This window comes from Sipha flava, unplaced genomic scaffold, assembly GCF_003268045.1.
Source record: "Sipha flava isolate LNK unplaced genomic scaffold, YSA_version1 3_pilon_pilon, whole genome shotgun sequence".
NCBI lineage: Eukaryota > Metazoa > Arthropoda > Insecta > Hemiptera > Aphididae > Sipha > Sipha flava.
In genome coordinates, this window is record NW_020273108.1 from 1,889,939 (window position 1) to 2,145,231 (window position 255,293).

Below are 255,293 nucleotides of genomic sequence, written 5' to 3' on the forward strand. Positions count from 1 at the left end.
CAGTTTTGGACTTCGTGTCCCGGTGTCTTGAAAAATGTTTTCAGGATGTCCATATGCCCCGGCTTTTTATCTCAAATTACATTTTTAATCGTAAAAGATTGACAATATATAATAAAACCATAATTCGTAATTTACACGTATAAATATATAACATATTTTATTTTACAAAAATATTTTAATTATTATATTGCCTGCCATTAATGGTCCTTTCAATATATTAAAAGTAATTAATATAATAAAAAGTATATTTTTCAATATGGTGTTTGTTTTGTCCCGGTTTTGCCTTATAAATTTATGGCAATCCTAACATGTACTGATGGTAACCCTTTACGTACGTTTTGTGTTCGTATAAACTGGAATAAGTTTATTCTCGTAAACGCGAAATAATCCTCTTTAAACAATATTTTTACCTCAAAATAAACTGAGGGTGCAAATTTACAAATATGTATCCCTTTGCATGTGCGCCAATGTATCTAATGTCTCATGAGAAACGAACCAATAAATCAACTTGGAGTAGACTTTCCACTCCCCAGCTGAGTAAGTCTCTCGATTCATTAGTGTCATTAAAGGTTTTCCACTTCATCATGAACATCGAAACTAGACAGTATATAGAATTATCACATTTTTTTTAAATCTATCAACAACATTAATATTTTTCTTTCAGTGTCCAATGTCCGTGATAATCCGGCATCAGAACGAATATTTTCGGTCAGCTGTCGAATACGTTTAATGTGCACCGAGAACTACGACAAAACGTCACAAAAACGTTTAAATTTTCAACGTTGTGTAAAGGTTGATTTCGAGGTTATACCGCCGAATTTCGTTGTGTTTGTTTTTTTTGTACCGCCTATTTGTCGATGAACGCCGATTGCCGAGATTATTGCACTTATTTCAATGAAATATGCGTTTTACATGGTCTGCCGGTATTTTGAAGTGTCTTTAATGTAAAGTTTTATAATAATCATAGTAATTACGTTTGAATAGTCTATAGTTTTTTCTTTTTTTCTTCTTTTTTGAGGTGTTGGACAATTTCAGTACTTGAATTATACTGCTGACGTGCGGAATTAAAAAATAAAAATCTAATCAAATCTTTTTTTTCTTTAAACACATAATGTCCATATGTTTGTAACGTTGAGCATTTAATTCTTATTTGTGAAAAATTCTAATCTCACCAGCAATCATGGACCGTTCGCTTTTGGTAAGTGAATTCGATGACATGGGCTTGACTATTGATGATGATATCATTGACGAATGTAAGTATACATACTATATTATATGATGTTGAGTTTATTGTTTCTTCTATGTTTATCAATTTGTTTTAAGCAGTTTCATTTTTCAAACCTTTTATGTGAATTAATTTTATTGTTGAAGGCTGCTATGCATCAGTTTTCCTTATAAAGTTTTGCTCTGAGATATCTATAAGTATTATTTATATCTAAAATTTATTGATTTATAGCAAATTATTTATTGTCTAATATTTAACTAATTAAATTAATTGAGAAGTAAACCTTATGTTTATTTACAAATTTAATACTAATAAAAAATATAATCATTCTATTAATTTGTTGATTATTACATCAAATACTTAATTTCCTAAAAAAATGATTTATATTATTTATTTATTTATTATATTATTTATTATACATTGTAGCGTGCCGAATGATACGTAGTACAATACATTATAACCATTTCAAATTTTTATGGTTTTATAAATAATGAAATAGATAACATAGTTTTTTTTTTATTTGAATTACAGAACATTTTTTTTTTATAGTTGACTTGAAATATTTTGTGTTCATCTTTAATATTATGTTTTGCAATCAAAGAAAATTTAAATTAATAAAATTATCACAGATTTTATAATAATATACCAATATGTGATAAATTACAGAAAAACAGTAAGGGATTAATTGTCCGCACTAGGCTATATAGTGAAAATAAATAAACATATATGTACTTACTTACTTATCTGTCAAACTGATAATTCGATAGAAGTACAAAATAGACAATTAATGAATTATAATTATAAGATAATATAAATGAAAGATATTGCGTATAATAAAACCATAAAATAAGTATAAAATTTATATAAATAAAATAAATAATGTTGGATTTTAAAACGTAAAGTTAATTTTAGTATGAGCAGCAAGCAGTTGCATAGTTAGCCCGTTGATTTAGATTATTGCTTTATGAAATTGTATAATAAAATAATAGCTGTATAGTCTAATACTTTTCTTTATTAAATTGTTAAGTATTTTGTAGATTTTGAAGAGAGTAATTTACTAGTTTTTCTTTATTTTTATTTATTTATACTATTTATTATATGATTTAACAACTACAATCATCTATATTTTTAATGTTTTATTTATTTACTTTTTATTAGTTTGATTTTAAAATATTTTTTAATTATTTTTAAGTATTGATATTATTATATTTTCATAGTTATGTTAATATTTGATTAATGAATATGGCTCAGTAAAAACAATAGTTGTTAACCGTATTTATTTTGATTATAGATTTTTTCACAAGAGGTGATATGGGGGATGGGTACCTTTTTGTAGTCTTTTTTTTTCTCTAAAATCCAAGAAAATGTATGAATTGCTTTAGATTCATGAATATAAATATAAATTATTTTTATTATAATATGTAATAAAAATTATAACATTAATGACCTGAATTAAAGATACAAGTAATAAAACCAGAAATAAAGCAGTTTTGCAGTCATTGTAGGGTTAATCATAAAGCCTTATTTGGTTTATTTTGTAACAATTTTTTTTTATCCATATCCTTTAAAATATCCTAAAAATGCCTCTGTTTACTATGAAATATCATTTAAATATTCATGTAGTATTATGTAATAATTTAATTAATTTTTTTATAAATACTTACTTTAAATAATTAATTAAAATAAAATGTAAAAACCATTATAATTCAAAAGGTTTAAGAATTTTAGTCATATATTATCACCACCTTAAACCTAAAAACTAATTAATCATTTGAGTTTTGAATGTCTTAAATATTTTAGTTTTTTTTAAGATTTTGATTTGATGCTATTATTTTTTAGGTGTCATTGCATGTCATGCGCATAAAATATCAGCATCAGATTTGGTTGGATCTTGGATAGCTTATTGTGCATCATCTCAAGTTGACGCAAATGATTTAAATAAAGAAAGAATTATTACCTTACTTAAGTCTGTCAAAAAAGATGATAAACAAAAAGCCAGTGACAAGTAATTTCTTTATGTACTATATTTATTGAGTAACTTTAACATATTCACTGCAGCTGCTTGTTGAAGCCAACACCTTGGTTTTTGTGGGAATTGTTTATTTTGTCTATAACTGACATAAGAGTTATTTATTATAAAAATTAATAATACAATTATTGGAATATTTTGATTTTTTACGCATATATTTTTCATACATTTATTTTATATTTTGTAATGCATTTATACAAATATTTATTAACCAACTATTATTATTATTCTATAAGTATAATTATAATCAGTATTATTAAAAAAAAATGTTTCCTGGATTTGTGTATCACTATACATTTGAAGAATCTGAACATGTGTTATTTTATTTGGTTTAAAAAAAAAAAACTAAACAATTGTATTTTAAGTGTTTTTATATTTGCTCTAAAGAAAGGACAAATTATTTAAACTTTCAAATTGATAATATTTACGTACATATATTTTTTTGTTTAGGAGATATAATGAAAATAAATCAAATTTAAATGAAAAGGTTTCATTGCAATCAGTTAATAATGAAGCATCATTAAAAGTAAGTCACTAATTTATTATTTAACTTTTTTTTTATTGATCATGATGCTATTGGTAATTATTAATTGTTTTAATACTAGTTCAATTGAGTTGTATAAGTAATTCTCAGAGTAACTGAAATATTCATCATTTACATTGTTAAATTGACCTATTGACTTGCATAATATATATAAATTAAAATTATTTAGTTATATCTCAAAATAATTTTACCATTCTAATACCATAGACAAATATTACACTGATTACAATTATTTTCTATTGTAATAATTTACCAATAAAATATTTATTATAAATTAATAAAAATGTTTTTAATTATTTATACTTGTTTTCATTTTGATTTTGGGAAATTTTTTTATTACATTTCATTTCATTATTTTATCCAGGATGATAATTTTATTATAATTTAATACTTATAATGCGTTATTAATATTTTTTTGAAAAATATAGACAATCTAGTATAATTTTATATCATAATAACTATCAATATTATAGATGTGTAATATTATTATATAGTTTTTTTTTTTTTTTTTTTAAATTACTGAGTTCTCGATTATCAGTTCTGTAAAAATATTAACTTCACATTATAATAAATATAATTGTATACATAATATTTTGCATTAAAGAATATTTTAAATAATGTTATTAGTGATAAAACTCCCTTACCTACTAGAGCATAACAACTATATATTTTAATGAGGTCTCAGAATATGTGGTTACAATATTTTTGGTGTACATATTGTTTCTATAGATATATATTTGATAGTTAATTTTACTTTTACACAAATGTATGAAAGATAAAAACATCAAAACAAAGACACCACCATCAGCATATTATGATTGTGGTGTCTTTGCTAAAGTGATTCAGGTTTTGTCTTGAATACTCTCTGTAAATTATGTTGGATTCGACCCTTCAAATTTTTTTCTCTGCTCCTTCTGACCTATCTTGATATCTAATTCTATGATCCCTATGAAATAATGTACACTGTTATAAAAATAATTTTTACAATATGAAGTAAATTATATTTAACAAAAATATTGAAATTTATTTAGTATTCTTTAAGTATTAATTTAACTGTGTTAAATTTATTTTTAGTTGTGCATATTATTTAATGTGTATTTTATATGTTGGTCTTATTTATTTTAAAGTAAATTGATTGTAGATTATTGATATTTTTTTTATCAAATATTTTTTGAAAATTATATGTAAAATTATTTAAACCAGATTGCAAGTTTTTAAAAAGCCTACTATTCATTGTTTGCCGATTTTAATTAATTTTATAATTTGAAGTATATCTGTAAAATATTAAAAATAGCATTATTATGTTTAGCTTGCTTTTGTTGGTGACCTATAGTTCAAAGGTAAAAGTTAAAAGGAATTTTTTCCTTTTTGCTCTATTAAACATAATTGTTAAGCTACATTAAGGTACATTTATAAATATGACATCTAATTTTGTAAATACAATGAAACTTACATTAAACGAAATTTTCTGTTTAACGAATTATTTTTAGGGACCATGACTAACGTTCATTGTTAATCATTAAGTCATTCTATTTTACCAATTCCTCTATTTTAAGAATTGTTTTTGTTCCTTATGAGTAGGGCAAAAGACTTGTAGCATTTGCATATTTGTTTTTCACAATCACAAAAATAGTACTAGTATAGTACGATATAAATATGTTTTATGCTGTCAAAAAGTTAATCCTAATATTTTATTTAGCATTTAATGCATATTTCGAGTTTTTTTTTGTTTTTAAAGCATATTTCTTCCATTTTATTCTTTTAGAAGTGACTTTTAAATAATATATAATTTTATTAATATTTTTCCGTCGACGTTTTTATTTTATCTAATATACGATCAAATATTATTGAATTAAAAAAAAAAAAAAAAAAATTGTTCATATAATAATATGGTTGTTGATTGATCGCAAACGCATGTTTTTCTTAGAAATCGTCTCAAGGGTCGCCGATTAGATTAATTTTATTTTTAAATAGTAAAAACGTTGTTTACATTAGCGGTTCTCTATCTTTTTGAAGCCGCGATCCTCTATAATGATCTACCAAGATTTTGAGCAACCCTTTTACTATGATAACATTAAAAAGTAGTTATAAATTAGTATGATTAATATGATTAATTAAATGGTATTAATATTAATGACAACCCTAAACTTTTATCAATTGTAATTCTTTACAATGATTGTCATAATGATATTTACAAGAACGCCTTACTAGTTATCTTATATATTAGCGACCCATAATTTAAAAATCGCTGGTCTACATCATAAATTCCGATAGGAGGATACTAAAAAAATGTACTGATTTTAGTCAATCATTGTTTTTTAATAATTAAATATTTTAGTCATCTAGTGTTAGTTCTCCCGTCTGCGAATCTGCGTCTATTCGTAATTCGTGTCAACTCCATGTCTGTGTACTGTTTTAACATTAAAATGCCGAAAAATAAACTGTCGGTTAAAAAGTTATTTATCGGAATTTAGTGTCGATGTGTTATCGACTGACGATAAAGTGTAAGTATTGTGGTGTTAAAGTAAGACGTTGTAACTTTTTGAAAAACAAAATTCACGCAACATTTAAATGATTTATATGTTTTTTAAATAAATCGCTTTAAAAAAAATATAAGAGCATATTTTTAGTGCATATTGTAGGGTTTTAGGTGCATATGTGCTTATATATTTAGTACTTTTTAAGAAGTTTAAGTCCTCTACTCTATTCATAAGATTTCGATGTATGAAAGTTTCATTGTAATTGCTAAACAATATAAATCGTAGTACGTAATACATTTATCTGATTTATTGGATATTTATAGTAAAAATGAAAATTATTTATAAAATATAATCAATGATATTAACATTCATAATGAACTAATATATGACACCATAAATAGTCAGTAAGCCAATCATAGTTTTGTTTTATTTCTCCGGAAGGTATATTTACTAAAATATTATAAAATCTATAATTATTTAGTGTTATATTATGTATGTTATGTTATGTAGTGCATTTTTTTCTTGAACTTAAATGTATTAAGATAATTTTTTTATAATACAGCTTTTCCATTTTATTTTACTATAAAACTTTCTTCACCTATCTAAATAACCTTGTATAAATATATATATACATATTTATATTAATAACTTGCATATTATAATAATTTCATTTTTATATTTACTAAGAAAATATTTGTTTAAGTTTACTATATTTTTTAAAAACACATTATTATACAAATAGGTTAAAAAGTGAACTAAATTTCGTTTTGATCGAAAAATGGTTGACGAGTCCCATGTTCCAAAATAATCAAATCAGTGGTCGAGTCATGTCTAAGAATAACGATTGAAGGTTAAAGATTCATCTACGACACAAAGCATATATTGTATCGTACATACATACTCGCATACACACCCTGGTATATAGAAAAAATGGGTGTATAGTTCAATAATACTAGCGGTGTTGTAGGTAACAGCAGGACGTGCGTTGTGTGTGTGTGTATGTATTGTAAATATTTAAAATAATTCGAATGATGCCACGACACAGTATGCATAGATGTAAGCTAACGAAAAAAAAAATTCGTCGACTTATTGGTATAAGCATGGGGTGAACATCCTACTATCCTGATAAATATACCCTGTATGTGTGTGCCGTAATAATACAGTAATGTTCAATAAGTATAAGTGTTCGCCGTTGTCGATTTTGATCTCGCCATTGGTATTTCGAGTTATATAATAACGTACGCTGGCATAATGTATAATATTATTTACATATATACAGGGTGACACTTTAAGTTTTGTTGGAAAATATGAGTAATTTGTTGTTAATTTTGTTTGGAAATTTGTACTTATTTTTGATGTAGAGAAAGGTAATCTAAAATTAGACAAAAAATAACATCAATTACTCGCATATTCCCTTCGACAAGACTTATATATACGTTAGTTGAAATACTCTGTATGTTTATTATATTACACACAGCCATGGGTATACACTGGAAAGCCGACTGGAATCCACCGGTTGCCGCCGCGTCTTACCTGAAGGTAGCCATGCGGCGGCGGCCCCCTTCTCGCATTGTTGGTCGGTTTTTTTTCTACCTTTCAACCGTATACGCGTTTCTCTTGTGTGCGTCATCATGATTCGTGCGTGCGTATGTGTATTGTTCAAGGCCAAAACGCCGGAGTTGGTCGTTTAATCCTGCGCGTGTGTGTGTATGTGTATGGGCGCACGCACTCGTATCTGTGTGTGTGTGTGTATGTTTTTATATATAAGTGTACGCGCGCGTGCGTGCGTACGTGTGTATGTGCTCATATGTATATAATATAACATTGAATATTGTGTTCGTGAGAGAGTGTGTTCACGTTCGTACGTATGCGTGCGATCGTGCGCGTTGGTACGTGCGTGTGTGTGCACGGTTCTCCTCCTTCTCTTCCAGTGGCGAGTATTCGGTTTCCTTTGCGTGGCGTCGTCGCGGGTTTTTATTCTCCACTGTTCATTTTTCCGTCAAGCCCAGTCCGCAACGTCCGTCCCGGAACACGCCGGTATTCGATACTGTAATATTTTTATTAATCATCGTTACTCCGCCTTCTTTTCGTTCGTTTGACCCTATTCGTCAATGTATGCACTCTGTCGTTTACCCCGCGTTCTTTTGACACTTTATTCGGCGGGTTCTAGCGTAGTTGCATTAATTTTGTTTTTTGTTTTTTAATAAATGCTATGCAAAAACCGCTCTGTTGTCGCGTCACCCTGCCCATTTAATTCGGCCGTTTCGTAATCGCCGTTGTCGTAGTTGCCAATTGCCTGTTGCTGCGCCGCCACCGCGCCGCCCTGGCGCCCCATGTTCTAAGCGCGCCAGTCGGTAATAACAATTGTGCGTGGAGGGAAAGTAGAACGTTGTTTTGTTATAAACTCGTTTGACGCTGCGTTATATTCTGCTGGTTTTTTGGTACCCGACCGTTCACGTATACGCACGCTCTCCGTTCTCTTTGTACTTTTTCCGTTCGCAAACGGTTTTTCCTGCATTATTATTTTTCATTTTTAAAATTATATTTGTTTTTATCGTTATTTTTACGTTCGATCATTTGCTTTTTCGCATTATAAATATCAATCTACTTTTATATTGTGCACGCTCTGCTACAGTTATGTACTGTGCTTGCAAACTACTTGCATTCATTAGTTCATACTGTGCAAAATATTATGTTGGTTTACTCATAAAGAGTTCTCGAACTTTTATCGTATAATAATCGCTGTCGTGTGGTTAAAAAAAAAAAAAAATGTTAATCCTATTGTTTTCGTACAAATTATTATGTGCGTCACCTAGTGTGTAAGTAAAGTAAATCATAATAATAACGGTATTGAAATTCATTTCAATTCATATTCACATTTATTTTTTGTTTTGTATCATTTTCTTTTGCCCTAAAACTTCACGTTTTGTGTAAATAGTGTGTAATGTTTAATGGTTTGACGGTCCGTGGGTGTTCTTCTAGTCGACACTGAATTTTAAGCTGTGACTAGATCTACACTCATCAACTGCTTACCTGTTTCATGACAACATACCTTTAACTTTTTTTATATTACAATAGTTATGTATATTGTGTAGTTTAACATATAATCATTTTTATAAATAATGTAGTTAGGATTACAATTTAATACTTAATGTTGTTAAATAGTCGCATGTGTTTTTTTTTGTGAGGATTTAATATTTGTCGTTTTATCATAATCATTAAAAAAAATGTTATACAATTATTTTTAACTATTGATTTTTATTAATATTATATTTATACTTTAATATATTTTTTTTTAATTTTGCATGTTTTGCATGTACCTAAAATATTATCATTATCGATTGTAGGAATGACCTCTTAGGTGAAATGGTTTTTTATATTCTTTACTGATAGAAATATTACCTATCTCATATAATTTTATGTTTTACACTTTTGTACAATAATAATAAATAAAAAAATTACATTGATTGATTTTTCTTAATTAAGTAATAAAAAATATCATTGTTAATAATAAGTGTATATAACACATAAGTAGTAACCGATATTGTTGTTGATTAAAATTGTTTTCATAAAAAGTTTTGTCAGGTATTATATTTGATATTTATGTACCAATCTTGTTTTTTAATAAGCCAACTTAAATTTTTATTTTAAAATAATTACAATTATAACATACATTATGGTACAAAGTATTTCAATAAAATATAAAACATCAGACTTGTTGTATTTATCATAATGAGGAATTCATTTTTTAATAACTATAAAACAGATCACTTTTAATTTGTTGAATTTGAAGACTATTTTACTAGTTACTATTTTTAAAAATTTTTATTTATAAAGGCTGAAATACCTTTAATGAAACAATGGTACATTTTATTGTTATATAATAGTCTTTAACATATACTATAGAAACAAATTATGGTGACCTTCTATTGATTTAAATATATGGTTATTTACAAAAAATATTGGCTAATCACGTCATGTGCTTTCAATCTTGAGGATTGTCTATTAAAGAGTTAAACATTTCTTATGGTATTTGAATATTGTGACAAATATACTATATATATTTTTTAAGTTTAAGGATAATAATTGTAAGTAGAAAATTTAACTATAGTGACCCTTTTTAATAATAGCTATTTTAATTTTAGTTAATAATAATAAAATTAATGCTTGTAAAATTTGTGTTGAAATATTGAGCTAAATCAGCTATCAAATTAAATTTATTAAGTATTAGTTACTTGAAACTGCTGTATTTAATTTAATAGTTATGTTTATTGTAATTATAATCATTAACTGTCGTATGAAATTGACATTAATTTTCTAAATTATTTATTGATATTCTTAACATAAATAAGGTGTACATTAATGGTTGTTAAATTATTTTTTTATTGTAATTTTAGAACACTATATTTAATATAGTTTTATATTTATAGTATTTGTTTTAGGCAGGGCATTAAATGTATATGATTGTAAATTTATCATTATATATCTCAATTAAAAAATGCATGATCAAGGTAGATTATTTGATAGAATATTTTAAATTATTACTATTAATAGTACTACTAATACTATTGTGTTTACAATAATAATATATAATAGGAAATTAACAAAAAATGTTGGTGTTCAAAGAAAGAGCTATTTGTAGCATTATAATTTAATTAAATAGTTTAGTTTAAATATAAACAAAAATATGTTCCTAGTGTACTCTTTATCATGTATATGTTGTATAGTTAAGTTAATGATAAAACATTTTGTTATTTAAAATACAAATTATATTAAATTATAATTTTATGCAAGTCAAATGTGATATTTATGAGTAACAAAAATTTTTTATTATGTGCTATCTATATAAAATGGTAATGTTTGTTCAGTTTTAAATATGATAACAAAATTAAACATATAATTAATTTAAACATAAAATAAAAATTATTATATATGTTTTATCAATAATAGCAATTTACCCAGTTCATTTTTATATTTATTAAAACTATCTGACTATAATTTATAGTAATATTTGTATCGAGAATACAATTTTGAAACCTATTAATTAATATTCTGATTAGGGTGTATATATTGATAGTATAGTATATAATATACCATAATAAAATTAATTTTCTTAAATTGGTACTTAATACATTGTGGAATGTAATCCTGCTTAATGTTATGTAAATTATGTAAAATAATTTATTTAAATTTATTGTTAATTTATAATTGTGCTAATTTTATTACTTGAGTTTTGGTAATTTTGTGGTATAGTATATCAAATTTATTGGAATTTATTACTTATTTTTAATTTTTTTTTCATTACTTAACTCAAATTTACTATTTGATAAAATTTAATATGTTCTTTAATTAAATAGTTCGGAAATACCCTTAGTAAATATAATAGGTTTTATGTGTATTAGATTAGACTGTTCAAAGATTACATGTATTAATTGCATATTTTCTAAATTACATTGCTATTTAATGTAGTAATTGTTTAATAAATTAAATTTATTAAATTTACAAGTATATTTGTTACGTTTCAGAGTGAACTTGGGACAAATAATTTACTAATTGAAAATAAAATCCGTGTGTCTGACATTATTGAAGCAGATAATATTAACGAGTATGTACAAATTTGTAATTTTATGACATTATTATTTTATATTTGAACAATAAAATGTGTACAATAATAGCATATCTAACAGAAATTAAAAAAAAAAAGTTTTTACTTATATAAGAATCAAAATTTATATATCAAAGCCATAGATACGCTAATAATAATTATAATAAATGTACAGTGGCACATTTAACATTCAATTCAGTTTGAATTCTTAAAGCAATTCCACTGCAATTATATTAATACATTAATATAATACAACAATAATAGTAATAACTATTTCTTATTTGTAGATTAAACTATACAATATATGTCCAAATATTTTATGGTGTTATAAATGTGTATATAGGTGTGATAGAACTTATAAATAAGTTAAATTGATAAATATATTTATTGTTCAAATTTTAAATTGTTTTTGGAAAGTTTCATCCTACTTGTTTAATAAGTATGAAAAGTATTATATTAAATTTTTTCATTAGCATTTTATAATTTTTATTTTGATTATTAATTATACTAATGTAAAAAAATCAAAAAAATGTATTGCAAATTTAATTGAAAAATTAATTAATCTGAAAATAATAAGTTATCAAACACTATGGTAAGTGAAAATATTTTCAATAGTGGTTAACTATATAAATATTACATTTTATTTCTCATTATAACATACATTATTTATTATAATGGTTTAATAATTATTTTTTAGGCAATAATATTGACACATGTTAAAAACTTATTAAAAAATTACATTTTTACAATATTCAAAATATAGTACTAAGTCAGTTATAATTTACAATTAGTTGTACAGTTGCAATACAGTTACAATTAGTGCAATTGATATATTAATTTTAATTTTACAAATAAATTGAAATTTTGATTAAAATGGTAATTTAGTTTTTGTATGACTGTCATTATCTCTAATCTAATTATTGTAACCAACCAAACACCTGCTTTAAATGTCTAAAATAGAAATTAATTAATTTATTGATCAACTTAACATAACTGCACCTATATTATGATTATATGCTAATTAAGCTAAATTATAGCAATTTTTTCATAACTGTAAAGAATCGCGGACGTTTCGTCTCCGTCTATTATTAAGATAGGACATTTAGCCCCCGGGAGTTATATAGATTTATTTTAATTATAATATTTGTACAAATGTGACAGGAATAAATAATCATATAATATTTATAATTTATGTTTACTTAATATAATTATACCTAAATTATTATTATTATCATCATTATAATTGTTTTTTTTTTTATTGATGCCTATAACTGTTCGCCGATTGTGGCGTATACGGCTTATGCAATATACGATTATTGTGGATTTAAATTTGTTGTGCAATTGTGCGTTTTAAAAATAATTTAAATTTTAAGTTAAAAAAAAAAAAAAACAATTTAAATTTAGTGATTTAAAATTCTGGGGGCCGAACGTCCTATCTTAATAATTGATGGAGACGAAACTTTCTTGAATTCTTTTTTTTTGAGGGGTACGAAACGGCGGGGAAGAAATGTCCTTTTACCAACTGTAATATACTAATACAGTGATTCCCGATTAGCGTGAAGTCACGGGACCCTAGCTATAACTTAAATTGGTCAGAGGATTCCTTTTTTGTAAATACTTACTTTTCAATTTTGAAAAAGAAAAAAAAGAGTATGATTTATTATAATTCGACAAACCTTTTCGTAATTTTATACACACATTTTCTAAAAAAAAAAAATATATTTTTATATTTAGTTATGAGTTACTGAAATTAGTTATGCATTGATTTTCGAACTTTATAAGACAAGTCAATTTCTTTTTTGGTCACAATTTCATCCAAATTCGACTGCAGGATTGATATTTTCACTTATAATTTTGCGTCAGTAACTAGTTAAAAAAAGCTTTTTCACATCTATATATTGTGCAAAAGGGAATCAAATATTTTCGGCCAGTTGCTTTTGATCATTTTGAACAATTAATCAAAAATCAACGAATTTTTATCGTTCCGTTATCTACCAAACCTATTCATATTGGTCTGGTTAAGAGATTTTTTATTTTTCCAATATCACAGAAAAATGGATTTCTTATCCACGTATTGTTTGGGTCAGGTTGATGATAATTATTTATATAAAATTGATTATCCATCTTTTTCGCGATAATCAAGTTAAAATAGTCCAAAAATATTAGGAATTTCAAACGATTACAAAGTTAATAAAATAAAATTAAAATATCATTACAGTACTACCCAACTACAGATCCTCTAAAATCAACTTGCGAGCTCCTAGGGGTCCGCAGACTACCAATTATGAACCACTGTACTAATATATAGATTCACATTTTAAAATTATTCTTACATGAAAATAAAATATTATTGTTTCACTTCAAATACTAATTGTAATTAAACTACGTATAAAAATTAAAATTTATCTTATATTGTGTATTAAATAAAGGGAAAAGTAATATTTATTAATTTTTATTTTCAACACATATTTTTTAATTCATTCCTACTAAAAATGTCATACTAAACATATCCTAAAAGATTGGAAATAGAGCCTAAGTTTTATATATTGGTAATTTTTCAATTTAAAAATTATAACAGTCAAAATATTTTGAAATTTAAGTTAAAATATGTCAAACTAACTATTAATTTTTAAATAAAATTTGTATTTTTTGTGTTAAAAATTGAACGCTTGATTTCATTAAACATCTTCAAAAAGGTAAAAGGTTTTTGAAAATTACATTTTTTATGAACGTTTGAAATATAAATTAATATAGATATAAATTTTAATATGGCCTATATAATTAATTATCCAAATAATAAAATTGACATTCTAGGTAGAGTAATCTTGAGAATTATTCTCATTGTACTTAATAATTGTTATTTTAATAGAAAAAATGTATTTTCTGCTGCTGGGGATATTGCGTGCGATTTTGGGCGTGGAAATGTTAACAAGAATGATTTATCAGCTGATGTGGAATCAATGTGTTTATTAAAACAAGATCTATGGAAAAACTTTATATTTGGTCAAACTAATTATCAAAAATATGATAGCCATATTCAAGAGATAGTTGCCGACATTGTTAAAAATAATAATTTAAAACCTATTACACCGTTGTCTGAACTATGCAGTGGAAACGACGATGTAAGTATAGATTACTGTTTATTTTATATGCTTGTATAGTACTATAAATGCATATAAAATATAGATATTATATATATGTTACGGGTAATGTTAGCATTTGGATAATGTCGACATTAGCCAACTGTTTCATTACCCGCCATGAATATTATTAAATGTTGGCTAATGTTAGCATTAACCGGATAATATGATAGGCTGCATTCGAATTGGTTCCCATACCTGAAAATTGACATCTGAATTGGTTCCCAATAAATACTTTCAAAAAAGGCGAAATCTAATCTAATTATATTTATTATTTAATATTATTATTTTACTAACATTTTGAAATTTCCCATCTTTATAAGTAGGTACCAAGGTGGATTGATAAGTACGAATTTCGGAATGGATAAGATGAAATAAATTGTCATTTAGATAAAAACCGTGATAAAACGGGCATTATATTATCGATATTGACGGATATCTAGTCGTACTTATAAGTCAGTACGGCATTCAGTGATCCGCCGTAATAACCGCAGAGTGTTTGTATTAGTGATTGCATTTGTGTTTAAATCTTTTCGAATATGGAATTTATGTACAGTGAAATAAATAAAAAACTTATTGTATTTGAAGGTTATAAATTTGGGTTTCAAAAAAAGTTGGCAGACGATATTGACCGCTGAACATGTGGAAAAAGAGCATGTAAGTCGTATTTGAAAACAAATAATTTAAATACAATTGTTGATAAAATTATAATTTATAACCATGAAAAGACGACGAAAAAAAACTTAACAGACAGAAATTAAGCAACATTCCAAAACGAAAAGCTCAAGATGCATTACATGAGTAGCCAGCAATAATTATTCGCTGTGAGTTGGCTAAATCCGATAATGAAACCATAGATGCTCAAGATGTACGTAGAATTAGAAAAAATATACATACTAGTCGATGTAGTACAGTACCCAAGTTGCCCAAAACATTGAGAGAGATTCATAATATCTTAAATAATTATAATTTAATAACTAATCGTGGAGAAAATTTTTTATTTTATTAACAGTGCTGAAACCAATATTATTGGTTTTTCATGTGATAGCAATTTGGAATTATTGCGTCAAATAAAATCTGTGTTTATTGACGGTACTTTTAAAAGCTGCCCAAAGCTTTTTTGCCAACTTTTTTCAATTCACGTTGTAAAAAATAATTACTATTTTCCTCTAGTTTTCTTTTTACTTCCAAATAAAACGAGTGATACGTATACAAAAGCTTTCCGTTTAATTCAAAATTATTTAAGCCCGGATGAAATATATGTGGATTTTTAAAGAGCCATTCATGTAGCGATCTCCGAAGTATGGCCTTTAGCCCAATTAAAAGGTTGTCGGTTTCACTTGGGTCAATCATGGTGGAGGAAGATACAACAATTAGGGCTTTCAAATGAATTTAAAAATAATGATTCCGAAATAGGACAAACATTAAAATTGTTTTTTGGCTTATCTTTGTTATCATCCGGAGAAGTTAACGATTGCTTTACTAATGATTTGATGTCATTAAAACCGATTAATGGAAAACTTGAAGAATTCTTTGATTACATATTAAAAAATTATATTGAAAATGATAGCTTATTTCCACCATCAATGTGGGCTGAATATACCAGTAGTATAGAACGAACAACTATTTGTTGTGAATCATTTCACAGCAAGTTCAACAGTTGCTTTTATTCCGCACATCCAAATATTTTCCAATTCATGAACGTATTAAAAAAAATTCAAATTAAAACTTATGTAAAATTACGAAGTACTGACAAAAAAAAAATGTTAAATCTAAAAATAAAGAAACGTATATCAAAACAGAAATAGAGAAATATAACAATAATGAAATAAATCGATTAGAGTTAATAAAAAATGTTTGTTAAACATTTTTACCTCAATAATACAAAAAATAATAAAAAAAAAAAACTTAAAAATAAATTGACGAATTAATATTATGTTTATTATATTATTATAAAAATATCATTATATAAATTAAAGTGAAAAAAAATCAATTTTATATTTACAATCCTAAGTCTGAATAAAATGGGAAGTAAAAAAGAAAATATTTTGACCCGGGAAAACCAACTCGGATATACCCTTCGTATCAATCCGGGAACCAATTCGGACGTTTCGGAACCAATTCGGACACTCCGATATGATATTAGCCAAGAACTTTTGGGTAATGTCTTAACAACCATAAAAATTTAACTGTTTAACTGAGATCAACCTGACAAAACTATTCATTTTTGAATGAATAATTGGTTTAATTACAAGGCCTTTTTGTTTAGATAACAGTTTTGTCTGACAAGGTCCGCAAAATTTTAAAAGTATAAGTAAAACTTCTTGAGTCAAATTTTTGTATTTTTTTTTTATTTCTGCCATCATTCGATGTTTACCAGTGGTAAAAAAAAAATACCACCATGACCAATATTAAGATGTATCTCATTTAGAATGTTATATAATTCATCATTTTTTACGTAATACAGTAAATTAGTACTACCATTTTCAACAGGTGCTATAAGTTTCTTTTCTCCTCCGGTGTTAATAATTTCAAATTTATTCAAACGACGAGATATATTGCCGCCTTTCAATTCATTAACTAAATTCAAATATTTTTCATTTGACAAATAAGACGAATTATCTTCTCGTTTTTCAGACAACAATTTCTCAAGTAAATTATAAAACTTCAGTTTTGTTTCCATTTTATTGAAAATGCAATCTAAAACGCAGTTAACACTAATAACATTGTACTTGCAATTATCACGTGTGAAAACTGAAAGCAGACTAACAACAGATCGATGGGTGACGTCGTATTTTGTATAATGCATATAAAATTATAACAAAAAAAATGTCGTACAATTAAGATAAATATTAAATCCATATATCGGTATATTGTTCACTTTATTGGAAAGATAACTGACTAACTCGGTTACAAGTCAAGATAAGATATTATACTCTAGAAGTCCAACGCCTTATTATTGTATAGAGTGCTAATAAAGACCAGTGATATAGTGCTAAAAATACAAATGGGTATATGCCAAGTTCTGTCAAAAATAAAATCTCCACAGTAAAAATATGATGTGGATGGCTTCGTCTCCCACACCCCCTTAAGATTTCTTAATCATCAATTATGAACTATACAATATTATTTATTTTTAATGTAATATAACTCAGTGTTCTATTATGATGTAGTTTAAATGTTGTGCTTGAAAAAATGTTACAGCCATGTCACATTATAATTTACATTTTAATTTTTATTTATAGCAACTATAAATTATAAAATATTGCATAATAATTGGACTTATTGCAAAATAATTTTCAAGTGATACTTAATACTTGACAAATTAAGATTAATGGAGATAAAACAATTTACATGAAACACCAGTGTAAAATTGTAAACTAACAAATGTTGATATATTTTTAAAATAAATAAACTAAAGAATGGTTATACGCATGTACACGATGGTGAACCCTCCATTACACCACTGATAAAAACTATAGTCTATTTAATATACAACTTTTAACATTATCCAATATTGATTGGTTAAAGATAACATTATCCGGATAATGTTAATAATTACTGCTTATAAACGAAAAAATTACACATTAGCCATAACAGATGACTAATGTCGGACTTTAGCCGGATAATGTCGACATTATCCAAAAGTTAACATCATCCGTAACATATATATATATACATAATAGATTTGTGTTGGTTATTGTTATAAATATTTTTCACATACAGTTTTAATGGGTACAATTTTTGATAAAAATATTTAACTATCATAATAAAATTGTGTTTTATATTTTAATTTTTGATTAATAAAAAAAATTTTAATTTTAATAATAGAATAAATAGTTTATTATTTTATAGTACAATATTTTAAGTATCATTATTTATATAGTTATTATTATTCAATATTTCAGACAGAAATCACAATTTCTGGCAGTTTAAAGTTGATAAAAAAAGAATTGTTTCTTAGTTCTCCATACGGTTACATCAAAATCGATTTGTCCGAAGTTGAACAACCCATGAAGCAATTGTTCGTAAATCAAATATTAGTTATTAATGGGACTAATCCTGAGACCAAAGTTTTCAAAGCCAGGAAATTATACGCTGATGCATCATTGCCATTGCCGAAAAAATTACCAGAATTCTCGCAAGGTTGGTTAAATTTATTTTTATTTTTTATATACCCTATTAACGAATAAATTAAAAATAACGTATAACTATAAAAAATATATAGCGTAATTTTGAGGCATAAAATATTTTTTGTAGGTAACATAAACTTAATGGTCGCTGCTGGGCCATTTTTTTGCGAATCATCTCCTCACGGAAATTCATTAAAATCCCTAATCCAAAAAACAATCGAGTTGGACGCAAAATTACTTATATTATTGGGTCCAATATTTGATGCAGATTTTGGGACACAATTAAACAAAACGTCATCGGATAGTCTTCAAAAATGTTATGATGACGTTTTAGAAGCTATTCTAAAACCATTGTTTAGGTTTGTGTATGATCAGTCACTCAATTATGTCACATTTTTACAAATTATAGATTTTTTTATTTTAGCAACCCTAGTACTCAGAATACAAAAGTAGTGGTGTTCAGTTCATGGAAAGATGCCAGTTGTTATGCTTTTTACCCAACGCCCCCAAACACTGAGTCGAGGTTACCAAATTTGTATCCTAATAACGTATTTATGGTGTCCGATCCTTGTGTACTTTCCGTGAATGACATAATAATTGCTGGTAACGCAAGTGATACCCTTATGGATCTACACGTTTCAACCATCAATCAAACACAGTATGCATAATATTACAATTTTTTGATAGATGTTCAACTGATTTAAGTATCATATTTAATTTTTTAACTTATTAATTTATTGTTTTTTTATTTTTTTTTTATTTAGAGAAGAAACATTTGAAAAACTTTCTAAGCAAATTATATGGCAACGGTGCTTACATCCTTCATATACTGCTAGTCCAACTGTGCCTGTGGATCAATTATTATGGTTGGAACATTGTACGCTGCAGCAAAACACTCCGCATATCATATTGACATCTTCGCAACTTCGTACATTTATAAGGGTAATATTTATGTTAAATTATTCTAAACTAAATTTATATCCTTATACTTCTAATTTTAAAAATAATTATTAAATATTTATATTAGTTATAAATATTCTATTTTTATTTATTTCAGGTTGTAAATGACTGTATAGTTGTCAACATTGGTCAATTAGTCAAACATAATTCCCAAAAACAAGCAATGTCAGGTACATATGGCAAAATTCAAATATCTCCTCCGAAAAATGGGTGTTGGTCACCTCAAACTAATATTTCAGCGATAGTTGTTCATATTTAATAAAAATCATTTTATATTATTATTTTTAATTTTTTTACTCTTTTATATGATTTTTGATGTGTACATAAATTAAAATATTATGTCTGTATCTAATAAAACCCACTTGGATTTTTTAATTTTCAGTCTAATTATTATATATGTTGTATATTCCGAGATATGAATTAAATTAACAATAATGTAAATGTTTAATGTGGTTTTTTTATTTACATTTTTTGTGTATTATATTTAAATATTTGAATGAAAATTGGTTAGCCAATTTCTGATTGATCATTTACTTTCAACAAGTCCGTTCTAATTAAAAATATGAAGGAGAATGTTAATTTATTAACATGCTCAACAAATTTAAATATGTAACAATGCATCCCTTATGAATAATCTCATTTTTAGTTACTAGTATCTAGTGTTGGACATTATCAAATAATTTGAAACACCAACTAATATAGTTGATTACAATTTTCCTGACCTATTAACAGCAAAGGGCTAAAAGACTAATGACTGTTGAAAAATAACTTAATTATCAACTAAAATACAATTTTATTATTGCTTGATAAAAAACCAGTGGCGACTTGTGTCCTTTTTTTTGGTCGGCTAAAATATAAAATGATCTCTACCTAATGAGGCCAATAGCATATGGCTATGGGCCTTTTTACACTTTTACATTTTTAAAGATACCTATCTAAGTAATCATTTTGAAGTTCTACAATCCCACCTCTTCCAAAAAAATGTTTATGTACCTAATTATTTTTGTAAGTACTTTATTTTACTTTAGGTTTCATTTAAACTTTTATAAACATAATAAAAATAAATAACAAAATATCTATAATATTACCCATTCAACATTACTGTTGATGCATATACTATAATATAAATAGGTATTTGTATTATTCTCATTATTACTACGTATATTGAACTGTTGCATGAAGTCTAAATACTAGATCCTTACATATTATAATATGTAAGGACCTAGTTAGTATTTTATTAATATTAATTAGTGTGGCTAAGCTATGTTTTTTCATTGTTTTCTTCCACATTGTTAAATAAATCAACATTTCTTACTTAAAATCTTGTATAAAATTAATGAACTATACTATACAAATTTGCAAGGCTAGGCAAGTTAATGTTAATGTACATGAGAATTACATCAATTAAGTTAAAAATTAAGTTAGAGAATATCGTTAGCTGAACTTCAATTAATAAGTTAAGCTAATTACAAAAAATAAAAAATTTTTTAAATTAAGCGCTGATATATATACGAGTACATATATATATATATTAACAATTTACAACAGATCTTATTTAACATTAACGATACCTAATGAAAACGCAGAAAAATCTTATTATACACTAATTAGAATAGAAAAATATAGATTTTTTTATTGAAATTGTTTTTAAGTACTCGAATGTCAAATTTATGGTAATTTATGATAAATATAATTTAAAAAAGTATTTTTTTAATGTTCAATAACATTAAGAAAACTAAAAATAATAACTGCAGCTGAAAATGTAACTATAAAATTATACAGGCAATAAATGTATACAGTTGATCCAAAACATTAAAATAAATATATTGATGGCATAGCACACAAGTATGGTAAGTGACATTTTCGTAATTGTTCAGGAGAACGATTTTTTAGTTTGAGCTGTTATAACAATTCAAAAATGTAACAAACTGTACCTAATGAACTTTTTGTTATATTTTCCTTAACATATAATGAGCAATGAGGATTAAAAAACCTGCAATTACCACATTTGTATTTTTAAAAAAATATTGTAGGTACCTAATACATTTTGTACACGTAAAAAGTAATACTTAAACACATCACATTTTTCTTCTAATTTCAATTAAGAACATTAATTACTTAAATAATATTGTAATTTCGTTTATGCATAATGTGCTGAATTTTATGATTAAATTGAATATGCATTTAACTCATTTTTCAAAAAAAAATGTCACTTATCACACTTGTGCGCTACACTATCGATATAATATTAGGTATTTAATGTTATTAAAATCTAAACAAATAAAATAATAAAATGGATAGGTTAATCAAAATATCTATTGAATCTCAATAAAAGAGTCACCTCAAAATGTTTACCAGCTATTACATTTCTTCTCTTATTCAATAATATTTAATAATATCATAGATTACAAAATAATTCTAATAATAATAGAGTAGATAAAATAATTATTAAGAATTATTTAGTCAATGATAATATGTACCTATTTTTATAATATAGATTTACGGCCACTTTTCATGACAATGGTAAGGTAATTCATGTGTGGCACGACTATTTTTACTCAGCAGTCTGAAGACGGTTGAGTACTTTTCCTGGGATCGGGGGGACCCCAATTAATAGTTAATACCGAGATAAATAGTATGGTCTCATCTAAAAATTCTTCAAAATTTTTATTTTTATATTTTTCCAAATTCCATGAACTTGTTATCAAATGCGGTATTTTACAAAAATATTTTTCTGGTCTTGAAAATCAAAATTAACATAATTGGGAACTTTTAACTTATTAACTCATTATTGCACAGACTTGTAAATTTGTGGTTGTTGTGAAACAAATATGTCTGTAAGCAATGATAAGTAAATGTTTTATATCCATATATACTAGTTAAAATAAAATTAATTAAATATAGATAAACGTTAAATAATAAATATAGTTAGTACAAGAACAATTTGTATAATTCTGAAGAGGAATTTGCATGACAGGATATAATTTCTTCTATATCAGGAATTTTGTCACTTCCAATATTGATTACCTAATAGGCTCTTGGCTTATACTAGTTGATGACCTCAGTCTTGTTTTAATAATTTTTAATTTTGAAAATGACCATTCACAATGTACTTGAGTAAATGAAAATTATAAAATATACTTGTATACCAAGTATAAATTAGTAAATGTACCTAGATGTATAGAAATTGTACTTGTATTCCCATAACTCATAGTATTGCATTTTTACAAATTGAATTTGTACTTAACTTTTTTGTAGATTATTCAGACTCCACGTTTGGTTATTTATCAATATCTTCATCAGAAACTTCAGATTCGTCTGATAGCTCTGACCCCCATGTTCATTCTCTTTCCAATGACTGTTATAGACTCATAAGCAGATGAAAAGTTAATCAATTCTTCTTGAATAATATTGGGTTGCAGTCCATTAGTACTACAACATTTTTTAAAAATTATATAATTTCCACTATCAAAAGTCAATATTTTGTTTTTTTATATGTATAAATCTATTGTGGTCAAAAAATATTAATGTTTATAAAATATTCGTCTTTTTAAAAATTCGATCTTCAATAGCCATTGATAATTTATCAATTATTATACAAAAAGCTTGTATTCTGTACAGCTTTATAGTAGGATCATTATCTGTAACTTTATTATTCAACAGTTCTTTTGGCATTTTTTTTTATCTTGCGTTTTCGTTGTTTAAGTAATTGAGATACATAATATTATTAGTATTTTATAACATGGTACCTATATATTATTTTTCAAATAACACAATGCAATTACCTACCACGATTTAAGATAACAATCTGAAATAAGTAATCTGCTACCAAATTTTCTATTTCTTTTTTTCTGTTTTATCTTAAATTTCTGTTAACACATTTTTCAAACTAGTTATTAATTATGTAAATACAATAATGGAGTAATATTCGTAATTATCATTTATCAACTAATTTATATTTAAAATGTTTTAAATTTACAAAATTTCTGTTTACTATTTAATCAAATATAAAAATGTGCCCCTCGAAACAATTATTTAGTCCCTTTGACAGGTCTTTGACCTGCTTGCCCTGGTGCTAACTGTGGCACTGATAACCTACACGGCACACTGAATTATTAACTAACAGTATTGTCGTATAATGAACAAATTAAAACAACATGTTTGAAACAATACTGAAGCTAGATTATCCCGTTTATTTTTTTATGAATAATCTGGTGACAAGGAAACTGTTTATTAATGTATAGATAGTTGTTAATAGTCCGTAATAGTATTATTATTAGTTACACATTAGTTGTTTAATTTTGAATAATCATTTGTTGATTAATATTCGTTAAGCCGCGTTTACACGGGTTGATCGTGATCGAACGACTTCGCCGCACGACGACGCGTCGAAACCCAATCGAAACCAGTGGCGCCGAGCTCTAAAAAAAGCACTATAGTCAAATTTATTTTCAGAAAGTACCACCCATCAATAATGTCACTTGTCACTGTAATTATAAATAAATAATAGGTTACAATAGTTACATTGTAAAACTAATCTGTTGTTAAAAATGTGAAGGTTATAATTGTACAATTATAATATTACTGTATGATACTATCTACGTTATATGAGCAGCCTCAAGGTCCTAATGACTATTTGGGGCTAAGCCCTTAGGATTACCCACCCCATTTAAGCTATTGTTTTAACAACACTTGTTAAAGAGGTTCGGCACCACTGATCGAAACAGGATGATGTTTACATGTTCAACTGTTTCTTGGCTACATGTTAGTTGAAACTGAAAAGTGTAGACAAAAATGTCTTTTCCGATAAGTGTTGGTGTTTTATTAATTTGTGATGTATCATGTGAAAAGTTGTAAAAATTAATAAAAAAAAGTCGTTTATGAACTCGGAAATGGATTTTAAAAAGAAACACTTTAGATGCATCAACAAATCTTTTAAAATACATATTTGTTGAAGATTCGAAATTAGTTTATTATTATTTTAAGTACCAATGAGTACAACTTGATCGCCTAGTTTTTTACATGATCGATTTTAGCCATGCTACAATGATTGATCAAATCGACCAAAAATAGACTACTTTTCGATTTTAATCGAATCATTTAGCTGTGCGACTAAGTCGAAAATAAGTTTTTTACACGTTCAATTTGTTTTTGATTTCGCTGCACGGCAACAGTCGTTCGACCGCGATCGACCCGTGTAAACTCGCCTTTAGTTCGTTTATTATTTATTAGTTAAAAAAACGACCAATTTGTTAATTGGTTCAACCGACCAAGTCGTGAGTCAATAAATACATGTCGAATTTATCCTATTATTAGCATCATGTTATTACAAGGTTAAAAAACAAATTTGTTTTTCAAATCATGGTTCCACTAAAAGCAGGGATACGTATATGCGGTAATACTCTGCACGGTCCGTTATTTAAAGGACCAGACCGGACTTCAAATTTTACCAGGGGACCGAAGTCGGACCGGACCACACTTAGACGTTAATCAAAGACCAAAATTGAATCGAACCGATGACTTTATATAATTTTTAGATCGGACCGGACCGGTAATTAAATAATATTTAATAAAGTAGACTGTGGACCGAACTGTCGGTTCGATCTTAAAACATTTTGGATCGATTTGTAAGGTTCAGTCTGTATTAGACCAGACCGTACCATATGATGCGTTTAGTATTCACTGGACTGGACTACCCGACTTTATAAATAAATATATATTCCTAAAGTTGTAGTTTTTTTTCGTTTTATTTGTTTACATAACAATATCTGTAATAAGATTTTAAGTACCATGATTAGGACCGGACTGATTTTTTTTTTTTGAATCCGGGCCAGATTGAAAATAATGCATTTGATCTGAGGACTGGATCGAACTACTCCTAAAAATTATCGAATCGGACCAAACCGACGATTCAAAAGTTTTTGTATGTCAGGACCGTACTAGACCGGACCATGCAGAGCATTAATATGCGGGTATACATCGTATACCCGTCAGCAGATTTTTAATTTTCGTTCATATATCTAATGTAAAATATTATTTTACGGATGTACGCTTCTATAACAACTCAAAAACTAAAAAAAAAAATCATTTAACAGTTCATTGGAAAAAAATTGTTATGAAATTATTATTTGTTGAAGACTACAGTGTACGCTGTGCTTAATGTATTTTAAATTCAATTTAGTAAATAACATTTTGAAAAATAGATGTTATTAAATTTAATATGAAGTATGGACATTCAGCCCATGGTTCTTAGATCTGTATCATGCAATTAATAACAAGCAGAAAATGTATATTTTGTGGTGTTGTATTTTTTAGCCTCAGAAGTTGTCAATATGTAAGGGATTAATTTTATTTATTTATACGAACGTAGCAAAAAAAAAAAAATTGTCAAGTGAGATGAAAACATTTGTTTTAGGATTGCTATCTATATTGTTTTAGTGCATATACCATAAATATACTTATCAATATACCACTGACTAAAATATGACATTTTTTAGTTGTGTGCTTAAGTATTATGTACTTAAATTAAAAAAAAAAAAAACTTGTGAAGTATGCTGATATTAAGTGAAGAAACGATTCCAAATGATGGTAGTTTAAGGTTGTCAGATTTTGAAAGCATTAATATTGAAATAAAACTTTTTTTTTCCTCACATGGATTAAGAACGATAAGTATAAGTACACTCTATAAAGTGTGTTATTGTTTACGATATAGAAATTTAGAATTAAGAAAAAATATATAAGACCCTTTTTCGTTTATCACAAATTAAAATCTGCTACAAACTTTGTTCTGGGACGTTTATTCATTCCGGGACCCAAGTCACAAAATCAGAAATATCCCGACAAATCCGGGACGTATGGCAAGTGGCGAACCTAAGATAGATGTAAAATATTAACTCAAAGACTCGGTAAAAGATTTGAAATTATCCAAATGGAAATTGTCCATCAAAATAATATTAGTTAGCAAGTTAAGGAGTAATCGATGTCGTTAATGGTTCTTCGTTTTTATTTATTTTTTTATGTACAATATTCTATTCGCGTCACGCACGCGCGTGGACGGGATAAATCGCACAGAGTATACATTATAACATAGTCATCTGGACATAATAATAATAAACCTTCAGTTACAATGGAAATAATGAAAACAACAATAATACAAATTTACCATATGAATAATTTAAAATCACAAACACATCCGCCTACAATTTATTACTCGCAGCGTACCTATACGGTTATATGCAATAATTTTGAGAACCCCTCCTAGAAATCAAACCGTCAGCTGACACCTCCACCGTTTGAACCATTGTAAACATGGCCCGTCCGTGAAACGTAAATATTATTAATATTCATATCATCAATACGCGATACGCTAATATTTCAGATGTTGCAGTAGCTGTAGTAGGCGCCCGTCGCACCGTAATCCGCGGATTATACGGTTTAGCGCGCGCATTGACCGATTTCCGCGTCGCGCCGATGCCCGCCAACGACATGGCATTGGAGCACCGCCTACAACGGCGTGACTAACGTTTGTAAAGTCACTACGCGGACCGTTGAATCCAACCGTGACGACCGACGATGACACCGACGCCACCGTGGCCGCACGACGTATAACTAACTGTTCGGCTGTCATCCAATGCGCAGCCATGTTGTACCTGAAGATCATAGCCATTTCGTGCTGTGTCGTTCTGTGGAACAGCGCTGTCCGACCGACCGCGGCATCGGTCGATTTGGACGTCCACCCGGAACACTTGCCCTACATACTGTTCTCCGAAGACCGCAACTCGACCGTAAGTACACCACAGCCGTAGTCTGGCGTAACGCTCGATCAGTCGTCATTGTCGTTCAACTGGGGCCTGTTTGATTTGCTAGCACTGCTGGGGCTATGAGAGTAACTGTGACACACAACACCGCTACTCGGATCCTGTGTGTCCGGGTCCAGACAATGGCTGGGCACCTTCCAAACAAGCCCAGATAGGCATTTTCTACGATCAAGGGGATTTTGGCTATGTAAGACAGCAGCGAGAAGAAATCACATACATGTGTGAGCCAACAGATCAAGTAATGTTTATCATGGTTTTAAAATGTTTAAGACTCTATGTGTTATAAATCTGTGTATTAACATATTTTGGAAAACTTAGAAACTTTGGAATGGAAATAATTGAATTTAATATTATTGTTTTTCTAAAATATTTTTTACTTTTTTGAGTTTCTGAATTTTGTACAAATGGTATTGGTATGTAATAATAGATTTTTTTTAATCAAGCTAACTGTTGTATTTATTACCTATAGGTTAAGTCTTGAAACAATTACAAACAATTTCACTAAAACATGATTTCTGTAGACTAATTAAATAATTAATTGAAGAGTCGGTGGAAATAATGTGCTATGTAACGTGTTATTATAATAATAGTTATATTTTCTTATAATGATTTGAAATGCACATTTTAAATTGTTTAATAACATTTTATCATATTTTAATTTATGAAATTTTTAATAAATTTTTATAATAAATTAAAAAATGTTACATAGCACATTATTTTCACTAATTATTCAATTGTTCATTGTTAAATATTTTATAATATTCTTTTCAAAATAATATTTAAAAAATAATTTTTTTAAATTCTTATTTCAAAATGACTAAGAAATAATTCAAAAACTTAAATTGATATTGTATATTTGTACTTTGATTTCTACAGTTAAAATAAGTAGCGACTACACTATAATAATAATAAAATTCCATTTATTCTTGTAGGATGATTCATCATTAGAATGCACAAATCATTTAAAGTTTTGTCGTGGTCGTAATATCATGATTAATTTCACAAATACATTGAATAAAAATCGTCCAGTTCGATATCAAATGGATGTACTAAATGAAGGGCAAATTGGTGGAAAGTGCAAGTAAGTTTAATGGAATTTATTACAGATAAATGTTTGTACAATATGTTAACATATAATTATTTATATCTTTGAACACAAATAATTTGTATGTTTACTTTTACTGGAATTATTAAAATAAATAAAATAAAGTGTAAGAACAAAGAAGAAAATATTAAAATCTCTGGTAATGCATAATATAGGTTTCATAAAGAAAAATTGGATGCTCAGTGTGATCATCTAAGCCCATTACAATCGTGGAGTCCAGAACTAAGATTTTTCATTCCAATAAATCATTATCCTGGAAAATGTGATCTTATTATAACTGAACCAACTGTTATTATGAAAATAGATGCAAGTAAGTGTTTTATAAAATTTGATTTTTTGTTTTTAACTTATTTATTAGGACATGTTTAACAATGTGTTTCTTAATTTTATTTTATTAGCTGTCAACATGTACCATCATTTTTGTGATTTTTTGAATTTGTATGCATCTCAGCATATGAATAACTCAGGATCCAACATGTTTTCCAAAGATATACATGTATTAATTTGGGAGTCATTAGCTTATGAATCTGCATTTAGTGAAACTTTTGAAGCATTTACAATTTATCCAGTATGGAATTTAAACACTTTTAGAGGACAAGTTGTTTGTTTTAATAATATTGTTTTACCATTGCTACCACGTATGATATTTGGATTATATTACAATACTCCTTTGGTAACTATAAGCTAATTTCTTAATGTTTTTTTATCTGTAATAATAGCTTTAAAAATATATTTGTGGTTATTCATTTTATCTAATATTAAAATGTATTAATTTATTATTTTTTGATTCGTTTAAGTAGTCATAATTCATACCTAATTGTTAGGTAAGCTAAAGAGTGATGGTTTTATTATGATATTTAATATATTAGAGATATTTTTTTTCATTTAAAGAATATATTTTTATAGTTAAAATTTTTAAAATAAACAAGAATGCATTTTGTTTATAGATGTTATGTGAAAAAGTATATTATATTTGTTATTTTTTAGATTGATGGATGTGAGAAAAGTGGATTGTTTAAAGCATTTTCTCAGCATGTATTATATCGTTTAAACATTCATCAAACACCAGATATCAATAAAAAAATTAGGATAACATTTTTGTCTAGAAACACAAAATATAGAAATGTATTGAATGAAAATGAATTAATAGCTGCTTTAAGTAATGAACCTAATTATGAAGTAAAAAAGGTATATTTGCTTATACTGGTGTAATTCTGTAGAAGATAAATTATAAATTATTTTTTTATAGGTAATTTATAGTAGTAAATACTTAACATTCAAGGAGCAAATTCGAATAACTTATAATACGGATATTTTTATTGGAATGCACGGTGCAGGATTGACACATCTTCTATTTTTACCAGATTGGGCAGTATTATTTGAATTGTATGTTTGATGTTATTTATTGATATAAAAATATATATTTTGAATTAAAATATTAATGACCATGATTTTAAGTTAACAATGATTTTACAAAATTGGTTTAATTTTTAGTAAAAATAATTTAATTTACAGATATAATTGTGAAGATGAACATTGTTACAAGGACTTGGCTCGTCTGAGAGGTGTCAAATATATAACTTGGCGAGATATGAATAAATTAAAAATGGAAGATAAAGTAAGCATTGAGCTGACTTTATACTCGTATAGCTAAGAAAAAAAATGTGTATTTTATTTTTTATTTTATTGATATAACGCCTTTAAGGCTCAAGTACAGTTCAGTAATATGATAAAATTAATAATACAAGATTCTATAAATATAATATAATAAGCACAATTTTAAATAATGAAGATAAATTACAATTAAATTTAATTAAAATCAACAGCATTGCCTATGGAAAAGATAATTACAACATATTCTCGAGCAATATGATTTAAGGAATTATTATACCCATATGAAATACGATGAAATAGTATTGAAAATGAATGACAGTGCCTCAAATTATATTGGGAAACATCAAAATTTAATGAATGCAATAAATCCGGACAGGATATAATGCTATTTATTAATATGGACTTATAACAAATATCTATGGATTTACATCTAGTAGCTAGTGATTCTAAATTAATACTGGATTGGATTGATGATAGAGATTTATAAAACAGATAAAATTTACATGACCAGGAAATTTTCTCTTATACACGTTTAGACATATTAAAAAAAATTTGGCTGAATTTAACTTAAGACCATTAGCAAGGTACCAATCACTAACTTTGTTTAGATAATTTTGAATTAAACTAGTCATCAAATAAAGAAATATTGGCAAATTTTTAGATTGTCAGTAAACAGTAGATATTAACAAAATTTAAAGCAATTACTTAAATCCATTATAAAGATAGCAAACAGCAACGGAGATTGAGGCCCCCCTGAGGATATATTATGGGTATATATTATTATCGAGTGATTAAACTGTAAAATGTATAATTATTATATCTTAAAACACTTGACTAACTTAATAATTTTATCTTTTTTGTAATGCTAGTTATTAGGTTACTATTTACATTTTCATTTATGAAGTGATACAATGAATTAAACAACACTAAATACCAATCCAACCTTGCTTTTAATTTTAATCAAGTGCATATATTGTTTAGAAAGTATAAAGGTTTTTTGAATTTCAAAGTTTGGTAAATATTTGAATGTGAATAAAATAAAATTTTCAACAAATTAAATTGTTTATAACTCATTTAATTAATTAATTTTTGAAGAATTAACTAAAACTATTTTAGAGCATATCAGTGTTGTAAAATTAACATTTTTATTTTAATTAAAAAGTGATTAAATATCTTAACAATGAGTTTAAACTATTTTTCTTAGTGTTAACTCATTTATTTTTTTTATATAAAAACATAAAATTTAAAATAAATGTTATGCATAATAATATTAATTATATTGTTTATTTTTTTTAGGGAAATCATCCAGACCAGGGTGCACATGCCAAGTTTACTAATTATTCATTCGATAAAAGTGAATTCTTAGATTTAGTGAAAGAAGGTGCTAAACATGTACAAAACCAAAAATACGGTTATAGTCCTGAAACACATAATGAATTGTAATATTCATTGACAAAGCTTAACATTATTAACTTAATTTCATGTATTCACTAATTACTATAATGTTAAGCTTGCACATTTAATTATTTTTTTTTGTTTTATTAAACAAGCAAATTGCTCTGTTATTATTTGTTTTTATTATGTAATTTTCACTTTTTTAAATAAATTGTTTTTTTTTACTATCGTAAATGATAAATTATTTAAAAAAAATGTCCTAATCTGATTATTTAAAATTATGCTTAGGTTTTTATTTTTTTCTTGAAAAGTGTTTCCTTTTTATTTTAATGATTTATACATCTCAAGTGTGGTACAACCAAAGCATTTTGTTTCATAACTGATTTGTTGCCCTTGACTTAGTACTCAAGAGTTCTTTTAACAGTTTTTTCTCAATAAGAGAGGTATATAAGGCAGTTGTTAAAAAAGAATAAAAGAAAAAAAAGAATTTATATATACATATATGGAATGTATTTCAGTATTGGACAATAATGTAACATATTATTCATTATTTTTAGTATGTAATATATGCGTATAGTATATAGTAAGGGTTCTTCCTGTGCCACATAGAACGCGTCTTTGCTCTTTTAAATTTAACAACATCTATTATTAACACTATACTGATAACAGTATATCATAAATTTAAAGATGTACCCAAGGACATTTACAGAAAACATATCGGAATAATACCAAAGAAGTTAACAGTGAATTAATGTATTCATTTTTCCATGGTCTAACAAAATTTTTTTTTTCTAAATATCTTTTTTTTATCATATCGCAATCACAATCGCATTGCGTTACATAGTCGTTATGTTATGTATATGTTTGTCTCTTAAATGAATTCTCTGCGTTCAAAACAGTCACCGGATAGAATATGCCACTTGCAAAGTTATAACTTGAAGTCATTTGAAAAATATGGCAGTACCTTATACAATAAGCCCTATAGGAAGACTATGTGTAAAGATCAACTATTTAGACAGCTCGGCATTTTTCATCAGATGTGAAAAAATTAGCATTAGGAAAAGAACAAAAAAGAAAATGTATAGTTTGTACCAGAAACAATAAACGGAAGGATACCATGTACGTGTGTGACGAATGCAATGTGGGCCTGTGTGTTATACCATGTTTTTTCATATATCAGACAAGAACCAATTTTATGGTAACAGATTTGTTCTAGAAATGAATAATTGTATAAAGTGTTAAGATCAAAATATAGTTTTGTCTAATTAAATACTTTAAGAATTTAAAATTATATGTGTATATATAAAAAAATTAATGTTTTATTATTCTGTCTAAATTACTTATAAGTTATATTAATGTTTTAATATTTTTATTATAATTATTTTGAATTGAATAAAAAATAAAAGTTGTGTTAGAAGAATCAAAATTTGAAAAATAATTATTATTATTCAAACCGCTAGTTATCTCATTCGTTTCTTACATTTTGAGAGCCAATGGCTGTATTATTCTAGGACAATCTCTTTGGAAAAATTGATCCAAATATTTTTTTTTTTTTTTAGTTACTATAATTATGTAATTTATAAGAATAATAAAATAATAAAATACTTGGTCCTGGAGGTGCTCCTGGCCAAAATTAATTTGACACTCAAAGGGTTAAGTTAACATAGTAGTGAAATAATTATAAAGCAAAGGTATTAATTTTTTTCAGTTTTGTTTATTTATTTTTTTAAGTTTGAATAACTATTTAAATTTTTTCAACATTTTATTATGAAATCACTTATAGTTTATTTTAATTTTAATTTTATGACAAATTAGTTAATTTAATTTTAACTGGTGGAAAAAACTAAAAAGTAATAGGTTTTGTAATATTTATACAAAAAAAAAAAACTTATTATTCCTTATAATTCCTATATACCCACTTAATTAAAATGAAATTAATTATATGACTTTTTTAAGCATGGTTATAAATAATGTAAAACTTTTTCCTTTAAGAAATGATTTACAAAATGGCTAGTGGTGATTATATTGTGTATGTTTTAGATAAATTGATTTCTATAATGAATGCCTAGTTTTTTTGTATCAATTTAAATTCAATAAAAAATATAATGATCCTTTAACTTTGTTTAACATTTAAATAGTTAAAAAATAATTAATTAACATATAGATTTTTATAGTGATGCCATCTTCCAGCATGTCTATTTTAATTATTTTTTTTACTAGTTTTTAAAAATATAATTCCTTAAGGTTTTTATCAAATTAGAACAGTTTTATTAAGATAGATTAAAATAAAAAAAAAAAAAAACAATTAAATGAGATGAAATATCCTTAACGATTGGAAATTATTTTAATGTATAAAAGCCAAAAGGTATGATACCTATCATATTTTTGACTATATACAATTTATGAAAATATTCAACCTGACTTTGGAGATAATAAACAAATTATTCTTTGTTGAAGAAGGGTCTGCAAGGTGCTACCATTTTAGTTAAGTTTTTAGTTAAGTGTGGTTTACAAGATGTGATATATTATTATATATATTTTTATTTTTGGGCAGTCATCTCAAATAGAAGTTTTTCAGTTTAAATTTTTTTCAAGCGTGTATGCACTAATTAATTTTTAATAATAACCTTTTAAACATTATTATTGATGGATGATGATAATGATGACAATGAGAATAGTTTGTATGCTCATTTCATAATTTTGTTTCAAGATTTGACTAAGATCTCATCTTGTGATGGTGAAAAACTATTTGACTTTAAACTACTTTGACATGGTGCCGTCGTGATAACGTGGGTATAGTGTTTTTGTAGAAGTAGTGTCATCGGCAGCAGTGACTAAGATTAGGCACTTCACAAACTGTCGCGTCTTGCACATCAGATTATACGATTTTCGTAAAAACAAATACTGACTACATATCGCATACCTCACAGACTGTACCTTTTAAAATTAAACTAAGCACATCAATTAATCAGAGCATACTGCAATCATATACCTGATGGATCTGTTCAACAAAAAAACAACGTCTTCAAGCGAAAAATATTTGAAAAGATTACGTGACAGACACCGACAATAATATAAAAGAATCAGTAACGAAATTAGTTGTTAATAATAATGCAATAACTTGTAATAACTTAATCGAAGTAATTACTGTTCCAATGGGATAAGTCCGAAAATTCATTTATTTTGAGAACCATTTGCTTAAGAATTATTATTAATTTTACACTTTTACTATCAATTAAATTGTATTATCACGATTTAACGTTTATTAAGTTTGTGGTTATCATTTGGATATTATCGCAATAGTAACAAGTAAAACATGTGAGCGAATGTTTGGTTATGAATTGTGTATGCTGCTCGTCTAGTCGTTTACAATTAATATTTTTGTGGACGCAATTCTACGAGATTTCAAATAATTTCAACGTTTTTATAAAGAAAAGATTTTGCTCGTAATTTGTTTTCATTTAATTATTTTAATAGTGTAGTGTTCATACAGACATCTGAATTTGTTACATTTGTTACAGTAAGTACCTTCCTATCTAATATTCGTGAGTGAAATTTATGGAATTCGAAAGATAATTTGCATTTTTCATTAAAACTATTTATGTAACTTTGTCCACAGATGGTTAATAAGCAATCTATTAAACCGGCGAATAAAGACCATGATAAAACTACAGGGTTATATAAAATTGCTGCTAAAATAGTAAAAAAAGTCAAAAGTGGAAGCAACTATAAGTCTCAACTTTATCAAGCACAGTACCCTGTATGAATGTTATTGCTATTTATTAATATGAAAAATATTAAACAAGTTGGATAAAAAACATAATATTGTTACTTGCAGATTTGTAGTATTGTAGTATAACATACTTTGGTGATGCTTGTATCAATCTTACAGTGTTTGTTGAACTCTATGAATTTGTAGTCAACTTAAGACTATTTTATACAAAAAATAATTCCAAGTTATGATAAAAGTGTATGTCTATCTGCTTAACTGTAGCTGATTTAAATTATTTCAGTTGATTACAGATAAGTACAGTTGTCTGGTCGAACATCTCTAGTTACCTTATGTGTGGTCAAACATTTCTACTCCCCAGTTGTCTTAGTTTGTGCACATTCTTTATGGTTCCTCACAGAGTTAACTTACTCTTATGGGTGTTTGATATCTTTGTAAATGTGTTGTTAACTTTTTTGCTATTTTGTCTATAATGTACACAAATTATATCCAATTATCCAGCATCTGGATAATTTTTGTTAAAACATATTGTGAAATTCGTAGTTTTTCAAGGACTTTAAATAATTTTATTTGTATTTTAAATATATTGGTGTTTAGTATAATATATCTTGTATAAGGTAGAATATTCTTTTATTCTTGGAGTTATTTCACTTGGTGGTGGAATTTTCAATATTTTAATTTCTTTTATAATATGATATTTAGATGTAGTTGATATTTTTACAATTTTTGACAATTATTTTTTACTAGTATCAAATATATAATAAATGTTCTTAATATTTTATTTTGTTGAACAATAAAACTTTTTTTTTTAGAATAAATTATTACTGAATGCTGTACTAATGAATGTTTTCAAATGGGAAAAAGTAATAGATGTTTTGATTGAAAAAAGTAATATTCTAGAAAAAGAAAATAATATGGACCGTGAATTAGCTTATGTACTAATCACTGAACTGATGTGGTCTAAATTTGGTTTAAAAGGGAGTGCTAAGAATATTATGGCAGTAAAAAAGTATAAATCTGAATTTTTGAAACTTATGGAAGAAAATGATTTGAAAAACTTAACTACTTCCTTACCACCAAAAGGTATTTTGTTTTAATACAAATTATTGTACATTTTATATTTTATAATTAAAAATTGATCATTTATTTAGTTAAAAACAGTTAAATATATATTTAAATATTTGATTTCTTCACAAAGAATGAAGTACTTTTATCAGTATTTGACAGGTGAGATACTTCTCCAACTATTTTCCTTGTGATCTCTTATATATTTATATGTATATATATATATATGGTATTGTTAATATCTAAAAGTTGATAAAATATGATTTTGTACATCAAATATTTTGTATCATCATATCTAAAGAAGCATTGTAAATCATAAACATATTTATTTTTTACAGTTTGGAAGCCTCGATTTTTCCGTGTGAACACATTATTAACAACATTAGAAGATGTTTTGAAAAAATTGTCTGACCTAAAATTTAAAAAATTTAAGACGCCAAAAACTTATGCTGAGTTTTTAGAACTAATTAAATCTGACAAATTCAAAGGGAATTGTTTTGTTATTGATATACACATCAAAGATTTGTTAGTATTTAATTCAAAAGTGAAATTTTATAATCTAGAAGACTACAATAATGGATTATTAATTGTTCAAGATAAGGTTAATGTGTATTTCATAGTTAATTTGTTATTATATAAAATAAAATAAATCTATAAATTATAAGTGTAGTGAACTACTAGGTATTATCATATTCATATTACACAAATATGTGATATTGATTATGAATTATCTATATTTTTACTGTTGATTGGAACTCTATTCCTTTTTAAAATTTTTATAAATTTAATTTGATTTATAATTATTTGTTTGTAATAAGATATTTTGTTTTATAGGCAAGTTGTTTGGCTGCTCATTTACTAAATCCAGAACCAGATAGTACCGTCTTAGATATGTGTGCTGCTCCTGGTATGAAAACATCACATTTAGCAGCGTTAATGCAAAACAAAGGGTATTCAATTTATTTTATTTCACTCTGCTTTAAATTTGTTTTTTTAATTACCATCATTTTCTACAGCAAACTTTATGCTGTTGATCGTTGCAAGGAAAGATTTAATGTATTGCAAAATATTTTGGAGAAATATGGTGTAAAGAATGTGGAAACATTTAATATGGATGCATTAACTTTTCCTTATTACGATGATGTCAAATATATATTAGTAGATCCATCATGTTCTGGTTCTGGTAAGATTCTAATTGTATTGGGTTCAATTATTGGTTTAATATTACTTGTATTTTAAATTTTGTTAAAATGCTTGTTCACTTTTATTTTTAGGCCATAATTAAACAGTACTGTAACTCTATATTACATTAATTTTATTTTTAGATACTGAGCGGATCGAGGAATGTAATGGTTTTACAATGATGTTTATTTCTTTATCTTTTTTATTCTGTAAATATTTTCTCCCTCTAAACTTTCTCAACATTTTCAAGTGTAGCATCTTTTCTGAAAGGTAATGTTCTTGAGCTGATACTTTAGAGAGATCATTTTTTGTTTTCGAAACGGTACTCGAAATAAAAGCGGTTAAAGGAGAAAAACGTATGATTTCATGATTTTATAATATTAAATAATTACGGATGACGTTTCCTACCAGAAATATTGTTTCAAATGAAAAATGCCAAAAGATCTTTTTTGTTGTATGTTAGATTTTGTTCCTTATGGTTTAAAGTTTGGAAAATTTTAGACATTTTTGAGCTATTTATAGACATTTTAATTTTGGGAGTTTTTTGTTGTAATTCGGTTAAAAACATTCGTAAAAACTTGAAATTTGGGTTGTTCACATATATTATCTTTACCTAGACATGGTAAAATTTTCAAAACATTTAAGTGACTTTTGAGCTTTTTCTTTTATTTTATATTTTTTTTTTCATTTTTATGATATTTCCTAATTATAAATTATAATAATTATAATTTATAACTATAATTATTATAGTTATATAAATTACCTATTTATATAAATCGTTCTTAAGCTGCTCTTAAAACGCTTTGTTTATCATCATAGAAACAAATAAAATTAAATAAAAAAAGATTCCTTTATCCGCTCAGAATTGTTTTTTATTGAATGCAATCATTGCATTCAAATCAAATACAGTAAAATTACATTATCCTGTCAGATTTTTAAATTTATTATTAAATCAAGTATTATAATTATTATTTAATAACTTAAAATCAGAAATGTTAATAAATATAAAACAAATAAAAAAGTTTGAAACATAATTATGTACATGAACTATACATTTTTTAATAATTTAAATAATTTTACCAATAAAAATAAAATGTGTTATATTTATTAATAATTAATTTTTTAGGCATTGTTGATAGAGTAAGAAATGATCCAACACTTAAGAATGAACATTTTAAAAAAAGGTTAAAAAAGTTGGCTAATGTCCATGCTCAGCTATTAAATCATGCATTAAAAAGTTATCCTAATTTAAAACGATTAGTTTATTCTACTTGTTCTACGAATCCAGAAGAAAATGAAGCTGTTGTTGATGAAGCATTATCAGTTAATGGCAAATTTAAACTTTTAAATTGCACTAAAATGTTAAAAGGTTGGACAAATAAAGGAGCTCCTGGTTATGATTGTTCAGAAATGTGTCTTAATGCTGTTTCAAATGTGGATTGCACTAATGGATTTTTTATTGCGGTTTTTGTTTGTCGAGATTTTGAAGAAGCTGAAGAAGAAGAAGATAAAAAAGAAGTAAAAAAAATAGAAGAAGAAGACGAAGAAGAAAAAATTGAAGAAAAATATATTATAGACTCCAAGAAACTAAAAAAAACTAAAGCTAACAAAAATTCATTGCAAAGTGTTAACATCAAAGACAATACAAATACACCTATTAAAAAAAGTAAAAATGTTAAAAGAAGGGAAAGAAGATTAAAACTAGAGCAAGCAAAAGGAATATCTAATAAAACAAAAAAACCAAAAAAAGTAAAAACAGAAGAAATATAATATTTGTTATAATATTTTGATTTATTAATTATACAATAATAAAATAATTGTGCTTTTTATCATTTTTTTAAACATTGAAATTATTTTTGCAATAATCAAGTTTCTCCTATGTATTATGTTATTAAGTATAAACAATATTGATTTGATGAAATCATTCATATTTAATGGTTAACTAATGATTTCATATTGGAATTTTAATTAACTGTGCGCATAAGAAAAGCATAGTCATTAGTATTGATTTTAAAAACTTAAGGATCTGAATTGAATGAAAAATATTAATGAAGTATTAATAGTATTAAATAGGTAAAGCAAATATTACTCATTTTGAACACAATTTCACAATCTATGCAAATACTCTTTAAATATTATTGTTCGTCAAATAAAAACTTATAATTAATACTATATAATACTATATAATTAATACTAATACCACATTAAAAGTAGGTAATTTTTAAAAATATTTTAGATTCTGTTTTGACAAAAAATAAAAATAGATTTTATGAAAATTCTTGATTAGATAGATACATTATTTTTTTGTCAGAGTAATTAAATTTAAACATCATATTTAATTAAAACACAAATGATGGATTATCAGCTTAAAAGTAAAAGTAAATTAAAATTTCTTGAATTTCCCATACAGATACTATTTTCAAAATCTGCAGTTGTCAATAACTAGCATGTGTTTTTAAATTTATTTTATAATATTCATTATATTATGTTAATCAAAAGGGTATTCTTTGGAAGACTACTAAATTATAATTAATTTTCTCATTCTAGATTAATAGGTTTGTATAAACATTAATATTGTATTTTAATCATTTACACAAATAGTGTATTTAAGTAATAGTATACATAGTAAACAAGTGATATAGAGTAAGTGTACATATTTTGTTAGGTATTGCAAATATATACATCTATATTATGGTGAAAGAGGATAATTGGTAATTGATGTATTACATTTACTGGTAAACTTAGACTTTGACTGTTGGTAAATTCTGATAAACCTAATATTTATCATCATACTAAACCAAGTAATTATGTTAATGCACATGAATTAATAATTATCATTAATTGTAAGGGATCGATTCTTAAATAAATTTTGCCCTTGCAGTATACTTTATATCATTCAATAACTAATCCGATTTTTTTGGAACCGCACACATTTTAATGTCGTTGGCTAATCTTTCGATCTATTATCAGCCATCCATGAAGCTAATATTTCTTCTACGTTTCTACCGCTCATTCAATTGATCCTTGGGTCTGGCTGTGTTTCACTTCCTATTATAATCTGTGGTATTACTATGAATTGGGATTAATAAATAATTAACAGTAAGTAAAAAATTAGGGTTTTGTTTAGATATTTACATTCGTTATGATTAATGACCAGATTTATACTCTTAAAATACCTTAAAAATAATGCTAATATTCTCTAAAAACCTTTAAATATTTTCATTATATTCTTTTAAAAATGTACAAAAATAATCAACAAACATCAATATATGCTATTATATGCATTTTTATAATTTTAATTTTTTTTACAACTGTAGTATTACGTGATATATGTAATGTTAAAGATTGTATTAATTATGAATATTATATGTAGACTGTATAATAATTGAAAGAACCTTTGTAATAGATTAATCGCATCACGCAATTAATCTAATAATATAGATTGTGCTAATTAGTTAATAAAATATTAGTATATAAGGATAACCGATTTATAACTCGGGGCCTCACTTTTTATTTTGTTCTTGTTAAAGACTAAGGGAATCCTTAATAATCCGTATGTGGAGAACTGAAGCCCAAACTTTACTCGTGTAGAAATTATTAAAATATTATATTATAATTCAAATGTCATTGTTTTAATAATAATGATTGTCAATTAAATCCAACTAATATAAAAATTATACTTCACTGGAAAACAGTTTTATTTTGATCATCGAATTAATTTATTTTGTTTGTTTTTTATTTTAATTGTATTTAATTGTACATAAGAAATTATTATATTTGTTACAATAGAAAATTACAAACATACTATATGTAATAATGTTCAGTCTCGCTTTTAAATTTTGCGGTCATTTAAGTTGTAATATATAATCAATATTACTAGTTTACTATGATTTATATATATATTATAGTTTATTTTTATTCGTTTATTATTATTTATTGCACGCATTGAATGTACCTAATTGTTCTAATAAACATGTACAAATATGATGTGCAGATTATGTCAACTCTACGTAATTGATTTTGTCATAATTATGGGGTTATCGATTTAATACCATTATCAATTTTAAATTTCATATTAAATAAAAAATAATTTAATGAAATTATTTTAATGGAGGAAGTACTTGTATATAAAATATTGAATCCTTATATTGAGAAATTATATAGGTACATTACAGTTTGTATTATAATTATCATTTACAGTGGGGAAAGGTAGGTATAATATAAAACTAATTCATTACATTATTTTCGGTTACGTAAATCTAAAGTTACTATATTTATAAAAAAATAAAAACCAATAGTTTTGGCTGAATTATAAAAAAAAAACTTATAATTAGAAAATGTTTATCATTTTTTACCATGTGTTTACAATAACAATTTACAATATTAATTTTCAACAATGGTTATTAGTTTGAAATATTGACAAACTATTTTAATTTGTACTCTTTTTAGTTCTTTTGATTTTGAAAATTTGTTTTCGGACACTTCTATGGTTGACTTTGATTTTTCATAATTTTTTGTAATTAGCTTCCAATCGTTTGAAAATATGTATAGAAATAAGCGTGTTAAATAATGGTTTTTCACTGTTAGACGAGGAATTATTTTATTGCTGGATAGGTTTATGGGTGTATTTATTGTTGAATACTGTTTTTGTGTCACCCAAAACTACGATTTCGGTTAGGAATTATTGGTTTCGATGTAGTGGTATTGTTTATACCTTATTTACCTTGCGTTTTTTGATAAAAGAACAAAGAGCATATTAATAAATAATATAATAATTTATTGTTTATAAAAATAATAATAATAATAATAATTAAATAACAACAATAGTAATTATTTTTCTAACAATCAAATTCGATAAGCCTTACAAACTTATACTTATATATAATTCAAAATCACACAAATTTGATTACATTTGGTATTCTAAAGTGACTTTTCTATTCTTCATTGTGTTGCCGCAGCTGTATAGTTCTGTTTTGGCGGTCGGTTTTAAAAATGTTTCGGTTTTCATAAAATCTTTAATTGGATATGAAGTGTGGTCAGGGAATTTGCAACAGGAAAACGGCGGCGGAGGATTAAATGCAGTACATACGCAACGTCCGAAGAAAACGTGTCATAAAAGTGTTAACATGGAATATAGATCGTACGTAAAAATATTATCTTGGATAATATTAACTTGAATTCCCGTAATCGGTGCGGAGTGATTGTGTACACGGAGGGGAGAATTGACGGCCGCAAGAGGATGGAGGGAAATAGTTATTATGTCATAAATCTCCGACGAAGGACTTCTCCACCAAAGGAAAAACTAATAATTCATTATAGTAGATTTAAGTCTATCGTGATAGTAATCCTATTGAACGAGTAGTCAAGTGGACGGCGAGCGTGACGCGTTTGGACCGATTTACTGTTTTCGTATTACACGCAAACACGTACAACAATACAGTAACAATAATAGTACCTAGACATACGGTATACCATTTATAAACATAAAATGTATTCAAGGTACTCAGCATGCGATAAAATTAAACAAGAATAAGGGTTTTAACCGTTTTTACATAGTCACTTCGTTCGCGGGAGTAGTAGTTCCCGATCAGCGATTTATAATTGACTAGATTTCGAACGCATAAAAATAATAATAATAATAATAATGATCGTTTCGGTACATATTACGATTAAAAATATTTCAACAGGACCAAAATTGACCATTGGAATGATGTTGCTTACATCTGAGAAAACCTTGTACAGGTATACTTCCAGTATGTGACCGTAAAATACGTTTTGCAGAAAACAATGAATTTTAAATAGTAAATCTGTACGAATTCACTGTAAACAATTACATAAAGTATATGGATTTGTGTGTTTGTATGATGTTCGTCTAAATTATTTATTTTTAATTTTTAAAGACAATCGCATTCTACAGTCGTCGATGATGCCATATTTATTTTAATAATATTTCAATTACGAAAAATGGCGGAAAACAATAATAAATATTTTTGACTATCTGGTTATCTAGCCGTAATGTGTATTGCTGTACAAATGTATTATATTATACGATTACATGCATTTTCCTATTCAAATAAAAATAAATCGATCAAAAATAGTAATTTAAACGCGATTTGAACAGTCTGAAAAGTGAGCAAATCCATTACGCGTGAGAATTTCGTTCACGTTCTACTCGAAAGGAATGAGTTAACGAAATATTCAACGAGTCCGTGGATCCATTGCAGTACTTACAATTATGTGGTGTTTATTGAATTGTATTGCAATGCTGAAAATATTCACTACGGTCTTGAATCGATTAAAACAATACAGCGTTCAGTTTGCCTACGAATCTCAAATACATAAATTATTTTATTTTTTTTTACTCTGCGACACGGACGTGGTAGGTGACGTGTGAAGTCATCATCGTTAACCACACACAAAAAAAGAGTGAAAAAGAGAGAGAGTGTGTGTGATGGATGGATATGATAGAGAAGAAAGGGATTGAAGAGGGGTGACGATGATGAGCCTTCAGAGGTGTAATGGAACGTGTGTTGTCGGGGTGTCCACTTGTGTAGGGTTAAGACGGACGCCGCCGCCGCCGCCGCCGCGACCTGGACGGGGGTGGCAAACGGAATGCGGCGGCGGTGCGAACGGACAGTCGGTCGACGAGCGGCATTATCGATTCCTTGGGCGGCCGGCACACGTTCTTGCCGTTCTCCGGGCAGCACAGGTCCGGCAAGCAGTCCACGGTGGACCGGCACTTCCGCGGGAACAGGTCGTACCGCTTGGGCGGCGGCGCGCTGCACTGTAGGTATCCTGGCCGGTTCGACCGGAGGCCTGAAAATAACAAGAAAATGACGTGCACGTTAGCGTTCGACGACGTGTGTGGTGCGCGCGCGTCGCAATCGAATCGGTTCCCGAGATCAGATAGTCGGTAGTTTTACATTTTAATCGGCTCCCAGAAATCTACTGTTGAACTGGACCTGATACAAATAGTTTTCCGTACTCGTCGGTTACGAGAATATTGACACGTTGTTTGGGCATGCTATATAGCGTGCGTTGGACATACACGTTTTATACGGTCGTATAAATATACCCCTAGTTCTTTTGGTTTAAACGCGAACCAGACGTCCGTACCATCACGGTGTATTTCATTGATATTTCGAATTTTATTAACCCTTTCAGACCCGTTTTTTTTTTTTTATAAATTTATAATTTAGGTTATTTAAATATGACGTATTATAATTTTTTATAATTTTTGCACCTATATTCGCGGAAATACAGGTAGGGTCACGTATGTCACACCCAGAGGTCTATAAGGATTGTATTGAACAACAATTTCATTTATTTTATAGCATTTGTAATATAATATTTTTTTAGCTGAACAAACGAAATTTAACTTTTAAAGACCCTTTCATAATTAAAAAAAAAAAAAAAATAAAAAAATTAACAACTAAAACAATAAGTGATAGTTATAACAACTTTTTTATAAATTAAAAAATAATGAACAAATTATTTTTTACATGGAACTTTTTGAAATAATTTGTCTAGAGAAAATGTATATACACAATAGTGATGTACTCGTATGTTTGTTGACGAATAAAATAGATAACATTTTACATTACAAGGTTTTTGATTTTTTTTCATATTTTTAAATATATACGTCGTCGTTTATTTAAATAGTACTTGTATAATACTAAAAGGAAAATTTATTACCTATTTATTATTTTTTTAACTTTTCAACATATACATATTTTTGCTAACGAACGATAAAAAAACAAAAGTGTTCCGAAAAGGCATAAAGGCCACATAGATTAGAACCTTAATGCAGTCACAGCATTCCATGAACTTCTCGATTTACGTTACTGGGTGTACGAATGCTGCAGTATACGTGGTAGGCGTTTTCGTTGCAGTAAATTACTTGGTTTTGAGTGGTTTCGAGTTGTCCAACCAGCAAAGTCTCGGGCTTGTGCAGGCGCGTCTGGTTACATACATGTACCCAAATTCAGTTGTACGATCGTTTTACAATATTCAAACGAATTCAGATGTCATAAATTAATGTATTCTATTGCGCGAGTGGAATTAAAAATTAAAATTGTACGGTTTACACAGCAGCAACGTGTAAACCGTAATTATTGTTTTCTCGTTAACCAATCCTGTACGCATTTGAACACCATTCGTACGTGGACACAGCTCAAGATTAAGGTCTTTGTAGCATAGGTACAATTCGTCGGCGCTATGTCCATAAGTATACACGTCAATGGGTTTATATTATCATCCGCCCTTAAACCGGAAACGTGCAATATGCGAACTTACGACTGTATATCTATGAATACGTTTTTTTCCAAAGTCGAAAGGAGTTATTTGATCACGAACATTTTGTTTTCACCAATAAACGAAATGGACGTACGGTAGGTTTTTTATTTTTATTTTTTATTTTCTAAACCATACACGTTTTTCAATATATCTGTATGCGTTTTCACTTCGCAACTCGGAGGGTCCATTCCAAAAATTGAAAATCGAAAATGTTTATGTTTCAGGTGGTCGAACGTTAGAAGTGTAAGTAATAAAACATCAAATAAATATCGTTCGGATATTATTATTATTATTATTATTATGGGTAGTTGAAAACGGTTTGAGAACATGCGCGGTCGTTTGGAACGATTGAAAATCCGTATGTATTTAAATTGATCATTGGTCCAATGGTTTTTTTTTTTTTTTTTTAATTGTTTTTTAACGTTTCAGTATAATATATAGTATATACATATACGCATATCTGTACACATAAATCTAGTGTTCCGGTTGAAAATAATTTAACTGCGTGATTTATATATATGTTAACGTTGTGGCAGACAAGTGTCAATACAATACATTAAAACATAATTCAATGTTTAGAATTCATTTTGATTTTAAATTTTTACCGAGTTTATATTAGTACGTTATCCTTTAACTATAGTATCCTTCATATTTTATTTTTATATAATTTATAAAATAAATCTATGTTCACTTGTAAATGTATTGTATGACAATCATAATATGTAAATAACTTTTGAGAAGTTTTTACATTCATTAGGTTCAATTAATATTCTTATTTATAAAACTAAAAGTAATACATTATTAATTTCAGTTAAAAGTTAAAATTGAGTGTCACATAATATCAATACACGCAAATGCAAGTAATGCGCATAAAATTAACTATACTCGATACTACCTTTTTGTTATAAACTATATAATAACTGAAATAACTTTTAGATTACTTTTTATTATACATTTATTATAAAATAAAATCATTTTAATTTCAACAATGGATGTATTTTTTTAAATTTGTATCGAAGTATCGATTATTCTAAATTGTATGGGTTTATAAAAGGATTATCTAAAAATTGCAACTGATAAACAGTAATTTCCAATAATGCATAGTAATAGTGTTTTTAATTAGAAATAAAATAAATTCTTCTAAAATGTCTTGAGTGTATACAGTGATTTTAATAAATATATTATATTCGTAGGTTCTTATTAATCATTGTATCAGAATTTGAAAATGGAAATGATGGATTATTTAATTCAAGTTGGATTTAATATTTGAAAAATTAATTCAGTTAAGATTTTATACAGCAATTTAATTAGAATCAAAGGCTTGACTAAAAGTCTAAAATTCTAATTAATTTATTATATGGATGTTACACAGAACTGGGAAATACGAGGAGCAATTTCAACTAGTTTCAAATATTTTTTATTAATTTCTGTTTGTTTTATTTTATTCAAAATGTAATTTATATTGTTATTATTAGAATTCAGAAATATAAAATTATTTTTCAGAGGATTATATCTGTTAGATTCTGGTTCTATTAAAAAACTAAATCTGATTTTATTTAAATTATTGTTAAAAGCATTTTAGTAATTAAAAAATAATTATTATTTGTTTTTGTTCCAGATTCTTGAATGGAGTTTATTATTTTTAATAACTGGAAGAGAATATAGGGTTGTTTTTAATTGCTTGTTTAATTTGTTTTTAATATTAATGTATATTTATAAATCAATTTTCAAAGGAAAATTTATTATACGTATTAAAAATGTTCTATATGTAGTATAATATGTTGAATTTTATTTTTAAAATTTGTTCAAGTGATTTTATGTATAATTTCCATTGTGTAATTTATATTGTCAATAAAATATTACATAAATAATATATTTTAAAATGAATAAGATAAAATTGAATTAATTAATTTTGAAATTTAAGAAGTTGACACAACTTAACATTTTGTATTTGATATGTCAATGCGTAAAAATATGTATATGTGTTTTGATTGTTATTCATTTATTGTGGTTGAGCTGTTGGAAATATAAGTTTGGTAGGTACTAAAACTAATCAAAAATGCCTATTAAAATATATCGATATTTTTATTTATCTATTTATGTAGGTATGTAATTTAAGAAAAAAATTTAGAGGAGATTCAAATTTGTTTCGAATTTTCATTTAACATATAATCCAAAGTTCTATCGGATAATCAATGCAAAATCATTGTTAAAAATATATTTCAATGATAGAAAATATGTATAAGTACTTACTTTTTGTAATGGTCTTTAGTAAATCGTTTCGCCAACTTGGCAAAGGAATCCGACAGTATTTCTGACCCTTAAGTCCGCCATATGCACAGCATATTCTGGGCCAACAGTCTCTGTCAGTGTTACAGTTTTGCCGAGGGAAAACTGAAGGCAATTCGAACACAGGACATGATTTATTGGTCAGTTGAAAAATATTTGCTACGAAAAAAATCAAACATTTATTAAAATATTATTTAAATTTCAATAAATTATTTACTGAATTATGTTATTAATATATTTAATATTTACTTTTAGTTAGTTATTTACGATAAGTTTTACGGTATAATACATATTTAATTAAAACTTAAAAATAAAATCATAGATTTTTTTGTTAATACGGTTTTATGTAAAATGAAAACCGTTGAAAACATTGTTTTTTTTATTATTGCTTATATTTGTATAGTTATCTGTATTGCGGAAAAAGTATTGATTTCAATTTTAAGAAATGTGATAATGGTGATGGTTAAATAATAATTATAGTTATGATTATAATATATATATAATTATGATAACAATTCATGGTAAATATTTATAATTGAATTGTCTATATATGTTTTGGATAAAGAGAAACATGAAGATGGCTTTAAAAAATCGTATTTACTATAAGCCAGTAGTATAAATGAGTATAAGTTATGTTTTATCATTAAAACTAACTTTGTGTATTATATTAAAGTAATCAACTTATTTAATTATTTTTAATACTAAAAATAATGCATTTATTGTTTCTGAATTATTTCTTGGATACTTCAATTACATCGTACAGGGATAATATATACATACGTGTCAATCTTTTGAAAAGCTTTAAGGTACTAATTCTATTTGAAATTACAAGTTTTGCTTGAGAATGTTATCATTAAGCTTAGGGACTTATAGCTTTTTTTAAAAAAAAAAACAAATATGCATGCAAATATGCTTCTAAAATCATTAAAATATGCATTATAATATGCATTTAGTTATATGCATTAAAAAAAAAAAAAAAAAAATTATCACATAGTACAAAAAATAAAATGTGTCCATTGGATGTAAATGTATCTTTAAACTTCGAAACAAAACTTTGTAGTCAGCTACTTGTAGACTGTTGTACTTTCGGAATAACACAATGTTACAAAATATAACCATACGACGTTTTACGTATGATTCGGCGTTGCGTGGTTGCGAGACGCAAAAACAACGACGGATAATAATCGACTAAACTAAATAAATAATCTATTATTCTATATCGGCTATTATCTTTATCGATATTCAGTAGATATCCAGCGGGTTATACGATTGATATGAGTTTATTGTATTATTTATACTTACACAAAAATTATAACGAGATAAGAGAGGTAGTTTGCAGATAGCATATTATTGGAAGTATTAAGCCCTCTTAGTACATTTTTTTTCGATCGTTTGAAATATATACATATGCATTTATAATTTTTAATTTTAAATTAGAAAAATTTGTCAAAATATGCAAAATAAACATAACAATTTTAAAATATGCAATCTCCTGTAAAATCTATCAAATATGCAAAAATATGCACATTCAAATTTTAAATCCGATATCATGGCACTGAGAAACGAATTTATTTCGTACTCTACAAAATTTAACAATAATTAAAAAAAGTATGCTAATGCTAGAAATCCCTAAGTCTAGTTATCATATATAGAACCATTAAACTGATAAAATTAATTTTATAACATCTAATTATTAACCACTTATTACGCAGTATTTATATACTTTAAGTAGACGTTTTATTTAAACCCGTGTGAATAATATTCCTTCAAACATATATTTCAAATTATTATTGACGAAAAAAAATTATAGGTTCTGTAATTACAGGTTGCCTTAACCAATGGACTGCTTAAAAGGGTTACTCAACACGAAGAATGAGCGATTTCTTTTCAAAATTCTCAAAAATTTTTAAGATACTTTTTATATATTAGTACATGCTATTTCAGATATTTTAATACATTCATTAGTTACTACTAATTTGTTATAAAATAATAAAAATTAATTCCAAAAATAAATTCAAAGATGTTACGATCATATATTTTTAATATTATTTCATGTGGAACAAAATGATTAAACAATTCTCATATAATATACAATTTTGAAATATCAATCGGCAATTTTGTGAATGCCACCACTATAATATGTTCTTATAAGAGTAATCAATCCGTACTATCTACGATCTATCTGTAAAAACAATAGAAACCGATTAATCAATTAATTATTTTTCGACAACAGATAAAACTGCTTTGTATTGAAATTTTTCTTTACTACTCGTATAATTTGTGTTTCCAAATAAACAATCGAATGGCAAATCTGTACATTATAATAAAATAAATTGTATGGTATATTACATCTATATATTTAATGATATAAGCAGAGATTTATCGAAATCAATCTGGTAAAATGTAATAATTGCAGTTGGGCCAGGAGGCCATTTGGATTTATTATTCTTGAAGGTCATTCTAATAAGATAGTCAATTGTATTTATGAATAATTAAATATAAACATTTTCCATTTGTGATTGCTTTCAAACAATATACTTATATATAAATATGATGTAAAGTTTCAAAATATATATTTCAAACTCATTGAAAAATCATCGTAGTTCGTAGACTGTAAAACACTTTTATAGATTTTGCAGCGATTTTATTTTTAAAACAATATATATTTCACACCTAAAATAAAAATATATAGATTTCAAATATTAGTTCTTAATTGTCAAATTATTAATATATATATATAATAATTGAAAGGAATGATTTATAGTCAAAAAAATTAAAAAAAAAAAAATCGAATCGAAATCGTTTAGAAATTATATATATAATCGTAGTTTTACAAACTCTACAGATGTTAGTAAAAATTTGGCTATTCATAATTTATTTAATTTTGAACACTAAGATAAAATAATTTCGAAAATACTACTGGAATGAACAAATTTTCATCACACAGATTATTAACCACGCTCCAATGTGGAAAATAAACGATTTGTTACTTATACAATTTATTCTAACTGTAGTATATTCGTAACTCAAATAAAAGTAGTTTGTATAAAAACCTTAAAGTTGAATGGAAAGACATTTCTTTTATGTACGCATAAAAGAAATTGGAAGTAAAATGAAACGAATAATAAAAAATAAAAATAAAAAAATAATAATATGTACCCACCTATGGGGAAAAAATGTATGGCGGTGAAGTGAGTACTAACACATCAATGTTTTTTCTACGGAAAACTACGTACTATTGAACACAAGAAGATGGATATATCGGAGGATATTGTTGAAGAAAAGAAAAAAGTGAAAAATAAGTGAAATACACACTGCGGAGTATAAAATATGGAGCGGAGGTGAGAGAGTGTTTGTGTCATGATAGATCAAAAGGTGACGGCAACATAAAAAAATCGTTGAAAGCCACGAAGGTCGTGAATTGTACAGACTTGAAAAATCTAACTATATACTTATGTATATATATACATAAACTGCATATATGTAGGTAAAAACTTTTCTAAACTTCAATAGTTCTTACTTAGTAAATTTTAATAGGATTCTAAAAAAACAGTAACAGTGTAAATAAGTTGTTTTTACTTTATATTTACGTATAAATGCAATTGCAATGCATGTCGGTTGTAACGGAGTTCAAGAGACTAAAACTACCTTCCGTTGTCTCGACCAATATTTTGTATCAATAACCAATAGGAATCTTATTTCAGAGCGTCTACATAATTCGCGACTTGTTAATTAGTCATAAATTCGTAGAATAAAATTCGTAAATACAATATACACCATGAGATTAATATTTAAAATACAAAAAACGAACGTAGGTATTCACTATGGACTAATGTGTTGACGATAAAAATGTTCAAAAAGTACAAACATTTTAAAGTTACTCTTTGCAGACTGTAATTCAAAGGTATAGCGCGTTTTTTTTATCCCGTAATTATCGTTTTTATCCCTTTATTAAATCAACAATCTGAATAAAACCTATCTATACTGACCCGGATAATTAAAAAATAATAACATTCTCCCGTAATATGCACACGTGTGTACCGAGATCGAAATATACTCGTAATAGAGATTGTTGAACGTGTTAATCGATCGAGGCGACAACGTTACGCGAAGACGTACAAAGTTATTTCCAATATAATTATTACGATTAACGATTAACGAATGAATCATTCATCAATTATACATAACGTTCGTAGATCTTTTGAAAAACATTTTTCCGATTTCTCATCCGAAAGAAACGGAAACGGAAACGTGTGTTAATTAAACGTTAAAAGATTGTCGCGTAAGCCGTCCACGTGATAAGCACGTAAGACCCGTTGTAGGGGTTCGCTTACGTTTCTTGGTGGTAGTCCAACTCGACGCGTCGTCTTCGTTCGAGCCGCATCTGCCTCCGTCGCAGCTGAGGTCCACGTCTTCCAGGCTGTTGAGGGACGAATCATCTGCACGCATATGAAAAAAAAAAAAAAAAAAAAAGAGGACGAAAAAAAACGAAAAACGAATAGAAAAAACTGGGGACCGCATGGCGCGCAAAAAAAAAAAAAAAAAACCGTAAACAAAATAAAAAAAATGAAAATAGAATACGACGGACATCGAACGGTCGCCGCGTTACCGCTGGACGCGCAGCACCCAAGACGTTAAATTGTGTTTTGGTTATTTTTTTTTCGTTTTTTTTCGCGAAGCGGTGCCGTACCGTTTTTGGGCCGTGCGCGCTGTGCGTTTCCCGTGTCGACCGCGGCCCGGACGGCCGGCAACAGTAACAGTATTGTCAGGACGAACCGGTGGCGGCGCATAGCGTCGGAGCGGTTGGATGACACTGTTGCCGGTCGCACTCGTCGGCCCGGACGCGTCCCGCAAACCGCCGCGTTGCTTTTCCCTCCACCGCGGGACAACGGTGCTCGCGCCTGCGATGTCAACGCGACGTGTACCGTCGTTGCGACCGTGTGACGGGTTGCGCGTTGCAGTGAATTCAACACCGGCCGTGAGCGCATATGAATCACTAATCGCTGAAAGGGGACACGTCCAATTTTTGGGAAATTTAGTTATTCACGGATTTGTGTTTATCTGTCTTAAACACATATTTTATGTAAAAACAGGACTAATCCGTTAAAACAGCGATTCCCAAACTGTGCACCGCGGTGCTCTAGGGGCACCGCGAGCACTTTCTAAGGGCACCGTGGTCTACGGTTCATAAAAAATAAATTAAAATGTTTAGATATTTTTTCCCTTATTGTTTTTGTAAAAACTTTATAGCAAATAATGAAATATTTTCTATTGTTTATTCGGACATTCTCATTTTAACCTTATAATATTTTTATACAATAATTATAATAATGATAACAAAAACTTTATTTATTTAATTGTTAAGTTTAAAAATTCGTTAATTTATAATTAAGTTAAAATTTTAATAAAATTAATAAAATTAGTTATCAATGAGTATTTTTTTTTTGTCCTGTCTTTCATGTTATTCACAGCAGGGCACCGTAACTAAATTGAGTCTAAAAAAAGGCACCGCGGAAAAAAAAGTTTGAGAACCGCTGCGTTAAAACATTCAGAAAAGTGAGTGTTAAGGTAATGTACTCATTTTTAAACCTACCTCTTTCCTAAGTTTTGCCTAGGTAGATTTACGTGTCTCCTGTAAAAAAAAAACATTTGTGGACATGTCCCCTTTCTGCAATTAGTGAGCGCATATAGCACCGTAGGTTCAACGTGTATACGGATTTGGACGATTGCACAAATGGAGTGTTCGACAATACCGTGTAATAGTAACCGTTGCGATAGTAACACCCGGCGAAGGGGTGTTAATCAGTGTTAATCGGGGGTATCGTTGTAGATGCAAAGCCGATCTTCCGTCAATCAATGGTCAGTAATAATATGAATTGGTTAAAAATTGTGATCTTCTACCAATGGATATAAAATAATAAAATAAATTTTTTTTTCGACTTATTGATGTTCTATGTAGTAATTTAGAAAAAAATTAAAAATTAAAATTCCAAAGTGATCACACGTTGGACTGGAAAGGGTTGAAATTTTTTTCCTTCAATAACTTAATATTCGCTTACAATACAAATACGTAGAAACGTACTGTGTCGTTTGACGGTTACAATGATTAAAGTGACATTAGGATTCGAGTGCCAAATCTTTGACCCAACAATAAATTTGTATATTGTCTCCGAGTGCGAAACGTAGAGAAGAAGTTCTAAGGAATAAAACTACTCCTCTATATATACCGTCCGTGAACAAGACTTGGCGAAGATTATTGTTAGTTTCAGACTCACGTCAGTTGTACAACCCGGCACTATATCGTAGTAAATCGCTCCATTTAGCGAGTGTGTCTCTTTCCGGTTATTAAAAGCTGAATCTTCTGGATTATCACACGACAACCATTTTTCCGTTCACTTGCACAGACGTTTGGTTTTCAATGTTTACATAGCTCGCCTCCCCTCCCCTGGAGTTGCGACGAAACAGTCCAAACACCGAGGTGTGTATTTTGCTCCAATAATTTCTTCATCAATTTCTTATGCATCAATAAGCGTCAGTGAAAGCAAAACCGTTCGTCAACATAATTACTGCTATAGTTCATATCATTTTCACCAATATTATTATTATTGTTTTTAATTGCGAAGATATAATATACATTTATTCCGTGTTGATGTTCGTCACGTAGTGAATACGACATTTATACCCTGGTTTTATTTGCTATGTTTACACAAAGCGATAAATTTATCAGCTCTCGTCTGTGCTGCTTTTCGGCTTTTATCCCTCGGATTTACTGTAACTTTGACAATGTGGATTCGGTTCATTTTGAAACATATTTAGTGGCACTACAACAGTGCAAACTATATCAAATAACTATATCAATTCTCATATCTCGTCGTCCAGGTCAAAAAATCTGTTTCGTAAAATATCGCACTTGGCGTTTTAAATCATTGATATAGCATTCGTATTTTATCTTAATATTTAAAGTTCAAGTTCTAGAACGGTAAACTTTCTGAAACTCTATGCAAATTGTCAAGAAAAATAATATTCATTTTATGCCTGTTTTAAATATTTGTTGAAAACTCCAGAGTATCTACAGCATGATCTTGAAAGTCTGAAATGACTTATAATGACTCCAAACGGTTCAATGTCTAGCAGTCGATATGCCATGGTCTGTTAATAATAGTAGATTGTGGTAACGAGGTCAATGTTAGTCTGCGATATAAAAAAGCTAAAAGAAAACACATGTGTATCTAATAATCTAGTGAGATTTTTAATATGTTCGTGACATTTTTGTCATTGCGCATATTTGCAGTGTATATTAAAGGTGTGACATGCGTGGTATTTAAAATATTTAAATTTTTTTCAACTTAAAAATACTACTATATTATTGAATGTTGTAGACTTGTAGCAGTTGTTGTAGTCAAAGTTGTTTTATGTTTTTGCGTTTGAAATGTAGACAATGAATTTTCGGACCTTTTTGTGTTTTGTATTTTAAATGAATGATTTACTAATATATTAACAATGTACTTATTTTAAGTATATTAATATGTACATTATTGTGTTGAATTTAACACTAAAAATGTGTAAGTTGTAAACATTAATAATTGGTTATTTATTTCACACGCATCACATTGCTACTTATTACATTAATTAAATTATAACTTGTGAACGATTTGTTTGACGTAATAATATACTACAACAATACTTAAAAAAAAACATCAAATACGAGTAGATATCCGTTTGAATATTTTTAATTTTTACAAATTTATAATTAGTTTAAAATAATATAACTATAATTTCCTTAAAAGTAATAACTTTCCAAAAATATCTCTGCTGATTGCAACTCATGTTGAATTAATTTTTCTTTAATTATTAATAATATTACTATATTATATATAATTACTTAATAGTATAAGATTTTATATACATATGAAGTATATTTTTATATTTTAGAAAGAATTATTTAGCATCAAAGTAGCCAACAATTTAAATATTTAATTGAATACTGAATAAACTTATTAATTTGTATTTTACCTGTAATATAAGCAAATAAACGACAAAATTATTTGATAAATTAACTATTTAATTTTTTACATAGGACTAGTTAAAATGATTTAATTGTCATATCTATTTGTACTCATATTCCATGTTTAAACATAATTATTGTGTTCTTATATGATTATAAATGAAATTTTACTGTATAATGTACATACAATTAATTTAATTATTTAACTCAATTATTCTTTAGTAAAATGATACATACATGGATTGCAATTTAAAATAAAGTTTATGGTGTATTATTATTTATGCGGTATCGTCGTTGAATGATAAATATATAAATATCGCATACATTCTTACTATTTTATAGATGAATTGTAATTCAAGGATATATATATATATATAAATTGATTTTTAAATATATAACCTAAAAAATTAATTAACCATTACTTGGTAAAATTAATATAAAATTGCGTTCTGTTGACAATTATTTGAAGTACAAATTTTATAATAATATATTTATATGTCTATAGGTTATGAGTAGGTTATGTATAATGTTATGTATTGTTAATAAAGGTGTCTAAAAAAAATAATAATATTGCTGCTGAGTTATGGTGTAGTAGTGAAGCTAATATGATTAAGTTTTTTGTTTTAATCACGTTTATAAATCCATAAAAATATACTTATCTGCCAAATCAATGAATATTGTTTATAACAATCAATAAGTATTACACGTATATTAGTAAATAAATATTTCTCGAGATCAGGGTTAAAGTTATTCCAGGACCTTGCCGTAAGCGTCTAATTGAATTTTAATATTCTCGTTTGCCATCACCTTAATGTGATGCCTTAATCTACAAAATATTTCAATGTCCTATATGAACATGTTGTTGCCATTTTAGATTCAGATTGAAACGAGGAATGTATTGGTTTTACCATGATATGTGTATTTTTTATGTTTGACCAAAATAATTGATCTGATTATCACAACTGTATAAGATTTTAGATAGAAAAGGTCTAATTAGTAACTTGGCGAGAGTAATTTTATGAATTTCTTAACATTTTTCTTAACAATTACGAAAAATATATGAAAATATTTAGAAAAAAAAAAAAATGGCAAAATTTACGATATACCAGTTTTCAACAATATAAAATATATGTTTTCATTATAATTTAAAAAATAATATTTGTAGAGATTTGATATTTTTTAATGTTTATACCACCGTTTACGGTATACTTTTCAAATTTTTTAAATATAATTAAAACTGTTCGTGAAAAAATTGTCTAAGAACATAATTTTACTATAAGTTATTTATAGTTATAATATAGTTAATTTTCCTAGATATTTATTGATACGTACACATTTATACTCGTATTAATTAAATTACTAATCCCGATAGTAGTTCTTTTAAGTATCTTTAAGTATTGTTTTTTTTCAACATACATTTTTGAAAACATTTTTTTTTTTAATAAAAAAATAAATAAATATACTTACATATTTTAAGTATTGTTTTATATTATTATTTATAAACGGGATGTACAGCCGACTGGTTCTTAAGTCGTGCGAAGTAGACACATATACATACAAGTATTTATGTAAATGTATAATAAACATGTGTCATATATTTACACTGCAGCTTTACACGAAACTATTGCTCTCCAACTGTCGTCCGGAAGGAAGGTCCGATAGTTCTAGCGAATGGCCTTGACGACTTTCGGTGCAATATTACAATAATAATGTTCATGTAAACAAGGAGAGGCCGACTGACTATTATGTTATGTGCTTCCCACATGAAACACTGTCAATAACATGTATTGCGTCATATTATATTATTACTCTCAGATAACATATTGTATCTATTATATCTTTTTGAGTTCCAGACTTCTTCAAATATTTAATGTTCCGTCTCCGATATCTAAAAATTCGAACCATTGAATCAACGGGTGAGTTTGCATCTGTTGGTTTTTCGAAACGTACAAGGAAAAGTCCATGAATGGAAACTGTACGTTTTGTGGATATTCTAATTCAAATATTTTTGTCGATCCCTATTAAATATTACCGCTGTTTTTAGATATTATTAAAAATATGAGATGTACGGATATTTAGGAATCCTAATAAGCATACATTAATTTATGCACTAATTTAATAATTTGTATCGAATGTGAATAATCAATAGTTGATTAATTATTTGAAATCGATTTGTAAGTAGTAAAACGTTACTAATTGCGTGATTTATACTTGTATGCGAATTCAATTGTTGAAAATTGATTTAATTTTCATTTGAATCAACTGTGAATGTTATAAGATAAGTGTAATTTTTTATAAATATTAATCGAATATAAATAATTAATTTATGCAAAAAAAAAAAAAAATAAATAAATAAATAAATTTGCACTAAAACGCAACATTTTTGAAAATCCTTTCTTATTGCACGGTCAAAATATGAGAAGAACCTCTATTCGAAATTTCAAGTCCGTACGTTGCGTAGTTTTTGAGACACAGCGATCAGTGAGTCAGTGGTATTTGGATTTTATATATATAGATACATATAGGCGATGGTTTTAGCGCAATTGAATCCAAAATTATTATTTTTTGTATGTTATATTTTGATTTATTAAAAATTATTCTTGATTTTGTCAGCTGTTTTTATTTATAATAACATACAAAAAGTTTTCTTTTCTAGGTCGAAAAAAAAGATATTTTGATAGTTAGAAGAAATGTGGCATTCTCAGAAATTTTCAATGTGGAGGGGTTTTGAATAATTTCTATATAAATATGTATAGGACTCTTTCAGTGCACACCCACCTAATTATGAAATTTAATGTTATATTTAATAATTATAATGTACAAAAAAAAATAATTATGATAACAATTGAATATAATAGAATATTTAATACATTTTTAATTTTTATAATATAAAATTTAATTTTTTTGGCTTTTTTGCCAGATCATCTACCATTTATTCAGCTATTAATAGAACCCTCCATGAATTGCTAACATTGTAAGTTCAATTCAAAATAGTCATTAGTCACAACATGGATTAAATTAAAAAAAAAAATTGATTAAATTGATTGATAAGGACATGTTCCACCAAGAGTTGATAACAACATTGACCAGTAGATAGCCATATATTCAGTGGCGTAGCTAAGGGGGGGCTAAGGGGCTACAGCCCCCCCCCCATGGGCCATATTTATATGTATAGTATATCTATGTACTAAACTAGTATACTACTATTTTTATTTAAGTATTTTAAACCTTTGGTATTAACTAAATTTTGACGATTAACGAATAACAGGTATTTGTCTTTGACGTAGATATTACAGATTACTAATACTTCTAGTTTCTATCATGATTATCACTATCTTTTTGATGGTTATCATGCAAGATTGTGGCGAGTCACTATCAAATATTTAATGACGTTATCAACATAGGAAAAAAAGTTAATATTGAAATAAAAATGCCACGAGTATGTAAAAGGGAAACTTAGAGAGAAAACTTTATTTCTGAAAATCCAGAAATATATTTTAAATGTTCTACTTTTATTCCTTTTCTTGACTATTTAATATAATTAATGGATGCTCGCTTTAATCAAAGGATTATTGATTTTATGCCACTTGAAGAACTTATTGAATTCAAAATATCCATAATTTAAATTTTTTTTTCTGCATTTATCCATTTTTTACACTATAATATTAAATCAGACCCAACCATATTTTTAGATATACAATCTTCATAGAATATGATTCGATTTCTAAGCTTCGAAACATCAGCTCTCGATAAAATAATATTTGAAACTCGATCGTTCTACAGTGGTTTATTTTTATTCAATAATACAATAAAATATTTTTGAATAATTCGCATTTAATAACAAATATTTTGATTTTAATTATAAGGATTATGATTTTATATACCCATATAAAATTTTTTTGGGGAGGGGGCAGGGAGAGCAGATCCCATGGATTCCCCCTGGACACGTGCTTGGTACTGGGGCTCGATATTTGGTATGCAACACCAAAACTGACGTATCACGTTAACGATGATACACTTATAATATTTTATTTATCATCTTTTTTGAGTAAATGAGAACACATTGTACTAAAATTTAGAGTGATGTTGCTAATTTATCGATTAAAATATATGCATTGAACATATTGCTAATACTGTGGTCATATGAAGTTTGAATTTTTTCATTTTATTTATTTATACAGTCATATTGAATAAAATACTATTTAATAGTTTATAATCACATGACGTATAATTCTTAGTACTTTCATATATTTTTGCGTAGTTGTCATATGAAATTATTAACTTAAAAATTAGGTAAAAAAAAAAGTATTTTAACTTAACATATGTGTCTTAAACATATAATGTGATATTTATTTATATAAATATAAAATCTAGTTACGTCTACATATTTTGTTTAAAATAAGAAATATTGTTAATTTTGAAAAAACCAAGATATAAAAAGTTGATAATATTATTATAAAGTAAATAGATGGAAATATGGATTATCATATGTCTCAAATTACTATATTTGGATAAAAAATTATTGAAGTATGCTTATATTAATTTTTATAAACATATATAAAACTCTAATTGCTAGTTTTGTTCGACTGTATTTAAGTTGTTAAAATGCTGAGAACAAAATTAGTTCATATTTTACTAATATGTTAAAAATAAAATAATCACATTTATTATTATTATAAGTAAAACAAAAAAAATATTCCAAACCCAACAATAAACAAAATGTCCATATAGGATTTAAAAAATCATATTAATAAAAAAATCTAGAATCCAATACCAATATCTAACAAGTTCATAAACATAAAAAAATAATTAAAAAATGGCATTTTTCTAGCAACTTCAACCGACGGCAAAATATCCCAACTACTTGCATCAGAATCGCAGTGTCCTTTTTCACATACTCATACTTAATTAAAATAGAGCTTTAACCAATATGTGACAAATACCACAAAGCAATAACCATCAAACATATAGTGAAAGTGTACAAAATATTCCTTAATACACACTGACCTGAACATGCCACCCAATATAACAGAAGCACTCGACGAAAGCCAAACTCTAAAAATGATCAAACTCTCAAGTATCACAAATATTATTAGTAAATTGTAATTTTAAACCTTACATCTAACATATATAATATCTAATGACCAGGGGCGTATTTATGGAGGGGGGAAGGGGCCGAGGAGCTCGGGCCCCCTTCGAAATGAAGAACACCATTGTTAAAGATTGTTATTTTTAACATGGATATGTTTTATTGCTGGGGGTTTTCAAAAATTTGTCGCGACACTGAGAATATTGCTTATGCGATAATTTAAAATTTTATATTTATAAAATATGTTTATTCTTTTAAGAAAATATTTGGTGAATTTTGAGTGACTCTAATAAAAAATTTGTTTATTATAATGTAGTTTTTTATTTTTAAAAAATAATAAATCATTAAAAAAATTGAGTTTCTTATTTCTCTGATAGTATAAAGTCAGTCGAGAAGACTTATAGTGTTAAGGTAATTTTTTTCGTTTAAGTATGTTTCCTCCTTCCCTTCCACCCAAAAATCAAATACATAATCGGCCCTCTCCGAAATGAAAACCTATATACGCCACTGCTAATGGCTAATTCCTTTTATTGTCGAAGCCTTAATTTTCAAATTAAAAAAAAAAAAATAAATAAAAATAAATAATAGGTAGTAGTAATAATAATATATTTTTAAGAATATTTGACAACAAATGTTCAATTAAAATGAGCATCAAATAAAACTTTAAATATTATAGTTTTTACGTTTTTTGAACTAAAATATACTGAAAGTTTAGCCATATATAAAGTTTATTAATATTACATTACATCAATAATAATGTGCAGTCCAGTGTCGAGTGAAAACTTTTTATTCGGTTCAATTTTTATGGACATTTTAGCTAGAAAAGGTAGAATGGATTCGTAGTCATTATTAAGACATTTGAGAAAAATACTTTCTTTAGAAGGAGCGAGAAGAAAATAATCTTAGTGACCGAAGTGTAGAACGGCTAAAAATAATTATTTGGTTGACAACTCGAAGAAAAAATCAGATTTGTCAAACGTTCTTGGATTTTTTGAGATTTATCCTTCGAATAGAAGTGATCTAAATAACCTTTTGACATTATGTCCGCAGTTTTGGTTATTATTTACATAGTATTATAATAACTGTGACTAGATTTAAGTTTGTTTTTGTGTACAGTGATCATTACAATGTTTAATATGACACGAAGATATTATTAGTTCAAATTATATTTGATTGACATTGACGAAAAGTTTATGTGGTTCAATAGTCATATAGTACATGATTTATAAGTATAATTATTGAGTTTAAAATTTCAAGTGTTTTGAGTATCTCTGAATTATTTTTTGTTCGCTAAAAATGTATAAGTATAGTAATCGCGGTATGGATATGATATGGTATGATATGAACTATTATTAGTTGTCCATAAGAGTGATTAAAAAAATATTTATGTCACGTACATAGGAAAATATGAGTGAGAGACGGTTTTTTTTCTTAATAGCTTTTTCAATATTTTATTGCAGTTAATTAGTGTTGTTTTCATTGATAAAAGATAAAAATAAGATTGGTGAGATTTGATCGGACATTGTCTGATTTATTTACCTACCGGTATACCGGTGACTTATATGTACGGCGAACGCAAAATAAATATTTTAACACTGCAATGAAACACGGGTGAACATAATGATTAATGACTTGAGTACCAAACTTTGAACTGACTGGTTTAAATTATCATTTATGTAAATATCCTAAGAACTTTAAAAGTATTACTTATTTATGATCCACGTTATTTTTAGATTTTTGTTTTATAAAAAATAAATTTAAATTACTATACTCACTAGTCGTTACTCAATACTATAGATAGTACTGATGATATATGAATATACATATGTGTCACACATAAGACAAATGGAAATAAAATTGTACTTTAAAAACAAATATTTACAAGTTCACTGATAATATTTTTCTTGTTACTAATCAAACACAATAAATCGCATATAGCGATTGGTATTCAACTTTTAATAGGATCCTGAGTAGTTTTTGGAAATATAAGACAAATATCATTTTTTTATATTAGAACTTGGATTTTTTACAATATTCATGTCAAAAATGTAATATTAATACCTGTTCATAAAAATGAGGTTCGTTCCTTGGGAAAATCCTGAATCTACACCTGCTACTGTAATTTAGTTTAAACTTTAATTATTAGTTATTTTTCTTAATTTTCTAGTTATGAAAGTTGTATTTTTGTATTAAAATATCGTGAATTTAAGTTTGGAATAATATCTAATTTTTAAAATAAATCTGATATTAACATGTATCTTTTATTTATCAAGTACAGAAAACTAATAATATATAAAAATAAAATAGACGTATATAAAAATGTATGAATTTATCAAAAAAAAAAAAAAAATAATTTTAATAAATATTATATTTTTATGAAACATATATTATATGTGTATATTTGAAATTAAGTTAACCCATCTAATTAAAAATAAGATAAATTAACATATTAAAAGGATCCTAAAATGTATAGGTATTTTAGAGTATTAAGTATCAAATATCAGATAAGAAGCACATAATTTTATCATCTCACAATTAAAGTAGTTTTGTTTGGTACTTCCTTTTTAACGTATAAATTATTTAAAAAAATCAAAAAAATAGTATATGCTGTAAAGTTAATGAAAACTAGAACATATATTAGAAAATATTATTTTTCTTGTAGATAATAACATGTTTTTGATATAAATAGACGGATTTCATAAATTTGTTAGACGATTGCTTTTAATTATTAAATTATATTTTGTATACTTTTAGTTTATGAACTAGATACTATAATACTACAATATCAAAGTGTACAATTTTTTTTTAATTTTTTTTATAATAATGTAATATATTAGTTTTTAATAAAATTAAATACAACTTAATAAAATTAAGTACATCATTTGATGTTGATAATATTTTGTATTTGCTACTTATTACATAGTTAATTTATATTAACATGGGACCCTTCTGCTTTATAAAATATTGATGAGAATTAAAAGTTACATTTGATCTTTAAAATCTATTTCAGAAGTATTTACAAATTGCTGTCCGTTAGATTTAGTCAACATTACGCCTTATTGACGTATTATTTGATTAATGGACATCCAGATTTTTTAAAGCTGTCATAAAACTTCATTGATTTGTAATTGTTTTTGAATAGACGGTCCTGTCAGTCGTGATGTTAGTTGTGAAATCTTGCACCTACTAAAGTTATCTAAATAACATTTTATTGTTTGTTTAATATTTTCGTAATTCATTAGATATGATTAGAAAAATAATTGTATTATAATGTTACGTAACAAGTAAATGTTCAGTGTTATCTTTTAATTAATATTTCAAGTCCGTATTATTTTTAATCTTGTGTTCGAAACTCAACTATAATTTAAATAAATATGAAGTTCCAAATGAATAATGTATGACGATAAGTTAATCCAAAAAAAGGATTGTGGAGATAAACATAAAAATATGCTTAAAATATTGATTTAAAAAAAACTAGCATAAATACTATTGTAATAATTTATAATACTGAACCAGGCACGAGTTGGTCAACAATTTTATAGTATTAAAATTAAGTATTTAGTATTATTTTAAGTACAATTTGAATGAACCAGTAGAATAAATTGAATTGGGCTATTATTATGAATATTTTATAAAGTTTAAACACTTGTATTTTAGTATTCATTTTTTTCTTAATAAATCATAAATAGACACATATTTAAAGGATAATATATTGTAAGAAATGGTTAACATTTAATTTTGTGGTATTATTTTTGTTGTTTCTTATAATATCCGAGTCTTTCTCCATTATTAAACCACTGTAAAACTGTCATAAATAATAATTACTGATATAAAGTAACGCTGTGTTTAAAAATCATGTTTTGCTTTATGACCATGCTTTAGAGACCTATTTTAATTTTATTACGACGGCAAGAACATAATAGTTAAATTTAAGACACGTTATTTTAACATCTGAATGTATTGTGTTTCTACAATAGTAATAATTTGTGTGAGTTAAAAAGCACTAAATCATTTTTTCACAAAAAAATCCTAACCAATAATCAACAACGACGTGTTGAACAAACAGCAAGATTTGTACATCTACTTTTTTTTCTCACCTCTTTCGTTAGTTATCTACCAACCCTAGTAGACAATTAATATGGCTTTTTAATTATAATTGGTTTTTGGCTAGTCCTACTGTTGGTCGATTGAAACTGTGAAAATAATTATCACTACAACGGCAATGGTGTCTCTTTACTTTCTGTGCGGATATCAAATGCGAATAAACGATCCTTTAAACACGGCCGACTGCATGGATAACGCGCCTTTTGTGTCCGTAACGTCAACGGCACACCCAATATCAAACTACAATATTCAGTTGTGGGTTTCGATGTATTTTTAACGATTGTATAACCGTTTGAGTTTTTGACGTGAAAAAGTGTTCTGAGGACCTGGAAATATGATAATAGAATAAACCATCGATTTAGTCATCCACGAAATAATTTACAAAACACATACACATACACATCAACTCTCACACATGCTAAGATATGTGTATAAATGAGACGCGTGTATGGATATTATTACTGAAACTAACCCCTAACTGTTGAGTTTCGGTTCTATTTGGATTTTTGGGTCGATCATTATGTGCACGTTTAAATGAATCCGATGTAATTGGTAAATACACTTATAACTTTCGTTCTTCTTATTTGATTCGTTTTCTAACCGTTTCAAGGGTAAATAATCGTTATTTATATGCTGTATTTGTATTTGTTGTAACCGATCTTCAATCATATGCTTTGTTGCACTGGTAAGAAAAATTAAAAAAGAAAAATCTATACATTTTATGGACTTGTCGAAAAACTAAGTACAATATTTTCAGGTTTTTATCTCTATAGTTAATAATGGTGGAGGTTTAATAGCTTTTGGTATGACCAAGGAAAGTCCAGTTACCTTTAGTCATATAGAACTTAACAGATTCTGCATTATGCAGAGCTTACAGAGTGGTGTAAATGATGAACAAGCTTTCTTTCCAAAGAAAACGTGGTCCAATAGTTGATCAAATTGAAAAAGAAGTATAATTTTTAAAATATAATATAATATAATACCGAAATTATTTTTATATAACCTGTTTTAAGTTTTTCTAATTATTTCTTTACTTAAATGAATTTATGAATGTAAAAGTTTGTTGTTAGTAATTTTTATGCTTGTTTGTATGTTGTACGGATTTAATATATATTGAATTCGTATATATAAATATTAAATTTATAACATATTCATGAATATATATATATGAGTATTTTGGTTTTTGAGGATTATTATTTCATGAAAAAATGTATTCACGAATAAATTCTACTTATTTCAAAATAATGCGCTGGTTCTTAACGAATAAATGAATCTTAAACTAAACAATTATGCTAGTAACGTAGATTAGGAAAAAATATGGCATATTTATAAAAATGAAAAGAACTGGCAATATATAAGAGAAGTCGAAAATATAACAGTCTCCATTTTTATTTTTTATAATAAATTAAATAAAATAAATCCTTCATTTAATAATTTTTGATAAAGAAATTGTATTTTTTTTTCTACGAATATTAGAAATAAATTATTTTATAATTGATTCTCTCCCAAGCTCATTTTATAAATTTAGTCTATTTTTCATCAAATTGTATGCAATAATATGTAAAATAAAAATAAATGAATTCTAAAATTAAAAAATATTAAAGCAATTGAAGATAATTAAAGTAATTAAACTTCACTTTAATTTTTACTCTAAAAACGCATTTTGAAATTTATTTTATGTCGATTAAAAAATTATCTTATTTTCATATTCTTATTATTTAATGTTTATAACGAAATAAATAATTTTTTTATAATAACCCAAAGAGTATTGTTTAAATTAAATATTTCTTAAAGAGAAACTAGAAACTAAAAGACAATTTGGTTTATCTGTGATTATTTAAAAACATTATTATGACCGTAAATAAAATGTGATCGTGTCAACTTGGCAGTTGAGCAGTCTTATATATTTTATCACAATATATATTCATCATAATTGTTCGTGGTATTTCAATTAGAAAAGTTTTATAACTTCTTAATAACTCTTGGATAAGGGGGTTACACTGTATATACTGAATTTATATATATAACTATATTATACTTGGAATTTTTCGTTTTATACTTCAGTATAAACATTACTTGTCAACAATGAACTTATTTATTTAAGAATTCAATAAAATAATCAGATATAATTTTGACCGGAAGTTGAAAATATATTTTTCGATGTGGAATATATTGTAGGTATTATTTGAATATTCCCATTGACACGAAAAGGAAAAAGTGGATGTTTTCAAGAGCCAAGAAAGTCAATGCATTGATTTTATGTAAATATTGCAAAAAGAAAAAAAATGGACATTTAATGAGGTTATTTGTGTCAAACATTGAATTACTTGCGATTTATAGTACTTAGTGAGATAATGCTTATCGTTAATTAACATTTTAGTACTGATCAATCAAAAATTACGCGGTTAATAGACTCTTAATTGTCTGAATTAATATCTCGTGAAAATTACCGTACACATAAATATCTAGAATATCTAATACAGTATAATGAAAACAATAATTGTTCAACCATAGATTGAGGAAATTGTGAAATTACCGTCATTTGTCACTAAATTATACGTATTACAATGCACAATTCATATAACATGTATAGTTGACTAAATTGTTTGATAGTCGATAATTTGAATATTTATCTGAAAGTGATACTGATGTTTAATTACATACAATCCGGTTATACAGTCAAACTATGAAGTAAGTTTTATATTTGAAATAATTGACAGTCCAATTTTAAATAATGGAATGAAAATGTGTGGACTTCAATGGATTTTATATTTTCGCTGTTTTTTCTGATGCAAATTAATCGATTAGATACATAAAACGTCCACTCATAATGATATAGTGCGTATAACGTAACATAATATTATGAAGTAATAACTTAGAAGTTTGGGGTCAAAATGATAAAGTAAGGGTCTTGCCTTTTTGGTTCAATTGAAAAATGATATATTTTACCTGTATGATACAAATGTGTAATTCTTTAAGTATACTTAGGTTTTATCTATGGACGTAGTGTGTTACAAAGGAGTGTGTTACAATACTATAGGACGATGCAATAATATTTTATCACGTTTAAAACGAAACATGTGACAATTTGAAGAATTATACTTTACCTCGTGTAAATTACGTGATATCATCATATTGGTTTATTAATAGTTTAGTAGCTAATTAACAATTTAAAAATTTTATAAAACCATAACTATCTAACTTAATATTTATTCGATTATAAATTAAACTCCATAGAATTATTATTAAAAATTACATAATTATGTTGTTATTTACACTGCTTATTATTATTACAAAAAAATAAATAAAAATAAAAAGATAATAATCATGTTAAAATGGTTTTCAATAAAACCTCTCTCATTATAATACATAATTAGCCATCACGTTCTACTAACTATTGTACGATGATTTATTATTTTACTCATATCCAGTGATGTAAATTTTATAATACATATTGTATAATATTGTCTTATACAGGCGCATCATACGTCATGTAGAAAAAAGCAAAATACAAGTCGTATAAAAAAAAAAAAAAACAGTGGTAATTGATAAATTGTAGATAACATTGATAAGTGATAATAGTAATAAAACGACGGAGCACGGCCTCACAAGTACAGTGACACACGTAAGGGGGGGTTAAGGGGTTGTAACCCCCCCGAAATTTTCTCCGATATCTAGGTTAAAATTTACAAATTTTACAAGTTTGAAATATGAAGAACTAGTATTGAATACCTAGTATCATTGATTATAAAATAGTCTATTCTATTATCAATGCTATTATTTATGTTAAAATATATTAAGGATTTGCATAATTTTGTTGTAAAATGTGTTATATTTGTACCTTGACCCCCTCCTACCCCCCGAAAAAATGTCCTATGTGCACAACTGCACAAGTAACATGATTATTGGTAGGTGGTTGCCGGTTAGCATTGATCATAGAAAAGAGATTATAAAGAATAAGCATCTTTGTCCATTATAAAGAACTATACTAGTCATAGACGATAGACCTATTAACTTAAGTTTCATGATTGTAATCGAAATATTTGTAAATTGTCTAGTGATACGTGCGATAAGTGCTAAGTCATAAGCTCAAGTCATAATTCATAATCGTATACAGTAGACCGCAGGATAATATTATACTAAATTCTATTAATTATATTTAATTGCCTACAGGATACAAGTTACAATTAGTTGAAGTTCCTAAATGTTACTGTTTCTTTTTACTATGAGTCGACCTAATAATAACTAATGTTACTGATTTTACATTCTTATTACACTCCGGCAGTTATATATTTAACAATCATATAAACACCAAAACATTTTTGTAAAATACTGTATTATACAATTAAAAAATAAGATATGGTATTTATACATCACTGCTCATATCCAATAAACTATACTATTAAAATATTTGTTTGAAATCAAAAGCTAAATTATAGAACTAGTTTAAATTCTACATGTTAGAAGGAGTACCAACCACTTAGCTTCAATTTATTATCTGTTAATTTTTATTTATTATGTATTTATGTAAAATGTTGCTTCTATATGATATATAGCGAATGGTCTATATTCTTGTTATGCAAACTAATAATATCATTATAAAATATACTTATTTATAAATTTAATTCTATCACGTTGATGATATTTGAGTATATCAAAAATGTGTACATTCATTTTATCGATAGTCAATTTGGAATTCTTGTATCATTTTGTTTTTAAAATAATAACACTTGAGACTTGACATTTTGACTGATTGTTAATTTTTAAAATATTGCTTCAACTATCAGTATCATTTTATAGCATTTTGAAAATGTGTTGTTTTCCAGTTATTTATTAAATATTGCTGAATTCCAAGTTGACGGTTATAAGACATTTATATAATATTCTCAATATTCTGAATACGTATTATACATCATATTTATGATGACGTGGTGGCTGGTTAGGAAAAAAAGCCTATCGTATCAAAAAAATTGATTAAATGTGTAGGCTTGACATATATTTCAAAATATTAAGATAGATCGGCAAGAGATACGTGACGATTTCAAAAATAATATTAACTTATTTTGTGGGAGCTGTGGATTTTTATATTCTGATATTCTGATAGTATTATAATTTTTAACTATAAAATGTGTTCAGTGAGATGTATTCCCGAAAGTCATTAAAGGACAACGCTTCTAACTATTTACTTTTGTAACGTATACTTAGTATTACTTGTGTTTATTTGTAAATAAACTCGCACTTTTTGATTAAATATAATTATAAAATGTTATCGTTCAGAACGAACTTCAATTATGCATGAAGGTATACAGGTGATATTACTTCATACGTAATTGTAGTAATATATTCAAAAAATAATAAACGTGTTTAGGATACCCGTTACTGGTTACTACCTGCGATCGAAATAAATATAATATAAACTATGAGATTAGACACTCGTGATAAAATATAATTTTAAATAGTTAATAACTGAAAGTTTTGGAACGTTTATATTTTATTACCTCTAAAATTAAGTTGTTTATGATACGTCTTTGCTGTTGGCCAAACTTTCATTTGAGGTGCCAAACTTGAATTGACCTTCTCAGGTTGTTGAAACTGCAGTTTCTTTTAGAGATGATTAACATAATGGATATAGTATTAATATTGTGCTGTTCGTTAAACAGCATTCACAATCATTTACTCAGATTTGGTTTATAAATATTTAAATTTATAATAGAGCAAAAAACTTATATCTTGTTGATTTTTTTTAGTTGAAATTAAATTTAGCAGAAACTTAAATTGTATTTGCATTTGTTTATTCAATCACGTTTAGTTATTTGTTTTCGATTTACGACGCACTTAAAATATTCTAATGGTATGGCATTATAATTGTTATTGCTTATTATTGTTTTGTATATGATAGGGTTGAGCACTGTTCAATATTACTAATATTCGTAATATTTGGAATTGGTTTTATTATTAATAAAAAATAAAATAACTTTTAATAAGAATATGATTATTTTAGTATACACAGCACAATCATTTTTAGTAAATGAAACATTCGATTATTATTGATTTTAAAAGGTGAAGCATGTGTTAGATTTGTATAAAAATATTTAAATGGGTCATATTATGATATATTTCTGTAGGGTTGTTGAATTGTTCGAGTCAGTTAATTTAAAAATTTGACATAAATTGTGTATAAAATTTAAATATAAAATTATAAAAAAAAAAGTTAAATTTCAATTTGTCTGGAAAGTTATTATTTAAATGTCTTTTGATTATTACTCTATACATATGATACAAAATATAAGAGAACCTTAAAACTCGTCTGGCTACAATGATAATGCATTTATTGAGGTTAGTTTTTTTTTAATTTAATTATTCTGTTGAGTATCTGTATGTTTTCATACAGTTTAAAGTGTTCCGTATATTACTATAAACTGGAATATGTGTTTTTCATGACATGAGCTTCTATTCTAAAGGGTCTTTACTATAACATAATAGCATTGTTGAATTCATAAGTAATTAGTTTTTCTTTATTCAATAATGAGCGTATAAACACATTTATTCCTTCTATACTTACCCAGTTTATTCTTACCCTTTTATACTTATATTATCCAGGAGTTGTTTGTTTTGCCTTGTATATAGGTTTATTAGTTAGAAATCTGATCGAGGGAAAAATGTAATATTATTATGATCATGTTTAGTGGCGTGCCCAGAAGGGAGGTTAGGGGTTATATCCCCTCCATTGACTTTTTTTCCCGTGGGATTTACTAATTTGTTTTGCTATAATAATACATACAAAACATAATGTCATAAAATATATTATTATAATATATTATTTTATTCTATCATGTACTATATTTACCATTTAATATAAAGCACGTATAGTATATTCTACCATAGTATATTATAGTATACTACACGTATAGTATATTCTGGTATAGCCATCGTTTCATGAAAATTAAAATAAACAATCAAACATAATTTATGATTGTACGACTATATGAATTATAAATTGATTGAAGCAATATTGTTATCGTTACTCTATTTACTAACCGCCAAAAACGTATTACCCAAATGTTCAGTTTATCAATGTGTTATAAAATATTATCAGCTAGGGAGTTGTTACTTGTTATAAATAAATAAATTTATTAATTATATTAATTTAATAAGTTAATTCTATAAATTGTGGTTTTTTGATGTTATTAGGTATTAATTACTTATCATATATTTTAGTGTTTTACATTTGCTTATTCAGTTAAAGTTTTTATGATGTCAAAACGTGACGGAACAATTGAGTTATATTTTTCCAAAAAAACTAAAATTTATCAAATAGTAAGTTAAATGGATTAGTCCTGATGAATTTTCATCAAAATATACAGTTGAAGACTGATGATGTTCTAAATAAACTGAGTGCAAAAGCTAGGCGTTTAAATTTTCGTCTATAAAATAATTTAATATTTAAATGTTTTGTTTAATCAATTGTTTTGCATTTTAATTAAAAATTAATTAAATAATTTAATCAAAATGTTTGATGGGTTTGATGGGTACCTATAAATAAGTAGCTATACTCTTGTTACTCTAGCTACTTTTGTAGCTTTTGGTGGTATAATATAGTTATATTAAATTAATAAAATAGTAATTTGTAGCAAATAAAAGTATACTTTTAAGTTGAAGTCACAACTATTGGGATAATTAATGATAAGAAAAAAGTTAGAAATGTGGTGTTTTAAGTGTAACAAGAAAATTATTTCTTTGTTTTTACTAAAATGTACCAGGTTGAACTATTATTTTCTTGCCTAGATTTGGTTCCCACTCCATCACCAGATAACATCCCCTCCCCATAAGAAATTCCTGACACGCCACTGATTATGCTAAGTGCTTCAGGAAGTGCCTTTTTAATGTGATTATTTGAATTCCTAGACATGACAATGTATAGATGGGTGTATTGCTTTCATTGGGCTAGTAATATATGCGGACCACGTGCTTATTTCTATTATCAGACGTGCCAGGCAATTTAGACGAATTCATAATTACCTCTTAGTGGTCGAAATTAACTCTCACTTGATCTCTTTCTTTTTTATTTCCTCTTCTTAATGACAATTAATCTCCACATCAATACCATCGCCGCTCTTCTCGTTCAGTTTCATATTTTCCGACCAATTCATTACAAGATTCGTCATTATTGTTGCTATTATTATAAAGGATAAATTGTGATATTCCTGGAATTTTCTTATAGTTTTATGCGATCTTTCCTATTTTAAAAAAATCATACACTAACATTTAATATTTGTGTAGTTGATGATAGATTAATATAGATAACAAAGATTGTTTAATAAATTTATTTAAATTTATGAAATACACTTGTAAGAACCTGCAAAAACTATATTTATAATATTTCATGAAATTATTTTTATATTTAAAAGATCGTATAATTATTACCAAATTGTTACCAAATCATAAGAATTTTAGTTAAGTTTAATTTTTGCCAAGGTTTAATATTTAAATGTCCCTTTCAATTACTATTCAAAATTACGTTTTACCTAAATGTGTATTATGCACCTTTACATACTAAAATGTAAACCAAATTGGAATTAAACAAATCAATCAATTAATAATTAAATAATTCTTAGAATATTGAATCAAATATATAAATATATAACCATTTGTTTGGAGGTGACATACGCTTCTCAGTTGTAAAGATTTTTATATTTTATGTAAAATTATTGTAGTTGGAATGGAATACAGGGCAATGTATACATTACTTGGGCAATTTGATGATTTATTAATAATACTTATTATTATAACTGTACAATATTTTACTAATAATTTATTATACTTATAATATTGTTTTCCCATATTAGATTGATAAAAGTAATATAGCAATGCTGATACAATTAGACAATAATATAATAATAATAATTTATATTCACGATTAATTAGTCGAGTTTTCATGTTTTTCAAGAAAATATGTACTTTGTAATTATTTATTTAAATTCGAGGTTCAAATTGCCGGTATTCCATATAGCCCATAACATATATATGTGTGTGTGTGTGTGTTTTTTACGGTTAAATAAAGTTATTTCATTCGATTATAGCTTTACTATAGTATTAATAAATTGAATTAACATTTTTAAAAAAATCATTATTACTATTAATAAATTTACAATGCAAATTATTTATATTTTCCTCTCAATTAATTCATGTTATTCAATGTATAGCGTCGATCTTCTTGACCACCCTAAAATATTTTATAACTACGATGTTTTAAATAAAAAGTAACACATAAATTAAATTGAATTAAATATACCTTTGAATAGACCACATACCAACGTTTTTCTGGATTTTTCTGGACGGTGTATGTAGTAATTACATTTTCCAAGTGACGGAATATCGTTATAATCATAACATACAAATAAAGATTTTTATACCACTTTTAAATGTCTGAATTAAAAATAATTTGTAATTAAAATAATCGTACAGTATTTGAAAAGTACAAAGTGTTTTAAACAGCTTGAAATTTTTTAATATTATTGCAAATAATTTATTTCTATCGGATGTGACTGTAAAAAAGGCACTCATGTTTAGAGATTTATTTATAGAGAAATATCTATAAAATAGTATAAAAATGTACGAGTTTTGAGTTCCGAATGCTGAATTATACTTCTTTCTTTTTTAATAGTCAAAAGTAATACTTGATATTAATTTTTTACACAAATCCAGATAGTTTAAATTGTATTTTATGAAAAAATAATTTAAAAATCTGTGATATGAATAATATTATAAATATATGATGTGATTATAAAAATTCATCCTGTATAGGCAGCTGTTTCTCTTTTTTACTGTTTTTTTACTGTTTTGAATTCCCTGTTACAAATTTTTAATGAATTTAAAACTATGAAATAAGTTGAGTTGATTAGAATTATATAATACAGAATAGAAAATAGTAGAAAACTATATTTTTGTTCGAACACTTTTCACTGTTAATGAAATAATTACAATAATTATTCATAAGTAATTAAATTCATATATTATTTAAAGTAAATTGGAATATATTATCGAAATTATTTTCACTTTTAAATTAAATACGAGTTGAAAACAAATCACTGACATTAAAAGAAGAATAAGAGATAAGCGTTTTAATTTGATAAACAAACATTGAAAACATGTAAATTTAAAAATAATACCAAGAAATGAAATGAGGCTTGGTAAATAATTATAAAAAAAGTGAAGTTCTATATTTTTTAATTAACATATAAGACTTTGACTTTTATTTTTAGTCGGTTCACAGCTTTTGTTTATTTATAACTAATTAATTAAATACAGCTTTACAGGAACTTTAAATTGTATATGTTTGTGATGGATCTTCAATGTCTTTTAGTACCTTTGAGATTGATTGTTGGTTGGAATTTTTTCAACTGTTTGAAGAAACTATAATTACGTGTTAGACTTATTATTCAACTTTGTTTTGATCATACATTACTCAGATTTCTGGTTATAGAAGTTATGAGTTTATGGAATACATTTATAAAAATATTTGTTGTAGAAAACTAAATTTTCGATCAATTTTAATTGTTTTTCATTTTTACTCTGATTAATATTGTTTATTTTTAATATTAAAATAAAAATATCTACAAATTCATAAAATTCTATTTTTAAGCATGTAAGCCTTTTGTTGTATTAGTTTCAATTTTAAAACTATAATAGAATTCGATAATCGATTATCGAGGTTGGAATATATGTATGATTTATAATATCTTAAAGACTAAAAATAAAACAATCATCATCATTATTCTTGAAAATGATTGGCTGGTGTTCTTAACCCTAAAAAAATGTTCTTGGTATAATCTTTCGATCAATGATGTAGTCCTAAAAATAAAAAAATTTGAGTATATGCCAATTATAGATGAAAGGGATGAATGAGATTAATTCCCATACAATGAAATCGAAAATAGACATGTAAAATGTAAAAATAATAACCATTACCACTAAACGTAACAAAAAGGAAATCTGATTGGTATTTTTCATTTTCGTTAAAAACAACAAAAAAAAATGTCTAAACTACTTTTAGCTAGTTATAATTATTACGTATAACACACATTATGTTACAAGTACTCGCATCGATCGAAAGACGGAGATGTAACACTCCGTATACCTTTGTATACGGTTGACTATACCATTGCCTTCTATGTTTATCATTTTGTGAAGTAGTTTAGTGTAAACCTCGCGTGCATTTTTCAAACTATAAAATAAAAGTCAACTTGTCTTATTCAAAGAAATATAAATTAAGAGATTTATGCTTGCTTGATAAATTTAAAAGCCATTGTGGACTTATTTTTCAGTTTTTTTTTCTTATGAAAAAAAAAATGATTGTATAAAAACGAATCCATAATACACCAGAAACTTAGCTTGGCATTCGTTATTAAAGTCATTATGCGGAAATAAAATAGTTATCAAACAAAATTGTGTCTTCCTTGCAGTTAAAACGTTTCAATAAAACAAACAAAAAAACAAATAATTAGTACAGCTTATATAACATTAATTTGGCAAAGATACAATACGTACGGATTCACATATAGTACTTACTCGTATTTTACGTGGATAATTTACGTATTAACGTTTCTAATGACCTATTCGTATAAATAAGATTAATAGGTAGTATAAGTACATAATATCGGTAAATATTGATATTACTTAAGATACCAACTCAGATAATATGTGGCTAACTAATAACCAATGATTTAATAATGGAAAGCTATAGTTTAGCACCTATATGAAAATATACTTTTAAATTCAATTATTTTCTTTCGTTTTCTGTTACTGTGTAGGTACTGTTCAAACAGTATCCGAGTTAATAATATTTCTTTTAAAGTTCTCCGACTTTGAGAGTTATCACTTTGAGGACTTATCATCCCTACGTGTCCTTTTCACCTACATTCCAACAAAGTTTTTTTTTCCAATTGACGTAAGCGAATAGAAGTCCTAACTCGTATAGAACACACTTTCAGCCAATTAATTAAATTATGCGATGTAAATATTAAAAATAATATTTTGTATTAACTTACCATTTACACGAAGTGTGACCTCGAAGATTTTATTAGTATTATATTATAGCCATGTTGATGAGGATATTATGATTTTTATGTTACATTAAACCCTTTAATTAATTTTACATTAATTTGAGTTAAGTTCAAAATAAAATCACGTGGCATTTATTTTATTGGTATGTAAATTAAAATAATTGATATCGATATCTCTTGGCTCATTACATTTTTTTTAAATTTTTTTATCTACAGTTTCAACCTGCGAGTTAGTTAAAGTAAGTTAAGTTAAAAAATAAACACACTTCTTAATAATGCAAAAGTTATTCAACAAAGATTTATCAATTCTAATATTTCTTATGTAGTAAAAAATATAATCAAATCCTGTAATTTTTTAATAACTCACGTGACTTAAAAATAAATTTGCTAATTTTAAATTAATTTATCATACTTCTTGTGAATTTACAAAAAACATTATGGAAAAATAAATAAGTTAATTCAAATTTGTATGTGTATTGTATTGTATTGTATATATTTGAATATTTATCTATGTATTAATACCATTTTATTTGTACATTAAATCACTAAGTAATACATTATAACGTCCAATGGCTATAGAAGCCACAGATTATATTTTAATGAAAAAAAAAAAACTAATTATACTCAATATTTTTATTTTTCATACATTTTAAAAATCATGAAATTTATGAAATTCTTTGCTTGAATTTCACCATTGACTGAAAAATAATTTATCAAATTAACCACCTTCAATTAAACAAGAATAGATAGGTGCTTATTTTTCAAATTTTTGCTGAAACACTTCAATTTGTTTCACAATATTAATCAATGTATTTTTTAGTCATACAATTGTAATAGTCATAATAAAATTAAAAAAATTATTTCTATTATGAAAATTTGGTAATTGTAATAATATATTATCTTAGAGGGACTTCTTATAATTATGGAATTGAATCTAATATACATAAAAATTGATTAAATCATTTTTATTTTATGTACTTAGGAAATCATGTTGAATTTTGTTTAACAACTGTTTTTATTTCCTTTGGTAAAATCATATATTTTGAGTTTTAAGATTTGTTGAGTAAATCTAAAAATTAATTCACCTAGTGATAAAATTTTTATAATTGGTAGATTATAAAGGAAAGTCTCTTGTTTTTAAAAATTTGTTATGTATTCCGGTAAAATCATATATTTTTACAAATAATGACAATTACTTGTATTTTCAATGCTGTTTTTTTTAGGACCAAAAATTGTAATTTAATAAATAATAATTATGGAAATGTAATTTGAGGACACACTCAATTTTGAATTTATAATATTCTATTAGATAAATACTTAGGTACCTAATAGTAATATGTACAATACTCTTATTCAGAACTGTTTTTTGAATTTGATGATCAACCGTTGTTTTTAACTATATACAAATAAATGCAATGGACATGACAAAGTACTTATACTTGAAATCAGTATTTTATCAGTGTTTTGTTTGTCTCGTTTGAACTGTAAGTATCCATTGTGATGGAAGATATATGAAAACATAATGTTTGTATTGTATACTTGCTTATATTTTTTATGTTTGTTATGCCTAATTATCTCCCTAACGCATGGGCTTTATTATAATGTATAATTATAAAATAATTTATAAAATAAATGAATTATTTCGTATTGCAATTAAATCATTTTTATTGCGTTATAATGTACATTTTATTCCGTAATAATAAATATGCATATTTAATTATGCCATCAAACAATAAATTAATTGATTATTCAAAGTTGTTTAATCTTGGATTATCCACATATACAATACTATATCAAACAATGTCGTAGGTAGATTATTACTAAAATATTTCAACCTTATTTATCTGTATCGTTCTATTATTATAATTAAATTTATGAATCGTTGAAGTTATAAAAATGATCCATGTCCGTCATGTACTATACAACATCGAATGTCGATACATATAACGAAATACACGACGAATGAAATAATAAAAAAATAAAAATAAAATAACGAATTCAAATCATGCAACCATGTGTCCTCTTTATTAAAATATATTCGTCGAAAACAATGACACTGCGTGGCGCACCTTTTGTGCTTGCGTCACGAAGAAACAATACGCGTTTACCAGGATCATCGATGACATTGCCACGGTGTGAATTATAAATATTTCGTTTTGATATAGTAAAGCATGTATGTCTGTTGTAGTCATGGTTTGTCTGTAGAACGAGAAATTAATAAAACAAAAAAAAAAAAAATCTCCAAGAAATAAAATAAAATAGTAGTTTAAATTTGATTCCCAATTGTTTATGTCGAAAAGCTTGAAGTTCTTCTGAAAAAAATATGTAGTAGATAAAAAGATAATAACAATATTAAGATATAATATAAGAAATCATGGGCATTTTAAAAAGTGCATTTTTGGTAGTAAGTTTTAAAAAATTGACAACACTTTATTAAGTATAAAAGTTATACAATATTATGTTCTTAAATCGACTTCTAAATAGTTGAACTGATTATCTTAAAATTACACAGTAATTACTTGTAAGTAAGAATAAAGAAAAAATGAAGAAAAGTATTTTAAAAAATTACAACTATTCAAAACATGAGTGTAAGGCAGTATGCTACATTTTTCCAATATTTAACATAATTATCTATAAAAATATGTTACCAAATATTAATGGTAATAAATTATAATGTTGGCCATTATTTTTTCTTCAAAAGTGATTGTAAACATTATTTGTTCGTATTTTCTTAAATTTTAATTTTTTGAAAGGAATAAAAATCGTTATTAAATCTAAATTTTATTTGAAGATTTACTATTTTCAAAAACTGTTTTAAACAATATCTACGTACCTTCGTGCAAGCTATATAGTCGATTTGAAAATTGTTTTTTTATAAGTTTTTTTGTATTTCGTCTAAAAAAAATTGAATTCAATGATGTCTGCTGGTTCACAAAATAGAATCTTACTTTGTATTTGGTGATCTAGCGACTAGATTCTAGCCCAATGATTTGGTTATTTATTTTTTTTATTAAAATTTAATGTAGCCATAATTTAGTTTGATTTACTTTGCTTTTGTATAAAAACCATGCTAGGAGTAGATATTTTTATAATAAAAAATTTGCATAGTACCTACTGATTTAGAAATAATGACCCTAACATTTTCAATACAGTATACTGCATGAAACGGTATAAATATGTTTTTACTAGTGCTATAGAAGTAATAAAAAAATTACTATTCACTATTTTAAAGTGTTATCTATGTTTATGTAAATTGGAATAAGCACGCTAATGGATATTTAGCGAGCATTCAACTACGAAACATGTCTGTATTCTTCTATTAAAAAGTATTGACGTTGTAATCAAGGTAGTATCGCAGTGCACTTAAATTAAATAGTGAACTATTGCAAATAATTGTTATATTTTTTTAAAACAAACCGATATTAAAATTAGAAATAATTTAAAATTTAAAATAACTTTTTTAAAGTTTTATTGTAATATTATTGTAGTGTTTATAAAATAATATTATTTATAATTTAGCACATAATTTTATTCAAATGTATATCCGCTACTAGAAACCATATTCATGTTTTTATTCTTTCCATTAATTAAAAATGCGTTGATAATTATTATTGTTACTTTCATATGATAATATATGTTATGTTTAGAAATTATTTTTCATAGACAGTGGATTTTAAAATGTTTTATTTATGAGTGCTGATGACGTTTTCGAAAGTATTGATTATGATGTTTAATGCTTTCTTATATGTACGCACAATTTTTAATATTTTGATTTCTTATATTGAATTTTAAATTATATTTTTATCTCAAGTATTTTAAAAAATTTCAAGGTACTGCGTATTAATCAAAATTTCCGGGTTGACCTTAATAACAATAATAGCTTTTATTCAAAATTCACTCGTGATGAAAATAATTGAATAATGACCCTTAATTAATTCATAAGACATGTATATCAGTTTTATTGCCAGTGAAGCTATGAAGGTTTAACTGATGGTATATTATTTGCTTAATATTGAAACACGCCTAAAATATATTTCGTCAATGTTTGTCCAGATTTTGCGATTTTCATACAAACAACTTTTATCATAAGCGTACATTTAAATTTCTTTAAGTTTCTATACTTTATGTTAACTTCTGAACTACTTAACATGCGGAACATGCGAAGAATAACGTGCACATAGTACTTGTAGCACACGATTCAAGAACACAATTTATCCAAACACTGAAGTAACTAATTATGCAAGGAACACCCCTTATAATAGAACTATAAAAACTATAAATTAATTAAAAATCGATCTTTTCATATCACTAAACTTCGTTTAATTTTAAAAGTGCTGCAATTCTATAATTATAAATCCATAGCTCAAAGTAATTAATATTATATTGTATTTATCTTTTAAGTTTTAAAACGAATGATTGTTATTGAAAGCTTTAATTTATGTAATTGGGTCTGGTCCATTTAAGAATTTAAATAAAAAAAAAAAAAAAAATAATAATAATAAATAAATAAAAATATATTACAGGGAGGAAATCAAGTCGAACAGCATACATTTGAAATTGATTATCAGATCTGTTCGGTAAAAAAATTAAACGATGGTTGTTTTGTTTTCTGGTCCCAGAGGTGTTGTGTTCGATTTCAAGGAATACGTCGATTTTGTACGGTATCCTCGTTTGAAAGATGTAGTTGGATAATGATGTACTCGGCCGGGTCGGTCGTAAAAGCTCACCACGTCAATTGCGATGTTAGGATCACACATTAACCTTGCGAAAAAAAAATATATATTTTATACCACAGAGAAAAACAAAAAATAAGTGAATATAAAAGTGAAAAAGAAGAACAATACTAGGCTATATTATTTCAAAGTTATATGCTTGTGACGTTTATAGATAAAATTTTAATTATGACTGAAGTATGAAATGTTAAATCATATTGAATTTTTGATTTAATTTTGCATTTTTGAAATATCAAATACATATCAGAGATAAATACGATTAATGATTTTGAAATTGGTTTGTTGTAACAAACCTCTATTATTTAAAAATTATATTTTAGTTTAACAATCAAATTTGACTTAAATGTGTTGTTGAATATTAAATACTGAGTGCCATGAGGAATGTATTAATTTTTTCATTACGTATTATTTTTTTATTGTGTCTCACGATTTCGGCCAGAAGGATTGTTCTGAACACATTATGTTATTAAAAAAACAACTATTATTAAGATTTGAAATTTTCACTGAATACTCATATTATTGTTTGATATTGATAGCTTAATTTTAAAATTTTTTTTTTTAGCAATTTATAAAAAATTGAAATTTTAAAGTTCTATTTTACGGAAATACCAATAAAAAAATTTTTGTTTGACAAAATATTTAGGCAATTTCATTTTCGAATTTTTTATAATAAAAAATCAATATTACTGGAAAATGCAAAAAAGTTTTATAAGCGTTACAATATTAAATTTGGATGAAATATTGGATATTTCAACGAATTTTTATCAAACGATATTAATATATATTTAGATGCTTTTATTTTGTTGTTTAATCTATCTCATTATGAAATTTGGTTCTATTACTATACCAACCATCTTTAGAAATATATATATATATCTATACTAATACACTCGATCTTTTTTACTTAAAATCGTTTTTAGAGAACAATGCTAAATTGATTTCAAGTTCAAAAGACCAATACAAATATCTTTGTATCTCACTTGACCGTGGAGTCTTACTCGACTTAAGAGTTTCGCTCTTTTTAAAAAGATATTTTGAAATAATTCTTACTAAACAAAACTTTTGCAATAAATAAAAATGCTATCGTAATAACTTTTAATTTTTACTTTTCTTTTAGTATCATGACACATGCCTACTTATAATTTCATACTCTGAAAATGTATGATGTTTGAAAATGAAACATCGGAGCAATTGCTAATTGCTTTAGTATTGAAAGTTTTGTTGATTAGAGGAGTGCAGCTACATTTCACGTGTTTATTTCCCTTTAAATTTTAATCATCAAATCATTAAACACTTTGTAGTGGATTTACTTCGGGTTCCATATGTTATTTATTATCTATCGACATTTTCTTAAAATATTTATTACTTATATGAGTAAATAGCAAAAACTGTGATAACAATAAAAGGTGTCTTCATGAATAATACCTATTATCTAGCCTATCTACATATATGAATTAATAGCATCCATTATTATGGGCCGAAGTACACCTAATAAGTACACAAATAATGTGATTATTTTTGGATATTTTTTTTGTAAAATATTTACAATATTATTTTAGAAAATTATGGGTAACATTGATGAACTCCAAATAGTTTTTTCGGCTGGATAAAAAATTTAATTTTATAAATTCATGTCTTGAATTGAACTACTTGTAGTATGCATGTTGTATAGATTTAAAATACACGAGACATAATGAATTTATACATCCTCATGGGTAAAGAAGACAATCAATCCATCGAGGTGATGTATATTAATAAACATATCACAAAGGCTTCTTTAATGTGATCTTTAAAAAACAAGTAAATTGTTTTTGATAGAGTGGTGTTTGTCTAAAGATTTAAAATTTTACTAAAATATACTTTTTTAATTATTATTTGAATTATTTGAATAATATCTTCAAAAATGATATTACATTTTATAAATTGGAGTTTATTTTATTTTTTTGTCAAGTATAGAATAAAAAGTCAACAAATCATTTTTAATACTCGGGCAGTTTAATTAAAACAGTAGATAAAATTGAAACGTTAAGTATTACGACGTTTTTCCAATAATTGAAGTATTTCTTTCCTTCTAATCAAAAATCATTTTTTATCATTATTTATTTTTTCTATAAAAAATCAATAATAGAGATGCACCGTTTAAGCAATTCAAAAATTAATTTAAATGTGAAAACGTTAAGTTCATTTTGCTCTGAAGTGATTCTTTTATTTTTACAATACGATCAACGAATAAATAGATTTAAATTAATCTCTATCCCGTGCGTTATCAATCAATTGATCTGTATTGTCAATGATTTTTGAACATTTATAGTAATTATGTGACACGATTGCCGTTGTTGAGACAACATGTAATATGAAATAAATAAATGAGTGATTTTTAAGATGTAAATCGAACTTTCTGTTATGTTTCACTGGACGAATGCGCCGTGTGATTATTATTTCATTAAAAATGCTTGCACGCACATAATCGCACGATCTGGAGTTCAAGTGCCGACATCGACGGACATAGCTTTCGACCACGCAACCGTGCATGCGCCGTCGGACGAGCCGGATTTCTGTGACCCGGTCCAGGGTCGCGGTTTGGCCGTTTTTCGGGTGACCCAAAGGCCAACGGTCTTAAGCGCCTACGTAGCGCGACACGAGCGTATGCATAATCTACGAAATTAAATTTACATAACACTCGTGCGTATACGGCGCGCAATAACAATAACGATATGTCGTGACGACAGTGTTTTCGTGCACGGCAAAGTCGCCGTCGTTATGGCAACGGGTAACGGACAACACACGATTAACGTGCGGCAGCGGCGGTGGCGAACAACGATCGAACAGCGGTGGCGGCGCGCAATCGGTCGGCACCGTTTTCGCGTATTGTGTTCACTTGGATTGTGTTTTTTAGCGGGAGAAAAAGAAGAGAGAAAAAAAAAATAACGGTTAAAAAACGAAACGGCAATAGACAACCGGATCTTGTCGTAGTGCACACGTACGTGTTGCCGGGAAGAAAAACCTTCACCGCGCCCTTGCGTGAATCGGGTTGCGACCCGTGGCCAAGAGAACGCGAACGTACCGTTTTTTTTTTTTTTTTTACAAAAAATGGTGGACCGGCGGATGGCCTACGAGACGTACCGGAAACGTATCGAAATACCCCGAGGACTGGACTGTTTGACGGAACGACTGGTGCGGGCCGTCATCCGGGCGCAGCCGAAAAACGTGCGGCAATTCGCGGCCGATTTTTTCGACGGACTCGTGCGGCAACGGGACCGAAGTAAGTGAGCGCCGCCGCGTATGCCCATCGTTTGCCGACGGGTTTCCATGTCCGTCCGTCGGCCTATAGAAAAGAACCCCTACCCCACCCCCAACTCCATCCCCATCGCCGACCCTTCTGAACGACGTACTCGCAGGTAAAGGCTCGAGTAAATACGAATACGTATTTCATCGACAACACCTGTACGTGAACGATATCGATTCGGTCCGGAATAGACTTTGGTCTTGTACGTGTGTAATACAATTGGAAAATGAGTATACGTTTTTGGTTTACGAATCGTTGCTTCTCCAGTTTCGAAACCGAATCAATGTCGTACGTTTTTCTGATTAAAAAGAGCTTACATCCGTTTAGACGATGTACGTAGTGCACTCGTCTGAGGCGTCGGTGCCCAAATCACGTGACTTGTACGGTACATGCCGTCCGCACTTCTCGACATTGGTCAACTTATTTGCTTCGGTTCCGTCAATCGCTTCGGTAACGGACTGGGAATTCAGAAACTTTTAACGAATCACTGAACATCGAGTTTTGTTTCTCATTTATGAAAGTAATCCTTCTCTTATTTTCGGTAACAAAGTATAAGGAAAAATGTCGATGAACCGATCACCGTTGGGGAGGGGGGTGGAGAGTCAGCGTATGGGGCCAACAACCGGTAACCCGATATGAATATATATGTTTCGTTATATTTACATTATTAATCGAGGTTTTCTAATACCGGAGTTTACATAATAAACTATATTCGATAATAACCCGACGGATAACATAAAATTAAGATTCAAGATTATTACCGATAATTATTACTATCATACATTAATAACATAAATATACTCAATGCACATATTATATACCAATAAACTGATTTATTCGGGAATCTCCAAATCGAGTAAATATTTATCAAAGTTGTCATTTTATACCGCGGTTACATGCACAGTTAAAACCGATTTAACTCAATTCGAATTAGTTAACTCCTGGAGTTAAATGCATGTAAACGACTGTTAATTCAGTTTTATACCAATTCGGTTTACCTAAAACGGTTTAGTTAATTCACATTTGAAATGCGCATTGGAAATAACTACGGGAGTTCAAAATGCATATAAACGGATGATACTACAACAACCGAATCAGGATTGCGGTAATTTGTTGTGATAAGGTATAATACACGTTATCAATTATTAAATTTATAATCAAGGTGGATCTATATATAGATTATATATATCTACGATATAGATCCACGTCTCAGTTTGTTACGTCTTTTATTTTGTTGTTTTAAATTCATTCGTAGTAATTCCATCATTTGTAACAATTGTAAATAGTTAGAAGAAGACATACTTCATAGAATTTTACAAAATTCTACACATTAATCAATAAAACAAAGTTCTAAAAATTTTTTACTTTAACGTCTTTAACTAATAACTATTAATAATAAATATTAAATTATAATAATATTATCACATAATTGTTATCAATAGAATATCACTGAATAAATTGGAGGGAAAAAATGAAATTATTAATTCGAATATTAAGGTAAATCGGTTTAAACTGTGCATGTAAACGTTGCCACGTAAACTGGTTTGGTGGAAGTGTATTATCCTAATACGGTATTACTATAGTATGTATACTTGTGACCTAATTCGAATTGATTCAATACGAATCAAATTAATACGAATTAATGGATGCATGTAAACGTAGTATTAGATAATCATATAAACAAACATAACGCACTCTAATTAAATGGTTGTGTGATGATAAAAAAAAAAAAAGTAATTATGAAAATCGTTTTTATTTATAATGTCAAATGGGTGTGACAAGAAGATCTAGAAATCCTAAGAAAGTTTTTGTTATGCTATAAAGCTTTGATAAACTAAAAATTATTCGACCCATTATCTGTTAGCCGTGCAGTTTATCCGATACATTATTTGTTCTGCTGTCCGTTGACCTTATAAACTGTCGTAATCCTAGATATAAAACTTAATGGGTACAGACTTCTCCGGTGTTCATCAAAATTTGATCAAAGTATATTCTATATAATATTTATATTTTAGTTTTAATAAAGCATAAAATAATTAAAATTGAAATTAAAAATTATTAAATGGTTAATACTCGTAAGTAATGTATAGGTAAATAAACAAATAAAAGCCCAGCCTGAAGTATTATTATATTTTTAAAGCACGACTGGTTCGAAATCAAAATTCATCGTCAGGGTTATTAAAGCCAAAAAACGCAACTGAATTTGTGAAAAAAAAATTATGCCTGAATAACTATTTTTGTTCATATTCAGTGGAAATTTTATTGACTTTGCATATACCTGACGAATTTTTAATTTAAAACCAATCGTAATTTACAAATGTAATAATATTCTAAGCTAAATTTTTATTTTTTCATCTCTATATAAACTATTTATTTATATATTTATATATTTAATAAAGTATCACTATATGAATAAGTTTACGATATTTTTTATGTCTATATATGTATATATTATGTATAAACAATTATAATTTTTCAAAAAAATATAATAACAAGGTATGACGTGCATTTTTCATTAATTATAGATTTTCTTAAGTATACATTACCTCGCGAATGCGATTTTTATAGTTATAAATGAAATTATGATTACTGACCACCACACATATTTAAAATAAATTTACTACTTTTAAAGAATGTGCAACATACGTACCTATATTCAACTTTTGTATTTACTATATCATATATTACGTACAACTACAAATGTTATAAAAATTAATCTTGATTTCGGGATTTGACGGAATATTTACCTAGTGGTAATATTTTATTTATTTTTTTATTTAAGTTTCACAAAATATCCCTTTTATTTACATCAATACCAGAATATATGATTTTACTTCAATTGTCGAAGCAAAAAAAAAAAGTAAATCAAGCGATAAGGTTATGCTCTTTTAAGGAATTCCGACCACTGCTTTTGCCACCATATGTCATGTGGAAGTAATTGTACTACTATTATACTGCGATATTTTCGCTTATTTCTCTTAATCGTATGTCGTGGCAGAGTTTCGTGTTTCAAGCTTAACCACGTAAGACATTTCTTACGAAATCCCAGCCAATGACAATGTATACTTATAACCGATTTTTTTCAGTTCAGTACTCCCACTTGCAATTCGATTTGTTCTGATGCGGAGTATGTCTACATTAAATTCTGGCATGTAACATCATCGTAATATATAAATATGACGAGTTAAATAATAAAAAGTTATCATAAAAAATATCGTAAGATGTTGACATCGAGATGGATAGCAAACAGAATTTATTTGTATTTCTCATATAGGCGAATATCAAATAAGAATTTTATTTCAGATATCGATCATCAATAATTCATTAAATAAATAGTAAAAATCAGATGAAAATGAAGTTTAATTCATACATTAACCACGAAATATTAACTATGACACCTATGGGCGCTTTCCATTTGATGGAGTAAAGTGACTTGTCAATTTGTGTATTAATTATTATTTAAAACATTTTGAAACTGAAAACGAGAAATTCTCTTAATTTCGTAAAAATATTCTTTTGGACAGGTACGGTTAAAAAATAAATGTAACTTTAAAACATACAATTGCAACTCATGTAGCTTAGAACTGGTATTCGAAAAAATATTTTGTGCTAGTTTCACAGAATTTATCATAAATTATATGGTGCATATGGTATAAAATAAGTAAGTACAACTATTGTATCTTAAACAATGTATTCAATGTATTGGTTTTGTATTTATACATTTTGTTTGCCGAACACTAAGATATATTTTTATTGACAGATTGCAACAAGTTACTTAAAAGGGTTTATCTGTAAACTTAAATATTATCTATTTGTAATATAAATAAAAACAACTATTACATTTTTTTTTTATTATGATTTTGCGAATTGTCAATAAATAACGAACAATTATAAAATGATGATGTAATATATTTTTTTAAATAATTTTATTTTTTGTTTAATTTATTGTCATTCAGAAAATGATAATCTTTGAAACTTTTAAATGATTTATTCATATTAGTAACTTCTAGATGTATATACATCGGTGCACTTTTTTAAGGATTTTCATTGTGTTATAAACCATTTTCTCTTCAAGCAATCAATTTATAATAAGTATGATGGTATTTTTTATGGTATTTAATAGTATTTTATATTTGGTCCACAATTAAATCTTAATGCTGGTAGAAAAAGTAAATATTGATAATATGATAATATATTGTACTATATACACATTTTTCTATCGTACATTACCTAATTATTTTTTTTTCATAATTTAAAAAGGAAAAAATCTTCTTTTGATAATAAATTATGTATTTCGCCTAGTCTTTAAACATTATCTTAAACTAGGTGATAAAATATTTTCAATTAGTGAAATTTCTGTCGCTTAAATAACTAGTTTAAAAAATACGGTGATACACGACTGCGGACGGTTCTTATCGGGACGACCTTTTTAATCGAAATTATAGTTTATCAGTGGACTCCCGAATATTACACTATTGCGGACACATGTTGCCAAATTTATAAATAAAACTTCGATAATGTGGGAATGTGGAAATTCTGAGCGTATTAAGTTTAGTATGCAGTTACAAGTCATTTTTGTTAAATACTGCAGTTAGAAGAAATTTAATTAAAGAAGTTTAAAATAAACTCAAGGTGAAACTGAGACAATTATTTCATCCATTAACAAAGGTCGAGAAAAATCGGTAGCAAAAAAAGATTTAGATAGATTCAACTTAACTATTCAGAGCTATAATTACTATAAAAATCATCAAAACGCGATACAATATTTTAAAAAAATTAGTTGTCATTACAGGGAAAAAAAAAATAAATTTTTAACTTTAAATGTTTATATTATATATTATTATATTAATAAACTGCGTAGCACCACTTGGCAACGTTTCATTCAATTTCGACCGCAGTCGTGTCATTTTTTGGGTGCAAAATAATACCTTTTTTTATATTATGATCGTCCGCAATCGGGTTGCACAAAAGGTAAAGCGTCCGCAGTCGTGTTTCACCCAAAAAATCCACTGTATTATGTATATATATATATATATATAAATGTATATGTGTGTGTAAAAATTTTTTTTTTAGAATTCAATAAGTGTATGAAAACTCAGTATGTATTTTGTATAATTTTCAACTTTAATTTCGAAGTCCTCGAGGTTTATTATATTAGAAAAGTCTCAAGGACTTCTGTTCGAAAAACTTGTTTAAAATCGTTTCATATTTGATGTCTTCTGTATGTGTACTATTTACTACTAATAAGATATCTACTACTTTTTCCCTTTTCAAATATGTTCCAATGTAGCCACTGCATATAAATACATAAATATTATACATGTATATAATAATAATAATAATATAGGAATTAAGTACAGGCCTCTGTATTTTCTATTGATTTGCATATATTGCAATATTCTCTTTGTAGTCAACTCAGAAAATATAAATTTTCTCACAATGTATATAATTGGGCGGGACCATTTTTTTCCAAAAATGAGATACCATTCTCCTCAACTGTCCATTTTTCTCAAATATATTTTTCGGTAGTCATGCATCAGTGGACTAAAATTTCACATCTAAGCCATATTACTGAAAAATAATGATAATATATTTTATTTTTACAGGTATGCATTTATCGAAAAATGGCATATAATTATAAATAATTTATTGTAATTTTTTAACTATAAAACAATAATATATTAAATGTTAATTTAATTTATAAAAATATTAGGTAATAATATAATATAATATAATATAGGTAATAATTGTTTTTTTTTTTTTTTTTTTTTTTTTTTTTTTTTTAAGGAAAATTAAATAAAAGTAGGTACTCATGTGTGTTTATAAATTATCAATTCAAAAATAGTAAGTATTTTGTTTGAAAATGGTTAGTAGAGAATTATTTATATTATGGTGACCGATAAGTAGAGAAAAATGAATAATTAATAAGGGCATTTATAATAATTTAATAAAAATGGAATAGACTTTTATTTGGAGAAAAATAGAAGTGGAGCAAAATAGACAGTGGATAAAGACGGTATCTTATTTTTGGTGGAAAATAGCTCAGGCCATATAAAGATCCCCGGAAAGATTAAATTAATTTATACTAACTGTATTATATACATCTTATTATTTTTATTTTTATTTTACATTTAATTTTTAAATTATTTTACGTTGTTCATATCCTGTGTTATGACTGAACTTTTTCCAAGTTCTTATAGTTACGTGTTCCACATTGAACGAATAAATAAAGTAAATAGCTATTCTAATCAATGATATAAAAATAATCGTAGAAAAATGTGTACCAAAAAATAAATGTATATCATTCGATTGCATTTTATTATTACATTTTTGCAAATGTTGTCGTGTTTATATTATTGTAAACTAACATAATTGAATTTATAAACTTATTTTTATAATAATGAAATGAAATTTTATGGAATTAAAATTCCAAACAATCTTAGTTATTTTCAGTCGTAAGTCAGAAGCATTTTTTAGGTTCACCAAACAGTGTATTCATTTTGTAATGAACGATAAATAATAAATAACATAACGTTCATCAAATGCTTAACATTGCATAGTCAAATGTTTTAAATTAAAATTAGAATATTTCGTTTGAGTTCCAATGCCTTTGTAAACATTCCACTGCGACCATTTGTTAAAGTTTTAAAATTATTTAATTTAAATGAGTATTCACTTATTTTAAAATATAGATGTTTGTGTAATTCGTGTTGTTTTAATGTTTGTATTTAATTTTTGAAATACTTTAAATTGAAGACACATAGTGTATGTAATTGGCTTTATTAACAGATTTAAAATCCAAAACGACTATTATAATTAAAAAACGGTTCCACTGCCATCGGATTGATTTATTTTACAAAGTGAAAATAGTCCTTAAAAATTACACTTATTTTCTCAATTCGATTTTATTATATTCCATATTACGAATAACTTGTGCAAATATAAATGTAAATCTTTAATGTAGTCTTTTAATCTAGATATTTTGTAAATTGATACGTATCTATCTATTTTATCAATATGTGTTTATCCATTATAAATATAATGATATTTAAAAAAATCATTATGTAGTAAAATATTTGAATTTTTGCCACATTTTAATTTTTAAAGTTCAATAAAAAAAAATCAACTTAGTGAATAATTTAAAAAATATAACTTAATTTAATATAACTTAATTTATAGAATAACTTCTTTGGTAAATATCTTATTGCTTACATATAATTATGTATTCAAATGTTGAATTTATGTAACACAAATTTACCCATTTAAATATATCAAATTATCAACAAATTATAGATGCTTGCTGGAATAGAATTTCGAAGTCTTTTTTCAGTTTTCTTTCACAGTGCTAAATTTAAAAATATCTAATTGAATGTACTGAAAAATGAAAAAGGAACCTTATGTATTTGCTATAGTATATTTACATTATAAAAAAAAAAAAATTATCGTTTATATATTTTGATGTGGCAAATGAAGAAGTGTGCAGCTTATATACTATTTACAATTTTATCATATTTATAAAAAAATTTATCACATTTATAATTTTTACTATTGGATTCTATGGTGATTTAATAGTTTTTTCAGAAAAAAAATATTCGGAATATGGAAAAAGATTTGATCATTATATAATATGATTAGAAATTAGTAGCAGATTGTGTAACTGAAATTTATAAAATAGTTGAATCATCATTATTTGTGAAATTTATGAAAACGTTTAAAAATTGTTCTTTATGGATGTTTATAAAAAAACAGAGAATTAAAATTTTAACTTCACATACTAGAAATATCGAATACAATTACACCATGGTATTTAGTCAAAAGTAGTAGTTTATCGTATAAGATCACTAATTTGAAGGAAAAAAACCATTATGGGCAATTCTTCAAAATAATCGGTATTTAACGCCTCTGTATCAGATTTAATTATGACTATGTAATCATAAATTACAAAATACTTCTTTCCATTTGACCTATAGGTATTTTCTTCAAATACCTTATTACAAACAATGTTACTAATTTATTGTATCAATAAGAAACGTTAATAATGATCTAAATTTATATAGGTGCAATGTGTCATAGCTGTGTTAACCATGGTCTACCCACTATCTTTTATTGAACTGATTTGTATCAATACATTAAATTATGGTCTATTGTTAGATAATATTCGTTAGCTCTTAGGTAGGTGTGACATTTGTCAATAAATATTTGCCACCGTTGCGTCATTGAATTATTGTATATAATTAAACATCATTCATTTGAATGTAACAATTATAGATATATTATCATACACGTATCCACTTGTATAATTTATTTTTTAAAAGATAAATGAAAATATCAGTAATAGTTAATTTTTTTGTTGAACGATCGTTGATCGACAAATAAATTCATATATCTATAAAATTTAGTTAACATTTTAGTATATAATGAACCTCTATCTACAACATTAACTAATAGTGTTTCAAAATTATATTAAATAATAATGAAAAAACAAAAAATCTAATTGCAAGACAAAATATTCAATTTTTAATCTTATGATTGAATTAAGTATTCATGTTAAAATAGTTTGCATTAAGTTTTTAAATACTTGTTATTTAATTCGATTTTATATTACCAAGTTAATATATTTGAAATTATGAAGAATTTAAAATCATTGAGAACGGTTAAGCAGACCCGGCGTAAGACCAAATGACGCCTGAGGCCAAATTGTCAACTGACGCCTTTTTCATACAACAACCCGTAATATCCATTATACTTAAAAAAAAAAATATTGTTCGTGAACAGAAATACGGAAAAATTATATATTATGCTCAACTTGTATATCATTTATTATCGTCTAATTTTTTAGTCACGAGTCACGACGACTTGACGCGATCCCGATTTAACGATAAAAAATATTTGGGAATTACCAACAAATAATAGCAACATATATGATAAAACGTTCTACGCTAAATCATAGTAAATATACTTAAATTATTTTAATATACGGCTAAACGAAATAACCATAATTATTATCAATTTTTCAATACAAATTTATAGGTCTTTTACATTAAAAAAAAAAAAAATTATATTTATAAATATTATTGACATTATACGCAAAACTATAAAAAAAACAATTTTGATGCCCCCCTGAAAATGGCGCCCTATGTGACCGCCTGAGTCACCTTACCTTTACGCTGCGATCAAGTTATACTTAGTTTAAATTTAAAATATTATTGTAGTTTCTCACTGAAATTGTGAAAACGAAAAGCTATTGATTTTACAAAGATATGTTTCTTATTTGAAATACTTTTTGAGGTAACTAAAAAGTTTTTAAAAGTTTTGAACTTTCCATTGACTGTGAAGAGTTAACTGAATTTCAATAGGTCACAATATCTTTGATACAATTTTATAAGTATATAAACCAAAAATGTGAACATCAATCAACAGCTAATTAATCAATAATCTGTGTCATTATAATAATTAACGATGAGTTTATAAAAAAATATCATTAAAATGAAAACCCTTTAGAAATTAGGTAGAACCATATCGGACGTAGGTACTTAAAATGTTTAAAAAATTATACGTAAAAAATACTTCGTACAAATCGACAAAAAGCAACGAATTATAGCAGTAACTCACTTTACTAGCTCCACTTTTTTCATTTCTAGATCTGCGTTTGGCTGCAACAAGTTTTTTGGCGATTGCTTTATAAGGATAGCGATGACGGATAACAGAGAGTGACGGTTAATTGAGTTTCTACAGTAATTAATTTTTTTTTATAAACTAAGCATTTTCTACCGACAATGAATTAATACGAACTTACATATGTATCATAGAGAGTTCATCAGAGTTATGCTATGGTAGGATAAGAGTATATGTGTGTTTACATCAGGTATGATTTATATTCCACTGATTTTACATGAGAAATATGATTGTTATAACTTAGTTATGCAAGTTGATCATTCTTATTATATAGATATTTTATAATTAATGAGCTTAAATATATATAAGTATAACCAAGTTCATGAGATATTTTAACTTATTGTTTGTTTTACAATGAACATTAAAATTAGATATGGTGTTTTTCGTATCAAACAAAATAATATTATAACTAAAAAACAATTTTGAAAAAAAAAAATTGGTATTAGTTTTAAATTTCAACTACCTGTCGTTTTTAAATATTACAAAATGTTTAAGAAAATTCAACTATACTAAATCCATTATTTATACATTTTTTTTTATTTTGTGTATACTGATAAAACTTTCATTGAAATACAGTGAAGATTTATAGGTAGAATATTTGTGGAATATAAATCTAGTTATAAATATTTTATGTATAAATATAAAATGTGAATTTTTTTTTAGTTACTTTTGTACAAACTGTATGCATTTAGAGTGAGGGGATAGATAAATATTTAACCTTAGAAGTGTTCCTGACTTTATATTCCTGCAACAAAAGCATTAAATGTACATGACAGAAAATAATGCATAGCACTTTTAAACTTATGTAATGAGTTTTGAGTTTTTTAATTTTGTAATTTATTCTACCGAAATATCTCCAAACTTTATCAAACTTATTATAATTTTTGCTATATTTATCTGTGAATTTTCACTAGGTACTGAATCAATTCATGTATGTTTTCATTATATTCAAATTAAAAGTTCGTAAAGTTCAAGAATAATTATTTAAAATCAATTTAAATTACACATTTTTTTGAAAACTCTGACGATGACGTAATTTTAGATATAAATAAATAAATAAATAAATAAATATATTATTAAATAAAAAGTCAATATATTTAAACATATATTAGTTTCTTAAAGATATATGATTGAATGTGAGTTGACTTTGTAAAAGTAAGCTTACCAACTTTCCAATATCTTCAGAAATTTCAGTATAGTCCAGGGGTTGGCAATTTATTTCTATCGTGGTCCAGATAATTTAAAAACAATATTTGGAGGGCCAGAAAAAACTTAAACGTAATTATATTAATAATGTATTTATTTTTATAATAAAAACACATTATAAAACAAAATATTTAATATTAATTATTTATAAAGTAAATATAAATTCATACTAATAATAACAAAATTCTATACATACATTTAATGAAAGAAATGATATTTCTTTTTTTTCGCATCTTTAAAATCTGATACTCTTGGAGAAAAAATGACGAGCATAGTGTTTTCAAAGTGGTCATCAGTTATTAATCTTGAACGGTATTTATTTTTTAAAAAACATCATTTTGGAGAACGAAGTTTCACATATATATGTGGAGCCAAACATAATAGCTAATTGTATGGCCAGTGTTTTAATGTTCATGTATTTATCTTAGACATACTTTGTCCAAAAATCTTCAGTAGACAAACTATTGTTCATTTGCAATGAGATATTTTCTTACAATCCAATACTAGCAAAATATTTTTGGCAGTCCAGTTATTTCTCTTCCAGACATGGGCCGTGGGCCGCCTATTGCCGACCTCTGGTATAGTCTATCATGCCATTTAAAACTTTGTAATAAAATGATACATTAAATATTCACTGGAAAATAGTATATGTAAATCTCAATAATGTCTAAATTTTAACGTATCAAAATATGCATGTTTTTGGTTGGTAACACTTTGAAAGATTTTGACTTCAATTTCGACAGTGAGTCTGAACCAGAGGCATATTTAAACTGACTTCTAGGGGGGGGAGGGGAAATTCAAATTTTTTCTTTAACTCAGGCTCAAAATTTTCAAGTAAAAATGTTGGTAGTATTTAAATTAGGTGAATCCTTAATATTTGTGGTTTTTTTTTTTTTTTTATCTAATGCCGTATCCACTTTGAATCGACTTTTGTGTAGTTCTTTTTTAATATCTGTCTGTATTTTGAAAGTTACGCTTGTGTTTTATATGATTTTTAACTAAGTTTAAACACAACAAAAAGTCCAATTCAGTATTTACAGACAGGCATAATTTGATTTCGTTATAAAATGATCCATATTAAAAGAATGTGAAATGTGTATCTCACATATAATCAATTCTTTAAATAGAAATTCAGGGGAGGCGATCGCCCCTGATCTGAACTTTGCCATTTAATTTCAAATTTTGATTAGAAATGTGTACTAATATTTATGCATTTTACTTCCTTCTGTATAATTTATATTATTGTAGGATTTAAGTAATAAAAATCACTCACAGTTTAATTTAATTAAAATAGATACTATATTATATAAATATGTATGTACACATATCGATACGCGTTACAATTGCGGAGGAATTGCCGAATATGTCGTGGATTGTACTCACGGACTGACTGAATGAGCGTCTGACCAGCTGGTATATATATATCGGCGTCGATTTTCCAGAACATTCTCAAAATTACCTTCACGAGATAATCATCGCATATTCTAGAACATGGGATTTCCCTTATCCACTGACAATATTGTAAACAACTTGGACGATACGCGGTGCGTTGTTTACGTCACCACATCATTAAAAGTTATCCTTGAAATTATACTATTTTTAGTATAAATATATTGAAAAAAAAAATGTCTATTTAAGTTTAATATTAGCAATATTAATTAAGTTACCTTTATTATAACTTAAGAAATTTTATGTACACTTATCTGTACTTGGGCGTTATTCAATAAAATAAAAATAAAATTGGTTTTTAAAAATTATTATTTTTAATTTTGTTATATTTTTGGTTTTTTTTTTTTTTTTTTTACATTTTCAGACTAAAATAATAAGTATTGAGCATCATATAAACTAATGGTTTATAAAAGAAAGAAGAAGTAACTAAAATTTTTAGTTCAAATTAAGTGTTTTTTTTTTTTTTTAAATTAGATAATTTATTGTAATAAATAATTTTATATTTATACAAAATTGTGGTAATAATAAAATTATTATTAGCTTTTGGTTTCGTAATCAAGAAAAAATATTTCCTCCGTTAAAATTTATTATTTTTTCAATACCATATTATACTATCTTTTGAAGAATTACTATATGAGAGAAAAAAAGAAAAAAATTGTTATAATGTCAGAGAGCGAAACACAAATAAAAATTCTGGAGTTCTACATTTGCCGAATAATATTTCATATCTTTTAACAACTAAAATGATATTGAAACTTCCAGGGATTGAGTTCGATAGAATATTTATTTACATTAAAAAAAAGGTCTACATATCAGTTGAATACCAATGATTTTGTTTGTTTTATACCTTAGAGTACATTTTATAATAAATTAAAATATCTAAGAAGTCTTAACAAATATGATATTTTAGAGTAATATCATAATTGTTAATTACAAATGTTTAATATTTATTGCGAAACGTACGGATTTAAATATATTAAAACATTAAATGTATATTATTTATTTAAAAAGTATGACTTAACAATTGCTTTTTTTATCATAAAGAACGAATTTTAAAATGATCAATTCGTCCCAGTAAAATTTTACTAACATTTCGAGTGGAATTGTTTTTGAATAATCCAGCGTGAAATTGTGAACACTGAGTTCGTTTGTGAATACGGTTAAAACTTAGATATTAAAAGAATAACAACTAATTTGAGTAAGTGTTGTGTTTTACTACAGTAAATCCAACATTCAAATGTGCAAAATTAGTATAGATTATGCAAATTATGCAGGATTTTAACAATAGTATAATTTCTAAAAACGAAAACACGTCAAGTTTAAATCAGCTATGTATACGATTATTCGGAAAATTGATCGAAATTAGTTTAATTACCATGGTAATTCGGGAATCAATTATAACAATTATCTATCTCTATCTATCTTAGATATATAAAAATGAATCCTTATTTCCCTTGATTACGCCATCACGCATGAACGGCTGGACCGATTTCGCTAATTCTCTTTTAGTTTTGTTTGTTATTGTTAGGAGAAGGTTCTTATGAAAGAAAAAATTAAGAAAATTGAGTGAATAATTAGAAAATTTAAGAATACTTAACCACTATATAAAATTATTTCTAATCTAACCTTAGCGCTTTGGACAATATAAACTTTTTTAATGTCAGTAGTAATGAGGCGATGTGGCGTATTTTTTCGTTTCCAATACATGAAAGGATACCCTACTGTAGTTCATTTGGCCGTTATAAAAAAACGTGATGTCGATATACGCATTCTTAATTTTGTTAACTTTATTTATATAATAAAAATGTATACAATTTTAATAAGGTATAATAACTAATATTCATCTCACAACATAATAAGAAAGAGAGATATAAGAATCAAACAGATTTGCATAAGTATACATTTACAATAAACATTGCTCTTTACCGAATTCACAAAGATGCACAACATTCAGGTAATATTTTTGGCTACTCACAATATTGCTATGTCAGTGGATGTACTAGGAGATTTACACAATTACCAACGTGCTACTGACAGTATGCTACGCTAAAATATAGCGTAACCTATGGTAGCGTCGAACGATTCTCTAGTACGCACTGACACACAGTAGGTAGAGAAACAATAGTGCTGCGGACCACGGAAATGTTCCATGTAATGCCAACAAGGAAATGACGTCAGGAAACTCCGGATACAGATGTCGAGCGGACACTCCTCCTGGTGGTTTCTGAAGTGGACGTCGATCTCCGCTGCACTTGATGGCTACGATCCGTACGGCGACTGTTGAGCAGTAGGGGAAAAGGGTCTGATTGTCTGTGCACTAGACTATACGTATAACAACGGTATTCTTATATCCGGTGTACAGTACAATCAGATACCGGGGAGAAATTGAATTTGGTTCATTTCGTTGATCTTATATACAAGAATGTTCTATGTCCAGTTACCAGCGTTGTCCGTGAATACCATACAGTACAATAGGAATAAAGTGCAGGTCGCAAACGGCGACGACCGCTACGCTATCTTGACAATCTTATAAGTATAATAAACAATCTGACCGCACTGACGGATTGTTTACTGTGTGCGTGCTCTATTAATTATCAACAGATTAATCGATAATATCATTTTCGTAAATCGTTAGTATTCCGTAAGGGCGAGACACACATACGCGACATATGCATGAGACTATCTCGTTACACCGTACATCTGGAAAATGGTCAAAGGGTGTACTTTTCAACGGAAAACGTATTACAACGAATTGAGAGGCCGCCATCCATGACATTGGCCAGCTTATTTGAAATATGCCAGAATGATGACTGCTAGAGCACTGCTTTATTCCTAAATGCTACGATATTATACCTGGAATTAATCGTTAAAACAAATTCGAAAAAATAATAGTCGGTTCCAAGTTACCATCAAGTATTTTCCGTCGATGCACTAGGATATCTTAACACAGTCCATCCCAGCCAAGACGAGTGTTTTTACTTGCGTTTACTGTTAGTCATTGTTCGTGACCCAATATCATTCCAACATCGGCGAACATCTGCGACAGTGTATTGTGCGGCACATACGGAGAATCCTGTCAACGTTTGGGATTGCTAGAGAATGACATGCATTGGTACCACACTCTCGAAGATGCTGTCATGTCATCAAATGCTAAACAAATATGAACATTGTTTCCCATAATTTTTTCTACATGCTTTCTATTAACACCCATTGATTTATGGAACAGATATAAATATCACATGTCCGAAGATATTTTACATCAGAAGAGTCTTAGAACATCAAATGCAAATTTGCAAATTAACGAAGAAATGTACAATGAAGCATTCATTATAATTTAAGACATGTGCTTGATGTTTACCTACGAATGGTTAATACAATGAGGAATGACAACGTCCATTCGCTCGATCCGCGACGCATTTAATCAAGAGCTGACACGCGAAACTCAATATGATTCCGAGACATTAAAAAAACTGTTCTAAGAAACGTTCCCCTTTTAAATTAACAACAAAATTATGCCTACGATACGCTAATGAATGTAGTGAACGATGGAACTGGTGGATATTTTTTTCTTAGATGCTCAAAGTGGGACTGGGAAAACGTTAGGTTATTATTGATTTTGGCAACGATTCGATCGCATAATGGCATCAATCTTGAAAATATACGTTTTTCAAATGACTAGTTATATGTCACCTGTTCCCGTGTCGAAATATCAACAAAACTATTTATATACACACAAGAAAAAAAAAATTAATAATGTTATATATCATAAAGCATTAGAATAATAAACACTTTTTGAAATATTTTTTTTATTAATTATACCAGTTTGAATTCAATATTCATAATTAAGACAGGACAGCGTCTGTCATTTCAGGTAGTTTTAAAAATAAAAAACAATAATAATATTTTAATTATTTAAGATCAATTATTTAAAAAATTATTATTATTATTTCTGAATGGAATAAGAATGTTTTATGATTTAACGTGCTTATTATTATTTTTTTAAAAGTTATTTTTAAAATTATTTTAAAGTTATTTGTAAAATTGCGCTGTAAAAGTTTTTTGTATATAACATCGACCATTTACCATCAGAGCAATGTAGTAGTTCAGAGTATTTAATATTTTCACTCCTCAGCATTGTTTATACACGTGCAGGTATAAGATATTGAAATTTTTATTGATAATTCTAAAATTTAATTTAATAGTTGACAGCCGTAATTATTTCAATTATTATAATTTAAACAAATTTGGAATTTTATCCAAAGGAATCTTATAGTGTCATGTACAGTAGAACTTTGATGGTCCAGACGAATTCATACCGAGCGTCGTCTGGATTACTGGTTACTAAGGCTTTTTAAGATTACCTACTCAAATGACTAAAATTTTTATATTTATTCCCTCCACATTTACAGTTATTTATTATTATTTATACTTAAAATTTCAAAAAAAAAAAAAAAAAACTTTATATTATGAATATAAGTATAGTAGTCGGTAATTTTTTTCTGAAAAACACTTTTAATTTTTATTTTAAAAGCGCGATCTCTTAATCGGTGTATCAAAAAAATGTCTTCACTATCAATATTATGATCTACTGCCCATTGCAATAATGTATTCGGTGCATTCACAACTTTTGAAAAAACTTTACTTGTGCTGATAGAGACACTTTCGTCCTCGTTATTGATGTCATCTTTTTTTTTTGTGTTGCAATTTGTATAATTTTATCATCAGTTAATATTTCATTGTACACCAAATCTTCGTCTGCGCCACAGACCTTCGTAAATGTTTCTTATACACGGTTTATGAGTGTAGAAATTAGTTGGTCGATTTCATAATCCGCTAGAAAAAGAAGTAAAGCCTTACACAATTTCTTTACGAGCATTGACGAGACGTTTACAGGACTAAAAATTGTGTTTCTTAAATTAACTTTAAGGCATCAAAGAAGTTATCACCATGCAGAGGCGGATCCAGGATTTTTTTATGGGGGGGGGGGGGGGGTTTGAAAATTGTTTTCTTTGGCACTTGGGATATTATTTATAATATTGCTGTCAGTGACTGATCAAGGGTTTTTACTTTTTAATGCAGTAGTGCACATTCGTTTTTTGGCAATGTTTTCAAAATTTTACGTATAATGGCAATCTTGTCCGTTTCAATAGCTACGCCTGAACGAAGTTTCTCATATTTAAAAAGAATCAAAACCTATCTGCGAAATACAACAGGTCAAGAAAGGCTCAATGGTCTAGCTTCTATGAATATTCATAAAGATATCAATGTATCAGTTGATGAGGTTTTTGAAGAATTTTTCAAAAAAACAAGAAAAATTTAATTCAAAACTTTTAATTTTATTGTAAAATTTTATTTAAGTGTATGAAATAATTTAATTAAGATAATAGTCAGCAGTATAATACATTTATTTAAATCTAAGACAACTTACTTCTTGTATGAATAAAAAAAAAATTTATATACTTTGCCTTATACTTTAAAAAAAAAAAATCTTTTTCTTCATTCATAAAATTATTGATTTTTAATATATATTTTTCGTGATGTTGGGGGGGGGGTTTAACCCCCAAAACCCCTCCCGTGGATCCGCCACTGTCACCATGCATCGGACCAGCTAGAACATTGACTACGAGAGATAGTTAAACTTAATATTCTGAATTACATTTTGATCCATTGATTGAATAAACGCCATAGTGTTAAGAAGTAAGAACATAGCGAATATGTTGCCATCATTTAACGTAATTCTTCTGATGATGGATGTCCAGGGTAATTATCCAACAATAATAAGGCTTTTGTAGGTAAATTTTCATTTAAAATGTGCCTACTAATTTCAGGAATAAATGGTTTTTGATATCAGTCCAAAAATATATCACGGTAGCACAAGCATTTTTTTTTTTTTTTAACACACGCGTTTTTTTTGTGGAGTCCTTGCAACTAGGAAGTACAGCTCATGCGTCCCAAATGCATTAGCGCCAGGCATAAATGTTATTATATTCTTTATTGTCATTACAGAATATAATACAATTATTATTATTGACTGTGGGTTATAAAAATGACGATAATAATATTACCTATAAAAGAACTTCATATATTAATTTGGATCCGGGAATTTCGAATGGAATTATCTACGCACAAATGCAATTATGTACTCCCGGACGTTCATTATTTCAGTTTTTTCCGGAGCAGAGCGGTCGGCATACTCTTATTATTTTGTCGACTCAAAGTTAGTTTTACGTCAACTACGAGTAGACGAGTAGTGGGTAGAAGAGGTTTGTGCAAAATAAAAAAAAATTGCAAGTCTATATATTATTAAATTGCCGACTCGACGACTAATTTTACCAAAGTGCCAATTAACATGGGGAGGTGGATACTAAACCAGTCCAAAAGTATTATGATTTTTACTTTGTACCATTTGTTCGCGACCATACACCAATTATAAATTTTTTGTCAACGACCGATAAGCGTACACACACAAGCATTGCATGTTAATCATTGTTTAATTATTACTATCTGTTTATCGTTGTCCGTAACCATGTGTTATGTAACCGAAAGGTCCGTGTCGTGTGTGTATTATTGTAATTTTCGTATGTGATTTTTTTCTTCTTCTCGTTTAAACCACCGTCCGAGAAATTTCTGTATGCACGAATCGTCGCAAATTTCAATTTTTATAATTTTTATATTTTATAGTTTATATGCGTGAATCGCCGTAAATTGTGATTTTTTAGTTATATTTAAAATGTGTGCATGAATTGTCTCATATATTTATTATTTTATTGTAGGCAAAAATCGCCGATTATTCGCTATTATTTATTGTTATTATACGTGCGCTAATTGCCGTAAATTGTACTCGTATTTTAACTATTATTGTATGTGAGCTAATTATTTTTTTTATTATTACTATGTGTTAAATTACAGTTTTTAGGTAGTTGCAGCTGGCCAGTCTGCACTCTACCGAATTGTGAGTTTTATATATTTACTCACAAATTATTTATTGTTGTGCCAAAAGGATCTATAAATATATATATATATATATATATATATATATATATATATATATACGAGTATATTATTATTATTATTAATTATTAAAATTACTAATTATCTATTGTGTGCCATAAAAGCCATTATTTATTATTAATTATTAATATTATACTGTCGTGTCAAAAGGGCCGCATTTATTAATTATTATTTATTATTGGGCCTGAAGGGCCAGTTGATATTATTATTCAATTTTTAATTCATATATGTTGCTGTGATTAATTGTTTATTTAATATTTGATTATTTTAATACAGCAACATATAGTTACCATTTTATACTATTTTGCGTTATTTTTAGTTACCTTTTTATTTCTTCTTTATTTACAACTACACACAAACAAAAACACACCTTAGTTCAACAGTTTTGTTTGGTGTTCCCGAACACTTCTGATTGAGCTATTACCTATCATTAAACACCGCTAATCGGTCGTTGGGTAAGGGCAACACGCAGCAGTCGGTGATCAGGGTGAACATAGTACAATTTTATGTCCCAAACACCATTGATTTTATATGGTGTCTCAAAAAGAACACAGGATTTAAATCTGCTATAAATTAAATTTATTTATTTTGAAAAAACACAAAAAATATATCATTCTCTTCAGGAGAAGTTAAGGTTTAACATTGAAAAACAATATCAGGCATATGACCCACCCTACTAGCCCTACAGGCGATTATTCTTTCCATAAAATTTACCATCACTCGATCACACATTGCCCTATCAAGTTCGTTGAGGACACGACGAATTTCTTGCTAAATTTTCTAGATATTACGAACTTTATTCTTTTAAATTAGTGACTTAGTGTATCCCCATAAAAAAAATCACACGTCGTCAAATCGCAAGATCGAGGTGGGTAGCTTTGGCCACGGAACGAGATTAGTCTGTCCGGAAACTTCTCGCGAAGTAGAGAGATTGTTTCTCTTGAAATGTAACAAATCTGAAAGCATTTCGAAATGAACTGCCTTTGCAGAAATAAAATGAACAATGATAGATATGTCTTACTATTTTTAGCATTTCGACGTCAACTTTTTTTTAATAATAAATGGTCCTCCGCAGTCCATTCCTACTAACGAAAATGGTCGATTTGGATGTAAATGGTCAGCTGGCAAGTTTCCCATCATTGAATGTAGACAAGCTGCTTGACGTCGAATGCTGGGAATACATGAATAAATTATGTGCCGAATAGCTACCACACCCAGAAAAAATCCAAAATCTTTTGTAGATCAAAGTTATCAAGAGCTTAGGTTTAACTATTATCAGGCTCAAGTGAAAATGACGAATGACTAATAAAGTCAAATTAGCAGTCTTCGGTAAAAGTATAGGATGGTTGGTTCGTTCACATAGGAATGAAAATTGCAGTCGACCTCCTACTCGTATGATACCGCTTGAGTCTAAAAAGGGTGTAAGTTGAACATTACTGATTGACACGACTGATGATGTTAGGTTCGCCAATTGCTTGTGTAATTGCGTTCAATGAGTATTTTGAATCATTTTTATGGCAGCTTCTAAGCCACAGTTTAATTCTGTGTATGTAATTACTCTTTGGCATGGACTCATTTTCTGACAGTAATCAGCAAAACTGAAACCATATGCAATTACACGTTCTATTTTTGAAAACGATGATAACGATATTGCAATTCATCGAAGTTCTAATTATATTGAATATACAACGTACATTTTGTTGAACATTTATACTCCGTTAAATCTTCTGGTGAAATGACGGACATAAAAAATTCTGACCATTGGTTTTCCGGATTTGATAAAAATTCAGGATCATTTAAATGTAATTGGCAATCTAACCAAATTTGAGGAAGAAGTCAGAATATGAAATCTATATTACGTCTTATTTGATTCAAGACTACCAAACTGTCTAAAAATTACCTCCCCCCTAAAAATATAGGTATAAATATGCCTCTGTTAATGTAGATAATATAAAATTGTTTGCTATATACCTTTTGTTGTTAACCTTGAGTCCTATAATAAAAACTACTCGTATAATAAGTAATATTTTGAAATAAGTCTCTTTACAATTTTTAATAACTTTTAATATTAATACCTATTAGAATTATATTTTCATAATACGCTTATATTTGAATGCTTTGATAAAAAATATGAAATAAGAAAATTATTTTTTATGTATTAATAAATACAATAACGCACCCTTTGTGTATACGTATATCATCAAAGAAAATGAAGTCGATTTGAAATAGAAACACTACATAGAAATAAGAATTTTGATATTTTCAATGTTATTAATGATAAAAAAAATCTTGTAGTCATCAGTTATTGTTTACAAACATATTTACTTAAAATTACTAAGATTATTCATAAAATATTATTTTAAGATTTTAGGTGAGTTAATATTTTTTAGTATTTTATAAATTAACAATTTTTAAAATTTAATTTATTATTCTATTTTGTTTTATTTTATGTGATGATTGAAAAATATTGTGTTTCTGACTATTAAGCAAATAAGAATCACAGTATCACTTTTTAATTTTCATAATTTTTTATTTACTATGTAATTGTACACTAATCTCATAAATCAATAGGGTAAACATAATATTTTGATGATTAGTTTTTAATTAAATTATGTATGTTGTGTTAAAACTGTTTCTCTCTCTCTTGATCACCTATATCCTTTTGAAACAACGTTTATATTCAAACAAATAACACGTGTACAGAATACGATTATCAGTGTTGGCCGGTAAATGAAAGTAAGCAAATTATGCATGAGAGTGTCCCACTACATATAACAGTATCTATATAAAACGTAATTACTACATTCATTGAGAGTACACTTATTAGAATACATTTGTTCTTATATTACTGTGTTAACTTAGCTTCATAAAATATTTTTCAGCTAGTTCTATTACAGCCGGTTAGGGACCTACTCTATGTGTTTGTGGAAACGCAGAGGAAATTACAGAACTGCCTATTTTCGTATATTGAACAAATAAAAAAAAAATTTAAAATGAATATTGATAATAATATTATTTTATAGATCAATGCATACGTTTTAACTAGCAGTTCGTTTAGGATAAATATTACGCATCTTTCATGGTTTAAATTAAATATTTACTGTAAATATCTACATTGTATATTTTGTACATTTTCAGTCATGAGATTTAAAATACAATAAACTAATATTGTTCAACGACTAAAATATTGTTTAGCGTTCATCTCCATTGAATGCAATTTAGGTAGGTAAATGATAACACAAATCGTGTGAATTACAAGTTATTCAACTTACTAAAAACGTTTTATCGATATTTTATTATCAAAAAATGCGTGTTGTGTAAAGTTGCATACATAATGATGAAAAGTGAAAGTTCCTTTAATTTGTAAGTTTTATATGTTGATTGTATAATATATAGATTCCGCTGTTTATTAGAAAAAATAAATTATAGTAATGAAACATTTCGATTGAAAGCAGTTTCTTATCGGTAGTCGATAAATAGTAAATTGGATGATTTCTATTGTTTTCATCGGTGTTCATCAATTGCGCCAATTTTGGAACACTTCCTGTAATAATATACGTACATCTATTGCGCTGATATAAATAAGGTATACTAAAAAGATATACATCAATAGCGCTGGAGAATTTTTAACTACTTAAATGAAAAGACATATAGGTAAGTTCTTTACAAGAAAATTTATAATTCTGGTGAAAAAATTTAAATAAATAAATAAATTTAAGCACGATGCACGATGATTAAACGTTCAACGCGTAGTACTGAACAATACTATGCATTTATTTTACAAACAATTAATATTTGTCGAAATTTTGTTCTATCTTCAAATAATGATAAAAATAATGTTTTTTAAACGTACGGAGCAAAACAACGTAAACCCATTTACTATCAAATGTAAAATACTGTTAATCTGAAGTTCTAAAATAAATGGTAATAATATCATACACGTTAATATATATGTAGGAATCGATTGGCACAATTGACATATAATATTATTGATAAACGTATTACATGAACATGTTTCACTGAACAATTAAAGTGTGTTTAATATTTTCTAATAAATAAGATCCGATAATAAAGTTTTGTAGGTTGAAAAACTCTATCGACTTCCACAAATGTAATTGATACATGTTTGAAAAAATGATGTCATATTCATTCAAATCATCTGGCAATCCTTCTTTTGTCATTTCTTGTCCTAATATTTTTGAAATAATCTACATTATTTTATAACCACTCTTTTGTTCTAAAATAATATTAAATTAACGTTGGATTTCGCGCCCAACTATATTTCGTGCTATTATTATATTATTATATTATTATTATATTATATTATTCTAATCGTGTGATTGAATTTAGCAGCGATCCAAAATTTGATTTGATATTAACTAAATGTAATTCTAAATCTTGATCAGCGGTCGAATTAATTACCTTTTCAATGGAAATCACATCATTTTTGTCCAGTTTCATGATTATATTTTTAATTGTACCAAAATATTCACAATAATAAAGAGCTACCGTTAAGCATGTTCCCTACCTAGTTAACACAGGTTGTGGGGTTAAGGGAATATTAGGTGTATGCTCTTTAAAAATGTGTACTCTCAAAGGAACATTCAAAAATATTTTTTTACAGTTTAAAATTAGTTGATTGACTTTTGGGAAATTTTTCTGATTTCTTCCACCACCCTATGTAAGGCATGAGCCAAGCATGTTACGTGTTCCATCTTCGAATAAAATACCTTAATGGTTTTACCTGCTTTGACTATATAAGGTGCAACATCACTCAACAAAAGCAGTACTTGATCGTGTTTAATACCATTGAGCCAAATAATTTGAAGGGATCTATCGAACAGTATTAATATTGCATTATGATTTACCTTTTTTAGGACTTATGTACTTGTTAGGAAATGTTTCCCGGAGCCATTCAACTCTAAAGTTTCCATAACAACATTCGATATATAGTGCCTTGCAATGTTCGTAGTTTGATCTAAATTTATCCAAATTTTCTTATTTTCTAAGTAAGATCTAATTTTCTCAATAATGTCTAAGTAGCACTGAAAAACATCATTTTCTTAAAGGTTAGGTTAAGAATTTCATTAGGAATTATTTTATTCCTATATTTCTCTAGAAAACATTTAAATGCCTCGTTCTGTAATTTTGCATTGAAATATTTGCGGATAATGATGCATGACACAGATCATGATGAAAAGCCGATGTCTTAGATGGTTTGGTATTTAAAGGTTGGAATTTGTTTGTACTTTATTCTTATTGTATATTTTTCAGTTCAACTCCATTAACGTGTTTATTACGCAAAATATACTGCTCGACGTAGATTTTTTGTTAGCCGCTACTTTAACCTGAAAAATTTTGCAACATAATACAATACCATCGATTGAAAAAACTTCTTTGTCAAAATGATATACAAATTATACAAATTAATTCAATTGAGTATTATCCGACATTTTGCATTTTTAGACAATAAATTAAATATATAAATTGAAAAGGCAGTCACAGTAGTCGATATATTAAAATAAACACGTCCATCTTTCACATTCATAATGCCGTAAAACGTCAATCACACCGTTGTGTTATTGTACGTCTCGTGCGAATCAGTAAAGTTATCTGATATAATTACGATAATGTAGGGAAGTGGTTCTCAACCTTTTTTTGTTCACGGCACACCATTATACATCACAAGTTTTCGCGGCACACTCATGCACTTGAAAACCAAAAATACTTTGGCTACGCGCTAAGATATCCAGTTGGGTTAGAACCATACAGTTTACCAATATATTTATCGTCTTCTCTGCACAATTAATTGATATTTAGCTGTCATAGTTTCATCAATTGGTATTTTCAAATATCAGACATTTTTCAAGACATATCCAGTCGATCACGCGATACAGTAGTGTGCCGCTTCACACTGATTGAGAACCACTAATGTAGGGGATACAGCACTTAAAAATAACACATATGTGCACCGGGTAGTGCTCTGCATAGTCCGGTCTTAATCAGTCCGGTCCGGACTATCAAAACTATTGAATCGTCGGTTTGGTCCAGTTCAATAATTTTTAGGAGAAGTTCCGTCCAGTCCTCAGATCAAATTATTATTTTAATTATATTATCATTATTTTTAGTCCGGTCCGGTTTCAAAAAAATAAAATGAAAATCATTTCGGTCATGGTATTTAAAATCTAAATACAGATATTGTTATATAAACAAATAAAACGGAAAAAACCTACAAATTTAGGTAAATATTTATTTATAAAGTCGGCTAGTCCGGTCCAGAGTAATACTAAACGTATCATATGGAACGATCTGGGCTAATACAGACCTAACCTTCAGATCGGTCCATAAACGGTTCAAAATGTTTTAAGATCGAACCGAAAGTCCGGTTCATGGTCTACTTCATTGAATGTTATTTAATTACTGGTCCGATTCGGTTTAAAAATAATATGAAGCCGTCGGTTTGGTCCAATTTTGGTCTTTAATTAACGTTTAAGTGTGGTCCGGTCCGACGTTGGTCCCCTGGTAAAATTTGAAGGCCTAAAATAGTATCTGCCTACAGTTTATTAAATAATCGTAGATAGCAACAACAAACGATAAAGATAATGAACGTCGATAATAAAAACTGAATGTGTTACAATAAAGTATAACTTTCAACAAGAAAAATACACATATATTTGTATGTAAAAAAGTACAAAAATTATTAAAATACACCAAATATACTAAAAAATGATCATAGAGCAAAGAATTCCCTAAAAAATGCAAAAAATGCAAAATAAAAATTGTGGCATTGATTTCTACATTTCATGAATTAAATTTGTGTAAAGACGAGCCTCGAATGTAAAAATTATAAAAAAAATATGCAAATGCATGAAGTTCTGGGCCTTAGTAATAACTAATACTTAACTTAACTAAAAAGTATGTTAAAATAAAGATTAGATTAGTGGAACTATTTTATTGTATCATTTTTTCTCATGGTTAGATTTAAGATAAAAATGAATAACATATGATTATATATATATATCAATTGATTAGGCTCAAAATCGACTTACCAAAACTTGTTTCTATCATGTAAATGCGATACAGGTACTCCTTTTGAATGCAAACGATTACAACGGCGTCTAGTGGCAGCGTCCTCACTACCAATTCTAACTATAGCGTATATATACATATAACTATATCAATTGTAATACCAATCCAACATATCTGTTAAACTCGATTTCCATGCGATGGTTACTAATGTAATTGCTTTTTTTTTTTTACACAAATATTACGGCTTTAGTGATTTTTTTGCAATCGATTTTCTAGAGTTCATTTTCCTAAACATTACCTTTGATACATTTTTTTATTTTCAATTAAATTAATTAAATTATTCAGGTAAGGACCTCTCGGTTCGTTATTATTTTTAAATAACTAATATCCAGTGTATATTTTTATATAGCTGTTAGTTACTTTTTATCATATTATGTTATAGTATGCTTCGTTTTATTATTGAGTTATTCCATTTATAATTTTTTGAATTAGGTATTTATTTAGACATATCATATAATAACTGTAAAGGTTAAATTTAGTATCAATCTAATGAACAAACCATAGAAACTATGAAATTGCACATAGTCTATACTATATGGTGGCTACTAGTTGCGTCCCGCGGTAAAAATTTCTTCTGAATTGCGGCTCGAGTTTTTTTGGGATGCATACAAATTGCGGTCCGAAATTTAAAATGAAATTAATTTATGTAAATTTAAATTTAAAAAGCTTCATTTTCCTTCGCATTTATTAGATACTGCAGGTAGGTTAAAATGATGATTTTTATTTAAACATTTTGGCACTGGTAAAAACATATATGATATTTTTTAAGGTTAAAAAGTTTTTTTGACATTAAAATCAGACATTAAAATTTATTGTTTTTGTTCAAAAATTTCAGCACTGGTAAAAACGTATATGATATTTATAAAAGCTAAAAATGTTAGTATAATTTAGTAAAATTCTTAGGTATTATGGCAATAGTAAAGACTTGTATGATGTATAAATTCAAATTTGTCAATTTGGTTTTCTTCTAACCGTTTCATAGCATTTTTAATAAATGTTTCTTTTTAAATTATATTTGTTCTGCGAGTATTTAAGTGAGTGCTTTTTAATTTTATATAGATACCCTTCTGTACATTTCTCAGAACATCGATGAATATAAAAATATTAGGATGAGCATTGTAGAACAAAGCGTTGAATTTCGAATGAAAAGGCTCACAAAATATTTTATCAGTCAAGATTAAATTATCTAGAGTTAGAAAACCCGAGCCACAACTCGTCTGTACCCAAAATAAATTCGGGTCGCAATTCAGATTAGACCTTTTTTCGTTGATATCTTTGAGACGCAACTAGTATGCAGCCATATTATATGTGTTAATTATGAAATGACAATTTTAATACAATAAATTATTCCATGCTATAGTAATAATATTATTATGAATATACTAAAACTAAAAAAGGTTACGGTTAGTTATTTTCATACCAATAGTTGACCTCGGTTTTTAATTGTTATATTTCAATCAAAATCAATTTGATTAGGTTTGTACAATTTTTTGTGTCAATGATGATAGACAGTCAAACGTGTTACATACGTATTGAGTAAACAATATTTCGTATTAAACAACAACAATTTATTTCTGTTTTACAAATTGAATACAGCATAGAGTGTGAAAAAATGGGTGAGTAATTTACTGTATATTTTTTTATTATATTAATTATTTTATTGTGATAAATGGTTTGATTAATATTAATATGCATAATTGTTAATATAACGTACAATTTAATGCAAAATGTACTTATAGCTTTAAAAAGAAAATTGAATAATTTTATATTTTACGAAATAACTTATTTATCCACTCTTTTAATGTCCCTCTCGACACCCAATCTATCCTCTCTTCACCAATTATACCAATTATTACCTCACTTATATTCTTCATCAACCAGGCTGGCTTAAAAATTTAATTTATTTGTAATATATCTTCTGTCGTTAATTTTATATACCTTTATGTAATATTTTTGCAAACATAATTGTCGAAACTAATTGTTAACAAAGTTTCCTTTTAAATTAAATAAAAAAAAAAAAACTTATTTGAATGCACTTATACCAAGTATGAATATAGTATATTGCTATATATATATATATATATATATATATATATATATATATATATATATATATAATAAATAGTAAGTCTTTTTTGAAATATTATCTTTAAAAAAACATAATTTCCATAATATTATTGATGCGGAACAGTTAATTAATTCAAAATATTATTTTGATTTTATGCGAGTGAAAGATCCTTAAAAAAAAATGTTTTAGCTTTATATAAGTAAACATTATACGTATACTTGTATTGGATTACAAATTAATTATAAACAACAATTGTGTATTTTTAATTTGGAAAGTTGTTATTATTTTTTTTTTCACAAAAACAACAATGACTTTGGTAAGAATAGTTTTTAATTATATGACAATATACTTAACATAAGTTTATTATAATGCATTTGACACCTGCTTAAATAACCTATGAAATGTGTAAAGCACCCGCGTGTGTCGAGTGTGCATACATGTTTTACTTATTTTGATTAATGTTACATATAACGAATATTTGTTCGTTAAAATAAAACGTACAAATTAATTAATCATTCAAAATGTTGATAAAAATATAAAAAATATTTAAGATGTGGAAGTAATGATATAAGTATATAAGTATAATATGTGATCTAAAAAAACTTTAATATAAAAAGAAACCCAAATTTAATTTTAAAATTTTATATTAAAAAATAATGAATTAATTATTATAAATTAAAATATCTAAACAAATATCACCAAGAGGTTGTATAGTAAACATAGTGGCTCTCTCTCTTGTCAATTAGTTTTTATTTTCAGTATATTTTATGCATTCGAAAATTCTTAGTGTGCAACATAAAAGTATTTACTGTTAAAAATGGTCTGTGTACTACATATGTAAGTATTCAAAGGAAATTGATAAAGTAAACTTATAATAATAATAATAGGAGTTGCTTTGATACAGGGGACGAGTGTTTGTTCTTTGTTATGTTGGTTGTATTATTATTTGTATACGTCTGTAAGCAATGCTATATTATCGTATACAAAAAACGATTTCGAGTGAAGGTTGCTGTAAAATATACATTGAATATCTCTACAAGAGAATCTTGTTGTAGATTTTTTGCACAAAATTTGTTCATTGAACTTATTTGTTTTTTCATAAAATAATTTTTTTGAACTAAAAAATTTTTTATACACTTTTACCGAGTAACAGATCTTAAGTTTTTAACATGAATTAGGTTATAACATATTTTATTAATTAAATTTCCATAACATAAGTTTAGTTTTTTTATGTTCAAAAAATAAGTATGAATCTTGTTAAAAAAAGTCAGCATATTTCAGTATATATTATACAATTATAGCATAAATTATAGTGTAAGTTAGAATTTATATCATAGTTAGTAAATCGATGCTTTAATAATTTAAAAGAAGTATAAAATTATATATTGTTATTACTCAAAAGTCATATTAAGTTATATATACATAAGGTTACAGTGGCGCACAGAAGTATTTTGAGAGCACATGCAACTAAAAAAAGTTACCCACCCACCCATCAATATTTTTTTTTTTTTTTTTTAAAAACGTTTGTTTAAATTATTGTCTGTAACTGTAATTAACTCTTAAAACAACTATAAATTTAAGAAATTAAGATTTATTATAATTAATTAAAATTAAGATGTCTACACCCAGTGCCGTATAGGTATAATGTTTGTGTTATAATAATGTTATTTGCTTACCATACTCCATAATGTTTGGTATCCAAGTTGTCCAATTATATGCCCACCCCCGACGAGAGCACATGCAAACGCACCCCTTGGTAACCTGTCTGAGCGCCATGGTAAGGTTATTTATACGTTAGGTACTATTATACATATTGAACTATATTTTAATAACTGATTCGGAGTAAAATTTGAATATAACAGCTGTTATATTAATATGATATAAATAATTTACACAGAGTTATAAATACATTGTACATTTATAAATGATGGAAAACTAACTCCATTGGAGTGTGGTTTTTATTTTCATTTCACTGGATAAAATTAGTAATATTGTGTTTTATGATTTTCACATATTTTGTAAATAGTAGTACAAGAATTTAATAACATATATATAAATAATATCTAAAATGTTTTGTACGCCTTGAAAAATGTTTTTTACGAACATTTACTATTTTCGCGCACTATTAAAATATATGATTATATCGTTTTTGTTATGAAGTTTGATATCCATGTCATTTAAACACATATATATATTTGTATCGAACTCGAATATTCAGTTTTTTTTATCAATGTACGTTTAGAATATTTGGCCGTAAGTACCAATAATATTAACTTAACCATAATTGGATTTATTTTCGATTGTTATTGAAAATCATTCTTCTTATTTTTAATTTCAATTTCTATGTCAACTTAACTGGTGCATTGAATAATTGTTTATAGATTAATCTTATAATTATGCAAGATGCAATTATTTAAAGATCAATGTCTGTATCAGACAAGTGAAAGTACTACTCAACAACTTTTCTCGTAATTTTTTTATTTTTATTTATAGAATTAATTAAAAAAAAAATATTCTTTTTCGGATTTATGTAGTTTGCACGATCCAGGTAATACTGATAAGTTGATAAATATATATAACATATGAACTATCTGTAAAAATAGATCTGGACAAATAAATATTATTTTTAAATTGTATATACATTTTGAAGTATATGTAAATACACGTAAAATAAATTGTATTCACGGTACTACGTCTTTTCTTATTTATTCGTCCTTTCTTTATGTATTTACATGTTTAAGCTGAGTACAATAGGATTTAATATTGACATTTTAATATTTTCTTATGAGCATGCCACATGTGCTGTGTTTAAAAAGTTATTTTTATCACGAGCAACGAACAAGAATCACAGTATTGAACATAATAACTGACATAAAAATAAAAATAACACCAACATAATAAATATTTAAATATAACAATTATAAACGTAGATTATGATAAATAGTAATTTAAGTTATTGAAATCCACTACATAGGTAAAGGGATAGTAATATAATTAAAAATGGTTGATAAAAATACATATACTTATGATTATTTGAATTCATTAAAATTGTGGAAACAGCAACATATTTGTATTTTATTATTTTCATGCGCTACTTACATCTTAAATTATTGTATTACGTAAATAACTTTAAAATTCTAAATAAATATTCATAACTATATTATATTGCCTTATTAATATAAGTACGACTAAAATGAACATAGTTGAAAATATTTTAGACGCATTTAGATGTATAGTACCGTGTGATCAAATTATTTTCAAAGCAATGAACAATAATTGACTTTCGTGTGTGTAGTCACGATCGAAACGAGACAATTTTAATCGAATACCAAAAGTGATTTAATTAGAACAATTGATTATAATTTTATAAGGAACAGATTCAAAGTGGAAAATATTGTGAAAAATCCTTCGAAGTATATGAAAATGGTATTATCAAATATTCTGGTGTTCGACGTTTTAGAAAATGTTGTCGGATCGTGAACGAACGTGTGTAGACTACTGTTTAATCCGTAACAATGATTACTGCACGTCTACAACATAAATGTGCAACGTGTTTATTTAATAGTAGTTAACACACTGAGATTGAATTTTATGATGTATGTGTATTTATCGTGATTCAATGTTCAGCATTTTTCCAAACGAGTATCGTATTAAAACGGAGATGCATAAAAATATTATAGTGTTTGATTTTCAACTCGTATGCGATGAAAAATGATCAAGTAGTTGGTACACAGTATATACAGGAGCTTTTGTGGATTCCACGATTTCTCTGGTCAAATATTAGTGAATAATACTTTTGAACTCGGCGATTAGTAATGATATAATCCATAGTATCACATAGATTGGCACGTTTTGAATTTTTTTGCATTTTTTATTGAACGATTTAATTGGAAGTTCGATCGAAAAATACAGTATTTCATAAGTACATTTTTCGACTTAAAAAAAGTCTTTTTCCCACGTCCGATTTCGTAACATCTTAAATTTTTCGAAGAGTGTTTTTGGTTTTTTTTTTAGCGCGGACACATCTCAGCACTAAATCGATATGCAATTCGTGGCCTGTCCATATGTATTACGAACCGCACGAAATGTACGAATTAGAAAACAATAACAGCGTCGACAATTATTATAAACGACGACGGGCAGCGGCGATTGGGACACCGGGTCGCGAAATCCAGTCCGTCGTACGATGGGGAGGAGGGAGGGAAGGGATTAATCCGCTGGACGGACCGGATTAGAATGGGATCGCGTTCACCCGGCACCGATCCCGTTAAGAGGAGTCGTCGGTAAAAAAAAAAAAAAATCTCGAAAACGTCGTTAAACATTCTACGTGCTATTGTTATCGTTGCGGTGTCTGTGACGTTGACGGCGGCAAAGGTGGCGGCGAATCTCTCTCGTGAAAATCGAAAATCCGATTACCCGTCCGTCGGCGAGGGGACAAACGGGGCAGGACGAAATTGCAAGCGGTGGCTTTCGGGAAGAGGTGAATCTCCGAGCGACAGTGGCCACTTGTTGGGGCGGCGGCGGCGGCGGCGGCGGCGGCGGCGGCGGTGGCTGTTCGGTGCGGGTGAGTCGGCATCGTAGTCCCCGTCGATGGCAGCGGTGGCGGTGGCGGCTAGATCATCGTTTGGATCGCGCGGCGCGCATGTCCATACCGCGGGCGTCGAATGTGCGTGACGCCGCTACGTATCGCTCTTCCGCCGCCGTCCGCGCCCGCTTCGAACGCATCGCTCGCTTCAAACGCATCGCTCGCGCGTAAAGCTTGTAAGCGAGTTAACGGTGGCGTGGCCGTCGCGATCTAGCGCGCTGTCGACGAGGAACACACACGGCCACTGCCGTCATCTGCTCCGCCGCCCTCTCGCCCGCCACCAACGCCGCACCGCGAGCTTCACAGTCACCGCCGTTGGCGGGCCGCCACCTGCACAACGCCGCCAGTCGTTTCCCGCGCAGGGCGCAGCGTGTACGCAAATCGCGTTCTCCATATCACGAGCGACGCAGCCGGACGCGATTTCCGCTCGCGACGTTTTCCCGCGATTTTTTATCCTCCACGACTTCTCCGGCCCACTCGCAGCCCCGACAGCGATATCCCGCGAGCGCCTCTCCATCCGCACGCACACATCGGTCCGCCGCCACCGCGATCCCGAACTCGCGTCACCCACCCGCCGCCGCGGTACAGGGTGAAAACCCCTGTGGACGGTGTTCGCGCCACCCGTCGCGAACACGCGAGACCGTAACCAACACCGGCGCGCGCGCACACCGCGTACCATTCGTCGTGTTCGCGCCGCCGCCGTCATGAACCTGTACCGTCGTCACGCGGCCCTACCGAACAGACGGAACGCGTCGTAGACACGCTGCCGCCACCGCCGCGGACGCACACACAGGCATCAGTAGTACTTTAGCACCAACATACCGGTATTCAGTAGATAAAGTAGCGCAGGGACACGGCCCGGGCTCGCAAGTAACATTTCGACCGGTGGAAAGGCAACGCAAACGGCCCCAAAACGGAGCAGATACGGAAAATCATGGGCTGCGTTCAGTCGCTGTTCAACCGTACGTATATCGCAGTTATTGTTTATTATTAATATATCATTGTTTTTTTTTTTATCGTTTTTTTCAAACCCTTCAACGTCAACGGTGGTCGCGGACCACGTTTTCTGTTTCTCCTTCTCCCCACCGGTCCGTCTCGCAAACGTGCGCGGACCAGACGTTATTTATATTTTCTTGTTGTTTAACGAATGGCACAATAAGCGAATGCGCCTGCACGGGCCATTCTCGATTGTAAATAATATCACGAGTGTGCACGCGTGTGCTCTGCGTGCACGGAATACGCGTGTATTAATTTTTTTATTTTATTCGTTTTTTTTTATAGTTTAATGTTTATCAAATTTTTCTTTTTGTTTTTTTTTTATTAACGAAAATTGCGAGACCTAATAGAATGACGAAGTGCAGTCACGTCGATTTTATCCCTGGATTTCCCGTTTTTACAATTTTTTATTCATCTCGAGCTTTTGAAAATACCCCGTTAACCGCACAAAGTCTGTTTCTGCCCATCGACCATCATCACTTTCGCTCATTTGCTCTGATAAACATATTGTACGCGTGTAAAACTATGATCACGCGAAATCACTTTTGATCAACTGTTCTCATCAAACACTACGGTTAGGCGACGTTGTTTTTGAATTTTTTTCGATTCAAAGAGAAAATCAGATAAATTAATAATATTATACACACTATTTCTTATCAATAGTCGGATTTGGTAAATTCGTTAAATTCACTCCTAAATTTTGATTTTATACATAAACATTTCAATCGTTAGTATTTTTTTATCGTATACATTGTATTTTTCATGAACTTTTTAAGCCAACGTACACCCAATCTGAGAAAGTAGTACCTGCTAATATTAACGTTGAGGCTCGGATATCACGAGTAATAATGATAATTGTTTTTCTCTAGCTTTTCTTGCGCGTGCGGATGATTACCGATATAGTAATGCTTTCACTGGATTTTCAAACATTTGACCATATGATTTAGAAAATGTATTTTTATATTTTGTTTTATAATTATTTAAGGAAGAACCATATTTGTTTCCAGCAAAACCGTATATGAAAACATCATGTTTTTATCCGAAATAAACTCGAACCCATCCGATTGAAATATTATAAATAATTATATATCAATTACATTATTATTTTAAATATATTATTTTCAATTATTATGAGTTTACTCTTAAGATGGGTATCGACTAGTTAATAGTATATTATTTTAGTTACATTTTAACTATCGGCAATGTCGCAGTGGTTTCCGCATGGAATTGTATTATTATATTAATTTATGAGTTAAAAAAAAATTGTCTTTTGTACGCCGAAAACTTCTAAAAAATAGCATAGAAAAAGGTCGTTTTCGCGGAATCATACGCTACCGATACGTACTCGTACGTCGTGGCTTTATTAATTGGCTGTTGTTCGCTGCCAACAGATCCAGTGCACATTTGTGTTTGCATTATTTTCAACTACTTGCTTGAAACGTTTTACATATCCTCACGTATGTTATTATTTATTATTAATCAAATTCATAATTGAAGGATGTTGCTTATAATATTTTTTTAATTGCAAAAAAAAAACAAACTGACAGCAATATATTATGATTTTTTTTTTCTAACTTTAACTTTAAATTTAACTTTTTGGTTTTATTATTTTATACAATTACTTAGATATCAATTTCCTATAGAACTCAAGTGTCCATCCAATTGATCCTAAATGCTTTTTTCAATAGAATATTTTATATTTACAAATTTTACACTACGTATATTTTGATATCATTGTGAAAGTACCAAAAAAAAAAAAAAAACGCTTTTTTTATGCTAATGTAATAAACAAAAAAATTGAAGTTATAATAACTAACTTTGAAAGGATTTTCCAGAGACATTTTTTTTTTTGCCTGGAAAATCCGTTAGTGATATCATATCGTAAAAATAAACATGTTTACAGAACATCAACACACACACATGAATAATATTCTTTATGTGATATATGAATCCATGGTTTTTATTATAATATGATGTTATAATTTAATATATTAGATGTTACAATGTAATAGAATACAGTATCGAGCTATCAAGGTAATAAATGTTGGAAAGCGTGAAGAAAACTATACCTGAAAATAAAAAAAATGTTTACCTCAACAATTTCGTTTTGTTTTTGGCTTATTATTATTATAACTATTTTTTATAACAACGTACGTTCGTTATTTACATTTATGTAGTTACATGCATTCGCATTCAGTGCATGCGTTGCTTATACAGTTAACAATACAATTATAATCTATTATGATATGTCCACATAACCGCTTGTGTAAATTATGCTGCCACGTTATACTTATAATAAAATGTGAGTATTTAAATACTGCGTTTCAACTAGATTTTAATATTATATTTGTAAATGGATAGAGAATTATACAAGTAAGTTGTTAACCATTATATAAATGCCGTTCAAAGTTGCCATATTACAATGGTGATATTAATATAATACGTGTTTACCGTTTAAAGCTATATAATCACACTTGATACTGACTTTGCTATTACTATTCAAATAATATACTAAGAAATATAAATGTATTAAGTATATCAACACAGATGTTACATTGAGCAGTTGATTTTGAGAAGTGACTATACTCAGTAACACATGGGATGTAATTATTACTCTTGTAAATGTGAACAAATTTAATTGCAAGTATCCGTAAGTGAAACACCTTTAAATAAAATATATGTTGACCACTTTTCTGTTCAAGAATTATATTTGGATCATTTACATTAAAACCAAAAATATTAATAATGTGATCTATTTTATCTAAAACATCCATTTTATTCTATACATTAATAAAACATAATGCTTATTTATAAAATATGATTATAACAATACGTCTTATCAAGAAAATATTTTAGTATTTCCTCAAGTTATAGAGTATTCCTTTAATCTGAACAGAAATGTGTATTACGCGATAAATATTTTCATAATAATTTTTTTTTTTTTTTAGCTTTTATTAATAAATCTAGTGATTTCATAATAATATAATATCATACCATATCATACCCTATATTTTTTATTATTATAGTTTATTTATAAGTTTATAATATAGATAGCATGTACAATGTACATTATATATACCGTCAGATGTCAACTACATACTTCCATGTGTAAAATAGTCGATAATATATGCTTTTATTTTTCTAATTATTTTTAACAATTTACATTTTTTTTTATAAATATGGATTTAGGAGGGGGTGGCGCCTAGCCCTCTCCCTTGGAACCCCTGTCACCTAGAATATTTGGTTTTTGTATTGAAAAGCGTTTAATCCAGTCTGTAAAACATAAAATGCTTACGGCGGCGTAATGTCAAGAGAAATTTAAATACTTTTTACTCCTTTGACAGCCAAAGATTTTAGAGCTTATAACATATTGTACTTCGTGAATGGGTCTTCAGAGTTAAATGCAAATCCATTCAAACATAATGACCACTTATTCGCTTGATTAAATAAACTACTATCCTTGATTGTCAACCAAACAATTATTGTACATGCCTTACACAGAATTATATCAATATTTAAATGTATAGTTTATACACAGATAATGTCATTGTAAATATATCAACATGAGTATAAGAATCATTAAAACGCAATATTATTATATTAATTCATATGTTCTTGAAATAAACCACCCTGGAATAAAATGTCAGCGCTTTCACTGAAACTCTTATTTTTATGACACAATTTCTTAAGTCTACGATTAATTAAATAATAGTCTTCTTTAACTTTGTAATACATCATAATCAATTTTTTCTAACTGTTAAATATTTCGTTAACTGTTAATTTGTAATCATTGAAAATTCAATCTTAACTATGGTGTTTTCGATATTTTGTAAAATTGATGAATGTAAATTATAACATATTGTTTTCAGTAGTATAAAAATGTATTAGATCAAAGAGATCAAACTATTATTTTTGATTTTAAAAATAAAATAAATAAAAGAGAAAAGAAGAAAAATATTGTATTTTATTACACTTTATTTTATAGTACTTAAATTATCTAATATATTATGTAATATAATATAATACTTGTGTTTTTTTTAAACGAATCTAATTACTTCACAAGTTTAAACACGAATAAAATTATATATTTAAAACAAAACTATATATAAGGTAAAAATTTTCAAACCACATTCAGATTTTTCCATAGAAATTTATATGAATTTAAAATATCATTACCATGTGTATCGTATATAGCTATAGCTTCAATATGAAAAAATAATATCCAGATTTTTATGGATTATGCTTTTTACAAGATTTGAAGACTTACAATCAATCAGTATAATGAGAAAAAATTTGAATATTTGTACATCGGTAAAAAAAAAATAAATTGATTGTTATGGCCAATAACTGATTATTTATTGGAATGTTGAATGTAAAAACAATAATGCTCAGCGAATTCAGTACTTGCCCCTCTAAACATGATAATACGTATAAAGTATATTTATTTATATTGAGGAAATTTAAGTTTTGAATGGAAAATATTATAATAAATAATGATGACAATGAATAATTTATATTTATGATAATATTTTTGTCGATCAATACCTTTAAGGTTAAAATTGTATTTTATTTTACTGGTATTGATAAAAATTAATGTGATATGTTATCCAATCAACATTTATTTCAGATTTTAAGTAATGCTTGGAAGCTAGGTATGAAAGCTGTACAATGATTATCATTTTTTTTAGTCGTTTAGATTTCGATTATATTAGAAATTCAAAAGTTTATAACAATCTTTTACTAGATATTTATTTAAAATTGTATAGTTTATAAAAGTAGTGAGTTAAAAAGTATTTTCAATATATCAATATATATCATCTTTTCCATTTAACTCTTCGACATAGATGAAGTATTTGAATTAAAAACTAAATGTGGTACAAAAAAAAAAATTTAATTAAACTGAATAAATATGTGATATTTCATTACAAATAATTACCACAATTAATAAATTATAATTCATAATATGAACAATCATTAAATAATTGGTTCATTGTTTTCTATATAGTTCATCAAAATTATTGAAGGTAGGTTTATAACAAAATATGAATAATGGTATCATGGGAAAGGTACTCCTGTCACTCTACTTACATCTCATGTAAGCTTTTAATACTTACAAATAATTAACTGTCGTTCGATATTGAATTCTCATAAAAAAATTAGATAGTTTAATTAAGCTGAAAAACTTTTTTTTTTATATTTTGAAGAATGTACAAATTATTTATACAAACATTTGAATTCATGGTGTTTTTTTTTAAAAAAAATAATTTAAATACACAATAGATAACTTAAATTATTTATTTATCGATCGAATTTCTTTTCTTTGTAATTCGTTTTCTTGATAATCAAAAAAATATTGACTAGATTAAAATAATATAAAATTATATCAAAGACATTTTTTAAATAAAATTTTACTTCTATAATTAATGCAAATTTATGAAGTATTGTTTAAACAACAAAAAAGTGCTTTTTACGATATTTATAATAGTTAATATCCACTAAAGGAATTCATCTTTACTATTTAAATAAATACATCTATTATATAATGTTTAATAAATATATGTTTTTGAATGTTTTAAGTGTTATAAAATATCAATATACTTACACGGATTGATGAATATTCTATGAAAATAAGCGAAATCATACAATAGCAATTTCTAACTTTAATTTTAATCAAGTCTTATTTTTTTATCATATTGGAAGTATAAACTTAATACGTATTGCCATTTTTTTTTTTTGTACAATAATAGTCAGAGAATAATTCTTCAAAATAAATTTACGACTGAAGGTAATACTACAATGAGTATTGACCTATTGGCAATGGATATTTCTTTTATGCAAAATCTTTGCACAAAAATCTATTCCTTGCAATTCCTACATTTTATGTTGAATTTCACACTTAAAGAAGTACCATAAATACTGACTTTCTTTTTTTTAAAAAATTAATGAAATACGTTTTCAATGAAGAGTTGCGAGCTGGAAACTAAATTTGTCTATTTCATTGGTACCGGACGTGACAAAATAGCGTGAATCAACATTTAATGTTTTTGTGGACGTAGAAAATACATTGTTAAATCTATTAACTGTTTTCTCCATATTATCATTACAAGTGTTAGCAACGGTTTTTGAACTAAATATTTAGTCTCAACATACAGTCTTCTAAGTAATTATCATAAATAATTGTATTATTTTAAATGTGTGTCTGGATCTTGGTTTATTACATGAGATGCTGCAAACAATTTAAAAAATATAACTATAATTACTTTCATAAATTATGTTAAGAAAAAGAGTAAATTTGTATGCTTGAGAATAATTTAGAAAATAACGTGTAAAAAATACGTAACTGTGTCATAGTATTCAAATCTAATTTGGTATCTAGTCACTTATTTTTACATCAATATACTTATCATGTAATATTTACATGAGCACTTAGTAGTTATATAATATATGTATTTATGTTTTACTATGTAAATAATATTTTATATTTGTTTCTACGAATTGTATTTAATCTATATTGAGTTTAGCTATAACATTGTATTTGAGATTTACCATTTTCTTTTATATTATATATGAAAATGTTGTATTTAGTATACAATGTATACTATGTTTATGTCATAAACATTTGAATTTTATGAAAATTATAATAAATATTTAATAACATTTAAAATTGAACTGCAATACCATTTTATTAATTCTGAATTTATTTATTTAAAAAAATTATTATTTTCTTTTAATTTTCAGATGCAATTCAAATAAATAAAAAATTAATATTGATAAAATATTTAATATTTCATTAAGTTTTTGCAAGCAAAATACTAACTATCTACCTATAACTAATTTTTATCTATTAAAAAAATAAATATTAGTAATAGGTATGTACTCGTATGTGAAATTTAAATTACGATCTTTAATTAGACTCAAACGCGATTTTTCTATTAGCTATATTATAAACTAACATTTGTTATTAAAAAATGTTTATAGATGCTTGTATATCTAATGTTAATTTTTATTTACTTATACTTCTAATATTTATCCATATACTTAATATACTAGTTAACTTTTTATATAATTCTGAATTGAAAGTTATTATAGTCTAGATAATCCACGGTGAATGTTCTGTGTTTTGTTTTAATATGAAGTTCATGTTAAGTTTGATGCCTACATAAGTACATACAAGGTTTTAAATTAATAGCTAAATGATACTTTTTTCACATTACTTATAGTTTTTAACTGCGGTTAAAATACAATTGCCCATAAAATATATGTGTAGTTATACATGCGATTAGAAGTATATTACAACTACTATTGTGTAAATTTGAAAATTATATAATGATCGAAGAGATAAACAAAAGGCTTTCGTTTTTCATGTCATATTGATAATTTGTTATGTGCATTTTTCGTAATAAATAAACATAGGTATTTAACCGATTTCTAAAATATTGATACTATAATACATTATATATATTATAATTTATAGTATACTTTAACACATAATTAAAAATATCACTAAGATTTTTTTTTTTTTTTTTTTTAATTGAAAACATTCCCATTGATTGAAATAAGATTTACAGTTGAGAGTAAAATGGTATTATAAAATAAAGAAGAAAATATTATTTCTATTATAAATACCAATTATCTGTGTAATGGATGCTTCACCATGGAGTTTAAGCTAATTTTAAACTTAATGAAATCAATTCAATCTAAATATTTCTTGAGAATAATCAAGTATACTTAGAGTGAATTACGAGTGACCTTACATTTAAATTAGGTTAAAACTTACTATTTTCCGAAAATTGTAAAGTTCATCGAAATATGTATCCACAACGGGTTGGAATATTTTATGTAATTAAATTTGATTTATAAAACAATAAAATAATTCCAAGTAAAAATATAAAGCATTTTCGTACACAGTTATTTTTTTGTTTCTCACTTAAAATGTATTCGAAATAAATTATGTTGTAGTTTTCGTTGCATTTTGCTTTTATGATTTACACAATTAATATTATTAATCAACATTTAATTTTAAATCCTTTAATTTGAAAGAATAGCCTTAAACATTTTTAAATTGTACTTCAAGTCATTTCAACGTCGGTAAATAATTAAAAATACATATAAATTCAAGACCAATATATTTCTCGCTCAAACTCTTCCGTTTTATACAACAATTTTATAATTTTCATAATTTTTTAATTTTTATTTTATGACAGCTAAATTTGCGTTTGTAAAGTAATTTGGTTATTTTTGATTAAATACTTAACCACATTTATTTAATCATTTTATTTTAAATGACGTGAAGTGTTCGCGAATGTTCTTTATACTTCTAGTAATATGTGTATAATTTAATGTAGGTACGCCATAATAAATGGTTTCAAACCAACATAAGTTATTTTAAGATGTCTGAACTTGGATTGATTATTTTTTAGGGATATTATAATATTTTAATACTATTTTAAATTTTATGATACCAGAGATATTATAGTACATACATACAATACGTATATATCGGTCTGTAATTAACAAATGCCATATTTTCCATTATTTTCGATAAAATAGTCAGTGTACATTACTTACAAATGGATATTAGTGTTTTGTTTTAATCCTCCTATACAAATTAATGTACTTACACAAAGTAAATAAAAAATGAAATTTATGGCCTGGAGTCGTTACTTTTTATTGTTATACGTTTACGGTAAATGCGCGTAATTGAATAACATATAGCGGAAACGCCTAAATATTACAAAATATATGAAAAAAAAAAATTCTGAGATGCACAATATATATAAATATCTCTTAAATAAATTGAAACAAGCATTTTCACACAAATATATGTCTATATGTCTATTTTTTTTTTTTTAAATTTAATTTTTATCTTTAAAATCTATAGATCTTTGTATATTTGAATGACCTATAAGATATTGCTGTTATTCGTTAAAATCCTGTTGTATCCAAATAGATATACGGCTTAGTTTATTTGGTCTGATTTAACCGTTAATACTGTATTTACGGTAAGTCTTGTACTTCATTATTTTTAAAGCATTTAAGTCAATCGGATAACTACTATGCTCGACAAAGACAATATTGATCACCAAACACTGTCCTCTTGGCTTCAATGGTATACCGTTAAGTACCTGGCTATTTTAATTAAATAAATTTACTCTCTCATACTCTTCTATCTCGTCCCCCACCCTTGCCTTGAAAATAACCTCACTCGTGATGATGTTTCTGTGAATTCCCAGACATTGTTGAATATACGCCCATTAATAATATAATCATGGGAAACGTAATTTTATTAAAAGCCCTTTGATATATACTTCCTATCGTTTTTACTTGCTATTCCCTTTTTTATGATAGTTTGGTTTAAAGAGAAAATATACCATTCAGTCTGTTGTTACCCAATAATTGAATTAATTTTCAGTAAACCTTTAATTTCATTAAGTCAGTAATGTTTTTCTTATATTTTTTTTTTCGACATCAAAAACTAATTTTCATTCGAAAGCTGAAAAATAACTTTAAATAAAATAAATATTTGATAATAAAATGATAATCTTAAGCTTTTGATATTAGCTCATCCATAGTTTCTTTTGAATAACATTCCTTTTGTCCTACATTTTTATTCATTTAATTATTTTTTAGACTTTAAATGAAAATCCATAGTTTCTTATGAATAACATTCCTTTCGTCCTACATTTTTATTCATATAATTATTTTTTAGACTCTAAATGAAACAAAAAATGTATACACGGTTTTGACCGAGAATCGTCCACTGATCATCACAAAATGAAAAGTAAGAAAAAAGAAACGCGTTCTAGTTGGTAAGCTGTATGAGAATTATTTTACAAATTTTCCATCAGTATTCCTAATGAATACAAAAAACTGATGTAAATGATAAGAATACAGCAACATTTATAGCATAGCGATTTTCATCATTATGGACAAACTCAAATTTTTGTTTTCATCGCAAATCAAAAAATAATAATTATAGACACATGACATTTTCATTGAATGTTTATTTTACCGTTTGTTATCAATGATTTAATTTCCAAAGGATTTTTTGTTGCTATAAGAAAATTAAAATAATTTCATTTTTTATTTTTTTCACTTTCTTTTTGAAAATTTCAATGAAAAATTTGGTTTTATAAAAAGTAAAGTTAGTATGCGAAGTTTCTCATACATATTTATTGATAATTAGGAGAAAAATTGAGTTAAATTACCGAAAAAAAAAAAAAAAACAAGCGTCATAATAAATCCTGACAAAACAATAAAATTAAGAAAATCTGAAAAAATGGTTTATTAAAATATTCATAAAATGTTAAATACTTATATTTTACAAAATGGAAATTTTAAAATATGTTTATTTCAAAGAATTTCGATTAAACTATATTATCTATTTAGTTAATGATATCAGGGCTTATTTTTTTGTGTTATAGTACACACATTGTGTAGTAAAAAATATAAATGTGCAGTAGAAAATTTGTGTGTGTGTTTTTACTATGGAAGTCAAATATATAAGATATATATTTAATATATAAATATATATATATATATATGGAAGTCAAATTATCATTTGATATAGATAACATCCACATCTACTTTTTAACTTTTTTTATGATCCATTCCACTCCTTTTCCCTTACATCCCTTATAGCCGGAAATCCAAGGGAATTTGAGAAGGACTGACATTTTGAAGATATACTGAGTCATGGAAGGCTTTGCCATATATTACCAAACAAAATGTCAAAACATGTAGAGAGGTATCAGTTTCTTTTTGGGGAGGGGGATTAAACCTCCTTTATTAATATTATGATGTGTAGTAGCAAAAATAATAAAAAATAACCCCTGAAAGACATTTTATAGTTTTTAATTATTTTGATGAATTTTGTGTTTCTTATGCGTATGTTTTATATACTTATATCTAAATTTTAGATTATCACATGTTTTAGATGCTTTATTTTTGCAAAAGCGAGAACATAAAAAATTCCTTTTATGTTTTTAATATAGTAAATTAATATTTAAAAATTTGGTTTTTTAACTATACCATCTTTAGAATTATAAACTGATTTACCAGATCTCTTCCATTCAGGATAATTTTTTCGAGAGCAATAGTACATAGGTTTCAAGTTTAGAAGTCCAATATAGCAATATGATTCATCAATCTATGTATCTCATCCAATGTAGGAGTCTCGCTTTTTTTTATGTTAAGTATGTCTTTCTGTATGAGTAAATAATTAATAAAATCATCCAAAAATAATAGGTACTTAAGAAGTAATTTTTAAATTTAAATTATCTACTGGTATTTTATCTTAATATGAATTCGAATTATTTAGAAGAATTATAAGTTATAAAATATGGTAAGTATATGGTTTCTTTAAATAAATCGATTTTCTATTTTGGTTAAATTTTTAAGTACAAATCCCATTTTCCCCCATTTTTCTTCTATACTAATTATAGTTAAAATAATTATTTTAATCTGGAAATATTAGCAATAGGTGAATGCAATAGAAATGGATGAATATTTATAAAACGAGTAAATCAATAAGACTTATGGTATATTTTTGGGTAATTTTAAAAAATTCGATTGTCAAATTATAAATTATGCATATTTTTTTTAACTGATAATCGTGATGGTAGTATAACCTAAATATATATTTAGAAACACTAGATGCAACAATTGTAACGAGGTGGACGTTTAACATTCACAACATGCTACCTTGTGAGATATATCTAAAAACATCACTAACTGGTAGAGGTGCATATACCTGTCTTTTCTACACTACAATTTATTATGAAATAAAACCCGAACCCTTTGTATACCAATGATACAGAACGCTTATCCTTTTCAAAAAGTTTGAATATTTCCTAGAAAATAATAGCAAACATATTGTGTACTTAAATAACAAATATATAAATTTACTTTTTTTACTTTTTTGAAAGTTATCTAGCATTTCCATTTTAGAGACGTCAAAATAAAAAGTGTTGTTTCTCAATACAAAACTTGGTTTTCGCATTGTCTGTACTTATATGTATCACAAATCTAAAAATAATATTCTGTACATGCTTATACAAGACATATTTTTCTAAACAGTATATTAACATTCATGTAGAGTGTCGTATTTTATTTATATTGTATTTATATATATATATGTATATGTATTTAGAATTTAAAAAAACTAATTCAAAATATGCATTTGTTATTTTAAATTTGTGTATGAATTAAATATTTTTATATTTTACTATACAATTTTGTGTGTCAAAAATTAATCATGTTACTATAAAAATTGTTTTTAACGAAATTATTTTTAAAATAAAAATACTTATTAGTATTACTTGCCTCGTAGTTATTATATACATGCATCAAGATTAAGTTTTCATTGAATAATCAATCAAATAAATTAGAACATATGAACAATTATCTTGTATTTTGTAATTTAATTATAATGCCAAATTAATATTACAAACATCAAAAATATATAATTTATTCTCAAATTAATATAATCACTAATTAAAACTTATAAAATAAATGTTGTTTATAAGACTATATTGGTCTGATTTAACTGCTTTAAATTTTAACCTAGGGTTGGGCAAATATATACCATAAAACTTAAAATTATGTAAAATTACATTAAATACTAATCTAGCGTTGAACTGAAATTTAAAAACATTAAAAATAATAATAAAAATTAAATTAAAAACTAGTAAATCGTTAATACTCGTAAATTAATAAAAAAATAGTTTATTTATAAAAATAAACAAATAAATGTTTAGTCTGAAGTGTTGTATTTGTAAAGTAAGACCGGTTTCAAATTAAAATTTCATCATCAGGTATAGACAAATTCAATAAAAACAAAGTTTTTATACACAAAGTTGCGATTTTATTGACATCGTATACAACTTATGATGATATTTTTAATTTGAATCCGGTCATACATTATATCAAAATATATCGATACATACATACGAAAAAAATTATATTATAAAAAAAAAATGTTTACATTGGACTGCAAATATTTTTCTATAAACTTCCCAGCCTAAAAGCCGTGTATTTTAGATATTTTGAAATTTTTTACATTTTTGGGAAAATTAAAGTAATTTATCAATATTAAGCATCTATTATTACATTTGTGAAAATAACAGTTATATAAAATTATATTTTCTTAAACCTTATTATGTAGATACTAACTTCAAGTAATCAGAGTTAACATCTAATCAATAGTTCACACATCGTAAAATTGCATATTACGCTTTAATCAATTATATAAATATGATTCAAAATCATAGTAGTATAATGATTTATTTATTATTAGATACATTTTATGTTTAAATTGTGTTATTTATTTTGATAATATTGCAATATAATATAATATACAATAAAATATAATATATAATAGCAATATATTTTATTAAATTATTAATTATTAATCTTATTTATTTTTAAAATAGTTTGTAAATATAGATATACAGTAAGCAATCCTTAAAAAAATGAGTTTTGTGATGATTAATTAATTTTATAACAACGTTTTATTACAATTTACAAATTATGCCACGTAAATACAATATTAAAATAATTGATAATCGTCGAAAATGTCAAATCTCTTGAGTTATTAAAAAGTTATAGTTTAAGTATAGCATTTTTCTCAAACTCAATATCGACTCCTGATTTCTTCCACGTTTTTACTAAAATAGTAGGTTTTGATAGTTGTTGGTAATTTTTTCAATATGTTGCTTAGTTAATATCCTCTATGTCAGATTTTCAATCAACGGATCGGTAATGAAACCCTTAATATTAATTTGGAAATCGACCTTTTTTTTACACACGATAAAACAATAAATAAATTCAAGATCGATTGTAGATAACTTGCATCAGAAATAAATTGTAGTTTAGATTTGGTTTTAAATATAATTTAGATTTTTTATGATAAGCCCCAGCAAATATATTTAGTATTAAAAATGTAAATCTAAATATAATACGTTAATTTTGAATGCCATGGTATTCTGTAAATATCATATCCATCTGAAATGGATTGAAACCGGAAATGCTTGTGTAAAATTAATAGTTATAATGATTTAATTAAAAATAAAACTTAGGTATATGTGGTTTTTCAATATATACCTTTAACTATTTCTCAATTTTTGATTTTTGTTATTTTACTCTCAAAAGAATATTTAAAAATATTTTCTGTTCAAAATATATTTTAACGGGAAAAAAATGTTTATAATCTTAAATCTTATGCTATACAAGCAATTATAATACAGCGTTTACTATTCTATTGAATGCATTCTTTATATTTCAATAATTACTTTATAGTATATCAGTGTTTCCCAGTATGGGAAGATACATGGTAAGTATGTAAAAACATAATTTTTATTTAATTTACAAATTTCAAATCAAAGAAAATTAATTAACGTTCACTCGGACTTCATTGCTATTTGACATTTGACTGAAAACATCCCAATATAGTACCTATATTTTATGGAAAAATAATACTATATTGGTTACGTTTTTTTTTATAATACCTGTGAACACTAAATCATATAAAGTAACGCCAAAAATACGTTTTCTCAGCTCATTGATGCGACTTAAGAACTAACGTCTCTACGTATTTGCAGTACTTCTGCTTATATGATCGGAATATTGTAAATAGTGATGCATTAACCCATCCGTCTAAATTTATAACAGTTATAATTAATTAGATTTTGGTTTTATATGGGATATTTTTAAGTGCAAATGTTTAGATAAATAGTTTAGATAAATCTAGCTTTAATGCGTTAAAACATTATGTATAATACAATTTAAAACAGAAATACACTTAATAAATTTCATTGGAAAATATAGTTTAAAGCATAAACAGGAACTGAATCGAAAAGATTCGGTTGTGGAATCGGAATCTTTTAATAGTAAGAACCAGAAACCTTTATATTGATATATTAAGTATAGAAACCGAACAGGAATTTTTAAAGGTGTGCAAGTTAGTCGCGGTAATTTGCGTGTTAAAACGGTCTCGGAAATTTGGGCGCTGTAAATTGATCACTTAGGTAATATCAATGCGCGTCATTTGATCGCGTAACGATGGACAATAAATTAATTATAGTAGTATTATTTAATTATTCTTAATTATTATTATTATTATAAATTAAATTATAAATAAATCAATTTAAAATTCTCATAATATATTATTATATTTGAATAAACTCGAAGAAAAGTATAATTTATTAAAAGATCTATTCATATTATATTTAAAAAATTAAAAATTGTTATAATAATAAAATTAAAATCTATATTTTTAATTGAAAATTTACAGCTATTCCTCTTAAATAACCTTGAAGATTGGTTGAATTTGGATCAAAAGCTGAAACATTTTTTTTAATTCGAATCGCAGAATATTTGTATTTTTTCTTTTTGGGTAACAATGTACCAGAAAGAAATTGTTTAACTTTAAATTGGTTTATATTATTTTCTTTTTTCAACGCATCAATAAAAATCCAGATGGATGGGTGATCTGAATTTAGTAGTGCATTAAAACACAGCCTTCCACTGTATTATTAGTACGTGGAATATCTCTTTCGACTAAAAAATAACAATTCCATAGTGCAATATGAAATTATGGGGGTGTTTTTCGTCCTCTTATATTAACACGGCCTATATAGATATCCTCAATATAATTAATAAAATCTGTCAGTAATTCTTCATTATTTTTATAAAATTCTGTTTCTAGAAGGCGTTCAAAACTATCTTCAATAAGATTTTCGGGTAAATACCGGTATTTTTCGAATATTCAGAGAAAATTCTGGATTAGTAGAGTATTTATTACTTAAATCTATACTTAGAATTTGAAGCCATATTAACTGTCCAAGATGAAGAAAACAAGCTTAAATTTTAGAATTTGGGTATACAAATGATGCTGCGTTCATATTACTTTTTTCAAAATCAATCATAATCATAACTGGGTTTAAATTTGGTTTAAAATATTTAGAGCCAAAAACATACGGCGATAAGTAATTTCCTTTTTATCTGGTAAAAGAATATAAACCAATGGAACAATATTACATGCTATTATACTGTGAATTTTATATAATTGGACGAAAAGACTAAGACAACATGAAAAAGTGCCATCAACAAACCAGTGTTTACTTACTAATAATAAATTTAAATTTTTTTACGTTGAAAATATTAATATTTTCTTTTCCTCAATATTTCAGAAAAACTGTCATATAATAAAAATGGTTCACCATTCTTAGTCATTTTATACTCATCTGGAATTGTTAGCTTTTCTAACGTCATAGGATTTGGTAGAGCAGAACTTTCAACTTGTCTTGTTCGTTGTACAGTTCTTTTAAGTTGATTTATTGGTGGTAATTTACCTGCAACTGCAGTATCGACCTAATTAAAAATATATATTAATATAGTAGAGGTATGTTAGTTTTGGTTAAATTTTATAATTATTATCTATTTACTTTTGATATTTTCGTTCAATGACACCATGAGTACTCAGTTGAGATTTTTTCGTCATTTCTTTTAAATCTATATCTATACTATATATAAAATTGTAAGGGTTTTTCTTCGACCGCGCTAACCGAGAAAACTACTGAACCGATTTGGCTGAAATTTTTTTTGGCTGAAACCCAACACTCTGCTGAAGGTTTTAGTACCACTTTTGTCAGTAAAAAAGTTCATAAAAGTTCATACAAAATTAAAAACAATTGTACCTATATTGTGCGTGTACCCTGATATTATCAATCCGAGATTGATTATTTAAATATTAAAGCGCTTCAAATTGGACGAATGACTATATTATGTCCTAAGTTCCATGCAAAAAAATGGAAAGATGAAACCCATGGACTTTGCTGCGCTGACGGTAAAGTTGTTTTACACCAATTTGATGATCTTCCAGACCTAATTAAAAATTTAATTGATAATTCTCACCCTCTATCAAAACATTTCTTTGATAATTCTAGACGGTATAATACTCTGTTTCAAATGACATCGTTTGGAGCAAACGAAATAGCTGAAGAGAACTTCATGCTCTCTTTTCAAATTCAGGGTCAAGTGCATCATTTAATAGGTAGTTTATTACCCGAAATTGGAAATAATGCTAAATTTTTACAAATATATTTTATGTCACAGTCGGATCAAATATCTATTCGAACAAATATAATTCCAAATTTAAAAAGAGGTCTCATTGAATCATTGCAAACAGTTTTGCGTGAAAATAATCACCTCATACAGAGCTTCAGATCTAATCTGAAATCGAGGTCTTTTGATGAGTTGCAAAACTTTAAGTTCATTATTTATGCTGACAGAGTTCCTCAAGATGAACACAGAGGTCAATATAATGCACCTACCATCGATGAAGTAGCTGTATTATTAGTTAATGAAGATAGTGGTCCCAGAGATATAGTTCTGCACGGTCGGAGTGGACACTTGAGTTGAGTTTCCTAATTGAATAGATCTTATGATGCACTGCAATATCCATTGATGTATACTAGAGGCGAAGACGGTTACCACATTAATATTTTACAGAAAAATAACCAAAATCGAACAAAAACTGTCTTCTGCATGCAATTTTATTCTTATAGGTTTATGGTTAGTGAAACAAGTCTAAATCATCTACATTATTACAAAACATTATTCAGCCGATTCGCCGTAGATATGATGGCAAAAATGATTTCTGAAAGGTGTAATAATAAGTTTATGGGTGACATAACATTTGTTTTCGCTGGTGATTTCCATCAAACCTTACCAGTAATCCTTAAAGGTACTCGAGCTGATGTCGTTAATGCTTGCTTAAAATCTTCCCCTATATGGAACTATGTTGAAAAACTTTATTTGCGAACAAACATGAGAGTTTATTTATGCGGAGGGGATGATATTTTTCCAGCACAGTTGTTGAAAATTGGAAATGGAACTTTAGAAAATGAAAATGGTTACATTTCTGTCAATCACACGATTGGACGGGTGGTCAATAACGTGGAAGAGTTGATTTCTACAGTTTATCCTGACATTTTTAATCTGTCCAATAAATCTTATCAGTTTAAACATAATTGTCGAAACTAATTGTTAACAAAGTTTCCTTTTAATAAAAAAAAAAAAAAAAAGAATTCATTAATCTCTTAACTTTAATACTTAAAGCTATAAAATTAGATATTTATTTGTCATACGATTTATTTTGTAGAAAATTATAAAAATTGTTAACAAACAATATCAAAAAAGTTCAATAAACGTTAGAAAACGATAAAAAAAAAAAAATCTTATCAGTGGTTATGTGAAAGAGCTATTATCTCTCCGAGAAATGTAACAGCAGGAGAAATTAATGATATCCTTCTAAAATTCGATGGACACTCACGTGAATATCTATCTATTGATACAGTTACATCAACAGATGATGCTATTCATTATCCACAAGAATTTCTCAATTCTCTTTCTCCTTCGGGATTACCTCCTCATAAGCTAAAATTAAAAATTGGTGCTCCAATTACATTATTACGTAATCTTCAACCACCGAACTTATGTAACGGTACAAGATTACAAATAAAATCGTTGCGAAATAATATTATAGAAGCTGTAAATCTTACAGGGCCAGCGAAAGGAGAAATTGCATTTATTCCAAGAATTCCCATGATTCCCTCTGACTTGCCGTTTTCTTTCAAACGGCTTCAATTCCCGGTTAAAGTTTCTTTTGCCATTACCATAAACAAAGCTCAAGGTCGAACATTCAAGTACGTTAGCGTAGATCTTCGTACAGAGTGCTTTTCACATGGGCAATTATACGTGGCATTTTCTCAAATTGGGGACCCGAATCATCTAATGATTTTAATTTCAACAGGAAATATAACAAAAAACATCATATACTCAGAAGTCTTATAAAATTCTTTTTTTAATTCTTTTTTTCTTTTTTTTTCTTCATCAACTTCAATCAAATTCTTAAATTATTCAAACATAAATTATCTCTTTTTTATTTGTATTTATTTTTATCATTTATAACGCTAGAAAAATTTCAATTCGTTTTCATTGACCCTTTTTTTATATTTACTTGCCGATCACATTAAACAATAATATTTGAATAAAAAATTCTACATATCATGGTCCGAAGGTAAAATAAACAACCAATCACGGGTGAAGCTGTGACGGGTCGGCTAGTTATTCATATATTCTCTACATTTTAATTTAGATATATCAGGCACATGATTATACTCAACATATTTAATAATCATATTACTTCTTATGTGAACGCGACTGCTACAAGTAAATTGTCTATAATTATTACATTTCCAAATAATTTTTTTGTCGTCATCTTTTTCTTTTCAGTGCTCATAATTATTGTGAATTAATAATTTTTATTTTTTTGGCTTAAAGTATAATTTAGCGATATTATTAAAATTTTAACAAAACACTCCACGCGTGGCCGTAGAATAATGGTTAACACGTATCAAACGTTTACACCATTGCACAACTTAACAAGATAACATTTTAATTATTTTTATTATCTTAACTAAACAAGTTATTTACCAGTCCAATATAATATTGTACTTATTTTATATCTGTACTGCTGTACCTAGTCACTATACATGTTCTTTACCCGTATAATTGTATTATATTGATACCTGTATGGCTGTATGTAAATGGCGGCAAAATAACCAATTCTTAGTAATTTGTTTTATATACCTACTAGCATACACTATACATACTTAACGATATGATATTAATCGGAATACATTTTTACATAGCAACTTTTAGAAAATATACCAGTTTTGCCGCAATTTACCGGAGACGATCAAATGACACACGACAATTTGACACTTCGTCTATTTTGCCACGTCGAAATTACTGCGCTTAAATTACATGGAAAATTTTTTAAATTATAAAGGTGCTCTTTAGGTTCCAAAAATAAAATGGTTTTATTTAGCATCAGTTATTTGTTATTACTACTTTATTTATAAGTAATCAAAATCCATTCATATAATATTTACACCTAGAGTTATACAAAATTTACACTCTGAATAGGTACGTATTTAAAATTATACTTTTGAAGTGTTTATTACATGTATATTAATAATTATATAGTATTATTTAGAAATGTCTTTTCCAGCATATACCGTAATTGGACTTAATATTATAAAGAACAATATATATATTTAAAAACACAACGTAAAATATATTATTTGATATATAAAAAAAAAAACAGGACCCTAATTTATTTTACAATGATAGTATTTACGTATGAAAAGAAAAATTACTTTTATTAAATGGTGTGAAAAGTTTAGAGAAATATGTTTAAAAATGTGACGGCTGAAAATAGGTGGAACGTAAAAACCATGTAAAAATTGATGAGAGTATATTTTTTAAAAAAAGTATTTAAAGAAATAACTTTTTGAGTAGAATTTTTTTCCATGTATTTTGATTATTTTATCCCGAAACATGACTTTTCATGTACGTAGCTAATATTTTTGAAAACTAATTTTTGTACTTGATTATGTGATTTAATCAGTGAAGTACAATGATTTAAATTTTTATTTTGAACATAAAGCAATATAAAAAATGATAAAAATCTTTTAAACGGATAGTCATTAATATATATTTATGAATTAGTGATTTGTGATAATCGTAAAAACTATTTGAAATGTTTTCGATTCTTCATAAGATTTTAATATATTTTAATGTGTCTTGTTTGTATCTTAAAAACCAAACAATAACCAACATTTTCAAATACAGTAAAACTCGCTTAAGACTCTCTTTAAAGGACCAGCTCTCTAGAACGTTTTAAGTGGGAAAGTGTCTTATGTGGGATTGGAAAAAAATGAAGTGATTGAAATGTGGAGTTAATTTTTTTATTATTGAACATAATTTAACAAAATAAACACTAATAAATTATATATGTATATGTAATTAAATACATGTGTACATATATTTTTTGCTACTGAATTTAATTTAAAAAAAATTATTATTAAATATTTTATTATTGTTTATTTAAAAAATTTATATATTTCTGTTTGTTTGCGATGCTGACAATGCGTCTCAGCAAGAAAGTTTTCTATTTTGTTGAGACAATCCAACATTTCTTCAACATTTTCTATAGAGGATAATACTTTTCAAATTTCTGTTAGGTGTTGCAACCCAGTAGTAATTGCAGGAGTAGATACTGGATAATAATAATAGTTGATGATAAAATATGTATAGTGATAAAATAAAACGATACAACAATAAGAACACGTAAACAAGTAAAATTTCTATTTTTATTTCGACAAACCTAATAAAATTTATCATAATCTGCTAAACAAAAGAGCGTTTTATCCAATAAGATAGAGAAAAACCGAGCGTCTTAACAGATTGTTTTTAAATTGACTAGTATAGGAAATGTCTAGGGACTGACGGAAAATAGCGTCTTATGCGGGAAAACGTCTTAAGCGGGAGCGTTTTAAGCAAGTTTTACTGAAATTAATGTATACTGCCTTGGTGCTGTTATTCTATATACAACACATGATATATATGTAGATGTACATATCATATATATATCAAAATATGATATATTTTGATCGATTCGAGAAAATCAATTTTATTCGTTTATAAATAGCTTTTAAATATTGTGTTTTTTGCGTAATATCACTTTAAAATATTTCACAGAATTTTAAATTAATTTTCTTGAAGTGTTCTTCTACCCTGTCTCTTTGTCTTTGAGCTATCAAGACTTTTTAAATTTAATTTTTACATCATTCACGTATGTCCGGGCATCTTTCAACGGTTAACGATAGTCACTTGATACCAATTTAAACTCTCTGCGCTCTGTGATTAACTCTGTGTGCTCTTCTCCATACAAATTGTTTCAATTATTTACAACTACTCTCAGTACAGTACCATACAACAGTTCTACGCATCTGTTGCTTTTGACGGGGTGCACATTAATTTATATGGAGAGCAAAACGTCTAAATCCCTGTTATTTATTATTCTCTCTTAAATTAGTACAATGGAAAAATAAATAAATATAAACCACCATGAACGGCGATAAAAAATAGACGATGTGATAAGCTTTTGAAATGCAATGTTGATTTCGTAGCACGTGCCAAATCCATTCGACAAAGTTGTACCGAAGAGTAGTGTAATGGCATGCATACGACATAGCATTCGGCTATTTTAAATCTAAGAACGCGCGCTTATCACGTGGCAGACGTCACTACGCGGACTTTTATTGGATTCGTATTGCTATATTTACATGTTTACGTTTCGGAGACAAAAATATTTTCTAGAACACATCGAAAACCTGCGTTGCGACCGTGGTTACGTTTTATGTGTACACCGTACACCGGGTCGACTCAGAGCATGCCCGTCTGTTTCGTGGTATACGACTAATCGCAGATACGCATCTGGTCTATAGACTTTGTAATGTCTCATTTATCAGTGAAGTTCGAGTTTTTAGTAATATTGTTTTTCAAAATATCAAGTATGATGTTAACTTTTTTTCTTATATACCTTTTGCGTAATTCATTAATAAATAGTATGTACGATCTGCGAATAAGAACTTCTTTGATACCTAAACTTTATATTTTAATAATACATTGTTCATAATAACCTATTTTATCATTTTTATTCAATGCCATTTATAAATAAGAAGTAAGATACTTAACTGATTTTGTATAATTTAAAAGCGGACATGAAAATTCCCGCCCGAGCACAGATTATTGACAACATTGTAAACCGTAATGACTTAAAACTTAAAACTGTAAATATTAACCAATGTGTACATGTGTGGACCGAATAGTTAATATGAATGGATTTTTCGATCAATGTCGTAAAAAGACTCGCTAAGCACCCTTGGCGAAATTAGAAAAATCCACCTTTTTAGCGATTAAAAATTAGATGATATGATATTTTTTTTTCACTTTAAGTTTTATTAATTTTTTTTTATAATTTTATAACTTATTTTTATTATTAATTATTACAGCCTAAATTTTAAACTTTAAAAATTAGTTTTCTCGCTTTAACTCTGGTAAATTCATAGATAATTCCCTCGTATGAAATTTTATTTATAAATTCCCTCGAGCTATTTTCTTAATTGCATCATTAAATATAGATATTGTGTACAATTAAACAAAATCTACACATTTCAAAAAGTATAATAGAAAAATTTCGTTTCAGAGAAGTGGCCCGCAAAGATATTCAATGTGGTCCGTTACATTTTTTTTTAATTAAACAAAACATTAAAAAATAAGTAAAATTATTACAAAATACGATTTTTTTTTCTTAATTTATTAATTTTGTTTCCGAGCATTTAAAATAGAAATTTAATGATATAATCCGTGCACTTAAAAGAACTGATTAAATCAATGTGTACCTTTATGCATAGAGAAGCAGTTTAACATTACTATATTATAATGTTGCATGTGTACATAAAAAAAATAGTTGTTATTTTTCTACGACCACTGGAATATTCCATATTTGTGGTTGGTGTTTCTTTGTGTGACGAAGGATGCAGAATTCTGCAGGAGGTTCTGAGGTCTAGATAATATTGAAAACTAAAAGGTTGAATATGAAGAATGGTTCATCAAAATACGTAATCGATGTCCGCACTAGAGAGTACATGTGAAGCAAAGGTCGTAATTTATCGTTTCAAGACTTATGAATTCGTTGTTGTAATCATAAGCATGCGCTAAATTGGGCTAAGATGGGCTAAATTCATTAAACTTAATTATTATATTTTTCCAATATTCTTATACGTGTATTTATTGTTTACGGACGTTTCGAAGTGGTTGAACGTAATATTGTTATTTATTATTGTGATAATATTGAATATTTCGGTGAGGGAGGGAAGGTTCACAGAATAACCAAGTGCCTACCTTGGCTACTCAGTGTGCACGCTTATGGTTGTAATTACCAGGTTTGTTTCGAATTGTCTAACCAAACTATACATAATACAAAACACCGAGGATTTAACATCACACATTGATAATATGATAATGCGTTTGCATATTATACGGTGTGTACTCGGTGGCGTGATCGAGACGCGATCAAAGGCGGGAGATAATAAATGTGCGCAATGCGTGATCCGGAGTCATTATTGAATATTATCAGTGCCTTACACAGGGATAGGGCTCTGTGGTTTTGGCCCCCCAGCACCCAAACCGCAACGCCCTTCAAGAAATGTATTTTCCGGCCTAAAGTTTCAATGTTGATGATTTTGTCGGCTAATTTTGATTTCAATCAACAGTGAAAACCCTTTACCGAACTAAAATCCTGAACATTATTGCCGCACGATGACGTACAACAGTGTTGCTTTCGCTGATAGATTCATTTCTTCTTTCGGATTTTGTTTTCGTCTTCACCAATATTATTATTATCTATTACTCTTGATATTGTTTTCCCTCGACCACCCCGTCCCCAACCCCTGCCATCATCACTAACGGTCGGCACTATAGCGTGCGTATCACGTTGTATTATTATCGTGCAGTGGCCCGAGTGCATAAACCACGTCGGAGCCACGACGGTGGTAACGGTTTCCGCGATATGCTCAATTATAATTTCACCCTTTTTTCCCCTTTTTCACCATCCCTCGACCATTTACGTCCTTTGCTGCTACTATGCACGTACAATTTTACCTCGCCAAAACCCCGCCGCGCATTCCTTCGCCCGCATCCGCGATCGTACAAATGATGCAACGCCACCCATTGCCATGCCAACCGAATATATTTGGGCAACGTTGTCGTCGTCATCGTCGTAAAACTGATAATAGGCAACGCGGAAGAGAATAATTTTACTCCCGCACTCTCGCACCCTCCACGTGACAATCGTACAAGTTTCCTACTGTTATAGTAAAACATATAATATAATCATATACGATATCATGCTCCGCAATGTCGACTGCAGCGGTAGGCATTTTTTTCTTCGAGTTACGTACAACGCATAACGTATCGTTGCCAATTTTCGTGCCAAATCTGTTCTTTTTTACGCCTTGACTACCACCGCCGGATAGTGGAGTGCGAGGGGATGGGTAGGCGGAGCAAGAGACAATCGACAATTTTCGGCGTACTACAGAATCGTATGGAAACGTGAGTTTCGTACGCCCGGTGGTTGCCCGGAGCAGCAGCATGTAACGACGTATAGAGTTATTTCGGGACCGAGTTTTCGTTTTACTTTTGCGCAGGGAAAATACACTTACTCCTCGTCACTCGGGTTGACGGTGCGCGGGCCCGGATGCTAAGTAAAAAGTTTCTAAAGTCATCCGAAGCGTATCGAGACCGAAAGTGTGTAATACGTATGGTAAAAATATGTATTGCCATGTTCCCTTAACACAGCCACCGTCGCCGTCGTCCATCTCTCGATTGTTATTAATATTGAGTGCATCAAACGCTCGTGGTCACACTCGTTTCACGCGAAACAATGACCTACGTATTCATATTGTAGGCGGGCAGTGCACATTTTGCGTTTTCACATCGTGGTGTGCGAGGACGAGACATCTATTCTGCTCGGGGCGTACACTATTTGTTTAGTTATCAGGTACACAAATATAATAATAGATTTATTTATTTGTCCGTGTTTTTCTTCATTCCAACGATTCATTGTTATTCGCTTTACTCATACAAGTTTTATGTACTTTCTTCCGACGGATTTTACGAATATTAAAATAAGGTCGGAATTAAGATTATCAAAAACGGTTATAATATATATATATAAGTTAATATTATTCTTCAAAAGCATCTATAAAAATATGTATTGATTTAATTGTATTCTAAATACTATTTGTTGTATGAATGTGTAATTTAAAAGATGAAAACGTGTCGTCAAACGTGTCCACTGTTATCTTAAATATGCAAAAAACAGTCAATTTTTTAATCACAATAATATTAATCTTAGTTAACTCATTATTTTATACCTTTATTATAATTGTTTAACTTGACTTTTAAAATATTTAAAACCATCATAAATAATACGTAATTGCTTACAAATCTGGATTTTACTTATTATTATAAGAATATAAATGTAACAGAACCAGACCTACAAAATCTGATGGTTCTTAACCACCAGATTTCATCTAAAATACTTTACCCAATCCGACAAAATTGAACTGTCCTACTCACCAATCTGTTTTAATTTTTTATAATTATTTTGACCGTCTGCTAGACATTCGCCATAGCCATTTTTCCAATCAATTTTTATAAAAATAATACAAACTTGGAAGTGTCAGACTCTCAGATTCTAATAAATACATCCATCACTGCATTCAATACAAAAAATTGCACCCTCAGTGGTAATCCTTGAAAATCAACGAAATCAGATTTGTTTTTTTGTGTAGAAACATGTAGATACTGGTGTAAGTCAAACAGTTATTGAATTCACCGATTAAAATTTAAACTTTATACATATATTTATAGTTATATACTTCTATAATAAGACATATTTGACCCTTCAAATATTCTTATTACTATATTAATAAGACACTTAATTTCTGTATAAAATGTATTATATAGACCTTCGCTCAAAATTGTTTTTGGAATTAATAGATTTGTTTTCAAATTGATATATAAATCATGTATGTATAATGGTTAATTGATTAAGCAACTAATACCTGAAACAAGTTTCTTGCTAAATTATTTATAATTTATTATTAAAGTTGTTTATGTAGAATATAGTAAAACAATTTATAGATACATCAGTATATTATACTATACTCGTATGATACATTATATCAGTCTCTGTTCGGTGTTGTTCTAGCAGGTACTGTTTTTCATTAATTCCGCTCGCTTATCCGTACCGCCGTGGGTGTACCTTTTTCTGTCGTAATTCACGTTTATAGGTACCGATTCAGACATAAGTATGAATTGTCTTAAATGCTCAAAAAATATTATTACTAACGACGAAATAGTTTATTCTGAATGTAAAATTCGAACCCACTATTACTGTCAAGGAATAAATGAAAATGTATTTACCAGAATGTCAAATAATACAAAAAACAAATGGACTCTATAAATAAAGAATCTTATCAAGCTAATAAAGATAAAGTTACCTTAGAAAATTTAGCAGACTCTGTCCAACTTATAAGTAATAAATTTGACAATTTTAACACCACGGTGAATAAAATCTAAGACGAGATGAAAAAGTTTAGCAAACAGAATAAAATACTTACTGAAAACAATGAAAAACTAACAACAATAGTCAACCTTCTTAAAGTGAAAATTGATGAATTAGAACAAAAATATTTTGATAAGGTTGTTGAAATAGTTTGTATACCCATAAGACCTAATGAAGTATGTAAATACATAGTCAAAGAAATATCGCAAAAATTAAATATAAATGTAAAGCGAAAAACGCATACAGAGTATCAATACATCAGAAAGGTGATATGAAAATAATAGCTTGGCTGTCTACTAAAGAGGAAAAAAATTAACTCGTATCAGCGAGTAGAAAAACAAATTTACTGCAAAACAAACACGGGAGATATGTCCATCAACTAGATTCTACGTAAATGATAATTTAACCAAATTTAGAAGAATATTATTGGGAAAATCTAAGACAATAGCAAGAGTAAAGGGGTTCAAATTTGTCGATGCAACACGAGTTCACTTTCTACCTTTTTATATATACATAATAATTTTTATATATTATATAACAAACAACAACACGATTGCGCATACAATGATGTGTTTATATAACTATGTATATTGTTTAATAATTTATGTACAACCTAAAATAATGTATTATTTTATATGAATTATATAATAATTATTAATTATTTAAACGATTTTCCTTCCCAATTATTACAGGCTTAGGACTGTCCATAATTGTTTTTTTTCTAAATTACATGATTTTTCATAATAATTAATTTTAAGATAATATATATAATGTAATTTAGAAAAAAAACAATTGTTGACAGTCCTAAGCCTGTAATAATATTTAACCAATTATAACCAATATTTAACCAATTATACATGCATACATTATTTTATGTTGTACATAAATTATTATACAATATAAATAGTTATAGATACATATATCATTTTGTGCGTAATCGTGTTGTTGTTTGCTATATAATATATAAAATTAATTTTATACATATAAAAAGGTAAAAAGTGCGCGATGGTGTTGTGTTTTTTTCAGGTAAAAAGGTAGAAAGTGTGCAATCGTGTTACGCCCCAAATTTGTATGGACTAAAGACGCCGATATCTTAAGCCGCGTCCAGACTAAAAAGCATTTGTCGCCGACTTTATCTCCAATGTCGGTGACAAAATGTTTCATTAAATGTCACCGACAAAATTTAAAAACAAGTGCGACCACAAAAAAGCAACATATTTGATAAACATTTTAATCTTGGACAAAATGTGGAACAAGAATAACGTGGCGATTGCCGCATGTGTAATTTTTAATTTAGAAGCAAAAAAGGCTTCCATAAGAGATATTGGGTTCGCCCTAGTTAGACATAGCAGAAATATAGTGGTAATGGTTTAATTGCTGATCTTAAATGGGATGACATTGGTCTATCTGAAGAATTTAATATAATATAATATATAAAAGTAAAAATAATAATAAAATAAAATAAAAATATGCACTACGTATAGGCAGACGAGGCAAAACTGAACGAAAACCAAATAAATAAATAAAATATGATACATTAACTAAATGTTTATCGATAGAATTTGACCGGTCTGGACGTGTCAATTCATTGTCAGTGACAATGTTTATAAATTTTATCGAATTTTTCCCACCTCGGATGGAAAACAAAAATTTGTCGATAACAATGTCGCCGACACAATTATCGGTGACGAATTTTAGAAACAGTTCTAATTTTTGTCGACAATATTGTCGAAGCACATGTTAGCGACAAATGTTTCTTGGTTTGAACGCGGCTTAAGTGCGTAAAAATGAACATGCTAAAATATATATAGAATCAAAGGTGAGAAGGACTAGGAAAATTTAAAATAAGTATTTTTCTTATCTATTTTTATTTGTATCCATTTCTATATCGTTAGTAAATTTCTGTAATCGTCATTATTATAATGAATAAGATAAAAAATAATAATATTAATGAAATAATCGAAAATTTTGGTAATACAGTAGTCGCCGCATAATATTATCACTTTGAGATCATAAAATTATCATTATGTATTTATATACATTTATATTATATATGTTTATATTTTAAAATACAATCAATTTTTTCATCGAATGGTTCATAATAAAGATAAAAATGTCTACACACATCTAGGAACGGCACCAGGGGGTTGGCAATAGGGGCAATTGCCCAGGGTCCCACGCCTTAAATTATAATTAAAGTCCTGCAGTTCTGATTTAACTGAACTTAAAATATTATTATAAATTATAAGACCCAACATTTATTTTGCCCAGAGCCTTGCAATCTCTAGCACCGTCACTGCACACATCGAACTTTTCGTTCGTACACCATTAAGACAGTACCGTCGCTGTCCGTCGAGCAGTATCTTGTTTGTATGCATCCGTGTCACGTGTGCGTAAAAATGAGTGAAAAACAAAAAAGAAAAGCCCTAAAAATGTATGGTAAAATGTCAATACTACAACGTTACGACAATTTACCAAAAATGAGACAGCGAGAAGCAGCTATAAAACTACAAATTTCCTAACCGTTACTGTGTAAATTATTAAAAAAAACGAATTGGAATAGAAAATTCAGCAACACTTAATAAAAATCCAAACTTAAAGAGGATACGTAGTGGGAAAGAAGAACAGGTTGAATCAGCATTATCATTATGGTTTATTAATATTAGAAAAAATGGATAATAAAATGGAATACATATTAATGGTTCAATATTGCGTCAAAAAGCAGGAGAACTTACGAAAAAAATGGGTATAGAAAATTTTATTGCCCCAGAAGGATGGTTTCATCGCTGGAAAAAACGTGAAAATATTGTATACAAACGAACGTACGGAAAACAAAAAGACGCGGATTTCTCGGCAGCAGAAAATTGGATAAAAACTGAATTGCCAAAAATTATTTCAAAATATACGCTCGACAATGATTTATTTTATCGTGCCTTACCTGAGCATACTTATTTATTCAAAAATGAAAATGCAAAATGCTGTAAGATATCAAACAAGCGCATTACTGTCCTATGTTGTGTGAGCATGTCAGGTAAAAAACAAAAACTTTTGGTTATAGGGAAAAGTAAATCATCTTAAATCTGTAAAATTTTTACCAGTTGATTATTACGCCAACACAAATACTAGGACGACATCAGTTATTTTTAACGAATGGTTAATAAAGTGGGATAAATAATTAAATAATAAAATCGTTTTATTTATTGAAAACTGTCCTGCAATCGTGGTTAATGTATCTTTAAAACACATTAGAATCATATTTTTACCAGCAAATACAACATCATTAATACAACCATGTGACCAAAGAATAATAAAAACCTTAAAATCATATTATCGCAAACAAATGCGGACAAGAATAATAGGAAATATAAAAAATACAAATGATCAACAAAAATTGTCTGTTAATGAATTAACAAAACAAACCAACCTCTTAGATGCATCACATCTTATAAAAATGGGACCAAGTGTCAGATAAAACAATACGAAATTGTTTTAATCATTGAGGTTTTGCATAAAGTATCGAGGAGGAGGAAGGGGATGAATATGAAGAAGTACACTTAGATTTTGAAAACCGATGAAAATATACCTACAACATTAAATTTTACTGAAGAAGATATTGTACATGCTTTATAACAAACAAATAAACCTGGAGAAATTAAAAATGAAGAAATTGAGCTTGAGTTACAAACAGATGCTGAAAATCCTCAAAGTTCTTTTGAAATGAGGGAGGCCCTACGAGTATTACGAAAGGGAGTGCAACAAAATTCATCAAATTTTGAATGACAAAACCAATACAAACATTTTATCAATGATCTTTTAACGGTAAAAAAAAAAACAGACATCAATAAAAAAAAAATATTGTTCAAATTAGTGGTAGTATCTACATATATTTATTTACATTTTATATTTTTTTCTTCAAAATTTTAAATTACCAATTTATAAAATTTCTAATTAAAATACATAAATTACATAATATGTAATTTAATATTATAATAATATATATTATATATTATATTAATATTATATGTAATATAATATATTATAAATATTATTAATAAATTACATATATATATTTAATAAATAATAATAAATAAAATAATTATATTTTTAATAAATATGTGTTATGATTATAAAATTTGATGAACCCTTACATTATTATTTTATTTTTATTTAATATAGATTTTAGTATTTTTTCAACTTTTGTTTAGTGTTAATCGGATTATATTATAAGTTATGTCCTGTACCAAAGTTATCACATTAAGCGGCGTCCACTGTATAAAGAATAATATCATTTGTCCAGACATAAATAATCTGAATTAATTTCTAATTAATTTAAATGACTTTACTATATTCCACTTTAATATTAGACCAATTAATAAAAATATTCAACAATTATTAATTATGATAGATAATATTATACAATTTATCGACTCTTTTATACTAACAGAATGATGGCTTGAAAGCTGTGTAACAAATTTAAAAATTGATGGCTTTAATATGTATAAAACTTATAGTAATAACTTTAATCAAAATAGGGGAATAGTTATATTTGTAAATACTAATCATAAAATTAATTATATTAACTCGTATAACAATAATATAAAACCAATTTGGAAGACAATTGAAAAAATAATTATTATGAAGTATAAAGAAAAAGTAACACTTTCCCAAATTATTATCAATAGTTAAATAATTGATGTAAATTCTGATTCATTAATGTTTTCAAATACAGTGTACTCTTGATTATCCATGGAATAGGGTGGCAGGACATCCACGGATAAACGAATTCCGAGGATAATCCACAAAATTAAATTTTATAATAAAAAATAAATTGGAATTTGAAATTGAAAATTATTATTACATATTATTAAAAAAGATACACATGTACGTGTAATAAAAATTAATAAAAATTATAAATTATTTATAAGCAAAAAAATCAGTCACACGTTGTTGCTTCTTCGTTTGAAAACTCTTCTTTTTAATTTGTGATTGAAGTTTTTTTAATAACATTTTGTTACACAGAGTTGTATCGTCTTGTGTTTCTAAATATAAAAGATACAAAATATATTTTTTTGTATACATATAGGTATGTAGATGATTCCACGGAAGACAGCAGATAATCCGCTCGCGGATAATCGAGAGTACACTGTACATTCAATAACTATTTCCTGAACGTCAGGATACAAATAGCAGATTAAATTGAAAGAAATAATAATGTAACATATGCTAATGAAAAACTACATTATAACACAGATAAAAATAGCCTAACCTATAAGTAATAAATAGTGATAGAAAATAAACAATACGAGTAATAACAATAATAGTTGCTAACTTAATTTATAATTTAATGGACAATGGTAAAAAATGTATAGGTATTTTTTTAGATATTGCTAAGACTGTTACTAAGATTCAGTTTCATATAAAATATTGTTATGAAAGCTAAAAAAATCAAAGGACAACATTTATTGCTTAACTGGTTCGAATCATATATATCTAATTGATCTGAAGTTGTATAAATTAATGAAGTGTTAAGTGATTTAAAAATATTACAATTTAGTATTCCTCAAAATCCTAGGTCCCATACTATTTTCTGTATATGTAAATGATTTAATAGACCTCGATATAAATAGAAGAATATTAGCATATGCTGACGATACAGCTGTATTTTTTGATGATAATTGAAATAAAGTGGAAACCAAAGAAAAATTAGGATTATCTAAGATCAAAGAATGGTACTCGAAAAATAGTTTATTATCAAACTATAGTAAATCGGTATATAGGTATCACATTTTCCATATCAAAAGCTAATTCGCCAAAAAATTTCCAATTAAAATTACATTCACATACATGAAATACGATTAACGATGCAAACTATTGTCAGGAAAATTTTAGAGAAGTATTAAGAGTAAGTTCTAATAAATATTTAGGTGTAATATTTGATGAGCACTTAAAATGGGTACCTCATATTACTACTATAATACCACGTATTAGAAAATGTTATTAAATGTTTAAAAAATTACGTAATATCCTCAATATTAAAAATATAAAAATGATTTATTTCGCCATTGTACAAACAATATTTACGTAGAGTATAATAGTATGGGAATCTGCATACAAGAATGCGTTAGAACCATTAAATGTAGCCCGTAGAATATTAGTTTAAATAATGTTAAAACATTTTTAAAATGAAAATAACCGCACTGATGATTTATTTAAAATTTTTAATATATTAAAAATTAGTTAAATATATAAAAAATTAGCTATAATAATAATTAATAAACAAAAAAAATAATTTAAACCGGGATATGCAATAACTACTAGAAATATAAATTCTGGTGATTTAGAGTTAGTTAAACCAAACACTATTTTAATAAAACTCTTTTGCGTTTATAGAGGCATATATTTCAATTATATATTAAACTACCTAGTTTCATTATTATTTTTAAATTTATATATAAATCATATATGTAAAATAGTTAATTGATTAAACAACTAATACCTGAAACATGCTTCTTGCTAAATTATTTATAATTTGTTATTAAAGTTGTTTATGTAAAATATAGTAAGAACAACTATTGTTATATCATATCAATGTATTCACAGATAACATATTTAATTTTACTCATTAAATTACATAAAATAATTATTAACCGTGTTTAAAATATAGACCAAAATATTGTGGTGTTTTTATTTGAATATATACTAAAGCATAGTTTTGTTCATTCTTTCCTTAAAATAACTATTTATCATATATTCGTTTATTATGAAGAAATAAAAAAGATTTTTGAAGACATATGATGACAATCAGTGACGGATTATGGACGTTTTGTTAGCCCATTGAGTTTTAGGACAAAAAATATTCTAGAAATATATAGTCCTATCGTCTTTACTTATAAAATATATGATAGTTATAATCAGGGCTTGGGAGTTAAAGCATTTACTTATTTTTATGGAATAACTTAAAATGTAGCAGAGTGCTATAAAAGTGTATGTCAAGTTATAACATGCACAATTATGAAATTTGAAAATCCTTTTTTTTTTGCTTTTTTCAGCAATTTTTAAAAAAAATACTTATTTCCAGTTTTTCTGATTACTTTTGCTTATTTGACCAAATTTTTTTACGATTTCATAGTTTTCTTCTGTAAAGTAATTTTTGATAGAATTATAATTAAAAATAATTCTTATCTTATCTATGTTATGTTTTCACGTAATTTGTCGTCGTCTGAGGTATCGTTGTAGGGTTAACAAAGATATTCCATTGCTGAAAATAGAACTGAGTGTCAAACATTAGAATGATCAAGAACAAAGAAAACAGCTTACATTTTATTTTTCAGAAAAATCCCTTAAAAAATCCATAAAATCCTTAAGGTCTTGAAAGTGAAGATTTATTTTTATTCTGTTTGATTTTTTAGTTAAAATGTAACAGTTTTTTTTTTTTTTTTTTGAATAAATATTTTTGTTTAATTTTAAATTTTTTAAATGATTATTTTAGAGCTCATAATGATGTTTTTAAACGCTTTTTAAAGCGCTTATTTTAATAATTTTAAGTGCTATAAGTCCCGAGCCCTGGTTATAATAAATATTACGTTGCCAATCTTGTGCTTGATTACGACGAATGTACATACAAATGTTGGATTAGTACGAATGATAAATTATAATATAATTTAAATATTGAAATCCACAACTGAAGTACTGTGGTAACTACATTAAATTAGCATATAAATCATATTTTTATTTACAAGTATTGTTAATTAAACAACTGATATTATTTATTAGAATAGTTTTTATCATGTATTTATTTAAATTTTTCTATTTATTTGGTAAAAACAATTTCATGGTTTTAAGAAATTATTGGTTATGAATTAATTATTATTTTGAAATGGATATATAGATAACATTAGAAAAATGTATATTTTGTATTATATATGTATATTTTATGAATCGTATAAGTTTAACGCGGAAAACTTAAAATAAAATAAACAAATCATTATAGTACATCAATATTAGTATATATACCATTATAATGCGCTTACATTAAAAATATAAGCAAAAACACTTAGACTATAATTCTTAGCTAATTGTTTTTGTTGTTATATCTCATAATCCTTACTCATTAGCGTTAATAAGACAACGTATACAAATAAAACACTTTTGCACGTGAAGTATGTGTATTAAGTAACGGAAAATTGAAGATTTTTGGTTCAATAAATAGTTAAATAAACAAGACTCATTTCCATCATTTTAACACAGTGTTCATGTTCAGAAAAATAACATATCGAATAAATTGTATTCAAACATTATATATTTGTTGTCTGTGCAGTTCATAGACAACTGTGGAAATAATATGAGACTAATTGATTAGTGCAAAGGTATAACTTGCGTTTAAAGACCGTTTTTGAACACCTTTCGATGTACTCTTTGTTAAATATTCTGCTCTATGTTAAATTAACAAATTAATTCTATGTAAAATACATATATTTATAAACCACTACTACTAGACACAAATAATTGTAATTATATTCACCTTTAATTTTTAATATTATAAATATTGAGGATGGGAAAATTATCAAAAATTGTAAAAATATTCTAATTTATATATTATATCTTGAATGTTCACATGTAATACTAAAATGTTAAGTAACGAATTTTGTTTGAAATGGTCGGATGTTTGATATAACTGATAACGAATGGTTATTGACTCAGAGTATTTGGAAGTTTAAATTCTTAATATTTATATATTATTACATTATTTTTATTTAAATTGAAATTCTTAAATAATTTAATATTTCTTACGAAATATTGAAAAAAAAAACTGGTAAATAATTCATTTTTACATAAATTTTAGTATATTTTGTATTATCAATGTTAAATCGTATAATGCATAAAATATTTAAAACGCTAAAATCCAAATCATTTTTACAATATTTCAATCATATAGTATGTTAAATATATTTTTGCAAGATAATTTCTGTAGTCATAAAGATTCAATTTTTACAGCAAAGTAAAATTCAGTATAAATATGCGGTATACCAAAATGTCTAAGTATATTTTATTTTGTTTCGGTTTGGATCAAGCCACAGAAATCCTTCTCAATCAAATGTTACACGACAAGGGTCAAGTTTTCCGATGTAATTGAGGTTTACTGGACATTAGGGTGCATTCTCTATTATAGATATATAATTCGCGTGGTCCTTCTCTGGCATTTACCATCAGAAATATAAATGCTCTCTCATTCGTAACAGTCACATCCTCTTATTAAATTACAAATGCATTAGTATTCAATCAACTGTATAATCATTAAAGTTCTAATCAACAACATTAATTATAAGTGCTATTATACCATAACATTTAAATGCTTCTCAAATAATGATGATTCGAAAACGTGTACCGTATATTTACTTGTGATTTAAATATTAATTGTGATAAAATATTTGAATGTATTTGAATTTGGGCATTAATTACATTATGAATTATTTATTTTCATAATAAGTGATAAATGTCTTGATTGTTGCTTTATTTATCGAAGCTTACTATAATGTATAATATCTGGTGTCAAGAATAAAATTGATCGTCATATTACAAAAAAATGAATAATTTTTTTATTTTATATAGATTTATGAATTATAGAAAATATCTATTTATTATTATCATTATTGTGTAGATTGAAAGACTATGTAAATATCCATTGTACGTTTCTAAATAACTTCAAATAACTTTGAATACATTATTAAATTGTATTCATCAAACTAAACTTACTATACGTGTTTCACGTGTACATCAAAATCATATTATATGTTAATTTCATTCCAAGCATGATAATGCTAAGTACATTAAAAAATATACATTTATATATGTTAAGAAATCTGATAAGGAGAAAAAAAATTATTAATACATTTTAAATAAAATATAAAGAAATCCACGGTTTTTATTCTTGTGATTCCCACAAATAAAAAAAATTATAAGCTAATTTTATATCTATTTAATTTGTAAAATATTTAAATATGAATTTAAAATTAAACTTCTCGCTTCGCTTAGAAACTAAAAAATTTAATTTCTCACAAATAAATAATAAATTATTGATATCCATTTAACTACATTGATTTAATTCAAAATATTATTTAATAAATTAATATATCGATTAGGTAAAATATTTATATCTGTTATGTGAATAAAAATTTTGGTGGTAATAGATACGAAAATCATTTACATTCCGAGTATCATTTCGGAAAAATATTTTGATTGACTAATACCAATACCATATCACAAAAATATAAGAAAGCCAAAGAGTTAGATATAGTACGAATTTAAAATATCATTTTAAACATATTTTTACCATTCAAATTTACATGTTTTCAATAAATATTTTGTGGTGTACATATTTTATAATATTCCATCGAAATATGTTACTGCGGTGTTTGTATTCGTATTAACATCAGTAAGCCACAAGCGTGAATTACATATATTCAATAACTTCAACAAATCTTTGGCTGTATATATATATATTTTTTTGATATTTGCAATTTAAAACATGTTACATAAAATTCTACTCAGAATTCGATGATTCATTTTACTTTCAATTTTATAGTTAAATATATTATAGGCTTACGTTGAAAAAAAAGATATAATTATTGTAACAAAGCAACTGTTTAAAAAAAAAAAACCATACACCAAAAAATCAACCGGTATTAAACTAAGAAATTTATGGTTTAAGATATTTTTTTATGTATTGTTGATCAGAGGAAATAACATTAATGAAACTACGTGAAAACAAATTAGAAACGTTTAAGTTTATTATTCGCAATTGATTGGATATTTTGATGAACACAAAAAGACAATATTCTGTTCTAAATTCTACAGGTGAATTTTAAGTTGTTGAAATAATCTTACTTAATTTAACCAATATTTTAAATAATTTTTTTTTTTTTAATTATGCTATGCTTCTAATAAAATTGTATTCCTAATCATAATTATTGTATTATAAATAGTTTTAGTCAAACATTTTTTATATTAATGATTTAAATATTGCATGAAAAAAGAAAAAAAAATTTACTTCCAAATTATTTTAGTTAATTGTTATAAATTACCTTAGAAAGCGTAACAAAAAAACAATATCTATGAGTGATCAAGTGTAAATTAATCATACGATAATGGAGATTATAACGGTGACCATTGAATTGACTCCCAAAATTAGGTTAGATGCCTAATCGAAAACTGAATTGGCTCCCAAGACAGACAATATTGAATTGGATCCCAAATGACTTTCAACAAATAGTTCTCAAAATATAAAAGTTCAAAGAAGTACGCGATTTTAATTCAAATAACATCAACTATACATTAAAATAATTTATAATACAAATAGTCAATCAAAATGGTTAGTAAAAATAAAAATAAAAATACATACATAAAAAATATTCACTGATCTCCACTATTTTAATATTATTTAGCAGGCTTAAATCTGTATGCAAGAATATTTATATATTCAAATCTGGATACTATACCATTGTCATATTTATGAATTTGACTGTCTATAAATTGTATTTTTCTTGTATATTTTTTTTATGTATTTTCCCTATATTGGTTGGAGCTTCTTATAATAATTTCAGTATCCACTTGAATACCATACAATAGATCCATGAAATTGAAAATATTTGAGTGCGTAGAGTAAAATTGGAAATTCAATTTTGAATAAAAAGATTTACATGAATTAGTGTTTCGACTAATACTTCTGTTTTTTTGCACAAATAGAAGTGGAAATATAGAATTATTATCAATATTATTTGGTTTTCAACTAAGTTGTTCATACATTTTTTAATTTTTTCATTATTTGGTTGTATCTCAGCTATTTCGAATGAAAAGCAATCGCCGACTGATTTCGGATCTAGAAATCATAGACCAAATATATACGTAAAATATTTACCGATTTCTGTTTTTTTTTTTCATACTCTGTTGAAGGCCCAATTTTTTAATAGTTCTATACCATGATTGCCCTAGGTCAAACCGATAACTACGAGTTTCACTCAATGGCCAAACTTCATGTACTGTGTTGTGTATAGCAACTTCAAAATCAATGTAAATTTTTTTTAATTCGAATAGATAATTAAAAGTTAAACAAAAATTATTGATAATTTGAAAAATATTTGTGTACCGTTCTTTTTTTTTTCAAACAATTTTAAGAACCAATAGATTTATAAAATAAATTTGTAGGGAAACAACTCAATACATAAATCTTGAGACTCAATGAAATATGTAAAAATGACAACGTTTTTGTTTAATTATAATCAAATAAAATATTTTAGCTTAATTAATATTGTTATTATTACCATTATTATTATTATTATTTAGTTACATTTAATATTAATGTTAGCATAAAATGGTGTAATAAAATTATTTCATATTATAAAATATTTATTTATTTTAAAATATTAACTATGAATTGATATTCGTTTCAATAAAAGGAAATAATTTATTGATTATATTGATTATGAAATCAATATGAATACCTACTTGATACACAAAATATCATACTCATTCAATAATCAATTATTTTAATTATTCTAAGTATCGTATGAACAGTATAAAAATATTTTGTACATTACAATAAAATAATAATTTATAAAAAATAAATGTACACAATTTTATTGATTTTACCAGACAATCAAACGATATAAATAATATTTTTTTACAAATATGATTTATTTATATCTATGAATAACATAGATTTAATTTAAGACTATTTACAGTATTTATCTTCGATATAGCTTCAATAGTCATAATAATTTTTATGGTAAAATGTCCATCAGTTCGGTTCTAACAATGAATTCCAATGCTTTTAATATAATTTAGTAAATACTTTATTTATTTAACAATTATGGTATAGTAGATTTACCAATTCCATTACTTTGTGAATGTACATTTTATTATATTTAAATAGGAATTCAAAATCCAGATTCACAGCAAATCAAATGTTTTTTAATCCAATGGAAAGCTAACCTATTACTTTTATATAGAATATTACGATTAAAAAAAAAAAATCAATTATACGGCAAAATGACGCACGTTTAAAGGAAATTAACGTTAACTTTAAAGGAAACGTTGAAAATATAATCCTTTGAGATTATAAATGATGTTAGAGCACGTCATTAAATAAAAATAGTACACTTGTTGATATTTCTTTAAGAAAATTAGTTCAAATTGGTAGTATTCGACTTCCAGCCATTATAATTGATATCAGATGATTGAGAGTTTTTAACATCAACTGAAATTAAAAAATCATAAACATTAGATTGAAGAAAATTAAGTAGTAGAATTTTTGATTATATACTTTTTTTTTTAATATAGAAAAAGCATTGGAATTCCATGGTTTTAAATAAAATATTTTAATAATTTTTCTATTTACATAACATGTTAACAGATATGGTACTAAATAGTAAAATATACTAAGTAAATACACATTATATTGACATCTTATGTTATTTTATTTTAATCAAACTATAAAATATTTTATACGTTTTGAAATTTTAAATAAATTTTCTTCTAAAGTGAAAAATTGAAACAATTAATTGAACATTGAAACATGTTTTTACAGTATAGTATAAATCAATTTAAAATGTATTTCTTGATTCATTATAAATGTGATTATATATTTATTTAAATGTAATATAATATTTATTTTAAAATATCTTATCCAGTTTAATGATATATTTGATTAATTTTGTATCTAATTTTATAAAATCAAATCTTTCGTGATTTTACAGATGTAAATTTATTTTTATTTTTTAAAAATATTATGTAAAATGACGTTAGAACTTTTGGAGTGATGGACTAATTACTTTAAGTTGTCATATTGTGTTTATAATTTTAATTTTGCTATCAACATTTTCAACAATTTTAAGGTTAATAAACACAAAGGAAATATATTTCAAAATCAATTTAAATATAAATTGAACGTAGAGAAAATGTTTATAGTACATTATATTTTATAAATATTCAATACATTGAAACCATATGATTATTAAAGAAAAAAAACACGCTTTAACTTACTTAGATTTTATGCTACGTTGTACTAAAAATCCTTATTAATGTTTTTTTTTTATTTCTTGTTCATTGCATTTGTGATTACATACATTTCGAAATTACATGCTTATACAGATATTGCAAGGGATAAATAAAATACAAAACTATTTAATAACTATCGAACATAATTTTTGTTGTTCTGTAATCTAATGTTTACTATGAAGCTAAAAATTAATCTTAATCTGTTATTAGCTAACAAAATTGAACTTTCAATAATTATACTCTTTCATCAAGACCTAAATACGAGTAGTTTTACATTTTTTCAAACGATTTTTCACTATGTTTTGTGCTAGTTAAAGCTCACGAGTATTAATAACAAATATAAGTGTTTTTACAATAGCATGGTTCTATCTTTTTGTCTAGTAAACTACAATATATCCGCTTTGTATTTTGTCTCGATATGCCAGAGACGATGATTGATTCACATCTTAAAAGAGTTGTATGCTTTTTTTTTTATATAAAGCTTACTTTTACATAAACCGACAACCTGTAGTATTATATAATACTTAGAACATTTATTTAATATGGGGCCTGGAGATTATATAAGAAGCTAAGAATGTGTAAGCCTCTCTCAATTTCTGTCAATGTGTTGTTCTTTCTTTTCATATTATATTTGTTCAAAACAAGAACAAATTCTTTAAACAAATAAAACAAAATACCATTTTTACTATAGTACAAAAGAAAAAAAAATATGTTTCTAATTATATTTAAAATCTTGGTAATTTAAGTGTATTTAATGTTTTTTAGAAATATTTTCAAAAAGTATTATATTTATCCATAAACTTTCATGAAATAATAAAAGATAAGAACTAATTTTATAATTTATTTGCTATTAATTATACATAATAAAACAATATTTGAACAATTGAAAAATCACACACAGTTATAATACGATAGGAGTTTTATTTTTATATGAAAATATACTAAAAGAAATATGATTAGGAATTGTGTTTAAAACTAATTTAATAACTAACGGAAGATCAGATTCATTAGACAACCACTTTGAGCACATATTAATTATCTCATAATAATTATGGTTTAAGAAAATAATTATTGTATAAAATAATATATTTGCATGTGACTATCTTAATGTTTAAAATAGTAAATACGATGCATATACATTTATAGGTACCAGCCAGTTTATCGTTTTAATAATTTAGAAAAACAAGACCTTATCAACCAGTTATCAATCTTATTGTTGGGCAAGTAATGAAATAAATTATAGTTTGCTATCTGCCTTAATTTTACTAGTATTTCAATCCAAAAGTTTTGTCAACTTTGTGGAACATCATCTCTTTTCAAAAATATATATTAATGAAAAAACTTAAAAATAATCATGATAAAAAACAGTTAGATAAAATATTTTAGCAAAAACTGAAAGCAAAGACTTTTTCTGATAACTTAAAAATATTATTTATTAAAACTAGTACATTGTTCGATTAAATTAGTATTTAATGTTAAAAGTTACATAAAAGTAAATAAAACTATTAAAATAACAAATTATAATTTAAATAATAATAAAAAATAACCTAATTATTTCAATATTTATTGATTTTTTTTTTAAACAATGTTTTAACTAAAAACATGTTTTTAAATTAAAAATGTACCTATTATTAAAAATGAATTAAAAGTATTTTGAAAAATGTCAATTTAAATTCAATATATTTCTGGCTTAAAGTAAATATTATATTACATTGAGTTATAAGGTATTGTGACTATGATCAACGATCATACATTTTGAGTATAATTTAGTTTTTATAGCATTCGTCGTTTTCAAGTTTTCAATGTTAACATAAGAAAATCAATTTTCCAGTTATAATATTTATCTCAAACTTATTTCAAGTTATAATAATATATAAAAGAAATAGACCAAGTGTCTGGAATATATCATAAGATAAACAATTCGTTGTGAAGTCACTTAAAAATATTATTCCTATAACTCATTATTGCATATCTAACTCATTTATTATACTTTATACTTTCTGTTAGTCATTCTTGGCAAAATAAATAAGAGTTATTAAAATCTTTTCGGGAAAATAAATATTGTAAATATATAACAATATCTGCAATGAATATAATACTCTGAAAATAATTTTTAAATAATATATCATTATACTAAACAATCTTCTTAAATATTTATATTTGTATGAATCATTATCATAATATTCTGTAATCTGAAAACTTTAAATTTAGTATCATAGTATGATACAGTATTTTCATAAAAATGATTTGTCTTAAAAGTATTAATTAGTTGTATAATTTACATCATCGACTAATAGATAAAGTTAACTAAATTACAAATCCATTCATTATCATATACACAGCAAACTACCTAAACTGTGTCCATCAATGTTTGCACATATATAATTGAAATTAAAAACAAATTATGTCATATTTTCACAGATAACACTTTATCGCACCAGGTAGTTCAAAGATGGACTAAGTAATATTCCATTAGAATAAAGTGTTTTCTGCTTTGTTGTTTTTGATGTTGTCCTGCTGAATTTGATAGACCACAGTACGTAAAGGAAATTTCAATGATTAATATTTTGGGATCTCTATCACGATGCATGTTTGAAAATGTTCTAATTTAAACAAATCTTTTATAATTTAGTGAATCAAAAAAATTAAGATGTTTCCACAATCCTATTTAACAGAGATTACCTTTACAAATACAATTAAATTTAAACATCATATAGACTATAGGCATACTAATTAATTTTATAGACAATTAATAGAAGCAATTATAATATATAATAAAAATAATTCTCCAACTAAACGCATTTTTTTCTTTTTTAATTATTAAATAAATATATCTATATGGAACATTTGTATTTAATATAAATATTTTCATAACGCAGTTAAATGCATTTTCAAATGCATATTATAGTACTGATCATACATTTTCTTTATCATAAATCTAAAATACTCTCTAAATGAATGGCTAAAAACGTTTCACACATCATTCAGGAAAGAAATATAAAAACAAAAGGGTAAACCTTAAGTAAATCAAATACATTTCTCTCAAAAGCAACTAGAGTATTAAATAACTAATCGAAATAATAAAAATAAATTATAAATTTACATATTAGAAAAAATTTAATTAAACTAAAAATAAGTTACTATCAATAATTTATTAAAAAATGTACATTACATTCTGAAAATTTTATTTTAATGATTTCTACAGTTATTTTTTTGTAAAAATATAATTGAATTACGTTCGTTGATGGAAAAAATACTCAAAAATATTTTAAATTTATTAATCCTTGAGTTCGTTAAAAATTCAAAAATTCTAAATTTCTTTGAAATGTTTTACATATTCGTATAAACGCATAATACAATAAATTAATCTGATAATTTATGATATCAAATGGTAAAGAAATATTATAACAACTTATATATTTTCTTTAAATGTGATTAGAAAATCATAGTGTAAACGCGTAACTAAAGACTCGTAAGTCGTACTTTATTATTTTAAATAAATAAAATAAAATATTTTCGAATAAATTATTTAATTTTTGTTTTTATAGTAGTCATTTTTCAACTTTTGAGTACAAATTTTACGACAAAAAAATCTTATTTTATAAATAAATTATCGATATAAAATTTAAATAACATAATATGGGTAATACAGCTATGTTTTGCGAAGTATTTTTTTTTTATCACAAATTATTATTGTATTTAGTTTTTTACGAAACTATTTTTTATACATATTTGATTCAACCCAATTTGTTTGATAATATTTTTTGCAGAAAATTTAAAAAACTATTTACTATTTACTACTTACAGCAATATATATTTATAATTTTTAAAAAAAACATCCATGGTAAATACCTGTGTTGATGGATCCGCTGTGCTATAAAGATATTTAAACTTGATATTATATGTAGTAAATTATTATCCAACGCTCGTGAAAAAAGTTAAACATATTAACAGATTTAGCTATAAGCTATACCTCATATTTTCTCTCCTACATTAAAAAATTACGGATAAAATACAAATTAAATTGTTTTCGAATCACATTCTGAAAACGTATCGACTTAGTATTAAAAACATTAAACTCAATACATTCCTTTGCTCAAGGAATAATTTTATAGAATACATTTGGCAAATAAATATAAGTACACCGTGCTTCGATGAGTACAATTGAATTCTTACGAGTATGTAGTTGGTACCTAAGATTTTTTTATAGTTTTGATTGTCTATGGTTGATTATTATTGTGGACCACTGTACACTTTTCAACTAAAATATTGAAAATAATGATTATTTTCAAAAATTGCTGTTATACTTAAATACATTTTTTACTCTACCACTTTTTTTTCGTCAATTAAATACAAAACAATGCTAAACTATTCATTAATATGATTTTAATGAATTTATTATTTTATTAATATGCATTTTATTTATAATATAGTAATACTCAATTTAATACAGTATCGGAGTATACATTTAAATTGTTTTATCCTTATGGTAAGTATAAAGGTTGAGTTAAATAGATTAATATTTTTTGACATGAAGTTGGGGAGGAGGTAATTACAAAAAAATAGATTTTATCGCAAATGGAACTTAATTACATTTTAAAGTTTTTAAATATTTTGCACTTACTCGTATATGGGATAATATAAAATTATTGCACTTGAAACAATTGAAACTGTAAACTAGATATTATCTTATACATATCATATCCATGATCGTTCTCAATATGAATGTGAACGATTCAGAAATTTTCAAAAACAATAAGGATGTATCGCTTCGTAAAATTCAGATAAAGGAATTTCTGGTATTTGTTAGCAATATTTTTTTAAAGACTTAGAGATTTTTTTTATTTATAATAATTGACTAACTAATGGGGACATTTTTTTTTTTTTTTTAACACGATCAATTTTATTTTAAAACACGAACACATATAAAAATATTATTACATTATTTAAGATATTAGTTATTAATAATTTCAAGGTAATATAATATAATACTTATTTTATTTCTACTTTAGAAGGTTCAGTTAATTTGTGTATATAATCATCATTAGTATCATACTCGTGTATTCAAAAGAAACATTATACACAGTCTATATACACATATATCATATACATATTTCTTATAACAAATCGTCTTGACGTATTGTAATTTCTTTTATTGCAATAAAGTTTTTTTTATATAATATATAGCCAATTAAAAATTATGTGTAAAAAACGTATTTGCATAAATTGAAACATGTTATACAATAGTGTAGAGTTTAATTAAATTAAATCGAAGAGCAATGTAGTTTGTCATTCGTTAATTTACCATACACTAATATAAGTCTCATTACCCTGTTTCTTTCAGAGTCGTAACAAATGGTAAAGCAGAAAATAATTAACATCATTAAAAATACTTGTGTTTATTATTTTGACCTAAATTTAGACAGGATTCGAGTGTTGGTAAAAGTTTCAATAGGATTTCAGTAATGTAAACTATTAATGACATGAATCGTCTTTATCAACGTTATAACAATAGTTCAATATAATTAAAGCATATGCTTATAAGTTATATGTATAAGATGAAAATCTTATTTTTTTACATACATTTGTTTCATTTCATTCTGATTCTTAATAAACCAATTTTTTTTTGTTGCTTATTTATGGAAATGATTTTTAATATTTAAAATTTTTTTTAAGCATATTTAAACTATGATATTTTAATATGCTTATTGTACTAGAATAATAAAAAAAATGTAATTTAATTAATATAAAATCTAATAAGAAATTTAAAAATATGGTTCATAGTTATGTATGACAATAGGTACAGTTCTCAACATAAGTCCAACACAGAATAGGGACTACGGTCATCTGATTATTTCCTGTTTTCATTTATCGATTTAATTATTAAATGTATTAAACATTCGGCTGTTCCTGATGTTATCATTAAAAGTCATCGACCTACGACCAGTACGTCTAGAACATCGACCGTTTTAACAATTAAATATGTTGAGTAAATTAAATCGTATTCTTTGAAAAAAAAGGGCTGGAAATAATTACAAGACTTTAACATCATATCGTGTAGTGTTTCAAAAAATATTGATAATCATGGGTTTTTTTTAAACGAAGTAACTAGTAAGAAGTATGCACTAATCACTTCAGTGAATGTAGAGTGTTTGTTTTCGATATATAAAAACATTTTGTGTAATAATAGAGTCAACTAAAAATCCAACCTAACGTTTTTTTTTTCATATATACATAATTTATATATACATTTTTTGACGAACAATTCAATTTTGTTCTTGGTTTTGATAAAATATCGGGTGTGATGATTGTGTAATGCAAGCGGAGAGCATCCGTCAGCCGTGCGATGATCGGAAGAAACAAAAACCGTCTTAATCAATGCGCGAGGACGTTCGCTAACGAGCAGTTGTACGGACTTGTCGGGGTGGTAGAACGAAGTTAGGTCACCACCACTATCGCAACACATCGTATGCATCGCACAACCTTTGCACTCTAAAATGCTGCTCCGTCACGTACGGCCAACTGCAACGGTTGCCGGTTACGACGTGGCAATTCTCGCAGCACTGCGACGGCCCACGGGATTCTAAAGAGACTTTCGCGCGGTACACGTAATCTTGTATGTATTGTTCCGTTTTTTTTTTTTTTTTACATGGGAAATAGTTTGAATTCAGTGGTCCCCAAAGCGTGGGGAGCGTAAAATATCGTGAGCCAAATCAGAGACCGATATAAAGACCTTTTTGAACGTGAATTGAGCGAGAAGAAGAGAGATAAAAAAAAATAATAATAAAAAGAAACACAGAAATATTGCGTACTAAAACGGAAAATTTCTGGTATAAAGCCACGACTGAGATCGGATTACTTGTAGCACTTATAATAATAAAAGTAATTAGATATTTCCTTTTTGTGCAATATTACAACTGGCTCGAAAGGCTAACCGGGCCCAAGGAAGACCAGGGGTGGTTTGCGAACGGGCGAGCGCTCGATCGCAAGACTACGGCAAACAGTGCCGCTTGCTCGTGTGCAGTTTGAACCGGAGCAATTTTCACAGACCACATATGGTCTAAATCTCTAAATAATAATATACTCTACGTGTACACACAACGTTATGATGAGATCGTATGTCGGTTCGATGAACAAAATGTTTTATCACGAACAAAAGATGACGGAAATAATCTGTGATCGAATGTGAACGCTCTTCCTATTTATAGAACATTTTATTTTTTATCAACCGTGGTAAACAAATGATAAAAATATATTAGAACTGGTGATGGACATATCCGAGTTTCATGGATGATCTGAATTATCCGGATTGTTCAATTCAATTTCTCTGTTCAATGATTAATTTTTTTATTTACATCAAATTCATTAAGAAAATGCTGTAAATATAAGTTAATTGAGTGTTCAGTCATAATATCACTTTAAGTCATAGAGGTGTAAAATAAACTCAACAATCTAATGTTTTGATAACTAATAATAAATTATAAAAAGTCATGATAATTATACTGTAAGTCATAAAACATAATATTAATTTATTCTTAAATTTTAATTAGAATTAAATAAAATAACTCATTTCACTAGAAATTCAAAATAATTATTAGTCACATAACAAGCAAATCCTTTAATCCCTATAATCCGGATATTTTGGCGAATCCTGATAAGATTTTAATTCAAATCTGGATTTGTATATTCGAATACTGAGCAAATTTAGATCTTCGAATATTATGCCCATCCTTAATTAGGACGTAAGATCGAGCTTCGGTTGACCAATTAAGGGGCCCGATACAATTAAAAATCATTAAACTCCAATAAATTGAAATTAATGTTTATTAAAACTTTTTTCATCCAATTTTTGTCAATCATAATAATTTTGTTTCTTGATAACTACGATAAATACAACACATTTTTTTTGCCATTTTTCGGTGGATTCAGTACAAATGTCCTGTTTTTCCTGTCATTAAATATGCGATAAATATAGCCTTACGAAAGATGAATTAAACACGGTCAGTGTTCACAATGTTCGATTACCAAAAGGAAAATGTTTTGTTGCGCACCATGTTGTTTTCACATACTGCGAAACATCCGGTCAGCAAAAATTTATAATTTACGTCCTTATATTATAATTAATATTAAAAAAACGAATCCGGAACATTTGAACACATTTTTGATGAGAGCAAAAATGTACAAACGGTATCCCCAGCTCCATTGGAAACACTATATCCACTACAGCATGAAATGTAATATTTAAAAATATGACTATGCTTGTATAGATACTTGTAATTTGCACATACTGAATTTATTAATCTAAATACTTTGATAATGTAATTTTAAAAGTTATAATATTTAGTATATTATTATTGAGCCCAGTGTGGCAGTATCCAATAACTCACCATACAATTCTGAAACGATTGCTCTAAAATAATACCTTTACTACGTCACTGAATTAACTAGATAGAAAATTTGCATATTTTATTATTTAGTCCAGACATCAGTAGGGCGAAATAATAATGAACTTTTAATATTATATAAAATGTTACTAGGCATCGTCCAAAGGATATTTTAGAATTTTAAATTAGAACTATTTCGATGACATAAAAATTTTAAGTTGAGCTACTATTTATAATAATTTACATTTTCTAAAATCAGTTATTGTTAAGATCAACATGTCGAATAAAATAAAATATTTCCTAGGTAATTAAATGTTAATAAAAATGAATAAATCTAGCCCAAAATGGTTTCAACCCAAAAAAAAACGCGATTTTCGAAAAATCCTTTTTTTTTGTTGAACATCCAGAGTGTTAGAGGAACCGCAATGTCAAATATCAAGTTCATACGTTTTTGTCGTTGTTGATACGAGCGATCGCAATGATAGCGAGAACTAAGGGTATAGCATTTGTAGGGTCGTCTCTCGGCCAGGGAGAGCGGGACCTTCGACTCGGGACACACACTTAACTATGAATTTACCAGCCCCGGGTTTAAGACATTTTTTTCTAAAAGCCCCCAAAAAAGGTTTTTTCCCATGCCTCGCAAAGTATCAGGACGGCCCTAAGCATATGTACATATTACGCGTATAATAAACATCGATAAATAATGATAATGTTACCGAACAACGATGGTCACATTGCGTTGATATTTTGCTACCGTTTTCGGCCGAACCGTTAATGTTTGCTATATATATTATATATAGATATAAATACATTGTCCATGGCCTGGAAAGAGATTTTCAACCAAGACCGAGTGGTCGCGCGACGGTTCGAGGACGCGTTTTACGCGTATGGATTAAATCGTACGAACGGACAGCGGACAGCGTCGTTGATCGTCGGCCGAGACGATGCTAACAATAAACCGCGATGACGTACCACGGACCGCGCCGGAGGAGTCGGTGGTCAAATAATTTGGCACCGACGGCGGTTGAACGTACAACGGGCATCGGGCAAGCGGCCAGGACCGATGGGGTTCTGACGTCCTCGTCGACCGGTCGGTTTACCGCGGGTCCGGCGGACTATGCCGATCGTGCGATGAATGCGATCATCGACCTCGTCGTCGATCCGCCGGAATCGCCCCCAACACGCGAACACCGGGCGACGAGAGCTCACCCTGGGTCCGTACGCCACAGTATAAGGCATACGGATTCGATTCGAAACCTGGTAACGGCGATGCGAAAACTTGGGTGTTCCGTCGTAACGCGGGACACAGCATGATTCCACGGCATTGCTACATTATTGCGCGGACAAGCGATAAACATTGATCGCTTAATATATTCTCGATTTTTTAACATTTGATATTTTAATGGATAATCGTATTGCGGTATAGGAATTCTTATGAATTATTCAGTAGGAGAATGAAGAATACTGATTAATGGTTATCGTTACAAAAAAAAAAAAACAGATATATAAATAATATATTTACAGGTCATATCTATATATTATGGTTTTGTAAATTGTTATTGTTAAATTACAAAAACTTATATACTGAGCTAAAGCCTAAGAACTGAGAGCTTTTAAAAATATAAAATATCCTTAACAACAAACCAAGCGAATCTTAATAAAAATCTTAAAACTTTAAAAATTATTTTTTAAAACTTTTATGTTTTAAACCATGACACTCAAAATTAATTTTATAACTCATTACATTTTATAACCGAAGCTTTACAATACATTTATCCAGGATTTTCAAAACCAAGTACCAAACGAAAAACCACGTGAAACCGGTGAGTTTTTGAACATGATATGATATAAATTGTGTCAAAAACAATTGTATTTATAAAATATATGCTTAAAATGCCTGTTAAAAACTTAATTTTATTAATATAAAGTTGATTCAGTAAATTAGGAACATCATGTATATACTATAAGAACATAATAAATATAATTAACTTTAGTTAATTTATCATAATTTGTTTAATTATATTTTTGGTGAATCTGGGCGTATTTTAAATTATTTATTAATTTGTTTTCTCTGAGATCCTCATCATAATTCTAATTATTTACATGGGATTAAGTATAAATAATACTTTCACTATAATTTTGAATTTACTTTTAGTGAAGCTGAATAGCTAATTAAACTTAATGTGTTAGCTTCCATCATTTGTCTAGAACTGCTTAATATTTCCATTTTTGGAGTATGCGTCAGGGTTCATTGTAAAAGCAAGTATGAAATACACCATCTTAAATTCTGAAACTTAACTGTAAAGTAAAAAATATATATAAGACTTCTATTCCAAATTATATTATTTTTTATCAAACTTAACAATATGAGGTTTAAATAACTACAATTAAGTATAATTTATACAACTATCTTAAAGTCTAACAATTTTTTTTTTTTTTTTTGTAATGGGAATTATTAGTAATCATTATTGTTAGTATTACATTATCTATAATAAAGAAAAATGTTTGGTTATTTGAAATAATAGCATAACCTTTTATTTTTTATGATGTTGTTTTTTCATATTTTTCAATAACGTATACGATAAAATGGTATATATAAATATAACTCATATAATTATTTATTAGACATAATTTTTATATACCCTGTGGTATTATAATACATCAAGCTAATCATAAATAAACATTTGCTGTGTAATAAGTAAAAACTAAAACTTATTACAAAAACAGAAAAAATGAATGTTACTCAATAAGTAAATTACATTTTTTATATTTAATGTTTATATCCGTTTAAATTCGACTGATAGATGGACAATTTAATACTTTATTCATAAACGAACTAATGTTGTTGTTTTTTATAGTTAAGTTATTATAATAATCAGGGCTGTGTTTTTATACAGATACTATATAGGAGTGATTATGTTTTAAAATATTGTATTAATATTATCCTATACTAATATATATATTTATGATATAATAATAATAGGTAATTGTTTAGGTGTAACATTTTTTTTTTTTTGATAATAGCGGCAAATTAAATTATTGTACTTTGTATTTATTATTTATGACTATAATGGTATACAGCGAGAGTTGTTTGATATCAATATTTAAAATCAATAAAGACATAAAAAGTAGCATTATATAATTAATAAGAATTTAAAATATCAAATATAATTTTCAACTGAAGTACATTTTCATCGCAAGTTGATAAATTATCATTTTTGATAAAGTACTTATGTCTTTGAGATGGATTTCTTTAGTTCCTTCAGTGGAATGCTTCTCATATTATATTTCAAGTCCAGAAAAATAATTGACAAACATTGTTTTGAAATCGAAGCAATTTAACCAGTTGAATGGAAATTGCTTAAAATAATTGAATCTCGGTGGTCTGATTGAATAACATTTAATTTTGTAAAATTACATTTATGCTTACATAATTTATTCAAACAGTATTTTTAAATATCTTCCGAAACATATTTATTTTGTAACATCAAATATCTTAACTTTGACGATATAGTGTCAAAAATGTATTGTTTTAAATGAAAATAAAAATGTCAATGTTTTGTGAAACACTCATTAACATTGTCCTACATCATCCTACTGTTTAGTACTACGATCTTATCGAAACGTTTTAGTAAGTTAAATAGACGGATTTTTAAGACGTCTGTAAGCGGGAAAAACGGCGAAAACGATTTAGTTTATCACCATAAACGTACTGCTGCGGCACATGTTTTAAGTATCTATCTACATAAAACAATGTCAGACGTCCAATACGTTCACGAACATGGAGCGAGTCCTCTTAAAGTTTTACTGTATAAAAGTTTGAGATAAACTTTTGCATTATTAAAATTAGCACATCCCCTTGACATGCATTTACCGTGGTTGTCACGTAAGAATTACAGAATAGAATACGTCCCGCGGAGTAATTATCGTGTACAGTCTCATCCGGCTGCGGTGTTCAATGAAATAAAAACAAAAAAAACATGCTCCGAACAACTGGCCGAGATTTAGCGCACATACTGTTTCGGTTGTCGCGTATCATCAAGAGCAATACTACTATTATTACTGATAATATCAAACATTTTGCGACCGCGGTTCGTTTTGCTACGAGTAATTGGTTTCAACAGTGGTGTTGCGCAGCAAACGTAATAAACGGTGTGTACATGCATATATTATATTATATTACAGTTGAAACGTTTGAACAATACCTCGTTCCGATATCGGGGGCACGCGATCGTCAGACGAATACATTTCGTGTTTAACCGTATCGTAGCATTTAAATGCGTAACGCTATACACACAATGGTTATGATTAGGTTTCGGAAGTTGTTGCAACTTTTTTCCTATTGATTGGTTTTTATGCTAAGTAGGTTATAAATTAGTTTCGTGCAAGTACGAATTAATATTTAAAAAATTCTCAGAACAGCTTTATGCAATTTCTAGCATTTTTTCGATTTGATTGCAATTTTATTGATTTTCCACATTTATAATAACATTTCATATACTTTTAAATATTGTGAACATGATTTGATTTTTTTTTAACATAACAAATAAAATAACGATGGAGTCGATGCCAGTTATCAATGTACTCGTATATCAGAATAATATAATAATAATAAATAATAATTTATTGTTATTTCAGGCTTTGTCGATTGTGACGACAGTTTTGGAAATATTATTTTATAAGATGGTGCACGAGTTGCAAAACTTGCTGTCCTCAAACCGAAGAATTTTCAAATTTGATAACTTAAAGAAATCATTTATCGTATATCAAAGTCATTTTTGAATTCGGCACACAAATGCGTATTAAAAATAAAATAAAAATTTTTCAAATAAAACGTTTTTAAATATTAATAATATAGTTTGTAGGCTCTTGGAAGACTTGACTAAAACCACTACTCCATTATTAATATAATTTTTTAATTTGTAAAAGAAAAACAACAAAAGAACACATATTTGTATTATAATAGTCTTAATAAAAAAATACTTGTAAACATTAATTTCTTTAATAGTTATTTTGTTAAATAAAAAAGTTTATTGCAATTTTTAAGTGTAACTTTGGGTATGTTTATAGCAATGATGCAATTTTTTAATGCAATCTTGGATACTTTATTATTTATATTTATTTATATTTATATCTATATTAAATTATTATTAATTATTTATTTGTATTTATATTTATTATTTATTATTTATATTATATTTTATTTTACTGCAATAATCCAATCAATTTTAATGCTTTTTTGTACAATAACTTCCGAGTCCAAGTTATGATTCTATATGTGGCTGTCTGCCGACCCGTTACGCACCAGCTGACAACTACAATAGAACATTTTTGGGATCAATGCTGCGACGGTCGTATTTACTTTTTTGTTTACTTTTTTTTCGTACTCAGCGCATGGATTTCACTGTTTGATTTTTACCCTCTTACGCTTCCTTATGTAGTTTACCATATACTATAGTAGTAAACAAAATATTTTACGCTATGTTTTGCGAATCGATAACTTTTCACGGGAAGTACGTTATAGAAAAACTATTTTCAATTTTATCGGTAGCCGTATTTCAGCAAAAGCTGGAGGGGAAATTAAAAAAAAATAGCACTACGGTAATACATCTTTTAGCACCGCAGTTGTTACTGGTTCTAAACACTAGTCTTACACTATTGAATTCAGTATATATTTATGAGTTGGTAATTAATAATAATTCATTTAAAAACAAAAATAAATCAACATTAGTGATTGTCAGGAAATATGATTTTCTAAATTTTTCGATAGAGTACTACGTATCCACGTACTTAGTAATACTAAGTTACTCATTGTATAAAAATATAATACATAAATTAGTGGTTCTCAATATTTTTAAAACTTTAAAAACCGAACGGCTATCCTCGTATACTAAAATATTCGGTGATCTATTTATTCATCTCTTATCTTTATTAATAATATATTAAATATTTATACATTTCGTGATCACTGCTTGCATCTACCCACCAGAAATGTTTTTACACCTCTTCAGGGGTCGCATCCTTTCAGTATGGTGAACACTGATTTAGCTCGGAAAAAAGTGTAACTAATTTCCATTTTTCTAAATTATAATCGATTTTTCGTTAACAAAAAAAAATTATAATTTCTCGAACCGAGCGGCGATTGGCATCTGATATGATGGTTTAACACGATACTATTTTCTCGTGATAGAACGCGAAACCATACCGGTCAACGATTATCTCTTCCCCCCCCCCCCATTTCAACGAATATCTTTCATGTTTGTTTGCTCTGCCCGTTTGTTGCTTACATAGACCATAACAAGTTCTTTTTGATATTTCAGCGACAAAGTCACGATCGCCGTCTCCGGAGAAGGAATTCGTGCCACCCACATTCGAGACGGTCGTGGTGACGAAGCAACCGAAGAAATCGAAATCCGCAAACGATGACGATGATGCAGCCGAGGTGAACAGCAGATGCGATGATTTTGAGAGACACGCTTTAGAAGACGGTGGTGACAACCATTCGCTGCACTACGTGGAGGCCACGGCCGTGCGAACACTGGCGGCTAACACGGGCTCGGTAGCCATACTAGGCACGACGGCCAAGTGCAAATCGGTAGATGGGTCGCCGGCCGGCCACCAGCCGCTAGCCGAGAGACAGCGTACTTGGTCACCATCGGCCACATCCACACCAGTCGCCTGTTCCAAATCGCAGCCCCAGCTGGAGGTGCGCTACGTGGAGGCGACCGCGGTGAGGACGCTGGCCGCGGATACTGGGTCCATAGCGATCCTGGGCACCACGGCCGACCCGAAGCCACAACCGCAAAAACCGCCGCCGACAGCCGAAAAGGACGCAGACGAAGGTTCGGTGCACTACGTGCAGGCTACTGCGGTGCGGCATTTGGCCGCGGAGACGGGTTCCATAGCCATCTTGGCGTCCACTGTCGCGGTCGCAGCCGCCGGACAACAGGTGCCTAGCACCGGCGCAGATTCCAACTTCATACCGGTGGGTGTGCGCGAGATGTTGGATTCGGAACCGGGTTATTTGCAGCAGCAGCAGCAGCCGGAAGAACAGCAGCAGCAACACGGCGACCGACAGGAAGAAGATCGTGGTGAACGGTACGGAGAACAGCGAGAGGAACCGGGACAAGGCGAACTGGAACAGCAGCCGCTGATACCGCTTCCCGTTATACTGGCGATGGAAATGAAAACCAATGCAGGACCCAAACAAATGTTCGGAGCCGCGCAGTTGTCTTCGGTCGAGAAACCTCAGTACACGCCGAAGTGGATGACCGTGGACGGCGGTGGTGACGTGGGCACCGATTCGGTGTCGTCCAGAGGATCGCTGATCAGGCAAGCGAACAACACTAGTGATCAAATCGACAACGAGGACACCTCTCCATCCGACGGATGGATGCCAAAAATCCCGGTGTTCGCTAAATGTCCGCCCGCCAAATCCAAAAGTAAGTACCGATCCGCTCGTAGCAGATTAGAGTTTACGATTAAATTATTCCGTTATCCTCGTTCAAGGTGACGGAACGTAGCAAAAGTTGCGTTCCGACGGTAACATTGTTACCAATATGCGTTCGTCGTCGAAATTTCATTAAAAAAAATTTATGTGTATATAAATAAATAAATAAATAAAACGCTAAGTGTAAAAAGACGATGTTTTCTGCTGCAGCATAGCGAAAACGGATAAAACGTAATTTTCATACCCGTTCTCACGCGCGGCGCTTACCTCGCGTTGTATAAAACTTTCAGTCGAGTTCGTTTCGTTATTTTAATGACAATCATTATTATACATTACGTTGGACATTAACAATTGCGTTATATTCAATTTCGAAAAAATGCCAGCAGCGAGACCATAATAATTGAACGTTCGCAGTGGTGTATCGTTATCTCGCAAAGGTGAAAATCCAATCACGTCCTTGCAGACGACATTTTTATCTCGTTATCTATTTACGGCCCATTGACAATGACGCACGGTTTCATTGCGACAATAATAATATGATTTTAAATCATCGTCGTGTCTCCGTGTTCCGCGTAGCAACATGCATTGATGGATTTTAAATTAAAATCAGTTTTAATTTAAACGAAAAGTTATGCGTTGTACGTTGTCGCAACTACACATAAATAATTTTGACAATTCGCTATTCAATGGATATGTAGTTCTGTGATTATTGTACAACGCACAATCACGTCATAATTCATCATCATTTCAAACATGGTATGATATTAAAGACGTAAGAATAGACGATCAAACGTAGTTCTGGTTGATGAGTGATAAAATCGATGCTTTAGAGTAGCTGTTAATAATGCGTAAATTATGTTTAGTCGTAAAAATAATGTATATTAATAATACATTTCTGAAGGTCATGATTATCATTTCCATTTTATATATACTACAAGTTGCGTCGTTATTTTCATTCCGATAAATTATTGTTATTATTAATATCGTCGCTGGCCACTGGACACATTATACAGAATGTTTATAGGTCAGTTGCGTATAATGCATTTAGCTTGTATCATTGTGACTGCAGTCGGGTGTTTGAAGTGTAACACATAATATAACTTCAAATACTTTGTGGATTTACCAATATTGTTACGGTATCATTATTTAATAGACAAGGTGTTAGAACAAAATTTTATGAATATTTTAATTTTCTAACTACAATATTATGCGAATAAATAGGTATAAGATCTAAAACAATTGACGTGAAAAAATAATGTGTATCTGGGAGGTATGTGCCGTTCTATAATACTGACATACTTTAACTATGGAAAAGAAAAACTATTTTACAATCAACTACCTTTATATACCTAAGCTTTTGGGTAATGTATTTTAAATTACGAAATTCACAAACATTGCAAGCAAGTACGCGTTAATTAAACTTTCGATAACACTAGCTAAAAAGAGCGATGAATAATAACTCCAACTTGCGACATGTGCAAGGAAACTCTCTAAATCGATCACATTGTCACCAAGTGCCCAAAATACGCCGAAATACAAAGAATCTTTACCACCAACTCAACTTTTCTCAAGCAATCACTCAACGAAGAAAATACTGAAGTATTTTACCAATTATTCAATAATATAGACTTTAACAGAAAAAATTAAATAACTGTAAACAATGTATCTCTACCAACCTCATAACCCCTCAATTTGTATTATATGGAGGATAATAACCTTTGTTGTTGAAGCCTTAACCATAATATAAAAAATAATAATAATAATAATAATTAACTACAAGTATAATATCAATTATAAATGTAAATAAAATTCTTTCAGATTTTTTGCACTTTGTTATTTATCTGTTTACGTGAATAATACGGATTTGTAGAGTATTGCATAGCAGCAAGATATTCTTCTTGAATGTGAGATTACATATGTAATGCAATTTTAAGAACTTTAAATCGCTCTCGGATAAAGAGTTTTGTATATTATGTTTTTTAAACTGTGTTTTGAAATGTCTACAAAGACTAAGGAATAGCGATATCAATTTTGTAATAAATATATCTTAATATTTTTCAATAATAGTAAGATTAATGGTGAATACTGTCCCATTGAAATTCATCAAGCCGTTTACTCGGAATCTATTATAGTTTTTGGTACTAAGCGGTACGTAGCTAATATTAAATATTACATTTCTTCACATTTCCAGTTGAAAATATAACGTATCGTTTGTTCGTCATAATTTTGAATTTCTGTTTTATTTTAAACGTTTGGGTCAGAAAAAGAAAAAAATAATCAAATATAGTTAGTAAATTATGAACAGACCAAAAACGGTAATAATTATAAAACGTTTGAATATAGGCAAATATTAAAAAATATTCAAAACGGTAGTAATATTTTTTTTCAAATAAAAAAAAATTGAATTACGAAGATTCTCGCGTGTCTGTATCCGCAATTTTAAGAATCTCATGAAATCGAGAAAATACGTGATAGTAATAACAGAGCACTAGAACGACGTAGCCCGCGGATATTTAAAAGTACATTAAAAAGACGAGCTTTTTACGATTAGATCATCACCATATTGCAAAAAACCGTATCAATCAGAAATTCAAGTATAAAAATGCACGAACGTAACAGTCAAGAGGTTTTTTTCTTCCGAATTCGATTTCGTTGCCTTCGTATTACAGTCCTCTTAATGGATGGAACAATACAACGTGTAGTGGAGATCGTAATATTTTTTTATAATAATTCGGTGGTCGATCGATGACAATGAGTGTCATCATAAGTGACGACGACAAATAATACCGAGCAGTCCAGTGGGCATTAATAATGTCATCACGTATTGTACGTACTCGCTATAGGGATTTTTTTTATTAATATTAATAATTAGCGTTTATTTATTTATTTTTTGATTTTTAAGTTGTTCACGGCGCTCCGATACGGGACCAAGTACAACAGGACGAACAGTACTTGTATTCGAGCGATAGGTGAACTTAACAAAAAAAATTAAAAATAAAAAATCGCCTTTCGTTGGGTTTGGTCGAAGCTTACGAAAACACGTATCCGCTGCAATTACGACGATATTATGCGCTGCGGATTGTCTCGGATGACCAGTGCGGTAAGGCACATGGCGCGTATGCAGTAGCGTTCCTTGCGCGTTACGCGTCCGCGGACCAACGTTGCCGCGTGCATTGTACGTACGAAGGTCCGTCTGCGGTTGCACGTCCAGAGGTGCCGGTCAGTCGGAAAACGACGCGCTCACCGTTGGCAGTGGCAGCGGCGACGGGGTGGGGCACCGAGAAATGTAAAATAGGTACATCGTGAGGGGCGCGGCGCAGGAATCAATGTTATTGCGAACGCGTTTCGGCAACGGTGCGGATGACTGCAGCGCCGTGTGCGAATAAATTCCCAGCCGCCGACTGGACGCGGTCGGGAGAAGAGAACTCGGAGAAAAATAGAAGGAGCGAGAGAGAAAGAGAGGGGGAGGTAAACAGAACGAGAGAGAGATAGAGAAGGGGTGAGAGAGAGAGGAAGAGGGAGGGAGGGAGAATGAGAAAGAGAGAAAGAAAGTGGGAGAGGGAGAAAGATAGATTGGGGGGGAAGGAAGAGGTTTGATTAAAACGAAAGGGATGAAAACGACACATCGTCGTCGTAGTGCTTGCAGACGCGGCAAAACGCATTATTTAACGCGGCGGACACACAAACGTTTGCAATACAGAATGGTGTTCGTCTGTCGGTTAATCCGTTTTGGCGCCCCTTCGGTTGTTCCTGCCTCGAAACACGCTCCGACACCCATGCCGCCTGCGGCCCTGTTACGGCTGCTGCGTGCTCCTTGAATACAGAGTGTAATATATTTTGTACGGGATAGGCGAGACAACACGTAGTCAACGGACAATCATCACGTGCACAATATCTGTGGACGTATTGTTAACGTATTAGCGCGGGCACCTTCCCTGCCATGCGATTATGGGTCAACTCAGCCTGTCGCTCGGACCGCCGTTGTTCAAGGCTTTGGTCCCGTTATCAGCGTGGAACTTATGAACGTGTCCCAAAATTATATCTGTGTATTGTCGTCCTAAGCGCGTCCGCCGAAAAACTATAGTCTACATGCATCCCGGATCAAAAAGTAACTGTTTCATTACACAGCACGTGTACACCAGTTATATCAGTTATATTACCGCGAGGAGGTGAACTGTATTTCATCCTGAAAATTGTTTTTTTTCCGTTTTCTTGAAAAATTATTATAATTTTCGACTGTTTATCAAGTTTTCATATTGTTGTTGTTGTTTTTTTTAATTTAAAAGTTATACATTTTAATTAAAACGGTTCGTTCACTTCTCCCGTTCGATTCTGCTCACGTGTTCGGAGGGTAGTCCAATTAATTCTATTGGACGTTCACTAGTTTCTTCTCACAGTTTTATTTTTCATGGAATTCTTAATTACTTGTCTTACCATATTGCCTCTGGAATCAATTTCACGGTCATGATTTAAATGACTGTGAAAAATTGTCTTTCCACTCGTATTTTTACGCGGTACAACCGTTGCACGGCATCTTTTAACGATTTATGAAATATCGTTTTAAAACCGTTAGGTTATAATTAACATTTCCTTCCTGTATCGGCCGTGTTGACTGATCTTCTTGTTTGGCAACATCGGTTTAAGATCAGTGCCATAACCAAACTACCCGAGGTCCGCGGGCTTATCAAAATCTTGAGGTCTCTTATCGTTGTACGTTTTTGAGCATTTGACCTTTTGAGGCCCCATAATATGGTACGGTGACCCGGAGCCTGCGTGCAATGCACGCTCTACACACCCGGTCGTTGCACCATTGATGTAAGGTAAAATTAGTCGCAATGCGACTCAAAAACGTCACGTACACATTCTTACGGGCGCACTTGTAACTCGTTGACAATCGGAATATTATCCCGCGAATATCTGTGCGATAACATTGCCGACCCACTCGAGCTGAAGATACAATTTGATAAACGGACGCACTCGGGCGACGTCCCGATCGGGTGTGCATACGTGCTCTCGCACGATCGGACCTTAAATCGATAACCATCGTTGCGGTGCTCGTGCGATAAAAATGTTTCACCTCGGACGATCAACCCTCGGACTACCGCACCGGAGTGCGGTGAACGTCACAATCGGAACACCAGTTGGAATACCGGCGAATACCGAAACACATAACATACGCGTGCACCGATAGAGCTTCAATCGTTCGATTAGAAACAATCGGGTCGGGGGGAATCATTCCGAAATTAATTTCTAAACGGTACGGCCAATAACCGTTCCACACGTGCCGTTCGTTCGAAACGTAACCCCGTGGCGCGGTCTCGCACGTGCCCCGGTCGAAAGACGCCGCCGCGACGCAAATGTTCCGCCGGACAAACGCGTTCGGCCGGCGTACCGAGTGCACCGGGCCGGTGCCTAGCAACGTCCGGCCCGCGTACCGTTGTTTACGTTTGTTTGCCGCACGGCTGTAGTATCCGCGGCGACGCTAGTGCATTGTAACCGTTAATTTTAACGCCGCGTCACTTGCTCCTCGCGACGCGCTGCTACGTTCTTATCTAGATAACCAATCGTTGTATTGCGCGCGCGTTGTTCGTGATCGCGTGACGGAGGAACGCGTACGAGTGAAAAATACGTAAACGCCAGATCGATCATATCATGGAGGGTGCAACAAGTAGCGGTAGTTTGCGGTCGTCGTCCAATCGTGGCAGGAAACCGTGGGCACGGCATAACGCGCGGAACCGGAGCCAGAGAAGTCAGAGCGCCGCGGACGCCGCATCGTCGTCGTCGTCCGCGCGGCCGCCGCATAGATCCGCGGCCGCCATACCGTCCCGGGAAATCGCGGACGACATCCAGTCGGTGTCGGACTCGGTGCGGAACGCGCTCCAGTGCCCCGTGTGCCTGGAGATGTCCGCGTACATAACGACGTGCTGCCAGAACGGGCACACCACGTGCAACGAGTGCTCGTACACGATCGCGCGCATGCGCCCGATGTCGCCCATGCGGTGTCCGCTGTGCCGGTCGCGTAACACGCGGTCCGCGTCGCCGTCGAGGGCCACGCGCAACCGTCGGCTCCTGAACGCGCAGCCGCCGCCGGCCGTCCGCAAGCTGATCGAAGTGATGCACAACACCCGGGTGGCGTGCGCGTACCGGCCCCGCGGATGCCAGTACCTCACTTACGTGTCGTACGTCGCCGAGCACGAATCTATGTGCTCGTACGCGCCGCACGTCCGGTGCATGGTGGTCTGGTGCCGTTGGACGGGCGCGTACTCGGACACGTTCAGGCACGTGGCGTCCAAGCACGAGTACTCCGCGTACGACGTCACGGTAAATAAACGTACGCGTGTCCACGTCCGCTCGCCCCGAGCACGGGGGTCGGTATAAATGCGTTGGTGGTTCACTCGAGTCGAGCCAATGGTTTTAGCGACCAACCGTTCTACCGCGCTCGCTCGTCCACACATGTCCGACCACCAACTGACTACTAGACCGTTTTAGTGTCCACTCTATTCTCGACGCACCTGTAACTCAAGACCAACAAGTACTTTGTTCCCAACGTGCAATCGAATAACGTTAGATTTTATACTGTGTGCGTTCAAAATATCCGATTCAGTAACTATTGATTTTGGTCTACACCCGCCATCAAGAAAATGTTTCACAATTCATTCAAATCACATGCATGCTCTATAGCAGCGGTTCCCAACCTTTTTTCCGCGGTGCCATTTTTTGGATCCAATTTAACCACGGTGCCCCTGCTGTGAATAATATTAAAGACAGAACACAAAAAAAAAAATACTTATTGATAACCAATTTTATTAATTTTATTGAAATTCAACTTAATTATAAATGAATGCATTTTTAAACTTAAAAAATAAATAAATAAAAACTAATGTTATCATGATTATAATCATTGTATAAAAATATTATAAGGTAAAAATGAGAATATCCGAATATACAATAGAAAATATTAAATTATTTGCTATAAGTTTTTACGAAAACAATAAGAAAAACAATTTTATGCATTTTAACTATGTGTTATGAACCGTAGACCACGGTGTCCTTAGAAAGTGGTCGGGGTGCCCCTAGGGCACCGCAGTGCGCAGTTTGGGAACCGCTGCTCTATAGACAAATATGTCAGTCATCAATTATCACTGCACTGTGAATAGTAATTGTTTACTGTCAGACTTTTGGCCAGTGAAAAGTCTTGCGTCGAGAAAAAAAACATTATACAATAATATATTTTCATCGATAAAAAAAAAAAACAGAAAAATTTTTAAAAATTTAAGGGCTATACGGGTAAAATGTGTACCGAATTTGCCTGCGTATTACTTGAATTGTGTCTAAACGTTGAATATTAAACGGAAATCTCTTCTGGCAGCAGCCAACCTACTAATAACAACCTTTTTGCCTGCGACGGGGCGAAATGACGGGGACAGGGAGATGGGCACCGACCGTCATACTCGTGGCTTTTCTGATAACAGGAAAACCGGTTCAGGATGCCGGACCTGACGTTCGGGCTGAGGGGATCCATGCGTCGCATGTATCTGATCCGAAACACCCGGGACGACAACCAGCTGTATTGGATGGCCGTGGCCAAGACCATGGATGACAACACCCAGGTGTCGCTAATGAAAGTGGCGGACCCGTCCACGCCACCGCACCTGTCGCCTTTGACGCCAGACATGATATTCCGCGTGAAGTCGATCAACTATAACGGCTGGTACCAGCTGCGGGGTCGGCAGCGGTCGGTTACCTGGGACCGGACAGTGCTCGGCCGACAGGTGTATGCACTGGAACAGGGCGCGAACCGGGAAGAGACCTTGTCGATGATCAGTTCACCACCATGGTGCATCGTATCCGTGTTCAGAGACCACAGGTACGACGTGGTCATCTCGTGGAACCATATAAGAAAGGATCGTTGGTGGTAGATATGTTTGCACTTCGTTTATGCATCGAGCACGGCGGCTCGGTGTCCATCAGCTCACCCACCCGTCGCAACACCCTTTCTTTACCCCTACTACCACTTACAACCTCGTCGGTAGACGTGTGGATCGGAAAATTTTCGTCGCGGAACAAAACCGCACGTCCCAATCTTGTCTCCGCCGCCGCCCATGTCATCGCAGTCGCCGTCGCCGTCTCACCGTGCAAGACGATTTAATTTCAAATGTTACTGAAAGTTTTTAATTTACACCAATAAAATGTATTCTTATTTACTTATAACTAGCATTACTTAGCTAAGTGTACGACACCACACGTACATCCGCCGTGTCCAGTGCCGGTGCGATACGGATTTGTTTTTTTTTTTTTTTTTAATTTGCCACTTCTTCACAACCCGTGAACGGATGGATGACTAATAGTGGATGGTATCGTGTTACAAAATGTTTACTGCTAATTTCAAATTTTCTCGATTTGAATTATACATTGTTTGTATAATATTTTATACAACACTACAAAAGAGATCGATTTAATTTGGACTGAGCTGGGATCCGACCTCATGGATGCAACTAGGCATATAACCCCAATCAAATACTTCTGTAGTGCTCCTAAACGAAAACTAATAAGTCTTAAATTGTTATTCACATTTGTAGTGATTTTACTTAGTTTATGAAATAATTATTAAGTTATAAATATAGCTCATATTTCAATGTACAACAAATAACATTAAAAATACAATATTTTTTGAAAAAAGCATATTTATTTTTATAAAAAGCATGATCAAAAATAAACTTAAAACAGGTAAAAGGTTAATGGAAAACATTGAAATATTGTTTTAAATTAAAAATAAATGAACAACCATGCATATATAGTTTGATATTCAGTTGAATCTATTATCAGATAAAATGTTTTTATACATCGAAAACAAACACTCTACATTTACTGAAGTGATTGGTGCATACTTCATACAAGCTGTGTTTTATTTAAATAAAACCCATGATTATCAATATTTGATGAAACACCCCATAGTATGTTGTTACTGTCTTGTAATTGTTTTCAGCCCTTGTTTTTTCAAAGAATACTATTTAATTTACCCAACATTTTTAATTGTCGAAATTATCGATGTTTTAGATGTAGTGAATGTAGGACGATAACTATCGACAGTAACATTACAATCATCCAAACATTTTATTAATTTTATAATGAACCCGATAATTGAAAACAAAAAATAACCCGATCACTGTAGTCCGTATTTCGTGTTGTTCAAAAAACTGAAAACTGTACCTCTTGTCGTATATAATTGTGAAGCATATTTTTACATTTCTTTTTAATTAAATTAATTTTTTTATTATCATAGCCAGTGGCATATTCGCGAGGGAGGTGTTGGGATTTTCCACTCCCACCCAAGAGAATTTTCAGACCTCAAATTTTTAAATTTTGATCAATTTGAAGTTTATTAATTTTATAAATTCGAATAAAGAAAACATTTAAAGCTTATAAATTGTATTAATCTTTTAAAAACTAATAGGGTATGGTATACCCTGGTATGTTAATATAGGTGTTTTAAACTGTGCAAGTCAAAATACATTATACACTTCACATGCCTATTGCAGTAGTTTGTTAAAAATTGTTCTCCACTTATTGTGGAGATAGTTGAATGAAGATTTGTATTATTACTATATCTACTATTAAATAGTAAAAAATCTTATTCTATCGATTATTTTTCTTGAAAATCTAATAATGATTGGATATTCTTGATAGTCAAATTTCAACAAGAAAATAAGAAAACAGATAAAAATTTAATTTTGATAATTTTATGCTGATTTATTAAAAAAAAAATAATTAGGATGACACCCCTCCCTAAAAAATTGTTTTTAAATATGTCACTGATCATAACACAATTAACATTGTAAAATTCCATAACTGGAAAATTGACAAAAATCAATAAAAAAAATGTATCTTTTATATGACATACATTTTTTTATTAATCTTTTATATGACATAAATAAAAAAAAAACATTTGCTTTAAATTTGGAGCCCTATTTATCAATTTAGATAATTCAGTATGGAGTTATGAGTACAACACAAAAACCAAAGTGCGAGGCGCAAAGACAAAATCAGCAAAAGTAGTATCACGTAGCCGATGACGGTGTCAATATGATTCTAGACACACCCCACAATTTTTAGCCCCCTTCCCTGTATGGCCACCTAAAGTTTAAGTGTATTTAGTTCAAATTCATAACTGCGTATAATTGTTATAGGTTTACAATGAATCATAATCAGTCATTAAATTTATCATAAATTTTATAAAACTACGGCCACACTAAATTAGTCCAAAATATTGTAATATAATAATTATGAAGCATTAATTCAATTATTGAAGCATTCAAGCATTGATCTTAGAATCCATAGATAAGCCATTGTATTGTTTAAAATTCACTTACGGAAGTACAACCACTAAACATCGCTGTTTCCACCGAACTTGATAAAAATTTTCTTTCAACAATAGTAGAAAAATTTGGAAAACTGTTGTTTCTATTGTTTAAAACCTATTTTTATCTAATTGGAACGCAAACCATTATATCGACGTCGAGTGGCTGCGTCCACATAGGCACTACTTCCACTTTGACATTAAAATGTCATGTTAACAAACTTTAAAATCCATGGTGTAACTATAGACCTATTATTCAGTTGATCAAAACCTTTAGTAGGTAGAAGTGTTGGTTATATCCTTAAGGAAATTAGTAAAATGGTGGTGCAAACACAATCCCTGCCGGTCGGTGTTTTGATATTCTCAGTACCTGCAATATATATGCTCTAAATGTGCCTGTGGACTTGGGGTGGATGTTCGTAACTTATAACTACTTTGTCGAAAGACAGACTTCGCGTCGCCACTGTGACCGGATCCATACATAAATTTATTGTTATATTATATATACTGTTGATATCGTATACCTGCAACATCACATAGAGTGGGAAATCATCCCGAAACGCTTTTATAGAACTCCGCCCACCCCGGACCCATGACGCGTACTAATAACATTGTAAACATTGTGTATTATTATTACTATTATGTTTATTATTAAACAGCCGCCGCATTGTTCGACGCATACGGAAATGTAATTTGTTGAAGGCGTCGTGCAGGTACATAATAATACTATTATAATATCATCTGCTGTGCTCTACGCTCGCGCATTTGATCATAGAATATTTAAAAGTGTGCGCAAGACGTTTGCTGGGACTAATGTACAAGTATTGATTGATCGTAATTCAATATTCGATCGACGAGATCGTCGCAGAAACTTTATCGAAACAATGTCACCGCAAAACACGATTTCAACGCCATCGACGGTGTTATCTTAACGAATTTTTGTTCCGATTAAGGTACATGTGCGCCTACCCACGTTAAACCCTGTTTGAAGTTCACATGATTCGTCGTCTTAAACTTCTGATTATAATATTTTACACACACGTTGTCTTAACTCTTAAGAACGTTTTCATCTTTTAACTTTCCATTTGGCTCTGCGCATTCGTTAACAAATTCCACGTTTATGGTGCGGATTCAGATAAGAGATAGACAGTATTTATATTCTCAGGTGTTTTCCGAAAAAATATTCTATCTACTTTATCTTAGCATTGAGCTATATTCGTCGTGTTAGTTATTATTTACGAAGAAGTGTTTTTTGAACCCGATAAAGGTGACCTGGACTTTAATGTTTTACTGAAAACATGTTTTATATGCGTTATCATGCTACTGTAGGTGTAACTAATATAATCAATTATTTGAATCTATATAACAACTAGTGAATGCCGCAAAGTATACGATGACACCATGTAACTTTAAGTAAAAAAAGTAATAATAATAACAAATAAACGAATAAGTGATCATCAATTATCCAAAATAAATTTAATTTTTCGGTTTGCTAGAATTTTTGAAGGTAAAAACGTGTTTAATAATCTAAGGTATGCCAAAGAAATGTGGCATAAAAAAAAAGATTGACACAGATAACCGAAAATGAAGTTATATTTACCAAAATCAATACATAAACCTGTACGAATATAAGTAATTATCAGTGTTTTCGTTTATTCTAGTCAATTATTTTAATTGATATTACACCTACACATAATATATATATATATATATATCACCAGCACTTTGTAGATTTTCATAGAAATGAAATAATCTGATGATGATTTTTATTGAATATATCACTTAATACAAGTTATAACGAGTAATATTCAGTATGACTAATGAAAATACAAAAGTAGAAAATATTTTAATTTTCACCAATGCCATTGCTAAAATTATTTATTTAAACGACGACAAAATGCAGTTTCAGCTTTTTAAATATTAACTTAGAACTCAAATCAAAGGTGCTATTAAAAGTTATATTTGTACCTGACTTCTATATTTTTACCCCATATGATATACATTAAAATATTTTAAATATTTATTTTATCTATTCATATAACCACAAATTAATAGAATACACAAACATAACATAGAACTTAAAGAAAAAAATGCTTTACAGTTTTTTTTTTTAATATTTAACTTAAGTATAACTCTTGAAAAACAATGCTAATACTTTTTCAAATATATGGACCGAATACTTCATATACGAGCCAAAAAATCTAATAGAGATAATAAAAGCAAATGTATTTTTATTTTTTATGCATAATGGTACTTGATTTACATTTATTTGCGATTTTATTTTTTATTGCTCAAACAAATCGCTTTGTAGTAAAAAAAATATTTTATAAGAACTAAAACAATAATTATAAATAATCATTACGGTATAAACGGTAGCTTCTCAATTTTTGGCGGCTCCAGAAATATTTGGTGACGTTTAATAATAATTACCCAGTCATTTTGATGTATCTTATATGGTTAATATTGAGAACAACCCAAATAGTGCGATAAAATAAAAAGTAAATATTATACTGAGTGAATGATTCTAATGGAAAGTGTGTAAACGAATGAAAAAAATTTAGTTAATGGCGATATTTTGGAAAATGAAGAGTCCATACACGATCAGTTTCCGTTTAGTTAATGAATTCGGCAAAAACGAAGAATATTTTTCGATTGCTTCCATATCACTGTGATACGAACGAAATTGAAACAACGTGGGTCAGCCGTAGTATACTATTTTAAGATGAACGCAATGTTTTAAAATTAATAGGCTTTGAAGACGCAGTTCTAAAGTGTTTTGGATAAATTATTCAAGTCACGTCATCAAAGAAGAGGATGTACACAAACACTTCTATCATTTATGTTTACATAGAAAATTAGTTAAGTACTTGTTGATCGGTCCGAATAATCTCAGCTAATCACTGACTCAATGGGTTGCGTAAAATGTGTATAATTATAACAAGGTACTTACTACATAGCTACGATATAATTTAATTCAACAAACATTGGGAAAATAATTAATTTAGAAATATTTTTATAATCCTCACATCATTCGTGTTATTTTATTGTTATCATTAATCAAATATTGATAAAATAATTTATGTTTTTAAAAAATATATGGAAAGGGACTGGTTAGTTTACATAAAAATTAACTTTTAATAAAAAATAAAATATAAATCCCCTATAACATCTGAATTGAACAAACAAAACACCGGGAAAATAATAAATTTAGGAATATTTTTATAACCCTTGCTTAATTTGTGTTATATATGGTTATATATGTTATTTTTTTGTTATAATTAATCAAATATTGATAAAATAATTTGTATTGAAAAAATCTATGGAAGGGGACTGTTAGTATACATGAAAATTAACTTTTAATAAAAAATAAATTCCTTTTAACGCCTGATTTTTTCTTTTTATTTGTTGCTAAAAAGCTACTGTCAAAAATATTTTGTCATAACTGTTATTCAAAATAAACAAAAATTATGTTTATTTGATACACTAACGATGTCCCAATAACAACATTTTCCAAACACTTATCATACTTAATGTCATTGATCAATAAAACGAGTTTATAAATATTTTTTATAACTTTTATATGATTAAGATAAACATTATTATTATTTCGAATTGAGCATAACTCGTTACCATTTCGGCCTAAGGAATAAAAATAAGGAAAAATTTAATACGATTAATTATAAATGTGTTTATATTTATATCATATTTTTTTAATGAATTCAATAAAAACAACTAAACACATTTCACCACAGAGAAAATTGCTATCGTAAAAATTATGCATAAATAACGATTAAGGTATGAACCACGATTTAAATTTATTTAATATAACAACGGTCAAAAATTAACTTTTTTATTTGAATTATAAGAATTGTTGAAATAAAAAGGATAGTAGTAATGGTTTAAACACATGATATAATGTCCTTCAATTCATATCGATCATCTATGTGACAGAAGTTCCACTATTTCACAACACAATCACACTTTTCTACTTTAAAATATGTCTTTGGACATTATGGTTAGTAATAGAGATATATCTACGTGTTGGATTGGATAATTTTTAATGAACTCATATAAATATTTCTGTTAAATATTAATGAATTCTAAAATTTTAATTTTTAAGATTTTATATTTGTTTCTTTGATAATACAAGTAAAAATGTATTTAATTGATTAAAAATGTAACAAAATTACGAAATATTCAAATATTCTGTGTACCATATAATATATAAATTATATCCGTTATATTAAAAATAAACTGGATTAAACACTTATTTATATGAATATACTATTACGTACTATAGTATTAGTATGTATAGTTTCTCTAACGGAAATGTATTTTTATTTCCATTTATACGAATAATTAATAAGTAGTGAATTGCTGAAAAGCTATTTTTAAAGTTAGTTGGTTTGAACCCATATTTTACATTTCTAATATATATTAATTTAATAAACTGTTATTCCTATAAACCATAATTTACTATACTAAAGAAACATCGATAAAATATAATATAATAAATACTTAATTATCATTAAGCTAATACTGTTCTGTGGATAATATCTTTGAAATAAAACCTCCGTGTAAACTGATTTTTTCATGAAAGAATTTTTCATATAATACAAAATGACCGATTTGGGAATTCACTGTGTTTGAAATTAATCCGTTACTACTAAAAACTCTTTTACATAGAGGTTTGTTTACGTTTCGGGTATAGTTCGAAAATGAATAGTCAACACATGATCCGGGTAAAGTAATCCTTACTCATATTAACAGTATAATGTGTATATTATCCATCTTAAATATGTACAATTTGTACATTACCCAATGTTTTGAAGATAAAGTATGAAGTAGAAAAAAACCAAATTAAATTAATCCGAAAATAAATTGTTTATTAAATAAATTAAGTATGTTTAAGTTATTATTTTGTTTATAAAAACATTTAAAGTATAGTTATTTATTGAAACAGTTCAAATTCGGGTGGCTTTTGGAGTTGCAGAGTATCCCCCTAAATTTACATTTACTTGTACATTTATTTATTAAACATTTTTATTTTCACAAACGTTTTTTAAAACCTTGATTACCAGAAAGAGATTGAACATTAGCTTATTCCACACAAAGATTTTTATGTAGCCGATCTTTTTAAAACATTTATTAATAGTTCATTGTGATTTATTTGTTTTTTTTTTTCCGGTTAATATCCGGTTCCTTATTTTGGATAATATCTCATAATATTTTCTGTTAAATGCACAAAATTCTCATTCTTTTCATTGCCTAATTAATTTATCAAAACTCTTATATAATTTTTCTTTTTAAGAAAATATTATGATAAATTCAATACATACATTTTGTATTAATTATATGACGAATTTCATAATATGAATAATAATATGACAATGAAAATAATTTTTGGAGGATAGTGAGAATCGCCTCCTCGTTATGTCTTCTGGGTAATGCTAAATGGTTCTTAAAAATATTATAAGAAAATTATATGTACATTTTTATCTAAGCCGAGTTTACACCTAAATTATTTTTATCTGAAAAAATCACGGGCTGAGTTTAGACCTTTTGAATATTTTTTTTCCTAGGGCCGAGTTTACAATCGCCCAAAATAAGAACGCATTAATATTTTATCAATGTAGACATTTTTAAGTGGGATATTGTATTAAAATGTTGTAATAAAAAAATACAAAATTAATGTAACTATAATAATAATATCATATGAAACACAACTTATATCATAAGTAATTTAATAATAAATCGCCAATGCATCAACAATATTACAATTTTTAATATTTCAATAAATAGCATTGCGTATTATATTATTATTATTATTATTGCGTTTACTCTGATTAGAGTATTAATAATATATGTATAATATTGTGTTTTTTTGTTGCATATGCTTTTGTTAGCTTTTGTATATATTATTATGGTTCTGTGTGCGAATAACTTTACGATAAAAGGTAGTTTAAATTCTAAGTATTGAAAGCCTATAATCCGGATTTCCCGATATAGGTGAAATAAAATGTTTAAAATATTTCTGCAGTAGCTTATAAAAATAATATGGAAAGTGGATGCGAACATTTAGTAAATATTATGTTTTCCAGGACAAGGAGAACTTGAATCTTAGTGGAATAATAAGGGATAAGTTTTTTTTTTAAAAAACTAGTGTAGGTACTTTCGAAATAATAAGTCGATGTACATGACATCATGTTAATAGGAAACATATTATAAGTCTTGGGTTGGTCGGATTTATATAGAAAGTTTTCACACGTACTCAATGCGGGTATATACATAACATAATTTTTACAAAAATAAAAAAAAATATCATTAATAATGAAAATAAAATACCCAGGGTCACATAAAATAACGCCCCATGTGATATCCCCGTTTTGAATAACAGTGATAAGAAAAAAAATCAAATAAATAATCTTATAACCCTGTTGACATAAAAATGATAAAACAATTTTTTTAAAACAATACTGTGAAATTAATATTTTAAAAGTAAACTATCAACCATTCAGTAAGTTATTTTTAATTGTAAATTATGAAATAAGATATTATAAAACGGTTATTATAATAATTAATTTCAAATTTATCATTTTATCCCATAGATGTAAAATTAATTGAGCAAATTATCAAAATAAAATAAAAATAAAGATAAACGTATAGATTATTTGTCATATGTTATTTTATACAACGTTTTCATATTAGTAGGTATTTAGTAAGACGTATTATAGATACTATTTAATATATTTCAGCCTTATTTATTTGTTCTATTATTTTTGTTATATTATTAAATTGTTACATAATAATTAACAAAACATCTAGTAATTGAATATTATATAGACTATGAATCAACAAAGCTTCGTTCTACATAATTAGAGATCTGCTTAAAATATACAGTAATAATAATTTTTATTTAAAAATATTTACAGGGGTAAAATTAATCTTCTAATTAATTAAAAAAAAAAAAATTAAATCTTATTAGAAAAAAAATATATGAACGCTAATATTTTTTTTTAGAGAGTTCTCGAACAAATTTCGAGGCTACACCTTTAGACTGCTACTCTTTACGCGTAGTTGTACGCAAATTTGGTTACAAATTTGAATTAATGACCAAATATTTTTAGTTTCGGTTAATAACGAATTTGTATTAAAACGAATCATTAAAAAAATGAAAATTTTATTTTACGTTAGGATAAGCTATTTAGAATTATTTTAGCACGACGAATGACAAGACAAATGTATTCTAAAGCATTTTTTCACAATTCTTTATTTTTTTTTCACAGGCCTACCTTCTAGAGATCCGACAGTAGCCGATGCATCAACGACCGTAGAAGACAAGGGTGAAAAACAACATGGTGTTATTCGTGGTTCTTCTTTGCCATATAATGGCATCAAAGTAGAACAGTTGGCGGTGAACACAGTGAAACGCAAAGATAAAGAAGAATTGATTGACATTAAATTTGATAATCATGAGATCGAATCGAACCCAATGAAGTATGATGCAGCCGAGGCCAATTTCGTCGAATGGAACACAAACGAACACTTTGAGATGGAAACGGACACAATTGATCCAGACGCATACGAATTATATGATTGTAATTCAAACAAATATAATCCAACTGTGGTCGAACCAAACGAGGCTAATGTAAGTGCGGTGGAATCAAACACAGATAAGCCAACTACTACGGTTGAACAAAACGAAACCGAGGCGAGCGCAGTCGAATCGAACAACGTTAAGTCAATCGCGGTCGAACAAGACGACGTTAAGCCGGGCGCTGTTGAGCAGGACAAGATCGAACCAAACGGCGTTGTTGGAGCGCAAGCGGTCGGGTCGAACGCGATCGAATCGGACGTGAGCGCATCGAAAAACATGGTCGAGGCGGGCGCGACAAAGGAATCGGAGAAACTCGTAAACGATGAGAAGTCCGTGAGCGGCGAGAGCCCGGGGAACGACAACGCGGACGCCGAGTACCGTCTGACGATGATACAGAGCGTGCGGGAGGCCGTGAACCGGATATGCGAGCAGGCCGTGGAGAGGACGGCGGCCATCGTGAACAGCGGACGCGGCCACGCGCGCGGCTTTAACGCTGGCGCGGCGGCGTCAACCGTGCGGGCCAAAAGAGACGCGGCTGACGATTCGGAGGCGGCCGATTACGCGAGCAGCGACTTCTCGCTGCCGCCGCCGCCGCCGCCGCCGCCGCATCAGTCGACGGATTCGGTGAGTGTCCCTGTCGGAAAAGCTCGTGTTGTCGGTGAATTGAATGGTCAACAGGATTTTATTTTTCGGACCCCCGCGTCATTGATTTGCAGTCAACGGGTCTTATTTTCCATTACATTAGAGCGTAATACACACGTATAACACGGGTGAACGTCTCGAATGTGGAAATGAGCTTAAAGTCAGTGGGATCACTTCAGTGATTTCCGGAGTAGGACATGCTCTTGTTAAATTGGCCATTCCACCAAAGTGCCGATTTACGTGGGGAGAGGGGGATGTCAAACCAATCCGACAGTTTAAGGATTTGTATTTCGTACGTAACGTGGATTCTTAAAACCGCACACTTTTGGTGGGTTAAAACCGCACACATTTAATAGGTTAGACCGCACAATTGTTTACATTTTTGTATCCTAAAATCGTACACTAAACGATTCGGATCATAATAATATTTTATTATTATTATTAATTATTAAAAAAAAAAAATGTTCAACGGTTTAAAATATTAATTTAAAAAAAATTTAAAAGTGTAAAATGTAACATTTTCAAAGTTTGATTGGTTGAAATTGATTGCTGACGTTTTGAAAAACTTCATACGATCTCCGTCAATTAAAAATTTATCCCAAAACTTAAACAATTAATTCTAAATATAAATTTAATTTAATTAAAAATTAAAAATATTACTATTATGTATTTATAACTTATTATTGTTTTTCAATTGAACGGACAATATATGATACTTGTACACTGTATCGATATGAATATTTCGTAAGACATCGATAACCATAAATGCAGAGGGATTTGGAGTGTGAAATTCAAAGTTTAACCCTTAGTGAAATCTTAGCTTATCATATCTTATCCGTTATTTAGCAATAAAAATAGTGTGCGGTTTTAATCCACCATAAATATAAGGGTATTTTGTTATAAAATTACCAATAGAGTGTGTGGTTTTCTACGTTTATTAACTTTTTTGGGGTCGAAATCAAAAGCGTGCGGTTTTCGAATGCAACCGTATAAGGGTGAACGTCTTATTTTTCTGATTTACAACATATCAATGGTTTTATAAAATACGTATTTATATTTTGATGATGTACCGACTTAGGTATAGCTTAACTCTAAACTGTGGTAAACGCATGAGTTACCCCTCCAACCCAAATAATACCACTGCGTAAAGTTACTCTAATTTTGCAATATAATTATTAGTCTAGTGTTGCAGTCGTGCGTATTCACCGTACAACCAGACTTCTCCGTTTTTTTATTAATGCGTTCACTTATAATAAAATACGTGCCGGTGCAGATATACGAGTGTATTTATACATAGCTAAGAATAAATCTGATATTTTATTCTACAAAAGTCAAAAAAAAAAATACCAACGAAAAATTTCCTTGTCATCACGTTTGGTTATAGTAACGATTGCCATTTCTACATTCGTCCTACATATTTATTTTCAATTGTATTGTATGGGAATTGACTGCTCCCACCCCTATTATTTATAATTGGTGTTCTAATGGTGTAAATCACCAGCGTTTCTCAACCTGTGAGTCGTAAAAAATTATTTTGAATGGTTCTTAAAAAAGATGAATGATGAATACCTACATAATTTTTATATTATTTTTTTCGACAGATAAATATAAATTCACATTTTGATCATTTAAAGTTATAAATATATTTTGTTGGTCAATATTCATGGAAAATATCGAATTTGATAAATTGTTGGTGATTAATTAACCAGTGTTTTTCTTTTTATCAATTATTATTAATAAAACAATGTTCACTTAATATCTACCCATTATTCATGTCTTGTTATAGTAATTGAAAAAAATAATGGTGCAGTTGGGGGGAAGGGGCGTACGTAATCCTCTATTGACCATATTGATCATTATACATGAAAAGGTTTCATGAAAAATTGGGTAAATTTGTTGATCAGCTGCACCCAAAGGTTGAGAACCGCTGGTCTAAATGATTGTTTGAGTTTATATAGTCATTGAAATTTAAAACATCACGATTCATTATTTGTGAGGCTTAAGACCCCGAACGAAATATGACGTTTTAATTGTTATCGTTTACCATCGAAACACTAACAACCAGGTTGACACGGTGATATCAGAATGGTATCAAACTTAATAATTTACTTCATAATTTCCTCATTCGTAAAATCGTTTAGAATGTTTAAATCGTGGGACCATGTCCAAATTACCTGTTGATGATACAGCAAATATCAAAAATTTGATGCGTGACATAATACTATAATTTATCATGCAATGAACGATGTACAATATTAGTAAACAATTAGTAAATATTCTTATAAACAAGAAATGATTTATCTATTAAATACTATTCATGTATAGTTAAAATTGGCAAAAAATAAATTGCATACAAGGTCGAATGTCTAATGATACTTTAAGTCTTCATAAAACCTATTACATATATTTATTAATTTTTTTCAAATAAAATATTTCCATCTAATCTTTTGAGTCGAACAAATATCATAAACGAGTATATCCGAGAACTTAATAATATATTGCGTATTTTTATCATAAAATCATTCTACTAGGTATTCCAGCAAAATTTAATACACAGAATATAATAAAATAATTATAAACCTATTATATTTATAAAAAATTATTTTTGCAATTTATATTTGAAAGGTAATACAATCATAATAAAATTGCATTTAAAAACTTATGATTCATAAGTTATGGCATTAAAAATAGGCATTTGATAATATTGAACTAATATTGAACATTCATTTTTATTTACCATTAATATTCACATCCCAATAATATTTCACTAAAACAAATGTTTCCTGGACGTAATCAATATACCTCTAGTATTAATATATAACTATTAAAACAAAACAATATTGACATATTTGAACCAATAATAAATTAACACAACATCATCAATATTATGTTGTTCATACATCCGCATAATAATAATTGAACGACTTAATCGACGCTGAGTTTGATGCAGCTGAAACGATTATAATAATTTTTATGACTAACAGCTTACCTATAGAAAATCATTGAACTCTAAAATTCGAATGTATTGTTAGTAATGTTTTGTTATAAATTATATTAATTATTTTATTTCACTAAAGAAATAATGATAAACTATATTTTTTAACGAGTTATTTTATTTATTATAATATCTAAATGTTTTTTCATTTGATTTTAATACATTTGCATCTTTAAAAGACAGGCTATCGTGTATTTTGATTATTTTTGATTTGACTAATCAATGACTAATTGAACAGAAAAGAATTAACAGACAAAATTAGAGTACATACCTAATATAAATTCATAAAAAAAAAAAATGGTAGAAGATACTTATTAGTCTCTCCGTAAATTATATTTACAATATGAAACGATAAAACCATTGACATTATAAACAATATTACATTATCCCATCACACTAAACAATATATAAACAATATTATATAAGGGTGTTGCACGATAAATGTATCAAATTTCAAGAGGTACTTAAACACATCAGATGCAACAAAAAAAGTCCTTATGACCATTATCGAGTTCTCAATAATAATTTTTGTGTTTTTTGATTGAACGCAAGTTTCATTCATAATATTGTTCATATCTGCTGAACCGTTAGTTCTAAAATAAATTTGAATACACAACTGAAAAGTTCATAAAACTAAGATTAAGAAAACACACTTCAAGTTTCCCACCTAATTTTTTGGATTAAAGAAATAATACAAATCTTTTAAAACTTCAAACTGTCAAAATTTTAATAAATTTCAATGTCATTTAACAACAATTAATTTCTAAGACAGGGAGGTGCAAATTTCACAAAAACTTCAAAATATTATAAGTTTTGGAACGGTATACTCCATTTTTTTATTAAACAATTTGGAAGGACCGCTATTTCACCTTTTGTGTGGAAAAACGAAAACTAATTCTAATTGATAAATAAAAAACCGCTAAAACATGGTAAACTGATGTCAATTTTATTTCATGAGATTTAAAATTAGTTTATACCAACATATAAGTTTATTACAAAAGCTGTTAAAAATGTTCACCGTTTTTCCTTAAACAAGCATGTCCTCTCTCACGTACTTTATTCCCAGTTACTCCTGTTGTCATTATTCTCCGCATTTCAATAGCAGCTTGAAAAATTATCTGCCTTAGTTCTGCTTCAGAATTTACTTCCAAATGGTAAACTTGTTCTTTGAGGTATCCCCAAACAAAAAAATCCAAAGAAGTTAAGTCTGGAGATCTCGGGAGTCATGGAATTGTGCCTCCTTTGCCGATCCAAGAAGTAAATATTTCATTTAAGTGCTGTCTCACTACTCTTGAGAAATGTGGTTGGGCCCCATCATGTTGGTAAATCATAGACTTCCTGACTTCTAAAGGTATGTCCTCAAGCAATCCAGGTAGTTCATTTTGAAGAAAATTTAGGTATGTATTTCCACCTACCGTCCGAGGAAATCCTAAAAATGGACCAATTAACACACCACCGATGACGCCCATCCATACATTGATCAAAAATCTACGTTGAAAACGTTGTTGACGTACCATGCGTGGATTTAATTTATCATTAGAGTATAATGATATCTATTATGAACATTAAACACGCCTCCTCTTGTAAGTATACTCTCATCTGTCCAAATAATACACAATAATCCACACACAAAGTGGAATAGCTGCCTCTCAAAATAATTTAATGAAAAAATAGAGTACACCGTTCCAAAGCTTATAACATTTTAAAGTTTTTGTGAAATTTGCACCTCCCTGTCTTAGAAATTAATTGTTGTTAAATGACATTGAAATTTATTAAAATGTCAACAATATGAAGTTTTAAAAGAAGTGTATTATTTCTTTAACCCAAAAAATTAGGTGGGAACCTCGAAATGTATTTTTTTTAATCCTAGTTTTATGAGCTTTTCAGTGGTGTATTCAGATTTATTTTAGAACTAACGATTCGGCAGATATGAACATTATTATGAATAAAACTTGCGTCTAATCAAAAAAACAAAAAAAATCGAAATATCTTCCTTATTGTTGAGAACTCGATAATGGTTATAAGGACTTTTTTTGTTACATTTGAGGTGTTTAAGTACCTCTTGAAGTTTGATACATTTATCGTGCAAAACCCTGTATATACAGTTCACTTTGAACAAACAATTTTTTTATTTTTTCATCATTCGATCAACTAACATTTAAAAACTGAAGATATTTTATTCAATACTAAAAATTAGAAGTCGTAGAAAAATGTTTAAAACATGGCATAACTTATACATTTCACAAATATTCTATATTATTTTTCTTTATAACCTTTAAAGGAATTTTATTCAAGTTACGTAAGTACTTAAATTTTTATCCGAAGAAATTTTAATGCAATCTTAAGTTTAAGTTTCAATTATTTAAAAAAATACATTCGGTTTATATTTCATATATTTTTGATCAAAATTGTTTTATCATTACTTTCAAATGTTCACAAATAATACTACTCACACGAAAAAAACAAGCACAGCTCAGTCGCAGAGTATTATCGATTTTATTTTTATTTTACTGCTCTATGAAATATATAATCATTTTTTCATTGATCTGAAAGAACACAACTCCCTCAGTCTATTTTCTTGGACTATAGTATTATATCAAAATCGTTATAGGGTTTGGTGAAATAACCACCCTTATTTTATATTATTAGTGTAGGTTTATAGAAACTTTCGTAGAAATGTTATCTATTGTAACAATATTATGTCCAGTAACACAATAATGTGTTGGTTTCTTTTTTAACAACTTTAGAATAATACATTTTAGATTAATGTTATACTATCTATGCCTTCAAACATCAAACTAATAATATATTTTATTTATTTTTGTGACATAAGAAACACTAAAGAGATTTAGTATAAATTAATATATACCCTTGGTTTATTTTTAAAATAGTATTTCATTTTTTTTTTTTTTTATAAACAAAGCTAGTTTATTCTTAACGATCATTTGAATAAATGAAATTGAAATAATATCCAAGAGTAAAATAAGAATAATATCAAAGGAATTAAAAAAAAAAAATGTGAAGTTTCTTTTTTAAATTTGCAGTTTATTTGTATTAGATTGAAGGCTGTAATTTCGTTTCGTTTTTAAAATGTAAATATACCCATATCAACGTATTAACTATTCTTCATTTCACAAGTATATTTTAAGTATTAAATAAATACAAATTTGTATGTATATTTATGGATTGAAGTTCACTGCAAACGAACTATAAATAAAAATAAATCAATGCATATATTTCTCTTAATGAAAAAAATTATATTACTTTACGTATAGCTATGCTGAATATAATATTTATGAGTATAAGTATAAAGATATATATTTTTTAAACTTCAAATAAAATGTATAATACCGCATATTGTTATTGCGTTCAAATTAACGTAGGACAGAAAAAAAATTCTTGAAATAGAGACTCTACGAGAATTTATTATAAATTTATTTAATTATATTAATTATATTATTTTAAAATATTATTATATTTTAAGAAAATAAATTTAAAAATGAATCTCAACTTTTTTTATTCAAACCTTAAACCAATATATGACAAATATTTCAATGTATGTTCAATGAACATTGTTCATATAACTTAAGATTACCCATGTATATACAATATCTCGTGTAGATATTCTATTTATACCAACACCATCGTATACAATTGAGCAGAATCGAATTCACCTCATCCAATACTCGTTTGGTTCCAATGGACTAGCCACTAGATTAACACACTTGTATATTCGATATCGACTCATAATATTATATTAATAACACCATACAAATACATTAAAATATACGAATATGCACTCATCTTAATATTATCTATCGGAAGATTCTCAACAGTTCTCATAACAATAACGCTGGCAAAATACGATTTACAGATTTTCGTTTGAAATGTATAATAAATTATTTTAATTTTTTTTTTTTTTTTTTGTGAGTTTTGGGTATACTATATCTTATTGTCTTGTATGATTGTAAAATGCACTCACATTGAGCAGGTAGTAAAAATAATATGGTAAATTTTTTTGTTCGGTATTTTCAGATTTTAAAATAGGTATAGTAAATAGTGCTCATAGTACAGTCAAGTCGTGGTAACTCAAACCTCGATAACTCTAAAAACTTTACAACTAAAATTTTTTTTATCCTCCTAGAAATCATCACTTCTTGTACTATAAGTCTTGTTAACTTAAATATAAAATTGTGATAAATAGCTTAGTCGAAGTATATCTGGATATTTTCGTAAGCACATTATATTTAATCTATTTGTCTGCAAAATAAATATAATATATCAAATAATACATAACTCGGATCCAATTTTCATATATATTCCACCCTATAAAACTGAACCAAACAAAAAATATTTTTAACAACTTAAAATACTTAATATACCCACTCATAATATTTAATAAAAAAAAAAAAAATGAATTTTGGAGGACAGTGATCGCCTTCTCGTTGTGTCCTCAGGAAAATTCTAAACGGTAATTATAAAAATGATATATCTACTGGGCGCAATTCACTATATATGTATGTGAACCTAAAATATATAGAGCTAAATTTACTCTGTGTAAATTTATACCTAAAATTGATTGGGCGCAGTTTACATTTTTATCCCTTCGTCAAGCGCAATTCATGCTTGTCCATTATCTCTCCTGTAACGTAACTACTGCGATAGTTTAACCTTTGGTGTTGAATCGTTAACGTTCTAAAATTATTAATGCTTCATCATCGAAAGTTTGTACTTAAGAACTCTGAATTACTAAAAGATGATTGAACTACAAGTGTACCAAGTAATTTACCCTTTATCTCGGTATAACTTTTAATACAATTATCCTTTTGTTAAGTTACTACCGATATAGTTTATGCATATACTAAGCTTCGAACTCGTTTCTTAATGTTTCTAAATAGTGAAATCATAGTGATTACTACTAGTCTATGTACTTAAATGTTAAACATATTTTCATTTGACGAACGGCAAAACGTAAATACGAGTAAATTATATAGATGTGTATTGTATCTAATACAATTACATAAGCACTGAAAAAATCTTTGATATTATTTTATCAATTTTTAAAAATCCATACTAGTTATAAAGAACTATAAAGTTAAAAAATAAAGTTTTTCACGTAATTTATTTAAAAATATTAAGTTTTTTGTGTCCGTTTCCATTCCAATGTATTATTCAATGGTTATATTATTATTTTCTTCTTTTTCTCTTTCGCCTTTTTCTCAACTATTTGGGATCGGTGACCAAACAGATTCAATGATTATATTATTATGAAATCCAAATTTGAAAATAAATAAAATAATAAATTAATAATATCAGTCAACAAAAATGAATTCGAATCAAACCTTTTTTATAAATAATATAAATAATAACAGAATACAATATACATATAGAATTATAATCTCTATTTATGAAAATAATCAGTTATATTCTATTAATATATCATACTTCAAACTTTAAATAACTTTTAATAAATACCGTTAAACATTATTTCCAGTTTTTTTTTCAGTGTTTTCTTTTTATTAGAAAATCTACTGGTTTAATTAAAAATAAAATACCCAAGTAAAATATTATTAAAGTTAAATTTTCCAACCAATTATAAACAATAAGAGTGATTTTATGCTGAATCGCTGTATCCGAAATTCTTAAAATTATAAAGTCTTATTCAAAAAAGAAATAACCTAAAACATCATTAAAACATCAACGCTTCGCTTAAAATCTAATAACTATAATACCCATTGAAAATCATTTTTTTCTACAAATGTACTATTATATTTTTAAATAATTGAATTGTAATTAAATAATTTTACTCATCCTTTTATGCTACCAATAATACATAACCGAAGGTGTTACAGACTTCAACAGGCCAAGAATCATCATGGCCACCACCGCCTCCTCTCTCAGAAGCTGATGAGGAAAGAACAATTGCGCCTGGATTTTCATTTGACTTACCAGACCCCCCGACAGAAATGGATCAAATGGATTCAGAGACAGATAAACTAGATATATCCGACGAAGAAATGAGAGCAACTGGTTTGCCGTCGGATGATGACGATATAACAGATACTGGTAGGTAAAAATGCATGCAGAGCAAATGATTTGAACAGTAAGCATTTATGGTGTTAAAAAAATTGTAACTTTATAGTTAAATACTCGTAGAATAGTGTGTTAAAGTAGAATATTATAGGTCATTAGATTATAGAAATTAGCTGACTTTTGTTTTTTTGATTCAAATTAATGTTATAAGTAAAGTAGTACGTTATGAGTAATGACTTTTAATTTTTTTTTTTATGTTATTAAATTAATATTATGTAATATAAACCAGAGTATATTGTATTTTATTCGAAATAATTTATAATTTATACTTTGCAAAATATAATACTTGTCTATTTGTAGGAATAAATATTATTTATCGAAGAAATTGAAACGATTGATTTTTTTTTTTTTATTATGTTACAAAAAATTGTAAATATAATAACTAATGTTTAAAAATCTCCCAATAAAACAAAAAATCCGTAGTAAATACATTTATTTCTAAAAATGCAATTTAACTTATAATGTTTTACAAGTAATAATTATTTAGGGGCCGAGTGGCAGTAATATGAAAAACAGCACTCGCTCGGTCATCAATTAAAACAGAAAAAAAAAAGTAATAATTATTTTGTTATTGTATTTTCTATTGAAAGTCATTAATTATTGGTTTACTGGTCGCAATACAATCTTTGATGATGATATATTCTATGTGCATTTTGTCATTATATTGTTATTTTAGGTTAGCTTCAATTATCCAGTTCAGTTAATTCGGAAATTCAATTATACATTTGTTATTATTATTAATAGCGTAGTATTTCTATATTAATACTCTGGATTTTTCCGTTTTACATTTATAAAAATATTTTAAAAATAACTTAATTCTGAAGTCGATAACAATAAAAATACTGTCGATATGTTAGCAAAAGAAAAAAATAAAATATTATTTCATTGATAATTTGTTTTACAGAATAAAGTGAAATTGCAATATGAAATACATCAATATTTCTTATCAAGAGAAAAAAAAATATTCAAAATTAATTGTTGAAACATATTATAAATATTATTATTTTATATAATATATTATTATTACATATATTATATATATCGTTTCGTTGAATAATAGATTGATAGATTTAATAATAACGATTGAATAAATCAATCGTTTTGTTGCTTTATTTTGGAACAACGTAAAACTATAATACGAAATGTAAAATAATAAACATAAATTGTCAGTTATTTATTTTACATTATTTTACATTTAGTTATACATTCTTTTTTTTTTATATTAATTGACTGTACAAATTAATTTTAACCTTAAATGTTTTTGATTAATACTACCCTAGGTAGGTGTTAATGAAATATTAAACAAGGTATGTCAGGGTACATTTCTTATTAAGTCTACTACTGCTATTACTATTTACTTTTTTTTAAGCCCTCATTAGCTTAGTAAAATTCAAAATATCATTAATGATATCGACAAATGTCACTGGCAGAATAAGTTTTTCAGGATTCATAATAAATATGAGTGAGCAAAACTTATTTTTCTAAATCAAAATGTACTAAATATATTTTCTTTTCAAATCCAAATCATTAATCATCTAAATATCATATAAATAACATAGAATTTTTTCGAAACTATTGATGTACAACATATAATAATCATATGATATACAATGATCAACGTGACAATACTCTGTACGATAAATTTCGAATACTAAAATCTGTTATAATTTATTCGCACAAGAGATACCGTAGACACTAACGCGTTCCGCAATCAGTCATCAATCCGTATAACATCCATAACGCAATAAAAGTTTTTCGCGACTACGTGGTTTTCGCGCGAACATGGATGATAGGTACTAATGGCGACAACCAAATGACATTTATGAAACTAGGCAATTGCATTGGTATTTATTATACGTTTTTGTGTTGAAGATATTTCATGATATTAAACTGACGGTAGATATTCGCGTTTATTGAAATGGTCACATTCGACCGATATGGCCGATGTATTATGGACTACACGCGAAAAGTGTTAAGATCCATTATTTAATACATTTGAAAGAGAGAAAAAAAACTTACTAAACCCCGCTTTACAAGGTTGATTTATGTGATTTGAGCAAAACAAACAAATATAAAAAATGAATCTATGTAGGACATAGGTTCTTAACATTTTTTAAGTCATGGACTTCTTTCAAGTAAAAAGTAAAACTATGGCCTCCCCCCCACCCACAAAAAAATAAAAATAAAAATAATATTACAATTTCTAATGATAATACTAAGACTTAGTTAATAATTTGCTGTGAATAGTAACGCTTTGGATACATACGTGTGATTTTTCAGTTTTAAGTTTATTTGAATTGGGGAGTAACATTCGCTGTTGTTTTGTATTATTGTCTTAGAATCTAGAAGTGTATTGTACTGAACAATTAAAAATCATTATAATTTATTCGATTAAAACGCCACGCACGTTAAAATATTATTACGTGACAATAACAATGCGCAAAACCCAATATATATAACCCGATTTATATTATAATTTATACTACTAAGTTAACCTATGCTTGTAAGGATACAAAGTATTTCGAATCATATAAAAATTTAATTATATATCATTTTATCATACAACTGTGTAAAATAAAATAAATGAGAATGGTGTTTTCGAAATACCGTTCTTGAAACAAATCACAAATTGTTTACGCTTGTATATCTATATTATAGAAATATAGTTTTCATTGGAAGCCATTACGAATTCTTTCAACAATATTTTACAATAGGTCCTATAATGGATTCACATTTCAATATGTCATAGGATGGGCATTTTTTCTTTCTGAGTCGAAACGAGATACGTGTCGTATTTTTTGACCTATTATGATTGATCGAACATAACATAACAAAACATTTCAATAAGCATCAATGAAAAGCAAAGAAAACATGGCGACAAAATACAAATGCGAATCGTACAGCTGATCTTAGTTAATATTAGTAAGACGTCCATCAATACGAGTTGATGGTATAAAATGCATTCATTTTAAAGCACAAAAAAAAACGATGGAACAATAAATAATATGATATGATGATATTCAATTTACACCCAACGTCGAGTCCGTTTTTCAAACGCAATACCTGCACAAGCGTTTAATTTTGCACCAAATTACAAGACCATGGAAACACACAAGCGTGCTAATTTACATAAGCTCTTTGACACCTTTGGCACACCGTGTATAGTATAGTAGTAATATTATGATCGTCGTCTATTTACACGTGCACATGATACATATATTTTACCTCGGGTGAAAAAAATCATTTTCAAACCACTTTTCCAGCGTGTTTACGTTCCATTAAATTTTCTTTTCATCATATATTGTTTATGCGCCTTTTGTCCGTTCATACATTTCGTGTGCATTCAACCAATTATTTCAATTTTTTATTATTATTACTTTTTTCTTTTTTTTTTTTTTTTTTGTCTTACAATGCGCGATGTTAAATTGATCCTTTTTAAAAACCATTAACCCCGTTCGCGCCCAGAGTCAATTGATCGTTTGATCGTCACATTACAATTGTGTATCATCGCCGGGTGAATATATGTAATTGCTAACTCAAGAATATAGGACCCGTGTGAAGTTGACGCACATAGTATACACAATACATACACATACACGCATACACACACACACACACATGCTCGTACGCACACGTGCACCCATAAACGACCAAATTGCGTACGTTGTTGAACGTAGTAGATTGTTTTCAACGTGACTGCTTCTTGTTGGCACAGAACTCCACTAGACACTGAACGTTTAACTGTCCAGATAGCGGCACGCTGACTCTAAGAAGTCTACAAGTATCAATATTTATCTTCTTGAGAAGCACGTATAAGGTACCGTTTATTTATTTAATTTTTTTTTTTTACTGAAAAATATATTATATGTTTGATATATACTTCACTGTGAAGGTTTATTTTAATATACAAATCATTATTATTATAGTTATTTATATTATTAGTATTGTGATATAGTGGTGGTAGTGAACGTGCAAAGGGATGATCAGTAAAGAATCGGACAGTTGGGCCAAGGTTTGAAAAATAATACGCGTTGCCATACCCAACGGCCCTCCTGCAATGATATTTAAAATTTCTTTACACATTTATTTATTTATTTTTTCTTTTTAAGCAAAATTTAAATAAATATATTGAAACCTATTCTCGTGATGACCTTTCGAGTGAAAAAGTAAAACAATCACCGCCACCGTTGGGCCATCAACGAGACTCTTAGATAAATATTTCATTAGTTTAGCTACATTTTAAAAGACAATTATTTATATTAAATATTTAGCCGTACAGTGTTTTGGCTTTTGAGTGACTCTGCATGGAAATAATATTAAAAAACGTAAGAGACGTGCGTAACTGTATATTATTGACTTGGTATATTTTACAGAACCTCGTGGCCACCCCTCCATGACCAATAGCGGTGAAGTTCTTTTTACTCATAGTTTCAAACGGATATGATATTTTATGACAAACATACACATCTGTCCTTGCTACGTTTCTTTTAAAAAATATTCTCAAACGTGACATCAAAAATACACTCCCGATCCTTCGCACCATTGCAATTTTATGCTATTTTGATGGAAGTGATAAATTTTTTTTATAAAAAAAGGTTTTAATAAACTGATTAATTAAATTTGATTGAATGGGCATTATTATTGCTGGTTTCGATCATGTAGTTTATTAAAATATCAATTATAAATTTGACTCTCATTAATAACGGATGAATTCATATTAATACTAATTTAAATTTTTGTCACCCATGATATCCATTATATTATGGGCTTGAAAATATTGAGTTTGCTTGTCAAAAGTGCTTTTAAAGTCATTAGTACCATATAATATCGGAGGAAAATATCACTATAAAAAAATTAATAAATTATATTATATTCATACAATTGTGTCATAGGTATTCATAAAACGTATTAGTTCAATATTTAATGTATATGCTAAGCGAATATAGCTATTAAAATAAAATCCTTTATTACATTATAGTTGTATAAATATATACTTCGAACTATTAAATATTTAAAATGATAAAAGCCGATAGCGGTTTATTTAGATAAAAATTAATACGGTTCATTGAACACTAAGTATATTTGGAATTGTCAAAATATCTTATGTTCTATGTTCGTCTTAAGTAAACGCAGTTTAATCAATGTGTTCTAATAGTGGTAATCACTATTTTATAATATAAAAAAAAATATATATATTACCTTGTACCCTAATTACTATGTTGATTTGCACTTCTAATTAAAAATACAAATTATCACGTTTTTGTGATTTTAACAACATTTTTCAATTTTATACACCAAATACAAAACATCCGTTATTTAAGGATAAAATAAAACACAATTTATTTTACTTAATTTTACCAAAATATAGTTATATCGATTAAGTATAGAGAATATTTGTACACGTTTGCTTATAAAGCGTTATAAACATAGAAAAACGTGTGATGATATCCATAAAGCTTTGAATAGCAAAGGACTCTAAACGAACGATATAGTCCGGTTCAATTACGATTCTACTTGTTAATGTGATATTATAGCAGATAGATATAAAATCGCCGTTATTAATCGAATCACCGGTAATGCCAATTTTAGGGATTCGTGGATTAGTATTAGTATTAGTATTAGACTAATTGTGAGAGCAACCACTAAATCGAGTTAGTAAAATTACTCCGATAAATCAGACTCAAACTATCCGTAACTCCCTAAAATCGGTATTCCACTTCCACCCCAACTAATCACCATGGCTATAAGCTCAGTAATTCGATCTATGATGATCTATCAATTTTACCGTACCGTCAAGTTAAAGTGAAATATGAGTGCTCTGTAGAATTAAATCTTGAGAATAATCTTAACGCGGTTATGTTAGCTTAGCTCAATACTTTTCACCAATCAAATAATAATAAAATTCATAATATATTTTTAGTTGTTAAAAATGTTTATGGTATGTATATATAAATATATGACTAGTTCATATTTGTTAACGATTAAAACTCTAAAATAGACTAATGTAATTATTTTTTATTTTATTAGACCAAACAAATATACCCATGGCAATATATTAATTTTGATCGATATGTTACACTTTATTGTTTTGTATATAACATTAAACCCTTTAATATTAAAGTGATAATAAAATGCATGAAACTATAAAAGGAACGCTGAGGTGTATGAACAATGATGGCTATTAATTTAATTAAAACAAATAATGTAAATCGATACGAGATATGAAATATCTATAGGTACATTTAATTTATAATTTATTTAATACATTTTTATTATATAATATATTTATATATTATATTTAATAAATTTAATTAATAATTTATAAGATTAAATGAAAGTTATTATTTATAATAAAAAACATAGCAAACCAATAAACTATACTCATATTTAAACTATGTACGTGTCATTTGTCCAATACATAAATTATTTCAACGGTGAATACAGTTTTATCGATTTAAATCTTTTCTGCAATATACTGGTTCACAATAAATAGAATAATTGCTACCTAATTTAAGTATAAAGTTATTTGATATTAATTAATCGTTAATCGAAATTATCAAATGCATACATATTACAATATTTTACAGATAATTCTAACTAAATTTTCTTTTCTACCTGTTATTTTCGAAAATAAAAATAATTTTTAATGAAAATAGACATACGGAACATAAGTAATTTTGTACCAGTAAAAATTGTTTAGTTGTTTCACGAATTATGTAGACATTTTATACGTTTTTACCATTGAATATCTCAACACAAATAATTTATTGATCGTATAGTCACATCGTAGCCGCATAGGATAACGTTGGTCATCAAGACTTCGATTCGTATTATATTTTGTTTCATATCCTACGGCTACATTTGAAGCGGTTTTAGGTAATTCCTTCCGACCCATAAAATTGATTTGAAACGTTTTTATTGTATTGTAAATTTATATGTAATGCGTATAGAAAATACCCGTAATAAGTTTAATACCATTCGCAGGAATGGATTTCCAACTAGACTATATAGCCTTTGAGTGATAGGCATTTAAGAGGGTACAAATGTAATTATAATTTCTACAATACTTACGTGGTTTTTGATAGTTAAATTTAGTATATCTTATGTATTATAAATCAGTAAAATAAACGATAATAAAAGATTAGCTACTATTATATTTTACTTAAAATACCATTTTTGGCTGTTTTATTGAAGGTCGTTCATTCTTTATCAATCTAGAAGTATACCGAATTGGTGAATCCCTGTACAATCGACGGATTAAAAATATATATATATATGTAATATGAAATAAATATAAAACAATATATTTCAAAATTTTACTGGACATTTTTATGATTATATATTCATTACGAACAAAATAATATTCTAAACAGGTCTATTTACTATACAATTTTGTTTATATTTTTTTATACAACAATGATTATAAGCAAAAGAAACTACTAATGTTTCAAAAGCTACAAAAAATACATTTTATTTGCAACATTACGGAAATCGCAAACGCGACCAGTCGTTTTATTTTGGAGCATTTTATGTTTTTAATCAGAAAGTTCATGACTAACCAAATAAATGTTTTCGTTTTTAATATTTTATAACAGTAGTTCAAACAAGCTTATGTCTGTTAAAAAATATTATAAAATGTTATGTGTCCTGTTTCCAACAGAAATAAAATTTGTGATCTTAAATGACATTGTATCATAATAATTCGTACATAATATTATATAAGATAACTAATCTATTATATTTCTAGCTCATGTCCTTGTTTTTGAATAACATAATAGTTTTATTGAAAAATTACCAATATTTTAAGTAACTTAATTTTTAAATAACAGCATTGTTTCATGAGTAAACATGAGTATGAAGTATTAATTGTATGTTATGAACAACCATTCACATTCAATCGTAATTAAATATTGTTAGTTATAACCCTGAGTTATAACTTATAGCTCTAAAAAAGGTAATTATAAGCGCTATAATATGCTCTTAAAAATATTTATATAAGCACTTAAACATGCACTAAAAATACAAAAACATACAAAAAAAATATATCATGTAAAAAACACAATTTTCATTTATTATTAAAAAAACATATCATGTATAAAAAAAATCTAAACTCCTATTGTTAAAATTTTTATTGTGTCGCTATATAATACAAATAAATATATAATTTAAACCAAAAGAAGAAAAATTAGTTAACTAACATGAATTAATTACAAATATAAAAATGAATACTACTATAATTACTTTTTATCATTAAGAAAAAATGTTTTATATGCTAAGAAACTGAAAAAGACTTAAAAAAACAAAATAGTAAATAATAAATTTCTAAATATGCAAGAATAAGTCTTCAAAATATAAAAAAAAGCAAAATAACACTTATACTTTGAAATATGCAAACATTTGCAACATAAAATTTCTTCATAAAATTAGCTTCTTAGTTATCTAAAACATATGTATAGCTCACTTAAGTATTTCTAGGACCTATCAAAAAAAAATATGTAAATGCTATAAATTATGAGCCCTGGTTATAACTTGCACTATCAAAATTTAGACTTTTTTAGTAAAAAGAAAAAAAAACAAGAAACTTAAAATTATAATATAATGAAATTTTATTACAAGATTCTTTGGAACAAACGTCAAAAGAACCTTAAAGCTGGAAGTTTATTATAATATAATTACGAGTTAAGTCGATAATTTTAATATAATTAAATTAATGATGTTATGCATCCTATTTCTCACCTAAGTATTGTTTTTAATAATGTTTTAGCATTATTTTTTTACCGTATTATGAAATTAACATCATAATCGTTCTTCTTGAATCTATAAGAAATAATAATTTGTTGTTTAAAAAAAAAAAGAACAATATTTGAAGTGCATACCAGCCAAGCAAGACAAAGGCATGGACCTATGCTCCAATATTTATGATTTTTAATAGGAAATCATTACATAATTATCTGGATAAATTTCAATAAAACTTTAACTCTATAAAAATCCGAAACGTCAGATAGGTTATATCAGAGGCGTACCATATTTTTAACTATAAATAAAAATAAATTCAATCGGATATTATTTCAAGTAATCAGTATAATGACTGCAACGGTCGCTGTTACAAGAAATGTTCAAGCTTGGTAAAATTTACTTTTGAAGTTTTTTAATCAGTAACACTATTTATGTTAAATGGATCGCTTGAAAATTGCAAAAACGTGCGCTGAAATGTATTGAGTCTAGACTATAAAAATTACTAGAACTTATTACTGTAATTATTATTTTTATTTTTTTATTTTAAAAATATTCTCGCTGCGCACAATATTCTTACTGCTCTCTCGTAACACTAGTAATTTTAACGAAATAAATTCTTACCAAAATAATAAAAAATAACATCAACATAACGTTCGAATTCACCAACGGGTTTCGACTATTTTCCATTAAAAACCTACAGTTTAATAATTAAATCATAAAAATATTTTAATCATTATCGTAGCTCGAGCGTTTATTAAAGTTGTCATAAAACAAAATATTTTATTAAGAGAGTACTGTAAAAATCCAAAAAATCAAAGAAAAATCGTGTATGTCGTTTTTCGAGGAGCACTTAGCCTACATGAAATTTTGTATAAGACGATGATTACACGGATTCTGTGATTTTCCGTTAACGTTGGTCGTGGCGACAAATTAAATTAAATTCTGGTAAAAAGTAGTTGTCATATTTTTCACGATACAAACAAGGAAATTAATGGGTGACAAAAACGGGTACTCTGAAAACATAAACGTTAAATCATCTTGGAAAAACAAACGATGGAGTACGTTGTCGCCTTTGATATACGTTATCATTACGCATGCCTTCGGCATTTGTAGCCGATCCTAAAACGATAAAAACATTCATAAATATTTTATAAAACACACACATATATACACAAATACACACACACGAGCGCGTGCTCATGTAAACGCACAATGTAATTATACTGGGTCTTCCAGAAAGGTTGGAAAAAATGTAAAATAACTTTCAGATAAGTAAATATATACATATATAAATATATATACTTACATCGTTTTCTCTTTGACAGCCTAATCTATATTTAAAAAAAACATATTTTACAGTTATAATTTGCTTTAGATGGTGTCCATTTGTACGAATTATGGTGCTTTTTATCCACCCATTGTTCGAATATCAATTTTTCCACCCTCCATTAGTTTCAAAATAAAAAAATATAAATTGTAGACCCCAATAAGAACTTTCTTACTCAAACCTTACCATTAAATTTACCATTCACTGTAAAGATGAAAAGTTTTACATTTTAAACACACGTGATTTTTAAACTAACTCCTAATTTAACTGAAAGAGAAAAATCAATAATAATGACTCATACAAATTTATTGTTTTCCTACATCAATTCGTATTCTTATTTTTTATTTTTTTTTTTTTACTTCGGTGAGAGTTATTTCAAACTTTTCTATTTTAATATATAAATAAATAAAAACTTGGTCTGAATTATAATTATATTTGTAAAAAACGATAGATTTCGAATTAAAAACTCATCATAAAGTTTATACAAAGTTAATACAATTTCGACTAATTATTAGAAAATAAAATCGCAACTGAATATTATCAAATAAAGGAATAGTTGTATTATTTTCTATTTTCCCGGGGGACTCGATTTCATTGCATTATAGCTCAGTGATGTTATGGTCTAAAGAGTTATTTCCGTCCCTCTCCCCCGCCAACACCATTAGCCGAACCACATTTGTGCATGCGTACTCGAAAAAGGTATTAATTATTTCGACATACATATCCAAACAGCTTTTCGACCGTTCGTAGAGGGACAGGCGAAATATCGACGGACCAGCGTTGCGTGTACTCTCCAATGAATTTTTTTACGCCGTTATTCGGCTAACGTCACATTATCCCTTGTCCACTGATCGCATTTAGGTAATATTATTAATCCTTCACTGAAACAATATTTTATAAACTTGCGCCGTTGTCCACCAGGCCACAATCTGATGATTATATGCTATACTGCACGCGCGCGCCTTATCAATACATTATTATTATTATTATTATTTTATTTTTTTATTTTTTATTATTATCATTATTATTATTGCTATAACGTCTGCAACGCATTATAACGTAAGCCAAAAATCCTTACGACTTCTACTATCTGCACGTCGGCTTGACGTAATACCCTAGACGTTGGACTAATATTATTGTTTTTCTGCACTTCGTGAACGCGTCCATTATTCATATATCACCCTAGGTTTCCTTCACCTCCATTTCTTTCTCTTCCTTTTCTCCAAATCACTCGGTTTTCATCGTTGCGAAAATAAATTATTATCTTTATTACCACTGTTGTTGTCTATTATTTATTTTTTATTTTTACGGTAATCGTTGTCGCGGAGAACCATATGAATGTGTAAAACAGGTTCGAAATTAGTGTGATTAGTGGGTTCTTGGGTTCTCACTCCTTGGCAAGCTAAGAAAAATACAGGCGGACCAGGTCATACATGAACGTCCACTTCCAACAGGTAGTTTACGCCGTTTGGGCTGGCATATATTTTTTCCATGAACGTCTGCAAACTATTTTGGAAATCGAGAACAATATTGATGGCATACGTACCGTTCATAAGTAATGTCATGCGATGGCCAAACTTATCGAGTCATAAAGTCCGAATTCTTAAAAGATAGGTATTTTGAGTCTGAATACCATACGAATTCCAAAAATCTGAATTGTTCACGAAATCGTTAATTATACTTTAAAGATTAAAATGTTTAATACATTAAAATTATAACGTTCGTTTACAAAAAAAATTAAATTGTATACAAACAAATATTAAAATTATTCTCTATAATGATAATAATAATCATAACAATATTCGCTAACACACATTATACATCATGACTACATCCACCGTGGTTAACTCTTTCCGGTACGGTGGAACAAATATTATATCACCTATAAAATATTTTTTTTTTCTATTTTTCAGTCGTTTATTGATCTTATATTAGATTGTTAATGTGTTTCCTATTATATTTATCTTGAGTGTATATAACTTTTGAAGGTTTACATTATTACTAGGGGTGGGTCGATCTTAGAACCGATACTTGGTATCGGCCGTTATTGATGGTATCGGAAATATCGGTATCGGTTTATTTTCAAAACCAATATTTGAACCGATACCGCAAAAACTACTTGTGATTATAATATCGGGTATCGGTTTTATAGCGGTTGTATATATCGGTATATCGGGTATCGGTAAAAAGTGGTATCGGCCCATCCCAAATTATTACATATAGATTAAATAATTGTTTCAAATTATTATATTAAGACAATTACTTTTAAAACATAATGTTTAATTTTCTCCGCATTGAATCGACAGATTTGGATGATTATTTGGTTATTCGATTCCCAGTAAATATAGTTTATAATAGCTTTTTTGTTTTATTATTTTAATATAGATAACGATAAAAATGTAGACATTTTAAATATTGAAAAAAAATTTGCATATATATTCTCCCAAATCAGCATAAAACTCGTTCAAGTCGTAGAAAACATAATATAAAACTAATTAAAATAAAGAAAACTTATTATTTTTATACTATTTGGTATTTTATTACCTTATTATAGTACGAAAATATTTGATTTGTGTAATTTTTATCGTGATTTTGTATTATATTTTATTTGGTACCCAGTTATCCAGGCTTTTTTTATTTTATCACGATTTTATTTGTTTTTATACATACAGATATTAAATATGAATCGATTTATTTTGTTATTAATATTAAACTATAATAAGCAATTGCGTGAAAATATCTAACGGAATAATAGATAGCTAAAATATAAGACTCATGTATTACACGGTGGGATTCACGTTATCCCACCTAGAATAATTTTTGAAGTTCTTAATTATTTTATTTTGTGTTATTAAAATCGATTTTCGGATACATTTGTAAATATAAAATAGTTGAGAAAATACTATTTTCTTCAAAATGTAAATGGTTGTGCAATAAGGGTGTAGAATATTTTTCAACTGTAGTGCATGGAAGAGTTAAATAATACTATGTTGTGTGTATCGTGCATACAATATGTTATAGATATAATAAGAATTACTAATAAAAGTAAAATAAATGTACAAGAATATATAGTATTAATTAAGGCTATTTGATTTTTAAACGATTTTCAAATATCGTATATATAAGAAACACGACAGAACTATAAAATTATAACAAGGTACGAAATATTGAATACTTAGAAAATGCATATTACACCCTTAATTTAACATTCAAATGCAAAATGACAATTTTGATATTTTTTTTGTGATACTGAAATTCAATGTCACAATTACACTAACTAGGCCCGTTTGTAAATAAAATGAATGCCCTCCCCCCCGTGTCTGGACTCTGCAAGGAAACCGTATCCTTATAAAGGAGCCCATATATTCTCAAAAAAATTTATGGAGCCCAGAAAATCAGAAATTTATATTCGAGACAACAATAATTATTAGGGCTCGGATTTTAAAGCATAATAAATAAAAAAAAAAAACCAAAAAATTTTCTTAAAAAACAAAAATGAAGCAAATTTATCTTTATAAAAAAGCAAAAAAAGCATGACCAAAAATTAACATGAATTAACAATAAAACTGAATAAAAAAAATGAATTAAATTAAAAAAATAATTAACTACCATGAATTTTATAAGATTTTAAGAAGTAAAATTGTCTCTATTATCTGATAGAATGTTTTTATACAAAGAAAACGAATGCTTTATATCCACTGAAGTTATCGATACATACTTCATGCAAGAGGTTTCATTTAAATCTAACCTATGATAGTTAATTTCGTTTGATTAAATGCCACTAACATATTATTAATGTCTAGTAATTGTTTCCAGCCTTTGTTTTTCAGAAGAACACGATTTAATTTATTCGAAATTGCAGTTGCAATATCTCCATTAACTTAATTTAACATATTTTCTGCATCTAAGACAATGTTTATAAATTTTTTCAGTAATCTAACTCTCTCCAGATCGATAATCTTTAAATTTAATAAATTAAACAATTAAGCCGAAAACAATAATAATCCAATAAAACCATTTAGTCCATATTATGGGTTTTCATATTTGTTATTAATTAAGTAAAAAATTGTTATTACTATATTATAATAAACATATGTATAAAAATTCCACAGCTGAAATAACTGAAAAAGCAATAAAAAAGCAAAAAAAGCAAAATTAAATCGGTTTATTTGGAAACAGAAAGACGTGAAACGAATTTATATTTAAAAATTAGTGTTCTATTTCATATATAAAAAAAGAAGCATTTACTTTAAAATCCGAGCTCTAATAATGATAAGTATTTCATATTGAGAAAAACACACCTTTCGAAATTTAATTTTTTTTTATAGAAGTTCGGATTTTGTTATTTGCTGTAAAAACTGTGGTCATTGTACGTTGTATTGATAAATTTACTTAATTTAATTTTATGAAAATACCAGCCAAGTAATGAAGTTAAAATAACCAAATTTTATCAGAAGTCTTAGTTATTAATTAAATGGGTGTCGTTAAAACGTATTATTATATTATTATTACAAAATGGTTTTATTTTCTTATATTTCACATATTTTTCAAATATTATCATTGAGCCCTATTATAGGCTAGGGCCATAGGTTCGTGTGTTCGACACACAAAACACACCCGGCTATTGTGGCACTGCTGAAATTATAATAAACGTATGTGGATGTACGTTTCAGATAGATACTGAAAACTAGGATTTATTAGATTTCTTATGGAAATATGTATTTAACTCAATTATATATTATATAATCTATTATATAGCATTTAAGTATTATTATTCTGATTTATGTCCAGTAAAACAGGTTCAAGGGTATCGAAACAGGAAAATTATATTTTAGGATATTAATTTTGGAAGATAACACACAAAAGGATATTTTAATATTGATCGAAGCGGGATCGTCCGGTAGCCACTTCTAGCTGGAACGACAAATTAACAAATACGTGATATAAATGAGCAAAACATATAAACGGTATTTATCACTGTGGCTTTGTGTACTTATAGTTATTAGGTACTAGATTTTAGGTAAATTTTATTGATTTTATATGCAGTTATTATTTTACGGGGTCTTCCGCGGGTGGATAGGTGGTAGATGCATGGGTAGGTATCGAAAAATATACTTGCCCCTTAAAATATTTGAGTTCGTCACGCCATTGCTGCAAACAACTATACAATTATGTACTTAAAATTGCATATATAAGAAAATAAATAAATTATAATGAAGTTGTTAAAGATTTTACTAACAAAAAAAGGATTTTAACAATATTCAATAAATTGAATGTACCATAATAAAAATAAAATACAATACACCAATATTTGTATGTATTTTCTATTTTGTGAGTTTTTAAATTATTTTCGTGAATATTAAAAATATTATTTTAAATCATATCCTTTTTTATTACTTCGGCTAAAAAAAAAAAAGTTGTTATTAAAAAAAAATATTTGATGTTGAAGTAAACAAATTTACATGCATCTCACCAAATTTTATATACATTTCTGTTTATGTCAAAAATTTACTTAAAACATATAACTATTTGAAACCATCGTTTTATCTATTGTTTATTGTTAGTGCATGACATTGATGGTTTATTTTGATTGTAATACATAAATAATATTAGGAATTGTTAAAAATATATAATATTTAGAAAAAAGCTCATGATAAAACATAGAATGTAAATTTATATACAGGTAAGCTAAATAGAATCCAACAAAATTTGTATATTTTTTCATTATTAATACACGGTAATATACATTAGGTTTAAAATTCTTGATTCCCCCTTCAAAACTTCACTACCAATAATTTTCGATATTGTTAGGGTTCCAGTTGAATTTTTTAATATTCGTATATTAAATTACTTAAACTTAAAATAAAAAGATGCGAACTAAAAAAAAAATAAAAATAAAATAAAGTAAATGTGTTAACTAAATTTGTCAAAATTTTGAAGATAGTATTCACTTTTTTGATGTTGAAAAGGTTTGGTTATGTTGGTTATGTTGGTTTGGTAAGGTTATGTTGAAAATAAGGATTTAACTCTTAATAAAAAAAAATAAATAGATAAATAAAATAATAAAAACATATTATTATGGTTTATACGTAAGTATGCCAAATAAATTAAGTTTTGATTATGAAAATAAAAACTATTTTTAATTAATTTTATTATTTTCATGCAGTCGTAAATTAAATTTGTTGTTAGTTTGGTCACTATAAAGTCATCGCAGGAAAATCTTAGTGATTTAAAAATGCTTTTTACTGTATCTCATATATACTCGTATATGTATATATATATATATATATTTATCAGGGATGGCCAACAGGTCGATTGTGACGCCCTTTCTTTAGTTTTTTTTTTTCTTGTAAATTGTTTATCTTTGTTCGAGCAACGAATATAAAATTTACATTAATATTAATAATAGACAATATTTAGTAATAAATTACTTTAATAAACCCAATCATACACTGAGATTGAGTAGCTATATAAGTATAATGTACGTAATTTAATGGAAATTCCGTATTAAATAACGGTCTTTATGGCATTCGTATAAATTGATAAAACATTTATTAAAATACATGTTAAGTAAAATTGTAAAACTCAAGTTATTATTACTTATTAATACTTTAAATATAACAAATAAAGGAAGTGTAACATGTAAAATAACAATGAATGTAAAATAATAAACATATAAAATATTTTTCATCAGTGACCACAATTTTTTTTTTTTGTCGATCGTGATAGTCATGAAAAACTCACAAGTCTAGAAAAGTAAGTCATCTCTGATATATTATATATAATTACTTAATGTAATTAGTATAATAAGTATATGAAAATTATACATCGCTTATGAAAAACATTTCTCAAACAATTATAATTTTGAACTATTTACTGAAATTTCCATAACAGCTATTGCATATTTGGTTTCTTATGATTAATAAATAATAATATTTCAAAAATATTACCGTTGATTTTTATAAAGTCAATGATAATACCTGGTAACAACTAATTGATAATAAACATTATTTTACTTTGACACATTTTTAAGATAATAGGATATACAGAAGTAAATCATTTTCTGTATTATAACAATCATAGTATTGTATACTATAGTGAAGCCTGGATTAAGGGAGGCAAAGTGGGCATGGTTCTGGGGCCCATTGATTTAGAGGCCGATCCTTATCCCCAAATATATAATTTAATTCTTAAGAAAAATTATTAATCTATAAATTAAAAAAATCTTTAAAGCTCTACAAAAATTATGTGAAAATGTTAATGAAAATGGTGGAGCAAAAAGAAAAACTACAATAATGTAGAAAAAAATATAAAAAAGAAAGTTTGCCAATCTTATATTATTATGGAGTGATATTTTAAAGAAAAGTAATAAAACTTCAATTGAATTGCAAAACAAACACTGTGTCGTATTAAAAGCCGTCTACTTACTAAAATCACTTATGTATTTTGTGTCAAGTTTAAGAGACTAGTGGGGTTTATGAAAATAAAATTCCATAAATATGTCAAAAAGTTTCTAAGACGTAAAAGAATGAAGCTGAAAGAATGAGAAAAAAAAGTATTTTGATGATAATAGTGATAGTAAAAAAGAAATGATATATAAAGGAAAAAACAAAATGAGGATTAAAGCTCATCATATTATTAAAATTTATTATTGATAAATTTGTTGTAGAACTAGAAAATATAATTGCTGCTTATAATTATAATTCTACACATTTTTTATTTATTACTAAATTAAATTGTTCACCAGATTCAGATAGTGAAGTCCAAGAGAGTATTAATAATTGTACTTCTACATATAAAAATGATGTTGACATTTCACTTGAAAATTAAATTATTCAATTTCAAACATTTGATGCAAGAAATACTTTTAGTTTATTAAAATGATTTTATGAAAAATCATTACAGGATGTATTACCATACATTTTAATTGCTTTTAGATTATATTTAACTATTTTCATTTTCAAAGTTAACAAGAATAAAAAATAAATATAGAACAAACCAGACCCAATAAAATTTAACATCGTTATTGATATTATATTCAGAAAGTAATATTTTGCAATTGATAGATTTCAATGAAAATTTACAATAATTTGCAAAAGAAAATTCAAGAAAAAAATGCAAGTTATAATTCTCTAGTAACTTATAAAATGTGTTCTTTATATAAATATAATATTGTGTATAATAAATGATGACTATAGTACAGGTACTATGTTTTTATGAGATTTTTTTCAATGTTGTAAAAATTATATTTTTGAGTGACTCTGATATATGCGTTATAATTTCGATTCCTAAACAAAATAATAATACTTCTCTTAAATTATTATTATAGAAATTAAACATATTTTACTTATATAATTTTCTGAAATTTACTTTTTATAGTTGGCGCATAAACGGAAAGAAATTGTTGAGAATTAATTTTCTGAAATAATGTAATTCACTTACAGTACTTACCATAGTTTTTTTTTTTCAATAAATTTATATTGACTCGTTTTAAAATGTTGCTGAGCATATTAAAATTTATAATAAACACTCACATGATTAAAATCATATCTTCCTGGTACCCACTTATATACAATAACAAATTATCAATTTGAACTATAAGAAATGGACATTTTTAACTTAATATGTTTCCAACAGCGCCATCAAGTGATACAATTTATAAACCTTAACATCATGATTTCATGACTATGTATAGTATCTTTATTACGAATATACTAGAAGCGGCCAAACTTTTTTCGGCAACGATCTACTAAAAATATACTTCACCTTTGAAGATCGACTTTCATGGAAAATTTTTTTATAAATCAGAATAAAAGATAAAAACTATACAGATAAAACTTATCGACAATTTGTTCATAACTACCACGATTAATTCGTGCACGTGGCCTAAAAATAAAGTCTAACATAATCGACTCTGAAATCGTCCGCGATCAACCATTTGGCCGCCCCTGGAATATAGTATAGATTCTATGCTAATAGCATTCATTTCAGAATATTTATATATATATTCTGAAATCAATGCTAATACTTACCATTGACGTTATGATGTTTATTATTTATAAATATTTTGCTATAAATCAATTATAATTTTTTTATCTTTTAAAACATTTATATTTATTAAAAATATATATATTTAGTTTAATGAATCACATCCTATGTGTATACAAAAATTAAAAATAAAAGTCTGTTAATTCATAATTTTTTATTTATCCACGAAGAACTTTGCGGCTTCGTGGTCTATAAGAAAACAAGAAATCCACTTTTATTTTGAAATGTATTGTCACCAACCAATAATTATATCCTAACTATAAATAATGTATGACCACTTGGATATCAGTCGGTTTTTGATCACACAAGTTGTAATACTTTCCCGATCTGATTAACAACCTACACCCTAGAGCCTTAAATGACAAAAAAACTACCGGTCATGTAGTAGGTACGAATACACTTCAACTGTGTACCTTAAAATGGTATAGCAAGTTTCTGACCTGACAGCGTGTCCGAGGCCACAATGATGAAAATTACCAATCGATCAATCATATTACACATTTTATTTTACAATTTAATACATAATAAGTTTATACAATAATATAATTATTGATTAGTTTGGATATAGCCATATTGGTACTAACTTTGTTGTTGTTATTAAGTTATTATTATTTTATTTTTAGTACTTTGAACCTTTAATATACTTAATATTTCAGTCATCGAATGTAATCCATTATTCATTAAAGTAAACCAAATTATGATTGAATGAATATTCTGACCTTTTATTTAAAATGTGATAAAAGTTTTAGCTATGCTGAATACAGTTACAGGTATACCTGTTATAATAAAATTATTACGGTCAGAAAATATTCGAATAATTCGACAAGTTTATTCAGTTATTTCCATTGTTTTTGGTTCTTAACTACGGATGGCATAAATTATTATTTTAAAAAAAATGTTGAGTCACTTGCCAGTGAACTTAGAAATCGTTTTACTCAACTAATCAATAGATGACGTTATGCCTAAGTGCTTAAATTAATTTCCATACATTCAACAATTTTATGTACCTAGATATAAAAAAACCTCTTCACGAATCAAAATTACAAAACATCACTTCAAGAAATATATTTTTAATATTATACAGTTACGCCGTCCATTTGTGTACATTGATAGCGGTTACGTGGATGCAGCCACTAAACGTCGATATAATAGTTTACAATCACTTGATGAAAATATGTTTCTAATAATAGAAAACTATTTATTGTTATTATTTCTAATAACTCCAATAGGATAGCACAATGGTATAGCTAGTGGTGGGTAAACGAGTAATGACCTCCCCCTCCCGAAATATATCTCTATTTTGTAAAATATACATTAATTTTCAGACATAGGTATGTTAAATCACCTTAAAACAATTTTCATAGTTTCAATAAGCTAAATAAAAATATATTTTATGGTTTTATTTATTTATAATCGACTTATTACAATTAAAAATTTGATACTTATGTAGGAAAAAATTTAAAATTTAAAAGTCCGACTATAACACTAATCTTACAAAATAATAATATACGTTTTTGCTTACATAAAAAAAATAATAACATACTATTATTAAATAATATTCTAAACATGAAAAAATTTAAACTTTGGAAGTTAATAAAATGTATTTAATAATTTAATAAAATTCATATTATGCGTTTTAGTTGATCTGTGTGTCCACAGACCAGTATTCAAATTAACATTAAATATTAATAAAACAGCCATGACAATAATCCAAATGTGTATAAAATAATACGTGATATACAAACAACATTACAACCAATTATCTTATATACCCATATTTATATACACTCAGTTCAGTCACCATACAATTCGCGAACGCAATATCATTACTGCGTCAATCCGAAGTGACGATCTTTCTCGGTGCATACGTTTTATATTTTACCAGACCGTAAGACCACGTGTACATTGGCGAGCGTCTTGGTATAAAATATAAATGATATCGTATTTTTCAGCTTCATTCCGATTATATACTCCAAGTTGTAATAACGTCAGTAAATCGTTTGTCAATTTTTGTTAGATAATTCAATTTTACGCAATAAAATATTTTTTAAAAAAAAGAGTTGTTGGTCTGTCAACAACAAAAATCCACTGAACACCTATTACTTGGAAAACTTGGTACAATTGGTACAAATTATTGTTATTTCGAGGTTCATTGCTTATTGGCACAGGAATTAAAAATCGAGATTATTTTTACATTGGATTATTTATTTATTGATAAATAATTAAATATTTCATGAGCGGCGGCAAGCGGCGAAATTCAAACATATTTGATTTGTGAGGCGTCGCGCCGCTAGTTATCAATGTACACATTCCAATTTAAATTATATGAGTTTAAATTTTTTTTCCGACGCACCGCTCGACAATAGTAATCAATGTACACACTCTGATTTAAAATATATGAGTTTAATTTTTTTTTTCCGGTGCGCCACTCGACAATAGTAATCAATGTACACACTCTGATTTAAATTATATGGGCCTACATTTTTTTCCGACGCGCCACTCGACACTAATAATCAATGTACACACTCTGATTTAAATTATATGAGTTTAATTTTTTTTTTTCCGACGCACCGCTTATAGCTTCGTCCAGAGCATGCACTTATATAACATCGCTTGCCTAGACTAACTGCTTCTATAACGAGGATTTTTTCGTACATATCTGTTAAAAAATATCGGTTTGTTACAAGCTTAAGCTATACGATTGCCCGTTGAAATTACAACGGGCAATCGTATACATACGCAGTGCGATGTTTTATCGCCCGAGATTGAAATAATATTCGACTACAGCTGGAGCGACTTCGTTGAACAGTGGTCTCGGTCCCCAAGAATGGCGTGGCTATCATAGGGCGAAATTGGGCAGTGCCCTGGGCCCTAGATTACAGGGTGTCTTAGATATTTATAAAACCACACTTCCTTAGAATAATTGATAATTTTGATGTATTTAACAGTGAATTCCCAACGTAATGATTCCAATTACAATCAGTATTAAACTAGAACAATGGTTCACGCATATTGTAGCATGTTTTTTATAGTAATAAATTGAATTATCTTTCTACTTTTTATATCTATTAATTATCTGTTAATTTAATTTCATCATAGTTTCATAAAAAATATTCACAATTAAAAAAAAATCAATATGATGTGTATACTTTGAATTTTCGTATAAAAGTAAAATTAATTTGGAGGCCTAAATAACATACTGAACCGTAATTCGTAATTCGTAAAAAAAATATTAATCCGTCGTTCGTAGAATTTCCAACAGTACATGGACAACATTGATCTATCAAAATTAACGCCTGCATTACGTTACGATAATTTTGATTGGCTACACACGAATTGCATCCCGAAATAAAAAAATTGATAAGCGAGTACAAAAATTGCGTCCAGCCTTATTTGATCAACTACATGAATTGCTTCAGGGTTTATTTGCACGATTACATGTACGATGAACATGCTTTAAATATATAATAAATTTAGTTTGGCCGTTAATTCAAATGAAAGGATGCAGGTTTCATATAGGTCAAAGTTGGTGGAGGAAAATTTAAACGGTTGGTTTAAGTCAAGAATACAAAAAAAATTCAGATATCAGTTTTTCTTAAAATATTTTTTTGGTCTCCCATTTTTAAAACCAGATGAAGTGGAGGATTGTTTTACGGACGATATTATATCAATTTTACCCGAAGATGAAAAAGTACAGCAATTTTCTGATTATATATTAAATACATACATAAAGCCTATTTGTGACTTCCCGTTTTCTGTGTGGGCAATGTATTCACGCTCTATAATTCGAACTACGAATAGTTGTAAAGACTTTTACTTCAAGTTTAACAGTATGTTTTACTCAGCACACCCGAATATATTTCAATTTATAGATGTTTTAAAAAATGTACAAAAAGAAACATATTAAAAAACGAAGTATTCATGTAATTAAAAACAGACGACTGATGGTATGTGAAAAAGAAGATTATTTAAGACAAAATATGGCAAAACATGAAAGTGGCCAATTGACCCGTCTTGATTATATTAAGAAGGTATCATCAAATTAATGTTTTTACGTTGGGACGCAATTCGTGTAGAAAAGGGATTTCGGGACGCAATTCATGTGCAGCATTTTGATTGATTTGACGTGGCTGTGGCACATAATTGAACGCGATAAATTTAACGATCTACTACGCGATATATTGTAGAACAATAAAAATTATATGAAGTCATGAGCCTGAATAAGACGTGTTTAAATCCAAAGGTGGGCCGTAACGTGGGGAGGAATGACACTTGCGGTGAGGGGTACCGTACGTCTTAGCTTTACGCGCGTTGTACACTGTCACATGCGCTCATCACACTGACGTTTGGGTTTCAGGTGAAGCGGAAGCAGACGAGGACGCGGACATCGTGGACATGAAATCAACGAGCGCCGCAAACGGGACGGTGGCGGACACCGCAAAGGCGGGCAACGACGACGGAGCCGCGGACCGCGCGGCGGACGGTGGGGCGGGCGACCGGGCGGCCACCACCATACAGGCTGTGTACCGCGGGTTTCGTGCCCGCAAGTACGTGGAGACGGTGAACGCGGCGGCCGTCAAGATCCAAGCCGGTTTCCGCGGGTACCGGGTGAGGCAGTCGCTGAAGAACGCGGCGCCGTCGACGACTACCACGACCACGGACGACAGTCAGTGCTGGTCGGACGACGACCAGAAGTCCGTGGTGTCGGTCACATACGCGCCGCTCAAGGAGTCGGCCGCGGACGGACAACCAGTGCAGCAGGAACGCGAGCCGGGCGGCGACGACGACGACGATGACGACGACGACGATCCGCAGCTGCTTCAGTCGGGCGACGACGAGGTGTTCGAGAACGACGGCGGGGACGGAGACGGCAGTGGCCGGATGGAAACGAACGCGACATCGACAGAAGCGGAAGCCGTAGGGGTGACGTCCACTTCGGTGGTGCCGGTGGTGCAGGACGGTGGCGGCGACGTTGGCGGCGGTGGTGACGATGACGACGTGGAAGCTCTGACGAAAGCTGCGATCAAAATACAGGCCAGGATGCGTGGTTTTGCCACCAGGAAACGGTTGAACGACGAGAAGAACGGCGCGGAGGCCGTTGGCGGCGGCGGTGACGGCAGTAGTGGTAGTACCGTGGAAAAACAATAATCTTTACCGTTATTGTGAATCGCAAACGCATTATTATTTCTATTATTAATATTATTATCATTATCGTCATTACCGTTATTATTATCAAAACGCTGTTATATACTTTCCGACGGATTTATCGCGATCGTCGCCCAATTTTCATTTACCCAACCCTTTCTCGCCCCATTGACAAAACTGTCATCCTGTACAATCGCTACCTCGTTCACCACCGCGTAACGTAATGCGCACGAGTGCCGAACGATTATTGTCAACCGTTGTACAATAGTGTGTAGAAATCTCATGTACGATTTAATAATTTATGTAAATAGGTGACAGACACGATGATATTAATGTAATATTATACGCGTACGAATTATTATTGTCTATATAATATATACTCTGTATACAGTAACTTTGCATTCACTCGCGGCCCGTCGCAAACAACGGTCTGCGACGGTATCACACGTAGATACAACAACAACAACAACAACAACTATAATAACAATAATGAACTGTAATGTTTTTCGACGTTTCTCGGACAGTCTAGCCTATAGAGTTATGCGCAATTTTTATCGGTGTTCAAAACTGCCAAGAACAACGGTACTCACGAATCGAAATCATTTCCGTATTGCGAACCGAACCGTACGCGCATTTAATTACAATGGAAATACTGCTCACAAGTTTACAACAAACACTACTACATACATGTATAGTTCTGTATACCTATGTTAATTTATTAACCCAACAATGGGAATACCTTTTAAAACACCAACTAATGTCTGTCACCTGTAATTTAATTTTAAGAATATTTCCATATTTAAATGTATTACTCGTTAAGTTAATAATAAATGTAACGTGTACACGTTGGCTGCGCAACAAATTGAGGAATTAAGTAATAAATCTTGATTCGTAATCACAATATGCTCATTCTATGCTAATGAGTATACTATAAATTAATATTAAAAATATTGGACGATTCAGTGAAGATAAAACATTTTATCTATAATTAAATTAACTATTCAAATATATGCTTAATTTGATCATTTTTTAATAATACGGTAGATCACATATAAAATGTTTACACTACACATACAAAATAAATACTATATTCAACGTATGTAAAATTATTACTTGATTTTACCTTTTATAATTCAATATTATCTTTTAGCAATAGGTCTCGTTTAATAATTTAGTTCATCTTAGGTATATTTTTTTCTTCAGTAATTAACAATATATCATATTATGTTACCGAAAGCATTCATGACAACTTAATTGATAACTTATTGTAATTTTTTTTTATTTACAATAAACCATTATTATTATTATTATTATTATTATTATTATTATTATTGTTATTATTATTTTTGTAATATGTGATATCATGTGTGTAATATTACACATATGATATCTATATTATTGTTTTTATAGAAAAGTAGTTAGTTTATAATACGAGTATTATACCGATCTGTGCAGTTTTTTACTTCAACCTATAGCTTAAAATACCTAAGTTACCGACAGTAGTTAAAAACTATTTTCTCTCTATAATTTTAAAGAATTCTTATGAATTTCAAATTATTTAACCTAACTGAAATACATTTAAAATATAATACATACCACAAATGTTTTATAAAAATAATAGACTGGAATTGAAGTATAGCATTTCTATAACACTCATATTGATTATACCAACAGATACGTATATTTCATTTTGAACGTTTGTTTGAAAACAATAACTATAATTTAAAATAAAAAAACTCAAATTATGATATATATAATATTTTAAACAATATGAATTTTTTTGGAATTTTTAGATAAAAAATATGGTTTTTATTTATTTAAAATTAGAATAATAATAGTACAATAAAAAAAAGCCTTCTACAGTATATTCAATTTTTTTTTTTTTTAACTTACTGTTGACATACTATACAAAAAATCATGAATATTTATTATTAATAAATTATAAAATAAATATTTAAGTAAAAAGCTCATCGTCCAATACTTGTAAAGTGTATCAAGATATTACTGTTAATTGTTTTTGCCGCCATAAGTATTTAAATATTAAAAACTATAATAATTAATCAATTTAGATTTATATAAAAATATGGTAGAAAAATAACTATCTTTTTTTTTAATCAATTAGTGATACGTTTATAGTTCTGAATATATACCTACATAAACCAATTTTTTTTCGATGTTTTAATTTGTTTGATTAAGTAGATAATTAATTTAAAGAGAAGTGTCACGTATTTATCAATATAATGTGTATAGTTTTCAAAATGGTATGAATATATAATATATTATTATGTATAATTATTATTTAATCGAATTCTATAAACAAGTAAATTATTTAACTGTGTTATTTTATTTCTTTGGCCTCGTATATACCAAATATGTATCAATGTTAATTCGTAACTTAATAAAATAATTTACTTATAGTATTTAATAAAATAACTAAATATGCTCGTTAGTGTATACATAACAGTAGTTAAACTATTCAATTATATACAAACTAACAATTAAATTCTAGTTAATTTGAAACTGTTGAGCAACTAGTAAGTAATTTCTAAGTAAAATATTTCATACCAAACTATTAAACCACCATAATCTTCTTATTCTCAATTTGATTCTCGCACATCCTACTCAAAAATTACCCATATCATATCAAAATACACTAAAGTCGAGGTATTTTATCATAAATATAATTAATTAATTAAAAAAAAAAAAAAAACAATTTGTTAATTTTGAAGAGTCTTATCGCTGAATAGACTTCCTTATCAAGTTTTCTGTTAGTTTTTATGTTTATTCCTGTACATAAAATAACTAGACAGCAGTTATCAAAAGATTTTATACGTGAACAGATAACATAAAATTGGCTATTGGAGAAACAATGATTCCATAAATCCACTACTGCCACATTCAAAGACTGCCTTTTTCATTTGTTAATTGTCATGGCAAAACAGACCTTGACAGGAAACTTTAACCGTTTGAACTGAAAATGGAAGTCAGATAGAATCAAAGGTATTCTTGATAGAAAAACTGTTTCTCTCGTACCACAGCTTGTAAAGATAGTTGATAATACGAGTACTTAGTATACAGTGTTGGTGTACGAGTGATGCGCGAAATAATATTTTATCGATTAATTTCTTTAAAAAATTCATATCTACATACATGTTATATCAAACATATAATTTATGTGCAAAAAGGACAAGTCGCAGGTATCAGGAAATTCGTTGTCCGCCATGCCGCACAATATGTATTGTCGGTGAATTATTATTATTAATTAGTCCACTTAAGTGTAATATTTTTTAAAACCCATTATCATTATTCATTTAGAGTATCAGAGAAACCACTTTTCTAAATTTCAAGTTCGTATGTTAAGTAATTTTTGATAAATAGCAATCAGTGTATGATTGGCTTATATATATATACAGAGGTACGTATGATTGAAGGCAGGATTTTACGTAGGCCTTATCGTTATGGGCGCCTCGCAATAAAAATCTGTACTGCGAAAAAAAAATGTCAATTCAATTAAATAAAATCATGGAATATTGAAAAATATAAAGTATACTGATAAGTGATTATTGAACGTGTAGGTATATAGATTATTCAATGTCATCAATATGGAACTTAGACTACTGTATATACTTTATACTATATACTTATTATTAAATGAGAAAAATACACTATACGTGTATAATGTTAGATCTTGTTCCTAATCGCTGACTTGTTCCTTACATTACTAGTCACTGTACCAAGTGCCGAAAGTAGATTATCGAAACTTGAATTCATTAAAAACTATCTAATAAACACTATGTCCTAAATGCGACTTGGTAGGCTCGCGATGATTACGATAAAAAATAAGAGTGTTAAATAATTGGAGAATTTACTGTTGTCTGTGAAGACGTTAACTCAAGAAGAAAAAAATCATTTTCATTGCGAATGCAAAATTATTATTATTGTTATTATGATAATAATTCAATAAATTGTTAATTTATAATGAATATATTTTATTGTATACAAATAAACAGCCCAATCATTAGAAAGTTAGATTACAGATATAATAGGGTCTCAAAAAGAAATATATTCTGTATTCACGGGCCTCAATGATCGTAGTTCCATCACTCTATATACATGTATATTTATGGCTATTTATTGTTTTACTGTAGTATGTGAAAAATTTAATCTCTAACTGAAATTTATTTGAATTTTATTACACATGATAGATAGTATATATTATTGAAGTTTAATAAGCTAACTAATGATGTTTTAATTTATACTTCTGCAATAACTCAAAATAAATTTATATCACTATCTTTTCATAGTATTTCTCAAATCTAGTTTAGCATATTTTAATTTCCGTTCCTTATCTCAAGTTATAATTGCCAGCATAGTTATAATATGCACGATCAAAAAATGCTAATGTTATCATTTATAAGTATATTATTAACTGCAGTATAATCACCGGTATCTTATGTAAAAATGTACTACATAAATTATTACTACAAAATAATACTGTGCCAAAGTTGTATATTTTATTATCTCTATACTTCGCAAATAAAACTATCTTTATTCTGTAAAATACCCAGTTATTCAATACATTTACACTACAAACAAAAACTATAATTTTTTATTTTTGGATCATAATGTGTAAGTACAACTGTTTTCGCTTAAGAATCAAGTGCAAAATATCACTGACTATTGTACACAAAGGAAAAGTAGGATTTCACTTTGAGAAGCTATATCAATAGTTCGTTCGAAAAAAAAGATAATGTTGATAATCTAATGGGTTAAATTACATGTTGGGTTTTTAATTTGTTTAAAAAAAATAGAAATTGTTGGAAAAGAAGAAAACCATTCTTAAAGTCCTTGAGATATCTCCTAGGACTTAATATTGTATAGCAGTTGAACACATTATTCCGATGTCCCGTAGAGAGCAGAGTAATTGTGTCAAGAAGGACATAGCTCGCGTAAAGCTAAAATACTGAAAAAATATCCGTGATTGAAACTCAGTGAAATGGAAGTAATGTAACTCAAATCACTCCGATTACGAAAGAACGCATATTATCGACTAATATTTTTCGATAGTAATTATTGTGGAAATTCATTAAAAATTGTCTACACTTCTTTTCCCGTAAAAAATGTTTATAAAAATAGTAAAACGCATTGTAATCATGCAACGAGTAACATTTTGAAGCTTAGTGATAAAAATCTCTGGAGCAATTCATCATATAAAATATTATTTTTCTAACGTCTATCAAACGTCATGATTATATAACATAATAAAATTTAATACTTAGATGTTAGTTGAAAATAGTTTTTTTTTTTTTGTTCAAGTTTTTAATAAATTGCCTAAAAACGTTTAAATAGTACTAATAAAGTGTACCTATATTTTTCATTATGATATGTTAATATGTATTTATTTAATTTAATTTAATTTAATTTTTTTTCTTATTTGTATTTCTTAAGTAAAACTTTTTTAACCATCATCAAATAGCATAAAATATTATTATACAGAAATATATAATATTTATATACTAAATAATATGATGCTTAATATTTAAATTGTATTGTATTAAATTAAATCAACTACGGAATAATTCAAATTTATGTTAGTCATTGTATGATGAAAATGGACTGTTCTATTTTTGCATGCATTTTTTCCTTCAAATTTAATTTTTATAAAATCGTTGTCACTATAAAAAAAAATAACGTTATCGTTCTGAAATACGAGTAGGTATGCATACAATTTGGATATAAGATATTTGTAGCTCAACAGTTTGAGAGTTCATGAAATAATTTTCGGGATAAGTGGATTTTTAATAATTTAACTTCTTTATAATTTTCACGCATATTTGTCGAGTTATTTACAGTAGATACTCATCGTTGTGTCTGCTGAAAAGTTTCAATGAATTGGAAACGTCGGAGAAGTAAGTATTTTTTACACAAAACCATTTTTTACCGTATTACAATCGTACTGTATGATCATGTGTGATCCTAATCTAATAGTATCTTGGATGGTTTATGTCATTGCTCACAGAAATCCCACAACTATTAAACCATTAAAAAAACTTAATTGCAATTTTAATTATTTGCTTTTCGTTATTGTTTCAACAATTAACATTGAACTCATAATTTTAATTTTTTAAGGTTATATTTTGTTTTAAAATTTAGAATAAGCCGAATGTTTTTGATAAAACTGAAGCAGTATTTGTTGCTTACATTTTTAATTTATTATCATAATAAAACCAAAATAAATAGTATATCAAAGATCAATATTAAATTTCTTAGAGAAAAGAAATAAATTAGAATAAAATAAAATACTTGTAAAAAACATGAGAAAAATCAAAAACATATACTCATTTTTCTAATGTTTTTTACAAGTATCTTATTTTATTCTACTTTATTCCATATCTTCGATATGTTTTTTATTTTGGTAAACTTGGTGTAACCAAGCCTGGACTTTACTGATTTAATAAGTTAAAAGATAAGTTAATTTAACTTATTAACTTAACTCATTTTCTTACAGATTAATTTATAGTTAAATTTATTTTTTTCCATTTATCCCAATTAAGTTAAATTTCATTTTCAAGACCAGAAAAATATTTTCGTAAAATACTGCGTCGATAACAAGTTTACGGAATTTAGAAAAATATAAAAATAAAAATTTCGAAGAACTTTTAAATAAGCATATTTTAACAGTGAAAAAATTTTAAAAAAAATTAATTATGTGTTATTAGAATGTACCTTTTTTTTTTTCCAATGTTCAATTGGAATACCGCTGTGACTCTTAATAAAATTGTACAGCTAAGAGTAAAGTTACTCGAAAACATGAATTTCAGATTAAAAGTATATGATTAACAATATAACATGTATTTAATTTTAGTTATACTCTTAACCCAATAATTAACGATTTATATAAAAAAAATACAAATTCTTTTCATTTTGTTTATATATTTTATTTCAAATTGGAAAAATCCCTGATAAATTATATTGTTGCATTCTACAATAAGACACTGGATGAAAATTTTAATTCATTTATTATCGGAGTATAAGTTAACAAAAAAATAAAGTTACAAATATTGCCTCATTTAACCATAAACTAAAAAATATAATACATTAACATTGACTGTCACTTAGTTTGTATAAGTACATATAATAATTTTTATTCGTGTATATTTTTACATTACTACACGCACACGCGCAGACAAATTATCTTTATAGATTTTCTCTTTGCACCCTAAAACTATACTGCACTTATCATTAAATATTTGTCAAATAACTTATTTTTAAATTAAATTTATTTTACTTCTAAGTACATATTTTGCTCATTATTTTTTTTTCTAATTAATTACCTGTGTATTAAAAAGTCTTTCGAATAATGTTTGTTATAACTATTGAGCAACCGAAATCATAATTGAATTCATAACATTATGTCCAAAAATAATTAATAATGTATTGCAGCATAGATTAAATATACCTAAATATATGTATATTTAATCTATGATTGTAGCCATTAAGGTTTTCAAACTATCTTTTTCCTTTTTTTGTATTTAGTTAATCAACTAGGTAAAATACGAATTTGTTAGATTAATATGAATATAATATTATATTATTTTTACATAATACATTTTAATGATATTTTAGTCGTGTAAAATATAGACATATGTATTTTGTTTTATTAACATAGAACATTCATGATAATTGTATTGTTATAAGTACATATTTTAATAATTTAAATGAAACTTAAAAATAATTTTTATTTAGTAATCTTTAATTATTTTTATTATACTTATATGATTTCATTTTAAACTAACTTAAATCAAATTTATATGCTGCCCAAAATACTTATAATTAATATTTTGTATTGCCAACTACTACTCATAATTTATTCAACCGTAACTATTACTTCAGTGAAATAAAAACAAAACCACAGTGACCTAACAATCAATATTATTGATTCAGCCTTTTGTTGTGAAGTTGCTACTGCTGTCAGTGTTGTAACTTTTACTTATATGGGCGAATGTTTGCCCGATAAAAGTCTGTGGCTGTATGGTAATAATTTACCGCTACTTCCACGAAGGTAAGATCTTTATTTCAATATTTGTACATACTATTAATAGACAAGTAAGCACGTTTATGATTTACCATAAATAATTTTAATGTACATCGTAGATATTTATACTGGTGTATAAAATATGTAGTATATATATATGTGTATGCCTTTGTATAAATATGTATAATTAAATATATATGAGTGTGTGTATGTGTATAAATTATAACAAAATAATTTCTATATTTGTATAAATTTATTTTAAGAAATCTCAATAAATTATAATTAATAATAATTAAGTTAAGAGTAACATGTAAATTTGTTATAAATATCTGGGAATTACTTTTTTATTTGGATATTATTTTCAAACATCAAATTTTTATTTATTTAAAATTGTTAATAATATTATAATATTATAATATTAAAAATATACCATAGAACATGCAGCAATGAGATATTACTAATAATTTTTAAATTCAATCTTACCTCATATTTCTTATGATTTAATTTGAGACTTGAAAGTAAGTCTTCTATACCTACATTAAAATAATTTAAATTAAACTTTAATTTAGCATAGAATAATTATAATTGAAAATTACTCAATAAAGAAGAAAATAAATTAGAAGCAAAGTTTAAAAATTGTATTCACTGCATAAGTAGTATAAAAATAAATTATTAACCAAAATACAATAATTTTTTCGGATAAGCATTATAAAATTAAAAATGTCACAGTAATCTATTATGAACTACATCAATTTATTAAATTGTTTATAATAAATATGTAGTTAGTATAAATAATCAGTGTAATTAAAATATTTCATAATAAATGATTAATAAGCCATTGTTATAACATTAGTTACATTTCACAATATAAAATAAAATAAAATGAGTAATGAAGCAGACAATAACTAAATAACCGATCGTACTACGTACCATTAAAAATATAAACTTCATTATATTGGTAGATAATTTAAAAAAATTGTATTTTGATTATATTTATTATTAAATATACGTCTCCCTAAAAAGTTGAAAAAATAGCATTTTCGAAATCTAATAATATACAATATGATTATAACATTATTTTTTCGCAATGAATCTCTTTAATAATTTTTTAAACAAAATATAATAATTTAAGTTTCAGGCATGGATCCAGCTCCAAGTTGAAATTGATGGAACGCTACGAGCGTTTGGGTAAATTGGGCGAAGGGAGTTACGGTATGGTATTTAAATGTCGAAATCGAGAAAATGGTCAAGTAGTAGCAATAAAAAAATTTGTTGAATCTGAAGATGACCCACTGATTCGGAAAATTGCTCTACGTGAAATACGCATGCTAAAGGTATACTTTAATTAAATATTACCTTTCTTCTTCTTCTTTCTTGGTTTCGGCCATTCAAGACCATACCTCTAGATAAACATACTGCCACCTATCTCTATCCTCTGCTACTTCCTGCCAATGAATCTCCGGCTCCACTGTTTTGGCGTCTCTCTTAACGCAATCTTCCCATCTTAAGCGCGGTCTTCCAAGAGGTCTCCTCTTAGGTAATTAAATATTACCTAACGCTTTTTAATGATAAATCTAACCTAACCTAACAATAATTAAAAAAGTTTTATACGTGTCTTATAATATAATTTCTATTTATTTTAAATATTCTTACTTTATTCGTCTTATTTATATGATCTTATATGATAAAATATCAAGTATATATTTTTATTTAATCTATTCTTTAATACATGAATAATCTGCTTATATTATTTTGTTAAACACTTTTAAACTTCATTATTCATTCTCTAAAGTTCAAATCCTGATAATAAGCTAATAGAAATTTAAGAGCAATTGTCAACTTTTACAAGTATATGTGGTTTAATAAAAGTTTGAATATCGGAAATAGTTTGAGTGGTTTAAAAATAACTATTTGATCCAATAAGTAATCGAAAAAATATAATTATAATTTTATTATATTATTTAAAAATGCACAGTAGGTAACAATACAAATTATATATGTATACGGGTATTCATTAATGAGTTTACAATTTTTCATTGTACATGTTGATTTTAACTGCATTTACTATTGCGTTTGGGTTATAGAATAAAACTTTCTTTTCTAACTTTTTTCACTTTCAAACATTCATTTTTAAACGAGGGAATATTATCATTAAATGTATGCCTTTTGCGCTTTTAATTTTATAAACTATTTTTTTAGTTGTTGCAAGTGAAACGTTTTAATTTTAAATTAAATTAAAATTATTCTCTTATCTGATTTAATAACAAAATGTAATAAGTAAATATTAAATTTATTCAAGAATCAACAACTTAAGTAAATCAAATTTTAAAAATTCATTGGATTAACACTATTGTCATCACAGTATTTTTTTTTATGTTTTTTTTTCTTTATTTTAAAATTTTAGTTAAATAATTATAAAATATAACTAAATATTATAATTATATATTGATCATAGCAAGAGCGTATTTATGGAGGAGCAAGCTCTCTCCTTCCCAAATTGAAAATACCATTGTCAAAAATTGTTATTCTTGACATGATTATGTCTTAAGGCCTGGGGTTATTCCGAAAAATTTTCACGACACTGAGAATGTTGGTTATGTGATAAGTTAAAATTTTATATTTATAAAATATGTTTATTCTTTTAAGAAAATATGTGCTCAATATTAAGTGACTCTAATAAAAATATTGTTTATTACAATATAGTTTTTATATTTTTTTAAAATTATAAATCATTAAAAAAATTTAGTTTCTTAATTTTCTGATGGTGTAAAGGTTATAAAAGTCTTATAGTATTCAAGTAATTTTGTCGTAATAGTGTGATCCTCCTTCACTTCCCCTCAAAAATTAAATACATGATCGAAATGAAAACCTATATATGCCACTGGATGGTAGTAATATTGAGAATAAATATTGTTGTACATATGATAGTAATATACGATAGTACCACAATGGTTTCAACCTTTCTTTTTTAATTTTTGAATTGCGACCTAATTTAGCCACTTTTTTGTGACGCAGTTCAAATATTATTGAACAAATAAACGAATTTTCTTATGAAAGTACAATTGTATAAATAAATTATATTTTTAATGTACATGTATTGGAAGATATTTCCTAACCATCGGAATTAGGTATAAATCGTGGATTAATTCTAAAGCTGAAGCAACTCGAAGTCCGATCAATAGTTCAAGAGCACAAACACATAATATTATATCTTATAGTCAGCCAACTGCAAATAAGTTTACTAATAACAATTTAATCTAACCTACGATAACTATAATACGTTGTTAATATTCACATTGATTATTACTGTATTAATTAAAACTAATGAAAAGTCTTAGGACAGTCTACTCTTCGTTTAAAAATTGCTTTTGTAACTACGAATGAACTATTACAAGTTCCATAATTTATTTAGTCAATAATAACTGGAATATTACTAAAATTCTTGTAACAATTAATATTGTATAATTTATATGTATACATATACAGGAGTGACTTCTTAAAATAAATTTATCGATTGAATTGTATGATGAAAAAATGTGTCAAATTTTATAATATAAATTAGAAAAATTATTAACACAGAGAACACTGTAATTCCTAGTATCTAAGGAGTTTCCCTAAATGGCTAATGATTATATTTTCAAATTGTTAATGGTATAATATAAAATATAATTGTTTATGGTATACATAAATTTGTGCGGTATTGAACGGTTTAATTTGGCAAAAATATGTGGGAATAAGATATAAAAGTGTGCGATTTTGAATGATGACCTGTTTTTGAAAATGTGCGGTTATCAACGACGCCCCGTAGATAATACAGTTAGTAAAGAATTAATAATAAACATTATTTTTCAATATTATTAATTGTATTACTGTAACTTAAAATTAATTCAGTAGATAACTACGAGTATAATTTATAGACATCTGATTAAGATTATTTCCATGGAACTAATAATACTAATATTTTTATTATAATTATAATACTAATATTAGGTATACATATATATATTTCACATGGAAATGTATGATAAATTATCATGAAATATTTTTTTTGTTTATTTTAGACATTGAAACATCCAAATCTTGTGAATTTGCTCGAAGTGTTCCGGCGGAAGCGAAAACTTCATCTGGTTTTTGAATTCTGTGAACACACTGTACTTCATGAACTTGAAAGACATCCCTATGGCTGCCCAGAAATATTTACAAAACAAATTATCTGGCAAACATTGCAGGCTGTTGCATATTGTCATCGTCACAACTGTATACACAGAGATATAAAACCAGAAAATATATTACTTACTTCACGAGGAGTGGTGAAACTTTGTGATTTTGGATTTGCTAGACTAATGAGTTAGTAACTTTGTGTATATGCTTTTCTTTTTAACGAATACCATATTCATTTATAAATTTGACAAATAGAAAATGAACATTTCATACTAAATCATCATTACTCTTATCATTCAAATAATTACAATTGTTAATAGTAATTCAATGTAAAACAAAATTATATGAACTTTTATCATTTCATAAAACTTAGATTTTAAATTATATTTTAATCAAATTGTTACACAAAAATTCTAATATTTTAAATTAAAAAATGGATATAATTTGCTTTAATAATATTCACAATATTGTTTCTGTATATTTGAAAATCTTGAGAGAAAATTCCTTTTTTTCCTCTCAATCAAACGTTAAACTATTTTTCTATGTGTATTAGTTCTTCGATTATAAATTATAGTTTTTTAAATAAATTATTGAAAAAAAACTATTTTCAAAATAAATTTACTAATATATAATAAATTAATTATTTACTTCAATTTTCAAACATTGTTTCCAGATCCAGGAGAAAATTATACTGATTATGTGGCTACAAGATGGTATAGATCTCCTGAATTATTAGTAGGTGATACGCTGTACGGTCCTTCTGTTGATGTTTGGGCAATTGGTAAATATAATTGAATACTTAATATCTAAATTGGTAAAACTAAAACATTTCGGGTTTTACAATATTTTAATTTTAAAAACATTATACTTATTTCTCATCAATTTATTTCTAATTTATTTTTCATATAATTCAAAATTGTTGGTAGATATTAATATTGTATTGCAATATAGATAATTATTCTTATCATACTTAATAGTATGGTATTTACCTACATATTTTATAGAAATTATGTGCAAAGGGCTACATAACCAAAAAAAAAAAAAAAATTAATGTCTTATTGTGTAAAAATATAGTGCTTTAAAAATATAAAGAATTTTGGTGATTTAAAATTTTAGTTGGACAAAAATTATTGTTTTTGTATTTATATATAAGTCACGTTTTACGCCTGTTATCATAAAAACATAACATCCGACAGGCTGTATTTAAAATACACACATGGTATTTATTTCGCGCGATTAAAATAACTATAGAAAAAAATTGAGGTAAATTTAAGGTATAAGTTATTAAAATACATTTATATAAAAGTTATGCATTTCCTCAGATGATTGTATTTTCCATAGTTTTAAAAAATTTCAGAGTAGTTAAAAGAAGGGCAAAAATTAAAAATATATAAAATAAAAAAACAAATAATATTAAAATTTGTTATTCAAATTTAAACTAATAAATTATTATAATTAATTAATGGAACTAAAATAAATCTAAAAATAAACCCTCATAAAAACATATATTAATTTACATAATAATACATGTAGATATACATCTATTATACTTAATTATTAGAAAATACAACTTATTTTCTTGTTCTCACATTAATGTTTTTTCGGTATTATTGTATAGTCGAGTATCGCTATTATAAATCGCGCGAACATACTGCTGAACTGTAAATAGATACGTTTTGGCTTATATTTGAGTCCCACATTGTGGTAAGATTCCAATTTTCCTGTGTGCCCAAAATGTTCACAAAATGTTTCACTCAAGTTTTTAAATAAACCCTCAACAGTAAAAATTTTTTTTTTAAAACATCATATGAACTACTTTCCTTATGTATTTAAAGCTTGCTTGCTTTGTATTTGTTTGTTTGTCAGTTTTTTATATTCACTTTGTCTTGTTATATTCATGAATCCATTTTCATTAGGTAATCCATTTATGACTACTAGCAATATGATATCAAACTTATCTACTATAAATCTGAATTTTTGTACGTTTGTGCTGATTACATGTTGGTTTTCAAAATACGTAGTTAAAGTAATTTATTTTTTATTTTAATCAATTAATCGTATTATACTACATACAATACTCGTATGTAGGCTGTTAGTTTTTTAGTTGTATATATCTACTACTTCTAGTTCAAAATCTTGTAAATTTGATATACCTACTTTTATTTGAATTAATATAGGTTTTTAAGAGGTTTTTTTTATACATTTATAACGGTTTAACGTAAATTAAAGTTTGAATTGCTGTTCACCAGCTGGTGCACGGAGTCTATAAAAGATAACGAATTATTACACTACATAGGTACTTATCTAATGTAAATGCGCTTTGCGTGATATATTAAGACAAACATGTTACACTTTCATTATTTCTTCTACTTAAAATATTAATAATTAATTACTTGATTTTTACAATTTTACGTAACACGTTTTTTAATATAAGTTTTATCAAATGACACGAACGCGATAAAAACCATTATTTAATTCAGAATTTATATTACATCTACATAGGTAGCTACTAGATCCTAGTGTATAATTGCGTTCAGCATATTTATTTGTTATTATATACTATTACTATATATCGTCTAGTTATTATTAATTTGATTTTATATTCATGTATTGAACAATGATAAAAAAAAAAAAAAACAAAAAAAAAATTTAAATAATTCAATTGATTTCTAAATAAAATAAAAAAATTTAAGGGAAACGCGATTGACTTATTAGCCACCCCTGCAATGAATACATTAAAAAAATATTGATAATTCACCATATCAATGGCTTTTCATTGAAACAGTTTCATTTTTACTTGATAAATAAACTCGTGAGTTATTAGCATTATGCATTATTTATTTTTCACAACATATTTTATTTATAGTTCATAAAAAATGTATTGCTATTTAATTTATAATATTTTGTTTTTATCGTAATAAAAACTTCAATAAATTATATCATGATAAAATTACCATCGTTTATTTAAAAGTGATAAATCAATCAATAAATTGTACAACTGATTTAATGATTTGAAATAAATATTTTTTTTTATAAAAGAAAATTAAACTTAAAAGAAAAACAATTAATATTTATCAAAACATTTCAAAATATTTTTTTAGGTTGCGTTGGTGCTGAACTCATAAGAGGAGAAGCTCTCTGGCCAGGAAAATCCGATGTCGATCAACTGTATCTTATAAGATCTACATTGGGTACAACTTATCCTTTATTTATTCAGTTTTAAAAATATTTATATATATATATAAAACAGTATAAATTATATAATCAGTTAGTTCTTAATTTAGTATGCATTTAATTGTTAAATGCATAAATTGTTCAATACAACTAATAATAATGGAACAGTATTATTATGTATGTACTATTTAAAATAATTTTTGGAGTGATATAATGAAATATAATAATTCATCTCTCATTTCTGTTTTTGAAAATATTTATTGCTGTACACTAAAAAATATTTAAAAATATCTATGATTTTTCTTTTTAAATACTCGTCTACCGTTAGAAATATATCCTACTCTTTAAGTATATGTACTCTATTATTTTTTTTTTATGTTTTTATTAACCATAAATGCAAGGAAAAATTTAAATAAATCCTTTACCTTTTCCCCGGTAAAATTAATAAAGCAAGTTAAAAAAAAAATTCGAAGAATCGAAGATCAATGATATTCAACTATAGTTGTATTTATTATTTTTGTATGAAAAAATTCTTAAAATATTAGTTTAAAGGATCTAATTATTCCGTTCGTCTATTAAATTAGAAATTATACTTTACGAATAACTAACTCGGAGAAAAAATATTCAGTAATATAATAAAGGTATTTTAAATCAGATGACTCAACACTTTTCACAAACACTATCAACTTTTTAAAAACCAAAATGTTCAAAATGTATTTTATTAATATTTATTGTTATGAGTTATAACTTATTGTGTTATACTTAAATTTTCAGGAGACTTAATAGCTAGACATATGCATATTTTCAAAATGAATGAATTTTTTCGTGGAATAAGTTTACCTCAGCCAGAAATGATTGAATCACTGGAGAAGAAACTTCCCAAACAAGCATTATCTATTCCACATTTGTTGGACTTTTTAAAAGTAATTATATTTAATATAAATTATAACATATTTAATAATATAAATATATTATGTTTCCTATTTATTGATATTTAATCAAAGTAAAGGGACGTTAAAAACAATTTTAAAGATACATAGATTATTTTTAGCGATATCTTAATAATATTTTTAATCAATATTACACACATTTTTCATATTTGATATATACATAACTTTTATTAATATTATTAATGTAATGCATTTGTTTTTTTAGATGTGCCTTGAAAAAGATCCATTAAGAAGATGGACATGTGATCAACTGTTACGACATCCATTCTTTGATAGTTTCTCGTTCAAATACCCAGAAAGTGATTTGTATGAGTTTGAAAAACTAAAAACATTTCGAGAAAAATCTAAGGTACATACCTATTATACATATTGATTATCATTAATTATTATTTTAATAATAAATACATTTTAAAAAAAAAACCTCTAAAACTTATATAATAAAGATAAAAAAAATTTAAAAACCCAGAAAACCTAATTACAATTGTTAATATATTTTACATCAACAAACTAATATTTAAATTGTGTCACAGATATTGTAATTTATATTTATAAACAATAATAACAACAACATAAAAAGGGCAGAGCTAAGAAGTAAAAAAAAATGTAAAAATGGAAATTCATAAAATGACCCCCATCAAGGTATTAACTAGATCAGTGGCGGCCAACTTTTGGACATAGACTTGTGATCAACTTGTGAGTTTTTCTAGGATATTACGATCGATCAAAAAAAAAAAAAAAAATGGTGGTCACTGATGAAAAATATTTTATATATTTGCATATTACACTTCCTTTATTTGCTTCTATTTAAAATATTAATAAGTAATAACTTGAATTTTACAATTTTACAATTTTACATAACCCGTTTTTTTTTTTATATATATACGTTTTATCAATTTATACGAACGCGATAAAGGCCATTATTTAATATAGAATCATCATTAGATTACACGTTTTACATTCTACACATACACTATACCTACATAGCTACTCGATATCAGTGTATAATTGTGTTTATTATAGTTATTTATAACTATATAGTATTACTATATATTGCCTTCATTAATTTTTATTTATTTAATATGGTATTTGTATTCGTGGATTGACCAAAGATAAAAAAAAATAATAATTTATTTTTTTTCTGAAAAAAATTTTAAAAAATTAAAGGGAGTCGAGATCGACCGGTTGACCACCCCGAACTAAACAACTTATAAGAATTCTTTAATGATTGTGATGATTGAAGCAATGCTTCCTGTCCAAATCATGTACATAGACACAAAAGACATTCACCACGGTAAAACCAATAGGTACCTACATTCCTCATTTCATTCAAAATTTAAAATGAGGAAGAAGTATTGAAATTAATTTAAGAAATTGTATTTTGTCATCAATTTTTTTATCTATTCTATAAATTTTAAATGATATTATTTATTCGTTGCATACATACTAAATATTTACATATAACCAATTATTATAAATGATAAATAAGTTAGTTAACTAACCATAGTTTTAATATTCGATGATAGAATTAACCAAAAATTATCTAAGACGCTGCATATTATTCAGTTGTATTTTAATCAAGTGTAAAATTATTCTGTAAGCTTAATATTTTTCAGTTTCAATCAATTTCACTTAAAATTAAATTTATTTTCATATTACATTCAGTGACGGATCTACGGTGGTGGAGGGATATAGGGGATGGATTCCCCGAGTGTTAAATTTTTTTTATTTATTATGACTAGTATTGCCTTAATCAAGATTTGTTAAGGAAAATATTTTATATCTCTCCCACCATTAGAAAATCCTAGATGATTACATATTAATACATAGTGATTAACGTAGTATGAGTATATTTACTACTAAAAATTTCAATCAGTAAATTTTATTCGATTGTAATCATATGTTATTACTTACTTTATGGACACTTAATTTTCCAACCTAAAAATTAGCTTATTAATATTTTATTATAACATTTATAATATTTTAATATTGATTATCCGCAGAATGGACATTATGTGAACATTGCGTCAACATTGTTTCCTCAAATACCGAGCAATAATCAAAGCCCCGACTTAGTACGACCGTTGAAAGTTGCACAAAAACATTTCGACCATTTACCAGACATCTGACACAAAAATAATTTGAATACACTATTTGTGAATACACCGTTGCCATCAGAAATCGCCAAAAACCATCATGCTACCTACTTATATACTATCTAATACTGCAATATCTATCGAAGGAAATTTCTCACTTGTTTACCTATCTTATGTACCTGCTCTGTTGTGAAAAATATATATTATATTTGAAGTTTATTTATTATGTAATTAATCAATTTCATGTGTTCGCGCTGCGGTGCGGCTTGCTTTAAATTAAGTTAATGAGCTTGACGACAACAGCAACGAGTTCCTATCATTCCACTCGTCCTCGTTGTCCATTACTTGTATGTGAATTATACCATCTAAATGGTGATTCAATTATTTATTATGATATCGTTAATTTGTAGATTGTGTAAATTATTCGTGAAATTATTATCATTATTACACATTATGTAATTGTAATTATTTTTGTCTTGTCGGTCACAATAGCGGGCCGTCCTCTTTTTCTGTTGTTGTTTTTCGTCATTCGTTCTTACAGCAACACGTATCGTTTTTGTTTTTTTTTTTTTTTTTGTTCGCCATTGCGGCAACTTCTTATTATTATACGTTGTTATTCTTCTGCCATTGTGGCAACATATCATGTAATTTTTAATTTTAATTTATTTTTTTATTATTTTATTATTTAAAATACGTTTAAATTGTTTTTTTTCTGTGAATCAATTTCATTTATCTATTTCAAAAATTGCTATCTTAAAATTGTTAAAGAAAGATTTTCAAAAAAAATATGTGCAAAAAGTATTAACCTGATGTTTTTTTTTTTTATTGTTGTTTAATGGGGGCCTTTACTGAAACATTACATTAAAAAAATTACAATCGAATATCCGCTCTAGATCATAACTGACTTTCCAACTATTACAATTAACCTGTATGATACCGACCGATTGATGATCGAAAGCCACAACTGCATATTATAAGATATAGAGAACACCAGGGTGAGCATAAAAAATGGGCGTAACATGTTTCCGCTACACCTTTCCCTTTTCCACCAATATTCGTTTCCACCAAATAAGATAGAATACCAATACTCTTCATGAGTTTTTCGGATTGATGTAAAATATATATAAATATACACACAATATAATCAATGTATATTGTACATTTATTGTATTTAATTGTATGTTAAACCATTATCATACTTATGCATATACTTTTATGTCCATTATAATATCTAAATAATCAAATACTTTATGAAAAAATGAAAAGATGACACACTTTAAATAGTGCATTAACAACTGCGTGTGTGTTAAAATAAAATGTACATTTTAAAATTTAAAATTCTAAGTTATCGAAATTAAATGTGGAAATAAAACACTAGTACTAAACAACTTTAAATTTTTTATTGGATCAATTAACAAATATCAACTAATTATATGTATATATATATATAGATACAATTTACATAACTAAGGTATCGTATACCATAATATATTATTTTTTTCATCTTTTTTTATCTGACCATTTTTTTAAATAAAATTTAACATTTTCCAACCTATATTTTATATATTATATAATGCCTTTACATTTATTGAATTAATAGTATATGTTAAATAAAGTTATTTCTGTGCTATAGCTTTTAATTTAAGCGTAGTATACAATTGTTTTGGTAAAAACGTGGTCAATATCTAATTTGATGGAAAAAGGAATGATACACTTTTGATGAAAACGGGTATTGGTGTAAAAAGGAAAGGTCTACTTTTGGTGGAAATGGGCATCGCCCTAAAAAATTGTGAATGTATTCTAGAACAATATACAAGTCATCAAAATTATTGACACTTATTATTAAAATTTATTGTTTAGATTTATTCGGCGCTGTTGTAGCATAAATATGCATTGAGTACATCGTTTATAACTATTGGTGGATTGTATACAGTTGTGTGAAGTCTACACTGTACACCGTTGTGCGGATAATAGGGGTATTCCATTGCACTTGCCGACGAAACGTAATCAAACATCATAGATTTTGATATATGTAAAATTATGTGTACACTCGTACAGAACACAATAGCGCTCAGTAAATCTATGTTGAAAATGCCGTTTGACCGAAATAACGCGACGGCCATCAGCAGTAGAAAATAATGAAAAATCGGTCTATCCGGTAGCGGGTCACCACTGTTTGCCAAGCAACGCAATGTAATCCGATCTACCGGGTTCGTATGTGGATCAATGGTATGGGCCGGTATCAGCTCTTTCGACGCATTTTCAAGGTACAAATTATTTTGGCGTCTTTCCCTCTTAAACGACTTAAGTATAAAACTTAAACCGGTAGAATTAGGGTAGTTGGAAGTGCTTTGAACCCATCAAAAATGCTCAAAATAATTTTTCAAACGTGCATACTTGCCAAATATTTATAAATCATACGGAAAACAAACATATTAATTATTAATATAGTGATAGTTTATAAGACTGTAACTGTAGGTATCCACAAGCACAACCACTCCTTGCATGTCAATATAGTAATAAATAACAATAATAATAAAATTCATATTGTGAAAACTATATTGTTTCTCGTCCATAAATAATAATTTGCACCGCCAGCGAATGCTCAAATTTAATTCTAATCTTGACGCCTCTTACGTGATCGGTGTTGTCGCACGCGTCTATCGTATTTGAAACCGGCCCTATCAATACAGGTGGCCCGCGAAACGCACTGTAGCATTGCATTTTAAAAATATTTTTAACATCGAAAGTCTTTGTGAGATACATTTGAAGCGAAATGATTATCAACCGCAACAATTTGCAGGTCTTGAGAAAAAATATTAACATAATAATACGTACATACCTATTTTAAATGTCATTCGGGAAAATCGTAGTACTTGTCTTAAGACTGGTCCTCTCTAGAGCAGCGTTTCTTAAACTGTGTTCCGTGAAGCTTGAGTAATTTTTTAAAATTTTTCGAGAAAATTACTTTAAAACAGGGAGTCAAAGTAGGCTGACTTTACACGGGTTCCGGTTACCAGGTTAAAAACAGATTTTGTTTTCACGGGTTTCGGTTAACGGGTTAAAACCGGGTTTTATGTTTTCTTATTCTCATGATAAGGCACACTATAGATGTTAGGTATTGACTACAAATGTATAAATAATAAATTAACATTGCAATTACCTTAGAAATAGATATTAGATCCAATTATTATAGGAAATATATAACTTGATATTAGTAATTATATACCACTGATTAATATGTAATTGTAATGATGTGCATCATTCGATTGTAAAAGACGGCACAAATATTTTATTATGTATACTATTTATATGTACGTGATTTTTAAAACCATTTCAAGTATATAAATAACGGTATCTTCGATACCAGCGCGAACAACACGGGTCGAACAATAAACTACTGACATCCCTACATTCAAAAGACCGCCCAAGATCCATGCCACCGCGTGTCCTATATAACAGGGACACACACCACCCTTCCCAGAGCTCTTGATCTTAGATCGTCAGTGCATGCGCACCAATCGTAAGATCAACGAAGAAGCTCTTGATCTTAGATCGTCAGTGCATGGCACCGATCGTAAGATCAACGAAGAGTTTATACGTGCGATTTATTTTTGACTAATTTTAATTTTAATCCGTTCGACTTGTGTTTTTCGTACGAATGTTGAAGAGTATCCGGTTCCAGTGCAATTGAATTCTGTATTTGTCCTTCTTTTCAACCTCGCATCGATATCTGAAGGTCTACGGCAAAACAAGTAAGTGCTGCTTTATTTAGCTTGGCAGACTGTACAATTGCACTGATCGGCTCTCGAATCTTCTCAACCCTGAGAGCACTCCCTTAAATAAGGAGGAAGGTAATAACCCTTTAATACATCAATACCTCACCGCCATTTACATATATATACTATCCCCCATCTTCCCCCTTCTTACTTCACTTATTTTATTTTTTGTATTTTTGGGTTATTACTAGAGCGCGGATTTGTATGCATTTAAAAGTATCGAAATATGCCATATAATATGCAGTAAAAATCATGAAAATATGCAAAAAATATGCAGTCGAAATCATGAAAATATGTAAAAAATATGCAGTCAAAATTATGAAAATATGCAAAAAATATGCAATAATTTTTAATTTATTTAAAATTTATAATTCAACTAATAAAAATTAATTACTTAAATACTTGATACAAAAAAATTTAGGGAATTTTCTGAACTTAATTTATTTTTAAAATTTTATTTATTATTAAAATAAATAATCATATGCATTTCAAGTTTATTTTCTGTGAAGCTGTGTCGTTTATCGGTTAACATATTTTTAAAGACCGAAAACGAACCCTTGATGTCAACCGAAGTTATTGGGACATATTTAAAGCAAGTGGTATGTCGATAATCGACTGACACAGCAAGAGCGATTAAGTTTACGTCATAATCGATTATTTATTTTATAACTAAATATATATATATATATAAATTATTATTTAGTGACTATGAAATTTATTTTTAATTTTTTTACTTGACAAAATATTATTTTATACATTTTTTTTTAAATTTTCACTTCAATATGCAATAAATTTTGAATTTTGCCAAAATATGCAAAAATATGCAATAACCTCTAAATATGCAGAAATATGCAAAAAAAAAAAATTCACCATTATTTTCAAATTATGATGATTCGTGGAGATAACTGACAAAAATCCAAAAATATTGAAAGGAAAAAAATATGCGATTGCATAGAAATCCGCGCTCTAGTTATTACATAATATAATTCCGTTATACGATTAAAGACCATCATTATACAGATTATGGAATTATTGTGAAGTCGAAAATAAACACAGCAGATAGGTACCTGTTATTTGTTATAATTATATACATGGAACTATTATGAGTTGACTAAATATTTATAATGATCATTATCCACTGATCCAATGTTGTTTCAATATATATTTTTGTAAAATTAAAATCATGCCTTCTAAAAGCAGTTCTCAAAAACGCAAAGAAGGTAAAAACAATTTGAGAAAATACGAGGTTCTTTTAATACATTTATTCTACCCAGAAAAAATCTAGTACGTAATAAGTACCTATATAAATATAATATTAATTGTAATGTTTAAGTACCTATATAATCATATTTAACAAATACTTTTAAATACTAAATGAAAAAAAAAAAAATAATGCTTAGTGTTATTCTATTTACCATTATAAATGATTTATTAATATTGAATTTAAAAGTGATTTAGTTACCTAATAAAATTGATGAATAAACAATCTAAATATACCTATAGAATAATTAACATGGACACAATGATCATTAGAATAAAAAATATAAATTATAATTATTAAAATAATAGATAGTCAAGTAGAAATTAAAAGTTAAAACACTACTAATTACTAATCCTGTGTTTTTTTATTACTTTCTAATATAAAAAATAAATGCAACATAAATAATAATCTCAAATTAACATTTGTATTATCATTATTTATTAGTGCCGGGCCATACGATGCGGTGGAAAAATTGGTGGCGATACCGAATAGGTCATGTTCAACTACACTATGCGTTTTCGTCGGATGCGGCAGAATAAAATAATTATTTATTTACTAATTATAGTTTATAAATTTATAAATTATAGTTCCTATTTATGTCACTGGTCAGTATGATATTGGTTATCACCAAATACAGTTGCAGGTTGTTACACTTTAATCATGTGTGATAGTTTACTTCTGAATATAATATGTGCCACGGAAGCCGCTGGTGAACTAGATGAACCAACTATTCCTACTCTTAAAGTAAGGAAATATTGGGTTCATCTAGTTCATTAAAAATTGAAAATTATTTTTCTATCTTTTATGAAAATATTCAAAAATTTTCCTTGAAGTTAATGTTTTATATATAAGTTACAATAAATATTTTTATTTGACATACATTTTACTTATTTTATGATGAAACAGATTACACATAGTTATTTATTAAGTATTATTTTATTTAATTTATATCTAGGAGATTGCCTAAAATTTATTTATTTACATATTTAAGTATATTTTTTTAGGTTTTTTTAGTTTTTGATATTGTACAGGTTATTATTACAATATTCAATTTATGAAATTTATTTAATTTTATTATATCTTAAAATACAAATAATTATTTTCACTATTTTATGATTATATAGGGTAATAAATTACCTAACCTACTGATAACTTACCTCTTTCGTCCTTTTCTGTGGCTGAAAGCTCATTCCAGTCAGGGGCGGATCCAGAGTCGGAGAACTGTGGGTCAAACCATTTCAAGAAACCATTTATTAGGGATGAAACTGGATTAGAAATGAATACCTTGTAAAAAAAAAACTCAATATGCTCATAAAAGTGTATAAGTATATTTATATTACATTTTAGAATTAGTGATACCACCGATAATGACTTATTTACGATTAATAAATATAATCTAATTTTATTAGCGTAACAAACGTACGGAATAAAATATGATTTACTTAACTTCCTACTAAAACAATATAATTTAAAATATAAATTATGAATTGAAAAATTTTAAATTTTGAATATACATGACATTCATTTTTCAAGTAACTCCGATGGGCCAACTGTCCAAGAGTCTAAATCAAGGTCTAAAAAGAGATAAAAATGTCCAAGAGGCCAATTTTGTCAACAAATATTAACTGTGGGTCATCTGACCCCTGAACCCCCCTCCCTAGATCCGCCCCTGATTCCAGTCATTATAAATCGTCTCACAGACCGAAGTCCAAGTCAAAGCTTTAAAATGTTAATTATGGTAATCGCTACCACCAATATTTCATAAACATGGTTTCGATTCAACTTCACCTATTATTTTTTCGTAATCAAATATTTTTATTAAATTTATATATTTTTTTTTTTACTTACATAAAACAAAATAAATAAGTTCGCCGCATACGACACTGCCGGATCATGTGGTCGAATTATACTAAAATAGTGTATATTTGAAGTTTGTCCGGTGTTACTGATCCGGTATCACCGCAACATGTTGCGGTAGAGACCTGCGAAATCGGTGAAAACGTGTCGTGTAGACCAAAATAAAATCAATAACTTAATATAATGTATTTTTAAAATAATTCCACCGGATCCAGCGTCGTCGTATCGCGACGGATCCGATGATACCGCATCGTGTGGCCCGGCACTTAGGTAGTAATAATTAATGATTGTAAATATTATATTCTAGCTAAAATTGTAAAATTAATGATTTAGTATCAATTACTTCTACAAGTTCTTCATCTATACCTTTTGTAAAGTTGTCAACTAAAGAATACATAACTAATTATAATTTGCAATGTAATAATAATACCAATAATTGATTAAAAATGTTTATGATAGAAATTTAATATGGTGAATATGGTCTAGTAAATTGTTTTGCTGTATGAATTACTATTGAATTAAAAGACTCCTGTAGAAACAATATTTTAGTTGTTTTTTTTAAATACTATAGATGTATAGCATTTGACCCGTTACTAGCTGCTCGTGTGAACGAGTATATTCAACATTAAATATTGTGATAAGTAAATTTAGAAGGCCTAAGAGGGTTTGAAATCATTAACTTTACTTTTCACAGAACAAGAAATGGCCTCTAACAATGAAGTCGATTAAGTCATAGGCGTGTCTACGGGGGTGGCAGGGTTGGCACCAACTTCGTTCTTGGCCTCTTGGCTTATAATGGTGAAATCACGAATAAATAGTATCTATATCCGTGGCTAAAACAGTAACAGTAGGTAATTTTAGGTAGAAGGTGAATTCAAATTTTAAATTTATTGAATTTTATTATTTGTAATATTTTAATAAATTACTTGTTTAACCAAACTGATAAATAACTTTTTATTGTGTAATAACTGTAATAAAATGTGTATAGAAGGTTGATGTATAGTTGATAAAATATTTATGAAAAATAAATAAGTAGCACAATAGTTAATAGGCTTTATTTATTAGTTCGTAGTTGTAATAGCATAGGAAACCAATTTTAAGATCAAAAATATCTTTAATTTGACGGGGTGAAAAAATTCCAGGTG

The 255,293-nt window shown here is 27.7% G+C and overlaps 6 protein-coding genes across 9 annotated transcripts; 5 read left to right on the forward strand and 1 right to left on the reverse strand.

The window, feature by feature from the left end:
• The first annotated feature begins 777 nt into the window (after nt 1–777).
• Nucleotides 778–20,491, forward strand: LOC112688710 (DNA polymerase alpha subunit B). Its single transcript, XM_025562043.1, has 10 exons — nt 778–1,253; nt 3,065–3,230; nt 3,705–3,780; nt 11,804–11,883; nt 14,753–15,005; nt 18,932–19,169; nt 19,284–19,515; nt 19,581–19,814; nt 19,921–20,098; nt 20,214–20,491. The coding sequence occupies exons 1-10, from the start codon at nt 1,181–1,183 to the stop codon at nt 20,373–20,375; spliced, it is 1,692 nt and encodes a 563-aa protein (XP_025417828.1). The 5' UTR covers nt 778–1,180; the 3' UTR covers nt 20,376–20,491.
• Nucleotides 20,492–27,330: 6,839 nt separating this feature from the next.
• Nucleotides 27,331–32,231, forward strand: LOC112688706 (EGF domain-specific O-linked N-acetylglucosamine transferase). Of its 2 annotated transcripts, XM_025562035.1 has the most exons (10): nt 27,331–27,442; nt 27,504–27,900; nt 27,983–28,171; nt 28,866–29,014; nt 29,194–29,348; nt 29,437–29,711; nt 30,026–30,226; nt 30,288–30,424; nt 30,554–30,656; nt 31,949–32,095. In XM_025562035.1, the coding sequence occupies exons 2-10, from the start codon at nt 27,757–27,759 to the stop codon at nt 32,093–32,095; spliced, it is 1,500 nt and encodes a 499-aa protein (XP_025417820.1). In that variant the 5' UTR covers nt 27,331–27,442; nt 27,504–27,756. The 2 variants fall into 2 exon arrangements, with proteins under 2 accessions (XP_025417820.1, XP_025417821.1); XM_025562036.1 differs by lacking the exon at nt 27,331–27,442 and having other exon boundaries at nt 27,757–27,900; nt 31,949–32,231.
• A 3,125-nt stretch (nt 32,232–35,356) lies between these two features.
• On the forward strand, nt 35,357–39,813 carry LOC112688646 (probable 28S rRNA (cytosine-C(5))-methyltransferase). The gene is made up of 7 exons (XM_025561944.1): nt 35,357–35,567; nt 35,667–35,807; nt 36,590–36,860; nt 37,181–37,443; nt 37,677–37,792; nt 37,859–38,025; nt 39,151–39,813. The coding sequence occupies exons 2-7, from the start codon at nt 35,667–35,669 to the stop codon at nt 39,792–39,794; spliced, it is 1,602 nt and encodes a 533-aa protein (XP_025417729.1). The 5' UTR covers nt 35,357–35,567; the 3' UTR covers nt 39,795–39,813.
• A 3,303-nt stretch (nt 39,814–43,116) lies between these two features.
• Nucleotides 43,117–53,472, reverse strand: LOC112688679. The gene is made up of 4 exons (XM_025561993.1): nt 53,299–53,472; nt 52,943–53,047; nt 48,573–48,767; nt 43,117–44,840 (listed from the first exon to the last, which is right to left on the reverse strand). Exons 1-4 carry the CDS (start codon nt 53,396–53,398, stop codon nt 44,581–44,583), a joined length of 660 nt encoding a protein of 219 aa, XP_025417778.1. The 5' UTR covers nt 53,399–53,472; the 3' UTR covers nt 43,117–44,580.
• A 31,979-nt stretch (nt 53,473–85,451) lies between these two features.
• On the forward strand, nt 85,452–229,823 carry LOC112688627. Of its 3 annotated transcripts, none has more exons than XM_025561911.1 (5): nt 85,452–85,863; nt 175,769–176,890; nt 194,542–195,476; nt 204,333–204,555; nt 228,051–229,823. In XM_025561911.1, exons 1-5 carry the CDS (start codon nt 85,692–85,694, stop codon nt 228,839–228,841), a joined length of 3,243 nt encoding a protein of 1,080 aa, XP_025417696.1. In that variant the 5' UTR covers nt 85,452–85,691; the 3' UTR covers nt 228,842–229,823. The 3 variants fall into 3 exon arrangements, with proteins under 3 accessions (XP_025417696.1, XP_025417697.1, XP_025417698.1); XM_025561912.1 differs by having other exon boundaries at nt 204,342–204,555; XM_025561913.1 differs by lacking the exon at nt 85,452–85,863 and adding an exon at nt 119,293–119,932.
• A 6,981-nt stretch (nt 229,824–236,804) lies between these two features.
• On the forward strand, nt 236,805–247,474 carry LOC112688663 (cyclin-dependent kinase-like 4). The gene is made up of 8 exons (XM_025561972.1): nt 236,805–236,900; nt 238,006–238,207; nt 240,935–241,220; nt 241,708–241,815; nt 244,136–244,225; nt 244,983–245,131; nt 245,364–245,507; nt 247,159–247,474. Exons 1-8 carry the CDS (start codon nt 236,833–236,835, stop codon nt 247,282–247,284), a joined length of 1,173 nt encoding a protein of 390 aa, XP_025417757.1. The 5' UTR covers nt 236,805–236,832; the 3' UTR covers nt 247,285–247,474.
• The last annotated feature ends 7,819 nt before the right edge of the window (nt 247,475–255,293 follow it).

What these genes read in the sequence shown, in the direction of transcription:
- LOC112688710 (XM_025562043.1), top strand. Translation starts at nt 1,181, where the DNA reads ATGGACCGTTCGCTTTTGGTAAGTGAATTCGATGACATGGGCTTGACT. An exon ending in TGATGATATCATTGACGAAT is followed by an intron (nt 1,254 to 3,064) that starts GTAAGTATACAT and finishes ATTATTTTTTAG; the next exon opens with GTGTCATTGCATGTCATGCG. An exon ending in TATGCAGTGGAAACGACGAT is followed by an intron (nt 15,006 to 18,931) that starts GTAAGTATAGAT and finishes TCAATATTTCAG; the next exon opens with ACAGAAATCACAATTTCTGG.
- LOC112688706 (XM_025562035.1), top strand. Translation starts at nt 27,757, where the DNA reads ATGTTGTACCTGAAGATCATAGCCATTTCGTGCTGTGTCGTTCTGTGG. An exon ending in CCGAAGACCGCAACTCGACC is followed by an intron (nt 27,901 to 27,982) that starts GTAAGTACACCA and finishes TTGATTTGCTAG; the next exon opens with CACTGCTGGGGCTATGAGAG. An exon ending in TGTGTGAGCCAACAGATCAA is followed by an intron (nt 28,172 to 28,865) that starts GTAATGTTTATC and finishes TTATTCTTGTAG; the next exon opens with GATGATTCATCATTAGAATG.
- LOC112688627 (XM_025561911.1), top strand. Translation starts at nt 85,692, where the DNA reads ATGGTGGACCGGCGGATGGCCTACGAGACGTACCGGAAACGTATCGAA. An exon ending in CGTGCGGCAACGGGACCGAA is followed by an intron (nt 85,864 to 175,768) that starts GTAAGTGAGCGC and finishes TTGATATTTCAG; the next exon opens with CGACAAAGTCACGATCGCCG. An exon ending in TGACGATATAACAGATACTG is followed by an intron (nt 204,556 to 228,050) that starts GTAGGTAAAAAT and finishes TTTGGGTTTCAG; the next exon opens with GTGAAGCGGAAGCAGACGAG.
- LOC112688646 (XM_025561944.1), top strand. Translation starts at nt 35,667, where the DNA reads ATGGTTAATAAGCAATCTATTAAACCGGCGAATAAAGACCATGATAAA. An exon ending in TACTTCCTTACCACCAAAAG is followed by an intron (nt 36,861 to 37,180) that starts GTATTTTGTTTT and finishes TATTTTTTACAG; the next exon opens with TTTGGAAGCCTCGATTTTTC. An exon ending in GCGTTAATGCAAAACAAAGG is followed by an intron (nt 37,793 to 37,858) that starts GTATTCAATTTA and finishes CATTTTCTACAG; the next exon opens with CAAACTTTATGCTGTTGATC.
- LOC112688663 (XM_025561972.1), top strand. Translation starts at nt 236,833, where the DNA reads ATGGGCGAATGTTTGCCCGATAAAAGTCTGTGGCTGTATGGTAATAAT. An exon ending in ATTTGTTGGACTTTTTAAAA is followed by an intron (nt 245,132 to 245,363) that starts GTAATTATATTT and finishes TTGTTTTTTTAG; the next exon opens with ATGTGCCTTGAAAAAGATCC. An exon ending in CATTTCGAGAAAAATCTAAG is followed by an intron (nt 245,508 to 247,158) that starts GTACATACCTAT and finishes GATTATCCGCAG; the next exon opens with AATGGACATTATGTGAACAT.
- LOC112688679 (XM_025561993.1), bottom strand. Translation starts at nt 53,398, where the DNA reads ATGCGCCGCCACCGGTTCGTCCTGACAATACTGTTACTGTTGCCGGCC. An exon ending in GCGCGCACGGCCCAAAAACG is followed by an intron (nt 53,048 to 53,298) that starts GTACGGCACCGC and finishes ATATGCGTGCAG; the next exon opens with ATGATTCGTCCCTCAACAGC. An exon ending in TTGGACTACCACCAAGAAAC is followed by an intron (nt 48,768 to 52,942) that starts GTAAGCGAACCC and finishes TTTTTTTCGTAG; the next exon opens with CAAATATTTTTCAACTGACC.